Source organism: Vicugna pacos, chromosome 5 (genome assembly GCF_048564905.1).
Source record: "Vicugna pacos chromosome 5, VicPac4, whole genome shotgun sequence".
In the NCBI taxonomy this organism is placed as follows: Eukaryota; Metazoa; Chordata; class Mammalia; order Artiodactyla; family Camelidae; genus Vicugna; species Vicugna pacos.
This window is the reverse complement of record NC_132991.1, coordinates 69736922-70025279: the sequence shown is the minus strand read 5'-3', so window position 1 is coordinate 70025279 and position 288358 is coordinate 69736922. Positions and strand designations below refer to the sequence as shown.

At 38.1% G+C, this 288358-nt stretch overlaps 8 protein-coding genes and 2 long non-coding RNA genes across 34 annotated transcripts in view; 5 read left to right on the top strand and 5 right to left on the bottom strand.

Moving 5' to 3' along the window:
• Positions 1-64319, top strand: part of LOC102539248 (aldehyde oxidase 2) — a 70609-nt gene extending 6290 nt beyond the window's left edge. Inside the window, exons 5-36 of the mRNA XM_006205169.3 lie at positions 1-26; positions 1818-1879; positions 4447-4536; positions 6744-6824; positions 8626-8770; positions 9989-10081; positions 13757-13908; positions 15448-15541; positions 17548-17657; positions 19398-19582; positions 20240-20417; positions 21680-21772; positions 22884-23053; positions 23644-23758; positions 25295-25417; positions 28148-28244; positions 28841-28965; positions 29644-29777; positions 31740-31827; positions 34062-34148; positions 34337-34528; positions 36534-36761; positions 40995-41090; positions 42988-43116; positions 44851-44925; positions 45665-45717; positions 46848-46962; positions 49470-49535; positions 49648-49836; positions 52249-52416; positions 62242-62317; positions 64140-64319. The exon at positions 1-26 is cut by the window's left edge and continues 101 nt beyond it. Coding sequence (XP_006205231.2) covers positions 1-26; positions 1818-1879; positions 4447-4536; positions 6744-6824; positions 8626-8770; positions 9989-10081; positions 13757-13908; positions 15448-15541; positions 17548-17657; positions 19398-19582; positions 20240-20417; positions 21680-21772; positions 22884-23053; positions 23644-23758; positions 25295-25417; positions 28148-28244; positions 28841-28965; positions 29644-29777; positions 31740-31827; positions 34062-34148; positions 34337-34528; positions 36534-36761; positions 40995-41090; positions 42988-43116; positions 44851-44925; positions 45665-45717; positions 46848-46962; positions 49470-49535; positions 49648-49836; positions 52249-52416; positions 62242-62295 — 3613 coding nt within the window. The 3' untranslated portion in view covers positions 62296-62317; positions 64140-64319. The remainder of the gene's footprint in view (positions 27-1817; positions 1880-4446; positions 4537-6743; positions 6825-8625; positions 8771-9988; positions 10082-13756; positions 13909-15447; positions 15542-17547; positions 17658-19397; positions 19583-20239; positions 20418-21679; positions 21773-22883; positions 23054-23643; positions 23759-25294; positions 25418-28147; positions 28245-28840; positions 28966-29643; positions 29778-31739; positions 31828-34061; positions 34149-34336; positions 34529-36533; positions 36762-40994; positions 41091-42987; positions 43117-44850; positions 44926-45664; positions 45718-46847; positions 46963-49469; positions 49536-49647; positions 49837-52248; positions 52417-62241; positions 62318-64139) is intronic.
• A 7818-nt stretch (positions 64320-72137) lies between these two features.
• On the bottom strand, positions 72138-83333 carry LOC140696453 (uncharacterized). The gene is made up of 4 exons (XR_012072806.1): positions 83247-83333; positions 79611-79711; positions 77201-77390; positions 72138-72235 (listed from the first exon to the last, which is right to left on the bottom strand). It is a non-coding gene; the product is annotated as an uncharacterized lncRNA (long non-coding RNA).
• On the top strand, positions 83220-96446 carry BZW1 (basic leucine zipper and W2 domains 1). Of its 2 annotated transcripts, none has more exons than XM_006205172.3 (12): positions 83220-83357; positions 84586-84659; positions 86978-87154; positions 89176-89270; positions 90058-90123; positions 90744-90879; positions 91397-91506; positions 91655-91825; positions 92129-92275; positions 92968-93106; positions 94294-94416; positions 94770-96446. In XM_006205172.3, exons 2-12 carry the CDS (start codon positions 84596-84598, stop codon positions 94799-94801), a joined length of 1260 nt encoding a protein of 419 aa, XP_006205234.1. In that variant the 5' UTR covers positions 83220-83357; positions 84586-84595; the 3' UTR covers positions 94802-96446. The 2 variants fall into 2 exon arrangements, with proteins under 2 accessions (XP_006205234.1, XP_072817596.1); XM_072961495.1 differs by lacking the exon at positions 83220-83357 and adding an exon at positions 83727-83859.
• Positions 96447-113793: 17347 nt separating this feature from the next.
• Positions 113794-122998, bottom strand: CLK1 (CDC like kinase 1). 3 transcript variants are annotated; one of them, XM_006205173.4, is made up of 13 exons: positions 122866-122998; positions 121289-121449; positions 120650-120878; positions 119540-119630; positions 119056-119122; positions 116970-117086; positions 116718-116884; positions 116085-116179; positions 115862-115991; positions 115188-115270; positions 114648-114727; positions 114285-114375; positions 113794-114163 (listed from the first exon to the last, which is right to left on the bottom strand). In XM_006205173.4, the coding sequence occupies exons 2-13, from the start codon at positions 121447-121449 to the stop codon at positions 114020-114022; spliced, it is 1455 nt and encodes a 484-aa protein (XP_006205235.1). In that variant the 5' UTR covers positions 122866-122998; the 3' UTR covers positions 113794-114019. The 3 variants fall into 3 exon arrangements, with proteins under 3 accessions (XP_006205235.1, XP_072817597.1, XP_015095498.1); XM_072961496.1 differs by lacking the exon at positions 122866-122998 and adding an exon at positions 121998-122315; XM_015240012.3 differs by lacking the exon at positions 119540-119630 and having other exon boundaries at positions 122866-122961.
• LOC140696454 (uncharacterized) lies at positions 122985-133679 on the top strand. Its single transcript, XR_012072807.1, has 4 exons — positions 122985-123174; positions 124543-124671; positions 132548-132721; positions 133608-133679. It is a non-coding gene; the product is annotated as an uncharacterized lncRNA (long non-coding RNA).
• PPIL3 (peptidylprolyl isomerase like 3) lies at positions 129296-138483 on the bottom strand. 4 transcript variants are annotated; one of them, XM_072961503.1, is made up of 7 exons: positions 138376-138483; positions 137145-137225; positions 135859-135933; positions 134711-134804; positions 134286-134353; positions 131525-131643; positions 129296-129473 (listed from the first exon to the last, which is right to left on the bottom strand). In XM_072961503.1, the coding sequence occupies exons 2-7, from the start codon at positions 137145-137147 to the stop codon at positions 129347-129349; spliced, it is 486 nt and encodes a 161-aa protein (XP_072817604.1). In that variant the 5' UTR covers positions 137148-137225; positions 138376-138483; the 3' UTR covers positions 129296-129346. The 4 variants fall into 4 exon arrangements, with proteins under 4 accessions (XP_072817604.1, XP_072817603.1, XP_015095509.1 ...); XM_072961502.1 differs by lacking the exon at positions 138376-138483 and adding an exon at positions 138067-138191; XM_015240023.3 differs by lacking the exon at positions 138376-138483 and adding an exon at positions 137746-137923.
• Positions 138048-152109, top strand: NIF3L1 (NGG1 interacting factor 3 like 1). 10 transcript variants are annotated; one of them, XM_015240013.3, is made up of 9 exons: positions 138458-138595; positions 138763-138930; positions 139143-139331; positions 140032-140483; positions 141379-141541; positions 143529-143655; positions 145350-145488; positions 147128-147211; positions 151710-152109. In XM_015240013.3, the coding sequence occupies exons 4-9, from the start codon at positions 140057-140059 to the stop codon at positions 151892-151894; spliced, it is 1125 nt and encodes a 374-aa protein (XP_015095499.1). In that variant the 5' UTR covers positions 138458-138595; positions 138763-138930; positions 139143-139331; positions 140032-140056; the 3' UTR covers positions 151895-152109. The 10 variants fall into 10 exon arrangements, with proteins under 10 accessions (XP_031533955.1, XP_015095506.1, XP_072817601.1 ...); XM_031678095.2 differs by lacking the exons at positions 138458-138595; positions 139143-139331 and adding an exon at positions 138048-138184; XM_072961500.1 differs by lacking the exons at positions 138458-138595; positions 139143-139331 and adding an exon at positions 138189-138244.
• A 3293-nt stretch (positions 152110-155402) lies between these two features.
• Positions 155403-192589, bottom strand: ORC2 (origin recognition complex subunit 2). Its single transcript, XM_006205176.4, has 18 exons — positions 192341-192589; positions 189227-189275; positions 188181-188284; positions 187567-187710; positions 180156-180245; positions 178577-178669; positions 177882-177913; positions 175094-175154; positions 172684-172877; positions 171661-171759; positions 168641-168750; positions 166412-166544; positions 165591-165687; positions 163504-163650; positions 162736-162907; positions 160028-160089; positions 159224-159342; positions 155403-157198 (listed from the first exon to the last, which is right to left on the bottom strand). Exons 3-18 carry the CDS (start codon positions 188275-188277, stop codon positions 157112-157114), a joined length of 1737 nt encoding a protein of 578 aa, XP_006205238.1. The 5' UTR covers positions 188278-188284; positions 189227-189275; positions 192341-192589; the 3' UTR covers positions 155403-157111.
• Positions 192590-199745: 7156 nt separating this feature from the next.
• Positions 199746-263218, bottom strand: HYCC2 (hyccin PI4KA lipid kinase complex subunit 2). 5 transcript variants are annotated; one of them, XM_015240009.3, is made up of 14 exons: positions 263081-263218; positions 262055-262088; positions 242133-242230; positions 234132-234210; positions 233319-233420; positions 228079-228258; positions 225347-225427; positions 223844-223959; positions 219013-219108; positions 216138-216254; positions 214893-214980; positions 212541-212700; positions 211621-211788; positions 199746-207486 (listed from the first exon to the last, which is right to left on the bottom strand). In XM_015240009.3, the coding sequence occupies exons 4-14, from the start codon at positions 234180-234182 to the stop codon at positions 206885-206887; spliced, it is 1761 nt and encodes a 586-aa protein (XP_015095495.1). In that variant the 5' UTR covers positions 234183-234210; positions 242133-242230; positions 262055-262088; positions 263081-263218; the 3' UTR covers positions 199746-206884. The 5 variants fall into 5 exon arrangements, with proteins under 5 accessions (XP_015095495.1, XP_015095494.1, XP_015095496.1 ...); XM_015240008.3 differs by lacking the exon at positions 263081-263218 and adding an exon at positions 262850-262952; XM_015240010.3 differs by lacking the exon at positions 263081-263218 and adding an exon at positions 262697-262840.
• Positions 263179-270831, top strand: NDUFB3 (NADH:ubiquinone oxidoreductase subunit B3). Of its 6 annotated transcripts, none has more exons than XM_072961490.1 (4): positions 263179-263303; positions 267778-267880; positions 268631-268772; positions 270539-270831. In XM_072961490.1, exons 3-4 carry the CDS (start codon positions 268633-268635, stop codon positions 270693-270695), a joined length of 297 nt encoding a protein of 98 aa, XP_072817591.1. In that variant the 5' UTR covers positions 263179-263303; positions 267778-267880; positions 268631-268632; the 3' UTR covers positions 270696-270831. The 6 variants fall into 6 exon arrangements, with proteins under 6 accessions (XP_072817591.1, XP_072817593.1, XP_006205240.1 ...); XM_072961492.1 differs by having other exon boundaries at positions 267778-267891; XM_072961491.1 differs by having other exon boundaries at positions 263222-263303; positions 267809-267880.
• The last annotated feature ends 17527 nt before the right edge of the window (positions 270832-288358 follow it).

Sequence of the window (288358 nt, the reverse complement as noted above, 5' to 3'; positions counted from 1 at the left end):
AGAGCAGCTCATGGCAGCCCTGGGGGGTAGGTCTGACTCGAGAAAACCCACTACCCGCCCGAGGCCAGGGAGCAGTGTGTCCTGGGCTGCCCCACCCCCCGACAGTGCCACCGCCGGCTCGCTCAGGGATGCCCTCGGTTGTTTCTAAGGTGGCTGCAGTCCACCCAGGAGCAGAGAAGAATGTCCAGCTGCACCCCACGTGTCAAAGTGCTTGCTAGAGAACTAAAGACTGCACGGGGCCCACCTCAACACCCCACTTCTCTATCCAGTGACTTTTGTGGCTGTCTTCTTTAGGGCTGTCGTAACAAAATATCACAAGGTGAGCGGGTTAAAACGACAGGAATTTCTTCTCTCACAGTTCTGGAGGCGAAGAGTTTCAAGTCAAAGCTCTAGAGGAGGATCCTTCCTTACATCATCCTAGCTTCCAGTGGCTGGCAGCATGCAGCCCTGGTGCTCCTTCACTCAGAGATTCATCACTCTGATCTTTGGCTCCATCTTCCCGGGCCTTCTCCCCCGCGTGTCTCCCCTCCCTCTTCTTATAAATTCACCAGTCACTGGGTGAAGGCCTGCCCTAATCCAGTAGGATCTCATCTTAACTGGATCACATCTGCATCTCTGCAGATTTCCAAATAAGATCACATTCACAGGTTCCAGGGGTTAAATCCTTTAAAATCTGCAGTGGGTTGAAATTACTAAAAAAGAGTTCACAAACATATCCCTTTTGAAGGCTCAATAAAGCTCATGTTCAAGTGTCAACAATCCCTAAACAAGTCAAACAAGTCACCAGTTAGACCCACAAATTCTTGGGCTGAGACCTGAACAGTGAGCACAACACACCCTCCAAATCTGCCAGTTGCTGGAGGATTTCCTTTACTCTCTCTGTTCCATTACAGAAAATCAGGTCAAGTCATCTAAAATCCTGCCTTCCTTAGGTCCGTCCACTCTTTGAGGTCCTTCAACAGCTCCTCACCCCTCGAGCATGGCCAAGCCTACCCCCCTTCTCCTGGCTTTCAGACCAGTCCAACAAGTGGCCTCCCAAACTCACTCCTCCTCCACAGCTCTGTGACTCCCCACTGGCCAGTCTCCTCCCCAACCTCCATCCTCCGCAGTTTCCACTTCTGCACCTTTGCTCATGCTGCTCTGTGAACCCCAAGTGCCCCTTCCTTATTCTCCATCAGTCCATTGTTTCCCCATCCTTCAAGTCCAAGCTTCTTTGTGAAGCCTTCCCAGATGAACTTCATTCCACACTGATCCTCCTCTACCCCGACCACCCCATGTCTTCATCCATGGAAACCTAAGGTCCTTACATTGTACCATGAAATAGAACTGCCTGTAGACCTCTTACATGCAGATTCCTGGGCTTGTCCCCAGACATTCTCATTCAGGAGAATCGGAGAAGGGCCAGGGTCTGCAAGGACCTAAAATCCACTGAAGGGCACTACTAACAATCTGTCCAAGGAGTGACACTTCACTCATATAGTGCCTTAGAAACAACCTATATTTTCTTATTTGGGGCCCTCTGTATCTTGCACAGTATCTAAAATATAGTTGTTGTCGATAGATACATGTTGAATAAATAATTTAATAGGTAGATGACAGTGAGCTCACCAGATGGACTATTATCTTCTTTAGAACAAAGAATAAAACTAGAATTGAGGTGGGAGGAAGGATAATTGTCTAAGAAGAAGAAAAAGGCAGTAAACCATCTGGCAGATACTCAAATACTCTCAAAAACAAAACACCTAGGTTTGTTTTAACTTTCTAAAGAAATCAGTGAAAATAAAGCCTACTGACAATTGTACTTCTTCTCTGATTAGGCAATCTATGCCGCTGCACTGGGTATCGGCCAGTTCTCGCCAGTGGAAAGACCTTTTGCTTGGTGAGTAAGAGACTGTGGGAACACCCCACAGAGCAGGAATGATAGTGACAGCTGGTCCAGGCTGGGACTACAGGAGCTGAATTTCTTAGACCACCTAAATAGACCATAAGGGAGACCACATGAGTTAGCTCCAGCCACCTCCCAGGAGTGCCTGAGTTCACCCGTGGGAAGGGTGAACGTTACACCACCTTTGATGCTCTGTATCACACCACAGCAAAGCCAGGTGATCTAGCCAGCCAGACAAGACATCTTCCAAGACTAGTCCAACAAGGCATCAGGACAAGACAGGTAGGAGGCCTCCAGCAAACCCAGGGAGACAAGCAAAGGCATGGGGTTTGCTTTGGAGAGGCAAGGTTAGTTCCAAGAACCCAGACCGGCTGGGAAGTATGAGCAGATACAGAAGTCAAAAATACAGAGTGGAATCCAAAATTTGCCCCAACTACAGAGGGCAGGGACTTTCCTTCACAAAATGGGGATACTTTACTGGGCTTCTGTGAAGATCAAATAAGAAATTGCAGTCATGCAGCAAAGTCTTGCTTGGCACTTAGTGAGAATTCAACAAATAATTACTACTGTCATTGAGGATGCTGTTGATGCTATGAATAGTGTTTGACAGGGAGAACAGACACCTCTGATCATCCTCCACTGAGAGCAGGATGGATGTGGGCAGTACCACCCTTAGACCCTGCAAGGGGGACCCCACACTTTGGAAGGCCCTTCACTAGTCCTCCTCCAGCCTTTCTTGAGAGGTCATGGGGCCAAAGTAACTTGTTCACTTTAAGCCTCTGCCCTTTTCTAGACCAGCGCCAAATATGATCTTGGCCCCATTCCCAGGCACAAGCCTCTTCTCCAAGTCCATCTTCCTATGGCAGATCATAAAAACCAGCAGGTGCACCCCAAGACCAAAGAGTGGCCATGATTGCCTATTTTTAGAGGAATTGGACGGAGCTTGAACATTCAGTCTGGGGTGTGTGAGGCCCCTCACAGTACAGGACAGAGCCAGATAGGAGGACCTCCATTTGTATTGCCTCAGCCCCACAAATAGTAGATGTGGGCCTGGAAGTAGACCAGGAGGTGTGTCCCACTCCCCAGAGCCAGGCAGGTCTCTGGTGTGTGTGTGTCTCATTTTCTGCCACACAGGGGAGCCAAAGTTGATGAGCTGAGAAATAAAATAAAATAGCTTGTAAATCCATCAAATTATTGGTGTAAATGGAAAAGCACTTGTGAAATACAAATAAAGGAAGGTAAAGGAAATCTCTCTCCCACTGGAACGTGGATGTTATCCACCTTTCCAGGCACAGACTCTGGGGATAAAGGCAAAAATATAGTCAGAGACCCACCCAGCAGCCAACAGGCCCCAGGGACCCTAATGGGTAAAAGGAACTGAGTCCTGGTAGGAATACTCAAGGCTTCTATCCACCGGGCAAGAGAAGACTGGCTTTTTCCATTGCCACTGACCCATGGCCCATCATGGAAGTGCTCAGAGTTTTGAGCGAGAAAGGAGGCACTACTCTCTTGGCCCCCTTGGTTTTGCTTCTTGTTCAGAATTAGGAAGATGGCAGCCCGAGACATTTGTGCAGACAGAGAACTGAAGTATCTGGAAGAAAAGTATTTTCCTAGAAACTTAGGAGGAATTACTTGAGGAAGAAGATACAAGAAGTAAGCTTGGTGGAGATGGGAAATGAGAGAACCAGCAAGTGGAAACCTACTTTAAAATTCATTGATTGCCCATTCATTCCTACTCAGTCCCATGCAGATCGCAAATTTCAGGGAGATCTGATTCCAAAATGATTTTCTTTTTTCTTCTTTTCTTCTTTTTTTTTCTTTTCTTTGTTTTAAGGTCCTTATATAAATGATAATATTCAATGTTGCTGAATCTTATATATGCTAAAAAATGGATAAATTGTTACTGCCTTGTTATCTGTTATCAATTAATTCTACCACTAAGAATTCACCTAAGAAAAAATTCAGAGATGTACACAAAACTGTACATCTAGTGAAAAGAAATGTTCATCATGTTATTTATTAGTTATAAGATGTAGGGAAAAAACTAAACATACATCAATAACAAATTTTACCAATATATTATGGGATAGCCAGAAGATGGAAAAATTACATCTTAAAGATGTTTTAATGATATGGAAAAAGATTTATGATATAAATAAATAGGGGAATAAATGAACAAAACAATAAGCAAATAAATAAACAAAAATAAATAAAAAGTATATTGTATTATAAATATAGTACAATATATGTTATATTAAAATATTATCAGTGGAACAGGATAATTATATTTATTTCTTTTATGTTTCTCCTTATTCTTTATTATTGTTGTATACTATATATTATATATTGTGTATATATTATATATTTTATATGTTCTACCTGTATCACTTTATTTGAAAAATAAAGCTAAAGAAGAAAGATTTTGTGAATATCCCTATTGCAATAGAAACCACCAAAAATGACTTTAAGAGTTTGGAGTCTCATTTAAATTGTGAAACCCTTCAAGGCACACACCCATTTACGTGCTAAGTTTTTCATCTCAAGACCTTTCACTGTCCTAGGAGTCAAACGGCTGTCCACAGAATGGAACAGGAAAATGCTGCTTGGATCCAGGAGAAGATGATCTCTCCTCACTAGGCGGGAAAAGTGATGTGAGTCCCTTGGTGTTTGTCCCCTCCCTGAAAGTATCGCTTAATGCCGGCCAAGGCTGAAACTGCGCTTGTTAGCTTTGCTAACAAGTGGGTTTAGAAACCCACTGAGACAGGAGGAAAAAGACCTGCCCAGCTAGGCTGAGTCCTGTCCTCGCCCGGCTCTCCAGGCAGAGTTGTCCTCTATCGCTGCCTCCGCCTTGCAGAGAGAGGGCACTGTGACCCCGGAGGGCTGAGGAGCCCGGTCAAAGTCCCAGGGTGTGTTCATGACCCCACAGCTGGGAAGCCCAGCCTGAAACACACCAGTCCCAGGTTTGCTCTCTGAGAGACACTAGTTTCCAAAAAAGATTCACTGCCAAGTTCTTAAGTGAATCACTTAAAGAAGTTAGAATACAGGGGAAATAGCCTGCTCTCTGTAGACACGGAAATGTAAGCGAGCAGGGCCAGCCTTATACAAAACTGAGCCCAGCATCGCCCTGCTGTATCTGTTTCCAGACTTCATATCTACCCAGTTCCCACTCTTGGCCTCGTCCATCACTTTATTTTGGTCTGAAGAAGGTGTGCAGTGGAACAGAGGGGTGTGCCAAGGACAGGGGGCTGCACCCCCCCCCACCACAGCCACTTCACAGAGAATCAGTGCGTCTTGAAGGAATCAATGCATTCTAAAGTCTGATTCTTGATTTTGTGGCCTCAGGAATTCAATCTGGGCAATGCTTGGGCTCTGGGGACCACCTGACTCACTTTAACCAAACCCAAAAGAATATGATATTTAAACTGGACCATGCCCCAATATTCATTTATAAAGAGAAATACAATTTTAAGGTAGATCTTATGATCACTGAGCCACATGTCCTTTCCCTATAAGAAAACATACGCAGTGAGCCACGTTGTAAGGAAAAGGCTGCTTGGTGAGCATGCACACAGAGCTGTTGTATAATCCTAAGGGGGATATCATAGAAGACCTTTCCCTATGCATCAGGTAGAGCTGCTGGATGGCAGGTGGCTGCCCCCTTGATGTCCCTTCCCTTGCTGCTCTTTAGGAGAACTTTAATTCCTCAGCTCTGATTCACTACACTTGTTTTCCATTTCATTCTCAGACACTGTTGTATTTCTAGGTTTTAGAGATACGCCACATCATTGTCCCCAGCTACTGCCAACATTTCTAATTCCAACTATCGCAAAAACTGATCATTCAGACGTTGGCAGGTAACGCCTCAGTCTGGGGTCCTACTTAGAACATACCCAAGGAACAATTGCAAGTTTTCCTTCTGGAACCTGGGAAGGCCTTCAAGACAAAGGAAAGAAGGGGGAGGGTTGGACAAATGTCAGGTCATTTCACCTACTTTTCACAATTACCCTTCAAAATAGGCATTATTTCTACTTAACCTTTGCAGAGGTTAGGTAACTTTCCCCTGGGGGAGTCAGAAGAGCTGAGGATAAATCCAGATCTGTCTGCCCCTCTGTCCACCCAGGCTGCCCCCTACACAGCCCTAAGGCCCGGCGTCTCACAGTCCTCTCCTGATTGGTCTTACCTCTTTAGGAATGTTTTCTGGGAATAAGTGTTTCTCAAGCTCAAACATATTTGATTCAGACAAGGTTACAGTTTGAGTAACTTTTCATAGTGCTTTAGTTTCCCAATAGGTAAAGTGGGGATAATAATTTAATTTCTTTGTACATTGTTGTGAAGATTAAATAAATTATTAATACAAGTAAAAGCACTTGAAACATAAGCACTCCATAAATGTTAACTATTGTTATGAAATCAAGTTGTGGGTGTGGGGGGGGGGTGTTTACACATGGGCATGTATGTTTAGAGACATTTTTTCACTTAAACTCCAGGACTTCTCAGAGATTTTAGAGTTTCGAATCCTGACTTGACAGGTGAGGGGATAGTGGTTGGGGTGCAGTGGAGAGGATTTCCCAAGCGTACTTGACCTCTGATTGTTTTTCATAGACTGTCTTGGTGTTGTACAGGGTACTGTTTGAACTATTTCATAGAATACTCTTTTCTTTAGTATCATATTAGTGTCAAACCAGTATTTCTTTTACAAGATTCTTATTTAAAAATATTTGATTTGAACTACTTTCCCATCCATGGAGAGTTGAAAAGTTATTACTGTGTTCATTTTGCCTAATTAATGTAAAGAATTACAAAGCTGTTTCCAGTTGAGCGGGGCTCACAGAACCATTTTCTTCTGCCCTTTATAAAGATTTGCACAGAGTTATTTGCGAAAGAGGAGTTCCAGCCCTTGGACCCTACCCAGGAGCTCATATTTCCGCCAGAACTCCTGGTAAGATGAGTTGGGTGTTTTGTGTGCTTGTTTAAATGTCACTGGTTATAAGCTCAGTTTTCTAAAACCATCCTTTCCATCCTGTAAAATTAGCAAATAGTGGAAATGTTTGATCAAATCAGGATGCCTGTCCCTGCCCAGCTTACCAAGACCTGGTGGGGGCCCTGCACACGTCTCCTGAAGCCTCTGCTGGGGCTATTTTTAAAAAGATTTCATCCTTACTCTCATCACTGTCATCTGCAGTGTGTCCCTATTGACTGTCCCAAGCAACCCCGTTTCTCTCAGCTTCTCACTTGGTCTTTCCAGCCCCTCCAGGACACTGACCCCAAGGAGCACTTCCAGGGCCTCCCTATTCCTCAGCCGTCCCTGTCAGCTTCTCTTGAACATCCAGTGGTCTCATTCTACAACATACCTACTTCTGAAGGGGTTCTGGTGTGTTTATTCATGGATTTAACAAACCTTAATTATTCAGCATATGCCGGGCACTATTCTAGGCACTGAACATACAGCAGGGTACAAAACTCACACAAAGACCTGCCCCTGAGGAGTTTGCAATCTGGTGGGAGAGACAGACAATGAGCAAGATGATCGATAAGAGAGATAGTATGTTAGCAAGTAAGAAGGAGAACAAAATAAAACAGAGCAGGGGGATAGGATGCAAGGGACTGAATTTTAAACACCTGGCAAGAGAAGACTTCTGCAATAAGGTAATGTTTGAGGAAAGTCCTAAAGGAGGTGAGAGGACTGGCCACAAAGATCCGTGGAGGAAGAGCAATCCAGGCAGAGGAGCAGCAAGTGCAGGGGTGCCAGGGAGGGGAGAGCTCCTGGCCCGATCAAGGGACAGAGCACAGGGAACCAGGGAGGAAGGAAACTGCAGGGCCGGGCGGCAGACCATGCTGGACTTGGGCTGCTTGCCTTTCACTCTGCATGAAATGAGAAGTTGTTAGGGACAACTTGGACAGAAGAGGGGTCCCCTCCTATTAATGTTGTAAAGGGGTCTGGGATTGTTCTGGCTGCTGGGATGGGAATAGCCTGTGGAGGGGTGAGGGAAGGAGCAGTGAGCCCATCAGGGCACTAACACCATCCTGAGAGATGGTGGTACAGGACCAGGCTGCCAGCATGCAAGCAGTGAGGAGTGGGTGGATTCTGGATACATCTGGGGAGAAGAACCACAAGATTTGCTGATGGGTGTGATGTAGGGTGTGGGAGAGAGAGAGGAGTCAAGGCTGACTCCCAGGCTTTGGGCTTCTGGAAAGGGGAGAGGCTATTTATGGAGGAAGGGAAGACTCTGGAGAAGCAAGGTATTTTTCCTTTGAGGGGTCCTTTTCTGGGGCTTGGAAGGGGACAGGATAGGAGGAGCTCAGTTTTGGACATGTTAAATTTGAGATGCCTATTACACATCTAAGAAGAGACATCAAGTACTCATTCAGGTAGGAGTTTGGATTTCAGAGGAAAAGATGAAGATACTAATTTAAGAGTATTAGTATAATTATGATTTTAAGGCCATAATACTAAATTATGTTAAATTAATCTATACTGAAGGGTCAGTGATAGGTGCCCCCTCATATTGTCACTTGTCTCCAAAGAACTACATATTAACAAGTCTTAAGCTAAAGGAAAAAAAATGTCTAATTATGAAAATTCAAGCATTAGCCTGTGTGTGTAGTAAGTATATTTTTGGGTCAAGAGGACCCCAGAACTTCTGAAATCTCTCTAGAGGAACATACCTCCACCCGGAATCTATCATAACCCAGGAAGACAGCTGTGTACACGTGCACACACCCTTGTCATTTGCACTTAGAGAATGACAGAGAACCCAGAAAAACGAACCCTGACCTTTCATGGAGAGAGGATTACCTGGATCTCCCCTGGGACCCTCCAGGAGCTCCTGGAGCTGAAAGTGAAGCACCCAGGAGCCCCTCTTGTCCTGGGCAACACCTCACTGGGTGAGTGATTACCACAGTTCTCACACTGTCAGAGCCAAGCGGGACTGCCTGTCCCCCACTCTGCTCTCAGTCTACAAAAACTACTTTGTAAGGATAAAAACCTGATCCTTCTTAATAAAAATGTTACAATATAATAATATATTATAAAATGTACTATTATATTGTATGTTCTAGAATTTAATAATTGTATAATCATTTATATAATATTATCATATATTTTATATGTACTACATATAAATGCTAGCATATATACTATATATACTTTTACATATAAATTGTATATAATATTAAAATTATAAATATGATATTATTACATTATAATATAATAAAATGGTCTCTAAAATTGGATATAGCCTGGGAGTAAGCAGTGTAAGCCCTTGAGGTGTAGAGAAAAAGCATTAGATTTCACTTATCATTTACCTTACCTCATCCTTTTTAATTTTTATTTTTGTTAAATAGTGAGTAAATAAAATAGAGTTTTATGAAGTAAGTATAGGTGTATTAACAATGCACACCCAGTTATGACTCAGGCCCAGTTTAAGAACCAGAACTTTACCAGGAACTTTGACTGCCCAGTGGGCCCTCCCAAACCACATCCTCTTCCCACCCCTTCCTCTCCAGGGAGAGCCTGAATATGATGTTGGTCAGTCTCTTCCTCATTTTCACAATTTTACTGCATATACTTGAGTCCCTAAGCAATATGTCACTTAGTTTTGCATATTTTTGAACTTCACATAAATAGACTGACACGGTGCTATCTCTCTGCAATTTGCTTTGTTCATTCAACATCCCTGAGCTGAGGTTCACCCGGACTGTTGCACGGAGCTGTGCTGGATACCACCTTGAGTCCAGGGCACTATTTGCCCATCTGTTCTATGCAGCTCAAGAACATGCAGTGCTCTCCACGTTTGGGCTCTTACAAATACCTTCATGTGTACCTCCTGGTGGCCACGTGCAAGTGTTTTCTAAGAACCTGTCATCCATTTTATTTCCTATTTTTATATGCATCAAGGGAGTATAAATAAATACAAATACTGGGAGGACATGTCTATAAAATGACTTGGCAGGGTGTGCGGCCACTGCTTTCACATTATACACACTTCCTGCCAGTTTTTGAAGTTAGCATCTGAATATTTTTATGAGAAACTTTCAATGCCAAAAAATTGCATTTTCTCTTTCCTAACTCTCTCTAAAATATATACTGCATTTACTTTTCAGGACCTGCAATGAAATCTCAAGGACATTTTCACCCAGTTCTCCTCTCTCCTGCTAGGATTTCCGAGCTGAGTGTGGTGTCTAAAACAAGTGATGGTGAGTGTCACGTGTTCTTAGTAAAATACCAATGAACCAACCCCTGCACTAAATGTAATACTTGCCAAATAGTCTGAAACCTCCTCATACATTTATCTTGTCTGGCTTGTTTCCAACTCTTCATCATTTTTCTGATGTGATTTTATATCGTCACCATGAAACTTTACTGTCAAAAGCTTTGCACAATATATGGGGTACTTGAATGATATCATTCAAGACTCCATAGCCACCTATAGGATTCTTGCCTGTAAAAAGCCATGGAGACCCAAAGACAGTAAACTTGCAGTGTCACTTTAATGGGAAGACAGCAAGAGGAAGCCAGCACTATCCTTTGGTTGAATGGTCAGTTCCAGGGAGGGAGGATTTTTACTGGAGGAAAACAGGTGAGATAGTGTCTGGCACTTAAATGCTACTTGTCTCATGGGGACAATAGCTAAAGGCCACGTGAGACAAAGTCCTGCCCTTGCGAGCACCCCCAGTCACAACATCCTCAGGCGCCCGCCTCGTGCAGATACTGCAGCAGGGAAGGTGGCGCTCACAGAGTAGGAGGGAAACGTGCCTTCAAGATGCACAGCAAATGCATCTTTGGCAAAAAAAGAACTTTATTTTACTCCTTTCCTCATCCCCCAGATCTCTCAGCATATATGTGCAGGTCCTAGCTGCATGCGTACATGTGCTAAATGACAGACAAATGACTTAATGGGAAAAACAAAGCAAAAATGAATGAGTGGGTCAGGAACTTGAATTTGGGATCCAGTGATAATACTGACTTCCTTAATTTAGGCAGCAAGGAGGTTGACTGAACCAAAAGTCTTACTCCAGGCTGACACCTAGGCCACCATATGTTTCTGGAGGTCAGCGGTGGGCAGGCGAGGGGCCCCACCTTGGCTGTGTCACTGCCATCCAGGAGTCCTACCTTCCCGGCCTCAACCATCATCAGCCAGACTTAGGCTGTGCTGCAGACCAGCCAGCCTGCCCTTCCCTGGCCTCACCGCACCTATTTGCAACAAGAGGGACCCTTCCTGGTTTTCCCAGCACTGCAGCCTCACAGCTTCAGCCCTGAAACAACTCAGGTAGCACACCTGAGTGCCACTCAGAAAATGAAGGGAATGGGCTTAGATTTATCTGAAAACTTAGAGAGACTAGGAAGAGGGCATAGTAAAATGAGTGGATTGCAAGTATAGACAACTGGTTTAAGCAGAAGGTCAAGATAGGAAAACCCTTCCCTTAGTCTTCACCCCAGGCGCCATTTAGCCCATGGCTTCCAAATTTGTCTTTAGCACCACAACCCTGTCCTCAAACAAATCTTAGCAAATGAAAAGAAGCTGCTCTGTTTGAAGGAGGGGCAATGTATCTACCTTTGAGAGGGCCAGGACAAGCGGAAAGTGAACTTGCGCAAAGTCCCCAAACTGGCTGGTGACCAGCCACCAAACCACACAGCTCCCACCTCCAATCAAGAACTCTGGTCATTACAGCCATTCCCTGTCCCCCTGGCCCACCACATGGCCCGTCCAATTGGCTATTTGTCATTTCACACTCTGAAGGCGAAGTTAAGCCAAATTCTAAAACCCGAGGAAATGAACAATGAACTTCCCTCGAGGCTTCTTAAACTTTAAGTGTGAGTACCCTCTAGTGGCCTCCAGGGACATTTCCCAGGATTCCCAAACTTTTCCTAAGGCCCAGAAGAGTGAAGGACACTGGGGGGGAGGGGTACACTGGAGCCAGATGTGCCCATCGCCACCATCAGCACCCCCCAGGGAGTAAATTTCTGTGAGGGCTTATGTTTATTTAAATTTTGCATGCTAATCCAGGTCACACGCATGTTCGGCTCAGTATACTTTTTTTTTCCCTCAAAATCTTTAGTATAGTAAGTGTTCCAGAAAGTTGCTGCTTCTTTAACCCACAGACCCACGACCTCAGAGATGCATGGAGTCAAAACAAATTCCACATCCTGAGAATCAAAGAAAGATAAAGCTCTTTTCAACTCCATTGAAATACACAATAGGTTTTGTGACCAAAGATAGAAACAAATATAAATGGACATACAGTAAATAGAATTTTCTTGGTACAGCTGTGCCACACCTGGCATAGAGTGAAGGGGGTAGTGTGAGCAATGGGAGGAGCCAAACAATAGCCCCAAAGTGGACTGTCTGGCCTCAATCTGAGTTTGAAATCAGTACTTATGAGGACTCAGGCACTAGAGAAGTCAGTTGGATTTTATTCTCCCCTGAGGCTGAACTGCCTTCTTCTACCTCAGTCAGTTGGACTTTGCAAAGTTAAAGGCCAAGCTCTACTGGAAATTGTGGTGATGGGAAGCAACAGATCATCATTGCCAGGTCTGGGCTGGGATCCCGTGTTACGGCGTGCCTTTGATGAGATGCTGAAGCAGAAACAGAGTGAGGACTCTACGTTAAGAGACATTCCAGGGCAGAGGAGCAGTTCAGTTTCTTTAAGGCAAGATTTGCTTAATAAGGAGCAGCTAGTGGTTCCCCCAATCGGTTAGGTGAGCTATGATCACTGAAGCAGCAGAGGGTGGTACGTGGGTATGCTGGCAGGAGTTGGGGAAGTATTGTGCCAAGTACATTTTTAATATTGATAAAAATAAAGCTATGTGGGAGGGTGAAATAGTCTCCAGGATAAATCCACAAGAGAAAAACCAAAGCCCAGCTTACAATTTGTTAAAAAAAAAAAAAAAAACACCTGACTAATTGCAGTTACAACCCAGCCCAGAAAGTAATGTCAAATCAGACTCTACATGTTAGTGATTCTTTCTGCAAACCTCAGGGGAAGTGAAAGATTAACTTTTAAAGTCCAGCTAAGTTATCTCCTGATGGTTTGGGTGGCTTCATTTCTGAAGATTGATCTGAACCCTTTATATCCCAACTACAGAGAAACCCAAAGCCAGCGCTAATATCCTGCCAATACTCACAAACACAGCTGCAAGGATTTTTAAATTCAGAATTACTTCCTTGCCAGGTAGCAAAGAACATTGCCCCCATCCTCCTGGATGCTCTCCCATTGCTCCTGCCTCCCCAGCCCCTCCCTGGGAACCCCTGACACCCCCACACCCAGTGACACTCAACATAAACCAGGGGCAGCTCCTTGCACCACTGTGTCCATTCTGATTGGCTGGTGCCCCTCACGGAACTGTCTGTTGAAGGTTTTGAGTATCAAGTTTACCTATAGAGATGGAAATCATTAAAGCATTCTTGATTTAGACAATGACCTAAGCAACTGAAAGACCTTTGATTTTTTTTAATGCCATCAGATTTATCCCCTCTTAATCACAAAACAGCTTTGCATAGCTTCACTGTGGTCAGTCAGGAAGGGTTCATGGAAAGTTCTAGTACAGTGTACCACCTGCTAGTTGTTACTGTCATTCCACTCTCTAGCCCCTATTTTCTTGTGTTCATCCAAAGAGTGTAGACCAGCCCGCGGGCTGCTAACCCTGGCTGCCCAGAAGGACTCCCTGGGGAGACTTTGATGAAGTCCTGCGCCCAGAGATTCTGATTCGATTGATGTGGGTGCAGGGCTTCGGTGCTGTTCCCAGTTCCAGAGATTCTCTGTGCAGCCAGTGTGGAGAGCACTGAACTAGCTTAAGGCCAAGGCCCTGGTGCCATGATTACAATCCAGCTGCGCCTCCCACGTCACCTATAAAAACAATTTGCTTTCCAGGACTGACAATAGGTGCTGGCTGCAGTCTGGCCCAGGTGGAGGACATCTTGGCTGAGAGGGTTTCCGAGCTCCCGGAGGAGAAGTCTCAGACATTCCGAGCCCTTCTGAAGCACCTGAAGAGCCTGGCAGGCCAGCAGATCCGGAACCTGGCCGTACGTCCTCCGGGTCCATCACTGGGCCCACCGCACCTATTTTTAATCTCACTGAAATGGTGAAATAGGCATTGGCAGAATCAGTATGCAAAAGGGTCTCAGCAGATTGAAACGACAGGCACAGTAAATAAAAGTGTAATATTTAACATATATTATTTAATAACATATTTAAAAGAAGACTCTACATCAAGTTCAGTAGAATAGCCAAGTGGAAATACAAGTGGGAAAAGAACATCATGGTTTTGTTAATGTCCTGATAAGACCATCAAAGAACCTAATTCGGTCTTAGGCTGCATTAACAGAAGCATAGTACCTGAAATAAGGAGGGGAACCTCCTCTACCCTAGACTGTTCAGACCACAGCTGGAGAATAATGCTCAGATCTAGGAGGCACATTTCAAGGTCTGGTTATTTTTGACCTCAGAATAAGGCGAAAGAGATATAGTTAGGTTTTCAAAATATGTATGCTCCCTCCCCTACATATCCCAAATCCTTGGGTTATGAGAAGTTGGGGGAGGATGTGTTTCCTTTGAAAAACTCTTCAAGTGATTCCATCATATTCCCTCCCTCTGTCAAGAATTCTGACTGACACCCTGGAAACTGGTGAGGAGATGGTGGCAGGAGAGTGAGGAGTTGGAAACCACAACAGAAAGAGGAATGGTGGGGGTGGGGACAGTCAGAGCCGCCTTCACATATATCTAGACTCCTGAGAAGACAGTATGATGGATTCCATATGATTACAAAGGGTCAAGGTTTGACCAATAGGTGAGAATCCGGAGATGCCAATTTCAACTCAGTGAAACAAGAACTTTAAAATCAAGATGCTCATAAAGGAATGGGGTTTCCCTGTCCTCACCCATGTTTCAGCCCAGATCAAGGCCACCTAGGTCGTCACTGTGGGTTCCATCACTACATGGGGAGGAGAGTGTTGAGTGGAATGACCAGTCATTTTCCTGCCATGTTCTGAGATGCTACAGGCTGGACTAGATCCCAGTGGAGTTTCCCAGAAAGATGAAAAGGGCAACTCTCCCTCAATGGTGTGGGTGCCCACACCTCAACATGGCCCATGATAAGTCTGGCAGTTTCAGACCGTGTGAGATGAGGCTGAGCAGGCTGGATCAGGATGGGCCCCTGAGCCTCATTGCTGGGGTTTGAATCCCAGTCCTGCTCCTTCCTGGCTGGGAGACCTTGATTAAGTTTCATAACGTCTCTTTGCCCCAGTGTCTCATCTGTATAGGGGGGATAATGGAACCATCTCCCTGGGCTGCTGTGAGGATCAAGTGAGTAAATACATGTGAAGAGGTTCCCCAGAGGGTGGAACATACCCAATGCTATGCAAGTGTTCGTTTCCCTCCATTCTTCAGCCGATTCAAAGCAGCAGGTGGGAGGGGCCTCCCACATAGTCCCAACTGAGTCTCATCTCCAAAGGAGACCAAGACGCCTCTCGCCGCTTTCACTACCAGGGAGGGCCAGAAGCAGGTGCCTCTGTGGCTGGGGTTCAAGCGACAGAATGACCAAGACTGTATCTCTTTCTCCTTAGTCCCTAGGGGGACATATTATAAGCCGGCATTGCTATTCGGATCTGAACCCAATTCTGGCTGTGGGCAACGCTACCCTCAATCTGATATCAGAAGGTAAGCTTCCCCAGAACACGCTGAACAGCACCTGAAGATGTTTTGTCTTTTTTTTTTTAAGGAATTGCTATATCAGGGGCCAGGTCTCTGGCTCTCAGTCCCCCACGGGGAGCTCAGGCTCCTGGGGGAAGGCACATTGATGCAAGGGGGTTGCAAGTGCTTCCTTCTGGTACCACTAGCCACATACCCCCAACCCCCCACCCATACCCCAGCTCAGTTAGCCTGCGTCGGCCAGGGGTGGTGTGCAGGGGCTGAGGTGAAGGCTCTCTGTGGCCTGAGGACTGCTCCCTCCTCCTCTTCATGACCCCCACCCCCGGCTGCTGTGTGAGAAGCCACTAGTCCGGTGAGGACACACAGCAGACACTGTGGACCCCGGAGACAGGAAGAAGGCGATGACTCATTTTACCTGCTCGCTGAGAGGGACATCCCCGCAGGGCTCCTCGGTGCTAGACCTCCCTGTGCCCCTCGTAGTGCTCAGCCGTCTCACTGCTCCAAGGAGGCTGATACTCCTGTTTCCTGGGCGCTAACTTTGTGCCAGGCTCTGCTGGACACTTTGCTCACAGCTCTTCTCATTTGTCCAACCATCCAGCTGAGGTGGCTTGCAGAGGCGGGCATGGGATGGGAAGCCAATCTGCCTGATTTCCAAACGGGTGTGCTTGACTCTTCTCCATCAGCCGCCTCCCCAGGGCTTCTAGACCCCTTTCCATGGCTTTTCCCCCTCCCTCACCCACAACCCATCAATACCCTCCTATGGGTTGACATGGGCCCAGGCACTGGGGTGCAGGGGAGCCATCACACCACCCCATGTGAACTTTGGGTTGCGTCTGACAAGGAATTACGTCACAGGCATCGTAACCTTCCCTGGTTTGTGGGCTAACACAGTTCCATCTCTGATGGGCGGGAACTAGGGGGCGTTGGGAGAGAGCTGCTGGCAGAGGGAGAGCTCTCTGGCCCCTGTTCAGCTTTGCACGGGCCCCCCCAGGAGGGAGGACAGGAAAGGCCTCAGGCCTGCTGGTGCATCAGCCTTTGTACTGAGTTCGCCAGGGCTGTGGTCCAGGATGACCCCAGCTCAACCCCCAAAGACCAGGAGAGAAGCCAAGCTCTGGGGCATCAGGACAGCGAGGATGGCCCAGCTCCGCCGCGGGGCGTCTGCACGGGGACTAGGACTGGTGGTGCTAATGTGTCCTTCTGCCGGGTGTGGGTCGTTACCTTTGGCTTAAGGTCTCTGTTTTCCCAGCTCTGCCAGAGCCACCTGCAGCCTGAGCTCCGTCCAGCCCCGGTGCGGCCAGTAGGTGAGCTTGCTGGCCCAGCAGCAGGGAGCCAGGGGTCCACAGGGGCTCCTTTGGGGCCCTCCTGCCTCCCTCCCGACTACACCTGCCTTCCAATCAGCGTGTTGTCGCTGTGCCTGGAGCTGAAGCCCTGTCACATTCACTGGGCTGTGGTCTGATCTCCTCACCACATCTCCTGTGGAGCCACAGACCACTTTTTAAAACCAGAGGGCACTGCTCTGATCACTATGTGGTGACAATTGGGCTGAATGGAAGTTTTGTGAATTGTTCGCTTTACCTTAAAGGTGTGGGTATCCAGCTTAGAAGCCAGCAACAGCAGTAAGAACAAAAAGCAAATCCAATGATCTGAGCTCTGTTGATAGTGGAAACAAACCCTGTCTCAGCTTAAGTTACGCCCTCACCGTGAGCATAGTATTGAACTGGTTAGATTTAGTTAACCAGCCTCTGCTGAAAGATGACAACAGGCCTGGCAGGCCTTGGGGGCAGGAGGAGACCAGGTTCACAGAGCAGGTGTGCTAACAAGAGTCAGGGTCTCAGAGCCGCCCCTCCCCTTCCCTGGGGAGGGGAACCGCGGAGCCTGGTCTGCCACGCACTCAGATCCACGCATCACTTTGTACAGGAAAAGGTGACCTTTTCTTCTCTGCTGCTGACATTTAAGGGTGTAGAAGCATCTCGCATTCCTGTTGCACTGTGCAGAAATGTCACTTTCTTCAACAGAAGGCACACGGCAGATCCCTCTAAGCGAACATTTCCTGGCTGGGTTGGCAAGTGCAGACCTAAAGCCAGAGGAAATCTTGGAGTCTGTGTCTATCCCTCACTCTCGAAAGGTAAGAATGCCGCCAGTCGCTTTTGAGAGTTGTTTTTCTCTTTTCATAACTGAGCCCAGTCATCTTTAGAAATTTGAAAACAGATGGAAGGAAAATAAATCTGCCCCAAAAACCTGTTTCCTGTCTGCCATGGCCTGGCGCGGCCCCGAGGCCCTCACCCACCCTCCAGCCGGCAGCTCCAGGTGTGGATCTGGGAATGTTGTTTCAGCTGTGGGGTGGGGCCTCCCCCGCCTGCGGTCCGCTTCCCTGACCCCCTCATGTCCAACATGGACTCTGGGAGGCAGAAATTAAAGTTCTCTGGCTGTGGAATGAGCTTCTCCACCTGACCCACGAGGAAGTGGAGGCTGGGGCCGGGCCTTCCCACGCCCCACCCTGACCACAGCAGGTCAGAGGAACAGGAGCGCCCAGCACAGGATCCGCAGGGTGGATGTGGTTTCCCAGCGGCTGCGGAGGGGACAGTCTGTCCTCACTCCCTGTTCCCTGTGCTGCTCCCCAAAACTGTACCTGAATCCCAGAGGACGGTCTTCCCAGAGAGGGGCAATACCACACACACACACACACACACACACACACACACACAGTGGTCAAAAGCCAGGAGTCAGCTTGGTTATGCAGGAAATCGTATATTAAGTCATGCTTTTAGCCATGAGTGATCTTCATTTATTTTTCCTTGGCAATGGAAACTGAAAAGTGTTCCCAAACCAGTGTGCATCTGTGTAAAGGCCCAGACAGAAAAACAGGCAGACCCAAACACAGCACCCTCGGTGGCCACACAGATGGAAACACATCTGTGTTTAAGGCACCGGCCGCCTCCCTTAACCCCATGTCCACACACCAGTGGTCATGGTGCCAAGGGTAGCGGGGCAGCCATCACCCACCTGATTCTTGCTCCTGATACGAGACTCCCTAGTCCACTGTTGGAAAGTTCTATTCAATGCCTTTATGAGCTTCACAAAATAGAAAAAGGATAGTCTCTACAAATGAAGAGATGCAGTTGGCCTCTTTTGTACTTTAAACAAATCGCATTTAAAAGCACTGGCATTAGAAAGAAAAGAAAAAGACAAATGAACGTAAATACAAAAGAGAAACAGACTCATAGACATAGAATACAAACTTGTGGTTGCCGGGGAGGGGGGTAGAGACTGGGAGTTCAAAATGTGTAGATACTGACAGGCATATGTAGAATTGATAAACAAGATTACGCTGTATAGCACAGGGAAATATACACAAGATCTTTTGCTCACAGTGAAAAAGAATGTGACAATGAATATATGTATGTTCATGTATAACTGAAAAATTGTGCTCTACACTGGAAATTGACACAGTGTTGTAAACTGACTATAACTCAATAAAATAAAATTTAAAAAAAAAGCACCGGCGTTGGGAGGGCTCCTCTGTCCTCACAGGGGACCAAGGGGTCTGGAGACCAGAGTTAATGGCACCTGGAAATAAGCACGTGGAAATGATCCAGGGTTTGCGTGCAGAGGCATCCTGGCTTCAGAGGGAAAGTGCACAGTGACCCCTGTTCCTTGAGGGGATGGAGCTTTAGGGATGGACCTCTGGGAGGACCTCATTCTCACTTTGAATGAGAAGGCAGCCCAGTGGTCCTCAAATTGTACCAAGTGCCCTTCATGTCCCTTTAGATTGAGTCTAAGTGATTAATCAGTGGCACCAAGAAGCAGAAACCTTGCTCTTAGTTTTGACATATCAAATAACTCCAAATGGTTTTTGCCTCCACAGTGGGAATTTGTGTCAGCCTTCCGACAGGCTCAGTGCCAGCAAAATGCCCTGGCTGACGTGAACGCTGCCATGCGAGTCCTCCTCAAAGAAGGCTCAGACACCATCGAGGACCTGAGCATCGCCTACGGAGGGGTTGGGGCTGCCACCATCAGTGCACAGAAATCCTGCCAGCAGCTCCTAGGGAGGTAAGCAACAAACCCTGCACACTGATGGTGGAGCTTTGATGTCAAAAAACAAGTGGAAGCTTGGCTCCCGCAAGAGTTGATAAAGCCCTGGGAAGATGGAAACTCCTATATGTAGAATCACTGCTTGTTCTTTCTGTAGTTTTGCTGAATGAATCCAACCTTATCTGACTTTGATTAATTAGGTGCTACTCTTTAGGTGAAGGATGTAACAAAAATGGCCCTGGACTTTGTTCAGCCCCATTGCTCTTGTACACATCAGTACTCCAGCAAACCTGGGCCAGGCAACATCCAAATGGTACCCACAGCTCCTGATGCAGGGAAGCACCTATTGCTTCCTCAGTAAAGGCAATGTCCAAGTTTGAGTCCTGTCCAGTTCATAATTGAATTGGCCCTGATGGTCTATCTATTTAATGCCTGCATCCAGCATGTTCTGGCCCTTGAACATGCGTGGTTCATGTAGCAATGGAACAGGTCCCATCCTCACACTGCCATGAGGCTCAGTTTTCCTGAAGGGCTTGATTAGATGATTTCCAAGTTCTCTTCCAACTCATAAATGAGACTCTGGGGTCTCTAACCCGTCAGCATCCGATATCTAGCACACGCCACATCATTGACACTGCTCTTTGACTGGTCCCTTCCTGCCTCCAACCCTACCAGGCGCTGGGATGAGCTGATGCTGGATGAGGCTTGCAGGCTGCTCCTGGATGAAGTCTCCCTCCCAGGCTGGGCTCCAGGGGGGAAGGTGGAATTCAAGAGGACTCTAGTGGTCAGCTTCTTCTTCAAGTTCTACCTAGAAGTTCTGCAGGAATTGAAGAAGCTAGTAAAGCTGTCCTCGGTGCCTGTAAGTGCTCTGGCTTTTATGTGCTCTTGGCAGCCATAGGCTCCTAACCATCCCGCTGCTTTTGCAAACTGTCTCGTGGGCAGCCTGTCAGTTCCCAGACACTCTTTCTTCAGGGGTTCAGCCCTGAAGGGCTGCTGTGTGAGGCTCAGGATGCCAGGCTGTCTTCAGTCAGCAGATGTTTACCACATGGGAAACAGGATGGGGCCCCTGTCTCCCATGTGCAGTTTTTTCCTTTTAAAATCAACTGTATTAAAATAAAATTAGACAATAAAATGTACCTATTTAAATTCAGAGAGTTTTGACAAATGTGTAAACTGATGTAGCCGCCACCTCAAAGTTCTCTCAAGGTGGAGACCATTTCCATCACCCTCAAAAGTGCCCTTCTGACCCTCTGCTGGCAACCCTCCCACCCCTGCCCCCAGGCAACCCCTGATCTGCTTTGGGCACTATAGATTAGTTTTGCCTATTCGAGAATTTTACATTCAATATGAAATGTAAAATAAATTTTATTTTTCAAAAATACTAAAACATTTACATGCTAATATTTAAGCAGCTTCTCTCCAGAATTTCTGATTATAAACTTCTGGAATAAGTGACCAAAGTGAAACATTGTCTCGCTCCCCTCCCCTGCCCTCCCCCGACCACGATTACAGCTGTCACCCCTACCTTGCACCTCTGTTCCGCCGCCACATCCCATCCCAACAGCCCAGTGTTCCTGAAGTGTCTGGCTTTCACTTGCTTAGATGGAGACCCTCACAAACCACATTTACAGAATAATTCTTGCCACCACTGAATTTCTGAATCAAGACACTCGATGTGTTTCAGTGATGCCCAGAGAGCCTTCCCAGTTTGACAGCTCTCCCAGAAAAGCTGAGTTGCTGAGGAAAACCATCAGGATTTGGGCTCTTTTGTGTACAGTGAGCTCCAGCTCATTCTGGAATAGCTTCGCCAGCCCCAAATTTCCTTGTTTGTCCTCCTGTCTCTGCTCAGCTCACTGACTGGCCTCTCCCTCCCCAGGCTGACTTGAGGGTCAGATTCACCCATTCAGCCTAGGTCTGCCGTATGTGGAAAGAGAAGGAGGGCAGGATACATTCACAGGAGTGAAATCCAGGGAGGCGACATGGATTCGGGTTATCCAGGCTACCTGAACCTCATGGTTGCTTGGCTACTTCAGCCAAGTCACCTTCACGTGAATCAAAGCCCAGTTTAATCATAGACTAATCAGCTTATCTTTATTGTTTTGCATCATCTCTCAGGGCAGCTGCCATTATCCTGAAATTTCAGACCGATTCCTAAGTGCCCTAGAAGACTTCCCAGTCACAGTACCCCAGGGAGTCCAAACGTACCAGGTCAGTGAGTTTAATTTAATGGAAACCTGGAAACTAAAAGACAACTGCAGCTGTGGGGACAAGCAAGCAGTTCAGAGTTGCAATCTTCCCTTCTGACTTTCTAGTTTTTGCTACTATGTTGGCCCTTTGCTTAGACCGAGTGTGGGAGAGGCTGGATCTAAGACCAGGCCTGCGCTGCCTACCGCAAGGCGAACTGAGGGCCGAACCAACCGGAAGCAGTTTGACCATCTGATTAGTAATCAGTAGTCTCTTCAAACTCATGTTCTTTGGGCATTTGTTTGAAGAGTAGGTAAGCCAGGCCTGGGGGAAGGACAGAGCAGGACAGTGGCAAAGTCCAGCCTCCGGCCCTGATTGCAAATGTTTAACCTCCAGTCAGCAAAACAAGGGCCCTGCAAGCACCTGCACCTTCTCTTCTTGAAGGACAATTCAGAAGGAATCTATTACTGTCTATTAGAGCACAAGTCCTCCCACCACCGCATCTCCACACACACAGACCTTCCCTGAGAGGAGTTCCAGAACAAGCACTTTCTACATCGCATTGTACTCCCAGTGATAGTTTTGTGCCACCTACAAGGGCAGCCAAGGCACCTTAGGCCAGATCTGGGTGGACTTCCTTGCCCTGTGCCCCTCCCTATCCCCTACCAGAGGCCCTGCTCAAGCTGATAAGCAGGTTTGGGGCTTAGATTTTTGTCCCCCACCCTCAGGAGTTACATCGCTTTAGGCCTCATTATCATAATCACTTTATGGGTGAATGGGCTGATCACTGGAAAGGTAAGAAAGAAAGACAGGGAGACCCTCTGAACTCTGGAAGAAAGGGGTCCGGGGATACCACTTGGAAAAAGATGCCAAAAGGAGAAGCCTGGCGCCCCTTCACCTGTTTCACAGTTTTGCCAAAACCTTGGCCCCGTCTAAAGCATTGCCACATGACTGAAATGACAGTTCCCCAATCTACTTACAGCATTAAATTGTCACGCTCATCTGACCCACTCCAGTGTTTGTTGCCTAAGGGCGAACATCTGGTTTCTCAGTCCTGAATCAGGAGTGTTATTGATTGGCCAGGCCACTTCTGAAGATTGAAGTTTTCCAGGGAAACTCTTGTCTTCCTCTGTAGAGTGTGGATTCTCACCAACCCCTCCAAGATCCAGTCGGACGCCCCATCATGCACCTATCAGGTCTTAAACATGCCACAGGTGAAGCCATATTTTGTGATGACATCCCCATGGTGGATAAAGAACTTTTCATGGCTTTGGTGACCAGTACCAGAGCCCATGCAAAAATCATGTAAGTAAATGAAAAGCTTTCAAAAAGCCTTTTAAAAGCACACTTGGGGATTCCCTTGTAGGAGTGTGACCATTCTCCTGAAATGTCTTAAGCCCAAAGAACCTAAAATGGAAAGAATAAAGAAAAGGTCACCAGCCCCAGAAGGAGGAAGGGAGACTACCTGGAAATGACCGTCATGAAAGAGAGAATAAAAATCACAGTTATGGGCCATGGCTTTCATTCTAACCTCACAACCCCTCATCGTCCCACTGCAGCCTCAGCTGTGGCTCAGAGGAGTAACCCTGAGTGGGACTGATACTCAGCTAGTGATGAAACATGGAACTGCTTCACTGCTGAATGGTAGATGGCCACCGTCCTGAGCTTCCTAAGGTTACCCCTTGCCACAGCCACGCTGGCCCCTCCCAGCAGATACCATGTTACTCCTGGCCCAGCAGGGGGCCTCCTGGGCCCTGCTCTATGGCAGGTCATCTCTGATGGGTCAGAGTCTATGGTGGACCAGTGTTATATATATCTCGATTCTTACCATCCCTCAAGTTTAGGTCCCTCAAAGCTTGCTGATGTCTACTTCCTAAATAATTCTCTTTTTTCAGATCAGTGGATTTCTCTGAGGCCCTTGAACTACCCGGGGTGGTCGATGTGATAACCGCTGAGGACATTCCAGGCACCAATGGTGCCGAAGACGACAAATTGTTGGCTGTAGATAAGGTGAGGTACAGAACATGCCTTCCCACGTAACTGTGTGCGGATCATCACCGAGAGACCACCTCCAGGCAGCTTTCCATCGCCCCCCAGCCCTCTCCGTTGCCAATTCTTCCAGCTTCTCTCTACCCCTAACCTTTATTCAGATGGATCTGCTCTTCTGGTATCAGAAAATAATATCGCAAAAAGAAAATTCGTTACAGAAAAATAAGTCCCATTTTTCCCACTGTGTGCTCTTGAGTCAATTTACTCTTACTTGAAAAATAAATGGAGGAACTGATGTGTATCAGGATAGAGAAATCTAGACAGGAGAGTACAAATATACAGCCACTCCCTGTCATTTACGCTGAACTCCCCTTCTCCTCACCACCTCCCACTGACCCTCACATACTCCGTTTTTAATAGTTACTCGTGTCATCTTTGATCTTTTCATTCAGTTCTACAATCATTCACTGAGCACTTGCTTTTGGAGCCAGACTACCTTGGGTCATGTTCTTGCTCACCGCTCACAAACTGTGTATCATCACCTGTAAAATGGTATCGTGATGACTGCAAAATACTGTCACCTGTAAAATGGGAATAATCATAACATGCACTTCATTGTGTTGTTGTGAGATTTAAATGAGCTAATACATGTAAAGTGCTTACAACACTGCTTGGCACGTGAACACTCTCAGTAGGTGTTAGCTACTCTTGTCACATCCCAGTGAGTGTCACACAGACTGTGTCTCCTCCAGCCATGGAACAAATCACTATTCTTTCGGTTGAACTCCAGATGAAGAGGTTGGCTATTACTTAAGAGCTATATTATCTGCTCGGGCTGCCATAACAAAATACCACAGACTGGGTGGCTTAAAAAACAGAAATTTCTTTTCTCGCAGTTCTGGAGGCTAGAAGTCCAAGATCAAGGTGTTGGCAGGTTTCTCCTGAGGCCACTCTTCCCAGCTTGCAGATGGCCTCCTCCTGTGTCCTCACATGGCCTTTTCTCTGTGTATGAGCCTCCCTGGTGGCCCCCCGCTAGTCTTAGAAGAAGACCAGCTGTATGGAATTAGAGCTTTACCACTGTGACCTTGTTACCTTAATTAGCTCTTTAAAGGTCTTATCTCCAGGAACAGTCACATTGAGGGTTAGGGCTGCAACATACGAATTTGGGGGTTGTGGAGGGAAACACAAGAATTACATTGTACAAAAAAAAAATACTGTCCTTATCTTTAAACTCCAAAATGACACCATAAAGGCAACACCTATGAACCGACCTTGACAGAGGACACAGCAGATGCAGGTCACAGCCAATCTCACATCCACGCTGGGGCTTACATTCACTTAGTAAAATGGCCAGTGGAATGATCTGTATTATTTGAATTAATTTTTTAATTAAAATTTAAAAGACTTTTTTTTAGCCAAGCACATGTAGTCGAAGGTGACTCCAATGTCATTCTCACTCTTCACCATGATAACCAAGACACCAGCTGTTGGTAGGTTGGCGCTCACAGTACTTTTGCCCAGAATTTTCTACCTGCCTCACACATGTACTTTCCGCAGGTCCTTTGTGTGGGCCAGATCATCTGTGCCGTGGTTGCAGGATCAGATGTGCAGGCCAAGCGTGCAATTGAAAAGATAAAGATAACCTATCAAGACCAGGAGCCGGTAATCTTCACCATCCAGGTAAGCAGGCTGCCTGGTCTCTCCTGGAAGAGTGACTTGTGGAATCACAAGTCACTTCATAAACTTCTTAGTGTGAGACTAAGCCCATGCTTTACTTTGTTCTTCTCACTGGTTTGCTCTGGAAAAATCCTCTTTGTCTGAAAGATAATTACTTATATGAATTAAAATTAGCTTTGGCTCCAAGAAACAGGAAGAAAAGTAGAAGTTTCTTTCCCTCTTACATTCAGAAAGTCTACAAATGGTGGGTCCCAGGCTTCTGCGGGTTCTAATGTCAGGGGTCTCAGCCCCTTGCAGCTAGTTGCTCCATCCTGTGTGGTTTCCAGTCTCCAGGTCACACTTTGGTCCACAATGGCTCCTGAAGTTCTGGCCATGAAGTCAGCAGAGAGAATGAGATGACAAAGAAGAGCATTTCCCCTCCCTTTAAGGACACTTCCCAGAGTTGTACATAACCTTCCTACGTCTCGTGTGTTAGAACCTAGTCACATGCCACACCCAGCACACCTGGAAAAGGGAGCTGGGAGATGCAGATTTCATTCTAGGTGGCTAGGTATGCATTAGAAATTGGGGATTCATGTCCATGAATGACTGAAAAATTGTGCTGAACACTGGAATTTGACACAACATTGTAAAATGATTATAAATCAATAAAAAATGTTTAAAAAAAAAGAAATTGGGGATTCTATTACTTGAGGAAAATGGTGATTACAGTTATTGGGAACAATAATGTTTTCAAGGTGGAGCCCCGAAGCAATGCGACTATCGTGATGGAATGCTACAGAAATTCCCATTCTCATTTCTGGGTCTAGATGGTGGAATGCAGATGCTGCTTCCAACAAAAATAATGAATTTAGATTAGAAAAGTCAGGTGTAGACTGGGGTTTGCAGGTCCTAACTCAATAAAGGACAAGTTCATAGCAATTGAGTTGAGAAAAACTTATTTCTTTGTGAAAGAAAATAAAAAATTTTCAAAGGGCTTGGTGAACCATTTGAGCCTTTTTGAAATATGTCTAAAAGGTACAACTTGGTCAATATTCAAAGTGTTAAAAAGGTCACTTTGTAAGATTAAATGAGTTGATATGTTTAAAGCACTTAGAACAGAACTGGTACCTAGTTAGCGCTCACTAAATATGGCATATGTTATAATAAGGTTATATACCCATATGACACATTTGTGTTGTATTCTGCAACATTGCAGAACTAATTTATTCTAGGAATTTTTTTAAATACATTCCTTGAGGTCTTCTACATGGACAATCATCATCTGCAAATAGAGAGTTTTTTTTTTTCTTTCTAATCTTTATACCTTTTATTTCTTTTTCTTGTCTTTTTGCAATGGCTAGAACTTCTTGCACTATGTTGAATGAAAATAGTGAGGGTGGGGGAAAAAAGAGAGCGGTGAGGGTGGACAATTGTCTTGTTCCCAATCTTAGAAGGAAAGCATTCAGTCTTTTACCATTAAGTATAAGAAACGAATATATGTATGTATGTGCATGGCTGGGACGTTGTGCTGTACACTAGAAATTGACACGTTGTAACTTACTGTACTTGAATTAAAAAAAATCATTGTTGGCCATTAAAAAAAGTATGATGTAGGCTATAGGCTTTTTTTTTTAACATTGTTTGTTGAGTTACAGTCATTTTACAATGTTGTATCAAATTAGCTATAGGCTTTTTAATACATGTTTATTCAGTTTAAGGTCATTCCCATCTATTCCTAACTTACTGAGAGTTTATTATGATTGTGTGTTGGATTTTGTCAAATGCTTATTCTATATCAAGGAATATGATCAAAGATTTTTCTTCTTTAGTCTGTTGATATGTTGGATTACCTTGCTTGATTTTTGAATGTTGTAATAGCTTTGCACGCCTGGACAAATCCTATGTGGTCATGGTCTTTCACCAAGTAATTTTAACTTAAGCTTAAACTGTATCAGTAAAGATGTACTTAATTGTTTAAAAAAAAAAAGAAAGAAAGAAAAGAAAAAGAAAGTTGATGGACTTAAGGCCATTGGCGAGTAGAATGCAGGAGACAGGTGCCATTGTGAAGCATGGAAAACACCCGGGCCTAAAGGTTAAGTGAGGATCAGCTGTCAGGTCAACCCTCAGAACCTCAGAATGAGATTGCTTCTGGTCTTCATATGTGAGTCAGGTCATGTTATTTTCGGGGAAAAAAAAAAGATCAAAGAGCTAGAAAGGCCCTTATGAGATGTACCAAATACACAAAGAAATGAGCAAACTTCCTACCGTTTCTGTTGGACTTTATTGCCTCAGAAATGCGTTAGGACTTGAATCCTCCCCCTCAGCACAGTCTCATTCCAGTACAAGACACAGGTCTGATACAAGTATTTTTCTTCAGGGAGAGGGGAGAAAGGGCAGGCCCCAAACCACACTCATTCTGCATTTGGACCCCTCACCTGTTCCCTGGAGAGCCACACGAAAAATGAGAAATGAGAAGTTACCATCCTGGACCATCCTAGTGTCCCCAGACCTCAGTTCTTAATGTTTCTCTAATCCTCACTGGTTTTCTCTCTACGTAGAAGGCATTTCCTCTGACGTCTCATCCCTGCGGCGAGTCTGCTTCTCTGCTCCTCACTTGCCTGACACCTTCCATGTGTCCTAGCAGATGGCTATTTTCAGGAGTTTACTGGCTTTTGAGTAAGAAAAAATTGCCAGTAAAAGAAAACAATAAAAAGAATTGGCTTTGTGGGTTTTTTTTTTCCTGTCACTCAGGATGCCATAAAACACAACTCATTCCTCTGCCCTGAAAAAAAACTTGAACAAGGAAACATTGAGGAGGCCTTTGAAAAAGTTGATCAAATCGTTGAAGGTAAGCGTCCCAAGAGAGTTCACAGACTCTTCGTGTGATTCTGTTCTGACGCAGACATTGAGAGCATGTGATTTCCTCTCAGAAAGACCGTCTTCTAAAGTCTTGGCACTTTGCCAAAGTTCTCTCCTGTCGCTTCCTTTCAAGTTGTGTGGATGTTGCTTGGAGGGTGGAGGGTACAGAGCAACAGAATAGAAAAAAAAAATCCTAGGTCTTTGATTGGTCAAGGGCAGAGTGAGGCATGGAAGCAGACACTTTCAACTTGCTATCCAAACCTCAGTCTCTGAAAGAGATGGCCTCAGTTGTCACAGGACAGATGCCTCATCTAGCAGTCCCTTGGTCAAGACAAATCCAGCTGGCCAGGCCACATCTCACTTGCTTTTGGGAAAAAAAATTGAGGGGGCCGGGGAGAGGTAACTAGGTTTATTTACTTATTTTTAATGGAGGTACTGGGGACTAACCCCAGGACCTTATGCATGGTCAGTATGCACTCTACCACTGAGCTCTACCCTCCCCTGTCACCTGCTTTTACATTCCCCAATGTGGCAGTTCCCAACCAGCAACACCTTCAGGGCTTCCCCTGTGCTTGCACTTAACAGGAGAGGTCCATGTTGGAGGACAGGAACACTTTTACATGGAAACCCAGAGAGTGCTTGTTATTCCAAAGACAGAGGACAAAGAACTGGACATTTATGTGTCAACACAGGATCCAGCCCACGTGCAGGTGAGATCCGGGGTCGCCTCCACACCCCCCCCAACTTCCTAATTCCGTCATGGCCTTCAGCCTCCATGGCCTCCCAGGTGGCTGCCATTTTGCCTGCAGAATCTTAGAATCCAAGTCCTGGACATCAGCAGAACAGCTAAGACCCCAGAACTTTTTTTTATGTTTCCTGGTCTTGTCAAGTAAATAAAAGAGCAGCCACAGTCACTTGCAGTGTATAGAGAACTTCCACTGGCTTCATGCTTAAATTGATCGGGATTGGACGGCAACCCAACGGAGTAAACGCATCATTTCATGTTTTTTTTTCCAGTCACAAAGCGCTCCAGGTTTCAGCGGCAAACATCTTCTTTAGTAGATTGTCAGGAGTTCGCTGGTTTTCACCCTGCTAGGACTTTGGGTGTAAGCTTTTGGCTAGGATTCCAGCTACTGACAGGAATCCAGGACTCTGACAGTTTTCCTTTTGGAAAATATCATTTTTCTGCTAGAAAGTTTGTTCCGTGAAGATTAACAATGTTTATGAACTCAACAGTGCTCCGTTAAGACAGAGCTACCTCAGTTTTTTATTAGTTTTTTTTCTGACGGTAGATGTGGATGAATTTTGCTGTGATGTGTTTCAGGAAGCATAAAGTCTTCTTTGCCATTTCACTCTTGTAAATCTTTCGCATTACCTACATTTTACAGAAAACAGTGTCCTCTACTTTAAACATCCCCATCAACAGGATCACCTGTCACGTAAAACGAGTGGGTGGAGGTTTTGGCGGGAAGGTAGGAAGACCAGCTGTATTCGGGGCTATTGCGGCTGTGGGCGCCATCAAGTAAGTGCACTTGGGGTCACGGGAGGCCATCAGATGCACAGAGCTGAGGGCAGATTAGCGGCCTGGGAGTCACTTGGACTGCTGTTAACAACCACCTGAGTGTCCTTGGGCAACTCAGCCTTCTGTCTCTTTTTCTGCAGAATTGTGGATAATACTATCCACTTTCTTAGAGTTAGTGGAAAAGTCAGATGCACATTGAACCTTGAACAGGCTAATTTGCTATAAAAGGGAAAAGTGGTATTATTAGTTGAATACCCCCAGGGCTGGGGCTGCCCTGTCCTGAGCTTCAGGGAAGGGGACCCATTTAGGAGCCGGGCAAGTCACCCGCACAAGTGGAGTGCCAAGGGGGAGGCTGCTCCCCCACTTTTCCCTCCTATCCTCAGCTGCAGACAGGGTGGGGTGAGGAAAGAGAGGCTGCCACCCTCTGCCTCCCTTCTCCTGGGAAGGGCTGGTTCTTCAGTGTGTGCTCAACAGACACGTGACTCCTCAATAAGAGCCCCTGGGCTCACCTCAGCCTGGAAGTCTCGCTCCTTCACTCTTTCTGCCGTTCATGGTGCTGGTTTTTCTGCTCCTTGTTCATTTTTTGTGGCTGTTTCTCTGTTTCTCTGTTTTTCAAGCCCCAATCATCCAGCAAAGTTCAAAGGTCTTGCTTCCTTCGACAACTTCAATGTAGTTCAAAGGTCCCAAAGCACTCAGATATGTGTCCCATTTTGCTGTGAGAGGTAGGAAATGGCAGGATCGGAATCCCATCACGTTTTTTCCATAACAAAACTTTATTCACACCCACCAAGGACTCAGCAAGGGATAATTCATTCATTGTATTCCCACCAGGTTTTGTGCACTTAAGATTCCTCAAACATGACTGTACATTGGAATTATCTGGGGTGCATTTAAATCCCAATACCTAGGCTGCCCCATATTGACCCAGGAATCAGTCTATTTTAAAACTTCCCCAGTGGCTCCACTGTGCAATCCAATTTGGGAACCAGTGTCTTAAGCTACAACCTTGCCTTAGCACACACCTGCCATGCATTAAGTGGTCCCCAGAGCAGTGTTCCCAAACTGCTGATAATAAGGGTTTTCTGGGCACATAGAAACTCCTGCCTCCCCATCCCAGACCCACTGACTCAGGATCACCAGGAAATGGACCTGGAAACTGTACATTTAACTGATGCCCCAGGTGGTCCTCACCATTAAAGAAGACCAGGAAACCCTGTTCTAGAATCATGGTTTTCAACATGCAACTGGAGACATTTGCATCAGAACCACTGAGGAAAATGCAGATTATAGGGCCCCTTCCAACCTATCCAATCAGGAATCTGCATTTCACCAGCACTCCAGATGATTCTTCTGCACTCCAAAGTCTGGGCACCTCTGCCCCAGATACAGAACCTTCTAGCTACCCAAGGGCCCAACCTGGCCAACACAGTAGCACCCATGAATGAAAACAAAAACGCTAACCCAGATATCCTAGGCCAAGTGCTTGGCCTTGTTTTTCCAATTGTCTTGTTAAGTTTGCATTTCTCTGTTCACACTCCTTCTCCTTTGTAACTGGTGGTGGGACATGCAAAATGAATGAATCCAGGTGAAGGTCAAATTTGAAGTCATGAGAACATAAGTTAACTGACATGTGACATTAATGCCTTTTGGCTAGATTTCCAAACACTGAGTTATAGAACACAGAGACAGTAGGAATTTAATCATACATCAGTTCATAACAGTGCCTAGCATATTATATGCACTCACTGAATGCTATCGATAAGTTACTATCTGAGGGATGGTTAAATGAATGGTTGGATATACAGCTGGGAGGGTGGACGGTAACTGAATAAGGTGAATAGATGGATGGGTGGGTAGACAGTTAAATGAGGAGATGGATAAATAGGTAGGTAGATGGCAGATGGGTAGATGGATGGATGGGTAGGTGGGATGAGTGAAGGATCTAAGATTTGTTTTCTTTAGAACTGGTCACCCCATTCGTCTTGTTCTTGATCGTGAAGATGATATGTTAATAACTGGGGGAAGACACCCATTATTTGGAAAATATAAAGTAAGTATTAAAGATGAAAATATTAAAGTACTTCATTTCATTTGAATGGTTTTATCCTTTTCTATTAATTCAATTTTGCTAAATTTTAAAAACAATAATCTTAGTATCTAAAATATTAAAAGAGGATGGATACTGTGTATTTGAATGCTCATAACATTTTGTGAGGAACTTTTAGTAAATCTGTTGTGGAATTATGAAGAAGCTGAATGATAAAAATACAATTTCCAATAATGATAAAAACACTATTGAAGGGATAGGATTTATGTTAGTGGTTCCTCAGAGACAGAAAAAAAATGAAAGAAGCTACAGATATTGTTATACCAAGACTTCTTGACTATAAAAATATTACTTTGTAGTAAAAATGTTTGGAAATAATTTGACCATTTTAACTGCAAAATCATTTTTTGCAAGTGTTTCCACCAAATGGTTATGAAAGTGTCACAAAAGCTCTTTGCAAATAGGAAAAAAAGAATCCACTAACTAGTGAAATAATTTAAAATTGTCTCAAACCATATTCATTGCATTTTTATGTGTTTATGCATAAACACTATTAAAAATAATTGCTGGGATCTACCTGACAACAACACTACTTTTCAAATTTGTGACTGAGTTGTAAGGACAATTCTAACATAATATTTCTACATCAAACATGCTTTGTTTGGAAATTGCTTATAGCATACACGTAGCTAGGCTTTCTGTCTGATTTTATCATTGCCTTAGATTACCAATTATTGTATTTCTGGTATTACTCAAGCCACAGCTTTGCATACCACACTATAATTTGATCTCTCCTATTGGCATTAGCAGTTTTTATAATTAGAAAGGAAAGGATCATAGTTCGTCATTAAATCTTTCATTTGCCTTCAAATAAAAGGGAAATCAATATTCACATCTATTATAATATTCTAGGCCCCAGAGCAATGCAGAAGCACCCTCTGGGATTGAGGCAGTTGGTGTTATGGTGGTTGTTGAGTTTCCTTGGTTTTGACCTAGACTGCATAAATCAGGCTTTAATTATATCACAGTTATGAGAGTAATACTAGTACTTATTAAGAGGGTTATAGACTATAAAAATTTGATAATTACCGTAATACAAAATATAACTTAAAAGAAACAAATAATCAGACCTTGAAAAAACAAATTTTATTTTTAAATAAATATAATTTTACTTTCAATATTATAATGTGTACGTGTGTGTATCCTCATTCCAACCTCGCTAACAAAGTTTTGCTTGATTATTCAGAGCTATTTGTAAATTAGCATATCAGATGTTTACGTGTGAATAAGTTCTTCCAAAATTCTTGAAAAGTTCATACTGAACAGTTTGAGAATCTCTCGGCTCCCTCATTTGTGGTACTATTTTGCTTAGCAATCCTTCCTTCATGAAAAGTCAAAGGTAAACTTCAGCCTAGCATTTGTCAAAATTACTATAAATTCTGAATGGTACATTTTGCTCTGTTTCCTAACTTCTCTGATTTATTATCCAGCATTTCCCTTGGAGAAGATGATTATAACCATATAGGTAAATGGTTCCAGCCATGTATTTATTCCTGTTTTCAAAAAGGCAAAGGGACCAGGGCCAATTCTTTTTTGGTAGAACTACGATAGGGAGTGGGAATTTTGTTTTCACTCTGGGCTGTGCAGACAAAATGGTCTAGGTGGGTGGGAAGGGAGTGTCCACTTCAGAAAAATGCAAGCTGCGTTCAGTGAGTCCCAACTAGTAACAGCGGCACTCACTCACATTTGTTACATCCTTCATCAGTTAAGTGCTCAGAGCTCAGTTAAGATCAGAGCAGTCATTCCTGTGTCCATTCTCTAGCCTGGGAGGCTTTCCGGAAACGAAGTGCACTCCAGTTCATTCGGTTGCGCTCTGGAATTCCAGAAGCTTTTCTACAAGGGGGAAAGCCACAGACTAAATTAGAAGGAAAACCAATAAAAGTGAAGAAGAATCTTCCAAGAACAAGGAAGAAGAGGGTAACAATTATATACAAGTAAGGGCTGTAGAATTCCACACTGACTGTGAAGCCAGAAAATTACATGTTGAAAGGAAAGGGCTCAGCAAAATTCAGGTCCTAAGAGGTCTTTGTCAGCCAAGCACCAAAAAACAAGGGAATATTCAGACGTGGTTCACAACAAAGCAAACGGGAGGGGTCTGTATTCAGTCCTGCCCCATGGTGGAGCTGGGCTGTGGCTCAAACTTAGCAGGTAAACGCTAAACCATCATTTGGTAACAGGTGGGATTCATGAACAACGGGCGAATCAAAGCTCTGGACATCGAGTGCTTCATTAATGGAGGTTGCACACTGGACCACTCTGAGCAGGTACGTGCATCAGAGACTGGCACCATCCTTGTGGGTGAATAGAAGGAAGAATTTCTAGATGAGTCTTCATGGAGCAGTTTCTTCAAGTACTTGTACCTAGTTCCACAAGCAGTTCAGCTCTACACTTGACTTTTAGAGCAAAGAAAAAAGTTTTGTCCAATGTACATGAATATCTCCTTTTACTTTAGGTAACAGAATTTCTTATTCTAAAGCTGGAAAATGCATATAAAATCCGCAACCTTAGGCTCCGGGGCCGTGCATGCCTGACAAATTTACCGTCCAACACGGCCTTTCGCGGGTTTGGCTTCCCACAAGGAACCCTGGTAACAGAATCCTGCATCACAGCTGTGGCAGCCAAGTGTGGCCTCCTGCCAGAAAAGGTAAGGTTATAACTGAAGTCTTAAACAAGGTTGCTGAAGAATCAGATGAGGTGGGAAACCAGCTACCCAAGGAAACACCCTGGGAGAACCACGCAAATTAGCCCTGGCTCAGAAGTCCAGATAAATTAAGAGCTACCTAAAAGAACTCACCTCCCCCGAAAGGTCTCCCTCCTTATGTGACGATTTCTATTTTTCTTTCTTTTTTTAATTTGTACAAAAATACTCTTTTTAAAATTCAAACCACACGGTAGTTATTAAAGGAAAAAGTGAACATCCCCTTTCTCATCCCCATCCCTGCTGGTTAAGGGTAACCACTGGTGACAGGTCCAAGTTTATTGTTCTGGCCCTTTCTCTCTTTACCCACCCATCAATCTTCATACACACAAACACTGACATAGGAGGCATATGTGCACATATGTGATTATTTACCAAAATGAGACCATAATAAACACATAATTCTGCACCTTACTTTTTCTATGTGACAATATGCCATGGCCATCTTCCCATGTCAGTAGAATAATCTACTTCATTCATTCTCATGACTGGATGTACTGTAATTTATTTAGCCACTTCACTATTGATACTCATTCAGGTTTTTACCCATTTTTTGCTATTAAAATGATATTGGTACAGATGTACAAAGGTTATACCTTTGCCCTACTGTGTATCTGTAGCATAAATTTACAGAAGCAGAATTGCTGGTGCACTTGAAAACTTTTGAGAGATACTTCAAAGGAATGCCCTCCAAAACTATTATTTTGTGCAAGCTCCTAGAAGGTACACAAAAGTTACAATATGCCAGACCAGAGAGGCAACCACTGGTAACTGAGATAATTGTTGATACACCCTTTCACTCCTCACACATTCCAAGCAGATCCCAGCCTACTTTTCCACTTCTATCCCGTTTCCCCAGCATAGTCCCTCTGCTCCAGCAAAGACTCTCCATGATTTTGAACCCCTTTGTCCTTAACTTTAACAAGGAGGACTACCAGGTCTGTGATTTGTGACGGTCAGGGTACTTCCTATAGACAAGTGAACACCTAAATATTGAGCAAAGAAGACAATGGTTACCCTAAGAGAAGTCACATAAAGTGTTCTATCGGTACAAAGATGGAGGACATCACATTAGCTTAGGGGAGGAGAATCAGGCAGAACTTTCTGGAAAAGGTGGCACTGAAGATGCACCTTGAAGAATAATAGTACAAAGAGTGAAAAGGTAATCTGGGCCAGTGGAACACCCAAACAATCCGAGGCAGCCTTTTTTTGGCTGTTTTTTTAATCTACAAAATGAAGACAGTGTGACTCACTGCACAGAGTTCCTGCAAGAACTAAATGAGTTAGCATTCATGAGAATATTTCTTTTCATACACTGGATAGTTTTATTCCAGTGTAACTGCTGATAATCATAATTCTCTTGTTGTCATCAGAGTGCGGATAATGAAAAACCTTGAGCTTGTCTCAGTGAGCTCTCTTTCTTCTTTGTCAGGTGTTGCAAGTTTCTAGGACATAAGACACAACCTATAATTGAAGTACATTTTTTGAAAGATTTGACTGCACATTCCTAAGGCAATTGGAAGGCTTGGAGATCTGTTATTTGTCATCAGCTACAATGCTCTTCCTCTCTAGAGGAACAAGTCTTCAGTTATAACAATAAATCCTTACTTTAATATATTATTTACAAACTCTCCTCCACCCTCTGAACTTTAGGGAAAAAAAGGAGAATCTGCCTCCTTAGGCCCCTCCATCCACCTGCCCTTCACAGATCAGTCACTACCTCTACCCTCTACTTCCAGGAGGGAGAGACCTCGAGTGGTGCACTGAAGAGATGAGAAATCACCCTCATTATTTCTGCAAAAGCATATGCTGATCAAAGAAAAAGAAAAAAAAAAACCCTGTCTTCTTCCCACTGAAGTTTATGCTTTGGTGGAGAGGCTTTTCAAATCTCTATTTTGTAGTCAGTTTCTGTCTTATCATTAACTATTGACTCGATTTCCCACCCATTCAGGTTAGGGAGAAAAACATGTACAGAACAGTTGATAAAACTATCTACAAGCAAGCGTTCAGCCCTGAGACCCTGATAAGATGTTGGAACGAATGTCTGGGCAAGTCTTCCTTTCATAGCAGAAGGATGCAAGTGGCAGAGTTCAATAAGAAGAATTATTGGAAAAAGAGAGGCATTTCTATGATCCCCATGAAGTTCTCAGTTGGCTTTGCTGCAACAAGCTATCATCAGGTAAGGCTCTTCCGTGGGTAAGTGACCCTGGTGTCAGACCTGCTCAGGGCCCAGTCAGCTTGGGCTGACTTGGGAAGAGTGTCATGTTTCCCAGGGCACTAAGCCCATCTCCCCCACCCCAACCCCCGCACCTGGGAGGAACATACAGAACTCCCCTGAGCCCACCCCCACCTGCAAGCACTTTCAACCCAGTGCAGTAGAGAATGCCTCGGTGGCAGAAAGCAGCATGAGCGAGCACGAGCCCCACCACGGCAGAACCGCCAGGAGGGAGCACTGCCCCCACTGAACCCCTGCTGCTCCATGAGGGGAGCAGAGCCCACAAGGCCTGTGGTGCTGTCCTTTCTGAGCTCAGGGGGCTCATGGCTTGGGTGGAAATGGGCTTCTGCTGGTCTCTGCCCCAGACCCACAGCACTCCTCTGTGCACCTGAGTCTGAGATTTAAAAAGTTGTTCCATTTGCCCTGACCAGCTGGCTGCTCTCCCAGCCGCCCCTCCCAGGAAACTGTGTCAGTTCTGCAGGGGGAATGGTAGTGGGGTGGGGTCCAAAAATCCTCCCAGGCAGATCTGTGAAAGAAAAGGCCAGTCATTCAGAGGCCCTACCCAGAAGGGAGGAGGAGGGGCGGACTGGGATGAGCACACCAAACAGCACAAGGACTGGTACAGAGGAGTTTCTCAGCCATCCCAGTGGCTCATAGGCAGGAAGGCTGTCAGAAAACTGGGAGAGGCTGGTGCCACCCCATTACTGTCACCAAAAGCAGAAAGTCAGCAACTGGAAAATCTTACATGCATTAGATCTAAATCTAAATCTAAACTTAAGAATGCGTTAGATCTCCCTTGTGTGGCTAACACTAAAACCATTCTTCTATTTATACCCAGCTACTGACAGCCAGTAGGTACACACACACACACACACACACCCCTCACACAAAAGCTGTCCTACCTAGGGACATTCTTCTTAGGGAACAAAGCAGTTGCCCCAAATCCCTAATCAACTGGAGCCAGATGGACCTGAGCAATTCTTGGCTCTGCCACTTACTAGCTGTGTGATATTAAGCAAGTTATTCAACCTCTCTGACCCACAGCTTCTCCAATTATAAAATGAGAATAATAATCCTTTCTCCTAAGATTGATGATGATTCAATGAGACACTGCGTGTAGGATCTGGCAGAGTTCCTGGAACACTGTGTACTATCCAGGGCAGCCCTAAACCCTTCCCCAGGAGATCTCAGACACACCTCTCAGGGCTGTGGCTCCTCTGGTGGGTAGGACTTTCTGGACTCCTGGGTCACACTCCTGTTCTGGTCCAGTGTGCTCATTTTATAAAGAGGCATGAGGAGGTTAACTGTCATGTATACAAGTCTGGACTGAATCAACATCTGGGATGTAAGAGATCCTAGGTAGCTGCCAGTGTGGTTTTTTTCTTTGACACCAAATGTCATGTCTTCTCCACCAATTCACCAATACCAACTAGGGTCCAACAGCTCAATTCAGTTCTGACACTAACTCCCCAGGGTTAGCACAGACCCCACAGATCAAGAGCTCAGTCCCACAAGATGGTCCCCACTTCAGGTGCCAGCCCACATAGGGTGCCCAGACTACCCACAGTTCTGCCCAGCCAAATCCAAATTCAGGGGTTTCCACTACACACCCTCAGGTTTGATCATACAAAAGAACAACTCACAGAGCTCAGGAAAGCACTTTACTTACAACTATTACTGGTTTATTGTAAAGGATCCAACCCAAGAACAGCCAAACAGGAGAGATGCGTATGGCAAGGTCTGGGAGAAGGGGAACCGAGCTTGCACACCCTCTCCATCAGGCATGTCACCCTCCAGCCTACGGATGTGTTCACCAACCGAGAAGCTCCCAGAACCCCATCATTTGGAGAGGGGGCTATAGGCTTCTTTACAAAGACTGGTTGATGGGATCATTGACCATTGGTCATTGAACTCAATCTCTAGTTGCTCTCCCCTCCTGGAGCCTGGGAGATAACGGCTGAAACACGGAACCCTCTGACCATGTGTTTGGTTTTTCTGGAAATGAGCTCCCATTCTAAAGTCATCTAGGCTCCCCCCATGAATGATTCCATTAGCATACAGAAGACAGTAAATTCCAAGAATTTTAGGAGTTCTGTGCCAAGAACCAGGGCCAAACAGCACTTTTTTTTGGTTTGGTTTGGTTTGGGGTTTTTTTTTTTAATGTTTTTATTGAAGTAGAACTGCTATACAATATTATATAAGTTACAGGTGTACAATATAGTGATTCACAATTTTTGAAGGTTCTACCCCATGTATAGTTATGATAAAATATTGGCTATATTCTCCATGTTATACAATATATTCTTGTGTCACATTCATTTTTTTATTATATCACATCTCCCCTCACCTGTGTGACTGCCCTTCACCTAAACCATAGCCTACTCTCTGCCATCACCCATGGGAGCCAACTTCTCATCTTGCCACCAAAAAAAACAAATTTCTTTAAATCAAGCACCGACTTTGTCTCCATCTGAAAGGCCTCCAGCTTCCCCACAGAGTTTGAAACTGGCACACCCAAGTTGGGAGTTGAAGTGTGTTATTCCAGGTCAGCTGATGACTCACAAAGCTGGAACAGCTACTCTCTAAATTAGGGATGAGAGGCAGTGTCCTCAGAGGGAGTGAAAAGGCCCACAGTAAATAAGCACTATTATTAGCACCTTCAAGCCTTGATGGCCCTGAGCTCCTCCCGGCCATCCTGAAGCTCCGGGACACAAATAGACTAGCGTTCTAATTCCTCCTCCTCCTGGAAAGGAAAATACCACATTTCCATTCGTCCAATCTAACAAATATTTATTTAGTGTCTCTGTGATTCAGACCTGCTCAAAGTTCTCTGCAGGACTCAGAGATGAACACGACCAGGTGCCCTTCCCCTGGGACACTCTCATGGGAGAACTGGTCACCCTAGCATTTGTTTCCTGTGACTGTGTAACAAAGTACCACAAGCCTGGTGGCTGGAAACAACAAATGTATTTTCTCACAGTTCTGGAGGCTAGAAGTTCAAAACCCAGGTGTCGGCAAGGCCATGTTGCTTCCGAAGTCTCCAGGCAAGAACCCCTTCCTGCCTCTTTCAGCTTCTGGAGGCTCCTGGTGATCCTTGACTTGTGGCCACAGAACTTCAATCTCTTGCCTCCGTCTTCACAGGACCTTCTTTCAAGGACACTAGTCAATGAATTTAGGGCCCGCCCTAATCCAGCATGACCTCATCTTAACTAATTATACCTGCAAAGACTCCATTTCCAAATACGGTTACATTCTGAGGTTCCAGGTGGACATGTACATGGGGTGTGGGAGAGGACACTGTTCCACCGAGGACACCCTGCAGGAGGAAGGACTGAGAAAGGGGCGTTGATCCTTGCCAGAGGGGAATGAGAAGTGTGCGGGGGAAGTTTCCCCAGAATAGAGACCAGGGGGTGTGGGTCTGAAGGCCGGGGAGCAGCACGGGCAAGAGCACAGGTCAGCAAGGAGCAGTCCTGAGGCCAGACTCAGGAGCCAGGAGGGAAAAGACAGGGATGAATCTGGGAATGTTCAAGATACCAAATCCCAGAGGGCCTCGTATTGTAGCAAGGAGCCAGCTTTCCATTCCAGACAATAGGGAGTTTTTGTCCACCTTGCTCAGTGGTGGACCCTTCTCCCCTACAAGATCCCTTTCAGTTGTTGTTCGGGGGAACCCCTCCCCGGGCTCCACAGAAGCAGCTGGATCTGTTCTCCCCAGACCCCTTCTGCCACATCCACTACCTCCCAAAACATTCCACACAATAACACCTGGTGCCCTGGCTGGTCCCCTACTACATTGTGAGCTATTTGAGGAAGAACCACGTCTTACTCAGTTTTACAGATCTGCAGCTGAGCACAGGTTGGCACAAAACATGTGCAAGTACTTACAAATGGCTAAGGAGCTGGCTGAGCGGTCAGCCAGAGAGTTAAAGCAGGGGAGTGACTTTCACATAGTTGGAACCAATACTCACAGCTCCTGAGGCATCCAAAGGGGCTCCTCCTAAAGCCAGGTTCCGAGGTAGGAACGTTCTCTACAGGTGACTTGAGTGCAAAACAGAGCTGAACTTCAGCATCCTACCAGGAAAGCTTGTCTCTCCGACACTCCCCGCTCCGTGAGATCCGTGTTTCGTGACCTCATTTCTGATACTGGCCCTCCCCAAGTGCGGACTTGCACTAAGCTGTGCCTTTCGGGGTTTTCCCTAGGCGGCCGCGCTCGTTCATATCTACACCGACGGGTCTGTGTTGGTCACACATGGAGGCAACGAACTGGGACAAGGTATTCACACCAAAATGCTACAGGTGAGAGAAACAAAATTCACCTCTCTATCCACTGATGACATGGTAAACATCTGGCACCAATTTTACAGTAGATGATGGCTCCCTGTATTCAAACCCTAAGAACTTGCCGATTTAGTTGAAAAACGTCTTACATGTCAAACAGAATAGCTGAGGTGGTGGAAATCTCACACATGTGCAGATCCTCCCAGAGCCTGGCCAGGGTTTATGGGTGGAGGAGGCTGTTAGTGAAAACATCACTGATGGGCCCCCACCCCCACCCGGAGCACTGCGGTGGGTGCTCTGTGAAGGCTTACCTAGAGCAGGAGTTTCTCAACTTTTTTATTTTTGAGACCAATATGTGTAATTTTTAAAGTATGGGCAACAATATTAGGGGGCTAATGTATTGTTCTAACCTGCAGTGATGAGAATTTCATCAACTGTCATCATCCTATGATTTTTAAAGGCTATTTTAACACACACACATATATATACTCCAAGCAGGAAGAGATAATCCCGGGAGGAAAAAGAGTAATCCTTTAAATTGAGTAAATTTAACTTTAGGACTAATTTACTAAGTTGTTACAGCGCACATCTACAGCTTTTGACTATCCAGTCTCTCAGCTCCTTTGGAATACACCTTCCACACTCCATATAGTTCTGAAGAACTCTTCAACTCTGATACTTTTTAACCTCATCTCCCTTCTTGCCCCAACACCTGCCACAGGTACAGGCATAGGACCTCAGTCTGGCCAGTGATGGTTCTTGAACCCCACTGCTGTGGGGATTGGTCCAGGAAGAAGACCATGGCCAACCAAGGCCAGTCAGCGTCCTTTCCTGGAACTGATACATAGATGCTAGGAGAAAGGAACTATTTTCCCTTTGTGGTTGTTTAGCTACTATGCTATAGGCTACAAGTTGTCAGAGGCAATTCTGTGCCATGGATGAAGCCTGTCTACCATTGGAAATGACACGGCCATTGCAGAATGAAGCAAATGTGAGAGGTGGTGAGAGCCCAGATGAGACCACAAAAGCCCCTAGATACAGACATACATAACACTAGCTCCTCCATCCTTCCCAGTTAGGTGGGCCAGTAAATTCCTTTTGGATCGTCATCACCAAGAACTATTCAAATTGTCCTTTTTTTTTTTTCATTTTGCATCTTTCTGGGGAAACTTGATCACTGAACAGCATTCATCTGAAGACTGGCATTTGGGAACAGGTACATACCTGCAGACATCTACAGAAAGTGTCTCTGCAAAAACCAAAAGACATCAGCAGCAAAAATAATGCTTTTTTTCTTTTCTTTCCTCCCCTCACTTTCTTTCTTTTTCATTTCTTCTCGATCAAATATCTTAATTTCCGCATAAGTCTGCTAGAGAAACTGGAAGGAAAAAAGCAGAAAAGAAAAAAATGAACAGCACTTACTAAAGGAGTACAAGCAAGTGGGAACAAATAGAAGAAAAGAGGGAGCTCAAGTTAAGGTGGGAATGAGGGCAAGAAAGAAGACAGGCCCTCAGAGTCACTCCAAGATCGTCAGATACCAACACCAGCAGATTTAAGACCAGACTCTGAGTCAGTCCATCTAATTTCTGTCTCTCTTCCTGCCACTACCACCAAGTAATCTCAACTTGGCCTACTCTCTACACCTGTAAATTTATAGAAAAAGGAAATCCTTAACATCCTAAACACAATCAATTTGAATGGAAGAACTACTGTGAAATATTACCAAGAAAATACTTGAAAAATCAGCATGAGGCCCTACTAAAAAGTGGTTTTGATAATTATGACACACTATCTTAAGTTTTAAAGGATACTGTGGATATAATTTTAAAAATAGTCATTTCTTAACTAAGAAAAATAATGACTCAAATCTTCACAGAAGTCCTTACCAGACTTGAAATTATTTCTTTTTCCATAGGTGGCCAGCCGTGAATTAAAAATACCCATGTCCTACATGCACATCTGTGAAACCAGTACAGCCACGGTGCCTAACACAATTGCCACAGCAGCCTCCGTTGGCTCAGACGTCAATGGCAGAGCCGTGCAGGTACCTCCTCCTGGTTGTCCTTCGCTGGCTGCTTTCTCTACATCTCTGGTTTTCTTTGCTGGATTCAGGCACAGTGGTTGGCTTCAGAGAAGTCATCTGTGTCATTGAACATAGGCCTGGGATAACCAAATGGTCAGAAGAGTATGTCTGTTGGAATAGGCTAAACTGGGGTGACAAATAGACCCAGAATATAATGGCTTGAACGCAACAGAAGTTCTTTCTTGCACACATAACAGTCCAGAGGACATGTTCGGTTGTCAGAGCACCCAGGTTGATAGCGATTCCTCCATCTTCAACGTGTGGCTTTCAAGGTTGTCCTGAGCATCATCGTGTCAGTGACCCAGAGAAGGGAAAGAGCATGGCGGCCAGACCTGGGAGGGATGCAGGTCACCTCCCGTCATCATCCATCAGCAGAACCAGTCTCAGGCCACATCCAACCGCAGGGCAAACTGGAAAAAATGTAGAACAGTGGGAAACCATAGGCCCAGATACTATGGAAGGAAGGGAGAATGAATTTTGGTAAACAGGCAGTCTCTGTCCCTGGGAGACACAGAAAGAAGAAATTTAGGTACCAAGTAATGCAAACTGTGCAAGTTTCCCATAACACAAACAAGTTCTTGCAGGCAGGTAAGCAGGCAGAACCCCAGCCAAGTAGATATGGTGCAATTAAAGTGTCTACATCAGTGGAGTTCCACCAGAGTATTCATCTTTTTTCTTGGTACTTATTCTCTAACTGATGTCTTTAAAAAGCTGCTAAATTTTCATTTCTTCAGAATAAAACCATGACTTCATACGCCTTAATTCAAAGATCTGACTGCATGTACTTTTGAAGCAATCAGTATCTATTTGTCATGTTTCTGTTATATAAACTGTCCACTTTTTCCACTGAGACATTGTGGGGACATACTCCCTCACTCCCAGGACACTGCATTTATGCTACCAATAGGAACCATTTTCAAATCCATCTTATCTTTGCGGGAGGACACCTCTTAGAGGCTCATAAAACAGAGACTCTTTTTACTCAGAACCAATGTGTAGGGAACCTCAAATTCAAGAGATCAAATTTTAGGTAGAATCAAACACAAGCTCAGTGTGTATGGGGGTTGTCAGCCCAGACTAGGCATTAATCCATCTTCTAGGGTTTTAAGTGTCTGTATTAAGGATCAGAAATGTTGTGGATCTAGATTATTACCCCAAAATTTTTTTAATAATTTTCTCACTTCACACCCAAAGCCAAGGCCTTCACTGCAGTAGTTTGATGGTGAATGGATGAACAGGCAAAAGGATTAAGTGTTGAACAGTATTTCACACCCAGAGGGGTCCTGGCATGTCATTGTTCCAAATTGGAGAGCACAAAGTTGAATGAAAATGGGATGTTTTGTTCCGTTTCTATTAATGGCTGGAAAATACAAAAGAAGGTGTAAATCCAAATAATGGAGAAAAAGAGAAGTAATTAAGAATATGAATATTCTTAGCAAGAGGATCTGAGAATAGAAATTCAGCTGAGCCCATATTTTCACAGGAAATGAACACAGAACGGGAAACACCGTCTGTAACTAATACTCTTCTCAAGGTCAGGGCTGTGTTGGTGTCGCCTCTGAGTTCCCAGTGTGTCAGTATCAAGCAACCCATAAGCATTCACTGACCCGATCAATTATCAACTAATAGTCTTCCACACAAATCCTAACCAGTGGGCTCTTCTCTAATGAGGATTCACTTCTTTACTCCCTCAAGAATGCTTGTCAGATTCTTCTGAAACGCCTGGAGCCCATCATTAAGAAAAATCCAGAAGGTACCTGGGAAGACTGGGTAAGTGTACCACTCTGTCTGTTGCTTCAAATGAGAAAATGATCCAAACCAGTGCTGAGAGTGCCATGGGAGGGTACAGCCACCCTGCATAGGGTCTCTGTGAAAGGGCAGGATCACCAGGTTGAGATGGCTGCTCCATGATGTATCTCAGGTATGAGCGGAGAGAGAGCACAGGGAACAGCATCACTGAGAGGGAACAGAAGTGGATAAAGAATTACCAGAGGCCTTACCCTTTCTGCCTTAACAAGAAAGAAAAGGAAAAGACTGAGCTTTCCTAAGCCACAAACACACGCACACAAACTGAGGTTTTGAGTAGAGAGGAAGAAAACTAAAAGGCCTGATTGCTATTCAGTGTGTCTCAAGGGAAATGACTTGTTTAGTCCAACTTTGCTATGTCCTATGTCTTATTTATTAGGAAATTATCTCATACTTGCACACATACTTACCAGAGTTCTAACACTTAAAAATAAAGTTCCAAATACCTTGTGAATTAGCCCCCACATCATGGATATGTAGCAAGATTCTATTTTATTTACTTAATTTCGATTTATGAACTCAATCAGAAGGTAATTGTTAGTGTACCAGCTGAGGAGAAGAAAATATTAGGATGGGTTCGATTATTGGTAACGTAACGCCAGCAACAATTGTCATATGTCAATTTTGATATATAAATTACTTTCATTTTCACCTATCAGATGGTATGTTTATTTTATTCTGATTAAATATGCCCATTCTGCAGATAGAAGCTGCTTTTGAACAAAGAATCAGTCTTTCAGCCACTGGATACTTCAGGTAAAAATTACAATAATATCTTGACTTGGCTTTGAAAATATGAGGCAATCCCATCACCCTGAGCCTCAGTTCCCTCATTTGTACAAGTTTTTATTATGGGATCCCTAAGGTCCCTTCTGGACCCCAGATTCTATGACTTAACCTAAGCCTTTGAGCTATGTCCAAAAAAAGATTAAATAATAAAAATATCCCCATTTAAAAAATCCAACATGATTTACAGTATCTAATGATTATTAACTATTCTTTATTGTGAGTAATAAGATTATCAATAGAAATAGAAATAGAATATCAATAGAAATAGAAAGAAAACTTGCAACTCAATTTTACAAGTCTCCCTCCCTTTACCATAAAACCTCTCTGTTTTGAAGTTCCTTGCTGGGAGGGATCAGATGGCCATCACCAGTTATCATTTGTGTGGTGCAGCCTTCCCTGGCAGTGGGGGGCCCCAGTAGATGCATGTTAATAGAATGCAGGAAGCATATGACATTAGTTTTACGGTCTAATGCAACAATTCACTAAACTATACACACACACATACACATACACAAAGAGTAAAGCAAATCTTCATAAGAAAGGAAATAATGGTCAGCCCAGTGTCCTGCACATAATGAGTTCCAAATTCCTGAGTTCAGTTATCCAAGAAGAGGTCAAATCTGCCCTCTAGTAAAGTCCATCTTCACTAATAACTGCATGGAATTACTGGCCCTTTTCCACCAGCTCTGAATTACCATCAGTCCCCTATGAGTTTGGTTTGCACAATCTAAGGGGTCCTTCTACGACCCCTAACAAAAAATCGATTGAGGATTTCAACGTGCAGATCTAAAGCTCAAACCTTAAACCCCCAAGACACAGACACCATGTGAAGTCCGGACCAAAAGAGTGTTGGCTTCTCTCTTTTTGGCATCCTAACTGCAGCACCAAAGCATCCTCCTTAAAATGCAGGCAAACATCAGTGTTGCTATAACTAGCTAGACTATAAATGCAGGTAGCAGCTTACATGAGCTTAAAAGGCAGTTGCAATGGATATCAATCAGATGAAATGCTATCCTTAAAACTTTAGTAACATTTAAAACAAATCAACATAATTTGCACCCCCATGCCAAGCTAAAAGCCTCTATTTCTTCCATCAGGGGCTACAAGGCCTTCATGGACTGGGAGAAGGGGGAAGGAGACCCCTTTCCCTACTATGTCTATGGAGCAGCCTGTTCTGAGGTTGAAATTGACTGCCTGACAGGAGCTCACAAGGTGAGTCAAACGTAACTGTCCTCCCGACAAGTTAAAACAACAGCAAAATTGTGTTTACATTAATAGCCCAATTTCATCATGTAATACTTGTACAATAAGAACAAGATTCTTTCAATTCCGTGGGATTGTCTAGTGATCCTGCTTTAGCCTGAATTTCCACTTAAAAAGAAGGAGTCAAGAAGGAGTTGCTTATGACAGCCGAAAATGCATTACACTTTTAATTCCATTTCAGACAAAATTATTTTCCAAAGTTTCTTTTCTTCCCAAAAAAGAGTTCCATTCCTAAAGGAAGGTCAATATATGTATCAGACTAGGTAATTTAGTAAATTGTTTTGAGTAAGCATTTTGAAAGCATATAGCAATGTAATACATTCTGAAAGTCAATTATTCCAAGGGTACCCTTGTCATAAAGAAATAAGTTGGAGGGGAGGGAAGGGCAGGTAGTTAAATTAATTTTTGTCTTTGCTATTTAACTAAGCATCCATGAAACCACCTATTAGAGACCAGGAGTCATATTTAACCAAAAGCCAATAACTTCCACCATAAAGGATGAACCCTAGGTTCCATTCTGGAAACAGAGAGATTACAGAAACCTTAAGCAGACTATAGTATAATCCAAAGTGTAAGGAATTTTACAGGGTGGTCCAATGACACATCTGCATTCCATACACAAATTATTCCAACAGCATCTTGAACCATCTTGCCCCAAAATAGAAGTGGTCGGTTCGTGTAAAATAGAAAGGACTTTGCAAATATTGACTGATACATTTTATCAAAATATCTTTTATTGCCCCATTGTTGGTTACCTTGTCCACCACTTAAATATTATATAAATAAGAAAATATACAGTAAATGAAGGGATATCTGGAGAGCATTCCAGTTTATCCTTAGGACACATTCATATTATGTCTCCATTTTCATTCTAAATCATCATGAAGAAGCAAACTCATGAAATTAGGACCACAGATTACACACATGATTATTTTAAAACTGTGTTTCTAAGTGTTTTCCACATCATGGCACACATAGACAATGATAATATTTGCATAACACACTGTTGCAAACAAGGAAGCCATGGTGGCAGGTGACCAGCTTGGAGGTCCTGCCCCAGGCCCCCTCAAAGCCAAGGGTCAGTGTCTCGGCACCCCTCTACCCCATTCAAGGCTCCAGACTGGGTGGGAAGCTGTTTTTAGAAATCAGCTGGTTGCCTGATCCTCCACCCTAAAGGTGGTGTTGCCAGATTTAGCAAGTAAAATAATAGGACTGCTAGTTAAATTTGAATTTCAGATAAATAACAAATAATTTTCTGGTATAAATATGCTCCGTGCAATATTTGGGACATATGTATTTTATCTAGCAATTTCACCTGAGGATTTGGTGTAAATCCTTGAAGAGCACCTCACTGGAATCTTCCATAATTGGGGTACAAGAAAAGTTAAGGTTTAGTCTTCCCTCTTCCTTCCTTATTATAGCTTAAGGTTCAGTCATTTCAGTATCACTTTGGTCCCTTGAAATTGTTTTTCCCTTGAAGAGGTAAAACTTCTTTTAATCAAAGAGGAACCAGAAAAATTAAATGACAGGCCTCATGCTGATGGCTATTTGTGGCTGGTGAACTAAAATATCTGAAGATTCAGTTAGTGTACAGCCATCTCTTCCTATTGTCCAATGTATCAGGTTTCAAGATGGAAGTAAACTGAAAGCCCACTGAGTTGTGTCTAATGTCCTGCCCTATCCAAGTTGAAAATGGATGGGCGAGTCCTAATGCCCATAGTAGGTTGTGTGAGTCAAAAGAGAATTTCTCATCCAAAGGGCTAGAAAGAAATGAGGAGCCCAGGTATTAGTCCTACACAGGGAATGACAATGTGATCAGAACAAGTACTGGACATGGGGGCAGAAGGGAAGCCCGGAGACATTCCTGCGCTAGACCACAGGCACTAAGGCTTTCTGTGGCTCCTTCACAACCTGCATGCACATAGCCTGTGACACAACAGAAGGGCCAGATTGATAAGTGTGATGCTTCTCAGGGAAGGAAGTAAACTGGTATCAATATTCACCCTTAATACACCCAAGATCTTGTAAATCCCCAAATTTATACATGCCACTGTGGCTACATAATTTCCTCAGTAAAACAACAATAATACCACCTCCAGTGAACCATTATGAGGGCTAGATGAGCTCAAAATTATATCAGAACAGCAAATCCTGGTTGAGAATCAGGTGAACAATCAGGCTCAATTATTTACTAAGTGACACTCAAACACACCATCGTGCCATGGACTTTGGAGTCACTTACGAGAAATCAAAACCGTGAATGCAAAAGATCATCTGGGGTCATCAACAGTCCTGGTACTGAATTTGAAGAGCTTAGCTTACCACCCCTAACGGGGTTCAGTACAGTGCTAATTAACTAGCAGGAGTTCTGGAATAAACCAGGGCCATTTGAATGAACCTTAAAATAATATTTCTAATTCAAGTTTTTATGGTCAGGTAATTTTCATTTTTGGCAGAAAGTCAGAACGGACATCGTCATGGATGCGTGTTGCAGTCTAAATCCGGCCATTGACATTGGGCAGGTAGGTGCTGTCCCACCTAGACGGATGTCACTTTCTGAAAGTCACTGCCAGGTAGGTAAAGTTTTTCTAAAAAGCACACGATATCACAGAGCTTGACATTTTCCCCCTTCAGATTGAAGGTGCGTTTATTCAGGGAATGGGCCTTTATACCACTGAAGAGCTGAAATATTCCCCCGAAGGTGTCCTATACTCTCGGGGCCCAGATGAGTACAAAATTCCAACCATCACCGATGTCCCAGAAGAATTTAATGTCTCCTTGTTGCCGTCATCACAAACCCCACTAAGCATCTATTCATCCAAGGTAAGCATCAAAACCTACTACTGTGCAACATGATGGATCAGGTATCATGGTAAATGAACACCAGTAGACAAAATGAAAAATAAGGGTCAACCATTACCAGGACCCAATTATAGACTGTTAAAGTTTGGAACCGAATCACCTACAGAAAAGTGCAATTCAGAGAAGGTAAATGATCCCCACCCCCATGGCAATTCTGGGACCCAGGGTTTTACACCGAAAACTCTAGAATTCAGCAGGCAGCTTTGATTTGATAACACTTTCACTTAAGACACTGTCACTGAAGAACCTTAAGACTAAATTATTAAATGGGATTGAAGGCATGATGCGACTGAAATCTTTAGGAAGCAGTGACAGCACGGATAGAATCCTGGACAAGGCTTGGAAGACCTGCATTCCTGCCCAGCCCCACCATCTCTCTAAGATGTTAGGCAAACCACTCACCTCTGAGGGCTCACATTCCTCAGCCATACTCAGAAATGGATCTAAAGCAGTGTTTCTCAACTACGGAGGAGGGCGTGGGAGGGGTCAGTTTTGCTGGCCAAGGAATATTTCACAATGTCTGGAGACATTTGTGCTTGTCACAACTGGAGGAAAATGTTACTACTAGTGGTTAGAGGCCAGGAATGCTGCTAAACAGCCTTCAGTGCACAAGACAGCCCCCTACAAGAAAGAACTATCTGTCCCCAAATGTCAGTAGTGACAGGAAACAAAGACAGCAACCCTTAGTAATCGCTAAAGCAGTGAAATCGCAAATTAAGATATAGGCCAGCATTTGTTTGCATTGCTGAAAGCAGATTATGTGAAAATTACACTCGTGGTAAGAATCTCACATAGGTTTGAGATGGATTGTTAAAATTTTCTTTAAAATCTTTTGGGTGACTTCTTACTAGGGGTAGGAAATTGATACTTTTTTAAAAAATGAGTTGATAAATACCTGCTGGAATCTTACCATTTCCAAACTGGATCTCATTTTCAGCCCAGAAACCTCCTCTGGGCATGTGGTAGGCGGTGGGGGGGGGTGGATTTGAAAGGACAAGCAATCCTTAGCATCTTTGGATTCTTATTGGGCTAGAAGTCACTCAAAGGGGAAAAGGCAAAAGGAAGCTCAGAGGCAGCTTTCAGGCAACCAAGAGTAACAGAGCAGGCCCGTGAGTCCTCGCGGTTGTGGCCAGTCACTCATAGGCAGACCCTCAGGAAAACCATGGGTTTGCAGGTGCCCCGTGGAGCGTACTATGTAGTAATAACAGGGACCTACCAGGTACCAGGTGCTGCCCCAGGAGCGTTTGCACTTCCTGAACTTCACGACATTCTATAAGGTAGGGATCATTGCCAGAACTGATAAGAGAACAGAGGCTTAGAGACATGATCTCACGCAGAGAAACACAGGGAGTAAGGGCCAGGATTCAGACTCCATCTCTCTCCAGCTCAGGGGTTGCAAATTAGGGGTACATCAGCAGAAGCCAGCCCACAGATTTGTTTTCTGTGGGCTACAGTGTTTTCAAAAGTCAGGGAATCTTGGGGGTGGGAAGGGACAGACTGGGATTTCAAAATGTAGAATAGACAAACAAGATTATACTGTATAGCACAGGGAAATATATGCAAGATCTTGTGGTAACTCACAGCTAAAAAAATATGACAATGAATATACATATGTTCATGTATAACTGAAAAATTGTGCTCTACACAAATTTGACATTGTAAAATGACTATAACTCAATAAAAAAATTTTTTTAAAAGTCAGGGAATCTTACATTAAAATATGAATATCTAAATTGTCATGAAAAATTGGAGGATCTAGTCCTTTGGGCTGTATTCTTGGAAGGCAACAATTAGCTAGAGCCGAAGAACAGCTGCCCCTTAAGGCAGGCCATGGGGTCATCTCTACTACACCAGAGTCCCCACTACTCCTTATCACCCTTCTCCTGCCCATGCCATTCGTTTTCATTACCTAACTGTTCCTTACAGCTGTAGGATAGCAACTCCTCATCTGGCACCAAAGTCTGTACTCTTTCTTCTAGAGACCTTGCCTCCTCTGACCCTGGAGTCATAAGGAGGCATTTTTCTCTCTGCTCCTGAGGTTTGGCCAGTTCTATGCATTGACTGTGCTTTTTTAAATAGGGTATCGTCCCCTCACCACACACACACACACACACACACACACATCTTCCCTATAGAACAAAGATTTAACTCAGACAAGATTTTAAAAATGGGTAGTTCAGGTGATACTGGGATTTTTGAGTACTCAAGCTTCATTCAGTCAGTGAGTCAGTCAACAAACAATTGCTGAGAATTATTGTGTGCAAAACACTCTTCTAGGAGTTGGTGACACAATAGTGAACAAGGCCTGCCCCTGATCTACAGTGGCTTGTGGTCTAGTATAGAAGCTTCTAAAAGAAATGTGCTTTCTTGCAGGGGCTGGGGGAGTCGGGGATGTTCCTGGGGTCCTCTGTGTTCTTTGCCATCACTGATGCTGTGGCTGCAGCACGTAGAGAAAGAGACATAGCTGAGGACTTCACAGTGAAGAGCCCAGCAACCCCAGAATGGGTTCGAATGGCCTGTGCGGATCGGTTCACTGAGATGGTATGGAATTGTTGTTTATTTTCCTAAAAGGTGATTTTTCTATTTCCTGCTTTTTAGATCACTTAGGTAAATTTATAACCTAATCTGTGTCTAATCAAATTGTAAGATCACATGATAAGATATAAACTAATCACAGTGTAAGATGATAAAAATAAATCACACAAATACCTCTTGTATATGTAGTAATTTTAACTTTATAAAAAAAATTTCCCCATCTGTTATGTAATTTGATAATTTGGCAGCCCTGAAGTAGGATAATTTATCATGCTTCAAAAACTAATGGCTAAATGTGAAAGAACTGACTGATTTCACCGAATGGTTACAAGTATTCCCTCCCTCTACCCTACCTAATCTATCCCATTCTTCAACAAAAACAAACACAAAAACTAACCCAGGTCATGATAATGTCACTTGCCTTGTTTCCTGTGCAAACATAGAGACAGTCTGTCATTCACTTAGAAAACGCGTGATCTCATTACCCGCTGCTGCTTTCCACCTCGTTCCATTTCATGACCGTGCCTCCCAGCCCAGGAAAGAGGACTCAGGAGCCATCTGCCAGACGCACATGCACACAGCCATCCCAGCCTGCTGGCTGTGGGTAGATCACTGAGCCCACCCTGTGCCGATTTCCTCAAAGTGTCCCTACATAAACAGCAACGGGCATTGACTGAGCATAGTACTAAATATTTTACCAATTACCTCAGTAGTCATTCCTACAACTCTATCAGGTAATTACTATTATTTTCTTCATTTTACTATTGAGGAATTTGAGCTTTAGTAATTTGCCCAAGATCAAGATTCAAACTCGGACCATCTGGCTCCAATATATTGCCTCCCTCCTCGAGAGAAAAGCATTGATTCTTTACTTCTTAAAGGAAGTGTGTACTTTCATACTTATATTTAAAAGAAGCCCAAATACTTAACTGACCTCTTCAAGATAGTCAGCCATTATATTCAATATCCTTGTAATAACCTCTAATGAAAAAGAATATGGAAACAAATATATGTGTATGTATGACTGAAATATTATGCTGTACACTAGAAATTGACACCTTGCAAACTGACTATACTTCAATAAATTTAAAAGAAAAAAAAAAAACAGTCAGCCAAAGAGTGAAAGAATAATGTGACCCAGGATTTAGGAATGTTGCTTAAAGGGATGTGTCACAATCACTGATTTCCTTCTCCTGCATGATCCAGCCTTCTTCCCGTCTCCAAATCTGACTCAGCATTTCCTGCACTCCCATAGTTCTGACCACCCTGTACTTCCCTCCAAGTCTCCCAGAGATGGTTCTGCCCCTCAGCCTGCCACTCACCTGATTGCACTGTTTACAGAAAGGATTCCAATCACTTGCCTTCGGCCAGTCCCACCTCAGATGGCCAGGGCCAGGGGACCAGCCCTCCTCCACTGCAGGAACACCTCTGGGCTGACTCTGGCCTGGAGAGCCACGTCTCCCATTCCCAAAAGCACTAGTGACGTGCGGAATTATGGGATCTCCACCCCGAAAGCACAAGCACTTCTGAACTTTAAAAAAATGTTCTTGATCACATTTTGCAGTAATAAATATCCTTTTCTGGAATGGGGCAGATTAGGGAAACCAAAAATCACAACAAAAGGATACTTCTAATTTTCCTTTCTTGCTTGGGTTTAACATTTGTAGTCTACAAATGTCCCAGCTTTTAGAAAATTAATTCCTTTATTTGCAAAATATCAGGGCACTTTTAATAGTCCAGTAGTCTGGCAAAGTCACTCTGTCACATGTGGTGGTAAGCGGTGAATCACTGATTTCATTCACCGTCTGAAACAGTGTGTCAGCAACCTGGCCCATGAAATGAGGCCATTATTTTCTCCCAAGCCTGATGGTTTCTTTTTTCTAAATGTTTTAATTGAAGTATAGTTGATTTATAGTGTTTCAGGTGTACAGCAAAGTGATTCAGTTATACATAGATATATGTATATTCTTTTTCAGATTCTTGTCCATTCTAGGTTATTATCAGTTATTGAACAGAGTTCCCTGTGCTGTGCAGTAGGTCCTTGTTTATCTATTTTATATATAGTAGTGCGTATCTGTTAATCCCAAACTCCTAATTTACCCCTCCTCTCCCCTTTCCCCGGTAACCCTAGGTTTGTTTTCTATGTCTGTCAGTCTGTTTCTGTTTTGTAAGTAAGTTCATTTGTCATTTTTTCAGACCTCACATAAAAGTGGTATCATATCATACTTGTCTGTCATCACATATAAGCAATATCATATGATACCTGTCTTTCTCTTCCTGACTTCACTTCCCTTCAGACCCCGTCTCCTCAGCTGTACACCAACAGAGAGAGGGCAAGCAGAAGCCAGCCTTGAGTGGGGACTCCCAGGGGAGGCAGAGAGGAGGAAGTCCTCACTCTCAGTTCAACAAAGAGAACTAGAAACACACAAAATATAGATTCTTCTGCCACTTCCTGTCACAGGAAATGGCAATACTCCTCCATCCATATAGTAATACAAACCAGCAACTAGAAACCCAGGAGGTGGCCTGACATTTCTCGCTCTCACGCTCTTAGCCAGTCCTTTACCACACCCTGTTAATTTTAACCCCTGACAATCTCTCCCACCAATCTAGTTCCTCCATTTCTAACCACTATGTAATTCATTTATTAGCAAACATTTGTGGAGTATCTAATAGGGTAGCAGGCATTGTTCTGGGTGCTGGGAATACAGCAGTGAATGAAACAGAGCGTGATCTCTACCTTGGAGAAGCCTACTTACCTTGGACTCTAAGCCAACTACCATCTCTCTAGCCTTGGTCAAAGCAGCCTCCTAGCTGGTCTCCCTACACCCATTGTAGCCAGAGATGTGTGGTATGACCAACATGATCATATCACTCTGGCATGTATACCAGTGAAAAGTTCCCGTTGCTCTAAGGATAAAGATAAAACTTTTTAACATGCCTTACCAAGCCCATAAACCTGCAAAGTCCAGCATGGCCAGCCCACACCCACTTCTCCAGCCACACGTGGTCCCCCACCCATCCTTGTCTCTCCACCCCAGCCACTCTTGCCTTCTTCTGTCTGTTCCTCATGTCAAGGACAGAGGCCTCCACCAGCTCTTCCCTCTGCTTGGAACCATCTTCCTGCCTTTTCTCACCTGGCTAACCCCTATTCACCTTTCCTACTTTAATCAAATTCAAGGAACTAAATGAGACATTCCTTCTTGCATAGTTCGATGTACCAGGGGCAGAGTGGTGAACCAGACTCACAGGCGCCTGCTCTCAAGTTGTTTACGGAATAGCAGAGGGGAAGACAATTACTGTGAAATACAGTGCTCAGGCTGACTCTGGGTCATCCCTGTGTGTCAATAGAACAAAACTATTCTAACTTAGCCTTAACCTTCTCCTAAAGTCAAAAGGGTGAAAGATGTGGCCCCACTCTGACCATTATTCATGCATTCATTCATCTGGCCTACTTAATTCAGTCCTTCTGCCAGGCACTGCTGGGAACTAAAAACATCGTGAGTCAATCTCCACCAGGCGGAGCTTACATTCTGTTGGGGAAACCAGACAGTAAACAAACCCACGACATAATTTCATGTGGTGATAAATACTGTGAAACCAAAGAGAAGAGTCGGAGGCTAGCATGAGATGCAGAGATTGTTTTAGATTAGTTTAGATAGTTTACTAGAGAATTTTTTCTAGAGTGTTTACATTTGAGCCTGAATTGAGTTACGTGTGGAAGCCTGAATGAAGTAGGGGAGCAAGAGTAAAGCTGAGAACGGTGTATGCGAGGCAAAGAAGAGCTAATGCAAAGGCCCTGTGGCAGTTTCAGGAGGTTCAAAGTAGCCTGGGACTAAGTAGCCCTCAAAAATGGCCTTCTCTGCAAGTCTCTGATCTTGCCTCCCTGGTAGGAAGATAAAAACAAAACTTGCAACTGAAAGGTTACAGTTGTTCTCTGTGGCAGAGAGACAAAAGAAATCTGTGGTCACACCACTTACCTTCACATCAGCAGCTGAAACCTGGATTGTCATTTTCTACCCAGCAGTATCACAATCCAGTTCTGTTGCCGGAAGATCGGCACCCCCACCCCCATCCCTGAAGAGCCAAATAATTCAGAGACAAGGTCTTAGAGCTTAGAAGAAAAGAGGCAGCTTTATTGCTTTCTGGGCAAAGGGGACTCCCAGCAGGTTAGTGTCTTCAAAACTGTGAAACCACCTTGGGGATGGGGCAGGGTGATGTGATGACATAGCCATAGCTTAAGCAAAAACAACAATCAACAGAATCATTCTCTTGTCACAAGATATCTTGGCCTCAGGATGTCCTCAGGCAATAGTTCTACAGAGACTGGTAATTGTAACTTTTCCAGTCTTCATTTCTCAAACACCAGCAGCATGTTTCTCTTTTTGGCAAATTAGCCTGTTTTGCAGGGTTACATTTCCTTGACCTTCCTGGAGAGCGACTCAGAAGCCAAAAATGATTATAAATTTTAATTGCCAGAGTAAAGTAAAAACAGTAAACTCAATAACTTTAGCGTCACCAGTGGGCCTGGGGCTGGGAGCAGTGACCCGTCAGTCAGGTTTGCTGACCGTTCTAAGAGCAAGCAGCAAGCATGAAGCCAAGAGTTAGTTAGCCTAAGTGTGGTCATTTTATTATTCCTCCTTCAGGGCCACTTCTTCAGATCTTTAGAAATGACAGTTCGTTCACACAGTCCTCACACAGACCTGTTTCTTTTTCTTTTCTTTTTTTTTTTTAACATTTTTTTTATTGAGTTATAGTCATTTTACACAGACCTGTTTCTTTAAAGCACCTTGGAGCAAAAGTGAGCCTGTCTTAGAATTTACTTATATTTGACTAAACTAGAGCGTGGTTCTTTTTAATTGAAATATATAATGATTCACACTGGCATACAAAACTGTACAATGCAAAAAAAATTTTTTTTGAGAAACATGGATACTAATTCTCTTTGTTTTTGGCCTTTGAATACTGTCGTCAAAAGACAATTTGTTCTGACAAGTAACAAGGTGGAACAGTCACAAGTCTGTGTACCAGAACATGAACACTGGAAAGTCCAAAACTTCCTCTTTTAATAACCTTATAACCATCAGCTAAATAACAACTTGTCTATAGCAGCTTCTTAAACAGAAATGATGGTCAAACATTCAGTGCATTTCCTTTGGAATTAAATAAAATAATGCATGTAAAAACACGGTATAAATACAAGTCCCTCTGTAAATATTACAGTTAAGGTCTTCACCAAATACCCATAACTGTTAATAACCTTTTTCAAAATATGCCTCTGCCAAAGGCTTAAAAAGAGTTTTCACATCAAATCAAGTTGAACTGCTAAGGTGGAAAAAAACAGCTCTTAAGGCTTGGAAGCCTCTTTTTCACAGATAGTAAGCTTTAAGCATAAGAAGAAGCAAGCATTAGTAAGAAGGCTGGAGCATTTTGGTTATAAAAAGTTCTCTGCTTTGAACAATCACATCAAAAGTTGCTTACCTGTGTGGGTTTGGTTACCTTGATCGGGTTGTAGATTGTTGCTTTTATCCCTCGGCCCTTTCTCAAGTGGTTAATTCCTGATCAGAACACTGTCGCTGGTGATAGTTCCCGATCTGAGCCCAACAGAGCAGCCTGGCTCAACCAGCTATGGCCAGAAACCTCATTTCCATACAAAATTTCATTTTTGGTGATGGGAGAAAGAAAAATGTATTTCTTGGAGAATGTATTTTATATAGTCATTTAAAATTCCACAAGGGGAAAAAAAAGGAAGTTTCCTTTAAACGTATACAGAAAATGCCTAATTAACACTTTCAAATTAGTACTTTCCCTTAGAAACAGTGACTTCCTTTATTAAAAAAAATCTTTAGGATTCAAAGACATGAAGGGTTTCACAGCCTTAAAAAGTAGAAAAATGCTGCCTTGGAGAATTTGGCTTTAGGACAAATGCAGAAAACTTGTTACCTCGTTATCATTAGTAACAAAAAGTATTTATTAAAATGACTACACAAACGTAGAAGGTAGGGGCTGCCATTGTGGGAGGCCATGTAAAGCCAATTAGCAGATTCCATTTCTTGGAAAAATCAGATAGCTCAGCTCAGAAACAAGTTTATAAGCAGATTTCAGCTCATCTCACACTTTCAAGGAGCAGCTTTGCTTTTTGCGGAGGAGAGAGGGAATTAGATTTATCTATATTTATTTAATATTTATTTTTTAAATAGAGGTGCTGGGGATTGAACCCAGGACCTCACACATGCTAAGCATGCACTCCCCCACTGAGCTATACCCTCCTCCTCTAGGAACAGCCTTATAATGCTGACTCAAAAGGAATCCTCAAAACCACAACAAATGGCTGTGTCATGTGTTAGGTGGGGACCTTACTTTATAGTAACCTAATGGGAAGGAGTCCTTTCATTCTAGACCAGTCCTCAATTCCAAATTGCCATGCCTGACCTGCCTTGTTATTCTATAAGGCTGGTAAGTGTCTTGTTTCTGAAGACCTTGACCTTCCCCACTTTGAAACTCCAAAAACAGCCTCCTACCACCTACTCTTCCCCTCTCTGCATCACTGCCTTGACATCCCCATGTTTCATTCCCCCTCCCTGCTTCTTTTGCATTTCTGGAGGCACAGCCTGAGAGTTGGCAGCATTGAAAGTGCCACCTGTTTAGCGCAGTGAAGGAAGCCCTTCCTGCCGGATGAAAGAGGAGAGGCACACGAGCATTCCCGTGCTGTGCGCAGCCTGCTTTCCCCGCGCACTGCTCTTGGCTGGTTTGTGCCCAAACGCTAGTCCCCAACCCTGTATGCTGTGAGTGCACACACAGCCTTGCATGCCCCTGAGCCCCGGGAGATGTACTGCCAGTCCTACAAGCCGGCGTTCTGTTTCCTTATAGTTTTGGAACCTACCCCAACGCTATGAAGAAACACGCAGTCTCCAGGCTGTTCTGCTGACAGCTAAGCCACAGACTCAGGGCCGGACGGCAGCACAAACACACCTCCACCACATGGGCTCTGTGAGCCAGAGAACAGACGCAGACTGCACAACTCCGGAGACACTCAGAGTGCAGGCTGTCCCGGCGCCATCCTCAGAATGCCAAGCCTGTGGTCCTGCTCCCATGAGATGCACACACATTCATTCATGCGTGAACACATGCACATGCACCTACATACACCCACGTGTACACACGCACATACACTCAGACAGGCGTGCAGTCGCTCATTGTTTGCTGATACATCTCCCCCTCCCTGCCTCTCACATTGTCTTGGAAGAGATTTTGTTGTGAAACTGGTTCCACATTGAACGTGCTTGTTCCAGGATGGAGGGATCTGTTCCCCACAATATTTCGTGACGCTTCACACGGTGGCCTTTCCTACTAGTGACAGAGGATTATTTGCTGTTAGTGAATTTGTATTTTTTTACCTAAAAACTCTCCTACCTGGTCTCTGAAGATTACTCCTTTAGCTGGGAGAAGCAGAGGAAGGAGAGGGGTACGGATAACATCTGAAAAAGAAGCTGGAGGCATCACTCAGATTAAGAGAGGGAACAAGTGATGCAGAATGGGAAAGGGGAAAAGGCAGCCTTCTTATTGGGTCAGGGAAGGGAGTTACGATGTACTTTTTTTAGCTTCAAGGTTAAGATATGATCCCGGAGTCAAAGGGACCTGGGTTGGAATCCCAGCCTTTGGTGATTCATTTGACTTTTCTGATCACTTAGTTTCTCTATAAAATGGGCAGAGAGGCTTGTGGAGAGAATAATTCTAGTTACTTTACTGTGCTGTTATAAAGACTGAATGAGAGACATGAAAAGCATTTAGCAGTTGTCACACACAGTAAGTGGTCAATATACACTGATGACGACGATGCTGATTGAGTCAGAAGTCCCCAGGGCCACCTTCAGCTTCAGTGATTCAGTGACGGGCTCAGAACTCAGGGAGCTGTTATATTCATGGTCATGGCTTACTGCAGTGGAAGGATACAGAGTAACATCAGCAAAGGTAAAGGCACACAGCACAAAGTCCAGGGGAGAGTCACACAGACAGCGCATAGTTTTCCCAGCAGCAGTGTGTAAGAAGACACACAAAGTACTGCCAACCAGGGAAGCTCACCTGAGCCTTGGTGTCCAGGATTTTTATTAGGGATCAGTCATATAGGCATAGATCACCTGCATAGCTGACCTAAGTTCCTCCATGTCCAGCTCTTCCAGAGGTCAAACCATATCACATGGCCCAAGGCCTCAGGTAAATAGACACTCTTAGAAGGCAGGATATTGAAGGGCCTGGTGATATCTCCCGGGAGCTGGATAAGGGCTAAACCTTTCTTTGAAAGGTGCAGGGTTTGGACAGTGGAGCCTCCTGAGTTCATCCTTTACTGCACAACGATGAGGATGAGCAATCCTGGGTGGATGGTAACTACCACTGACACTAGGCCTTGAAACCGGTGAGACTGGGCCCAGATAGAGCTCAGAAGATGTAACTAAGAGTAGAATCAGTCTTGACAGCCATAGTGAATGTATGGCCTTAATTATAGCTATCAAGAAACAACCAGGGAGAAAGAGGAGGAAGGGGAGGGATGTGATGGTACCAAACAAGGGAGAAATTAAAGGGAAGATCAGCAAAGGCCAATGAAGAGCAGCTTAAGCTCTAGGGCTGGAATCTTTGAGACCAGAAAAAAAAGTTACGTCCTCACTCCAGGATCTAGAGAGTCGGTGAGACCCAAGAAAGCTGGGATAGCAAGAGAATGAGTATCGATCTGAATCCCAAAGCAGAAGGAAACCCAAGGAACCCAGATCCAGGGAGAAGAATAGGAAACAGGTTTTGGAAGAGACTAAAAGTTCCCATCACCTTCAGCAGAAGAGTTGACCTGAATCTACTTCGGATTAGACTGAGGAGCTTTGTCCCGCAACCAACCCAGCCCAGGCGGAAGACAGCCAAGTAACTCCCAAAGCAGGGTTAGGTAGAGAATACGGGAAGTCACCGAAGGAGGGCAAACTAGCCCTCCATTTGCATTTCAATGCAAATTAAGAGCAAACAGTAAGAACAGAACTTGGAAAGATACCCTGACAACTTAGGAGTTGGGCTGTGTTTGTGTTGGGTTTTGGTTTTTTGTCTTCTTTTTGTGTTTTTGCGAAATAAATATTAGGAGACAAGCTTTCTGGAAGCTTCATAACTTTTCGTTATTTATGGGCAGTTCACGTTTTTAACACCTTTGTAATTAAAAGTCAACTCTTCAAACAAAAACATGAACACAGTGGAGAAGAGGAAGGTATAGTCTGATTTTCAGCCAAACCTAAGAGGGAGAGTTCTTAGCAGAGACAGGAGTTGAGGACCAAAAGGCAGAAGGACAAACAGGTCAAATTCTTGGGGCTTGTAGCCCAGGATAGAGAAATGAGCCCAGGGTTTAACAAGAAAAAGCATCGTACCATGTAAGTCATTTGGCTAAATGTGTACACAGATCAATGATCAAAGGTGTTCTCAGATCCCTGCAGAGGAATCTGGGTCCACAGGGTCCAGACAGCTCTCAGCCTACCATTTTCCCCTTCCTGCCCTGCTCCCAAACATTTTCACAGGGTTTATGATTCTTTTTGGGATTCATATCTGAGAAGCAGAGAAGATAGGTAATGAATCCATGCACCGTCTTACTTAGCTGCATTACAGTAGCAGAGACCACAACCCTGACCCACTGTCTAAATTTCACAGTTGTCACGTGAAAGGAATGGTACAGTCCCATTCCCCAGAACAGCCCTACCTCCTCCCATCAGAAAAAAATTTCAAAGCCTACAGATGTAATGTCATTTTTCTGGTGAAATATTGCAACAGTAATTTGATATTAAGTATTTGATTTGCTTGCTTTCTTAGATCCCAAGAGATGACCCTAAGACATTTACACCCTGGTCTATCCCTATAGCGTAATACTGCTGTCATTTCCTAAAAGGTAAGATCAATACGCTGAAAAATAATTACTCAAAAAGACAAGATCAGGCAGTCCAGTGGCTTTCAAACTGTGTTCTACGGGTCCTTAAGGATTGCACAAGTGTGTAAATCAAGTTTCCTTTCAAGTCTTATCCAACATTTTAACCCTTCAATACTATGTATAAATTTGGAGGCTGATAAGAGAAAGTCAGGGTGTTTTACTAACATAGCAGTTTTTCTTTTTATTTTAAAATAAAATTTTAAATGAGAATTCCGTGCTGTAAATCAATTATACTTCATTTTTTTTTAATGAGAATGCTGTGGATTAAGATATTTGAAAGATCCTGCTCCCTAATTCTTTTGAGAATCATAACTTGAGGGCAAAACGCCAAATTAAAATCTATTGATTACTGCATTTATAATCAATGCGTGCTATTTGGAATAGTTGCCGGTCTGTATTGATTGAGTTCAACTGCTACAGTTTTGTACTGCTGCTTAACACAAAATGCAAAGCGTGGAAGGCTCTGGAGAGTGACCGCCAAAACTACCTGGGAAACATATGCTGATAAAAAGATACATATATTTTTATTGTTAGAAAATTAAACTCTTGCCTCTCTGCACACTTTATGGACAACATTAGAAAAACTGAAATCGCAAGAGAACTACATCATAGATTCAGAAAAAAAGTAATGTTTTTTCATCAAAATCTAATTTTCCAATTAAATATCTAAACCCACAAGTATTAACATGTATCCATTGTGCTTTGTCAGATGAGAGCTTTCATTGATAGTTTTTCTACATCAGACTAAATAATTGATAAGATTTTTGTTTCTCTTTTCACAATAACAACAAAGGTAAAAGTAGGCAACATTTAAAATTATATTTTAAATCATTATAAAGTAGTAATTTAAAAACTTACACCCAGATATGGAGAGCAGGATGCCTGAGTTCTTTATTCTGTCTCTCTGCCTCTCTCTTTCCAAGTGTTAAACTTAAATGTGGATAGGAAGGCAAGTCCAATGAATGAACTGGGTTGTCAAGTTTTTGTATAGACTTTAAAATAAAGACCATCCTCAGGTTGTAAGACAAATGTAAAACAAACAGACAAACAAAAAAAGCTCTTGCCACTTTACCATTTACAACTATTTCTATGTGTCAGAATTTTCTCCATGCTGTACAATTAAAACAAAATGCAGATATAATTTGCATTCTGAGTCTTGACGTTCATCCTTTACCTGCAATTTCAATATTTTGCACTCTTCAAATAGCATGACTGGGGTGGGGATAGCTCAGTTGTAGAGTGCACGCACAAGGTCCTGGGTTCAATCTCTAGTACCTCCGTTGGGGGAAAAAAAAAGTAGGCTTATTTACAAAGTAGCATGATTGTTCTCATACACTTGCTTCATAAGCAAGCGTTGAACATTGACATTATTAAATTTACACTAAAATCATATATGTGTGTGCATTCCCTGTAACATTTTAAACCTCTGATAAAAATATGTAAAAACCTCTGACCTCATCCAACTTTTTATCTTATAAATGAAGAGATGGAGGCCAAGGGAGAATAAGGAACTATCTAATGTACTTATTCAAAGCTGTAAAGCTTATATGAGGAGGGTATGGCTCAGTGGTAGGGTACATGCCTAGCACGCACAAGGACCTGCGTTCAACTCCCAGTACCTCCATTAAAGAAAGAAGAAAGTAAGCCCAATTACCTGCCCCCAACAATAAAACAACAAACCTATAAAGTTTATAATCCAATTTTTCAACTATTTATTGTTCTCTTCATATGCAAAATTTGAGAGATTTGCACACTTTTATAACTATTCTCTTTTTTTTTCCAGGTGTTTCCGTTTTTCACAAGTGAAAATATGGCTTGTTAATCTAACTAGATTCCAAACTGATATTCTTATACTGTTGTGGGGGAAAAAATATTACACAAGATTTAGAGACATTATTCAGGTCTGATGACACTAACAAGACGAATCATTACTTAGAAATGATAAACTTAGATTTTTAGCCTGGAAGCCACCAGACAAATACTGCAGTTTTCACAGCAAGGAGTGTAATGCTGGTGTGTTTCTGAAGATGCCATGTAAATACTGCTGTGAGAGCAAGTTTTTCCTTTGTGTGTCCACCCAATCTCAACTGAACTAGTTACACAGGTCACAATTCTAGAATGAAAGGCGCTTTTCAGTAGGTGAGCATGTGATTACTTTTCCCAGGGAGATGTTTGATTTGGTGGCCACAGGTAAGGAAACACAAAGGTTCTAAAAGTTTTGTGTTTTGTTTTTACTGCGGTGTAGCTATGGACCTGTGTTTTATGTACCTTTGATGGCAAAGAAGTATTTTCCTCATGTCAGTCAGCTATTCAAGTGGTTAACGTTATTCTGGAATTTGGAGGGGAAAAGTAATGTAAAAACATTTTCAATGTATTCTCACCAAAAAAGAAAATTATTTTTTTAAATTTGTTTATGAAAATCTGGTATCAGTTTCAGAAATAATTGCTCAGTTTGCCGTATACTGAAGTGGGTCATACGGAGCAAAAGAATTCTAAATGCACACCTTTAGGTTGTAGTTTCAAACCTGCAAGACCCATCAAATTCCATTAATCTGTGTTTTAGAGGCCTTCGGGGGAAGAGAAAGTAGCATATGAATTAGGCCTTATTTGACCTAAAAGTCAGAGGGGAAATGATGTTCTATCAGCCAGAATTCACATGACCAGTCTCAACAAGCCTTCATCTGCAGGGACTCCTGGGGTAAATGAAGGAGGTGAGGCTGAGCTGAGAGCACTTGGGGACCGGTGAGTGAGGGCAATGATTAGGCATGTAGTCTAACCTGGAGGAGGCTGAAGGTCGTGGGAGGCAATGAGCATGTCTGATTGAAGGGACTGGGACACAGCTGTCCACAGGCCCATCCGCTGACTGGTGGCTCCACTGGGCCACAGGACTCCAAGGGAGGAAGTGGAGCGGGAGCACAAAGAGAAAGGAGACATGAGCAGAAGGGTCATGGGCAGGACAAAAATTCCACAAGACTTTTGCCCATATGAGCAGAAGCACTGGGGAACTTAGTGGGAGGAGCCAGAGTGAAATAAGTTGAAAGTAATCAAGAAAAAATGTTTTGGCTCTTGAAAATAAAATCCTTAATTGTGTGATCTAATATGAATGTGAGAAATTTGTTTTATTATTTGTATCATTTTAAATGATGGTGAATAAAATTTGTGTAGTTTTTCCTACTTTGGTCTATTAGGGCTAAGGATGGTTACTGGGTATTTATTTTCCATTTGTCATGGTTGAGAACTATGAAGCATTAAGAAGAGAGGACTCTGAGCAGACAGGGTATAGCTCAAGTAGCAGAGCACATGCTCAGCATGCACAAGGTCCTAGGTTCCATCCCCAGTACCTCCTCAAAGATAAACAAACCTAATTACCTCCCCCCACACCAAAAATAATAATAAAAATTAAATAATATAATAATAAATAAAATCTTTTCAAAAAGAATAGAGAGCTCTGAATAAAAATTATTCATCTGAGTTGATGCACTAAAATCTAAATGTATGAATATGAATAAAATACATTTTTAAAAAGATATATTTGAAGCTACATACTAAAAACCAGTTATTTGGGCTCCATAAGCATAGTTAAAGGATAAAATGCACTAAATTTTTTGAATATATTCACAGTGTTCAAAAATATGAAACGGTATACAGTGTAAAGACTTGCTCTCATACCATCCCCACCCAGCCGATTCTTACACAAGCACAGAGTGTAACCATTTTTATTAGCTACTTTTTACATTTTGTTTTCCTTCAGGAATAGCCAGTCCCAGAATGCCCAGCCACCCTTACCAAGATGAGAGCTCCTCTCGGCTGGCCCCGCACAGGGATGGGACACAAAGGCCAAATGTCAGGATGTGAATGGAAGTCTAAGGCAGCAGGACCAGTAGCTGGTTCCTGTCCCTATTACTCCTGCTGGACCCGTTGAGTGAGATGCTGCTCCCCTTTCTCTGTCTACATGATTCCTCCACCTTCCCCACATCAGAGAGCCCTCGTGCCCACCATAGTGAAGAACTATAACCGTTAACACTCATCTGGGTCTTGTTGACCCTCCTCTTTCTTCCCCCTGGGTCTTGGGTGCACAGGAGGCATTTGTACACTTGCTTTCAGAGCCTGGGTTCTCTGAGTGGGTTTTCTCTCATTAAAGGAAAAACAATGTGCTCCTCACTCCAACCCTGAAACAGTGAAAATTAACACTTGATCAGACGCATATAACTGGGTAGACCAGTAGCAAAAAAGGTATGATTTCTGATTCTTAAGATGCCTAAAAGAAGTCCAGAAATTTGGGCAGAAATAGTTGGAGACAGAAAACAGAGGCACTGAATGAGTCAACGTTAAATGAGTCAACGTTAAGAAACCACTAAGTGCAAAACGAGAGTGTGCTTTCCTTGGCACAGCCACCAGCTGAGGACACACACCCCCATGCTCCCCTCACTTCATGCTGGCTTGACGTCAACCAACTGTCTTGCTCCAAACCATTCTGCACATAGCTGCCAGGATAATCCTTCTCAACATCTGTAAGCACCCACCCTCCCCGGGTAAAAGAGTAGCAGCCAACAGGCCAGTTCCTTCTTCCAAAAAGGACCACACTAACATTGGCATAGTGGTCACCTGCCGTTTTTATCTGCCTGGGGTCTTCTCCTTTGGGAAGCCACCTGTCCTCCTCTCCATATGTTCCAGGAGGGCTGTTGGGAAAGGCAAGGACAAGCTGTGCCAGAGTCTCTCTGATGAGAGTCAGACTCTTGAATGAGGTCCACAAGGTTAACAGGCCCTGGAGCAGACTGCCTGGATGGCCGGGCCATGGAAAGCACACGGGCCCTGCGGCTGAGATCCTCAGAGGAGCCCCTGTTCCTACACATCTGAAGGCTGGCTTCTTCAGCTCAGCCCTCGATTCTGTGAGCTACAGAGTATTTTTCCACTTGTATTACTCTCCTAGGGCTGCTGTTACAAGTGACCAAGACTGAATGGCTTAAATACTTATTCTCTCACAGTTCTGGAAGCTAGAAGTCTGAAATCAAGGTGTTGGCAAGGCCATGGGTTCCAGGGACAAATCCTTCCTTGCCCTTTGGAGGCTCCTGGCATTCCGTGGCTTGTAGCTGCATCACTCCAGTCTCCACCTCCATCATCACATGGCCTTCTTCCCTGTGTATCTGTGTCCAAATCCCTCTCTCCTTTCTCTTATAAAAATAGCAACCACTGGATTTGGAACCATGCTAATCCAGTATGACCTCATCTGAACTAATTTTGTCTGCAAAGACCCTGTTTCCAAATAAAGTCCCATTCTGAGGTTCCAGGCTGACATGAATTTGGGGCAATTATTATTCAACCCACTATGCCAATAAGCCCCCTTGTTGAGACTAACAGATACAGTTTGGGGTGAAAGTGCCCCTTCCTCCTTCATGCCCTACTGTGCCTGGTTCTTCTTTCTCTCACCATCGATTTGTCTACGTGTGCATCCTGCCTTTCTAGACTATGTCCCCACTGACTGGTGGCAGGGAGTGTCTTTTACTCCTTCTTTACCACAAAGTCTATCTCAAACTGATACTTACACATGTTTGGCTAAGGAAGAGCAAACAAATATGCCCTATTCAGACAGAAAGTATCTGTGAAACCTACACTGTGCACCTCAGATACTCATGAGCCAGAAGATCTAAGGAAGGTAAAAAGAAAGAAACCATAGTTCTTTGACAAAGAAACCTACATTGTTATTGGATTTTAATCTGTTGGAGTCACTATTTATGTTACTTTCACATGTTAAGAAAAATGTTCCAAAACTTGGAAATAAGAGGGGAAAATACTGTGGGATGTTTCAAGGTCATACTCCAGTATTAATAAACCCATTAAAGAGTAATGTAATGTTCTAGGGCTGCCCTGTCCAATATGGTGGCCACAAGCCACATGTGGCTATTTAGATTTTAATTTTAATTAATTAAATGTGAAAATCAGTTCCCTAGTTGCCCAAGCCACCTTTCAAGTACTCAGTAACCATGTGTGGCTGGTGGGTACGATACTGAACAGCACAGAAGAGACCACATTCATCATCCTGGAAACTCACATTGGACAGTACTCTTCTAGGGCAATGTAGCTTTATGTATCTACCATTTATTGGGATCACACTCTGGGTCTTGAGATAGGTAGTCTCTAGAAGCTGGAAAAGGCAATGAAATGTATTCGCCCCTATCATCTCCAGAAGGAACACAGCTCTGCTGACCCTTTGATTTTACCCTAGTGTGACCCACTTTGGACATATGACTCCAAAACTGTAAGATAATAAATCTGTGGGGTTTTTTTTTAAATATGTGTTATTTTAAGCCATCAAGTTTGTGGTGATTTGTTACAGCAGCAATAGGAAACTAATACAGATGTTAACTTGTAGAACATTGATAAACTGCAAATGATTTCCATATAGTTGAAAAGATAACCCCAAAGGTTTCAGGGTTGTTTTTTTGTTTTTTTGTTTTTGTCCTGTAGGACATTCATCAGTTTTGTTTTAATTTTTGGTTTTTGGTTTTTGGGGGCTAACTATGTAATCTTATTCTGGTGTTCTTTTTTTACATATCAGTTTTTCATATTTATCTTTGAACTTGTGCTATCATGTTGGCTCCCTCATTGACTGTATCTTTTACCTTGCTCATTACACATTATATAAGAGTCATGGTTTAATTTTTTAATTTTATTTCTTTATTATTATTTTTAATGGAGGTACTGGGGATTGAACCCAGGACTTCATGCATGCTAAGCATGCACTCTGCTGCTGAGCCATATCCAACCCCCCAATGGTTTTAATATTTTTAAAGTTAGACATTCATACACAGCTAGCAAGGAAAAACAAATAGACACAGGACTCTGAGATTTTCCCATATGTCAGAAGAGCCCACACAATTTATATAGTGATGAATTTGATTAGCATAGTTCATTTACAATTTAAATGAATAAATTTCATATCCTACAACAAATACAATTTGACTAAATGTAACCAGTAGATGATTACATTCCAGGGAGAAGATATAAGGAACTTTGTCTTCTCTTTGAACAAACAGCCCAATGTAATTAATATTAAATGTATAACTAAGGAGGAACTTCTTTATTTTTTAAACAAATATTACAAGAGCAGAGTCTGTACCAACGTAAATAAAACCTTTTCCCACCTGTTCAATCTGTTAGTTCCTTGTGCTCCAGAAATTGCTGGAATTCAAATGTTCTCCGAAGGCTTATCCAAATCAGTACACTGAAAATGCAAAGTACCTGATTTTTTCCTTCCCAAGCCTTTCGAACCCCATTGTGACAATAGTTTTTTTTATATTTTTAACCAAAGACTAGATGAATCAAAGCTTAGGAGCTTATTATTTCAACATCCTATTCTCAAGTTGCCCACAATCCATAAACACTAAGGAGATATGATGGACGTACAAACAAAACAAAACAACAAGACCCTGTCCTCTCTCCTGCTCTCCTTTTCCCCTCACTCCATTAAGCACCTGGAGGAAGCAGCGGTAGACATATCATAACCACGCAAAGAGCTTTTTCAACATTCCCCTATCTAGCTTTCCATCCCTACTCTATCCTGATATACCACCCCACAGAGGTATTGCCAGAATCTGAGTAGTTTAAAAATCTATAGGAGGAAGAAGAGAAGTAAACAAAACACACTGTAACAGGGATACAGCAACTTAGAATCTAATGGAGTCTCACTTTCCAGCCCACCACACTTCCTTTCCCCCAGAGCCATCTTCCTAGAACACTGACAGCGCAAGTGGCATGCTTTGATCATCTCCAGTTGTTCTCCACTGCTGACCGGATTGTCACAAACTGATCTAAAGCAATTAGGCAATTGACAAATACAGCAATTGACATGTTCTTTTAATATATATCAGCAGCCTCCACCAGTTAAGAGTTAGGTCAGGCATCTCACATGGCAAGTTCATTGTGAGTGGACCCGACATTCTGATGGCAGAATCATCTAACCTTCTGACTGGACAAGTGACAACATCCTCTGGAAAAAAGGCAGTCAGAACCAATAATGCTCATAGCACTGCCCGCTGGATTCCTCCTCCTTATTCAGAAAAGGTTCATAGGTCTGGTGTCAGCTTTCTAGGCAACCACCTTACCTTATTTCTAACATCCCCTATGCCAGTTAACAAAACCTTAAGATGGAGTTTTAGAAAATCGCTTGAAATGTTTAGGGAACCAATTTTTAAGTGTGAATTCATGATTTGGATTCTTCAAATGCAAATTTACTACACCTGGCTACATCTAGGGTACACATAAAAATTAACTTATGCTTAAATATATCATATAGTTTAATACTAAATTTCTAAAGTATTTTAAAGTAAATTACTACACAGTAAATGGAACAGATTAAGAACAAACTCAGCATTGCTTCCTAGATTCATCTCAAACAAATCCCCACATCTCTGCCACCCCACACCAAACACACACAGACACAGACACACATGCTCTACACTAGACACACCAAGCTGCTTCCTGCTCTTAGAATTTGGCAGCTACTGTCGCATTCAGGCATTTCCATGTTCTGCTTCTTTCTTGCCCCTATTTCTCTATCTAACCAACCTCTTCCCTTTCTTCAAGACCCACTTCAAGTATCTCCTATTCAAGATCCTTTGGGAATCCCTTTCTCCCCAGCTGTGGATTTGGTCACTCTCTCCTCCATGTTCTAATGGTATCTGGTACGAACCTCTACAGCTGCACATTCACAATGGTATTGTGTTTGTCATTACTGTCTGTGTCCCTCACTGGAAAATACACACCATAAGTATCATGATTTACTGTCTTCGGATCTCTATTACAGTACACCTGACACATGGTTGGGATTGACAGGGACTGATGTTTGGGACTGAGTGGATATTTATCGAATAGGAGAAATAAAAATGGAGGTCTTAGAACATTTCATTGTTAACTCTTTTCTGCCTAGGAAAAGCAGAGACTTTCCTAATATGTTCTCAGCAAATGCATTTCTCAAAGACAAATTTGTTTTTTTTTCTTTCCAGACTTTCAAAATGTCATAAAACACCAAAATTCCTTTTTTTTCACCTTTATGTGAATTTTTTTTTACATTTTTTATTGATTCATAATCATTTTACAGTGTTGTGTATGTGAATTTTTTTTGAGCTATAGTTGAGTTATAATATTATTTTAGTTTCAGGTGTGTAATATAATGACCCAACTTTTATAGGTTATACTCCAAGTTATTACAAAGAAATGGCTATATTTCCCTGTACTATACAATATATCCTTGTTGCTTATTTATTTTGTATATATTTAGTTTGTATCCCTTAATCCCCTACCCTTGTCTTGCCCCTACCTCCTTCACTCTCCCCACTGGTAAACACTAGTTTATTCTCTATACCCGTGAGTCTGTTTCTGTGTAGTTATACTCATTTGTTTATTTTTTAGATTCCACATATAAGTGATAACATACAGTATTTGGCTTTCTCTGCCTGCCTTATTTCACTAAGCATAATACCCCCTAGAACCATCCATGTTGTTGCAAATGCCAGAATTTCATTCTTTTTCATGGCTGAGTAGCATTCCATTTTATATTCATTCATCTGTTGATCGACACTTAGGATGCTTCCATATCTTGGCTATTGTAAACAATGCTGCTATGAACAATGAGATGCATGCCTTTTTGAATTAGAAAACAGCAAAGTTCTTAATGTTATTTCATAACACTTTGTACTTGACTTCTTCATAGAATTTATGTATTTTAAAATGTGAGTTGAATTCAAAGTAATAGGTGTAGACAACTGATGGAGAATTTTACTTTAACACTTTCTGTAACAAGTCACCTAGTGCTGAGAAGCTCTGTTGTGGGTGTACTGTATAACATCCTCTGAGGCTACAGCCTTCTGCACTGGTCAGGTTCTGAAAAAGGAAGCTATGTCTTAAAGAAAAACATTTTTCACAGATACTAACTACTATATACAGAATAGATAAACAACAAGTTTATACTGTATAGCACAGGGAATTATATTTGATATCTTACAGTAACCTATAATGAGAAACAATATGAAAAGGAATATATGTATGTATATGTATGACTGAACTATTATGCTGTACATTAGAAATTAACATAACATTGTAAACTGACTATACTTCAATAATAAATAAATAAATAGAAATGCAAAAAAGAAAAAAGAAAATTTTTTTTATCCCAGAAAGATCTGGAAAGTCCTCCAAGACAGTTTTAATATTGCATTTTAAGAGTAGGATCTGAAATGCATCATAAAAAAAAAGGTTCTACTTTTTCTCATCAGATAGATTGACATTAAGCTTAATGGTAGTCCTTGGCCTTTTGGAAGAATAATAATCATCATCAGCTTACTTTGAAAGTAAAGCAGTGCTTCTTGCTCACAAAGTTTCTGTGTAGAATTATAACATCCATGTGAAAATATTTTGCAAACAGTAACACCCTCTACAAATGCAGTCTACCATGACCAGTGTATCACCACTAACAGCAGCAGAACACACCGAGCAGTAACAGTAGTAGTAGTGACTAATGCTAGTAGCAGTAGTATTACTACTGCTGCTCCTGGTACTATTATACTACTTTTAATAATAATAATAATAATAATAATAATAATAATAATAATAATAATAACAACAACAGCAGCAGCAGCAGCAGCAGCAGCAGCAGCAGCAGTAATAGTAAAGCAGTGACTAAGTTCTGTTTTGTTTAGTTGCTTTTTCATTTTTGGTAAATAACTTTATAGCACACAGAGATCCAAAAAAAGTAGAATTTGGTTTATAAAAAGACATCAAAGAAAGATGGCCATGTAAACATGCCAAGCAACAGTTCAACATACATTTGAGATAATTTTCTAACACAGAAACACTTAAATCTGGGTTATCAGTCAGTTTTTCTGTCCTTTAGCAACAAAGAAATTTCTTTTGCATTTTGATATATTAAAGTATGTGAATTAAAATTAATAAGCAATACAGTCCTTCCTAAATAATCCTATACATAACAATTATACCAAAACTGCTATCACAGTTAATCTTGTTGGGTTTTGGTTTTTTTTTTTAACGAATGCCTTGAATGTTACATAACTTAGAATGTAGATATTATGGTCATCCAAAATATTATTTACTTGGCAAGTCACTTCAAACTATTTTCTGAATAAACACTAGAGGAACAAAGAGTTTTCACCTTAACCTATCATCATTCCTATGTAGAGCGATTGAACCTCTTGAATCCCTAAGCCTCAAAAAATCTAAATAATAGAGTGTGATTGCTTAAAAGGTAAAATAAGCCTGTTAAAAGGATAATTCATTTACCAAATTTTACTGAAATATTCACATAATTATTTTTCTCTACATCTACTATAATAAATATTAATAGTAAATATCCATAATAGTCAAATAACTATTAAAATCATTGTATGCAGCAAGTGAAATTGTATATATGATATGTAGCAACTATTTAACACATTTTCATCTAAAATGAAGTTATCTGAAAGCTCACTACACCTTAAAGCTTCTTTATTGTAAGAGTTTTGTGAAGCCCATGAAAATACTTCTAGCCACTCACCATAAAAAATTAATAAACATTAATCTCAGTTAAATCGAGTAGGGAGACCAGAGGGGGGAGCTCTCACACCCTGCGAGGATAGCGGAGTTCCACAGGAAGAAAGACTCCTTCTTTTCTGACAACTCAGCCAGTGAAAAGCCCTGGACTCTGTTTATTCTAGCCCTCCCCACTTCCTTTCCCCTCTATAAAAGCATTCTTCTTCCCTTGCATGTAGGGCCTTGCACATGGCTCGCCATGGTTGTAGACCCTGAATTGCAATTCTCAGCTGATCCCAAATAAATCCATTTTTGCTGGAGAAATAACTGTCGGTCTATTTGTTTTAGGTCAACATTTTGGTAGCCCATATGAAGACCAAAGAAGAGCCCTGGTAATTCTCAGGCTGGTGCAGTACCCACAACGGAGCCCGTTAAGTTCACTGCTCTTCTCGCTGACCCTGGAGTTTGAAGGGATCTCTTTTTCCTGGATTCAAGTTTCCACCCTCTTTACATTAGAAGCTCTCCAGCCCTTATTCAGGATCTATTTTAAGGTTCTGACTTTATGGTTAAGGCCTTATTCTATATATGAGTACTCATTTGGCACTTTGGTCTGATTTTGAGATCAGGCTGTTTCAACTGAAATCAGCTTTTAAAAAAAGGCCTTCAGCCCATTCCTTCTGGAACAGGGGCTGCTTCACTGAAACTGCCAGTTCAGCCTTCAGCACATTTGTTTGGAACAGAGGCTGCTCTATGGGAATTGGCTGAGAGGCCTTCGGTCTGGCTCCTCTGACACCAGGATGCTCCCTTACAATTGGCTGGTGTTAGGCCTGCTGTCTGAGTTGTAGGTTGGTTGAGATATCTGAACTGTTTAAGCTGTTTGAATTGAGTTGTTTGAGCTGTAAGCTGTTGGTAAATTATTCTTTTTCTCTGGAGAAAAACCACTGAGAAATGGGATCCCAGTTATCTAAATATTTTGAGGCCACCCCCCACCCAGGGTAGCTGATTTCAAGTTTAAAACCCGCTGTCCTCCCTCATGAACATTTCTGACTAAATGGACTGACCTGACCAAAGGCAACTCAGAATATTAATGGCCGTTATGGGGAACTTTTGAAATCCCCAAACTTAATTTTCTTAAAACCAAATTGTACTACAATAGCTCTAAAATATCTAGAACTGAATGAAATGCCTATTTTAATCAGTATTTTGAGGCTTCCAAACCTAAAATTGCCTCTCTGCAAGACAAGATTTTAAGATTAACTGAGGTAAACAAAGAAAAAATGGCTCCTAAAGCTTCAGGCTCTTCTTCCTCAGCTTCTCTGTCTCAGGCGCCACCTCCAGTGCCATCTCCCTCCCTTAAGTGTCCTTAGTTCCCCATACTAATTCTCTCTCTAAACTTCCCTTTTTCTCTGAAACTCTCCACACTCCCTTTCCCTCTGAACTTACCAGAACCTGTCCCTTTAAGATTAAGCCTTCTGAGGATCCAGAGGCTAAACCCTTAATTTCTTCTTATTTTTAATGGATGTACTGGGGATTGAACCCAGGACTTCATGCATGCTAAGCATGAGCTGTACCAACAAGCTATTTCCCTCCCCCTCAAACCCGTAATTTTTTATATTCCCTGAAATAAAGCTGAACTGTGAGTGATAGTCAAGGATTTTCACAAAGTAATCAAGGATATTCACAGATTTGCTGGGGAATTTAATATAGTCATTCAAAGTTATCAACCTAGTTTCTCTGACTTATATCAGCTAGTTCATATGCTTGTCAGTGAAGGCCAGGCCCACTATTGCATGAAAACAGCTAACTGAAAAAAATCCTAAAAGATCTCTGGAATTACAAACAGGAAACCAGCCCACTACCACATTATCAGGCTTGGAAATCACTAAGGGACTTCACTGAGCAGTTCCTAGGGCTTTCCCAAAGCCTATTGATTGGAACAAAATTCAGGCTTGCACACAGAAATCTGATGAACCTATTCATGACTGTTACAATTGAGTTCAGATTATTTTTAAAGAAAAATCTGATTTTCCTTCAGCTGTTGATTCCACCCAGGTGGCTTTTAACCCTAAGTTTATAATGGGTTGAACCAGCACCTTTCCCTTCAAGTAAAAAATGCCACAATGGAAATTATGTCCACTCCAGATTTAGTTAATCTGGAAAGCCAGCTCTCCTACACTCTAGATGAGTCACCTCAAAGGAAGACTGCCAAAATCTTCATCTTCAACTCCAGCAATTGAAGGCCCCTAAACAAAACCAAAACCCTCCTAGTTTCTGCTATTACTGAAAAGAACCAGGACACTGGAAATGAGATTTTACAAATTCAAGCACTTCAGACACCTTCAGCCCTCTAACCACCCCATCTAGCAACCTCCCAATTCTCAGCAATGGGGCTCCAAGGAATTATAGGGGCTCTTCCCAATCTCTCCTCTTAATCAGCTTGGAGAAACATTTCTCCTGACTGGGGCTGAATCTCTTCTAGCCCTAACTGACATCTGAGCCACACACTCAGTGCTAAAGCCTACTGTTATAAAGCAGCAGCTGCCTTGGAGTACTTACACAGTTCAAAGAGTGGGGGTCTCTAATGAACCTCTTGAGGTCTCAACCTATTCCCTTTTGTTGAGGCCCCTTGAGACATACACACACCCTTTTCTCCTTAGTTCTCCTCCTCTATCCATTTATTAGGCCACAACTTCTCAGAGAAGTATCATGCCAGAATTTCTTGCTCCCAAAAGGGGGAACTAATTCTAGACTTTGAATTATCCAAGCAGCCAACCAGGTGAATTGAATGACCTTTTGAAGTCTTTGATTTGCTCTGTCTCTCATGGCACTAGAAGTGATTCTGGAAACACTGATCATTTGTCCAAATTGAATCAGGAGTTACCATCCTCCTTACGGGCAAAATCTCCAACTGAATACTGGCAAAATTCACAGCACACCTCCCATCAAAATTCAAACAGATCCTTCAAAACCTCCTCACAGAATTAACCAATAACCTATAAGTAAAGATGCCCTTCAATGCATAAAGCCCATAATAGAAGACAGCAAGGCTCAAGTCCTTCTTATCCCTTGTACTAGTCCCTGTAATACTCCTGTATTACTGGTGAGAAAACCTAAGGGCCAAGGGTAGTTTTGCTCAGGACCTCCAAGCAATAAACAACTTTGTTATCCTTGACACCCTGCTGTTCCAAACCCCTACACGTTATTAATATCCATTTGCACCAGAGTAAATTCTTCAATTGATTGATGGAGTGAATGCTTTGAAATTCTGATTAAGAAAGCTAGCCAATACCATTTTGCCTTCACTTGGGGAGAAAAGCGATTCACCTGGACAATAAATAATGCCTCAGAGTTTTAATAGACAGTCCTTATTTCTCAGAAATCCTGAAGGCTGATCTGGGTGATATTAAGTTCCCAAGAGGTTCTACTTTGTTGCAATGTGTGGATGACTTGCTTCTTTGCTCTCCTTCTCAAGCCTCTCACAGGAAGGCACCACCCACTTGGTAAAGCTTTTAGCCTTAAAAAAAAAAACATAAGGTCACTAGGGAAAAACTGCAGTTTACTCAAACCCAGCTTCGATAATTATGGCATCTGATAGCAGAGCAAGGGTTACACCTAGATCCAGATAGACTTCATGGTGTCCTAAGTTTCCCAAAACCCAAAACAAAGCACCAACTGCAAGGTCTTCTCAGGCTACTTGGTTATTACCAAAATTGGATTCCAAATTTCTCTCTGATGGCCAAACTTCTGTATGTTTTACTAAAGAACACCAATCCCAATCCAATTTTATAGGAAGAACCAGACAACATAGCTTTTAAGGCCTTACAGGAGAATTTGATGAGCCCACCTGCCTTTGGGCAGCCCAGTCATCATATCCCCTTTTTCCTTTTCTTATATGAAAAGGGAATGCCCTTGGGGTATCCACCCCAAAACGTGGGGATCTCCATGAACGCATAGGGTATTATAACCAGAAATAGGATGCTGTGACGGGGGATACCCACCCCTTGACTTACAGCCATTATAGGCTTCTGGTTAAGGCCACCAAGAAAATAATTGTGGGATCCCCTTTGGCCACTGTGTACCTCATACAGTAGAAGCCCTCCTCAATTCTCATCACACACATTTTTCAGACGGCTGCCTCATCTGTGAGGTCCTTTTGTTAAATGACCCTCACATAATTCTTTTACATTGTAATAAACTTAATCTTGCAACTCTCCTCCCTTCCCCGCCAGCACTGACAAAGTCCCTCACCACTACTTAATTTTTACTGGTCACCTCTGCAGGAAATACCTTTAGGTAACACTGACGTCTCATGGTTCAATGATGGCTCTCATTTAGCAGGTGACAATGGCAAACAGTGTGCTAGGTGTGCTACTGCAACTCCTTTTGATGTTGTGGAGGCAGCATCTTTACCCATGACTACGTCAGCCCAACACGCAGAATCACATACACTCTTACACAGGTTTGCACTTTAGCCAAGGGCAGAAATCCCATTATTTTTACTGATAGTTGATGTGCTTTTGGAGTACTTTTATGATTTCGGAATGTTCTGGAAGCAACATGGCTTCCTTATTTCCATCAGGAATAAAATTTAAAATGTCTTCTATGTCCAGGAATTATTGGATGCAATACTTTTACCTGGCACTTTAACTATTATTAAGATTCCGTGGCATTCTAAACTTGAGTCTCTGGAAGCTAAGGGAAACCACCTTGCTGGCATTTCCACAAGGAATGCTGCCTTTGAAGGAACCAATAACAGCCAAACCTCTGTCATGGTCCAAAGGGTTATTTCCCCAAATGATAATTTAGGAAAATCGGCTAGAGAAGCCCAACAAATGGCCTCAAAAAAGGAAAAACAAGATTGAAAATTCAAGAGTTGTTGGTTTCATAAAAAGAGAAAGCTCTGTTTTGGACCAAATAACAACCTAGTCCTACTGGAGCCTCTAAAATTCCCACTCCTCACCATTGCATCTGCACTAAACCATTGTTCTACTGACAAAAGGAGAGCCTTCATAAATCAGTATCGGTAGGGAAACACTAACAAGGCTGCAAAAAGTATCTATCTCCTTGTTCCACTTGTCTGAAATACAACTCAGGGATTCCTGTCCATACTGCTCCCAGACAGACATTTTAAACTGCTCAATGGACTATTCAAACTCTAGCGAATGGATTTCATATAGCTTCCATCATCTCATGGCTATAAATGTGTTTTTGTCATGGTCCATATGTTTTCACACTTAACTGAAGACTTCCCTTGCAGACAGGCAATTGTCTCTTCTAAAGTCCTTTTGGAAAAGTAACCTCAACCTGGAGAACTCTTCTCCAACTTCGTAGTGATGGAGGAACTCATTGGACACACTAACAGCACTATTAAGACTCAATTGGAAAAAAAATGTTTTTTGGCCTCCATATACCTTGGCCAAAAGCACTACAGTTGGTCTTTCTAAATCTAAGCTCTATGCCTTCTAGTTCGGAACTCATAAACTCTCACCATTTGAGAGAGTCACAGAACACCCAATGCAACTGGATCCTGCCTCTTTTGATTCGCCACTTATAAAAGGAGAGATACTCCATTATTACTTCTATGAAAAATAAGCATGTTTTGGTAGAGCAGTCTTTCCACAGGCACTCTTAGAAAAGACCTTATGCATCAGACCTTGAAACCTGGAGATTTTGCCTTTGGGTAAAAATACCTCCAGAAGACCTCACTGGGTAGGGCCTTTTAAGTACTACTAACCAACACTTGTGCCACCGAAGTCCAGGGAACAGACTCTCAGATTCACATGACACACTGAAGAAAGCACCAAACTCTGACTGGAACTGCAAATCATCTGTGACCTGAAAGTAAAGATTTTCCAGAATTGAAGCAGATGACATTTAATGAGACAGCTTTCCCAAGATATCCAGACTGGGCCTGTTGGAAGTTTGTTGCCAAACCTTTGATGAGGACTTAATACTTCAGATAATCTCCAACATCTATTATCTTGACAACATACGGACATTAGATAAGAACTGCTTCAGAGCTCTCCCTCAAACATGACCTCAGTAGGTTTCCAATCCTTGTGCTTTCCCTCCAAGATGAGACACTACACCCGGGAAAGGTCCTTCCCGGCACTGAGGGTCAAAATGCCACTGAAACTGGGAAACCTGACCCTCAATCAGTGATGCCTTCAGAGAAAGACCTTGATCAAAAGGGAAAACTGTAAAACATTAATAAGCAAAACCTCAGAGTTGGGAAACCAGGAGGAGAAGTTCTCATGGCCTGGGACAATAGCAGAGCCCAAGGATAAGAAAGAATCCTCTTTTTTCTTAGCAACAACCTCAGCCAGTGAAAAGCCATGGACTCTTTGTTCACTATAGCCCTCCCCACTTCCTTTTCCCCTCTGTAAGAGTTCTCCTTCCCTTCCTGTGCCAGGACTTGCATGTGGCTCACCATGGCTGCAGAGCACTAACTATAATTCTCTGCTGATCCCAGATAAACCTATTTTTGCTGGAGAAATAATGGGCAGTCTATTTGTTGTAGGTGAAAGACACACATATATAGCACATGGATGTATGAGTGTGAGTATATGTGATATAGTGTCTAACCCAGGTTCATCAGCTGTTCTATAATCTTCTATTCAAAGCATGGGAGTATAAATACTTTTCCCAGGTCATTTTCAATGGGAAGCAATGTGTTTTTCTGAAACAGGCCCTTGGCATCTTCCTAGTTATTGGAATAAAGACTTATTGTTACTTGCCCTTGAAAGAGAAACAACTATCTACTTCTACCACCAAAGTTAAAAGCAATATCAAGTTCACATGTTGCAACTAGCACCTTTCATCTAACTAGGTCAAAATTTTTAATCCAAAAGTGGATTGGGGATCTTGCAGCAAAGGCAGAGTGAAGAGGTCAGCAAATCTTCTCTCCAAAAAAACTATAAAACTGGGCAAAATTGTCCAAAACTACCAATTCAGGACTCTAGAAATCAACCAAAGGGCACCAACAAATTTAGAAATGTTTATTCATGAAAAACTGCTAAACCTTGGATAAGAATAGGGGCTCTGCGGCATTCTTGTCTGGAAGGAAATAATAAAGATCAGAGTGGAAATTAATGAAGTAAAACAAAAGATAGAAAAAAATCAATGAAAACTAAAAATTTTGTTTCTTTGAAAACATCAACAAATTGATAAATATATCAGTAAATTTATACTGACCCCCCCCCCCAAAAAAGAGAAAGAAAACACAAATTACCAGAATCAGGAATGAAACAAGAGACATCACTGCCAACTTTAGAGATACTAAGATGATTTATAATAGAATATTATGAATAACGTTATGCCAACAAATTAGATGATTTAGATGAAATGACAAATTCTTAGACATAATTACCAAAGTTGACTCATGAAGAAATAGAAACTCTGAACAGATCTAAAACAAGCAGAGGCACTGAAGTATTATCTAAAAATCTTCCCACAGAGGAAAGCCCAGGCCCGTGTAAATTTCATCAAATATTTTGAAAATAATACTAATCCACACAAATGTTATGAATGCCAGAAGTGATTACTAAAATATGCTCATTCATGAAATAAATCATGAATAAATCAACATAGGGAATCCAATCTGGCCTATCAATCATGAAAGTTCCAAAATACTTTTTAATCATAAGATGCTGTCTTGAATGTTGCTAATACTGTGCCAAAACCTTTATTATATACAGCTGGAGTCTTCAAGTTTAGCCAGTTTAGAATTCTTAACTGAGCACTGAAAGTCTGAAAAATAAAGTCTTGTAGAGCACTAACAAAACAAAAGCCATTATGAGGCTGGGCCTTGTCTTATGAGTCATTTCCACCAAGATCTGATTTATTCCTCCTCTCCTTAAGGTCATCAGTTACACTAGTACAACATTTATCAAATAGGAGCAGAATGTATTGTTAGGAACTTCAATCAGTTCAAGGATACCAGTAACAATGCTACAAACAAATCTGGAGCCCCAGTTATGAGAGTTAGAAAAGTCTTAACTATCATGTAAAGCATTGGTACTGTGTTTTACGAACAGGTTAAGTGACTCGTGAAATCACAAAAATAACGAGGGACTAGATCTTCCTTTAAATGTCTATTGTCCTGCAAACCTACAAGAAAACCAGCTTGAATTTGTCACCTTTTCTCCTCCATAGTCAAGTCTATGATCGTGATATAAGTACCAATAATTTGGGGGAGGGAAAAAAATATTCTGAGAAAGTAATTTTCCATGAAGTAGGTACAGGGAGTAAAGGTCGGATTGTTAAGGAAAATAAGTCAATTAATATAGACTAATTTACCTAAATGTTTGATAAGGAAGGGAAGCAGGGTCCAGAAAAGGTGATTTTAGCGACAAACATTGCTTTTGAGGTTTCTCTATCTAGTAGGTAGGAGGAGCGTAAGGAATCAGATAGAAAGGCAAACTCCTAAGGTGTAAACAGAATTAAAAATGAGGCTAGATCCTGGAGACACTCTGCATCACTATTTGTACACGTTTTTAAATGTCCACAGGGCTTCACACACACACACAATCTTATCTCCCCCAGCTCTCTGTTAATACATCCTCTAATTCAGTGGTTCTCAAATGTGGTTCCTAGACCAGCTGCATCAAGTATCACAGGGAACTTGTTAGAAATGCGCATTCTTGGGTCCCACACCAGATCTACATAATCTCTGCGGGCGAGGCCCAGCAATGTGTTTTAAGAAGTCCTCCAGGGGATTCTGATGCTCTCCAAGTCCCCAGAAACACCGCACTCAAGAGGGAACTACAGAGACCACTGCCAGGATGGCAGCCACAGTCGGAGGGTCGAATTTCCTTCATACCCCTATCAGGATCTTCCTCGCTCCTAAAGGAAGGAGTGCACGACGCCACCCTGCCAGCACCGCAGAGCAACGTTGCCCTGCTTGGGACTTAGCCTGAGCAAGTACTGCCAATCCCGGCCGGAGTGGAAGCCAGGTATGGGACCCTTACCAAACTCGACCTCGGCCCAGGAAGGACCCGAGCTCCCCCGCCCTCGGGCTCCGACTTCCGGCGCTGGAAGAGGGGGGTCGGTGGGGAAGGGACTCGAGGCGGACGTGTCCAACTTCCTCGGCCCTGGCAGGGGTGGTGGGGAATATTCATTCTCCCAAACCCCTCCATGTGCTCGCTAAGAGGCTGGATGACACGGCGGTGGAAGAAAGATGGGTTAATCTAGGATAAGTGTTTGGGAAACCTGGAATCCAATAAGGGTATAAAGAAACCTTGAAAATCCTTCTCGTTTTCTTTGCCTCCTTTCCCACCCCAGGCCCCAAAACCGCGATCAGGGAGGGGTGGGGGAGGACACCGGAGGAAGAATTCTCGCGATAGGAGGCCGGCCGGGGCGGGGGCTTCACCTCTTCCCTCCTCCTCCGCCTCCTCGCGTTAGTTCCGGTCGCAGAGGAGACACTACCGCAGTTGCTGCCACCTCGGGGATTTCTGGCTCTTTTCTCTTCGCCTTAAATTCGGTAAGGCGCGGGATCCGCTGTCTTGGGCCGAGGTTGTGGTCCCTCGTCGCCGGGCAGAGGGTGAGGGAGGCGGCAGGTCTTGTGCCCGGCTTGGGTAGGCCTGGGCGGAGGCCGCCGCAGGAGGCCAGGCCGGATCCGGGGCCTGGATTCCGGGGTCGGGGCTGTCGCCTCAGCTGGGAGGCAGAGGGGCGGCTGCCCGGGCCGGAACGTGGGGCCCGAGTGTGCCCCGGGGCGCCAGAGGCAGAGGCAGTGGGGGAGGCAGGCCCCTCTCCGGCCCTACCCGGCCTGGGTAACAAAGCCGCCGCGGCCTCTGTTGGGTGATGTACGCGTGGTGGGTTCCGGCGGGCGGGGCGGAGGAGCCGCCACCACCACTACGGCCGCCTCCACCGCCGCTGCTTTCGCTGGAGGGCGGGCGGATGTACGGGGCGGCTGGGCCCCCGGCGCGAAGCGCCTCGGCGCCTGTGGTCCGCTCGTTGCGGCGGCCGCCACCGCCAACGACGGGGTCAGTGAAGAAGGGGCTGCCAGCGAGGAGCAGCCCCCACGGCGCCTGGCCGAGGCCAAGGGGGTCCTGGGCGGGGGGCAGGTTGTCTGTTGCTCGGGCGGGAGGCCCCGGAGGGGTTTGATAGGGAGATAAGCGCCTGGGGAGGAGGTTTGGATTGTAGGGTATAGGGCGAAGGAGGCTAGGCCTGCTCTCTGCTCATTTTGCAGGCTGGAGTGGCTGCAAGCGGCCGCTGCGGACATGGGCATGATTTGAGGGTAGGGTGTTGCTGCTCATAAACAGGTCCCGCAACTGAGGGCATTCGCCTTTCGACAAAGTCTTTAAATTGACATACATGTTTTGGATACCTCTTGACTATGGTGGTCGTCTCTGTTAGTCCTCTGTGGTGCTTAGAAGTAGTGGAAGATGTAGGTGAATTTAAAGAGGAACCAGGAAGAGGGTAAACTGCTTATGATGGGCGATTTTGCCACCATTCTCTTGCTCTGTAAAGTCATTTGAAAGTGTACTTCACGTTTCATCTTTAAAGGGTTTTTGTCTGGAGAAATGCAGGTTTTGAACTTATATATAATTCAGGCAAATGTAATTCTTTGTGCCTGCCCAGGTCTGCTGCTAGGCTGAAAGTGTATGTTCTGTGTGGTTTATGTGTGACTACGCTCAGGTTTGATGCTTTGTTTCTAAAATGGATGTTATGGCACTGGTATTTTTAAGGCCTTATTTTTCCCCCTCCAGGGTGTCTTTTATGAATAATCAAAAGCAGCAAAAGCCAACGCTATCAGGCCAGCGTTTTAAAACCAGAAAAAGAGGTAAATATTTATGTTTTAATAATCTCTCTCTTCAAGCTTTCGGGATAACTTTCATGTCTTGGTTTCTCCGGCAGACTATTGCTTACTACTAAAACCTGAAGTGAAAATACCAGGAAGGAACTTGAACATCTTCTAGTTCACTGCCATTTTAGATATACCCTTAGTATTTCTACTGCTTTTCCAAGCCTTTAAGATTTTTGGTGTCAACTTATATATATCTAAACAGGCTAGTGAATTATCTTTTTACTGTGAAGATGAAGGGGCTCTAAAAAAAGCATGTCTTGTGTTTTCACTAGCTAAATTTCATTTAAACAAACTTTAGCTTGAGGGAAAGGGTTAATTTAATAAAAGGGTTAATTTAATAAAATGTGATTACTAGTTTGACCCAAACTTTGTGAAGATTTGTGAGAGAAAAGTCAAATTTTAACCCATGGAAGTTAATATTGGAACAGAGTTCACATTGCAGTCTTTTGAAACTATTTCCTCACAGACTTAGTAAGAAAAGTACAAGAATTATATTAACTACTTAATACAGTTGGTACTTAGATGAGTATTGAATTCTGTAGTAAGGCACTGCACTAGTTATACAAAGTTAAATATGTGGTCTCAGATATATTTTATATTGGGTTTAATATTTTCCCCTCAAACTTTACAGTGTTGTTGCTCAAAAGCACATATTGACCTTATCTTACAGGAAACTTTGAGGAAATAGAGAACTGGGTTGGCTACTGGTTATAAATTGTGTTTTTCTACCCTGTGTGGCAGACACTTTGAGATATGTATTACAAAATCTTTTATAATCTCTGGTTGTCATCTGCCCTACTTATAGCAGGGAGACCAAAGAATGATTTGATTTAAGCCAGTAAATTTTCTCAAGAAGAGGAATAGAAGTTGGGAACAAGAGGAATTCAGCAGTAATGGGGGAAGTCTGTATCCCAAACAGTGGATTATTGGTACCGCCTTTGTGTAAATATAGTATCAGGTAGTTTTATTGTTGTTAGTACTGGGAAGAGATGTCACTTCCCCAGTTCCAGATTGAGATCACTCATGGCCTCCTAGTTCTTAATGATTGGATCCTGACTACAGTGAACAACCATCCTCATTTGCCTGGGACTGAATAGAGTCCCTAGGACATAGGCCTTTCAGTGCTAAAAACAAAGTCCTAGGCAGACAGGGAAGAGTTGGTCACCCTAGTGCTGTGTGGAAATCAAGATATCATCTAACTTAGATAAATCAAACCCTATCCTTGAGTGTGTGATACAAACTCAGTAAAGGCTAGGGTGTGTACTTACCCATGGCATTGTTCAGCGTGCTTTCTATTTTATTTATGTCATTTAATACCCACAACAACTTTGAGGGGAGGGCATAGCTCAACTGGTAGAGTGCGTGCTTAGCATACACAAGGTCCTGGGTTTAATCCCCAGTACCTCCTCTAAAAATAAAAAAATAAACCTAATTACCTCTCCCCCCCAAAGAAAATTAAAATTAAAAAAAATTTTTTTTCAAATACTCACAACAACTTTATGGGATAGATACTAGTCTTAATCACCATTTTACAGTAGGGAAGTTTAGGCATGAAGAATGAGGTTAGTTGTTCAGCTTCAGACAGTTAAATGGTGATCATGATTTGAATCAGGCAGTTTGCTGCACAGTATAATCTCTTCATGGCTCAACTTCTGTGGCCTTCAACTTCCCTTCTGAATAATGGGAACAAATATCTACTGAGGGTAGATTTACTGTAGTTTTTGTCATATATTGAGTATTGAATAAATGTACTTTGTAACGATACCTTAAGTACTAAGTGAGTGAATTTTTTTTTAAAGTAGAGTGTTACGAGCATTTAAAGAAAATCAAGAGCTCCAGTTTTTGAACAAAATTTCACTCAGGAATAAAATTTACCTGAGGTGTAGAAGATGTCCTAGATTTCAGAAAAGCTCAGAGGCAATGGAAGAGCATTCCAGGTAGAAATTATCTCCAGGCAGTAGAAACACACTAGCTCATTTAGCTGACTTACGAGTCTTGTGTGAAAAAATAGTGGGAGAAAAGCCACACACGTCTTGTGATTAGGCAGTCCTGCCTTGCATTTGCAAAGGTGCAACTTGCAAGGGATGTGCGTTTAGTCTTCTGTTGTGTTTGCTCATATTTCAGGTCTTGGGTAATCTAGGTAGTATTTGTTTTCTCCAGCTGTTGAAATCAGTGAAATTGTGATGAATGTGGTTAATGTATTCAGTAGTTATAGCTTCATAAAGTTGTGATTTCATGGCATTTTGGTAAACCTTTTAATCTAAAACTAAATCTTTTGGGGTTTCTCCCCCCAGATGAAAAAGAGAGGTTTGACCCTACTCAGTTTCAAGACTGTATTATTCAAGGCTTAACTGAAACTGGTACTGATTTGGAAGCAGTAGCAAAGTTTCTTGATGCTTCTGGAGCAAAACTTGATTACCGCCGATATGCAGAAACACTCTTTGACATTCTGGTGGCTGGTGGAATGCTGGGTAAGTGTCTGGGTTTTGCGGGGAATGTGATGTATGGAGATTATGTAGAATCCAGAATATGAACTATTTGACAGGCGTATCAAGTTGGGGTGGCTTTGTTTCTGTTTGTTTTACCCCCTTACGATTTTTCCTTTTTTTTTCTTCTCAAATTATGGTAAATTTGCAGATTGCCTTGCTCTGTCTGGCTTTATATTTGAAATCCATTACAGAACCATACCATTTGGGGAAGACTTTTCTGTCTGATACCTAATTCCCCACAAAATCCCCCTCAGTGATTTTTCCAACTTGTGTTTGTACACTGCCATTTAATGAGGAAACCACTGTCTCTTGTCCTGTGTTACCAAATACTTCTATACAGTCAGTCCGCCATGTCCAAAGGTTCCGCATCCATGGATTCAACCAACTGTGGATCAGAAATACCGGGTGGCGGGATGGTGTTCAGAAAGTTCCAAAAAGCAAAACTTGAATTTCCCGCAGTCTGGGCAACTATTCACATAGCATTTACATTGTATTAGGTATTATAAGTAACCTAGAGACAGTTTAAAGTATACAGAAGGATATGTGTACGTTATATGAAGATAAGCCGTTTTATTTAAGAGACTTGAGCATCTGCAGATTTTGGTATCCACGTGGGTTCTAGAACCAATCCAGGATGACCATATATCTGAAGACTGTAATCCTGCAGTTGTCAGTATATTAGCCACTAGCCACATGTGGCTATCAGTCACTTAGAATATGGCTAGTCCAAATTGAGATGTACTGAAAATGTAAAAATATACATTGGATTTTAAAAGACAGTATTAAAAAGAATGTAAGATTTCTCAGTAATATTTTGAATACTGAGATGTTAAAATCATATTTTTCATGTGTTGAGTTAAAGTATATTAAAGTTAATTTCACGTTTTATTTTTAATATGTCTACTAGAAAATTTGAGATTACATTATATGGCTCACATTATATTTCTGTTGCATAGCACTGCTCTTACTCCTGCCTTTACCCTCAACAGATATCTTAACAGAATGTGCTACTTACTTACGTACCTTCAAATGGTGATAGTAATTTCATTTCCATAGCCCTTTTAAGGTATTTCAAAATGTTCTTACAGTAACATTGTATTGAACCTCACAGTCAAGCTGATAGCATCAGAACTCTATTTGTATACATGCAGAATGGAGGCTTAGACAGGCTTCTCTGGTTTACATGCAGTCAAACAATTGCTTGGTGGTGGAACTGGGAACTTAATGTTCATATGTTCTGATGCCTGGTCTAATGAGTATCCCTTTTATTGTAGTACCATTTTGTGGTAAGAAATGGGAAACGTGTCTATTTTCTATTCATAATGCTGTTACCAATAAGCCACTTTTTAAAATTCTTTTTAAAGAATCTGTTTTAGTAATGAGATTTTCAAATATAGCCTAAGAGACTAGGTTAATGAATTTCTGATGTTACCCAACTTCAGTTTTTAACAGTCTTCATCCATCTATGCCCCCACTGACTTCATCTCCTCTCCACGCCCCCCCCATATTTTAAAGTATACATCAGATATCATTTTATGCATAAATACTTACAAATGTGTCTACAAGATAGTCTTTAATTTGAGGATTTGTATAGCCCGGCCTCTTGGAAGCTTCTAAAAGGTGGTTTCCTATATGGAACATCAAAACCAACTCTGAACATCTCCACTTGAGTGACAGATTTGGCACTGCTGAATTAATCCAGTGAGTTCCATTGGGTTGCTAAAGAGGGTTATTTTGTTTATTCCAGTAAATTGTTTTCACTTTATTCATACATATTGAACTATTGGGAAATTGACTTACAATAAATAAATTAAAATTACCATTTTATTTTATGAGAATCTTTACAAATGGTAAGATTGAATAGTTGTACACAGATGTTGAACTATACTGCTGTACACCTGAACATTAAAAATAAAAACTGAATTTTTTTTAAAAAGTAAGTTTGAAATAATTACTAATTTTAAATGAAGGTCTTCACAAATTTTTTGTGAAATATACCTTAGCCCCAGGTGGTACACTGGCAGATGACATGATGCGTACAGATGTCTGTGTGTTCGCAGCACAAGAAGACCTAGAGACCATGCAAGCATTTGCTCAGGTAAACTAAACTTCATGTAATTATTGCAGTTAGCTATTATCCATCTGACTAGTATTCAAGGAATAATCTACTTTTAAGAGGTCACAGGTAGAAGGTTAAAGGAATTTGAGCTGAAGGTTTAGAGATGTTCTTGGCACAGTATGATGATATAGAAACTTAAAATGTGTTGAGGAAAACAAAGTAGAAAAAAATTGAAATAGCTCTCCTTTTCCTATTTGTCCCTCTAGAATTAATTCATTTTTAAGAAAAAGTCAAGCTGAAAAAGGAAAATCAGTTCCCTGTAGTGATTTTCATCACTGAATTATTCTGCATATAGCTTTTTAAAGGTGAATGAGTTATAGGGAGATTAGCTTATTAGTCAAAAATCTCATTTGAAAGTTTCATACACAGTTATGCTTGTGTTACTATAAGCAAAGAATTCAAGTACATCTAACCTGAGGTATTGTTTTCTATGTCATTAGGAAAGTAGAACTATATTTTATGATCTTATTCTGTTAATATCCTACAAATGTGTAAATGACTTGTATTTGAGCAATAATTAGTCCATGCTTTATTTAATATTTGGCAGTAAAAGTCTCTTGCCTGGTGGTGATTAAAGTGTTAACAGTATTGTGGTGTTTGGGAGCTGGCAGACTTCTCAAGCTAATTAAACATCTGATGAAAGGTTCACTTCTCTGCTGTTATAGAGATACTGTGGGAGAAATCTCAGCAGCCCTGACCTAGATCTTTTAGGAATCTGACATTTATACATATGGAGTTATCATTCAGTTCCTTTACATTCTTACAGGTTTTTAACAAGTTAATCAGGCGCTACAAATACCTGGAGAAAGGTTTTGAAGATGAAGTAAAAAAGGTATGAGCAGCAGTATGCTTTGTGAAAAACAAAAGGTTGCAATCAGAAGGGAATGCTAAATCCTAATTCTGCCATGGATTTGAGATAATTTTAGATATTTAGGTAGGCTGTCTCTGAAATTTGGGGGTATATCATTTAGTTTAATTGCTGTACACTGTATCTTATCTCTATATCCAATCAAGTGGCAAAGGGGTAAAACTCAAAGTGGGGTTGGTTCAGAAGACAAGAGGGTAGCAGATCAGAACTACACACATTGAGAAAGAGAAGTTTAACACCCTTGTTCTTTGAGTCTTAAATATTCTACATGTAAGTGCACAGAAAACTTGGTAATGTTAATAGTAAAATTTAATGAGTACAAGGCACTGTTCTATTATTAACTTACTTAATATTCACAAAAACCCTGTGCGACAGGTTTTATTGCCCACATTTCAATATAAGGAAACTGGGGTAGAGGTTGAGTAACTTGCCCAAGGTCACTCAGCTAGTGAGTATTAGAACTGAGATACAAACTTGGATGGTCAGACCCCAGAGCCCACATTTGTAACCAATATGGTAAGCTTTACTGCTGCTCTTTATATAATGCAGTTGCTCTTTTAACCCTTAATTCTTTACTTTTATAGCTGCTGCTGTTCTTAAAAGGTTTTTCAGAGTCGGAGAGGAACAAGCTGGCTATGTTGACTGGTGTTCTTCTGGCTAATGGAACACTTAATGCATCCATTCTTAATAGCCTTTATAATGAGAATTTGGTTAAAGAAGGTAATAAACCTTTAATAACCTTTAATTGGCTGAGGGTCAGGTAGATAAGAGTATAAACGATGAACTGATAAAAAAGATACGTAGTTCATATAGATTTGACTTGTGTAATAGTCTTAGTTTTTTGACTATCCTTAAATTTAATTGGTTCATTTCAACTCATTAGTCATTTAATGTATACTTTGGACATCTAGGCTTAAGGGCTTTCTTTAGACATACAGCATATATCCAGGATCAACTATCGCTTTGCTTATATATGAAACTAACATTGTAAATCAAAACTTCAATAAAAAATTGTTTTAAATTCTATAAAAAGGAAACAGTTTAACTTGACTAACAATATACAATTAGCGAAATTGGAGTTTAATGGTAAGCAGTGGCAAGGGAATATTCTAGTGTTAAGTTTGGGGATAAAGTGAATAATCCCGTGTGGTGGAACCTTGGAAGGAGGAAATGGGGAGATAACAGTAGTTGAAATCCAGGAAAGTATTTCTGTTGAGTAAGCTCTTGTGTTCTACAGGGGTTTCAGCAGCTTTTGCTGTAAAGCTCTTTAAATCATGGATAAATGAGAAAGATATCAATGCAGTAGCTGCAAGTCTTCGAAAAGTGAGCATGGATAACAGACTGATGGTTTGTAACTTTTTATTCTTCACATTCTTGCCAATACTTTAGGAACATGTAATAGACAACTTTCCCATTTTTAATCTGTGAAAGGAGGAAAAGTGTTTTTCTTAATCTGATTTGAAGACCATTTAACCAGGTCACATTTTCTTTTCAGGAACTTTTTCCTGCCAATAAACAAAGCGTTGAACACTTCACGAAGTATTTCACTGAGGCAGGCTTGAAAGAACTTTCAGAATATGTTCGGAATCAGCAAACCATAGGAGCTCGTAAGGAACTCCAGAAAGAACTTCAAGAACAGATGTCCCGTGGTGATCCATTTAAGGATGTGAGATATTTTTGTTTAAATCATCTTTATATGGCTCATAACATTTGGGGATTTTGTAGGGTGCAAGCCAATGGAAAGACCTTCTGTTCCCGTCTTGATCTTTTCTTAGGTGGTTTGCTAATATGTAATATAAGGTTTGAATTGGAATTCTATCCCTTCTTATTCTGAAAGTTCTGTGATTGTATGTAGTCATTGCTAGTTGCATGGAAAGATGTTCATGCTTTTGTAAAAGGTCTGCATTTGATGTGTGGAGTATATACATATCAGAATGTATTTCTGTACTACATTTGGGTTCTTTTGCAGATAATTTTGTATGTCAAGGAGGAGATGAAGAAAAACAACATTCCAGAACCCATTGTCATCGGAATAGTGTGGTCCAGTGTAATGAGCACTGTGGAATGGAACAAAAAAGAGGAGCTTGTAGCAGAGCAAGCCATCAAGCACTTGAAGGTATTAAACTGTGCCTTGATAAAACATTATTCTTCTTTAAGTGGGGATAAGTGAACTGTCAGTGTACTTTTTGTTCTAAAATGGTGTATCACATCCTGTGGTTCCTGGGAATAAACCAGCAGTAAGTAGACAAATAACATATTAACTATTGATGATAACCTTTTGAAAAGTCTGACTTTCTTTGGCTCACAGGTTAAAAACAAATACATGTTTAACATTGAACTATAGTCAATATCTCATGATAACCTTTAATGAAAAAGAATATGAAAATGAATGTATGTATGTATATGCATGACTGGGACATTGTGCTGTACACCAGAAATTGACACATTGTAACTGACTATACTTCAATTAAAAATTTTAAAAAGAAAAATTTTTTTAAGTAGCTTAAGCTTGCAATTTGGTGTTTGCTTTTGAGGGAATATTGGAAAATAGAAGGATTCTTTTCCTTTTCCCCCCCTTTAAAATATTAACATTGTATTGACAGTTATCTGGAATCCTTGGTGTAGTATTGCTTTTTGGCTTAGATACTTAGATTTTTCTGCTTTTCTCTCCCCCCCCCCAACTTCCGCTAAATAGAATATAATTTACAGTGATTGTAAATGATGAGGTATGTTCTGTCTTTTAGGAATTTTGTAATGGATGGTCATTTTACTAAGTGACTCGATCTTTTCTCCCTTCCCTTTAAAAAGCAATACAGCCCTCTACTTGCTGCCTTTACAACTCAAGGTCAGTCTGAGCTGACTCTGTTACTGAAGATTCAGGAGTATTGCTATGACAACATTCATTTCATGAAAGCCTTCCAGAAAATAGTGGTGCTTTTTTATAAAGGTAATTTAAATTTTGAATTTTGTGAATGAATACATTTAATAAAAATCCTAGAAAACTCAAAATAATTCTGAGTAGTCCTCTAAACATCACCCTAAAATATTTTACTCTAATCACAGGACTGAGTTGTCTGCTTGAATTGGGTGCTTTTTAGTACATTACCATAAAATCATCTGTCAACCTTACTAACAAGTTAAAATCTAAAGCCTTCTTGATGAGGCTTCAAACTTCACTTCCTGTACTCCACCAGTCTCCTTCCCCAGACAGATGATTTTGTTAGTTCCTGTGTTTTAAACTTAAAGGTCTACCTGCATCCCCAGAATGAATGAATGAATGAATTTATTTATTTATTTATTTGTTTATTTATTCCCTGTGCTTCAGTGATTATCAGCTTGTGTTTAGGTTTCTTTAAAGTATCTATACCCCCTACTTCCTTCACTCTTTAGACTATTTAGAAATAAATCTTAGAAATCTTCATTTAGTTCTGGGAAAATTAATAATTAAATTTTAATTGTAAAGTACATGGACTTTTTGCTTTTTAATAAAATCATGGTTAACATTTTCACACCTAAAAATATGAATGAATGATCTATCAAATACCCCTGATTATCACAAGATTCCTCAACCTTGGTAATACTGTTCTGGGCTATATAACTCTTTTGTAGGTGACTGTCCTTTGCATTGTAGAGTGTTTAACAGCATCCCTGGCATCTTCCCAGCAGATGCCGGTAGCACCTCTCCCCAGTGTAACAACCAAGAATGTCTATAAACATTGTCAGATGTCCCCAGGGGGTAAAATTTCTTTCAGTTGAGAGGATATTGGTTTAATAAGGTTGATTTCATGGTTGTGGTTTCATAAATTGGCCAAATTTTTAAGTTTTTTTCTTTTCTTTATTTATTTTTAATTGAAGTAGTGTTGATTTACAGTGTTTTGTTAGTTTCAGGTGTAAAAAAGTTTCTTGATATAGGGTTCCCATTTTCATCTTCTCTCCTTTTCTTTAAAAATTAATTTGTTGAAGAAACCAGTTAAGACATTGTAAGCAGCGAAGATAATTGTTTGTATTTTACTTTTCAAAGGATCTTTTTTGCCACATAGGCATTCGCACCTTAGGAGGTTTCTAACTCTGCCTTAGTTAGAGAAGTACTATGTGAAAACTCCCTGAATCTAAAGGCTGTTCTTTTCTTTACAGCTGAAGTCCTGAGTGAAGAACCCATTCTGAAGTGGTATAAAGATGCACATGTTGCAAAGGGGAAAAGTGTCTTCCTTGAGCAAATGAAAAAGTTCGTAGAGTGGCTCAAAAATGCTGAAGAAGGTTAGTGTTTTCATTTGTGCAGTTTATTTGGTAAAGCCTAAAGACTAATTTTAATGTAGCCAAAAATGTGTCCATGCATGTTTGCCTTTCATTCAGATACCATTTTGTACCTAGAGTACAAATTTTTGTTCATTTATAACAGACCTGCAAAAACTCACTTACTTTAAAAGGCAGGTGAGGTTCAACCATAATGCTAACATTCTTAGGAAAATTGGAAATTTTGAGAATATTTAATAAATATTTATGAATTTTGAGAGTTAATAAAAGTCCTTAAAAAAGCTTTAAAGTTATAAATGGAAACTTTTGCTTTCTGATATCATGTAATGCTTGACTACATTTTCCCCCTTTTCTAGAATCTGAGTCTGAAGCTGAAGAAGGTGACTGAATTTTGAAACTACACCCTCAGTAAAGCAAACAGGAGTTGTAGATAAAATGTCATGTCTCATGTGTCCTGGTTCTTACATCTTCCTACCTCCCTATATCAAGCATGATATAAGGGCTTTCATGGCAAATTTTATTTTAACTGTTTCTATGGTTACTGGAAATGTTGGCTTTAGTTTCTAAAACCATGTTTGAGGTAGCTATAGGAGCTATAGATTTGAATCTAATGTTGCATTAGTCTTTTCAGTTATCTTCTACCTCCTGTATTTTCTACTGTAATAATGTAATTTAAGGCCTTCCACAATGAACAGTTCACTTTATTCCCTGGGTTTTCTATATGAACAGTTTTCAAGATATGATTTGGTTAAAAATAATTTGTTATAAAAATTCTGTTTGCAAATTAAACTGTAAAAGTATCCAAAGTCTCAGAAAGTAATGATTTGTGTCATAATTTGGTATGCCCAAAGCCCTGCTTATCAATGAAAATCTCATATACAATAATTGAATTCATTAACATGAATCTTGAGTATTTGGACCATTGCTTGCATGTTAATATTTTCTTGCATTTTTAACCCCAAATGTGCTTGAGCCCAATTGTTTGCTCTCTGATTTTCATTCCTTAAAATGAAGCCATGGAGAACAAGTGAGGTCTTTGGGAAATTGTATGTGGCAGAGGTGGTGGGAAGAAGAAAATAGAGCTTTTTCCCATTGAGAAACTTCTGCATTCATTTTGTATCTTTCCAGACAAAACATGGGTAATTCTTTTCATACAACCATCTTCAAAGAAAAGTCTTGTCATCTAAAGTATTAAATTTATCATACACTTAGATTGGTAAGAAAGGACTCATAAAATAGTGTGAGAAAAGCAAATGACTGTTCTAAACAACTAAAATGGTTGAAAGAAAAGAAACAACTAAATTGTTGTCAGCATGTTCTAATTGGGACTCTAAATATAACTCCCATTTCCTGTTGGCTTAGAGTATTTGTTGTAAAGAATGAAGTGCAGTGATAACCATATATTCCTACTTGGTCATACTGGTCCAGCTTCATTCTCTTCACAAATTTCACTAATGATTCAAGCATCTGGCTATTAACTTACCTAGTTGCCATTTTTTAAATAGCCATGAGCCAAATATCTCCTATACAGTTGATCTATTTATTTTAATGGTTGCCTTTTACTTTCCATCTTTCTTTTCTTGCTGCTACCCATCTTTATATGTAGTTGTTAGAAAAACAAAATGTGGCCACATTTTTTGGTGGAAAGAATTCATGTTAAAAACGAGTATTTTCACAGTTTTTTGATTGTTGAAAGAAACGAGCTTGGAATAATGCCACCAGAGACTGCATGGAAATTGCCCCTTTCAAAGGTGCCATTCTTAAGAGCCAAGAATTTCGTGTTTAGAAACTCATCTTGACGGAGTAACATGTAATATAGTTTGAAATAAAGGTATTATAACCTTATGAAGAAGAGCATTATAACTGATACCATTGTGAGTGGGGTGAAATTGTTAAATGAATAACTTTGATAAAGCTTTCCTGCACAGGCAAAATGTATTCACTAGGTTTCTACGTAGTGATCTGCTTTTACTTTGTAACTTGTAGTCCTTAAAAGACTTTTTTAAAAAAAATAAAGTCCATCCTTACACTTAGGTTTATATAGGTCAGTCTTCTTTTTTAATTTTTTATTTTTTTGTAAATTCCATGTTAATACCTGGTGATAACTGTATGTTATGCTTTCAGATGTCTCTGCTGTATAAGCATTAAATAATTGCTCTTTTCATTCTCATGACTCCCAAACTGTAAACACCTACACGGAATTCTAATGTAGCGGAAGCCACATTAACATTTCTGCAACAAATCATTGCATGTTACTGCAGTACAAAGTGTACCCTGTTTATTATATACTGTGTATAGTGAAAGAGTGTGTAGTCTTCGAGAACTACATTATGATCTTTGTATGATCATAGAGTTTTATCCTTCATAATGATAAAGTAGTGTTTACTTACTACAGTGTTTGGTAAATGGGTAAGTCACCTGTGACCGTGTAGTGTAAAGAAAGGGAATGCTTCCTAAAAAGACTTAAAAGATTTTCATTTTGAATTTTAAGTGGCAGTTTGAAACTCAGCTACTAGTGCCAACTCATGGCCTCAAATATGTAATTCTTGGTACACATGTTAAAACTGTACTTGTAATTATGATTGGATAAATGTTAATTGATTTTCCTAACTTGGTGTCAGTTTCTAAGGATAAGCCTCCTCTCAGATGCCATAATTAAATGTGTGTTTAGAGCTGATCACAAGTTTCTTAATTATTCTGGGAGCATTGTCCTAGAGGCATTTATTATGTTCTTATGAAAACTCCAAATACCAAAAATGTCACAGGATATTTTGACATAACATAATGATGGTGGGGAAAGGAAATGCACGTGACTACTTCTAATTCAGTGTTTCTTAAAGCTTTTTCTCATCAATCCCACCACTGAAGCCTTTTAAAAACTTTTTTTTAATAGTGCCCCAATAAATTTTAATACAGATAAGCTGTATATATATTGTATCTGCTTTATACGTGAAAAGAGTAAGGTTTTACTGTCCTACTTGGGGGTGAAACCACCCCCATTCAGAATGCATGCCCTAATATATCTTTTTTTAAACGGGAGAGGACCTAGTGATAAACATTTGCATTGACAGACATACTTTATGTGTATCCAATCCTGAAGCATTTTTTTCTGCTAGAGTCACTGGCAAATAGAGGAAGTTTGTTTTCTGCCAGTCACCGTCTTTTAACAGTTCTACACCCTTCCCACCACGGGGAAGTCAGACATGGCATTTCCCATTGGCTTTGGAGGTCTTGACAGATTCTTACTTGATTATAAGTGTATCATAAACAGAATCATCCAGGTTCCTTCTCATCTATGAAAGTCAGTTAAAATCGTAGGCAAATGGTTTGTTTTAATTGAAGTTCTTGGTTATAGCACTGAAATGGTATTGAAATTTTACTGATGAGTCTGCTGTCACGTCAAGTAGGCTGCTGGCAGGAACTGATAAGAACTGTTGGTTGGCTTTAAATGTAACATAAATGCCAAAAGTTTTAGTGTACATTATTACTTAGACTACTGAATTACCTTTGTAAAAATGTCTTCAGATGCTACTTACAGATGCCATGTAGAATAGGCTAATAAGCATTTCTGTGAAAATTCTGGTAAACTGCCATGCTGATTTATTCATGTAAAGTATTAGTCCTCTAGTGTTGATGTAGAGTATGTCTATTCAGCCTACTGAGGCCTAACGGTTTAAAATACATTAAGAAGTAAGTAGGCTTTATTTAAGCGGAATCCAGAAGATATGATAAATGCTTTTGACATAAATAATGAATTTATAATTGGCCTCTGTCTAAAAACTTGAATTGCAGTGGATTTGTGCCTGAACACAATCTTACACAAAATTGTATGAAACTTGGTGTGGATCAGAAAGGCTTCCCTAACTATGGACTATTAGCAGCCACATCAAATCCAGGCATTTTAATTTTCCAATGCACTTATGATGCTTTTATCCTTATTCTAAGACTATCGTTTCACTGCTTAATGAATTGAAAAAACAGGATACTTTACAAATTCACGCAATCACTGTCAATTTAGTAGCGCCTCCCAAGCTCAACTGCTTGTGCCTGTTTAGTGCTCTAGAGACAGCAGCAACAACTGCTCAGTCCTCTGCTTTGTAGACTATCTAGAGGGACCGACATCTTGTTAACTACAGTATGTTCAGAATGTTTATGGCTGTATTAGTGCAGGTTTAGGAACTGCATTAAGTGTGTGTCATGAATTTGGGGTGCTACAGTTATCACATATAATAGAGCTGTTTCATTTCAGGGAATTTCCAGTCAGTGTAACCATTTTTAAATAACCTTAGGATGAAAATAGATTAAACCATTTTTTTAAGCTGAAATCCTGAAGGCTGTGCTTCAAGTTGACTCACAGATAAACCTATGGGGAAATAAGTGACTCACTCACAGACTGAAGCCTCTGTTACTTCAGAAGGATGTTCTACATTCTCTGGCATCTTAAGAATAAAATATTATCTCTGTAAATACACCTCATTTCCATTCTAGTTAGGACTGATGGATCCTGGCGTGGCAAACAGCTGAAGAACGAAGACAACTGGATAGCTGATAATCCAGCTAGTGCTTGGCCCTCTGGACAACCTCAAGTACAGCCATCCAAGCCAGTGATAACATTGCTGCATTATTTCTGTTTAACTGTGAAATTTGCTTCTTATCTGTACCCTTGAAATTGAATAAAATTTCATGAGACTCCTTATTAATGTAAAGAGAAAAGCAATGATTTGCATTGGTTGTATACTAAAAACCTGAGTGCTGGATTGAGTTAAGGCTCAGTAAATCCTGGTCCTTTCTGATTTGCCTTAGTATTAAAACACCATCAAACAATTTTTTCTCCTCCAGACCACGTTTGCTTTTGTTTGGTTCATGTGTACTTCAAACTCACCCAAATGTACACATTTCAAAAAATGCCAGTGTTTTACTTAATAAAATAGTAATGCCATCTTCCCTCAGAAAGCTTCAAGTCCCTTTTCCTTTCAGCCATCACATCTAACAGCTCAAGTCCTACCCATTCCAGTTAAGAAATGACTTCTCTCCGGTGCCACCACCCGAACCCAAGCCAACATCTATTAACAACGCTAGGGTGGTCTTTAAATGCAAGTATAATTTAACAGTCTGTAGTTTAACAGACTTTTCACCTTTGCCTGGAGGGCGCTGCATGATTCTTCAACTTACTCTGCCTTCCCTCATTCACCACTATATATCCAGTATTCAGAAGTACTTGGCAGGTAGTAAGCATTGAATAATTAGTTGCATAAGTGAAGAAATAAGAAATCAGTGTTTTTGTGAATTAAAATATTGAAGGCATGAAAAAAGCTGGTGGATGCTTGCATGTGGAATGAAGGCTGTTCTGTGAATTACAAATATTTAAAAATTTAGAAGTAACTTCTTCAAACAAGATTAATCCAAGATATTTCTGTTCTGTTCAATGATTAGGGTTGCTATGACTGATGTGGCCAGGATGGGATGAGGCTATCAGTCAACAAATAGGTGCATGTTTTCCGGTGCTCTGCTGAGCTTATGGGCTATGGTAGTGAGCAGGACTGGATGCAAAATTCAGGCCTACAGGAGAAGGTAGGTAATCAAGAATGAAGTGAGTGCAAAACAAGGACGTAGGTGCTGGCAAGTTGAAGTCCACTTCCAAGGGCTATAATCTACCATTCAAATACTGAGAGAAGCAAATTACACTGAACAAAATATGGTTTGCAAGCCCTCAACATCAAAATAGTGCATGCCTACCTGAAACACAGTCTTACAGAAATCTGCTAGCTGTGTGACTGGGCAAATAATTTAACCTCAGCCTTTTCTGCAATATAATTGTGTCTGTAAAATAAGAACTGTGATAATCAAATGATGCCCATCTCAAGTAGTGGTTGAGACGTTAAATAAAATAGAGGTACTTAACACAGTACTTGTCACATAGTCAATGAACAGTGACTATTAGTTTTCTTTGGCAAGGATGTGTTCATGGGGGAGCTAAGAGTCCTGAATGTAGGTTTCTTGACTGATCTGAACTGGCAGAAGGTAATGGAAGTCCCAAAAACCACCATCTTGCCTGCTTTAGCAACATAGTAGAAAGACTCATTGACAACTGAAAGCCTCATGGCCCCGTAGTAAGAATGGAAGTAGTGTTTTGTATGTGTGCTCAAGCATTCAGAGTAACTGTCCTCCCAAAACCTCATTCTCATAATAATGTAAAAGTTAAAAAGCCACAAAGACAAAGAACAAGAGAGAAGAGTTAAAGTTAATGGCATATGAAAAACACTCAACTGTTGGAAGAAGGGAAGCAGATAGATGACCAACTGGCTTGGTTTTAGCTTTCTCTGAAGCCACCATGCTGCAGCAGAGCGCTATCAAGATGTGGACTGATAACTGCAGGACTCAGGACTAAGTCTCAAGTTGGGATCACTAGTTTTTCTAAGGATGAGGATAAGAAGCAGATCTGAAAATAGATGAGTTTATTGGGCTTTGTAAGAGGAATAAGCACCTTCTCCATCCCCTCCCCTTAACTTAACCATCAGCAGAAAACATTTACCTTCTGGAGAATTTGAGGAGAAAAGGTTGGGGCTCTGGACTGGTTGATATCAGACACATGAGAATAAGAGCACCATAATAAAATTCAAAACAAAAATCAATAAAATGGACAGACTCCTAGCATTATACCCCTGTGTGGCAGAGGTCTAGTGGTCCCTGATATTTATTCCCTGCTTTTTTCTTAGAATCCCCAACTTTTAGCTGGACACACGACTGCTCAAAAAACATCTGCCCGCCTCCCATGTAAGTAAGTGGGGCCATATGATTAAGCTACAGACGGTGGGATGGGCCATTTCTAGTGCCCTTAGAGGAAGTTCTTTCTTAGTTGTCTTCTTCCTTCCCTTTATCCTTGCTGCTAGCTGGGAAATGGGCATGATGAATGGAGGTCAAATAGGATTCTTGGACCATAAAGATCAATAACTATTCGCTGAGAATCTCAGAGCAACAAAATAGGAAGAGCCTGAGTTCCTGATGCAGACATTCAGCATTCCATCCCTGGACAACCTACATCTGAACTTCTTCCGGATGATGAATAAAACAACTTATTTAAATCAGTTTAATTGTAGGTCTCCTATTTATATACAAATGAATGTAATCCTGAATGGTTATTTTAAAATATAAAGAGAAGTTGCAAAAGAAACAGTCATAATAGACTCAAAAAGGAGAAAATCTGAGTAGATCAATCATCATAGGAAAAAAAAAATCAAGTGGCATTGTGCCAGTTATGAAGTTATCTCCGCTTCAGACATAGGCTTTGTCCTGTGTGATGCTGGGGCCGAAACTCTGCAAACTACATTTCTTGTATGTCATCTGATTTCTAGTTAGGCTCTACCTATAGAGAGTTCTAGGAGCCTGGAATCATGAAGGAGGAAGAAGGACTTGATCCTTCCTGTTTGCTTCCTGTTCCTGTCAGTGTCACCACAGCAGTAGTCCTTCACCCTAGCAGTGGCACTTGGTTCCATTTTGCAGTTTTCCCACACTACAAGAATCAGGCTTATTTTGGTCACTCAGAGACAGCAGTACCAGCCAGCTGGAATTTCCTCTCAAAGCTCTACCCCCAGCTCTGTGAAGTTCATTCTGAGTTCAAGGCTCCAGTGCCAGCCAAGTAAGGGTCCCTCTCCAAGCTAAATTCCAGCTCTTTGGGCTCTCTTCCAAACCTCTGAATTTTAATAATCCTAACATCTTTTCCTTTTTACCCCCAGCCATAGAGATGATTGCTGCTTCTTGCAATTAGTACCTTTGTGATACATCAGTATCCCCTCTTTGCCTTTTCAATTCTCTAGTTCTTGCTTTAAAATACTTTATATTAAATCTCTCTGTTAAAACCATTAGATTTAAAAAAATAATAATAATAAATAAAACAATTAGATTTTTTCTTGTCTCCTGACTGGAAAGAATTAGTACTAGGAGTGGTCCTAGAAAACCAGACTCTGAAACAGGGATTTGGTTTATATTTGAATATACTGCTGAGGTTTTTGCACACTGGGAATTAGAATGCTAGGAATCTATGGCATGGAATAGCATCACAATTAATCAAATTATTGAGGAACACTTAATAAATGAAGTGTTTGGAGGACCAGGTGCCTGCTGCATTTGGCCATTATTGCAATAATGAGCTTTTACAAGGATGGTGGCTGGGAATGATTGCATCTGGATGCATGAGACACCACAGAGGCCAGAGGCAATGAGATGACATATTCAAGGTGCTAAAAGAAACAGAATGCCAGCTAAGAATTCTATATCCAGCAAATCTATCCTTCAAAAATGAAGGAAAAATCAGCCATTACGATGCCTGGCACTTACCAAATTTTATAAATTTAACAGTAGAGTAAAGAGTAAACAAGATGCAGGAAAACTAGGAGTTCATGGTGGGTAATACAGATCAACAAAGGTTCTAATTGCTAATCTACATGCAAAATGAAAATCCCAAGTTTTGCTCTCTAGGATAAAGTACCAAGCATTTTGTTTGTTGGTTGGTTTTAACAAAGTCCAAGGGACCCTTACTATGCTCATTTTTCTCTCCATCCATATCATTTAGCTGCTCTGGTAATGGCAGAATAACTTATTCCAAAAAACTCTTACCAAGAACAAGCAGAAGAGCTGAATAAAATGTAAAATGTAAAATATATAAGTTGGAAACATTGGGGAGTTACCAACAGTGATGACCTGAGGGGCCAACATCCCTGAGAAAGATAAAAGGGAGGCCCAAAGAGGTAGTAACCCCTCAAAATATTAGGGCATTACCAATGATGGCTGAGAGGTTGAGCAGAATTTTAGGTGGTTTTGTGAGGTTGGTGAGGGAGAGGGTGTTGAAGGCCTGCCAATGAGGACCCCAGATGTTTCACTTGGGCTCCTGTGGCAGACACCATTGGTGTCCTGCCCACTCACCTAGAGCCTCCACATCATGGTGTCTGGAGGTTAATTCCCAGCTGCCACTGTCTCATATGCATTTCTTTGTGCGAGGGCTTCCTTTGGCTCCCAGAGTTTCTCTCGTGGTGTTTGGCAGGCTGAAATGCTAAGAACTTATTGCCCCCATCCCAGGAGTCCTCAGCATTGCACCTTGAGTAGAATATTCTGAGCTTCATGTTCTACGCTGGCTCCCAGAGTTCCACAGAGGAATTAAGCTCCAGGTATCCATGACAGAAACTTCTTGACACTGCATCATGTTGTGGCTACCTTCCCTTCCCTGTCTCACTTCACTGTCTTACTGGTGTTTTCTGGAATCACCTCCCAAATAAAGTACTTGCATTTGAATTCGTGTTTCAGAGTTTCTGCTTCTGGGAATTCCCAAGCTATAGCAGCTGGGCCAAGATGGTCCTACAAGATGGGATCCTCAAGATGGGTTTGCTGATTGGATCACCCACTGACCAGACCATCACAAGGACAATGTACAGAGTACTGATAATCCCTGGGATGCCATAGCACCAGCATGGAGACACTCACCTGAGATGAGTTGGGATAGGATGCAAATGGAAGGGGTGTGCCGGCTTCTACAACATCACTGACAGTGGAGAGATGGCAGTGGGTAATTACAAAGACTGAGGTTTCCTTTGTTGTTGGAAGTGCCATATATGAACTGAAGGAAGAAAATCACAGGTTCAGGTCAGCATCTATCAATTCATGGCCAAAAGTAGAACCAGAAAGGCCCTCACAGCAACATTTAAAGAGAACCTCATCTCTTGCAGCCAGTGCCTGGGCCCAGTACTCAGTTGTAAGAGTAGCAGAGTTCTAAAGAAAGCTACACTGACAGCCACAACTTGGACTCTGGTAGGGGACCGGGGCTCTGTGACCTGGGATGGGATGTGCTTGAGAACCTCGAAGCCCCAGATTCCTGAACCCTCTGACATGGCACAAGTGGCCCACTCTCTCTTGCTAGAGCAGAGGGCAGTGCCTTACGTTTTCCCTGACAACCATAAAGAGGCCTCACGTAAAGGGTAGGATCAGACAGGTGGTAACTGGAAGCATTTGGAGCTGCACTTCGCACTGTTGAGTCATTGGGACAATTTTATAGTTAACCTAGGCTACGAGGGTACGTGCTTGGAAAGAGGATGTGCAGTCCTAAGCCAGGATTTATGAATAAGTAACTAGTCTCATGGGTGCCAGAAATACGTCAGTGAAGGTCTTCATCATTGTTTGGAGACTAGCAGAGCATAAGAGGCCACCTGGACCTGATGATCATCAAACAATATCTATTAACTACAGAGCCCGTGATGACAGATAAGAGATACTACACAGTACAGCCCCAGGCAGGGTCAATGGAAGGACAGGAGAGCTGAACAAGGCTGAGATGGCATCAGTTATACTAACAGCCTTACAGCATGGTACTGGAAGTTTCCACGCAGAGGATGTTGTGGGAAGGCCTCCACCGGAGTGTTGGGCATGGATCTCTCCAGGTCTGCAGCAAGGCCATGCTGTCTGTAGCAGAGAACTAATCACCGTTTGAAAAATGGCTTCTGGCTTGCAACTGAGTCCGAGGAGACAGTGAACACCTGAACATGAGACGTCAAGGTGCTCTGTGACCAGAGCTGCCCACCCTGAGCACCTGTTCTCAGACACACCCATCCCCAGGCCCAGACCCAGTCATGAGGTCAGTGATTTCATAGGAACCTGGGCCAGACCTGCCTGCTGGTTTTGGAAAGTCTCCTGGGGAGGTAGGGGCGGCTATGGTTCACCCTGCGGACTTAAAACCTGGTGGAGGACATTCCGGGAATATTAATCTATGTGAGCTTTCCCGGAGGCTGACATCTTGCTTAGGTCATTAGCACCAAGACCCAGCCCCACCCAACAGCCTGTAGGCGTAAGAGCGGGAAGCCTCAGGCCAAACAACACACTGGGTGGGAACGCAGCCCCACCCAGCAGCAGGCTTCCTGAGCCACAAACGCCTCTAGACACAGCCCTAGACACAGCCCTACCCACCAGAGGACCAGGACCAAGCTCCACCCAGCAGTTGGGCAGGCAGCATCTTGGGGCTTCTTCCTTCCAGTACTGGAATCCTGTCTGGGGAGCCTGATGTGGGGCTCAGAACTCTCACTCCTGTGGGAGGGCCTCTGTGACTTAATTATCCTTCAGCTGTGGATTGCCCACCGGTGGGTATGGGGCCCAGTTATATCAAGAGCACGTCCCTCCTACCGTCCTGCTGTGGTTCCCTCTTTGTTTCCAGTTGAAGATGTTTTTTGCTAGGTTCCAGCCTTTTTTTTTTTGATGGTTGTTTAGCAGTCAGTTGTGGTTTTGTTGTAGTCACCAGGAGAGGTGAGCTTGTGGTCCTACTGTTCCACTATCTTGATCGGAAATCAGCAATTCATTATCTCTAACCTCCAAGGTATGTTTGTCATTAAGTCATTCTTTAGAGTGACAGTCAGGAAGCCCTGACTGTGCAGAAGCATGAAGGTTTTCATGGAGCACTGTCTTGCAACACAATCTATGGACAGGATCCATTTCAAGCAGGTCCAGGGAGCACAAGTAGGTCACATCACGGACCTACATTGCACCAGCTCTTCTCTCTCGTCTCATACCTTTGGTCTTGGTGTGGTGAAGGGAGGGAGTGAGCAGGTGTTCCAGGCCTGTCGTGGACAGGCCAGATCAGCAGGTTGGTGTAGCTGAAAATGTACTGCTTTTGCGTTATAGTCCCACTCAGGGGTGGCTCTGCAAGATAGTGGTGAGGGAAAACTCTCCCATGGGGCAGAGCTTTGAGCTGTCTACCTGGTCATTAGCATGTTTTAGAGACAAAAGTGGCCTGATGTATGGATATATGTGTATATGGACTCCTAAGCATCAGGGGCAAATAAATTAGTGGGTAAGTCAGGGACCTGAAAGGAATAAAACGGAAAGAAGGGAGACAAAAAGGCCTGGAGAAAAAGCATATGGATACCTCAAAAGTGCAGGAATGCAGTTTAGAGCTGAGTAGGGCCACTTCAGATTCTCCAGGGATTGAATAACACTTACAAATGGTAAAAGCTAATGTTTAATAAACACTTACGTTAAAAAAAAAAAAGCATGTGGATAGACTGACGGGAGTGGGCTGGAAAGGATATCCCACAATAAAGAGAATATCACAGTAAAGTGACTCACCATAATTTTTTGGTTTCCCAGTACGTATACACGTTTACACTATACCATAGTCTATTTAAAGTGTGCAACAGCATTAGGTCTAAAAAAACAATGTACACACCTTAATCAGAAAACATTTACTACTGGGAGAGTGATGATAAGGTGGTGCGGAGAGCGTGGGAAAGCATGTGAAGGCACTCTTCATAGCAGGCAGAAGTGGGGACAGAAAAGAGCTTGTGACTGGGGCAGTGAAAATAAATGATTGGCTCTTATCAATCACTTACACCAAAAAACAAAACACTTTACTACTGAAAACCGCTAGCCATCGTCTGCACCTTCTGTGAGCTGTAATCTTTTTGCTGGTGGAGGGTCTTGCCTCAGTGTTAACGGCTGCTGACTGATCGGGGTGGTGGTTGCTGAAGGTTGGGGTGGCTGTGGCAATTTCTTAAGATAAGAAAATAAAGTTTGCCAGGTCAATTCACTCTTCCTTTCACAAAAAATTTCTCTGTAGCATGTAGTGCGCTGTTTGATAGCATTTTACCCACAATAGAACTTCTTTCCAAATTGGAGCTGATTCTTTCAACCTCTGATACTACTTTATCAACTAAGTTTATATAATATTCTAAATCCTTTGTTGTCATTTCAACAATCCTCACAGCATCTTCACCAAAAACAGACTCCATCTCAAGAAACCACTCTGCTCATCCATAGGAAGCACCTCCTCATCCGTTTAAGTTTTACCATGAGATGGCAGCAATTCAGTCACATCTTCAGGCTCCACTTCTAATGCTTTTATTTTCACCACATCTGCAGTTATTTCCCCCACTGAAGTCTTGAGCCCTTCGATGTCATCCAGGAGAGTTGGAACCAACCTCTTCCAAACTCCTGATAATGTTGAATTTTTGACCTCTCTCCATGAATCACAAATGTTCTTAATGGCATCTAGAATGGTGAATCCTTTCCAGAGAGTTTTCAATTGACTTTGCCCAGATCCATCAAAGGAATCACCATCTATGGCAGTTACAGCCTATTACTTCTTAAATAATAAGAGTTGAAAGCTGAAATTACTTCTTGGTCCATAGGCTGCAGAATGGATGCTGTTAGCAGGCATGAAAACAATATTCATCTTGTACATCTCCATCAGAGCTCTTGAGTGACAAGGTGCATTGTCAATGAGCAGCAGTATTTTGAAAGGAATCCTTTTTTCTAAGCAGTAGGTCTAAACAGTAGGCTTAAAATTTTCAGTAACTGTGTTATAAAACAAATGTGCTGTCACCCAGGCTTTGCCGTTTCATTTACAGAGCACAAGCAGAGTAGATTTAGCATAATTCTTAAGGGCCCTAGGACTTTCAGAATGGTAAATGAGCACTGACTTCAACTTAAAGTCACCAGTCGCATTAGCCCCTAACAAGAGAATCAGCCTGTCCTTTGAAGTTTTGAATCCATGCACTGACTGCTACCTATTAAAATCCCAGATGGCTTCTTCTTCTAATATAAGGCTGTTTGTATCTAACACTGAAAAAGTTATCGCTTAGGGTAGCCTCCCACCTTCATTAACGATCTTAGCTAGATCTTAACTTACTGCAGCTTCTACATCAGCACTTGCTGCTTCACCCTGCACCTTTGTTATGGACGTTGCTTCCTTCCTTAAATCACACGAACCAACCTTTGCTAGCCTCAAACTTTTTTTCCTGCAGCTTCCACATCTCTTTCAGCCTTCACAGAATTGAAGGGAGTTGGGCTTTGGCTGGATTAGGTTTTGGTTTAAGGGAATGTAGCAGATTTAATCCTCTATTCAGGCCACTTAAACTTTCTCCATTTCAGCAATAAGGCTGTTCCGCTTTCTTCTCATTCACGAGTCATAGCACTTACAATTTCCTTCATGAACTTTTCCTTTGCATTCACAAATTGGCTGTCTGGCGCAAGACGCTTAGCTTTTGGTCTGTCTCAGCTTTTGACATGCCCTCCTCACTAAGCTTAATCATTTCCACCTATTGATTTAAAGTGAGAGATGTGCAACTCATCTCTTCATTTGAACACTTAGAGGCCATTATAGGGTTATTAATTGGCCTAATTTCAAAATTGTTGTGTTTCAGGGAATAGGGAAGGCCCGAGGAGAGGGAGAGAGATGGGAACGTCAGTCCATGGAGCAATCAGAACACTTAACAATTAAGTTTGCCATCTTATGTGGGTGCGGCCTGCGGCTCCCCAGAACAACTACAATAGTAACATCAAAAATCACTGATCACAGGTCACCATAACAATATGATAATGAAAAAGTTTGAAAATTGTGATAATTACCAAAAGGTGACACAGACACACGAAGTAAGCAAATGCTGTTGGAAAAATGGTGCCCACAGACCTGCTTGATACAGGGTTGCCACATTCAGTTTCTAAAAATCACATTGTTTATTTTAGGCTTCATATTATTGCACAATTAATAGACTACAGCATAGAGTAAATACAATTTTTATATGCACTGGGAAACTAAAAACTTTATGTGACTCGCTTTATTGTGACATTCATTTTATTGCAGTGGTCTGGAATTGAACCCAGAATACCTCTCTGAAGTATATCGACAATGAAGCAATCCTGCCTCTCCCAGCCAGCACGGTACAGAAGCCTAGCGTGGAGCCAAAACTCCCAACTGGGCACAGCAGTGATGAGAAGGCCTTCCCCAACCCTGGGTGTTAACAGCAGCCAGGTGGAGGTCTTGGACTTCCACCCCCCAAACTGGCAGTAAAGAGGTGGTGCTCCCTCTTATCCCACCAGGATGGTGTCAGAGGAGACCTGGTAAAATAGAATACTTAAATAAGATCCAGAGTCTCATAACACAAATGCCAAAAATGACCAAGTTTCAATGAAAAAAAATTACTTATCATATCATGAATCAAGAAAACCCCAACTTGAATGAGAAAAGATAAACAACAGATACCATGATAACACAGATCTTGGAATTATCCAATAATGATTTTAAAGCAGTCATCATAAAAATGCTGCAGTGAGCAATTACAAACACACTTGAAACAAATGGAAAACTAGAAATTCTCAGCAAATAAAAAGGAGACATAAGGAGGAACCAGATGAAATTTTGTTAACTGAAAAACACACTGGGGGGAAAACCCTCAGTGGATAGGCTAAACACAGAAAGTGGGGGGGGGGGGATGAGGAAAGAACTGATACTCTTGAACAATACAAATTATCCAAACTGAATAATAAACACAATGGATGGGGGGTGGGGGGGATGACCAGAGGGTCAGGGATCTGTGACACCATAATAAAACATCTAGTATTCATGTCACTGGCATCTCAGAAAGGAGAAAAACCACAAGGCTGAAAATAGTCAAAGAAACATGGCTGAAAACTTCCCAAATTTGACCTATATATTTGAGAAGCTGAGTACAACCAAATAGAAAAAACCGAAAGAATTATACAGCATGACACATCAAAATTCTGAAAATCCAGCCACCCACTGCCCTTTTTTGTAAATAGTTTCATTGGAATACAGTAACATTCATTCACAAAGTGGTCCAGCTCCAAGGAAAGGGTTTTTTCCCCCAAACTCTATTGGAAAACTTACAACACATATAAGAAAAAAAAAAATACAGTGAACCCTTACTGATCCATCACCCAGTCTCAAGTATTATCTCATGGCCAATCTTGTCTATGCTCACCCCAACTGCTTCCTCCAACTCCCTTGGATTTTTTTTTGAAGAAATACCAAGATATCGTAACTTTTCTGGGAATCCTGTTCTGTGGCCATTGGAAGGGAAACAGTTTTCTCTCTTCTACTGTGAGAATATAAGCCAGGGCTGCAGCCAACCATTCTTGCAACCATGTGGAAACTTCTAGCGACTTTCTATGTCATGCAGAACACAATCAAGCCTTTATTACAACAATCTATAAAACCCTACATGACCTGGCCCCTTTGTACTAACCTTATCTACTAACATCTTTTTTTCAAACACCCATTCAGCTTCAGCCACACTGATATCCTTACTGCTGCTCATTGATCACACTAAGGATGCTTCTGCTTCAGAGGCAGTTTCCTCTGTCTGCACAATCTTTCCTGGCTTATCTACATGGATCTCTCCCTAACAACTCTGCTCAAATCAAAGTTTATCATTCATTCATTCAACCAACATTCACTGAGCACCTTCTATCTACCTGGCATTGTTACAGGCTCTTGGAATACAGTGAACAAATCAAAACATCTTTAATATCATAGAGTTTACCTTTCAGAGGTGTAAAAATAAATGCCCACAGAGAAAAATAAAACAGAGAAGAGGCATATGGATAGTCTTGACAAGGGAGATTGTGGCAATATTTCAAGTAGTCAGGGAAAGCCTTACTGAATTAAATACCTGAAGGAGAAAGACTGAGACGTGCGTATCTATAAGAGGAAGGACAGTACTTGGTAAGTTTGAGGAACAAGGAGACCAGTCAGGACACAGCCCTGCATCAGAGAAGAGACTCAGCAATGCATTCAGAAAGATGGAGAGACTAACAGATATTAAGGTGATTATAAGGACTCTGGTAAAACTGATACAGAAACACTTGGAAGGTCTTGGAGATGAATGACTTGATACTCAAAAGTCTCACTCTGGCTATTAACAGACTGGGAGGAGGTAGGGTGGATGGTTTTCTTGATGGTGTACATTCTCCACTTCTGCCTTGTCCATACCCCTTTGCTATGTAATATTGTTACGCCCTCCCATGTAGATTCTGGGGCCCAGGATTGTTTGACCAATAGGGTGTCAGCAAATTGGCTCTGGGACACCATTCCTGAGGAAGCAGGGTAAGCCTCAAAGCCTGAAACTACCTCTTTTAAATTTAAGAAAATACAGGCCCTATAGGTTTGTGTCATCCACTCTAATGTATCTTTCAGGTAAACACATAACCGATGCATTGTGACTCTCATATGTTAGCTAGCAATTAGTATAACTGAACATCCAAGTCACCACCTTCAATGGCAAATGACAAAACTCAACATTTAGGTTACACTATAGTATATAATTTAAGGTACCTAAGTAATTTAAAATATGCCAATAATTTAGGGTCTACTCTTTAAAAAATTCAGAAATCCTCTACATACGTAACCTTGATGTAATTTTTGAGTGGGAAGTAAATTAAGACTATTGCATAGGCCAAAGAAAAATACCAGAATATGCAAAATTCCAGTCAAAACATGGGTTCCTTCTCCCAGAACAAGTAGCCTATGTAGACAGGCCACTATTCCAACTGTGCTTTTCATATATTAAACTAATTTCTACTCCTAACTCTGAAGTAAATACTATAATCTTCTGTAATTACACAAGTACAGGAACGCAGAACTGTAGTGACATTCCAAGGTCCCTAATAAGGGCTAGATTTGAACCTAGGCAGTTTGGCTCTGGAGTTGGGAACCTTATCTTGGCAACAAGTATAGCATGGCCTTCAAATCTGCTTAAAATCTCTCAGCCTTAATATACTTTCCCCTCAAAACAAACCCTCTTTTCAACAAATGGTGCAAGAACTGGGTATCTACATGCAAAAAACTTAATCTATAGGCTTAAATCTCCTTCACAAAGATTAAATAGACTTAAATGTAGAACACAAAACCGTAAGATATAAGAGAAAACCTAGAAGTCTTGGGGATGACACTGACTTTTCAGAAACACCCCCAAAGGCACAATTTATCAAAGAACTGATAAACTGGACTTCTTAAAAATTAACTTCTGTTCCGTGAAATACAGTGTCGAGAACAAGCCAAGCCAGGCTTCAGGGAAAATAAAGACAATATGTGATAAAACATGGTCGTCCAAAATATTCAAGGAACTCTTAGAACTCAACAATAAAAAAATAAACCACCTGATCAAATTATTGTTCATTGCTGGTAGGAATGCAAAATGGTACAGCTACTTTGGAAGACAACTTTGCTGTTTCTCACGAAACTACATACTCTTACTATTGGATCCAGGGATCGCACTCCTTGATATCAACCCAAAGGAACTTGGATATTTATGTCCACAAAAAAACCTGCAGCACAGATGTGAACAGCAACTTTATTTATAGTTGTTAAAACTTGGAAGCAATCAAGATGTCCTTCAATAGGTGAATGAATAAACTGTGGTACATCCAATGGTCTACTGATTCAGTACTCAAAAAAAAAAAGGAACTACAGATAGTGGAAGACAAAATTGCTACTGAAAAAGAAAACAAGATGAGTCAATTTTTGAGTTGAAAACACAGCCAATTCCTCCAGATGGCCTATGAAAATGCTTGAATGCTACTTGTCTAAAAAGGCCAGAATCTTAATCAAGGAATGAACTTTTAGAATTTGCAACCAGAATTCTTTAGTTCCAGATAGTCCTGTCTAGTACACAACTTTTTCACTGGACCAAAACACCTTGAAAAATATACGCCTGTATGGGTTGTGTAAAAGATATTTATGACAAACACAATAATGAAGGGATAAAGACAAACTAAACAGGAATGTTTCAGAAGACACTGGGATAAAACAGCATTAGATAGTAATGCTAAATCTTTATTATGGAAAACATTTCAAGCTCACTTGAGTTTTGCGTAAGTATAAAATAATTTGTTGAATGAAAGTTGCCATTATTCTACGTGGTGATTTGGGGATAAATTATTTTTTAAAAGTGTGTGTGGGGAGCACTACCAAAGTTTAGATCTTGCAAGCATCTTTTCAGAATTTTAAAATAAACTGTAAACTAAAAAGAAATGAGCTGTAAAGCTATGAAGACATAGAGGACCCTTAAATGCGTATTACTCAAAAAGTGAAAGCCAATCTGAAAAGACCACATATGGTTATGATTCCAACTATATGACAATCTGGAAAAGGCAGAACTATGAACATTAAAAACTTCAGTGGTTGCCTTTGGTTGGGAGTGGGGGGAGGACGAATAGAAGGGATTTTTTAGAGCGGTGAAAACACCCTGTAAACTATAATGCTGGATACATGAGAGACGCTGATAATGGGGAAAGGCTGACCATGTGTGGAGCAAGAGGTATATTGGAAATCTCTGTACCTTCCTCTCAATTTTGCTGTGAAACTACAAATACTCTAAAAAGAAGTATTAAATATGAATAGGAATAAAGGGAGAACAAAACTTCCTTGGCTAATCTGTAGTTCTTTGTATCCTAAAACTTAGTTTCATTACATTTGGTTTAGAGAAGGGGTAAGTCCTAAAATGGAATCAAAGGCAAGGATTTCCAAAAACCTCCAAGAAAGAGACACACCACCAATCTCATAATAACAGAGGTAGAATAAAAATGGTGTTAGAAACTGTGTAATTCATATAAATTTCATAAGCACAAATTTATTCTCAATAAATCAGGTTATACAGTAATTACTGAAAAAGATGTTCATTATTTCGCTATTTACTTAAATCAAGTCATCCAAACAAAACACGGCAATACAAAAATGTAAGAAATTTACAAAAACTGTACAAGATAACTTAATAGTTAAAAATTAGACTGATACAGTCCGTACAATCTCTTTTAAGAGAGCGGAACAATTAAAGATTTATATAGTTTTTTTCAGGGGGTAAAAGAAAGGATGCTTTAAGGCTTCTTTAAGAGTAATCCTTTTAGCTGGATCATACTCCAACATTTTCTCAATGAGGTCAAAGAGAAGCTCATGTTCAGCATCCTGAGAAAGCATAAACTCCTGAAAGGAAAAGAAATACAGTCAATAGCCTTTTCTACTACCATTTACTATAATTTCATTTCTCCCCCATTAAGAGGGGTAACTCAAGGTTTTGACCATTTAAGCAAAGACCCAGGCTTACCTTCAGGGGTTTACAGCGCCTTGAAACGTATCTGCCAGCAGAACTGTGTTCATCCCAGTCTAAGCGATCGTGATGGAAGTATTTACGTTTCCTAAGAGTAAGTCAATATCCATTCTGAGTGTATGAGTGCTGAGAACGAAAACTTAAAACATCTAGCAAAGGTGACTGATCTATCAATTAAATCAATGCCTTTCCAGAGATTTAAAAAGCAGCATAGAAATATTAACAGGCTTCCCCAGCAAGGCAGTCTACTATTTAAAAGTGATAAAGCATTAGGTCTGACTTCACTGTTTTATAAAGTTCTGACCAGAACACTTGAGCAAGTAGTATTAATGATGGCACTTACTCTTAAATAAGACATACCTGGTTTTCTGTATCATATGTTTTGGTAAAGGTCCAAGAATCCTTTCCATCATTGCCAAGTGTTCCTTACTATCATGTGTCTAAAATAATAAAGAAAAGTTTTTAATTATCTCTACTTGCACACTACACTTTGTTCTTATTTAACAGAGCTGCTAAATTTTTAGTCCATAGATTATTACAAGTCACAAGGAAGGTGATCGCTGAAAAAAGGCATACGTTTAGCAAGTTATACAGCACAAGAAAAAATTAAGGCCTACAGAACAAGTTCACCAGTAACTTCCCTAAATAAAACAAATGTAACTTTCTGTAATATACTGAGGAATGTTTTAAATAAAATGATATATTACGAAGGAAATACAAATGCCCAACAGTGTCAGATGACATGAGATTTTTACTTCTTTGTATTTATCCACAATTGATAAGTCTTTAACAAGGAAGAAAAAAGCACGACCTAAACGTGTGTACTTTGTGTTACAGTGTTCATTCACATAATAGCAATTTACTTTTGCAAAGCCACTGAAACAGATCATTGTCACTTACTGGAAAGACTGTAAATCCAAGGTAATATTCAATAAGAATACATCCTATGCTCCAGACATCGCATGGCTGGGACCATCCTAGAGCTGCAAATCAAACCAAACTGTTAATGAAAAAATCCTCAATACTTCTTACTAACATGTTTTTAAAAAGTATATAATCTGATGTTTGAGCTGGAAAGAACCTAAAGGAATCACCTAATCCATGTTTAAACATAATACAATAGCACAGGATATAATTAGGGCTCTGGAGATATCTGATTTCAAGCCCCAAACCTGGCACACTCTTCTGGGAGTATTGATTAAGGAAAAGCATTTTTTCCTGAGCCTCCACTTCCTAATTTATAAAATGGGAGCCATCTATACCACATGAAGACTGACTAGACAGGAAGTGTATGGAATATAACAGGCATTAAATGGTTATGTTTTAAAATCCCACCACGTATTACAAACAGGCAAACTAAATTCTAGAAAGGTTAAGCCACTTACTCAAAGTCGTAGGGCTATCTGGAACAAATAAAGAGTTTAAAATCCTTAATGTGTTTTATTATGCTAAGCCCTAAAAGGGAAGAAGATAAAGTCCCACAAAGAATAAAACGTAGAACTATAAATAAATTTTAAAGTCAGCTTCAATAAAGACATACACCGGTTCTCAAAGCACAATTAACAAACACTTACCTAAAATAACTTCAGGTGCCCTATAATGTCTTGTAGATACCAGTGTACTGTGATGTTCATCATCGTATGTTGCACTTCCAAAGTCTACAACTTTAATATCTGGATTTATTAAAGTGCGTTCATCACGTTTCTGAAAATCATAAATGATGATTAAAGACGCATAATACTAAGAAGGCATAAAATATTCATTTGGAACTGTGGAGACAAAACATCAAAGACTCACCATTTTGGGATTATACGCCTCTGTGTAGTCAGACTGTACAAATAAGATGTTTTCAGGCTTTAAATCTGTGTGAGTCAACTTATTACTGTGCAGAACTGAGAACAAAACAGAGTAAGTTCCTGTATTATAAAAGTCAAAACCAGAAAATCTAACCTAACAAAACCCCAAAGCCCTATAACAAAAATCCTCTCTGGATGCCTTCTCACGTGTCCAAAGAAGTGGTCAACATTCAGCAGCCCACTAGAAAACCATCAGGACCAAATAAAATCCACCACTCTTCTAAAACGTTAGTTCACTGACAGTTAACTACTTAAAAAGTAAGAAAGAAGTATCTTTCCCTTTTGAAGCTGAGATTTATCTTTCCTTAATTTTAACCCACTGATTCTAGATTATTATTTTTAGAAGCCAGAAAGGCTAAATGACAGTCTTAGACACAACAATATTACTCAACGAAATGCAATAAACTTACCAACAGTTTTGTAATCGACACCACCTTTCTCCTACCTACTCTTAAGTCAGGCTTCCAAGTCCTATATGTTAGACCTTATTTTTTCCTTAAAGATCCAAACTGATCTGGCATTAAAATCAGTCTCAGTAAACTCAAGTTTCTGGAATATACTGCCAAGTACTTACAATTCACAGACTTGCATATCTGATAAGCCATCTTCCTGATGTGATCCAGTCGAAATGGCAGAAAACCATTTTCCTTAATAAAGTCATACGTACTAAGTCCTAGTAGTTCAAACACAATGCAAACGTGACCATGATGCTCAAACCACTCCAACATCTGGACACAGCGGCTACAAACACATGAAAAACAACCTGAGTACAGCCTCTCACAATTCCAATCTGAGGCCATTTTTGAAATTTTATTTTGATACTTACAATGCACTGCTGGGGTCTGTTGTATTTAAGTGTTCCAGAACTTGTATTTCTGAGCGAGCAGCTTCACAATATCTATCCACATTTTTAACTATTTTTACTGCCACATGCCTACCTCCCCTGTTAAAGAGAGTAAGTCCAAGTTAGAAAAATGATAAAGGTAATATCCAATTCCATTTCTCTTATCACTGTTCAAACTCTACTTCTTCTTCTCCGACCCACTTTTTGAAATTTATGGTGTAGTGTTCAGTTTTGTCTGATTATACATAAGTACTCTAACTTCAAGTCCATGGTAAGAAACTAGAATGATCTTCGGGCATTCGGTAGGGTCAACATGTCAATGTATGTTGAATGACATATATTTCTTTCATCAGACCACCACTCACATGATGTCCTTTCAACTAGGTATCAATAGCTTTAATTTCACAATATTGGGATAGTATTGTTGCTGACAGAGGCAACCGGTGTTCCAGGTTCTTGTCCCGTCCCAGAAAGAATTCAGAGGCAAGATGTAGTCGTTAAAAAAGGTAAAGTGAGGATGTATTAAAAGATGGATAGTACACTCTCAGGGGGAGAGCGGGCAGGCTCAGGTGAGTGGCTGCCCTAAGTTTCTTTGGCAAGTTAGCTACATAGGGTGTAAAAATGAATGGGCGGAATATTCACTGGGGAGGGAAGGGTTTGGGATAGTATTCCCTGATGATCATCCCAACTCCACCTTCCCGAAGGGAGGAGGGATTTCTGTCCTTATTTAGTCTGGATTGGAAGTGTCAAGGCGTCAGTACATGATGGGTACTTCTGATCTACAAGGCTAATTTTATTGAAATGAGGGCACAATGAGCAAAAGGTTACATTCGGACACTAGAAATTTCTGCCTTTTCTCACCTTTCTTTGTTCTTCTCCAGGCCACTAGTCACCCCAAAAAGCATGATCCCTTATCAGACCCAAGGTTCCTGATTTTCTTTCTCTGCCCAAGGATCCCTGTTGCTCACATGATGTGTGGTTTCCTGCATTTGGCTTGTGCCCCTCCTTTCTGCCCAATTCCTGCCATTTGGCCTGTGTCCTCCTTTCTCTGCTCATATCTAGCTATCTGCCTGCTCTAACAGTATCACCTCTACTGACATTCAAACTAAGACTTAAAACAAATGTACATAAAACAGTTTTCCTCCTATAGTACCAGACACTGGTAAATATTTCAATCTTTCTTTAGTCCAGGTTACCAAAGTGGGAGCAAAGTTTAAAGCTCTAGTTCTCAGAACATTACCAACCAATGGTAGGAAACCTCTTCTAGTAATTCATTTACAAAAGCTTTGCCATTCCAAATGGGAAAAAAATTCAAAGAAGAAATTTAAAAAGTAGAGAAAAAATTTCTTATACTATCTTATTTTTTAACATTTTAAAAAAATTTTAAGTGTAGTCAGTCCACAATGTTGCCTCAATTTCTGGTGTACAGCACAATGTTTCAATCATACGTACGTATACATTTGTTTTCGTAACCTTTTTCATTACTTTTTCATTCAAACAAGTATAAACTTGTTTATCTATTCTATCTTACACTATCTTAAGAAACTTCATTCAGAAGTTTGAAGGGCATAAAAAGTTAAAACTTGTGACATCAAATGAAGAGTTCTCAGCCCTAGGTGTATCATCAGGATCAACTAAGTTACTTTCTAAAACTAAAGGTTCCTAGGTAACTACCCTGAAGGCTGGTTCAATGCCTGGGGTAAGCAAAGCTCTATGGACTCCTAACATAAAACAAACAACAGCAAAAAAAAAAAAAAACCAAAAAACAAAAAAAAAAAACCAAAAAACAATGGCCTTAACAACTGTGCCTAGTAGGACAACAAAATACTTCTTGAAACAAAATCTGTTCTCAGCTTGAAATTAGAGGTTTACACATACTATTAATAGCTACTGCTCAAAATACAAGGGGCTAGTAACTTTTACTGGGAGTTTGTTACACCTAAGTCAAAAACCACAGCTAAAAGGATACAACGACATGTCTAATTTATGGTCAGACTATATCCTGAAGCTAAATTAATTTTCTATACTGTTCACCTTCCCAAGTGCAATCCAAGGCCAGGAAACTTACGCTTTATGATCAATGCACTCCACAACTTTTCCAAAAGCTCCTTCACCTAAAGTATCAACAATTTCATCTAAAAAAAGAAATAAAACTTAGTTATATCAAGAAGTGGAAACAGTTTACTTATAATAAAGGCTATCAAATGCAGATTATTCTAGTTGATACTACAAATTTCCTCATCACTAGACATTTTATTGGTCAACACTGCCAAAAAAAACAAAACAAAACTATTTTTTAGGTATAATTCCATTTTTAAGCTAATTTCATTAACTTGATTTACTGTTTTGGAAGTTCTGCATAACAAACATTAAATTTCTAAAGAAAGTAAAAACACAATCCCCCCCCACCAAAAGAAATGGAAAAAAAAAAACAAAAAAACAAAACAAACAAAAACAGAGAAAGAAAAAAGATTTCCAAATCCCTGAAATCTTAATCTATATAAAGATTATGTTATCTGAAAAGTTAAGAAGTGTTGAAAAATATTCTATACATCTTGCACTTAGTACGTCTCCACTCTGACAGATCAGGTGACCCTCCTCATCATCCTCTACACTCCTGGTTCTTTTCCTTCGGTGACTCTTCTGGAAACGTCAAGTGGGCGGCACCAAGATCATCCAGCCAATCAATATACCCGAGTGAATTCAGGGCAGAATACGAAATTCATTCAGCGGGGAGATATTCAGGCATTCAGATACGCGCCAGGCCACAAACGGTTGGCAGGAGCAATTTCAAATTCAGTCCCCAGAAATTCACAGGGCACATAGTTTATGTTAACAGGAGAAAAACATGGCAAGGAACAGATTTTCAGATAAGATACTCAAAGTGGCAAGGCAACAAAACATAATACAATTGTTCTTAAAAAAAAAATGCTTAGTTGTAGCATTCACTGAAACATAATTTTACGTTTCTAGTGTTCTAATTTAATGTTGCAAAATTGTAGGATGTAATATTTACTTGTCAGAAGTAGACCGTGGCCAAATTAATTTCCTAGCTATCTAAGAAAACAAATATTAAAACAGTAAATAAAATAAAAATCTTAATTTTGGGGAGAAAAAAATATTTGGCACACAATTACACTAAGGTATTTAAAATGTCATCTGAATTTGACCTCCAAATGAACACATAACCCATAATCTTCAAATCTGTTAAGTGGTTTAGTGGGAAAAAAAACTAGAGCACATGCTTTGCCAGAATAATCAGAGGCACGCATAATCCTCAATTATACAAAAATAAAAATCCTATTCCTATTTGTAAATAAGACTTTATCAAAACAAATCAGATTTCTTGTAGTACCATAAAAAAGTCTTTCAGAATATCTTGTAATCCCTGCTATAAGCTAACCTAAATCAAATTACCTTCACTATTCCACTGTAATGACAATTAGTTGCCAACTACTAATAAAATCTTACTATATAACTAAACATGTACCGTATTTCAGGAATTTCCTAATCCAATGCACAAACACAGAAAGAATCCTGCAAGTTAAAAATGAGATGACTTCATCTTATACAGAACTTCCTCAAATGATCAAACACAAATTCAAGTTTTCCTGTTCCACATGGGAAATAAAATTTCCAAAATATTTTAAAAGAGCTCATACCCCATGTGAACGATGATGTGAAGTACTGTGGTGAATTCTGTGTTTGCTTTTATAACTACTTCTGCCACTTCTACCAGAGGACTTGCTACTATGGTTCTGATATCTGCTTTCATGATCTCTATGGCGATGTCCAAGTTCACATCCTTGACTGTAGTCATTTCTGTACTCATCAATGTAGCGTCGACTATGATAATCTTTCTCATTTATGGATCTGCTTTCCAAATAATGGCTAGAAAAAGAAAATGCTTTGTGTTAACACAAAATATCTTCAAATTCTCAATCTCTTAAAACGCTAATTGATTGATTGATTCAGGTGCTGAGGAATGAACCCAGGACCTTGTGCATGCTGAAGAGTCACTCTAGCACTGAACTACATCCTCCCCTCCCAAAACAGTACTCTTAATAAAATTTCATGCTTTTCCCACCCAAAAACAAACAGAAAAACCACATACAACTTTGCAACCATCACAAGCCATCATTGGAAACAGAAACCAATGATAATCAGTTTTTTTTTAAATTGATACATTAAGTTTTAACTGTAAAAATGTATCTTCGCCCCGTTTTACTGAGATACAACTGACATGTAACATGGTAGGAAAATGCACTTTTATATTGAGACACTTTAAATACCCTCCTTACCTATCAGATGTTTTAGAGTGATTATATTTGCAGCGCTTGTTCTCCCGTGCACTGCTATGTGATCTCTTCCTTCTTTTGCGACTGCTGCTGCTCCTCCATTTTCCATAATCCCAATCTTTTTCATCCCAGTCAGGACAGTAAGTTCTCTTTGAGTGTCTCATCTACAAACAAGACAAGTTTCTCCAGTTAAATTGTAACCCACACGTCAACACTGTTTAATCTAACTCTTCCTTGCAAATTAACTGTAGTTGTGACGTTTTAATTGTTCTTTTAAATTTAAGTTCAAAAGTCACTGTCACCCAACCGGAAATCACCGATAATCCCAATGATTTTGTTGTCCCAAAATCTGGAGCCTGAACTTTACACGTCATGTTCAAATTTACTGGAAGAGTGTAAGGGGAGGGAAAAAAAAGGGAATCTCAATTTATCAACTTTGGGAAAAACCCTTTCCCGGCAGGAACACACATTTATTACACGTAATTCACTCATTTACATGTGTATCCGAAACCTGACTCCAGCTTAAACGCAATTTTAATTTTCTTCTTCGCAACAGAACCATCATTATACTTCCTTAAAGGGGGTGAATCAGTCAAACTAACAAGGCCTTTCATTATACACGGAAGCCAACTATGGCATTGGTAAACAAAACCACCACTCCCCAGCGCGTCCTATATATAACAAAACCTAGTTTAGACTAAAAACAACTTACGCTATCAATGTGCGAGCCACTTTCCTTTCAGAAAGGTTGCGAACAAAAATGCCCAATAACTTGAAAAAGACATATAAAAACGACTTTTCATCAACTGCAGTTCACACGAGAACCATCCGCCCGGCTCCACCTCGTCGCTGAACACAACTCTGATATAAAAAGCTCCAACTGTTCCCAAGAAATGAGGTAGGAGAGGCAAATTCCTACGCCTAGAATTCCCGGTCGCCTGACTTCTCCCACCCACTCCTTCAGATGTAACATTATTTCTCCTTCCCCGGGTTCCTAAACCCGATTTTTGTTAACACCGCTACGGGCAAAGACACTCGCCGTTTTCCCTCAACCGTTTAAGACTCAACAAGGCATCAGTGGTATCGCTGTCTTCTCCCCATCTGTTAATAAACAAGTTCTCTAAGGGCGTGACCTACACACATTCCAGAACCCAAGGAAACGCCACCCAGGCCGCAGCTGGGCCGCCTCCGCCCCGCCGCCATCTTACAGCTCGGCGACTGCTCGGCCGCGGGCGCAGACAACATGGCGCTCGCGGGCGCCCGGGCTCGGCCCTCCCCACTCCTTCTGGGGAGGGCGAACATTCGAGAAGCTCTCCCTGCCGCGTAAACCCTGCAACTCCCCTCCGACAGAGTCTGGGGGCGTCTCAATTCAAACAGAAGTTCGCAGCGTCGGGCTCGGCAAAGCATGGGAAGCGAGCGGGCCACCTTTGTGCAGCCAGGGGCGGGGGGGTGCCGGGGGAAAGGGGGTCATCGTGCTGGAGACTGCGGGCGACCAACAAGCCTGGAGGGGACCGTCACCAGCGGTCTCGAGGCACGGAAAAGAGGCCCTGACCCCTAGCCCGCTTCCTCTTGTGTCTTACCGTGCTGGCCAAAGACTCCAAGCCCAAGGAGACGATGCTTGCAAGACAACGACGGAGAAACCTCAGCCGGCTGCGACGGGCTCCAACAACAAGATGGAGCTGACAGCCGCAGCGTCCGGACTCTCCGGGAAAACACGATGACACAGCAAGCGCGTCTCCGCCGCGGGGAGGGGCTTGGCCGGCGCGCCTTGGCCGCCTTGTGCGCAGGCGCGGGCTCGGAAGCGCTGGGGTAGAAGGTGGAGGGAGGAAGAAGGGAGGTTGTTGGCGGCGGCCATGTTGGCCTGGGTCTCCGGAGTGTGAGAAAACAGAGTAAGTGTTGGGGGAAGATACTCGTCCATGCTCTTTAAAATTCGCGCATGTGAACGCTAGAAATAAGGGAAAATGAGGGAAGCAGATACAAAATAGCCTGTGCCCTGATGCAACGACTAAAACAATGCTTTAAAAAAAATGAAGCCACCTGCATCGAATAGAGCCTGATTAGTTATTGTCTAGATTTGGGCTTTTGCTAAGGTTTTGAGACCTATTTAAAACTAGTAAAATCTTTAGTGGCTGGGACCCACACGCACTGAAACTGAATTGGAAAGGTTTTCCCCAGGGTTTGAAAATTTGAAGAAATGTGAGCAAGAGCCTGGAGACAGGAAGTGGGGACTCCTCATAATTACGCAACATTTTCGCATTAAGCGAGCCTCTGCGATGTAAAGCTCAAGTAAACTGTGAAAGAGGAACATGGAAAGTCATTAACAGAGGACAGAATTATCATGAAGCAACTTCTGTACAAAATTCAAGCTGCAATTTCATACAACAAAGTAATTGCTGATCCTGACCCCCCCACGCTCCGCCCCTTCTCCATTTTGTCACCTGAAAAAAAATCCTCACATAAGGCATTCAAACTTGGAAGAACACGTAAAATTATCACGCGTTACGTTAAAGCATAATTTTCTAGTCTTATTTGCACAGGAGAGCAACATAGATAATCAGCCCAATACGGATTCACAACTACTGTCTGGTAGAGGATAAGGAATACACATTGCCAAATTTCCTCTTCTGATTTGCTTTTCTTAAGCCGCTTCTCCTAACAGATTTGAAAATGCTTTAAAACCATTAGTGTCCAAATTGTTACATGGGGTCAGGATCACTAAATATAAGGTAAATATTTCACCTGTGAGGGAGAAATTCCTCACAGTAACTTGTAAAATGTATAGGTGTTCAGTATGTGTTTAACAGCATATTTAAGTGTTAGGGAAACCTAGGGAATCCCAGTCTTTGGAGTTTAACAGCTAATCATGGTCATTGAGCTAAACTCTGCATATTTCTCAATCCTAACAACAGTCTACAAGATGGGCATCAACCATATTCTCTTTCAGAGAAGAATTGCAGTGAATGACTTTGTGTAGAGAGAAATTTCTTTAGGAGAAAACACAGTAAAACTACAGGGTGAAAGACAGAAAAATCTTGAACATATTGCCAAAACTGCTTTGCAGAATGGTTTTAAATGTAGCAAAGTTCACATCCAACTAATTACTGATTTGGGATAAACTGAAAGTTTCATTAATGAAATTAGCTATTTTAGTGTCTCAGTGCATGTTATGGGTTGAATGTTTGGAGGACAATGCCGTCCCTACCCCCACCCCCTACACACACACACATATGTTTAAGTCTTAACCCCTACTATTTCAGAGTGCGACTGTACTTGTAGTGTCAACTGAAAAAAGTGCACCAAAAAAAAAGGTGAGAGCTGTGAATTAAATGAGGACTATGGCCCAGGAGGCAGCTTCTCAGATTGCTCTGAAGAACTGCTCAAAAGAGGTAGGTGGAGAGGTCAGTATTATATGATTTTAGTGAAGGGGGTTACATGCAGTCAGGCACACATTTTGGCAGAGGTTTGCTGCTAGTCTTGAGGAGCAGATGTCTCCTTTGGAGACTTGATAATGATTTTAGTGCTTTTCTACATGTGAGGAGGTGCAAGACACTGGGCTCATGAACTCTTCTAAAAATATTGGTCTGAAGGCCTGTTTTGCCAGTTTTTCCCAGAGCAGAGAGTGCGTCATTCCTGATCTCCACCCTGAACTCCTTTCGGGGTGTGTTGAAGATCAGTGACTGTAGGGGCTAGTGACTTCATTCTTATAGAACCAGATGATAGGGTCTGTACCAAAGTAAATTATGATTAAATGAGGTCATTAGGGAGGGCCCTAATCCAATTTAGCTGGTGTTAAATGAAAAGAGATTAGGATACACACACACACAGGGGAAAGATAATGTAGACAGGAGATGGTCATCTACAAGCCAAGGAAAAAGGCCCCAGAGTAAACAGCCCTGCCCACACCTTGATCTCCAACTTCTAGTCCCTAGAACTGTGAGAAAAATTTCTTCTGTTTAAGCCACCCAGTTTCTGGTACTTTGTTATGGCCACCCTAACTTAGTGTGTAACATTAAAAAATGTTATTTGGGTGGAAACTGAACTTGTAACTTTATTTTTTAATGAGTGGAGTTGAACGTTTTTTCTTTTCTCTTGTGACTTGCTCATTCATACCTTACTGGTTTTTTGATCATACAGTTCTCTTTTGTCCTTTTAAATTGCAAAAAAGTTTTTTATTTTCATGTAGTTAAACCTAGTCCATCTTTGCTTTTGTCAAGTTTGTAAACTGAGAAATTCCATTCGTCTCCAGAGGAGTTCTTTGAAATGTTTTAAGTTTATTGTGTTTTCTTTAAAAAGCAGTTCTTTTATCCATGTGGAATTTTGGTGTATCCTGTGAGCTAAAGTTCTTTTTGCTTTTTTTCATCCATGTCATTTATCAGTTATCCTAACACAATTTATGGAATAACTTTTCTTTTTTAAAATAATTTTGGATACTGCAGTAATTAAACTCCTATATACACTGCTTTTTATATTCTTGTTCTATTATTTTATTATTCCCTACACCATCAGTTTTAACATTTGCAACTTTATAAAGATTTGGGTCTCAGGCCAAAGGGAGGGGAGCAAGTGGGGACCTAGCAGTGGCCCCTCAGCAAAAACTTATCACAGGGGTGGGGAAAACAAACACGGCTCCTGCTGATTCCCCTTGTGGATCTCAGTTTGCTTCTTTTTATGGACCTCTTAATGGACAGAACGTAATCCTCCACAGAATGTCTGAATTCTTGCATTCTTTGCCCTCCCATCACTGGATTGATTCTTTTTTTTCCGTTTCTTTAAACCCAAACTCCCACCTCACGTCATCTCTACAAAGTGTTCACAGTGAAACACATTTGGTCTGTTTTTAGATTCTTGAAGAATTAGTCTTTTATCAAGATGTTTAATGTATTTAAAGCTGGGAACCCATTGGGAGTTCACAAGTGCTGTATATGCTGGGTAGCGAAAGAAAAAAAAAGGCTAAAACCCCCACAAAACACTTTTTTTTAAAAAAATCAAATTTGCCAAGGTTTAGCTGCTCATTTACATTAGCGTGTGTGCATTTGTTCAGCCCCGTGGTGGTGAGTTTTGTTTCTTTCTCTTAAGACTGGGGTACAGTGGGCATCAGGGACTTTGCTAAGCCTGGTGAATTGTGTTGCTAAGGGCACAGGGCCCCTTCAGCCCCCAGAAAATCATCCTAACAAGGAGGGAGGCATCAACTACTCTGAGAAGAGAAATCAGATTTTGTTTTTTGAAATCGATTGGGATCTAAAGCTTGAAATAAATACTCACAATTTACATAGGAAAAAAAAAGATTGGGTTAATTCCTTTTTCATTATAATTTTTTTTTAAATTTCCATTGTCATATATTCTTCTAGATTTCCTTTAAAATTATTATGTGGCGTTCCCATCCACCACCTGAACCACAATTGGTACAAATTGAATGGAAAAGAACCATCACTTTCCTTTTTAATTCACTAGTGAAATAGTAACTAATCTATTCAGTTCACTAAACTGATTAAAAGTTAAGTCCTGTGTATTAAAATGTATCGACGTACATCTCTTTTAGCTCCTTAGACTCCTTAATGCTCTCATAGAGTAGGCATTGTCCTGTGCACCTTTGTTTCCAAATCTGGAAGCAGCTCAGTAAATTACTAGCTTTAGTTTTTCAAACAAAAATACATATCTTCCGAAATACCCAACATAAAAAAAAATGCAAAAAAGAAAAAAATACATACACTCCCCCCCCAAAACAAAACAAAAACCAAAATAGAGAAAAAAAATGCCTTACATAGGTAGCTAATAAACATGCTAAATGGATTTGGAAATTTCCAAGTTCAACAAGGTATAAATTACAACTATTCAATTTGCTGTTAACTAGAAGGTCTGCAGGCCTTCTACTCAAAAGAGAGCTCCAAGATTTAATAGGACTCAAGAATTCTAAGGGATAGGTCAGGTACAATTCTAGAGTGGTGAAGGAGGTTTCAGATTTTGTTTGATTATATTATCCCTTAAACTCATCCAACTCCCTTTGCTGTGAAACCATAATTATCTGGCAACTTCTGATAGTCTGGATCAAGGGTTGCCAAACTTTCTTAAAGGGCCAGATAGTAAATATTCTAGGCTTGCCACTTGCCGGCCATTTGGTATTTGTCACATCCAATCAACTCTGCTGTTGTAGCACAAAACAGCCAGAGGCATTACATAAACAAATAGGAATGAGTTCCAAGAAGATGTTACTTGCAAAACAGGTAGCCAGTCTGAGAGCTGTAGTTTGCCAAACTCTGATCTAAATGGGGAACTATATTACTTTTGTTTTAAAGAGAATTTGAGTTAATCAGCAATATTCTAGTCTTCTAAGTAGTTCACATTTACTGCCAAGTAATACATGGAACAGAACTGCTAATGTGATCAGTGAACAGGTCTATTCAGTATGAGTGGATTTTGATCCTCATGGTACCTACAAGAGGCCCAAGGTGGGCAGCCAGTATACCTCCTCATCTATGAGATCCTTATGTCTATAACTGAGTAGACCTAAGAATGAGCTCTAAGAACTAAAAAGTCATCATGTTGGCACCACTAAAAAAATGGCAGTTTGGAATAAAAATTGAGGAATGTCAGTCAGTAAAAAAAATCTTGATAATCAGTAAAATCCTCTCAAGGGTGGTGACAAAAAATTCAGTGACATGTTTAGAAAAGAAAGATATCAAGTATAAGAAGTGGCAAACCAAATTCTGGCCCAAAAAAGCCTTAATGCTAATTCTAGATACTAATGATTAAATTTAAGTGATCAAATTAGTATAACTGGCCCCTTGGTTTAGTGGAAGGTATGGAGGGTACTGATAGTAACAAGAGTATAACTACAAGATAACTCCCAAACTGCAGTTAAGGAAGAATCAAAACATTAATTATATCAGCCATCTGCAGAAATGATACAAAACAAGAATTTTGCTATCAGTTTCAGTAATACCCAAAATCTAATTTAGGTGATTTAGACAGTGAGTGGGGCATAATTCTTGATCAAATCAATGGGAGAGCCTGCTAAATGGCCTGATTAGGTTAGAGCCCTGCTATGGTACGGGAGCAGCTTCCATTTACTTGCTTCAGAACACTTGTTACATGCCAGAAGTGTTACACATGTTATTTCATTTAATCCTCACAATAGTCATATGAAGGAATATTATTTATGGATGAGAAAATTAAAGCTTAGAAATGTTAACTTGTCACTAGTAGGGGGCAGAGTTGTGGTTCAGACAGACTAGGACTCTACAACGAATTGTATTTTTCAAGTGGATTATCTGTGGAACTCTATCCTGCAATGTTTTAAAAGGTATACTTTATTTTTATTTTTTTTTCTGCCACTGCCTACTCCTAAAAGATACACTTAAAAAAAAAAGTTCCATGGGCAAATCAGTTGGGAAATTCTGAGTGTTTACTGTACTCCAGGACTTCTCCAAGCCTTTATTATAAATTTAAAGTCCAGGGAAAACAGCAAATGGATTGACTGGCCTTTCTAGGCCATCTCTTTATCTGTCCTTCCTCTTTCTAACTGTACCAAGCGAATAAATTAATAGAAAATAATACTTCCAGGATGTGAACTACATATGAGGATATAATTAGGTGCATCAAAAATGCCTGGACTTGAGACTCAGCATTTATCCTTTTTTTTTTTTTTTTTTGGTTGGGGGAGGTAATTAGGCTTATTTATTTACTTATTCTTAGAGGAGGTTCTGGGGATTGAACCCAGGACCTCATGCATGCTAAGCATGTGCTCTACCACTTGAGCTATCCCCTCCCCATCCCCAAGACTCAGCATTTAAGAATGAGTTGTTTATATGTAGAAACAAATCTAAACAGGTTTTTTTTTTTAAATTAAACTTGAAAAAATACATTGGATAATAGTTACAGTAAAGAACATGCTATAAGAATAAGAGTAAAAACTGGCTCCCTTTGTTACCACCAACTCATAGAATATCCTACTGGTAAACAAGCAGCCGACGATGTAATCTCTTGACATAATTAACACTGGGTAAACCAAAATAGGTGTGATTCTTTAGTAGTCTGCCAAATATTTTTTCAGGTCTATTATAGCTACTGAGCAAATGGGTTGGCATGAATAGTTATGTCCTTAATGTGTACATCATTAAGAGGTCGATATGTCTTCTCATTGACTGGTAACTTCTCCAGTTCATCTAGAGTCTCCAAACCATCTATTACCCTGAAAGAAAAACAATATCATGTTTGAACATTTTTTCTGAGATTGAAACATAATATCCAGATACCTATAGCAATTATACTCTCCCTAAGAAAAAAGAACCATGCCTCATAGTTCTTTGAATTCCCTAGTTGAGTGTATGATAAAATGCTGTTTTGATTTTCTGCCATAGGTATGGGCCAACATTCTTATGCCTTTAGACAGCAATAGCAGTGGGCAGGAATATTTCCACTAATGTATCCAAACACTGTATTCTGCCTCATTCACACAAAATAGCTAAAAGTGGAGCCAATATAACCAGTCATAGGTTTTCTTTGCTATAGGAAATACCTAAAGAAAGTATGTAAGAATGACACCATCATCAGTTCTGCCCTACCCTGAAGGTCCTGAAGTAAGTGGCCACTTTGCACTTTATTGTTTAAATATGGTGTTTTATTTTTTGCTTCTGGACAACTAAAAGCAATCATTAAAATAGCAGAAAAGATAGTTAAGCCCACTTCCAGCAAGCTCATTTCTTGTTTTTGCAAGAAAAAACAGTATTGAGAGCTGTATTTCAAATATGTTCTTGAAAGTTAGTCTGAAACATTTGCCAAGAAAATGTGGCTTTTTAGATTGTACCTTTTAGTGCAATTCAAATCAATTGTCAAAACATAATGAACTTAAAAAAAAGGTAACAGCAGGGAAATGTATAGCTCAGTGGTAGAGTGCACATTTAGCATGCACAAGGTCCAGGGTTCAGACCCCAGTATCTCCATTAAAATGAATAAATAAATCTAATTACTGCACCCCAAAAAATAAATAAATAAAAATAAATTCTAAAAGAAGTATCAGATTTACATTTTATTTTACATTTCCACTAAAATGGTACTATAATCAAAAGCTTTTGATTTTACTCCCAAATGTAGGACAATTAAGGTCTTTAAATCGTTAAGTTTTAAAGGCTTTCCTACCTTCTAGATCAGTAACAGAAACAGAGGATACAGGAAACAAATCTCAGGCAAAAAAAAAAAAAAAGAAAGAAAAAAAAGGGCATGTAGCACTGAGGTAAGTCTAGTTAAGTATCTGGGACATGGGCCCCTTTGGGAACCAGTGGAAAGTGTCTATCATTTTCCCCAAAAAACTGTGTGTGCATTTACACAAAACACAATTTCAAGGAGTTACTAGACCGAAGGTTAACAATCCTTGTCCTAAAGTATAGTTTTGTTACAAATCATGTAAAATAAGTCCTGGTAATTACTGATCAGTAATTCTGAATGGTAGGTTAGGGAGAAAATAAAAGGAAAGGAATCTAGATTATCCATATACACACAAAAACTATTACAGGCTGTAAAATTCCTCTTTGTTGATTATTATTAATCTATAAATTAGACATGATATGGAAGGAGAAAGAAAGTTGCTGACTCTTGTATTTTTAAGTAACCTAGGTTGGCATCTGAACCATTGTTTTAGATAAAACAAACCCTAGAACTGTGCCTTGGTTTATGGAGTATAGTAAATATTTGTTGACAAACTGACTTTCTGTTGATTTATAAAAGCAATTCCCAGGTACAGTTTTTGTAATGGATATTCTGGCAGAGACTGCTGAACACCTCCCTAGGATCCAGTCTCCCCTTCTTTTTTTAATTATCATTTTTTAATCTTTATTTTTTTTATTTTGGGGTTTTTTTGGAGGGGAGTGATTAGGTTTATTTATATTTATTTTTAGAGCAGGTACTGGGGATTGAACCTAGGACCTTGTGCATACTAAGCATGCAGTCTACCACTTAAGCTATACCCTCCCTCCTTCCCTTATTCACAGAAGCCTGATTTTATTGAGTCCATCCCAGTCCATCTTTTTTAAGCCACTGTAATTCAGATCTGTTAGCTGCTGCAATATGCTATTCTTAATGAAAACAGATAAATTACTGCTAACTTGCATAATAACCCTGAAAAGAAGTACTGGCCCCTCTTTTACAAAATAAGGAAACTGATTCTGACAGAAATTTTAAGTTTCCCAAGGTCACAGGGCTAGACTTAGTGGTAGACTTAAAGAAAACCATCACTAGAATACTCACTTTCCGAACACAGTGTATTTCATGTCCAGATGTGGCTGCTTGCCATAGGTGATAAAGAACTGAGATCCATTGGTGTTTGGGCCATTATTAGCCATAGATACAACACCTCTAACATTGTGCTGAAAAAGAGACACCATACTATTAATTTAACTGTGTCTTTACGTAAGTATCCCAAAAATAGGACTAAAACAAGACATGTACTCTTTACTTTTCCAATATTTAAGGGATCAAGAAAACATTTAATCAGCTTCTATTAGGGCTAGTCCAAATATTCAGTTTCTGTATTATCTGTATCTCTGAAAACTTGTATGTAAATTGTTTATATATCAAATCATATTCCACAATTAATTTCATTTTCACTTTGGAAAAGTACAGCCACAAACACTTTTGGCAATAGCAGTATATGATAGAAATAATCCTTACATTTATATTAAGTAACAGTGTGCTGGCATGAGACAAATGATCAGGCAGACAACAAAACCAAAATCCCCATAATCTCTTCACACATACAGTGGACTCTGGATAGTTTCTTTATCTGTAAAACAAGGGAGTTTGGACTATTCAGGGGTTTATTCATAATTCAAATGCTCACAAGGCTCAGCAAATAATAAATTGATAAGTGGGCAGAATATAAACATGCCCAATTTTACCCATGCCCATGAATGTAAGAGAGTGGTGGGATCTGGCAAAAGGAATAATGTATCTCTTGCCTCATGACATTTACAATATTTTTGGAACCAATGGCCATAGAGAATGCATCTGTGGGTCTTCCACCCATAGGCAGTTAGTTCATAACCCCAGCACTGGATGATCTAAGGAAGGTCTCGTCGAGCTCTAACATTCATTATATAAGGGACTATGTACACTTTACTGATAAGATTGAAGACAGACAGAACCACATTACCGAGGGGTGCCCAAATATAAGTAACTCAATGATTAGCTATTCGTCAGGGGACCCAAATGAGACAAGTCACAGAGATGCAGCTACATTGAAATATTAATGCTTTATTGTCTCCCTAAAAGGTGACCTCCAATCAAGTATAGTATTTGATACATACATAAGAATGTATGTACCACTTACAGCTTAATAAAATAAGCACCCATCAACCTGTTTCCAAACTATAAGAAGTAAAATTTATCAAACTGTTGCATATGCCTATGTGCTCCTCTCAGCTATCACCTTAGCCTCTCCAACAGGTAAACATTATTCTAATATCTTTATACCTACTTAAACAATATATTGTTTCCTTTCACTCATTTCTGAGCTCAATAAAATAGCATCATACTATTTGTAGCCTTCTGCGAAATGCTTTCTACACTTAATATTATGTTTCTAAGATTCATATATGTATATAGAGCTTTTACAACTGAATATATTACAATTTGTCCATTTAAAGATCAGTTGACATTTGGGTTGTTTTTAGGTTTTTGCTATTGCAAATAGCACCCTAGGAACACTGTTGTACATGTTTCCTGGTGCACACACGCAGGAGTTTCTCTAAGGTAAACACTTGGGAATGGAATTTCTGGGTTAGAGTATATGAATATTCAATGCACATTCTCAACTGTGGTATATAAGAAAATAGTTCTTAACCTTGGCTACATAGGAATCACCAGAGACCTTTAAATTATAATCATGGTCCTAATCAGTTCTACTGACTTTTTCTCTAGATTTAGGAGGTAAGGCCCTCATCTTTTATATTTTTAAAACTTCCATAGGTGAATCTGTAGCAGCAAAGTTTGAAAACCACTGATATAGGATGGCAGATTAGTATCATGGAAGCAGTCAATAATTAATGCCTAAAAAATTGTTTTGTTTCCAATTCAGGAAAAGGATGACTTCTTAAACAATTTATCACCTCCCAACCCAAACTTTGTAACAATATTTCTTTATGATAGAAAAGCCGAAAGATAAACTACTCTTGAGTTCCCCCATCCAGAGAAAAAAACTGCAGTGAATAATTTTCAGAAGTTCTGCTGAGTATATTTTACTATAACTGAAATATAATATACTAAATTATATATTTTGATTGATGAGAATTGATCTCTTTTTTTCTAATTATAAAGTTATCATTCTATGCAGGTACAAGTTTGAAAGATCACAAAATAAATTATTAACTGATGTCTTCTCTGAGGAGTGGAACTGATTTTTTTTTTTTTAAAAAGGTATGTACTAGTTTCTTAACTTTAGAAAAAAATTTCTTTAAAAAGTTTGAAAAATACAAAAAAAAAAACCCAAAGGAAATATAAATATCTAATTTTACCATGCTGAAGATTTATTTATATGCACTTCTTTTTAACCTAGTTGAGATCTACCACAGACAAAGTTAATTCAGGAATATTCAAACATTTAACAAAAGATGATAAAAGTTGGAGATTGATAATGGGCAATATTGCCACCAGGAGGTCTGATAGTCTCTCCTTCCCACTCTCAAAAAAGACCAATGATTCATGTCATTCAACATGAATTTTGTAGGGAGTCATTAAGCCCCTTAGGTATATTACTGATTTAAAATTTCAGATTGGACCAAAAGATGAGCTCACTTTGTGTCAAGATCCGTGTGATGGTGAGATTCCAGTATATATTAGGCTAGAACTGCCATTTGTATCTTCTTCCTGACATCATTTATCAAGTGTGCAAAAACTACCAAAAAAGTATATTTGTTTACTAATTATTTTAACTTGTATTACTACAACATATGTATCAAAGTTCCCATAAACAAGGCATGAAAAAATAGATTTTGAAGTATTTCAGATATACCTTAAGATATTCACTGTATTCATCCTCAAACTTCTTGCCCCAGATACTGTTACCTCCTCTTCCCGTACCTGTATTACCAGACAAATAAATGAAAAGAAGTATTTAATTAAAGTTGAAAAAGGGTTCATTTTCTAAACATAAGGGCTAGTTTACATAGTATAACTCTTAAATACAAATAAAATTTGATATGTCCTCTTACTTCCCAAAATTTAACTTTAAATATTAGAAAAATAAAATGTCTCTACAAAAACCAAAAACTCTCCCTCCTTTATCAATGTTTTTCATATTTTAGGGCTCAGTGCTAGTAGCTTCTGCTTAAAAATAAGTTATAAAAACTCCACATTCTTTTATTTTTCTATTTTTTTTGTCTATTCTCTTCTTCACACTGTGTACCCAATTCCCTAGATATTATTGGAATAACTTACCTGTCGGATCTCCCGTTTGAACCATGAAACCCTTGATATTTCTATGAAATATACAGCCATTGTAGTAATTACTGGCACAAAGAGCCAAGAAATTCTGAAGAGAATAAAAATAATGATTGAGATATGATGTAGCAGAAACACATTTAAGATAAGGAACCAACTGTATTTATTGAAAACACCACAAAAGCATATTTAAACTATGTCTTTTTAAGGCAGTACCTTAGACAATGTCACTTCCCTGCCTAAAACATTTAAATAGCTTTCTTCTGCTCTTGGACTAAAACACAAAGTCCTCAACAGAGTCTAACAAGGCCTGCATAACCTGGCCTACACTTCTACATCTCAGAATGACAGTATACTCTTCCCTGCTGCTTACTATGTTAACCCCATCAGCCTTCTGAAAATTCATCTAAAAAAGGCAGACTTTCCCACCTTGAGGCCCTCGTACCTGCTGTCTCTATGCCTGGAATGTTCTTTTTATAAGTCTTTGCATGGAGATGCCTTCATTACGTTTCACACTCAGTTTTTAAAGTATAACTTCCTTGGCTAGGCTTGCCCTCCTTTTAAATAAATCATTTCCCATTATTCTCTATCTCAATACTTCATTTTCTTCAAAGAATTGTCAACCTTTAGAAATGCTTTTTTTCTGGAAATAATTTTTACCCCACCTCCCACCCCCAGCCAATCTTCCCGGGTAGAATAATAGCTCCACAAGAGCAAGGAATGTCTCTTGTCCATCACTGTGTTTCAGATACGGGCAAGACAGTCTTTCACAAATAAATTGTTGAATTAATGAATATACATAGCTGACTCTTTCCTTCCATCCTTGTCATTTAAAAAAGTGAAATAATGTATGGAACAGTTCTATTACCTAATATCTAATGATTATTTACATTTCCTGAGGAAAACAAGCTAAAAGAAAAAGATACCAGCTACTCTATGGTTAGAGAAAAATTATCTACCTTTTCTTTGTCCACCTTTGGTATCAGAAAAGGAAATGGAAATGAGGCCAGAAATTATGATTGGTGGTTTTTCTTGACAATGGTTTTTATAGAAAAGGTTTTTTTATGTTAAGTTAGATGACTCAATTTCAAAATAGTTATCCTGTTACATTAACTCATTTTTCATATGTACATTATGGTACTCACTTCACATGTTTTGGGTGTCCTCTCACAGAAGATTTCTATTTTAATATCACCTACGTCTGTATGCAATGTCACCGACTAAAAAAGAGAGGGAGAGAACGTGAGAAAAAAAATGAGATTTCTTCAAGTGACTTTATGCACAGTATCATCTCCATAACTAGATACTAAAGATGATAAACTGAACAAAAATAAAAAGAAACACCATTACAGAGATGACCTGTTCACATAGTAGCTCTGAGAGATAAGTTGTATTTCTTCAAAATTTATGTCATCAGTAGAAAAAAAACTCCAGAAGATAAATATGAATACTAAGGTAAAATGGTATCTATGCTAAAAATTTAGGAGCAAATATTGTGATGGAAATAATTACATTAAATTTGAATTTTTCATAAATAAAAATATTTTTATGTTAGCATTACTTATTTAAATGGCAATTCACTAAATCATTAATATTTATTGAAAAACAGTGAGACAATGAGCTAAATGAATTAGGAAAAAAAATTTTCTAATGAAGGTGCTGGGGATTGAACCCAGGACCTTGCACATGCTAAGGACGTGCTCTACCACTGAGCTATACTATACACCCACTAAGAAAATGAATTTTACATAGTTTTCATCATTTCCCTCATGTAATTTAATTGTGAGAGATAGTTAAAAGACAATTTCTTTCTACACTAAAGACAACAGACATAAAAAGTGTAAGTGTTCCCAGATCCTAAATGTGCAGAGGTAACCATAGGGCTCTTGCTTGCTTGTTTGTTTAATCTGTTGTTTTGATAGCTAGAATACTCTTTTTGTTGCTCCATTCCAGAAAGGGTAGAAAACTATTCTGAGGCTTCCTTTTTAATATCACTGCTTTTTTACAAAAATATCTAGTAGTGAGAGTTATGACTAGGTTGAACAGAGGGCAGGAGTATGAGTGTAAATGTGTGTGTGGTTGGAGGTGGGGCACAATGCTTTTCTTCCAGTTAAGCTCTAGTTGCCCTCCTTAGATCATGTGCAAAATTGTTCAGTTAAAATTACCACACCTGGCTACACTCTTCCACTCCTGCAACACCTTCTTCCTATCTCTATCCACTTTGTAATCAGTCTTTTTCCATAAAAGGTAAATAGTGTTTTAAGTGAAAAACAAAGATTTAAAGTTATTTCGCTTATTTCTGGTTTTGTTTAGAATCATTTTACACTGTATCCTTTCTCTATCTTGTCATTGAAATTTCCATGCAGTTTTATTTCCCTTGAATTTCTAAAAATTACTTATAATGAAAGACATACAATTCTATAAAACTTACCATTTTTCTTCTGATAGTTTCAGGAAGTACTTACTGTTTGTTACTTTCTCAATTTATTGGGATAAGTTTAAAAATGAGTCTCTACAAAAGAAAAAAAATAAAGTTCATTTCCTTAACTCAAACATGCTCATCTTTTACTAAGTATTTAAAAGAAAAACTCTAGAAGTACACGCTCCCCACTCCGACCCCATCCCCGGCAAGTAATAAAAATCCGGTAATGGAAACGGATGAGGCTATCCTACACAACTTAAACCCCTCAACCTCTTACTTCCCCTGTTCACTCTTCTTTTAAGAGCCTCCTTGCAAGTTCTCTAACAAGGCGGGATATTCCCGCCTTGGGATCTAGGCACTGGGGGTTCACTTTACCTAAAATGGTTATTTTCCTCACCAAGCCTCTGCTCAAAAGTCAGGTCTAACTGACCTGATTAACTCCATTTGAAGCTGCCTTAATTTCCTTTACCCACAACGCTTAGTACTAATACACTATATGCTTTATTGTCTTATTTCAACACCTTACCCGTCCAGGAAGCTCACTCGAAAAACAGCACCCTGCAAGCATTTGAGTTAAGTGAATGAAAGAACAAGTGACTTTACACCGTACCTACTTAACCACTTCGATTAGCACAGCTGTTGTTAAAACAGCAAAGATGCAATCGCGGGTGCCCCCTTGGGTCTGTATTTTCGAAACTAGTTTCTTCAGGCCACCGGAAGTCGAGAAGGGGACCCATTAGCGAGAACGCCCCTCGCCTGCTCGCCTCCTTCTTCCTCCCCGCCTCCTCCCTCCTATCGCAAACCAAAAGGACCAGAACTAGGGAGACAATGTAATTTATCCCCACCAGAACACTTCTGACCGTGAAAGGGGGGCTCGCTTAATAATTACACTAGGACAAGAAGCGTAATTCTGAGCAACCTCTAGAAGTACCTCGAACTCAGATGTAAAACGGAAAAGTCCACTTCCGCCTGGTTCCTCCCTCCCCCGCCCACTTCGCCAAGAAGTTCCGCGCAGGGCCGGATGTAGCGCTCGCGCAGTCTCGGAACTGGTGAGTCTTGGGCGAATTACGTTTCAATGTGGATAGCTAAGGGCTTGGCGGTAGGCTGTGGTCCGTGTAGGCCGTAGTTATGGGGGTGCTGTGGGGGAAGGCGGCCGGGGACGAGCCAGGCGGAGAGAACCGGCTGGCCGCACGAGCGCATAAGGCTCTAGAGGGGACAGGGTCCTGACTCACGGGCTTACCGGCCATGCCACCTGGGCTCTTCATTGTCCTGGAAAAGGCCTGAAGTGGAACGGAGACAAGAGGGCGCAGTTTTAAGGCTGTAAACTAAGCCCTGCTAATGTTTTGTAATAACAGTGCTGACTTGGCCAGGCATTGTTCCACGGTTTACGGTTAAATTCTGCGACAACAGTGTGAGCTGGGCACTATTTTTTCCATTCTTCAGAGGTGGTAACCGCGGAGGTAGAGTAATCTGATACAAAGCTCTGGCTCTGGGAGTCAGTCTGGTTTTAGAGTCATTGTTCTCACTGTGCTCTGCTGCCTCTCACTGTTGTGGTTTCACGCTACGCAGCTTCGTAGGAAATGGGGGAGTATTTTATTATTTCCAACGGTTCGTTTATATGTGACAGGAGATAATTCAGAACCAGCGTGGTGGCCCACTAGAGCTTCACTTCGGCGCTTGCCAGACTAAGAAGAGTCTGGAAAGTAGTGTGGTATAAGGACCCTTCGAAAATCTTCCATGATCCTGGCTCGAGCGGTTGATGGAGGCTCTGCATCTCTCCGAACCGCATATTTAAGTACTCACATTAAATATTAAATATTTTTGCTATAGAAATACTGAAAAAAATGCTTTTCAAATCATTGGGCTGTGAATATTCCATGTTCACAATTGATTATGCTTTCTTGTTATTTTGCATATTATTAAATGCTTTTTTTCAAGAACAATAATGTTCGTAGATACTAAATTTAAGAATGGAGTTGACAGTGTTGTCTTTTATTTTGGATATAGCTGTCTAGAAGGCTGACAGACTGTGTGGGCAGAATACCCTGCAACTTAACCTCCCCCACCCCGTGAGCCAGCCCTTTGTGTGGCAGGTGTTGATTCAGGGGCAGCAGCTGCTGCCCTTTCCTGCCTGGACCCTGCCCATTCCTAGAGTGACCCACTTATGCATCCCATGATTCTGGCTGCTGATCTATAGTATGTTTACTGTTTTTGATAAAGCACTTTTTAATGTCAAGATATACCACCCTTAACTCCACATTCTGCTCTCATGGGGGAATGGAGAATGTGTCAATTTGTGCAGTGAGCATTTAGTGCTGGCCTGTGATGATGATACTGAGATACAGAAAAGAGTTCCTGTTCTCCAGTAGCTTTAGCGTCCTGGAGGAGACAGACAAACAGGAATATAACATTATAAGAATAACTAGGACAGAAGCAGGTGTGGGGCAGGGAATGGGAGACACTGAAAAGACAGGTTTGTCAAGAAAAACTTTAGGAAGTTGAAGGGAAATTAGAAAAAAGGGTAATACTTAAAGAAGTAGAGAAGGGAGGAGGTGGTTGAAGCAAGTTTGGGGAGAACAATAGTAAGGTTGAATGTGGGCCAGGGAGGAGGGGATGGACGTAAGTGTGTATTATGTACCAGGCTTGTGCGAGGAGACTTAAACATACTAATCCATTTACTCCTTTTGGGTGGCCTGTGAGGTAAATTTTAGTATCTCTACTTTGTAAATGAGAAAACAAGCTTGGAGAGGTTAAATGACTTACCTATGATACCATGTGTAGGCAGTGTTTAAACCCAGGTATGTGTGGCTACAGCTCTTTTGCTCATGTGCTTTGCTGCCTCAGAGGTCTGAGTTTTAAGTGTACATGTGTTCCATTTTCTGTGTTTTCACTTCAGATACTCAGTTTTACCTGATTTCTGTATGTTGTCATCTCGTGTCCGCCTGGTCCCCACGACAGTCCGTTCCCTGATCTGCAGTTCTTCCCGTTCCTTCATGGATTTGAAAGCTCTCCTTTCATCCTTGAATGACTTTGCATCCCTCTCATTTGCTGAAAGTTGGGACAATGTTGGATTACTGGTGGAACCAAGCCCACCACACACTGTAAACACACTCTTCCTGACCAATGACTTGACAGTGGAAGTGATGGAGGAGGCGCTGCAAAAGAAGGCTGATCTCGTTCTCTCTTACCATCCGCCTATTTTCCGACCCATGAAACGCATTACCTGGAAAAGCTGGAAGGAGCGCCTGGTGATCCAGGCTCTGGAGAACAGAGTTGCAATCTACTCTCCTCACACGGCCTATGACGCTGCTCCCCAGGGAGTCAACAACTGGTTAGCTAAAGGGCTTGGTGAGACGCTTCTTGTTCTTGCATGTCTAGTATTTTTCCTGCCAATGCTTTGGCATTTTAGAATGTCTTTCCAATGTGTTCTAACTGCTTTAGGGGTAGGGACCATTATTCTATTTTTATATGATATATTTAAAAATAATCTTGCTGAACTCTGGCAATTAAACTGTGTTTGAAAAATGAAATTTTTATCCTTAATGAATAAGGAGAGCATAGGAAATCTTCATTTTTGACTGAGTTTTGTGATTCCTCACTCATGTGGCACAGTGCCTAGCACTTGGGCAGTCCAGAAATGCTGCTTAAATTAAATTAAAGGCTCAGGCCTCTTTAGAATTTAATTCACATGTCAGTCAAATGGACAGTTTTAATTGAATGCTTACTTATGACCACAGTGAGGGAATTCAACAAGTGTGTTTTAGTTTTATTTTTAGGAAGTCTTTTTAGTTTACTCATTTGGGGCTGAAGCTTTTATGATGATATAATCTGGATTAATGTGGTCAAGCAGATAATGAGCATTTGCAGTTTGAATCATGGTTTACATGAGTAAATTTAGTGAGCAGTCACAATTCTATATGTCCTTTAAAAATTCATGAGTCAGAAAAAAAAATTTCATGAGTCAGTCTTTCTTGTCCAAGTTTTTGTGACATTTAAGAGTCTTCTGGAAAATAATTCTGAAAATAAATTTGATTTTGTATGTCTGTAGTAAATTCTAAATTATGGGAGCTATTGGATGTCTATGTTAGGGATATGTATATGTGTGTGTATTATATAAGCATCTGAAAATGAGTCTTTTGAAAAATACTCATTTCTTGGAAGTTTTGCCCATAATCGTTTATCTTTTTAATTTAAAAAAAAAAAACTCCACAAAAACTCCAACTCCTGACAATTTTTCTTCTAGGAGTTTGTACCTCCAGGCCCATCCATCCTTCCAAAGCTCCTGACTACCCCACGGAGGGAACACACAGAGTAGAACTCAATGTTACACACACCCAGGACCTGGACAGAGTCATTTCTGCAGTGAAAGGAATTGCAGGTGTTTCTGTCACTTCTTTTTCTGCTAGGTACAATGTGCTTTCCTCTTTTTCATGTTTGTTCATTTGTGAGGATCTTCTTTATAAATTCCATGACCCTGTTATTTTAGTTTGCAACAAATTATTTTCCCTGGGTGGGTTTACAAAGCAGTATACTTATTTGCATATGGGTTCTTGAGGAAGAAAAATATGAGACCTTTTCAAAACAGTAAAAATGATAAGTAACACTAATTGACTATTTTCTACGTGGGAGGAGCTATACTACACATCTTACAGTATATCTAATCCTCCTGGTGATGTTGAAAGGCAGTTATTTTTCCCTTAGGATATATGGATAAACCCTAGTGATATACTGATGACATAGGTTTACTTTTATCTGTTACCAGCAAACCATGATTCCCAAACACGTGAAAGGAAAAAAATACATTAAAATGCCTCTTATAAGCTCAGTCATTTATTTAATTAAGATTGAGATACCAAAATTTTGCCTCCTAGGAGATTTTCTTTTAGGCTAATTTTTCCTAATGCCTGCTGAAGCTTCATAAAAGACAAGTCAAACAAAGCTAGGACTTAATAACTGTTTAAAAAACAACGAAAATGACTTTTTAACAAAACGGAGATTTATATCATGCTACACCAAAAAGTGACTGTTTAATGAGTAGTTTTTCAATGTGGATGTCTTACAGTAAAATCATTTTAAATGTCCTCTAATACTACTGGGGTATTTCAAGAATCTCAGGGAAAATTAGATTCCAGTCATAGATGTTTTTTAACCATCCTAAAATACTGTGTAAATACTGAAATAAAAAGAAAATTATTCTAATAAAGCATGAAAAATTCAAATGACAACAGGTCTTCCTTGTTGCCTCTACTCAGTCCCAGGTATCTTCAACTCATCTTTTCCTGTTTTCAGAGAAGTGGGTACCTTTCCAAGCAACTACAGGGAAATGAAGACGTGAATAGTTTTGCTTTATTCATTGTTTTCTTAATTAAGTGCTGTGCTGTATTTGCCATTTTTAACTTATGTCATAGAAATTTTTCCATGTAATTATCTCTGTTAAACTGCTATGTAGTGTTTCTTATTATAGATGTACAGTAGTTTCTTGAAGCGTTCCTCTTCCTAACTGATGGACATTTTAAAGAACCCAGATGCATATTTAGTTTAACTCCAGTTTCTCCACATTACAGATAATATCTGGGTTTTACCGTTAGGTTGGGGCCCAGGCACTGCTTTTCCCTTGTTTTTTCAAAGCTCTGCAGATGATTCCAATGTTGAAACTATACTTCTAGATTATCTTTTAATGTGTCTTTTAGTTCTAGAATTCTGTGATCATATTTAAAGTTTATGGTTAAATACAAAACTTTCTTGATGCCTTCTTTTTGGAGAGGCTTTGGGATATTGCTTCTCAGAAGGTGATTCACGGACCCCCTGAATCATTATGAAAAATGCAAATTTTTAGTTTCATCCTAGGTCTATATAATTAGGAGGGGTTTGCCTGAGAATCTGTCCAGGAGATTCTTGTATTCAATGATGTTTGAAAATTAACTTCTCTAGGACTTTAAAAATTTTTTTCAGTTTGTCCCAGCCCCATTCATAGATGTCACTGGATCAGTAGAAGGGTCCAGCAGCTGTTATTTTAAGAAACTAGCAGGAGATTTCTGATGCACTGCTAGGACTAAGAGCAGTTCTGTAACAGGGGTTTCAAAGTGAGGTCCCTGATCCAGCATCATCAGCATCACCTGGAATTTGTTTGAAAGGCAAATTCTCAGCCCCAGTGAGGACCTACTAAATCAGAAACTCTGAGGCTAGGGCCTAGCAGTCCGTGTTTTAATAAGGCCACAAGGTGATTTTGATGCATGCTAAAGTTTGAGAAACACTATTCTAGAAAATAGCTTGGTTTGGAATGAAATCTAAGTTCCATATAAATCTCATCTATTACAGGATGTTGTAAACTGTGGATTGTTTTAAATATATTGCTTATGATTATCCTAAGCCAGCAAGTGACTTTTTTTGTAGGACTGATGATGAAGAACAAACACGACTCAGTTTGAATTGTAGTCAGCAGGCTTTGATGCAGGTGGTGGCTTTTCTTTCCCAGAACAGAGAGTTTTATCAGAAGACTGAAATTCTCTCACTGGAGAAGGTAATAAAAATGTCTTATATTACTGTGCATTTTTGTTTGACAAGTTCATATGTAAATCATTAGATAAATAGACTATTAACTATTACCTAAAGAAGCACAAAGTGGTGATGAGGGCATGTTATACCCTCAGAAGTATATTGAAAAAGGGAGACATTTCAGGAATAGAAAAATGTTGGTACTTGTCTTAGTCCATTTGAGCTTCTATAACACGTTTGGATTGCTGTAGCAACAGAGTGGATGTCTTAGAACACGTCTGGATTGCTGTAACAGGGTGAATGGCTTATAAATTACAGAGATATTCCTCACAGGTCTGGAGGCTGGGAAGTCCAAGATCGCGGCTCTGGCAGCTTCGGGCTGGTGTCTGGGGAGAGCCTACTTCATAGTTCAAAATGACACCTTCTCTCTTGTCCCCAAATGGTAGAGGGGACTAGGGATCTTTCTGGAGCCTCTTTTTTAAAGCACTAATCCCATTTATGTGGGTTCCAGTATCTCCCAAACTTGACTTAAGTATCTCCCAAAAGCTACACCTCATACCATCACCTTTGCGGGTTACGATTTCAGCATATGAGTTTGGGGGGGACAGAAACTCCCAGACCATAGCACTACTTCTTCAGGATTAGAGACTCAGTTCTAAGTTCAGCCTCTTATACCCTTGGCCTGGACCATTTTATTCACTCCTTTAACTTGACAGCCATTTGTTTGATGTTTCCTATGTCTTCACTTCCTGGCTCAGAATGCTTTCTTAAGATTAAAAAATTGAAAAAGAACCCATATTTCTGGCCACTTTCTGGACATTTTCCACTTACTAATCGCACAAGTATTTAAAATCCAATATATACAAGTATTAACTGTACCGCTGCTTTAAATACAACTTTTCTTTTTTCTCTTCTATTGGTGGCATCATCATCATCTACCTTATTTTACAGGTTTGCCCAACTCTCTCTTGCCCCCGTAAGTCCAAGCCCTTTTGATTTTGTCCCTAAATGTAAAAAATGTTTCTCTTCTCTGTCTGCAACCACAGTAGTTGAAGCTCTCATCTTCCCTCACTTGGGATGTGAATAATCTCCTACGTGGGTACCTACAAGGGACAATCCAGGCTTTTTAGCTGGGGCAAAAATTCACAGGTCATGACCTCTGTCTCCAGCCTCTTCTCCATCCCCATCCCTTGCTCTGCACACCAGGTCTTCTGTCTGCTTTTGCATCTGCCCTCAGTGTGCTCTCTCACACCTTGGCACCTTTCTGCGTGTTCTCTCTGTTTAGAATGCCTTTCCAGATCTCACCCTACCCCTAACCTGCCACACTGCACTTGACTCACACTCCTTTTTTAACTTTTTTCTGGTCTGTCTTCGAGGTCCAAGTCCTTGTTAGACTCCACTTGCTCCAAGTACCCACCTCCCAAGTCTCATTTATTTTGTCATTCCTTTGTGCTCCCATAAAAGACAGCACTTATCTTGTATTTAAGCACCTTTTATTATGATTTTTAAACATCTGTCTTCCCAGGAGGCTATGAGCTCCTAGAAGTCAGAATATTTTTGTCAGGTTTGCATCCCCAAACTGTAACCTGGAGCTGGCTATAGTTAAGTTCATGGTATGCTTGTTTTATTGATCTCAGCGTTTCTGTAGGCTTGTTTTCTAGGACTTTTGTTTTCTAGGACTGATGATGGACAGTTTTTATAACCTCTGTTTCTCTTCAGCCTCTGCTTCTACATACTGGAATGGGACGGTTATGCACACTGGATGAGTCTGTCTCCTTGGCAACTATGATTGAGCGAATTAAAAGGCACCTAAAACTGTCTCATGTTCGCCTTGCTCTTGGAGTAGGGAGGACCTTAGGTAAATATGTCCCCTTTATTTGTCCAGTATGTACCTACCATAATGTGGGGCAAAAATTCAAACTCTTGGTTATATCAATATAAGTGATAGAAGACTGGTTAGCAGCACACAGAAGATGACTGGTTTACTTTATCGATGAGGCTGGGCTAGGTTATGCTGTGCTATATGTCTCATTGGCCTAGACAAGGCTTATTTCTCAGTCACACTCCACATTCATCTCAAGTCAGCAGGGGAAGCCTGCTCATTGTTAACTGGTCACTGTTGCAGAGGGAGGGTCTAACTGTCAGTTAAACATTCTAGCCAGGAAATGACACATATTCTGTTCAACTCGTTGTCCAGAATCAGTCCTATTGCTCAGCACAGCCTAGTGAGGACTTGAAGAGAGCCTTACCACAGTACAGGAAGAGAGCTGGAAATTGTGGCCGCTCCAGTTACCACGCAAATCTCAAGTTTTACAGTGCTGGTGATACGTCACAGTGAGGTGCTGCCAAGTGAAACGATCCACTATACTTTCTGAGTCTTGTAGCCAGTCTTTCCTTCTGACTCTTCCCAGTACTTTGGGGAACAAAAGGAACAGACAGGACATTTGTTGGACCCTTGCCGTGAGCCTAGCACCGTACCAAGTGTCCTGCGTGTGTGAGTTCCTGCTACAGAGGCGGTGAGCAGGGTGCAGGTGTTATGAGTGTGGAGTCTGAACACCTGGGGTTCAGATTTGTCCTGTCTGCTGTGTGACTCTGACAGGTTATTCAACCCCTCTGTGTCCTAGTAGCCTCATCTGTGAAAACTGCAGTAATAATAAAACCTGACTCACCGAGGAGGTGGTGTGGTTCATGTGACAAGGCACAGTGACTGCCGCAGGTTAAGGACAATAGGTGCTAGCTGTCGTTAGCTGCACGGTAGGTATTATTATTCCTGTTGTACAGGTGAAAAAATTGAGGTTCAGAGAGATAAGTAACTTATCCAAATTCCGCAGTTGGATCAAACAACACATGAGAGTTCGTTTCCAAAGAAGATGGATGGTGGAGACAGGCTTTGGTTTCTGAGCAGCTCCAAAGCCCCTCTTTTGAAATACCCCTAATGAAGCATCCATTCTAGAAACCTAAGTGCTAAACACTTGTTGGATTCTGGCTTGAAAGTTTCTGTATTCCACTCTTCAGAGGATACTCTTTTAGGATAAATATGCCACTAAAAAAATGTGGCAAATCCACTCACAGTATCCACTGACTAGCCCTTTCAGTTCCTCAGCTTCCTCACTGGGGAACAGAGGTGGTACCTGCCTACCTCTCACTGTTGCCTGGAGACCCACGTGAGGCTGCTTTACTGAGCAGCATTGTGATGAAGCCTAAAGCCTAGGGTTAGTGATGAATACTGTTCAGAGATGCCTTATGTGGTCTTGTGCAGCAGTGTACGTCCAAAGGAATGATAACCCTGCCTTGGGCTAACTCTGCAACCCGAGGAATCGTCTGTTCACCTATATAAAGACATATATATATATTTTAATTTAGTAAGCAAAATTCATACACAGGTGATAACACCAGGAGTGAAATCTGCACTACGTTTAGGATTCTCGGTACAAATTATGATACTAAAATGAAGGGGAATTGTAAAGTATTGTTCTCTTGTCTCCTTTATCTTAAAGAGTCCCCAGTCAAAGTCGTGGCCCTGTGTGCGGGTTCTGGGAGCAGTGTGCTGCAGGGGGCCGAGGCCGACCTTTATCTCACAGGTAGGACAGCCTTTGCATCTGTTTTCTACCCTTTCCTTGTGCATCCCTTCCCTACCTTGATTCATATTTTTACAAGTTATAAAATAGCACATTTTAGGACAGCACCTGGCATGCAGATGAATCTAAATGGTGTTCTTTGAACCTGAACTCAACAGGGACTATGCCAAAATTGGGGACATACCATGCCATATTCTTTGAGGAGGGAAGAAGTAACAGTCTCAGAGCTAGGTTCTCTGAAACACTGCTGTTCAGCATTTATTTAACCTGTCTTCTTCCTAAACATGACTTCTCTCAGATTTCATATGTAAGTTAATGGGACACTTTTCACCTTGTCGCCTTAGGTAGAAAATATTTCCTCTTACTCAGTCCTAAAGACGATCATCAGTTTCTATGAGTTCTGGCTCCAAAAATTTTTTTTTTGCCTCTTTGGACTTTAGCCTCCCTTCACATAAAATATGAGTTTAAAAGAAAGATTCTCTTTCCCAGCTTTTCCATCTCTGACATTCTCTTGTTTGAGATGCAGAGATCTGTGCTTAGTCAGAGTTGCATGGAATGGTATTGAAAGCACTTAGCAAGTGTGTAACTGAGTTCAAACTGCTTCAGCTTCATATCAGTGCTTCCCCAGAATGACTGCTTCAGCTTCGTATCAGTGCTTCCCCAGAATGAAGCAGAAAGTGAAGATGCTTGCAAGTGGGCTTCTGAGATTGTATCTGACGCAAGAAACCTGCCAAAAGCCAAGTAGGCAGCGTGAAGGAGTCGTCTTTCCTGAATACATCCTTTACCACTCTCAGTTCAGAGAATATGAAAGAAATGGATCCTTACATTTTTTCCAGACTCTCTCCCTTTCCCTGGAGGCAGATCTCCTCACAGCCATGGCCCCTTACACTCTCCGCTTTTAGGAGTGCCGGTCCTCACAGCCCTGGTCCCTCAGGTACTTCGGCATCTCTAAGCCCCCATCCCGTCCGCACAGAAGCCGGCATTCACCGCCCGCTCCTGTTCCTTCCCAAACCCAGGTGTTCTCTTACTGCTCCTGCCTCCCAGGAACCTAAGCCCTCACTGCCCTGTTTCTGAGCTCTTCAAAGCCTGGGTTTTCACTGTCCTGCTTCTGCCTCTTAGGAGCCTAAGTCCTCACCGCTCCACTCTCTCAGGAGCCCATGTCTTCACGCCCCGTTCCATTCAACCCTCTTAGAAGCGCGGGTCCTCAAAATACGGTCCCTCTCAGACCGTTTTCCCTTGGGTGCCAAACTCACATCTGCCCCCATTCCCTAAGTCCCATCTGGAGCCCAGGTCCCCACAGCCACGTCATCTTTGAGCCCCAATATCCTCAGTCCCGTGCCAAGGGCTTGATTCCTCACACAGCCCCATCTCCTCCACAGCCTGGCTGTTCGAACACTGCCCACTGTGGGTCTGGGTCCTGCCTCTTCCTCCTGCTCTCCTTCGGCTGCCAGGGCCCAGGGCTCCCAGGCCGTGGCATCTGTCTTCCCATGATGTGCAGAGCCTGCCCCCAGGAAGCACTCCTCTCAGTGGCTGGTCTGACTGCTCGGCCCCAAATCCTTGTAGAACTTTTCCGTTATCTCCATCTAGGCATCATCTACCTGAAGTATTTCATCAAGCCTCTCATCTTAGTCTTCCACACACTCCCCCAAAACTAACTTTCAAAAGTACAAATATGGTGGCGTATAATACTATCCTGGCTAAAAACCCTTTGTTGATGTATCTGTCCTGGTGAAGCCTGAACGTGTCATCCTCTTTCATGCAGCCTTTGCTCATGCAGTCTTCCCTGGCTAGGATGCCTTTTCTTTGTTTCTTTCTTGTACTTCTAGTGATAAGCTCAAAGATAGCTCCTCTGAGAAGCTTTTTCTTGACCATGTCCGGCTCCTGCCCCTGATGGTCATGCCTTCCTCTCCTGATTCCTGTCTCTTTGTCCTTAACCTCCAATACGCATTTCTGTTGGAGAGCGGTTGTTTGGCTCCCAGGCTTTCCACTTTGTCCTTGCAGGTAACACCTAACTGGCCCATCATTCCTCCAAAGGAATTCTGTACTTTGTACAAACACTTTGTACATTTGCTGCTGCTGGCTGCATTTCCACCTCTGCGCCTCCTGAGGGTTAGGAGACAAGGGTTTAAGATTCCTTTTCCCACTTCTAGAACTAGACTCAAGGGTTTTAACCCTCTGGCCATTCCTTTGGCTACATCTGAGCCTCTCCATCACTCAGCCTCTCCTGCCACCCACACCCATGCCTTATTATCTAGCACACCCTCTTACAAAGGCTGCTGCACTTGAAACATTGTCACACCCCCAGGTATAAAGGTGCAGCATCTAAACAAGCCTGATGTAATTGCTTTGAACCAGTTAAAAATGTATGTGACCATTATCTGCTTTCTTTTCTGTCCTTCTCAATATATGAGATTTTTATAAGCCCCCACATTTATACCAGAGTGAAATAAGTTTTCAGTATATAGGCAGTTTGACATCTTACAGTGCGGTGTGACCATTTTAAAATTAATTGTAACATTTTACTTTGAAGGACTTTTAGAACCATAGAAAAGTTGCAGTAGTATAGTGAACTCCTATATGCTCTTCATCTAGATTACTAAGGGTTACATTTTGCTCCATTTGTATGCTCTCTCTCTATGTAACATATTATATATGTGTGTATACATTTGTATATCTATATATATTTATCTGTTTACTCCCAAACTTGTAAGAAATTGTAGACATGACCCCTAAATACCTCAGCATTATATCTCCTAGGAATAAGGACATTCTCTTATATAATCATGTTATAATGATCAAATGCAGGAATTTAATATTGTTACAATACTTATTTAATATACAGTCTATATTCAAATTTTTCTGATTGATCAAGATTTATAGCATTTCTTTTTTCTAATTGATATCCAATCCATGATTACACAACGCATCTGAAATAGTTCTCAAATTTGTCTTCAGAGCGTTGACATTTTTGAAGAGCATAGGTCATTTGCTTTGTTGTGTATCTTTCAGTTTGTAGTGTCTGATTGTTTCCTCATAAATAATGACTTTTTTAAAATTAGGGTTTTTTTGTTGTTGTTGTTATAAAACAGTATGTGCAGAAGATAAGTACACACAGTTCCAGAACATTAAAATGTCCTCCCTTTCTGGTTACTTGGGGAAATAGAAAATATCTTTTTATCTGGCTAACTTTAGATGTCTATGATCTGTAAGGCATCACTTTGAATATAACTTCGAGGATGGGAAGCCCCAGCCAAAAGATCAAAGGCAGGCCTCTGCTGATTTCATCACCCTTCCTTTGAGCTTGACAGTTAGGTCCTTAAGGGCAATACCCTAGAAAGACCAGCAGATGGGGAGCTTGCTCCTTGCAGGTATAAACAGTCTCACTTGCTTTTTCTTTTCCTTATCTGCCATCCTGAGCCAGGCTTTTCTTTCCTTTGTCTTCACCTATTATTTTAGTCTTTATGGATTTCCCCACTTTGATGCCTTCTCCAGCCAGTGCATTTATAATAGTCCAGGCAGCCAGATTGTCTTTCCTAAAGCATGACTTCTCACTGGGCCACCTTAGTGTCTTTTTCTCCTTTCACTTTACCTCTATGATTACTTAGATTAAGATGTCTTAAAAAGTGCTTGACTAAACACTATTCCTTATAATGAAATGACACATTGGGGTGGGGGGAGTGTGGGGAATTGAAGATTGGTGTAGGGGGACTTTTTTTCCTTAAGAACCTTTTTTTCCCTTGTTTTTTATGCCTTTATGTCCTTAAGTATATTTCAAAATTAACGCTTTTTATGAACAACCCAAACTGTGAACAGTATATTTTTTCTCTTAAATTAGAAGTCACCAGATTTGCAAATGGTGTTCTTTAAACTTCAAAACACTTGAGTTTTCCCAAAATATTTTCGTAAAAGATGAGACCCTTATCCACCAGTAACTTCAGAATTTCTAGCAGGTTTGCCTAAGTCAAAGGAAAACACCTTGTTTTTAATTTAGAAAATAACCTTCAGCTCATTTCATCTTTATGAATTAGAGGATTGATGCTGAAAATTTTGGTACTCACAAAGCATGCAGGAGTGTTTGGGAAGTAAACCTACGATTTTCTTAAGGTATTTTTAATTTAATACTTACATAAGAAGCTTTCTGAAAGCTCCATTTTACTTAGCAGTCGTTAATTTTCATTGTGGATACACTTTGAGTGGGTGTTCTTACAGGTCTAGTTGTGGCAGTACTAGATACTATTGGATATGTGAGTTTGGATTCTTGCCTTGGATCCACCAAGGAGAAGGAATTTGGTATTCTCAGTGGGGTGGTCTCCATCTCTTTTTAAATTGGAGGACGTGTAAGAAACATGCACATAATAACTTTCTAGATTTATATGTAAAGTTCTGCTATATTACATTTGCCTCTTATAAAATGTAAGCTTGATATTTCTACTGTTATGGTTCAGCATTCCACAGACTCTCTGTCTAATATTTAAGTATTTGCTCTTTCCTTTGTTGGCAGGTGAGATGTCCCATCACGATGTTCTGGATGCTGCTTCCCAAGGAATAAGTGTCATCCTCTGTGAACATAGCAACACTGAGCGAGGCTTTCTTTCTGATCTTCAAGATATGCTGGGTGCTCACTTGGAGAATAAGATTAATATTATCCTGTCAGAAACAGACAGGGACCCTCTTCATGTAGTATAATGTATATAGGAAAAACAGGATAACACAGTCTACAAATTGATTGGCTCCCAACTTGAATGGATAACATGAGTCACTGGGGTTGGTATTCTTCTGGAAGAGTGTCTTAGAAGGTACATTATTTCTGGTTTCTTATCTGCTTCACTGAATGTACTATAGCTCATAAGGTAAAATCTATAACGTAACTACCATTAAAGAACAAATACTTATAAAAAACAGAATATATTGTATAATATATATTCATTATAAAATCTAGGAATGTTGGACTAAAGTCTGTTTACTTAACATTTTGGGGAATTAGCTCAAGTAACCATCTTTACTGAATTGTAGCTGAGCTGTGCCATTCTAGATCTCTTTTTAAAAATATACTTTAAAACCTTGGGATTAGAGCACCTACTTATAGGTAGTAGCCTCCAGATAGTCTTGTATGTTCCTGTTCCTAGATCACTAATCTCCCACCTAAGTTTCAGAATCATAGTGAGATTTATCAGGATGAGTTTTTTAAATATACATAATCATTTTTCATATAACTATTGCTTTATTGCATTTTGGGTTTACTCACCTGTTATTTTATTATGAAGATGGTTATAAATTATTATAAAGATGGTTAGCTCTCAAAATAATACTGGTTCAAGATTACTATACAGTCTTAATTCTGTGCCAGGCACTCTACTAGGTGCTTTATGAACACTTTCAGTCCTTCATAAACAAGCACGTAGGTATTATTATTTCCATTTCACGGGTTAAATCAGTTCCCCGAGGCCAGCTACATGGCTGGGAAGGGAAGGAGTCAGGGCCCGAATTCAGGCAGTCTGGCTCCAGAGCCTGTGCGCTAACCCTCGTGTATCTTTCAAATACATTTATGATGGAATTGTTATAAGAGGTATGGGAGAAATCCTAAAGGGGAAAAAAATCCATTTAACTGTAATTTTCTCTGGGTGGTATGCGAGATTTTTCTTTTTAATGCTTTTATACTTATTTCTGATTTCTCTACTGAGCATATTACTGTGATAATGACAACAGCAAATCTTTTACAATACTAAGATGAGGAAGCATAGAATTTTATATTTCTTTTGTAAGGCCCTTTTCCTACCAATCTTTTGTCTCCTGGAGGATTCGGGAAACTAACTTACAAATTCTTCTTGGTAGTTTGCCTATAATACCGATTCACCATAGAAATCACCAGTAGGAGTGAGCCTTATGAAATGCCCCCCAGAGTTGGAGGAGCCACCAAGAAAGGTGGGAAGAGGACAGCTAAGTGTCAGAAGCCAGGAAGTAGAAAGCTTCAGTGAGAGATGGTCACCTTTGTTGAAGCAGAGTAAATGAGATAGCAGCTTTGAGAGACTATCTTAATGGTATTTCTTTACTTATTCATTGTTTGCTTTCTGTGTGCTGGGCCCTTAGAGATGTGGAGAGGGCAGGACAGAAATTTGTGACGATTTCAATAAACTCTTAAGTAACTATGATAAAGGTATGCAGAGGGCTTATAGGGAAGGTCTTCTGGGAAAAAGGGGTAGAATAAAGTCAAGAGGGACAGCTGGAACAAATAAATGCATTAAATAGAGAAACAGCACAGTACATTGAAAAAGCCCAAGTAATTAATTCGTTACCTGACAGTGGAAATCAGGAGGCAGGAAAGGTATGAACAGAAGTGATGATGAAGAAATAGCCTGAGGCCAATGGCTCTCAAACCCTTTTTTCTTTATAGGACACTAAGTGTGATGTGATTTCATCTGTAACTGTGACTGCTGACGGCAATGAGGAGTTGAAGGTTGTAGATGAATTCCTTTGGTAGAGTTTTAGAAGGGGTTAGGGGATCAATTTGTTTATGATTGGACACACTTATTGCCACATAGTTTTAAGAATGACATTATTACTGTAATATATTTTTAAAGTTTCTTTATTGGCATGTTAGCATTTCTAGATAACTAAAAACACCCTCAAACACATCCTTTACAATTTTTTAAAAATGAAGTGTCACTCAAGATTATTCTTTACTTTCAGCTATCAGATTTTCTGAACTGTTAATTTTAACGTGTTGATTGCTTAGTGGTTGTCAGACTTTAATGTGCACAAGAACATTTGGAGACTGAGTTAAATGCAGATTGATTCAGATGCTCTAGTAAGGCCCAAGCTTTTCTTAAGACTCCCAGAAGCTCCTGATGCTGCCATTTTGAGGACCACACTTTGGGTGGCAGAAGTAAAGGTGGTGACCTGAGAACTCTGGAAGACTTACAGCCAAAGGGATATATGCCAAAATTGTGAAAATCTGGTAATGAGCTTAGTTATACTCATGCTCAAAGTTTTATTTTCCATAGCATTAGTTATTTCAAATTTACTTTATTCAACACACTAAAGATACTGTAACTTTTAATGCTATTAAAACCTCAGCTGGATATTTCACATTACATCTTTGTATCCTCTCAGCTGTCTAGCACAGACCTTTCTGCCTAGTAAGTGCTCAACAAACATGAATTTAAATCATTAAACAATTTAAAAAATTTAATTGTGGAAGTCTCTCATGAGTGAGAAATCAAGTAATTACAGAAAGCCTGAGAAAGTCATTTACATGACAGTGTTCATCCCTTGTTTTTTAGAAGGGACACAACCTATGATGAGGCAGACTCTCATGACTCACTGTCATCTCTGGCAGCTACTCAGGACTAAGCTGGAAGAGTTGCCGCATCTCCTAGGATGCAGGAAAATACATTCAGAATAATGCTACTGGCTCCAGGTTTGAATTAGCTAGAGGGGGCAGGTAGTACAGCTGACTCTTGGACAACCCAGGGGTTGGGGGTGTTGACCCTCCGCACAGTCAGAAATCCAAGTCAAACTTACAGCTGGCCCTTCGTAGGCTTGGTTTGTCTTTATATACCCGTGGATTCAACCAACCGCGGGTCGTATGGTACTGTAGTATTTACTGTTGGAAAAAATCTGCATATCAGTGGACTCACACAGTTCAAACACGTGCTGTTCAGGGGTCAGTGGTAGACTTCTAGAGTTTTGTTAGTAATTTTTTAAGTAGAATCTATTAACTGTCCCTCAAACTTACTGATCTTTTAGATGAATGAAATGTTCATGTATTAAAGCAACAAACATAATGTTTAAGAAAGTCCAGTTTCTGGAGTTTCACAAGAGCTGGTGTGGCCCTTCCTGCATAAGGAGTTCAGTATCGTGCCAAGTCTGTAGAGTGCAACTGTCTGTCCTACATCCCCTGTTTCTTTTTTTGGCCATTTTATTAAAAGTATCCAGAAAAATTTTTCAAGGTTTCAGTTCTGTTCCATCTTGCCAGAATCAAATAACAGCAGAAGTTTAGAGCCTGAGCAGTCAAACTGATAGAGCTTAAGCAACACTGACCTTGACACAAATTAATGAAGAACATATAATTCTGCCAAGATCATCATCAGAACTGTAAGATGCAGTTGTGAAATTTTTGAAGCACTCCAAGATAGTTTTAGTAAAACAAAACAAAACAAAGCAAAAACCAGTAGCATAAATGAAAAATAAGTGATTCTATCCAAATTGGTTTCTTTATTGATAATAAAGACTATTCACACATACTGCTTGCAAACAGTATAGACACAAAAATTATAAAAATAAACCAGTTGATATTTAAGGGCAAATGCAAAGTTTTGCACATTAGGTCATTAAAGATTTTATATACTTTTTACACTAAGTTATTATAAACTAGATATATTAAGCAAAACAAAAACAAAAACACAACAACAAGGTGCAAACCAGCAAGTGTCATATGCTACCATTTGTGTTCTTCAAATGAGATACAGAGACAGATACCCTTAGATGTGCATAGAATACATCTGGAAGAATGCTTAAACTGCTGTCAGTGCTGCCTAGTGGACTGGATTTGGGAATGGTAAGGAAACTCATTTTTCATTGAATATCCTTTGGTACAATTAAAAACAATTAGAATCATATTCAAGTACAAATTTGTTTAAGTATTTTGATTAGTAATTATATTTAAGACTAAACCCCTTAATATGTGGATTTACCAAAATTATTTCATTATATGACATAAATATTAAAAAATTAGAGCATTTTGGGAAATATTTTCATGAAAGGGGTTTACAAGATAAGAAATGAGTGAAAAATGCTGATGCAGTATATTACAGTGATATTTTAAAGAATTTCATTTCCAAGTATGAAATACTGCAGGGAGTATGTGAAGACTGTCATCTGACTACAGGAGCCAAGGTTTGCCTTTTTTTCCTTCCTAAGAAAAAAGGCTTGTGTGAGTATTTAAGGAGGCTTGAAATCGTCACTTTAAGAAGAAAACTGAAATGTCTTAACAGTGAATTTTAGGCCTACTTGAGAGAAATCAAGATTAATTTAAATTAATATGCTACTACTCACCTGCTTGTTATTCAAGAAGAAAAATATGCTGATATACAGGAACAAATCTGTATCTTCTGTTGTCTTAGAAGAAAATGACTAACGTGTAATTCAGGATTGTGTTTCTCTAGCCTGGCTTCTCACTTGTATCATGAAGGTGATGGCACAGACCTTAACTGTCCTGAGTAGCACGGTATGTTGTTGTTCTGTGCTTTCTGGGGTGGGTATACACCTTATATATTTGTATGTTTTTCCCACTTTCCCAACCGAATAGTGTCCTGCTCCCTCTTCTTCTACCAGTATGTAGCCTAAATCCAAGAGGAGAAAGCTGGATCACCTACTTGTCCCCAGTCTCACACCTTTTGTTAAGCCATTTCAGAAACAGTAAGAGATGACCTTCTTTCTCTATTATACTCATCAGTTCTGACACAAGGAATAGTAAATAAAGTAGATTTATGTGATGCCAATGTCTTTGTACTTCCACACTCTGGAACAAGCACACTTGCAATCAGCTCCAGGAGTGCTAAAAGGCCCTCAAAAAACTAGGAATAATATCATCTCTGGTATAAAAGAATTCAGAAACATCCAGTTCCAAATAGTCCCTGAGCACACCCTGTTCATTCCAGCAAGAAGTCTCCAGAGAGGTAATGAACGAAAGGCACATTTTCTCCAACTTGAGGACCGCTGCATAGTACTAGAGATGGCACACCAGCCAGGCTAATCAAGGTTCTAACTGATGACATTCCCCCCTCCCAACTTTAAATCTTATACATTGGAAAAAGAGTCTAATGTTGAATGTAAACACAACACTTCAGACTAGAGGATTGGCAGCTGGGGTACAAAAACCCTTCCACAGAAGATTCAAGAGCTTCAAAACTCCTCCTCTTCCATTTCCAGGAAATCAGTCAGTGTTCCATTGTCAACAGGAATTAATAAATATTCCACTCCATCAGTTCCCTAAAAGATGTAAGAATACCCTGGATTTTAGTCATTTTTAAGAGATATATTTGAATCCTATTTTAGGTTAAACAAAATGGATTTGATTTCTTTAATATTTTATATAAATATAAAAGTATAAAAATTAAGGCCCAAGGGCACACAGGCATACATATATATATATTTAAATACACTGAGTTCATACTTAAACCACTTTATAGTGGAAAAGAAGACTGGAGGATGAGTAGGTGAGGTTTTTTTTCCCCCCGCCTTCCTGCTCTTTCTAGAACCTTATACCACTGACTTCTCTGTGCTTTTACTCCCCTTTCAGTTGGATCCTTCCCAGTGGCTGTGGGTTCAGGTATTTCTCATTTTAAAATTACCCTCACTAGACTGCTGCTTCCTCTCCAGCTATCGTATAACCATGGCACCTTTCCAGAAGAGCTGTCTATAAATGCTGGTCTTCATTTCCTCACTTTTCACTCGACCCAGGCCAACAGAGCTACTGCCACTATGATCATGTCACCGAGAGCTTCTGCTTAGACTGCCAAGGAATTTCGTATTCCTAAGTTCAGTTAGATATTTTCAGTCTTTGTCTTTTTGGCCTTTCAGCAGCATCTGACACTGCTGACCTTTCTTTCTTAAAATATGCTTCTCTTGGTGTCTGTGATATCTTGTTTTCCTTGGCTCTCTGGCTCTTTCACCCCTGCAGGCTTACCTTCTCCTTGGCCATGAAATGTCACACTTCTAGGGTTAGTTCTTGGCCCTCTAATCTCACTGTATGTCCTCTCTCTAGGTAGTCCCATCGATGCCTGGTTTCAGTTATAATCTGAATATGTAGGAATCATACATAATCTTGTATCTCTAGCCCAGATCTTTCCTCTGGTTTCTTACCCCAGGAATCCAAATGCCTATCTGACATCTCCACTTGGAAGTCTCAGAAGAACCCCAAAATAAAGTAAGTCCAAATGCACTAAGATCATGAACTCATGATGTGTCTCCACTACAATGCTGCTCTTCTAGTTTCCCATCCAGTGATCCTTCCATCGCTCTGGTGATGCAAGCCAGAAACCAGGAGTCACTCCTGACACTTTCCCTTTGCTCTCACATCCAATCTATCATCAGTTCTTGTCAATTTTGCCTCCTAAGTGTATCCTGAATCCAGCCACTTTTCTCTCTTTACCCTAGTCACCCAGATTACTAACACCTTCCTAGCTGGTCTCTGTGCATCGACTTTTGGCAATCCCCATCTCACCCTGCCCCATACCACTCTCCATACCAGAGTCAGAACAAGTTTTAAGTGACTTCCTGTTATTTTAGAATAAAAATTAAAGCCCTTTCCTTGGCCTAAAAGTCATGCATGATCTAGCTCTTACATCATCATCTTTACAGCCTCATTTGTGCCCCGCTGGCCTTCATTTTGTCCTGGGGCCTCTACATGCTGTTTCTGCCAGGAATGCTCTTCCCTTCCCTCTCTGACTAGTTGTCTCCTAGTCTTCCTTTAGGTCTCGGCTTATGGTCTCTTGATATCCATAACTAGGTCACATCCACCTACTGTAATGGCTCTTTCAGAACCATGTCCCTTCTGATCACAGGACTTACCACAGTTAAAATTTTACGTGTGTGTGATTATTTGAGAAATGTCCATTTCCTCCATTAGGCTTTAAGCTTTGTGAGGAGATAAGTTAGGATTTTGTTTACTACTGTATCTTGATGCTTAGTGCAGTATCTGATGTAAAGTTAGTGTCCAATGAATACAGACTGGATTAATGAATGGGGCAGAAGGAAGAGAGGGAGAAGGGAATAGAATTATTTGACTCATTTCTAATGGCCTACTACTCTGGACTAGAAGTCTTAAGTCTTCTGCTCTGCTCTGAAGCAGATACTTCTACCTTATCTCTTCCTACACAACTCAAATGGTCCATCTGCTTAAATGGATCCTTGTGACCCATCACAGAACCTCACTTTCATGATCAGACATACTTGTCCTTGAGTAAATGAGATACGCTATTCCTCGCATACAGTGTTGTAGCAGCAAAGTCTCACCTTCTTTGTTCTTATAAGCTTGTGGTCTCTAAATTCAGTGAGCTGGGCCCGAAGTGTCAGATCACTATTGACAAGAAATGCCTCCCGACACTGCTGGTAAAAGTCTTGAAAAGAAAGTCCTGGAGAGTTTGAAAGGAAATGTGAATATAAGTCAGTATTTAAGACATGACCCCATTTATGGATACCCATACTGAAGAGCAGAAAAAAGAAACCCCAAAAAACAACATACTGTTACCAAAGTATGTCAAAGCAGTCAGTACTGAAGTAACTACCTCTGCAAGAAGCAAAACTACGAATACTTAGGTGTTATATATACTGTGGCTTACGTTTTTTAAAGAGAATTGATTAGTTCAAAGCAGTCAACTATCAAGTATAACATAAGCCTGTGGGCAGTTTAAACGTGAATAAAGTTGACTTTTAAAGAGGGAACTAGTAAGTCAAATGAGAGCTGAATGATTATTAAAATGTGTTTAAATTAACGTTATTTTTACTGAAGGGGATGAAAATCTACGATGCCCAGCATATGAAATATATGTAATTGGTAGACACAACATCCATAGTTAGCAAAGGAAATAAAAAAAAAATTGGCTGGGTTTGTCTTTCAATTCGTATTGACAAGCAGCCTGTTCCGCAGTGTACCTGTAAGGGCTACTTGAAAGTCTATGATATGTCAGACACACTGATCCCAGAGCAAACCATTTATTCACTGCTGGGAAAAACTGCAGTGCTATTAGTAGATTCTAGAAAAAGGAATTTATGGGATGAAACAAAAGTCACAAATTTAATATCATAAATATTGGATACCAATGTAAGAAGCGTTATCCTGGTTATCCAGCTGATACTTTATTAGTAGCCTGAAAATCCCCCTAAGGAAAAAACAGACAAACAGGAATTCAAAGCCAGAATGTTAACATCAAAAGATAACAGCTAACAGTAAAATACACAAAGAGAATGTGAAACATTTGGTCTGTCTGTATTATCTTCTGTTCCTTTCTCCAAGGAACGTCATATCCTGGTCTACCTAAAAAGGAGAAGCTTTATTTCCTTTTAAGGAAAACCTAAGAGTACCATTGACCCGTGAACATCACAGGTTTGAACTATGTGGGTATATGCAGATTTTTTTCAACAGTAAATACTTCAGCACGACATGGCCTGTAGTTAGTCGGCTCTGCGGACGTGAGTAGCCGTGGCCATGCCAGGCTAACTGTGAAAGTTACACACAGATTGACCCCCATGTTGTTCAAGGCTCAACTATTTTCTTTTTAGACAACAAGTTCACTACAGAAAACCTGAAATAAGTAATAAAAACCAAGGAAACAGCTGCTAGCACTGATGTGGAGATCACATTTGCGTATGGCTCCCTTCTCAAATCTTTATGGAATGAAACGGTGAAAATATAAAGTCATGCATTTATATATGATATTACCATTTTATACCTCACTTTTTCACTTACTGATTTCCCATGTCTTTAAAAATTCCTCCTAAACTATTTTTAATGGCTGTTCATCCATCATACCACAGATTTACCACTTCCCTACTGGTTTTGGATGTCCACATTACTTCCAATTTTAATTAATAAAAAATGACTCCAATTAAATAAAACTGTACATAAATATTCTTTCATATTTTAAACTGCTTCCGTAGGAGAGTACACCAGGTAGAATTATGGGGTTGGAAGCAGTGCTACACAAACTAAGTTTCCCAGGAGTCCTTGAGCGTGGTGAAAATTTTAAACCTTTGCACTTTCACTTTTATGATAGTCCAGAAGATAATTTCTATAAGCATATTTTTGATCATCTATATGACCACTTTATAATCAAGTACTACCACTGACTACACAGCTAAATTTTGGTGAAGGTTTTTGATCAATCACATTCATACCAAGTAAAGATAAATGATATTGGAGCATACAGGATGACCCATAATTTCAAAATAGTTTAAACTTTTTATAAAAAGGACTGGAGGCTAGCACACAGCTATTCAGATATGCCAAACTAAAACATATTTGCATTAGAGCAGTCAGTGTCATATTTTTGTGCTGTGCATACTTGCACTGCATGGATGCCCAGCTTTATGTGTAGCCACTTGCCACAGTCCATTTGCAGTTAAGTCTAAAATTGGATGAATGCTTTTTCTCTTCCCAGTGCCATCAGAAATTTTACTTAGATACCCATTTAATGCATATTTCAATATTAATGCATTAATGCAATGATAATCTTCAAGTATACAAAACCAGCTTTACAGAGTAACAAAATTCATTAAAATTAGCATTCGAGGGTTAACATGAGGGAGTCTTAATGATGATACAGTTGAGTATCTTGATTGTGGTAGCACTTATATAAGGCTACACATGTGACAAAATTCACGCGCACACACATGCACAAACAAGTGTACATATCAAAGGTGAAATCTGAACAGGCTCCATGGCTTGTGCCAGTATCGGTGTGTCGACTTTCCCACTGCTCTGTGGTGTGATGCTGGCAGCGCGCTGGCTGGGGAAGGAGTGCTCAGGACCTCCCTGTACGTTCCTCTGTAGCCTCCTGTGAAGCTACTAAAAGCCTTTTCAACAGGTTAATTGCGCAGCTTATTTCTTGCTCGCTTACACTATATTCAACTTTCTCCTTAGCTTTTATTAATTCAGATATGCCTCTTTCTTAGGCTGCTGAAGGGCTTCACTGCAGACATTATACAAAGATATTGAAAAGCATGAGCTCTGGGGCCAAGCAGATCTGGATCAAAATCTCTGTGCCCTTTACTATCTACCTTAGAGTGACTGTGCGGATCAAATGAACTATTTCACATAAGAGCCCTGTGTTCGAATCATAATGTTCAATATGTAATTAAACAACTATGGGGGGATAAATTAGGAGTCTGTTATTAGCAGATGCAAACTACTGTATATACTGTATAGCACAGGGAATGATATTTAATATCTTGTAATAAACCAAAAAGGAAAAGTATGAAAAATACATACACATAGATAACTATCACTTTGCTGTGCACCAGAAACTAACACAACATTGTAAATCAGCTACTTCAACAAATAAAATTAGATAAGCTACAAGGGTATGTTACACAGCACAGGGAATATAGCCAGTATTTTCTGACAACTTTAAATGAAGTACTGAATTACTGTGTTGGACACCTGAAACCAATACAATATTGTAAATCAACTACACTTCAATTACGAGAAAGGTTCCTTTTCAAAAAAAAAAATAAAAAGGACTATCAAATTTAAGTAAAATCTCAAATCCTGCTTTTTCCTCTATGATGGCTGAGATGCTTTTCAGAAATATAAAAATCTATTAAAGAAAAAAAAATTGATACTCTGCCTAATTATCAGGCTAATTGGTAGACTACCTAATGCATAACCCAGTACTGGCAACTATTATTACTACTATTTCTCTTAATCGTGCAAACTGAGTAAGGATTTTACCATTGCCATCAAAACCTCGTAGTGCGTATCTTAAAATGTATAGAGCTTTTTAAAAGAAACCAATTTTCATTCTTACCTCGCGTTAGGGGTAAGGCTTCGTAACACGTGAGTTAGAGAACTAAGTGGTAGTGATCCAGACTGTTTCACCAGAAGAGAATTTTCATAGGAGGTTTCTTCAGTATAAGGACTATATGTAGTAGTTTCATACCAGAGCCAGTTATAAAGACTCTGCTTTGCGTGATCCCACACTACAGCACACAAGCAAAAAAAAAAAAACAAAAAACAAGAATTACTTATTATTTTCATGTTGTCGTGTTATTAGATTCCACTTTAGGAAAGAACGAGAAAGCATTAAATAAAAAGTGAATCCTGAAAATTTTTCATTTCTGCCATTTCCCCATCCAAATCACAATCGAATTTCATTGTCAATCGACATCTAAATCTTTATTTGTATATTAAATACAAGTCAGAATATATTAGCACTGCCAAGACATTCTTGTAACATTTTGTTTTATAGGATTATCACAAAGTCACTGAATTAAATGCATAAAATAAATTTTGCAATACCACAGAGAAGAGTAGAAGGAAACCAAAGTAATGGTTGGGTCTCCTTCGTGAAACTTTAGCTATAAAACACACCCTTTAGTATCTAAATTTTTATTTCTAAGAATTACATTCTAAATCAGATTGAGGACACATATTTTTGGCAACCATGTCTTTAAACAGGCAACAAAGGAAAACTGTACTGCAAAACAATAAAAATCTTGTGACTTACAACATTGAGAAAGTGAATTTTGTAAGACTGGTATTTCAAGAAGGAAAAAATAGTAATACTTCAACTTACTGAGAGGAGCATTGAGGTGATCAATAGATGCTATAAGGTATATGTTACGTAAAGATGACAACTGTCCAATAATTTGCTGGCTTTTGTCTCCTCTCAGCATTTGGCTATCCAAATTGTGGATAAGAAGGAAGAGTTCTAAAGAAGAATCTGAAAGGAAAGAGAATTCAATTATTATTTTCAGCGAGTACTTGTGAAGTCCTTACCACATGCAATGCCGCTGTATTAGAACACAGCAAAGTAGTACAGGACAAAATAACTATTGCTTGGGGGTATGCAATTTATTGGGGAAGATATGTTAGTCACTCATAAGATAGGCAAGACATTATTATAGTCTTAGAAAAAAAGAAATTCACTGGAAATTAGTAAGGACTGGAGTGGTTAGAGACTTAAGTGGAATGGTTAGCACCTGAATCAGACCATGAAGAAAGCAGTTTTAATCAGGCAAGACACATACTGAACTGAAAGTGAATTTGTACATATTGAATTGCAAGGTGGGAGTGGAGTGGGGACATGTCTCCCCAAAAAAGTTCTCATTAATCATTGAGAATATAGTAAACCCTGATTATCAGAAAAGTCAAGAGACAGAAAAAGAGAGGAGGGGCTTAGGATATTGCCCAAGGCATCCATCAGTAAGGTCAGAGAGGCAGAATATCACAAAAGTCAATGATGGAAGAATCTGCATGACAGAGATGTCAACACCAACAAATACTGGAGCGATCAATATAAACAAAAGATGAGCCAAGGTCAATGTGTTCAGTAAGAAGGAAATTACGGGTACTCTTTGAGCACACAGTTCAGGTAGCACAGAAGCAAGAAATTAAGAAACAAATCAGTAAAAAGTACAAGGCATGACACGTCTTCAGAAACCCTCAAATTGTACTGAAACAGGGAAATAAAATAGCATGAAAGGGCAACAGAATCAAGCAAATTTTTTTCTTAAGATGGAAAAAGTTCTGTCCATGTTTTAAAACCATTGCTAAGTCCCTCAGGAGTTGGTAAGAAATGGGACATTGGCATTTATAATGGAAGATGAGACTCTTAGAAAGAATAAGTAAATTTCTCTTCCACTGGGGATAGAGGGAAAAGAGGAACAATATAGTGACAAAGATTCTGAGATGACACATTTTGAAAGTCCAAGGTTCCTTAAATTCTAGAAGTGACTATAGTCAACAATATTTAAATTATACATAAACACACATATACAATTATTATATATGTAATATAAAAATTAGTTTATATAATTCATAATTATATAACATTTATATAACTATGTAAAAACATAACATCTAATTATAAATATATTATATATATATATTTATTATAACATATAATATGTATATAAATAAATATATAAAAGGACCCAGGCACCTATTTGAATAAGCATATAAACAATATTGAAATTATCCATCAAATCATTAAGCATAACCAATTACTCCATTTATTAGTAGGGGGAGGTAATTAGGTTTTACTTACTTATTTTTAGAGGCGGTACCGGGGATTGCACCTTGGACCTTGTGTATGCTAAGCGTGCGCTCTACCACTCGAGGTATATCCTCCTCCCCCATTTAATTCTTAAGCAGTGACTAATTGCCAACTGTTGGAACCTAATTAATTTTATTTCTAATTTTCTGAAATACGCATATAAACAAAACATTCACAACAAAAGAATAACAAATGTTTTTCCTCATTCCACAGATTTTAGAATATGAAATTATTCAAATGCATTGATGTTTACTCAGGATAAAGATGTAAGTATGCTTTATAAACATATTAAACAATATAAAAATATCAGACAAAGATGTACCAATTAACTGGAGGCACTTCACAGTGGCCAAAGAAAACTTGAAAATTATTCTGAAATAAGAGGCTTTTGGCTAAGTTCAACGTAGTGGGAGAAATTCTTTCCTGTTAGGTAAGTGAAGTTCACAGAAAATGGACAAAGTATTTTAAAGAAATCTAAATCTAAATCAGCACTGAGAAGAGTGCCATTATTAAAATAATCCTCATTTTTGTGTATACTAGTACACAAATAAGTAGAAGTGTATGCTTAGCTACACCCTAAGACCAGAGCATCTATTTCATGTTACCTTCTTTAAATTTGTTTATTATCCAGTCTAGCTGATCCAGTACACTGCGGAAAGTACCCATATGATCGAGGACTTCTTCTGTTATAGAATTCAGGATCTATGTCATAAAAGCGCAAGAGGTTTATCAATTATAACTTACTCTGTCATGTAGGATGAATACAACTAGCAGATCAATTCTTTCCTTATAAATTAAAAATGAATTTGGATTTCCCACCAAAAGTCTGAAAAATCACTTCAAAAATTCAACTGGTACTTAAATATATCTAATTCACATTTTTGTATAAGTTATGGCTAAAAGGAAATGGAAGAAATAGCAAAGATGTAAAAATAATACAAGCAGGTAGTAAAAACAAACAAACCACCCCACCCCCCTACAACATGAGATATTAAACGCTGTAGATTTATCAGAGGAAAGAGAACACAAACATTAAGGACATTTTTAAAAAGAACTATAAACTATTACTTATATTTTTATTATTTTTAGAGTATGAAAGTGACAAAAAAGTATAATAAAATTGAAGTGCCCCATAGTTCTGTCTTTCAGAGAAGTACTGTTGATATTCGGTGTTATAAACAAAGTTAACATTTCCCTAAGATTTAATACATTATCAGTCACCAAAAAGGAAATCCAAGGATGGGGATTCAAAGTTAGAACCCTCTTAGTCCAAACACATGATCTTAAGCACTATGCAGTCCTCCTATTGTAAAGGCTAAAAACAAAAACTGGACGCTCCAGAATATGAAACAGCATCGTCATTAACATGGGGGTGTGGGTTGGCAGTGGATATGATGTTGTTTCTTTTAACATTTTTAAAACTTACTGATTTCACACTGATTCCAGGGAAGAAGCCATTGATGACAACATGAAGGCAATCTTGCAGCATGGTGGTTCGAAATCTTTCTAGTAAATTTCTCTTAGAACCCAAACCGTAAAGCACAATGTTGAACCCCAGGCTGTAAGAAAGATAACACTTTCTTATTAAATTAATTAAAGTTCAGTACTTCTTACTATGAATTTTATAATCAATCAGTTTCCTTAATTTGAGCTTATAAAAAATACAGGAAGAATGGGGATGACTAACTATACTGATTCCCAGCTTATATATAAAGCAAAAAACACAATTTTATTATCTGTACACCAAGCTTATAGTTCCAATTTTCAGCAGCTTTCTCCCCAGCTCCTATTACCTTTCAAGTGACAGATGCCTGGAGGCAAGGGAGAACATGGTAGGTACAAGGCACTAAAACGTTTTAGAGGCTGAAGTAGTTTTAATTGATAGATTAAAATGGAAAAGTAAGCAGGGGCCAGGTCACAAAGGTCTTGTTAAGTCAACTAAGGCACTAATTGGATTTTATTCTAAGGAATACGAGCACTGAAAAGTAATGGGTGTTAACTGAAAAGTTTTAAGTAGGAAAGTAATATAATCTTTTTAGAAAGATTACACTGGCTGAGTCGGGGAATGGATAAGGAGAGCAAAACCACAAAGACTACGGACTAGAATTAGGTGTCATGGAGAAAAATGTAAGGTGTCAAGACCTTTATAGGTCAAATCAGTTGGATTTGGAGAATGATTAGATATGGAAGGGAAGGGGGAGGGAATATTAAGAGTGGCTCAGTTTTTTGGCATAGGCAACTACATGAAGGGGGTGACATTACACTAGGTAGTAGGGGCAGGTGGGAATGATGGGTTTAAGATGAGTTAAATTTTATGTATATTGAATTATTTATAGGACATCCGTATGGAAACTTCCAATATACATTCATGTCTGCTGCTGAGGAGTGAGATCTGGCTGAGCAACAGATACAGTTATGGGAGCTATTCACATACAAAAAGCAGCTGAAGACAAGAGAGTGAATGAGATGACCCAGAACACCAAGCACTAGGGGTCAAGCTGAAGTTCAACTCCATCATTGTGTACGGAGGCCAGTCAGAAACATTGCTGGTGTAATGCTCTGTAGCAATGCAGGATAGCATAGAAATAGAAAAACAGAAAAGAGATAACCCCCAAAGGCCGAGATTAGCAAGGCAGAAGCAACAGAAAAAAAGCAAGGGAGTTCAGAGAACTAGCAATTCTATTGAAGGAGCTGACTATGAGGTCTGGGCTGAGAAGTAAAGCAAATCCAGCTATCGAAGCTGACATCCGGGAAGAAGGAAGACTTGGTGAACTGGGGGATGGGATCAGAGTGAAGATCTACCTTAAAAACACTCATAATGAACAGATCCATAAATGATGATTGAGAGAAGCAGAGGTCCTAATAGGGAAGATCATCATTCTCCTACTAGCATAATCCTTTGATGTATTATTGGCAAAAGAAAACCAGGATCAATCGGGGAAAACTGTGGCAGTTCCTATGTATTTACTGGACATTCACATTTTAACATAAACTTTAAGCACTTCTTTATACTAAGGTCCTTTTTAATACAAGTATGAAAGTAATTATAGTAAAAAAAACTTAATTTTAATTGTTCTTCTAGGTATTTTAATGAAAATTTAAAATTTAACCTAAGGTATGTGAAAAATGATAAAATTGAAAAATATTCTAAGAAATAATTTTTAAATGGTAAAATAATGTTTATAAGAACAGATATGAAATTCTGAAGGTCTATAGTATATGTATATAATGAGATTAAGAGAAAAGAAAATATATTTCATTTTAGGAACTTTGCTTTGAAAAACTGGATTAAAATCTAATTGACATATTTATCAATCTTGGCAAATTATATTTTCAAATATTTTTATCAGTAATTAACTATCATTCTAAGAAAGGCTGTTTTACCGATAGCTTTCAAATTTGATAAACTTAGAAAAGACAAATTTCTTGAAAACTGGAACTTCTAAAAAGAGTCATAACAATATTACATTTCTACATTTGCATAATAAAACTGGGAAAACACCTATTTTTCAGATTTTATATATAAATAAAAATGCATATCAAGTTCACTGCAAAAAGAAAATTAAATGTCACATTGCTTTGCTTTTAATTTAAGACTATATAAATATATATTATTCTTTATTTTATAAGGGTTTGCAATGACGACAGTACTTACTGTAACTGCAACATCCATTTATGAAATAATTGTTCGTATTGTTGATTTAGTTGTTTAAGTTCAGCAGAAAAGGAAGGAGAAACCTTGCTCAATAAGTTACGCAAAGTTTGCTTTAAAGAAAAGGAAGAGGGAGGGAAGAAAATCACTCTCAAGCCACATACATCAAATCAATCCAAACTAAAAATGTTTCCTCAGAGGCAGAGGTTAGAAGAGGTCATTAATGGGCATATTACTTTAATCAGGTTCAGTAATGACTGCATCAACTGAATACACATAATACTTCAAACGCGATTTAAATGTCTTCTTAAAATATTTTAAATGTTCCTTTTAATACAAATATGTAAAACAGAAAACAATTTGCTAAGTTTTGTCTAGAACCACTTACAGTGATTATAAATTTCAAACATAAGGCTTTAATTTCTAAAAAGATTGCTACCATAAGGAGATGATTAAACCTGCCTCCCAGCTTTGACAACAAATCCAGACAGACTTTTAAAAACATATGGATTTGAAAAATGTAAAAGTTTAAGGTAAGAGTTCAATATTAATTCTCAGAAAATATTAAAGTTTTTTTTATAATTTATTATTATCATCAGTAAAATTCACTGCTCCTCTTCCAAAAGCTATTTCTTTTATTTTTTTATTGAAGTGTAGTTGATTTACAATGTCAGTTTCAGGTATACAGCAAAGCAGTTCAGAATATATATATATTCTGCACTGAATTCTAGTTTGCAGAGAATATATATATATTCAGATTCTTTTCCACTATAATTTATGACAAGAAATTGAATACAGTTCCTTGTGCTGTAGAGTGGGTCCTTGTTGTTTATCTATTTTATACATAGTATTGTGTATCTGTTAGGCCCAAACTCCTAATTTATCTGTCTCCACTTTTCCCCTTTGGTAACCAGAGTTTGTTTTCTATGTCCGTGAGTTTATTTCTAATTTGTAAATAAAATTCTTATTTTTTTTTAGATTCCACATATAGGTGGTATCATATATTTCTCTTTCTCTGACTTATTTCACTTAATATGATAATCTCTAAGTTCATCCATGTTGCTGCAAATAGCATTACTTCATTCTTTTTTATGGCTGAGTAATACTCGTGTGTGTGTGTGTGTGTGTGTGTCTTTATCCATTCATCTGTTGATGGACATTTAGATTGTTTCCGTGTCTTGGCTATTGTGAACAGTGCTGCTATGAACACTGGGGTGCATGTGTCTTTTTGAATTATAGTTTTCACCAGATAAATGCCCAGGAGTGGGACTGCCAAAAGCTATTTCTAACAAATCCTTTATCTTTGATAAGTATGGTAAAGTTTTAAAAATAGTAATGTAAATAAACTAAGGAAGGTAAATTGTTCTGCACCTAGAACTTGGAAATTCACGCTCGCTGGTGAATCAAACACAGCTCACTTTTTGTAGTAGCCATTTATTCCGAAGTATCAGAGCATATTCACACTTAGCATGAACTCTGAAATGTTATCTTACCTATGAGCCTTCATTTCAGGCTTTAGTATCTGTGCAGGATCACACTACTGGCCCCAGTACTTGCCCCCCCTTACATCCTTACCCTTTGCCCTGACTTTGTAATCCTTCCCACTGAACAGGTGGAGTCCAGTTCCCTGCTCTTTGACTTTGTTTTCAGCCATGTGATTTAGTGTGGCTACTAGAATGAGGGAGATGTGACAGTGAGCCAGTTTTGAGCCCAGGCTTCAAGAGGTCTTGTGTTTTTCCACTTATTCTCTTATATCTCTGATATTGTCATGAGAAGAACATGCCTCTGCTAGCCTTCCAAGGAGATCCAACAAGGAAAAGAGACATGGAGCAAAGCCTAGATCAGCCAACTCCCCCACCCAAGCTGACCCACAGATATGAGAAATAAATAACTTACACATGCTACTGAGACTGTATCCATTAGCAATGTCCACAATCAAAGAAAGAACTTCCTTTCCCTCATTATCGATAACAGGTGTTCCATTCAGCCACTGAGAGATCTTTTAGTCTCTAGGTCCTATGAAGTCCTATTTTGACCACAGATCCATTTATCCTTCCCCCATGTTGCTTATATGAAAATATAAGCACTAAACACATGTTAGTGCCATTTCTTCCTTGGAACAACTTGGTTTGTTGATACATGTTTTCACCTAGTCTATGATCTGAGTTGTATTACCAATGAGCCAGGAGGGGAAAAAAACAGAAAACAAAAACCTACAGAAAATAAAATAAAAAACCCCAACCACAAAACACCAGGCCATCCAGGACATAGAGGCTTACCCCATATTCTCTTCTCTTCTGTAGCTTGAAAACTCTGTCAAAAGCCTTGTCTGTGCACCTTAGAAAACTGCACTGAATTCTAGTTTGCAGAGAATAAAAAATCTTGCTACTCCTTGAACCAACAACCAACTCTTCTTCTTGACTTAAATTATCCAGCCCACTTTCTAATACAAAATTTTCTTATTCAGATGGTTCTGTGTCCTCTCCTAGGGAGGTATCAAAGCCCTGAGCATAACTATATGGTATTCATTATAAAATGACGCCCCAGGACTATAGTATATAGTAACCTTGTTACCTTATTACACTGGACAGACTTTCCATAATATCAAGAAGCAGAATACCCTCTGCTTTTTGCAAAGTTTGTAACTGAGTCGGGTCACAGTCTTTGCTTTAGGACTAGTGTGAGGTTCAGTGAATATGTGAGTTAAATGAAGAACAGAGATTAATGGTACACAGACAGGAAAGAAACTATGACCCTGACGATTATTATAGATGCTGAAGAAATGATAAAGTAATAAGAGAAAAAATGTATACTTATAGTATGTCAAACAGAATTCTAATCCAGTGAACTGTCTACCATGTACATAATAAAATATGTAATAGTTACATGACATTAATCTGTGTTCCATTTTATTGGGACATTAATGCTGTCTGTGTATACTTACTCTTTAGATTTGGTGCTTACGTAGTATATTTTTCAGCTCACAATAAGAACGTTTAGAAGTAACATTCCTTGCAACATACCTGATCCAGTTTAGCTCGCTTTAGTTTTTGCAGTGTTCTGTCAGAGGTTAAAACTTTTGAACTGCTGTGGGCTTCAAAATACTCTTCTACTAAGTCACTCTAAAAGGGGACAAAGCAATGTCAGTTCTTAGTTTCAGATACTTGCTTTATATCAAAACTAGACAGTAATATTAGCAAAAAAAATAGGATATGTGAAATTCTGTATTTGGTAGTCAGCATTTTCTTTTTGAAACAACTTTTAGGACCATAAAGTTAAAGAAATGACTAGATTGAAGCAGACTGTTCCCAAAAATGATTCCTAAATTCCAACATATAATTCCCATTTAGATATCAGGACCTTTGTTTTGCCTCACACAGTCTTGACAAATCCTTTAATATTAGCACAGCTAAGGAACTGTGAACATGAGAGAGACAGCAACAGTGAGGGAAAAGAAGACTCACCTACTATACCAGTAAAATGACTCCCTCATGTTCTACTGTTGGGCAGGACTGACTCCATGGTGGAAAGCAAGGAATGGAAAGCCATTCAAGCGGCAGGCTTCCTGAACTGCTCTGCGTCTTTACAGAGAATGCCAGGGTCCTGAGCCTATTCTCAGGCCAAGGTGTCTGCAGTGTTCTTCCAAACAACTCAGCGTGGATCCACAGCCACATCATTTATTACTTACACTGACTTGCACACATCAACATGTTACAAAAATGAAAGTATATAAAAAAGTATGTACTGAGAAGTCTTGCCTCCTATTATCCAATCAATCTTTACTTAAAAGCTCATTTTTATCCAACTGAATTGTCACCTTCAGCACATGTTATGGTACTGATAAATGAATATGGATGCAGACAGGCCAGGACACAAAGTCCAGAAATAGACAATATATGAGAATGTATGTGAAACGCTGCAAAAATGCAGAAAAATGAAGAAAAAAAAATATGTTGATCCTCCATTTGGATCTTTTCGCTCAGGTAGCTTATCTTTGAGATATTACATCATTTTTCTTTAAGGTTGAAGTCTCTCTCTCCACTTACTGTTTTATCTCTTTTCATTTTCTTGGATGGTGTTTCTTTGCAAACAGGAGCTGAAGCTACTCTATTCTGAGCTTGAATCTTTTCACTCAGTATGACTTCATTAGTGTCCTCTTCATATTCTTGTGAAGCCCCTTCATCGTCCTCTGAGTTGGAAGCAGAATATTCACTTTCACTGTCAGAATGAGACCTTGGAACTGTGGGGGAAACAAGCAATTGGGAAAGTTGGACAGTTTGACAAGAGAGACATTGTGGGGTTAAAGGAAGAGTGTGGGCTCTGAAGTAAGAGACTGGGACTTCTGGTTTCGTCACTACTTAATGATGATTTCACCTGAGCTAGTTATGTAAGTTTTCTGAGCACCAGTTTCCTCACTTATCAGATGAGGCTAACAGTACTTAATTTAAAAAACCATTGTGAAGATGACACTGAAATACACGTAAAGCAATTAACAATGCCTGACACATAGGAACGCTTTCCTTCTTCCTTGCTAATAGAACTCTTTGTAAAATCTGGCAGTGTGCTCCACCCTATGGGATAAACAATCATGGTAATTTAGTTGTCTTTTCTCCTTTGCCAGATATGTGCTCTCTCAGCCCCCTTTGCAACTAGGGTTGGCTATGTAACCCTTTAACCAATGAAACTTCAGGGTAAATTTGCCGGAAACTTCTGGGAAAGATGTTTCTCACTTATAGAAGAAAAGCCCCTTACTTACACCCACGGCGTAATGCTATGGAAGCCATTTTGCAGTATAAAATATCAAGCCTAAAGATCATGATGCCAGTGGCAAAGCAGAAAGATAGGAAGAAACTGGATCCTTCAAGACTGTTAAGTCACCACGTCAACCAGGGAACTGTGTATCTCTAGATTTCTTTATGAGATACTTCAGTGTCTATGGCTTAAGCCATTATTGTAGAATTTTCCATTGCTTCCTACTGAAAATGCCATCCTAACTGACATAGCACTTGATAAAGGATAGTTATAAGTACTACCAATACACAGGCAGAATCCATCCAGAGTTGATATAAGAATTATATTTTTAAACAAACCATGGCCACCCTCACCACCCTCCAGAAATAATAAAGCTAGTTTTATAATCATTAAGGATAAAATTAGTGTTACACTCAGTAAGTATAAAACTATTATAAAAGATTAACTTCCAAAATATGAATGAAATAACTTTAAGCAAATCACTATTTTCAACAATAGATATATTTCAGAATATCTAGAGTCAGCATATAACAAATATAATACTAAAAAAAAAAAGAAGGAAAAAAAAATGCCTGATTTTGTGGACATATATTATAGCTTAGCAGATTCAGATTTCCATTGATTGCTGCCCATGGTAGATGCATGGGTTAGAAGTGGTAGGAGGTGCCAGAAAACATCTTTACCCTATTTACATGTATACATCACACACGTAGGTATATTTGTTTGGTGGTGATTGAGAAGGAAGAGGAAGTTCACCTCCTCTCTGAAGAAGGATTCTTCTGCGGGGTATGGAGGAAACTTAGGAGGTGGGATGTATCTGACAAAATAATAATCGTAACTGCATATATCATCTCTTATAGCTTCACATATCCAATCACTTAGTATTATCATTTTTATGTTGATAAAAATGTAGTATTATCAACTCTACCCTTGAAAAGAGAAGGGGTATAGCATCAATTTGACGGTATTAGCTAATATTACTGTCAAGGGGTCAACCCTAAGAAAGGAGTTGAAATCCTGAAATATAAAGGTCAACAAAGTCATTTGCTCCAAAGTTAAATATTTAAAAACCCAAAATCATTTTTAATTTCCCTGAAAGTGGGACCCATGTCTGTTTACTTGGCTTTGTATAACATTCAGTACAGCTGTGAATATTTAAAATTATTTCAATATAAAATTTCTAAATCAATAGAACCACTTCCCAAACTGTCTCAAAGCAAATATACTAAAAGGCATGTTATTTTATTGGAGAGACATTTTAACTAAACTCAGTATCTATTGATTTTAATGTGAAAGGCAGTGCTAAGTGTTAAAGTTAAAATATTACGGTCCTTGCCCTTAAGGAATCTACAGTCTAACTGAGGACATGAACAAATCCTTTTTTTCATGAAAAGAAATAGCAATAAGTAGTTATATTAATAAAAGATAATAATAGCTAACACCCGTTAAGCAAATATCAAGGTCAAGCACTACACTAAGCACTTCTGACATCCTTTACTTCAGTTAATCTCAAAACAGCTCTGAGGCTGGTACCATTATTATCCCTATTCTGCAAATGAAACACCTGAGACACAGGTCCCTGTAAGTGGCAGGCCAAAGAGAAAAACAAGCATTCCAAGACTAAAACCTCTATACTTAACCATTACTGCCCTTGTTTAGATCTATCTTTTTTTATTAAAAATCAGTGTAAAAAGAAATACACACCTATTAATCTTTTCCGTAGCCCACAAGGTGCTGTTGACAGAAATTCACTTTTATCATTGTTCTGTTTAAAAAGAAAAAAGCAATTAATAGTTTAAATAGTCCAATAATAATGACATGGAAATTAATGACAGATCTGAGTGAAAGGCTAGAAAAGAAGAAAGACATTTTGTTTTCAATAGGTAACATTAGCACTAGATGAACCTATGTCCTACAAGACAACAAATGAATTCGTTGGGGAAAAAAATAGAATATAACAACAAAAATGGTAAGACAAAACTCCAAGGGATTCGTAGAGTGATTCTAGAAGCTGTATTCTAGACATCTGTGAAGTATGTACTTCTATTATTCTGTCAAGAAAAAACATAATTTTATCTACCACTCTTCACCATCATATTAACAGAATGTATTTTTTTATAAAGAAAAACATACTTTATACTTTTGTAAAATGTTTAAAAATGTAAAAATACAGAAGTAAAAAGTAGAAATCTCTTTTTCTCCCCTCCTTACAGAATTTATACACAGAGATTTTTACTTTTTACTTCTGAATTTTTAAATTTTTCTATATTTATCATTGTATTATTTAGTTATTTTATTTTGGCAGGAGTGGGGGAGGTAATTAGGTTTATTTATTTTTAGAGGAGGTAGTGGGATTGAACCCAGTACCTCATGCATGCTAAGCATGTGCTCTACCACATGAGCTATACCCTCCCCCTGTACTTGTAAATTTTTTAACATTTTATAGAGGTATAAAGTATGTTTTTCTTTTCCTCACAGAACATAATATTTTACCACCATTTAATTCCTAGCACACTAAGATGCCCACTGTTGTATACATGTTAACTTTCAATGGTACTGATAAATAAAGTACCATTTTTTTTTTCTTTTGGCAAAGTGAAAATAGGACAAAAATTTTAAGTCTGTTGTCTTGTGATAGGTTGTTGGTGCTAGTTACAAATATAACTAACTAAATTTTGATTTGGGGTATTAAGAAGAGTATTATAATAATGGAGCTGATCCCAACGGGTTTATAAGGTATATAACAGTATATTTCAAACTTTTTTGATCCAGATCCCCAAAATTCTTTTTTAATATTTTGCTACTTTGATCCAGTACACATGTGCCTATACAATTGAAACAAATTATAATAAAATAATGCTTATACAATTTCACTTTTAAAACTGTAGATCATGTCATACTAAACTGATTTCAAGATTGAAAGTTGAAGGGGGACAGTATAGCTCAGTGGTAGAGTGCACATTTAGCATGCATGAGGTCATGGGTTTGATCCCTAGCTAGTACCTCTGCTAAATAAAAATAAATTAGTAAACCTAATTACCCCCCCAAAACAAAACAAACAAATAAAAAGATTGAGAGTTGAGACAACCTATATCCATAGAGCTTAATTATCAGGTCTGAGACTATTTGTGTCAAAATAACCATTTCAGAAAATTCTTGCTCAAAAAGACAAGGCTATCAACTAATAACGTCACTGTTTGCTACTGATATTTCTGCAAACTAATTTATCTTGACAGTTTGCTCATTTGGGGAACGTGTTCTACCATCAGGGCAGTAGATTAGTCACCAGAGCCAACAGTTTGCTTATCAAATATTGATTTACTTACCAAAATTCAGTTCAAGACCCTCTCCTCAGTATGTCCACTACTCCTAAAACACCATGTCATGAATTTTGTCTAATACAAATCAGTTCCCCATCTTGATAGATGTGCCTTAAATCCCTCAAGTCCAAATCCCCAAGCCCTACACATGTTCTTTCCTGAACTCCCCCTTCTAAGACAATGCACTGAGACTTTCTCAGAGTGGCGTTCTCTCTTTTCATGGTAGGTATAATACCACTGATTAACAGGTTTTCTGATGGTCTCTTAGGGAACCAACAAGATCAACTAATGTGTTGTAATCCACAACTTGAAAAAGAATGCGCTAATATATCTAAATTCTTGACTGGATTATGGGAAAGTTTTTTCCTTTTATAGTGGTGCAATATACAAGATATAACATGGGAAAAAAAACATTATTAAAGACAAGGGAAGCTCTGACATGTCTAATCCCATATCTGGACTTGCCTAAATAGGACACTCCTGCACATGGCCTTGAATGTCTATACTCACATTATTATGAGGGGTTTCCTCAATTTAACCTGTACACAAGTCCAGGCATGTCTAAATCTACAGCCACCAGGCCTGGACACACTCACCACTTGCATACTCATTGTCCTGGATTCATCCATGCCCATCTGGGCTTGCCCCCATCCAGGCATGGCCATGTGACAATGTATAATGAAAAAACAAAACCACAAAAACACAAAGGAGAGGATAAACTTGTCAATTATTGTCAGCTACCATGGAATGAATTTACCAAAGCCAACTTAGTTTTCAAGTGTAAATTATAAAACGATAGATTAATGGATTTAATAGATCTTGGGATCAATCTCCCAAGAAACAAAAGAACATTATATACAAAAGAAAAACCAAGCCAACGCATAACATTTCCAGGCCAAGCTAAAAATACCCAGGAATAGTTCCTGCACAGAAAAGGTGTGACAGTTGGATCCAGAAGAACCTGGCTTCATTTTCCAGCTTTTCTCCTTCCTAGTTTGGTGAACTTAGACAAGACACTTCACCTCTCTGAACCTCAGATTCTTCATCTATGAGTAAAGTATTTAATGGGCAAATACCTGTAAAATACTACCCAAAGAGATGAAATGGAAAATTTACATCATGTCTTACTTTGTAACACTAAGGTTTTTGTTTGTTTTTAGTCAACTGCTTACCTTCAACTGAACTTTGTCTGAAGCAGAATGCCCTAAAAAATGAAACAAAAAACCATTACTACATTTTTCATCACAGCCTAGTTTCATTAAAAGCAGAGTCGCAGTTTCTACCCAGAAACCACTACATATTATTGAATTCTCAATTAATTGCATCTCCACTACAGGCCAAAAGGTCACTATTCATTTTATGATTACTCCCATTAGTGACAGCTACGTCCTACATTTCCATAGCATTCATGTAACAAGAAAAAGTGCAGTCTTTTTCATTGCTTATTATTTAAAAAGTACACTGTTTAATCTACTTGGAATGGGTCATTCAGAAACAACTACTCCACAATTCTCCACAAACTAAGAATTCCAAACCTCAAAAGCCTTATTTCAAGTAGTATTTGCCAAAGCAAATCTTCCATGCACATTTGGCTACTCAAGCAAATGACAACAGGATTTTAAGACTGCTTCTAATTGGCCCTGTCAATTTGTACAGCTTCAACCAGCACAGGTATTTTTTCCTTTTATTGACAGCTAAATATGTATATACTGAAGTACACAGGTTAGGGTATTAACTGCACTGGTTGAATGAATTTTCAGAACAGAAAAAATACATACAAAAATGCACTTAGTAAAAAAAAAATCACATTCTGTAACTTGAAGTGACTATGAAAACTCTCTTCAAACAACTGAGATAAAAATCTTACCTTTGCTACATTGAGGAATGTCTATCATAATTTCAGGATCATTCTTCAAATTGAATGAGACATTTTTTTTTGGTGTTTTTGCTAGTTCTGAAGCTGTAAAGAGACCAAAAAAAAAATATATATATATATAAAAAAATATATGTATGTGCATATATATATATATATATATACATATATATACCTTTAACAGGTTAAAAAAAACCTTTTAATTTCTTGATGTAGACACTAACACTAAGAAACACATCAACTAATGTAAATTATTGTATGTACCATGTTAGGTTCAAAATTAACAATGCATATAATATACCTTTCAGAAAAAGTGGATTTTGCAAATGATTAAATTATATTATGTTCAGAAATACAGGTTTCATAATTACTTCTTATATGTCCCTCATCAGTGTCAATATTTAATAAGGGTGATTTTCACTCTACCTTGAATGTTTACATGATCATTGGCTAGAATGATTGCACAAAAATACACCACTTAAGAAATACATATAGATGTTCTATAATTATAGATTAAAAGTCCTCTTACACAACAATTACATTTTACCAGGTAGTTAATTATTATTCCCTTGCTCTTAACTTTTTTGGTATTCCCAAGCTTTCATATACTTGTGGATCTACTTAATTTTTAAAGTGTTTCACATGTTATTTCCTTTCCTCAAGCTTTCAAAAGTGATGATGCTTCTATACCACAGGGTCCAAATATAGTGCCATCTGAATTTTATAAAGGAATTAAATTGCCAGTTTAATTTTAATGTTCTATGTAATTTATTTAAGTCTAGTCCTCTGAAAATCAGGAATTCATATGTAATTAGTATAAGTGGTAACTTGGGTAAGAAAAATGTTATTAACAACTGATTCCTAACAATTTATATAGTTTTCTATAATACAAATACTTTTGTTCTATGTCTATAAGTATAAAACTCTTATTTAATAAATTCAGAATATCTGTGTGACTTATATCACTCATTTACTTAACAAAAATTAGTTAAGAAGCTATGCTAGATATTGTGGGAAGAAATTAAAGACAGTTTCTACTATGAGAAGCTTATAACCTAGCTAAGAACAGGAGACATCTGAGCATGAAAAAAACTACTGTCTATAATAAAGTATGCTCAATATATTATATGATATAAAATAACATCCCTCATCATTCTTTTAGCTTTTTAAAAAAATCTCTATTGAAGTATAGTCAGTTTACAATGTTGTGTCAATTTCTGGTGTAGAGCACAATACTTCAGTCATATAGGAACATACATATATTCATTTTCATATTCTCTTTCACCATAAGTTACTATAAGATATTGAATATAGTTCCCTGTGCTATGTAGAATAAACTTGCTGTTTACCTCATCATTCTTTTAGTGAATGCAATGAGGTGGTAACTGGGGGAAATGTGGTTAATATACCTTCTGAGAAAGGGTGAGTAGTAATTACAGAAATCAGGGGGAAAAGTTTAGCTCAGTGGTAGAGCACATGCTTAGCACACACAAGGTTCTGGGTTCAATCCCCAGAACCTCCACTTAATAAAAAAAAAGCTAAAGTGATTACAGAAATCGGAAAAGCAACATACCTAATTTAGCCATCTTTTCAGGGTGTTTTCTATTCTGAAAAGAATACACTTTATTCCCACCATCTGTAGCAGAGCCATTTTTCAAGGATTCTGAAAGAAAAAATGCAACATGTATTTAGGAAAAATGGGCGAAGTTAATTAACAGGGAAAAAAAGATAAAATTTTAACTAAAAAGTTAAGATTTGTACCCCTTACTGTCTTGTATAAAGGTTCAACAATACATATTTATAAACAAAATGTTTAAAATACACATTGGACTATGATACTGTTTATATAAATTTTAAAACACAGAAAATATGTTATTCAGATACACAAAAATATATATAAGAACACAACAGCAATAAAAAGCCCACTAAAAAACTCCTCAGACTGGAGGAATATGCATTCAATTCATGACAGCAGTTGCCCCTGAGGAGGGAGGACAGAAGGGACAGTATTACTTATGTTTCCTTCTTGAAGCAAACCTGCAAAGCCAACTGTCAACTGAGGTTAAGATTTAAACCGTTGTTACATTATAGAAGCTTTCTTAATCTCAGTTAAGACGCCGATTTCTTTCTTTAATCTTCCCTTTAAATAACAATTGCTACCTACAACATACTGGACACCCATGGCTAGTAGTCTCCTCTCTAGCACAGCAATGCTCAAAGTGTAGTTTGGGGGGTGGTTTCTGGGGTCCCTGAGGCCAAAACTATTTCACAGGAACACTAAGACATGATCTGACTTTCTGACCCTCAATCTAGACCGTGTAGTGAGGTATTCCAGAGACTACATGATGCGTGGTGACATCATTACCCTGTCAGCTAATGGAATATGTGAAGCAGGTAGGAAAATCCAGCTGTCTTTTAAGCCAGACATTAAAAACATTTGCAAAAATGTAAAACAATGCCCTCTTTAATAACTTTTTTGGGAAAATAGTTGTTTTTCATCAAAACATATGTAATTTATGTTAACATCCAATGAATTTATCATGGTTACTAGAAAACAGTGCCAAAGCTTTCGGAAGTCAGTGTTCACTCTCCTTACTGCTTAAGAGTTCCCACTGATGTGTATTTGCACTGACATTTGATATTATCTAAACTCCTTAATCTTTGCCAATCTAGTGGGTATAAAATGAATCTCACGGGAAGAGGCGTTTTAACTTGCCTTTCCCTAACCACTGATAAGGCTGAATACCTTTTTACATGTTCCTTATTTCTAGAAGAAAAATTATGTTCTCTATCCCGTGTCTTGTCTTTTCTCTTCTCTACAGTGTCATTTGATGAAGAGAAGTACTGAATTAAAAAAAAAATAGACTTTATGTTTTAGAGCAGTTTTAGGTTCACAGCCAACTTGGGTGGAAAGCACACAAGATTTCCCATATACCTCCTGCCCGACATATGCACAGCCTCTCCCATTATCAACGTGCTACGCCAGGGTGGTACATTTGTTACAACTGATGAACCTATGCTGATATCTCATTACTACTCAAAGTCCATAGTTTTATATCAGGGTTTATGGTACTACTGTACATTCTATAGCTTTTGACAAAAGTATGATCACATGTATCCACCATTATAGTATGATACAGAATAGACTTACTGCCCTAAAAGTGCTCTGTACTCCATCTATTCATCCTTTCCTTCCCCCTGACCCTTGACAACCAATGATCTTTTCACTGTTTGTATAGTTTTGCCTTTTCCAGAATGTCACAATGTTGGAATCATACAGTGTGTAGCCTTTTCAGATTGGCTCCTTTCATTTAGTAATATGCATTTAAAGCTCCTCCATGTCTTTTCATGGCTTGATAATTTATTTTTTTAGCACTGAATAATATTCCATTGCATGAATATATCAGTTTATTTATCCTTGGTTGACTTCCTGGTTGCTTCCAAGCCTTGGCAATTATGAACAAAGCTACTATAAACATGTGTGCAGGTTTTTGGGTAGACAAGTTTTCAACCCATTTGAATAAATACAAATGAGCACAACTGCTATGCCATATGGTAAGATATGTTTAGTCTGTAAGAAACTGCCAAACTGACCTCCAAAGAGCTGGACCATTTTGCATTCCCACCAGCAGTAAATGAGAGTTCATGTTGCTCCACATTTCTGCCTGCATTTGGTGTTGTCAGTGTTTGGGATTTCGGCCATTTCAACAGGTGTGTAGTAATATCCCACTGTTGTTTTAATTTGCAATTCCCTAATGACACATAATGTTGAGCATCTTTTCATATGCTTATTTGCCATCTGTATATCTTCTTTGGTGCGATTTCCAGGACTTTGCCCATTTTTTACTCAGGCTGTTTGTTTTCTTATTGTTGAATTTTAAGAGCTCTTTGTATACTTTGGATATACAGTTCTTCAACAGATATGGCTTTTGCAATATTTCCTTCCAGTCTATGGTTTGTCTTCTTGAAAAGCTCTGAATTTTAATTAGTTGAATTTGTCAGTTTTTTCTTTTGATTACATATTTTTAAAGAAATTCTTCTATAGTCAAGACCAAAATCATATTCTCTTATATTTTCTTGTAAAAACATTTACAATGTCCTTTTCAAGTGTCAATCTTTAATCAAGGTAGTTAAGTTATTTATGATGGCATTTAGGACTCCAACTTCTTTTTCATAAGGACACCCAATTGTCCCAACACCATTTATTGACCTTAGCCTAGTGATCTACAATGCTACCTCTATCATATATCTAGTTTCCACATATGCATGAGTCTGTTTATTGAGAAATTGCTACTGTAATTATGTAACTTAATTGTTTGGCACACAGACAAAACATGAATTTAAAATGGTCTCTCTGTAAACTAAAGTAATTGCTTTAGAAAGACTTGATACAAGTTATTAATTAAAAACTGGTTTCAAATTAGGTATTGATGAATAAGTCAGACAGAGAAAGACAAATATCATATGATATCACTTATTATATGTAGAATCTAAAAAAAAATACAAATTTTATTTATGAACCAGAAATAAACTCATAGACATAGAAACAAAATATGGTTACCAAAGTGGAAAGGGGGACAGTGATAAATTAGGAGTTTTAGATTAAAAGATAACACATTACTATATATAAAATAAACAACAAGGACCTATTGTATAGCCCAGGGAATTATATTCAATTTCTTGTAATAAGCTATAAAGAAAAAGAAACTAAATATATGTGTGTGTGTGTGTGTGTGTGTGTGTGTGTATGTATAACTGAATCACTTTGCTGTATACCTGAAACTAACATTGTAAATCAACTACACGTCACTAAAAAATAAAGTTAAAAAAAATTAGGTATGGATGAGAAATCATAAAACACTTAAGAAAAAAATTTTTAAAAACAAAAGCACACCACACTCAGATTGCATCAAGTGTCTTTAAATGCTCAATCTAATGGAAGAAAATAAAACCGAAAATCCTAGCTGATGCATTACACTGTCTAAAAAAACCCCAAAACAAAAACAAAAAGGTGCTGTTGTTCTTCAATCAGCTGACCTCTGACAAACTTATATTCAAAGACTCTGATACATGTATATTTATATATATGTTTATCTGTAAAACAAAATGTTTAGAGTATATAAATTATTTTTATGACTTCCTTTTCTGACATTTTGATTAACTGACCAACAATGGTTGTAATCGCACTGGCCAAGAGGGCTTTTCTATAATATATAAAACTTTAAAAAAGTTTTTAAATTACTCAAAACACACCACACCAAAAAACTATGAATATATAATTCACAGAAGTAATTAAAGTGTCTAATAAATATACGAAAATATGTGTAATACTGATGAGGGATCTTAATACTAGTTGATACATTCTTCCTAGAAAGTAATGTGGCAATATGTATGCCTTATAAAGTTCATACCTTTCACCAGTAATTCCACTTCTTAGAGTCTCTGATGAAAAAATAAGGTATCTAAACAAAGATTTATGTCCAAGGGTAATCACTACAGCATTAGTTATTATTATAAAAACTTATAAACAATTCAAAAGTCTAATAGAGGAAACTGTATATTATTTATGGATTAGAGTATATTATTATTCAGTTATTAATGTTCTTTTTGTCTAGAGAATAGTCTCTAAGAATTTAACAATATGTTAAATTTAGAAAGAACACTACCACTTCACACCCATTAGGATGGCTATTATCAAAAACAAAAAACAAAAAAAGCAAGTGTTGATGAGGATGTGGAGAAATTGGAACACTTGTGCATCGTTGGTGGAAATGCAAAATGATGTACCTGCTATGGAAAACAGTATGGTGGTTCCTCAAATAATTAAAAATAGAATGACCATATGATCCAGCAATTCCACTTTTGGAAATATACCCAAAAGAATTTAAATCAGGATCTCAAAGAGATATTGGTACACCCATCTTCATAGTAGCATTATTCACAATAGCCAAAAGGCTGAAGCAACCCTAATGTCCAACATATAAATGGATAAACCAAACGTGGTATATACATACAATGCAATACTACTCAGCCTCATAAAGGAAGGAAACTCTGACACATGCTATCACATGGATGAACCTTGAGGCTAAGTGAAATAAGGCAGACACAAAAGAGACAAATAGTGCACAATTACACCTATATGATGTACCTAGAGTAGTCAAATACATCAAGTCAAATATAGTAGAATCGTGGCTGCCAGGGACCATGGAGTTGTTTAATTGGCTACAGAATTTCAGTTCTGTAAGATGAAAAGAGTTCTGGAGATGAGCTGTAAAATAATGTGAATGTACTTAGTGCTGAACTATACACTAAAAATGGTTAAGATGGTAAGTCTTATATTAATGTATATCTTTCCACAATTTTTAAAAGTACATTTTTAAATTTAACTGCAATTAAAAACCTAATATAGTCCTTAAGTTAAAAAATGGAACTCTGAATAAGGCTAAATTAAAAATACCATGGACAGACCACATATTTGTCTTAGAGTTTTCTATCAGCCAACTTATAAAGAATCAACTATAGAATTATACTGTTCATAAAATTAAAAAAAAATTATTCAAGAGGGGCATCAATGAGACAAACTGCTCTTGAGCAAACTTGTCTGATTGTTTTGGGGAGATCTTTAGGATAATCTTCTACTTATTGCCTGTGATCACCTAGCACCTCCATGAAATGATTTTTCACCAGAGTGGATGGCTTAATAGAACATGAGAATTATGCCAGGTATGTCATGATGGGTGCTGCTTATAAGTAGCAGCTTACACTTCAATAGTAAGGGATTAATTTATAAACTATTAATTTAAAGCTCCTTGTTGAATGTGTTTTCTCTCTTAAATATTCCTGAAGATTCTCTGTCAAATATCCTTCTGTGTTTTAAAAAATAATGCTCACCTGTTTTCTGTTTATAATCAAAGATTAGGCAAAAACTTATTGTTCAGTATCTCAAATAAGGTTAAAGGAAACTGATAGATGTTACCTCTTCATCCCTGAAGAAAAGATGAAAAGGAAACGCTCCTTCCTACACCTTTTCTGGAACACCACTTTCCACCCCTCTACATGCTCTGGCAAACAAACAAACAAAAAACCAAATCCAAACAGGAAGAGTCACATTTGCAAGACTTGATTATACTTTATGGGCTCCTCTGTTGCACATGCCCACAGCCAAATGAAAGCCTCACTTCCTGGATTTAAGAGACAAACCTATGTGTGTGCATGCTTGTACAGACAGATACACACCAAACTGTCAACAGGTCCATGTTCTCTAAACCATGCATTCTCAACAGGAATTACGTTGCTCCTGTCGCAATGAAAATGGTTCTCAGTGGCAAGTGGGGGAATGTGAAAAACACCTTCGCTATTACAGTGGTCTGTGGCCCTCCAACGGGTCATAGTACACAAGGAAACATACAGCATATGTGTAGTATTAAAATTTCATGGGTGAGCGTGATTAGGAGGAAAAAATCTTAAAAAGGTTCCTTAGGGGATAATAATGAAAAAAAAGGTTGAGAAATACTGCTTTAAAGCAAAGTTCCCCAACCAGTATGCAGAAATTAAAGACATGGGTTACAGGTATCGTGTAACCTGCAGTGCTGAGTGTTGTGATCCTCTCAGGCCTCTGAGGATGCAGTCAGGGCCTGCAGAGGGGGCGGTCTGGAGCGTTTTCCTCTTTATTCGGGCGCGCCTCCAAATATCATCTGCTGTGGGTGCTATTATGTGAGAAAGGTCGGAGACACTGAGTTACTACTGCAGAGATGTATTACTTTTACAGTAAGTAACAATTTTTAAGAAAACACTTTTTATTTAAATGTTGTTTTCAATCTCTTCTTAGGTCTAGCATAATAGGTAGTCAAGAATCCAAAGTTCTATTCAGAATATGCTCTAAAAATGTCAACTGTCTAGTTGAGAGCTCTTTTAAAAGAATTAACCTTGCCCACTGAACCTACTGAGGGACAGTGGTCATTTTTTGTATCACGTCATTTAACACTGGGAACAAAACCAGGAGCGTTATCACTTAAGAAGTGACAAATGTCAGGAGTAGTCACAGTGGCCATTTATAAACCAAATATGAGGGAGTAAAAAACGCATACACGAGGGAGATAGGAGGCCCAGAGAGAACAGAACAGATGCACAGAGATGACATGAGGGAGACTAGGAGGTCCATGAAAGCAAAGTCCCTCATTTTTTAATGTGGTCCCAGCTCCAATGTCCTTCGTGCCCAACAGTACTGATTTTGCTCTTTGTTTTAAGTCAACTTAAGTAGATCTGTGCTCCTTGCACTGTAATATAAGTCTAGTGCTCTTTAAATTATTATACAAGCCTAAAAAATAGTAAGTATAACCTGGCAGGAATCTGGCTTAGATGTTAAAAAAAACTAACACTAGCATGCCTAGGTCAGAACATAGGACTTCTTGGAATCTTCCTTCTAACTATTTCTGTAAAGAAGATAAAGGTAATAATAAAGTGGCTTGCTTTATAAAATTATTTCAAATTAGTTAAAAGTATAAATATCGTAAAAAATAACTTTAGAGTGCTTGGTCTGTAGACTCTCTTCCTAAAAATAACTAAGTGCCAGACTAGTTGTTTGTAAAATAAAAAGAGAAGAAGAAGAGCTGTAGGGAAAAACCTATAGTAGAAACTCAGTGCATCCAACCTTTACAACTGTAGAGAAAAAAACATGAAGCAATGCTTTCTGATGAGAAATAAAATAATACAGTGCACCAGACGAAGAGTTTTGGAGGTGGATGGTGGTGATGGTAGCACATTATGAATGTATTTAATACAACTGAACTATACACTTAAAAACAGTAAGGATGGTATATTTTATGTTATGTATATTTTATATTCATAAAAATTAGAAAAAAAAATAGCACAATGTTGCCTAACCTACTAGATTACTTTTATGTATCCTGCAAAGTAATTTCAGCCACCTGCAGGAATATAAGCATGCATTCCCAACTCCAGCCACCCCCCAATCCTGCCAGTACCTTGAACATCTCGTCCTAAAACTTCCACATAGTTCTGATCTTTTAAGACTTCCTGGTCATCTTCCTCCAAACCATATTCTGGCTTCTTTACTATTTTTTTTGTGTTGACCAAAAGCTGGGCTCGCTCCTTTTTAATTTTAGCTCCTATAAGAATATCAAAAGAATTAGAACATGACAGGTATAAATTCTTTCTAATCACTACATTTAAATAAGTAAACTGTACTATGATGTTATCATTACTTAAAAGCTGGAAAAAAATTCAGTGTTTTGTCTTTGATTCAAGTACAGACCTCTCTTCCAGTTTATATAAGTTAAAAAAAACCTTGAAAGTGTATATTTTGGGAGGTCAAAATAACTATACATTTTAATTACAATGGGTAGTTATCACTTACCATTACTAAGAACATTTCATATTAGATGAGGTTTTATTATTTCTAATTTTCAATAAAGTTTCAATGGAATAAACTAAAAAGTAAACTAGTTTTTATTTGCAGTCCTACTAGATCAAACATTCTGTGTTATATTTTCAAAATGAAAAGTTAAACTATTTTAAAAAGTGAAATGATACATAACCATTGTATAAGCATCTCTTCAATTGTATAATCACACAGTACCTCCTTCTCTATCAAGAATGTGGTTAAGAACATCATCATCTCCCACAAACTGAACCTCCAGCATCTTTTCTTCCTTTGATTCCAGCTTACTCATCATTGCCAACCTAAACAAAAACAATAAAGCACTCAAAAGTGATGAAAATTCCTATCAACAGCCAAATAAACATTCATATAATGAATATATGTATTTGTATAACATTTTTAAGTCTTTTAAGTATGAAAAATATATTATGTATTATTATATTAAATACTGTGTTTTTGTAACTCAATTTTGTAACTCAATAAGTAACTCAATTCTTTATCTGAAAAATGGAAGAGAGGAAGAAGTGTCTGAGATTAGGAAAAAGCCAAACCCAATCAAGGTAACTAAAATGTAATGACAGGAAAACAACTCTTCCTGTAAAGAAAGCTCTAACCAATCTACAGAATAACATAACCTGAAAGGGGAGGTTAATACATGAGAGTTTAGAAAAGGGACAGCCAAACAAAGAATAATAGTTTGGTGGATTTTAATATCTGTTCACTAGAAAGATAGTCCACTGGGGGAAGTCTGTGTACTTCACTGGTGTACCAAGCCTGGACCAAATAATCCTCAGGCACCCTCCTTTACTACTGAATTGCATGCTTACCAAACAACTTTACAATTATGAATATGGCTTTCTAGGTATCCTGGTAACTAAACAGTAAGCATAAATTTTTGCAATACTTTATAGTTAGTTCTTCAGTGAACAATTTTCAGAGTTTGGCAAGCAGAACTTTGATCACCTCTGGCTACTCTGACAAAAATCTAGTTTCAGAACTTATAATGCTAATGGCCTGAAATGAATGAATGATTCCAACTAGCTGCCAGCTAATCAGTGTACCCCAAAAAAGAATTTTTGTCTCCTCTCTCACTTATAAATCCTATTCATGCCTTTTCTCCTGGCAAGAGGATCTACTGAGTCCCGCATGAATCTGTTGTTTTGCATGCAGATTACTTACTAAATGTTGCCAAGTTTTCTTTTGTAACTAGCCCACTTAAATGCTTTGTCTCAGTTTTCATTTACCTTTAAAGGTACTACACATTCTGCAGCTGGAAAATTCAGGTCGGGTCACCTATAAGTGGAAAAAGAACTCAGTCAGATCAGCTAATGGGAAAATGAAAGCAACCAAAGAAGTTCATGAATTTTAACAAACAAGATGTATAGACAAAGGCAGTTCTTACAAAGCTAAAGTTGTTACGATGGCAAGGAAACAGCAAAACGACCACTGCCATTTTGGCCAGGAAGCCTTAGAGACTGAGATCTAACCTGCGAGGGGGCAGGTGGGTGGAGGAAGGAGGTCGAAATTTGAGCACTCACTATGTGCTGGACACCATTTTGAATATTCTATATGTATTCTCATTCAATCCTCAGAACAATTCTATTAGGTTTATATATAAAGGTATTACTTCATCTATAATTAGTATGACCATTGCCAGTAGAACATGTACTTTGGGGCGAACTTTGCAGTCATGATACTGCTTCTTATTATGGGGAATTTGAGTGTACTAGAGAAAAAATTTAATGCATCTATGTGACATTTATATAAAATTAAGAGACACAATTCCTTTCTACCTGTATAAAATAAAAGTTCTTTTTGAGGGGCTGTTTGTCAAGCTCTGTGTTAGGCACTTCTACATACACCAGATCAATAAATCCTCAGATTCTCTGAGGTAGTTAAAAATGTATGTAATTTCCCCAATTTACAGATGAGTACATTGAGGTTATATATTTTAAATTACCCAAATTCACACAATTAGAAAGTGTGTTAGGGATGAAATCCAAGTCTGACTAATTCCAAAGAAACTGATCATTCTTTTAAATGACACACTTCTCCTGTATTAAATACAAATCTGCTATCCTAAATGCTTGTCTTGACCTCTGGAAACTATTCATAACCTGTTTAGTCATTTTCCCACACAGCAGTTCAAATATCCAAGGACTTCCATGGTTCCCCTATTCTTCCACTTCATTAGGTTAAACATCACTAGAACACCAAGCATGCCTTTAAGAGCAGCATAACCTATATTATTTAAAATTATATACTGCTGTGCTCTGCAAGAATTGAAGCAGTAACAATAAGCAAATGCAATAAAACAAATGATAAACTATAAATACTAAAGGGAATCTGGATCAGGGAAAATATAAAGGCAGAAAATTATATAAAGATTTTGGCTCTGAGCTTCCTGGTAATCTATAGGGGTAAAGGTCAGTTATATAATTCTTATTAGCAAAATCTTAGTAGTTCCTTCAGGGGCAAAAAAAAAAATTTTTTTTTCAAGGAAAATTTACAAACAAATAGTCCAGACAACTGAATACTGTCCTAGGCAATTTCCCTGTGGTATTTTACATAAGAATTGCCTTACTGCTTGGACAGAGGCAGCCTTCGTCTTGTTTGTAGCCGACTGCACTTATATGTAATTTCCTTTTCTAGATTTTTAAGGCATCTTATTATACAGTACAGAATCACCAAATTGAAGAAATTTCTACAAAGACCTTGAAAGAAAACTTTCCTTCCTTCTTCTCCAACAATTCCTGAAAACAAAAACAAAAAACCCCCACTACCATCACACAATTAAATGGAAATATTTAATGACCATTTACTCTTCAAGGCACTGTCTTGAGTGCTTACTTTTAAAGTGGACTCCTTTCAGGGAGTTAACAAGGTAATACAGCAGTACAAAATGAGTGTTAACAGCAGACACTGTCCTTTGAGAGCAAATAAAGGATTTGCTAAAATTTTAAAAAACATAATCCTTTAAAAAAAAAAAAGAAAAGAAGCTTGTATAGATTAGTGGTTATGCACCAATCTGAGTATCAGATAAACCTTGGTTCTGATCTTAACTCCACATACATACACACAGCTGTGTGACTTTGGACAAAGTTGTGACGACTGAGATCACGTGCTACCTATGAAGATGCAAATTAGGCTCCCTATTATGGATATTTTCACTTTACACTTCAACTTAACCATGCTGATCTCTTATACACCTCTATATCCCACCAATTTTATCCAATGAGATAAAATTCATATTTTATGATGAGAAAAATTTAAACATAAAATTTTTCTTTGCCTATTTGGGCCTCCTCCCTTCCCTTTAGTGTGTATTGCACATCTACATTAACCAGACCTCCTTAGGAGATAACATTCCTTCTTAACCTTGAGGGGCCACCATGACCCTTGACCCACGACTCGCTTTGTAATGTGTAGATGTGGATTGTGTAAACTGTCGATAATACGTCATTTAATGTACTGTCCACAGTCTTAAAAACATGTAACTGTGCTTTGACCTCTAACAGGTGGAACAGTCTTCAGAGTTTTCTAAGAGGCTGTTCCCAGGTGGTAATCCTGTTTGGCTCAAAATTTTCCATTTCTTTCAACTGATCGACTACTGATTAATTTTCCTTGACACAACTAACAGCAAAAGTGCTAAACAAATGTTGAATAAATGATGTTCATTTCACGTGCAGTGTCACTACACAAAGGTGTGGGGCCGTGCTATTTTTCTTCAGATTGCAATTTAATTAGGGAGAAGTGTAATGGTTCTATCAGGATTTCGCTTGTAAAACGAAAAGTAATGCATCAACATCCTTTTAACTTAAAAAGCTCTGTCAAACGAGCCTCGTTTATCAATATTTTACCATCAAGCACTGTCCCAAGGTGACTGTTCAGTTAGGAGGATTCATTTGGTACTTCCAGGCTGGGATGACATTAAAAGGTTCTCGCTCCAGTGGCAGCCAGTTCTGGGACAAGATCTCTTCCTCCTTGGCCCTCACTGTACCTGCTCCTCCCCGGGATACTTTACTACTTTCGTTATGGATTTTTACAGATCTCTCCCTACAAGCACAAGGCTTCTTACGCCAGGAAACATGTATGCTGGTAACAGACATCCCTTGCACAGAAGACCCATCACTGCTGGACAGACGAACGGTCTTTCAAGAGGGAGCCTGTCACCCCAACAAATATTTACAGACTTCGGTCTGGGCCTCGCGCAACCGACTAGTTGGCTGCGCTCCGCCAGCTGGGGGTCCTCAGGCCGGCCGGGCTGGGGACAGCCTGGGGAGGGCAGAGATGGAGGTGCGGCGTCCCTGCCCCTAGTGCCGAGGCGAAGGCCGGGAACTGGGTTCCCCTAGACTCACCTCACAAGCCCCAGCTAAGCAGGAGAGGGCGGCAGGCTGCCCCGCCGCCCCACCACGCACCGCCAGGTCTCCGCCAGGCGCGCCTACTGGACTCCACTCCGCTGAATGGTCGGCGCTGGGAAGGCGGCTTCGCCCCAGCAGGGAAAGCCAGATTCTGGGAGACAGTGCGGGACCAGGGTCGCAGGGTCGAGCAGGGGAGCCCCGGAGGCCGGCGGGGGGATGGGAGGCCCGCCTGCGGCACACCGAATCTCCCGCCCTGCTCGGGGGGCGGAGCCCCGGGGAGCCAATAGGAAGTGGAGTCGGCCGAAAGCGACGGTTCTGCGGACCAGTGGGCGCCAGCCTATTGGCTCCGCCCACCAAAACCCGAGGAAAACGAATCCCTAAGCGCTGGGTTCTGGGGCCTTGCCTTTTCTCTTTCCGTTTCCGGGGAAGGGAGAAGGAAGTGCTGGTTACACCTGAGGAAACTTGAGGAGTTGTAGCGGACTGAGCCGTCTCCCTGTGTTTAGGCAATCTTAAAAGTGCTCACTGGTTTCTTTGGATGTCTTCTTTTGAGGGAAAAAGATAGTGGGGATGAATTTGCGTTTATTTATTTATTTACTTTTAAACTTTTCCTCATTTGGTGTGAAAGGTAGCATCTCAAGAAGAGGAGAAATACTGAAATTAGGGCCTGGGCACTGAATATGGAAGTGGGATCAGGCTGCTAATAGGATGAAGAAACGGGTAAAATAGAAGAAAAGAAATGAACTTGCTGGGGTAACAGTATTTCCCACCCATGTGATAACGTTACTCTATTGAGTGAGCTAAACACTATCTCTGCCCTCAGAGTAGGTTCTATAGGGAAAGATACTGAACAGACAATATTGAGAAAATGCTACGATTTGGGAAGTCCAGTGTTTATTGAGCCATGTGGCAGGAGTATCTAATTCAAGGACAGAAGGATTCAGGAACAATTTCCTTGGAGGAAGAGATATTTATACTAAAACTTGAAGACTGAGTAGATTTAAGCCAGGCAAAGAGGAGGGGTAAAATTTTCCAGGTGGAAAGCCCAAATCAATATAGCAGATGCATAAAGGGACAAGAGGCAAGTGCCAAAGTTTGATCTGTTCTTAAGAAGGGCTAGTTTGGCCCTTCTGGCACTAGTCATAATGGTATTGAAAGATCAGTCTGGAGTGTGTATATGTCCATGTATGACTGAAAAATTGTACTGAACACTGGAATTTGACACAACACTGTAAAATGATTATGAATCAATAAAAATGTTAAAAAAAAAAGAAATATCAGTCTGGATAAAAGAGGTAAGGAAGGAAGAGATGAAATCATACCATTTTGGAAGCTGTTAAGGAAATCCATTTGAGAAATAGAAATGATAGTAGCCTGGATATCTCAATATTTCATTTTGATTAGCAGGATTTAAGAAAACAAAAGAGAAAGGTAAATGTCTCTACTTTAGAAATAAATAATTTGGGAGGGGGGGGTGAGTTGAGAGAAGAGGAAAGAGAACACAGCCAACAGTTAACAATGAAGTACTTGAACAATTCTTAAAAAATTGAAGATCTAGGAATATTGACTATTCAACTAATATGTTCTTTATGTTTCTGTGGTGTAGACTCTCTTCCATCTCCCCTGCAAATCTTAAAGTCTTCTACAGACTTAGAGGACTTGGTGTGAGTGGTGGTTTGTTTTTAGGGTGTATGTGTGGGAAATGGAGAGAAGGAGCTGAGTCTTCCTTTCAGATTGATACTAGGATAGATAAAAAACAAAGAGCTGTACCATTCAGAATGGAGAACCACAATTCATGGGTGGCAGAAAGTTGAAGACAGAGGTGACTATAAAATGGCAACTCCCCCATGGATTCACAGACATTTTGGGTAGAACATTAGACTTTTCCATAGGGAAAGAGAGGACCAGGTTGATTTTATGTACATCTTAAGGGGGCAGAGATGCCAGCAGCTTAATTGGGTTATAGTTTGAAATTAAGGGCCTGGCTTTAAATGTCTCTAATATAATCTCTCAAACATGGTGAATTGAACACTGTCTTGAAATGCCACTAAAGAGTCAAAAAATTTTTTTTAGTATAAACATACACACAAAAGAACAGGAGAGGAGGTGAGATGGGTTAATAAAATTTTGAAACATGTGTGGTGATCAGGCAAACAGAGTAAGATGAAACTGAGGCTAGCAAAGGGATTCTAAGAAGAAGCCTATTCCAGTCACAGAACTCAGGTTAGTCTCAGGATAGTCTACAGGAACCTCTTAGGTCAGAAGAGCAGGATGGGACTGAGAACTGGAGGACTGGTCAAAGTCTGAAACAAGGAACAATTAGATCCTAGATCTCTTGTCCCACTTGGTGGAAGAGCAGTTTACAAGGTGAACCAGAGAGTCCAGACTCAACAGAGTAAGAATCAGAAGTCATACTGAAACTGGGGGATGAAACTGGACAGATTATGTGGAAAACAAGGAATCTTCTCTTGTTTGGCTCCCAGAACACTGGCAACTAGTCGTATATCCCTTGGCCTTTAAATTTAAATACCTCCTCTTCGGACTGACTAATCAGAAGATGAGGAGGCCCCAACTGAAAAAGCCAGTTCATCTGTTGATCCACACTGAAACCTACTAGCGGATAAGCCTTGCCCTGCAAGCAGAGTTTCCAATCAGTTTTGGCTGCACCAAACTCATAACAAAGCCTAAACTGTGAAAGAGACAAAACAAATAGAACAAGAGCAAACAGACAATGTAGAATCCAGAAGAAAATTTACTCAGAACTGTAATTAAAAATACCTCAGAGACCAAGATTTTATATCTGTAAAAGAAGGAACATAAAAAGGAATATGGGTCATCAAATTTAGATTTTTAAAGAAAAAAATTATTAAAGTTTTAATTTTTAAACAGCAGACTGCAGTATCAAGATATGAGCTGCACATTTTTCTTCACCAATGATCTCATTTGTCAGCACAACAAATCAGAATGTCTTGTGGACAAGTTAAAAGATATTTGCATTTGTTCCTAAATTTGGGAAACTCAGTTAACTTTTATTTTTATTGCCAGTTTCATGAAAAGCTTTATATTGATACTTTTGCTGTTTGAAAAGATCCGTTTTCTCTCTAGGTACTTTTCTTTGAACAGTTCAGTTTATTCAGTGAACTCTGAGCGCCTACCTGTACCAGAGACATAGTGCCCAGGTATCCTCCTTACCCTTAAAGAACTAAGTATCTAGGAAACAATCACATGATTTCAATACTAAGGTGTTAAGTGCAAAGGTAAAATTTACCGAGAACTACTAGGACAAATACCATTTAGCTTAGGCCGACGGGTAAATGAGTAAGGGGGCCAGGTAGCAGAGGAAAGGCCAAGCCAACGTCCAATGGTAGAGAATGAAGGTGGAGAAGAATTTCAGGAAGAAAGTATGGTAATACAAACTGGATGTGGTATTACAAAGCAGTTTGGTGTTACTTAAAACTTTACGTGTAAGTAAGAATGATAGGAAATGGGATGGGAGAAGTAAATCCCAGGCCAAGTAACATAGAATTTATGCTCTGTGATGGAACCATTGAATAATTGTAACCTGGGGACTGATTGGTGTTTTATATCAATCACTAAAGGAAGATAAATTTGAGAGGAGCTAGGGGTCTAGTTAGGAGACTATCAAAGCAGTCTAGGTATGAAGACATGAGTTTGAGCTGTAGTAGTAAAAGTTGAGAGAAAATGATGGATTTGCTGGAGGCGGGCAGAAAGATAAAGTCCACAAGATTTGGAGACCGGTTATAGATGTAAGGGAGAGGGAAGGAATAATTCCCAGGCTTCTGGTTTGGTTGCCTGGATATCAATTCCTGATTGTGCTGTGAATGAGAGATTACAAATAGAGGGAAGGAGTAGAAGAATTGAGTTTATCTTGGGGCATCTTGATTTTGAAGTGCATGGAGGACATTCAAACATCCTGCAAACAGCTGGATATGAGTTTGAAATTCATTTACGAGGTCAAGGCCTAGAGATGGAGATCTACAGGTCATCATCATAGAGATTAAAGCCAAAGGTGGAAGATTAAGAATTTCCCAGAGATGTTGAGTACAGTAAGAAATTGAGATACCTCATCTTCTGAGGCAGACAGCAAGGACATGAGGGTAGTTCTAGACATAGCTGTTCTTTGAAGTGGTAGGGGAGAAGAGGAAATTAAGAATGTTCTAGCTTGATCGTCTCCATTTTATGGAAGAAGCAAGAGTTGAGGCTGCTGAGAAAGTGATACTTAAAGTGATAGAGTTTTGGAACAGAAACTGATGGGACTAGAAAGAGGGCAGGACAAGAAGGACAAGGACCTCAAAGTACTGGGGGCTTAAATTTGGCCCAAAGAAGTTGTATTGATGTTCAATGGTCTGAGTAAGGGAATGGAGAAGGCAAATTGCAGCACTGATATGGATGAATCTATTCTTTTTTTTTATATTTATGGAATGGATTACTATCTTACATCATCAGTTACTGTTTTATCTGTTTCTCTAGGAAAACATTCTTGAGTCAGTGGTTCTGGATGGAAGAAGGAAAGTTTAGGTATTAATGCCAAGGATTGTTACAGGATTAAAGAGAGTTTTCAATAATAATTGCACATAAGAATTACATGGGGAGCTTTTAAAACTATTGATGCCAGATCCCAAATCCCAGAGAATCTGAGTGTGGCCTATTCATCAGAATTAAAAAAAAAAATTCCCAGATGATTTTAAACGTGCAGCTAGGGTTGAGAACCACGGAGCTAAAGAGAATGAAAACTGGCAATAAAATTTTTGTCATATATGAAATGACCTAGATGCTACTCATTAAACATAACATTAAACATAACTTGATAAGGCTAGGATAGGTCTAGAATGTCAGTAGCAGATGCCTCCGCAAATAATTTCTACCCAGAGATTTTTAAAGATATCAGTTTAATTTCAATCATGCTGAGGAAAGAAAGTGATTACTTCTCTCTGAGGATCTAGGAATAAAAGAGAATTTGGTAGTCAGAACTTTTTTTATCTCCAGGATTTTCTTGTACCAGGGATGATGATGCTGTCATAAATCACACACAAATTAGCAGTGAAAGATTTGGCAGAGTAAGCCCTAAAAAATGTACATATAGTAATTCAAACTCTGGGGAACTAGCTGTAGAATATACTCTTCAATTCGGAAAGTTTTACAGTGTGCGTAAAGCCATTACTTATAACAGTTAATAATAAATGTCTATAGAGTTCTTAAAATTCTGTGGTTATTTTACTCTGAAGAAATGGGGATATCGCATGTTTGGGGAATTCTCTACTGAATATTGGAGAGAATAAAAAAAAATTTTTTGAATGTAATACTGTTTTTTAAATTATACAATGATTCAGAATTTAAGTTTGTACTGGCCAACATGACCTGGCCATAAAAATGTTTTCATTCCTAATGTGTATTAAACATTGTTCCCTAAGATAAAGTGTCAAAAGTGACGGGCCCGTCAAGTGAAATTTAGAATTCAGCACCACCCCTTGCTGACGTACAATCGAACAAAACTAGGGCCTTTACCACAGATTATATCCATCCTATTTGGATTATGACCCAGAGCCAGATTTAGATCTTCAGGGCACTAAACACAAAAGATTTTATTTCTACCCTCTCTCATATAGTTTAAAATAACATTAAATCATAAAATAATTGCAAGTCCAACAAAGTACAGATCTTCCCCAGCCATCTGGCTGCTTTTTTCCAGGGTGGTTGGGAGGAAGGAACTAAAATATTTTTAAGTTTTATATTTTGGGAGCCTCCTCTACTTTATTGTAGTTTAAACCAGCTTTTCTCAACTGAGGTTCCCTCTCATATGAACCAAAGAAAGGCTTTTCTTATTTCTCCAGAGAATGGCACATAATTAAGGATAGAACCATTGTATACACGTAGGAGAGAAGTTAATTTGCAACTATGGACACCTAGGGTATTACAGCTTGATTCTTCCATGGATTTAGCTTGCCTATTAAATCTAGCTCTACCGAGATCCAATCTCCCCTTCCCTCCCATCCCCTACAGGGGCCTTGGCCTTGTGGGGATAGTGCAAGTATACTAATCACTGAGAACAATCAGCATTGTATGAAGCAGTTCTTATCATGGTTAAGTCCATGAGCCTGAGTGTCTGGGTTCAACCCCAGCTCTCTGACCCTGGACAGATGGACTTTGCTTTTCTTATAAAGGAAGAATAATAGTACTTATCAGACACTTGTATTAACCGAGTATTCAATTGCAGCATTTTCTTTAAAGTGTTTAGAATGGTGCCTGGCACATCCTAACACTGAATAAATGTTAGTTGTTATTGTTTAATTCATCATTGGACCGTAAAATACTGTGACCTGAACCAGAGTTGTATGTGTGGGGAGGGATAGTGCCTCCACTGTCTTATTAATATTCACTATTTTATTATGGTAACTTAAAGTGACTTTCCCCTTTGTACTTTCTCTGTATTTTTAAGGTTTTCAAAATGAGCAAGTACTACATTTTCAGTAAAAGGAAAATGTTGAAATTGTCAACTGGTAAAGCTCGTTCTTCCTAACTAATACAGATCTAGAATCAAGAAGGAAAAACAAAAAACAACAACAACAAAAACCAGGCTTGGTGAGTTGCCTGAAGCCACTCTTCTGGAACTGCTAATCTGTATCAGCAATTTTGGATTAAGGTGTAACAAGATATAAAAGGGAGAACAAAGCTTTGGTTCTAAGTGAGGAATAAAAGCCACAAGAAAAAAGCCACAAAAGAGATTTTTCTAGGAAGTGCATGTAAAGGGAAAGGAAAAGGGCCTGGGGCTCAGCCCTTCATTAAACCCATGATCCAAGAGAAGGTTAAAGTATATCTTTAGAAAAGACAATGTAGGAAAGATGAAAAAGTTTAATGATTAGAGACTAACTGCTGGTAAGAGTGTGAGGAAACAGGCACTTTGATACATTGCTGAAGAGTGTAAATGGAAATGTAATAATGATGGCTCCTCTTACAAGGACCCAGGAAAGAAAATCAATTCTAACATCTCAGTAATAGAAACAGTTGTGCTTCGCTTGAGAAACTGATCTGTTTTATCTTAAGGATATCTAAACATCACATAATTAATCTATGTCTCTCTTTGCATTTGGCTGCTTTAAAGTTCAGTGATAAATTTCTATCTCAACAATAACATAAATGTATGGAACACATTTTATGTATTAATTTTACTGCTGCCTACACATTATTCCTTATTTTGTGGTGCTATATGTAATTTTATATATTGCCTTAATTCATTTTATAAATTGCCTTAATAGGGTGTTATATAAATTTAAATAAGAGTTCAGACATACATAAATAAAATGGCATACTTTGAAAAAATGCAGTGAAGGACCATTTTATGGTATGAAATTTAGGTAAGATACAAAATTAACTCAGGGAAATCCAGTCAAAAGCCAAATAAAGCTGTATTTTTATACTGTACAAAAGAAAATTTACAATCTTAATGTAACTAGATACAACTAGGGAAAAATTACACATCTCTCAAGAAACACAATATTTAACATCTTAGATATGTTTCTGCATTGCAGACTGATAGTGAATTTTATACATCTTTATTTACAATAACTTAAAATATTTTTTCATCTCTGGCAGATATTTACAAGGTCAACAGTGACTACATTTCACATTTCAACAATCAACAGCATTAACCAGTTCAGTAAGACAGTTACGATAATGGCTTACATGCACCAATAAATATGATCTTAAATGTGCATTTTTTTCTTCAGCTCTGAGAAAAAAAGAATGTTTTCACTAGTCCTAGATTGAAAGGATATCAGTCAATAGAGATCATATTTTCTTCATGCCTATCCTATTTAAATTTTAACCAGCAGTATTCTCTGAATACTTGGGAAGTTTACATCAAACTATAGACTCTAGGTTGATGCTAGCTTTAAGAAAAAAAAAAAAGATCTCACCTATATATTTCCATATCCTTTTATGAAGCACACATGTGGAAGTGGGTATTTCTTGTTTGTCCATTGTGAAAGAGATCAGACTATATAATGTTACAGTAGTAAAAGCTCTTCAGAAATTGTAACTCAGGACAGCCAAATTATTATGACAAAGTGGGAAAACAATCTCTGCACCATAAAAACTGTTTCACTTAACCAGTTAAACTGAATGTAAAGGCAGCACAATTTTAAAAATAAAAATCAAAACAATTCACTGTGGTTCATGAACTTATTACAAATATTTTAAAACAACACCTGGAATATTGAATATATCTCTCAACTGAGTTCGGATGGTAAAACTTAAAAAAAAAACCTACATTAATAATTGTTAGAAAGCCAATCTTCTCTTTCTAAGACAGCTGATCAATACACTCATTAGTTTTTAACTGCCACCTGATATGAAAAAAATAATACACAAAACCTGTTTGGAGCATCAGTTAGTATACAATTATATTTCACATTTCCCCTGCCAAAACCATTATTTAATAGGTTAAATAAACCCTTTAGTTCTTATTGGTCTGTACCTTTAAAAAATAAGAATTTTAACTTTTCTTAACCCAATCATGTTTTTCTGCAAAGAAAAAAAACACCCAGTGACCACGTACATAAAATTATGTAAACATAGTTTTAGCCAATATGTACTTACTAGAAACAACTGACATTGCCTATTTAAAAAGATACATTTCCATAATTTACCCCTCAACTTTATTTTTAAAAAGTTACAATACCATACAGTATACCAATTTAAGAGATTCCCCCACTCTTTTATGCAATACTGGTAAGTAGAATCCTTAATTTGAATTAAGGAGACATGAAAATGCACTATAGAAATAATATTTGGACTTGACCTTTAATTGGTACTTTTGCCGGAAGTATAAATGTTGACATTTTACTGACAGAAGAAAATCTTTAATGGAATCTTGTAGGTACTATGTATCTGCTTCAGACAAAAGAATCTTTTAATATTTATTTCCCCCAGGGCTAGAAAGCAATACTTTATGTTAAAGGGGTCTCATCCCTTGACAGATAGGTACTTCAAAATTCATATTTGGTTGATATATTTTCTTTGGTAAACTTCGTAATCGATGAAGATGTTAAAGAACTACCTTCCTCTGATATAATTAACACTGTGTTGTTGACACTCAAATACAGCAAACCAGATTGATACCGATTTTGCAGCTGGGGATGGACTGTCCAATTATGTTCATTTTCTTTGAAAATAAAAAACTTTCATCACTAAACCTACCTCTGGATATACAATTATGCAAAAAAGACTCATCCCTTAAGCTACATCTAATTCTAATTTTGGGGATAAAATCTATATTAAACATAGCATGATGGCAGACATCTGAATGTGCCTTGATTTGTAAATGTTCTCTTAAAATCCAGAAACAAAACACAGAACTTACATGTCTCTACCATGCTGCCAGTTATTTAACATCATTCTGAGCGTTCTGCTAACTTCTTTCCTGAACTGTTTGCTCTTGTATTTTTCTCATGTGACTAATGGATAACACTACAAAAACACTGAAGAGATTGAAATTAATAAAAATTTGGTGGTTGTGTGGTCAGGTTCAGAAGGAATTTGCCTACATAGGCAGGGGAAGGCTAGGTGATGATGACTCCTTTAATTCTAACAGGTTGGGATCATCACACAAATTTCTGGCACTGCCAAAAATCTTGTATAGTTTAAGTGCACATTGGTTGACTCTATGAATAGTATTTCCTAGGTATGTTCAGTGTCAATATGATATACCCATTAGGTACATAACACAAGTAATACTAAAATTTATGTCTTACATTATCAACACGACCACCTTGGCAATGGATAATTGTACCAATCTGGTGACTTGTTATGATTTTATTAGCACTGTTAACAACTTTCCACTGCATTCCATCTTCTTTTAATCTGGCAAATATTCTAATATTTAGAGTTTAAGCTATCAATAATTTCTAGATGGTTTTCAAACAATGTGTTTCTAAAAAGCACTTTAAAAAAAATTAAAGTATTACAAATAAGTGTCTCAACCGACTCAGTGGTTTGAAACATGACAATAATCATTCAACTTGAAAGATAAAAAGTCTCATGTTCAGACTATTTAACATAGCCATAGTATAGAAAAGTTGTTCTAAAATTCTTATAGATTTTCTGACCATTGGCATGACCTATTAAACATTTTTAAATTGAAAAGCAATTACGTAACTGAAATGCTGATTCAAAAAAAACAAAAACAAAAACACACACAGAACAAAATTTACTTTGTAATCCAAGATCAGAAATGGAGAGATCCTCCTTGCCAGTGTTTATATAAATAGTGTACTACCCACTAAAGATACTAATATTTTTATTTACAAATGAACATGCAGAGGATTAAATGAGACAACTGATTGTCAACATCCAAAGTACTCAAAAATGGACCCATACTAACCTCACAAAGTGAGGCAGAAAAAACACCCCATTTCATTAAAATACTCACAAAATAGTGCAAACAAAACAATCTGAAAGAAGTTATTCTCAGTATTCCAATGTCTAATAAATAATTATAATTAATTTAAAGCCACTAAGTGGGATTTGAGAATACAGGTTGGAAATATTGAGCTTATATAGCTGAGACTACTGCATTTAAGACATTTTTTACTGTATATACACTTTAAATGACATGGTCACCATTCCATTAAGGAATCATAAGCTTCACACTATATATCTTTTTCAGTCACATAAGGAAATATTGCTTTTATCTATCTGCTTTAAGTAAGGTTCAATCTCTTTACATTAGAAACTAGGAAATCAAATTTATTTAATCTTTACTTTGCAATACTCCGTTGTGCAATACACTTAGCTTGCCACTTAGGTGACTGTGAAAGCTGGCCGATTCAAAAATTACTTTAAGGTAGCTAGGAACACTGATCAAAGCCATTTCACTGGGTTTTATTTTTGCACTTAAATAATTCCCCAGAAATATAATCAACTATAAAATGGCAGCATACAACTGTTATGTGGCAGAAAATAGTAAGGCATAAATTAGAGTAAGAAAAATGTCTCTCTCCTTACATCTGTGGTATAGATACCTACATTTCCAACACTTCCCCATCTGTGTCTATTATTCTACAATTTTTCTGGATTTAATACTTTTCTTAATGTGCTGTGTTCACCAACTACTAGACCAGAACTATAAAGAAACTGCAGAAGGGAAGAGTGTTACATACCACATTTACCACAGGATGAGTAAAGGGAGGCAGTGGGATGTTAATATGCATTTGATGGGGGACACGAGTTTGATTCTGGCTCGGCTTCTAGGATATGTGACTTTGATCACATCACAACTTTTTTGAGCCTCAGTTTCCTGAGGATGGATATGGAAGGATGGCTGTTAAGACACTGGCTAGATTATCTCTACCGTCTCTTTAGTACAAAAATTCCAACTCTGTTATAAATAGGCACAGGAGAGTAATTGGGAGGGTTACAGTAGTGGTAGGGGTCAGGATTTTAAATTACAACCAACACCCCCGACTCAGCTTCTCAAAATATTTTTATATTTGAAAATCTTAATTCTAAGTTATCTTTCACTCTACATTTCGTTTGTACTAGAACATGTTCTAGTAACATTATTTCAATGTAATGTCATAGAGAATAGTTCCCAAACCTTCAGATATTTCTTTATATAATCCAACCTGGCATAGATGGCATCATCAAATTGTTTCATTACAGAAAACAAGGATTTTCTCCCTAACTAGCTTGTTCATAGATGGAGGAACTTTTTAAAACGGAAGTTAGGAAGTGTGAAAATAAAAGGTTGTTAAAGGTTAAATAAAGCATGAATATTGCTGGCATATATTTGTAACAGTTGTTGTATATCTGAAAACTATTCTATATTAAATAAATAATGCAAATGAGTATCAAAACTCTCTTAGAAAATATGACCATCGTTTATGACTAACTCATTCCATTTTAACTATGTCTTGCACAGGAAATATGTTCTAAGACCCCAGATGCAAAGTTTGAAATAAATGAAATATTTCTTCATTGGATCAAAAATATTTTAAGGTCATAAAACATTAATGGGTATGTATAGACACAAAATCTATGTGAACACACATAAAGAGAAATCAAATTCTCTAAGCTGAAAGTTTTTCAAAATCAACTTTTCAGGTATAACATAAGATTTCTAACAAAGCAGAGGGAGATCTTATATTTATTACAGCTTTTGCTATAATTTGGTATTATTTGGTATTTTTTGTGCTTTAACTAAAATCATGCCAGATTTAGATGCCAATAAATGTACAACTTGTTGAATTAAAAACAATCCTTCAGCCTCCTAAATCAACCAGGCATTTCTGCCATAAAGTGACTGCCCTCCAGCGATAGCCAAGATCTCACCCCCTGGTAAGTACAATGCTCTTTTCTTTTCATTCCTAAACCCTTGCTTTCCTTAATATTTTACACTTCATTTATTTGGCTGCTTTCATTTTTCTGACATCCCTTAGTTAAATTAACAGGAGGGATATCTACAATATGTCTTTGTGATCTATACATATACACACCATACACACACACACACACACACACACACACACACAAATATACACACAGATCAATAAATCTCTATCAACTTTTAGCTCTACCCCAGACTTTGGCAATGTTGCAGATAACAGTTCAGGTTCTAGTTCCATTTTTATATGAGCTGAAAAATGTTACATACTACCAAATTCAAACAAGCATTTCAGTATTCTTATAAAGATCCTAACAGAAAATCCCTTAAAAAAAAAAAAAACCCAAACCAAAAAACCTCTTACAATAAAAAGGAGGGAGGAGATTTTTAGGTATGAAAAAAACAAGAGGCATATTTCTGGTTATTTTATTTATCAAAATCTATTGTAATTTTAACTAGTAGAGATAAAATTTTCAACTTTGTTAATTAGGAGAATACCTGCTTTCTATAAATTCAGTATATTTTTCTTTCACAATAAAATTAAAATGTCTAAATGCACAAAGCACTAATAGCTCTGATGTACTGTGTGGAAGAATGTATAGCAGTTCAAGTCACAATACACAGATTTTCAAAAACCAATATATTCTCTTCTATTTCAGTCAAGCATTAGAGCCTGAGACCCTGAAGAGGTCATAATGAAATCTTATCCAACCAAATCAGAATTGAAAAATAATAACTTTTTTTAAATCAATAATGCATTTTTGCAGCCTCTTAGCACAGTTACCAAAATGCTACTTACATACATTCAACATCTAGCTTACTGGCATGATTTCAAAGTTTTATAAAAATGAGAAACTTTTGCAGATATATGATTAGAAGGTACACGAATTGCATTACATTAAACACAAAGGCAGTGTGGTCCTTGTAGGAGAAATCAAGTCAGTACCCCCTGGTAGAAATGTTCTATAAAAATGTGTCACATTGAAGCGTCAGTGTTTTCAGCCAATTATCTGTCCCTGATGTATTTCCTTGGAGTATATGATCTATCAGGACTTCAGGTTTCTTAATCCAAAAAAACTGACTGAATTTAGGTACATCTAGAAAGCAGCTGAAAGGGTTTCTCCAATAGTCTGACATCATAGAAAGTGGGTTGAGAAATCCCTCTCTTTACCTGAAGACGTACTTGTTCTACTTCAGTCATCATCAGCTCACAGAGGAAAAGAAAAAAAAAAAAAAACAATCAAAACTTCCCCTCACACACACAATCCCATACAAGCTAAACAAAAACTGCCCCTCCCCCCATAAAACCCCAGCACCAAAGTGTCAATCATTCCTGGGAAATAGAACATGCCCCTTGGATTCTCTGATTTATTGGCTGTTCAAACTTGAAGGACAGAAATGACCTTATATTTCTGGGGAGGAGAGAAGACATGGTAATAATGACTGCAGAGCCATTGAGAAAGTGCATTATCAATTACACAATCAGAGGTGGCTTCGACTTGATTTAAATGCCTTGGTAATTGAACAATTGTGTCCTCGAGATAAAGGAGATGGGGGAAAAAGAGCCACCCTTGTTTTAATGAAAAAGTGCAGCAGTCTACCACCTTTCCCCATGCTTCTCAAGAGAATGATTGCACAGACTCAGAGGAGTCCAAAGTCGTAGCAGAATCTCTGAGGCACTCCTGGTTGAGAAAAAATATGATCCAGTAATCTTCATAGTTCTATAGATTAAGAGAACAAACCCGTTTTGTTTTGTTTTTTTAAACAAAAGCCAAAGAATCATTCATAGGGATCATATACACCATTTCCTCTAACGTATCCTCAGTCTCACAGTGATGAAATGGGACCGATCAGCCTACGATGGATTGCACTTCACCCAAGGAGAAAGGAAGGCGTGGAAAATGCAAACATTTTATACTGCTTCACAAACACGTTTACAAGGAACAGAGGAAGAGAAGATATAGGAAGGAGGGAAAAGAAAACCTTATTGCTGTTTTCATACAAAATACAGTATGAAGGTACCTAAACTAAATCAAATCTGTTTACGATGACCAATATTTTCACAATGTGGGATGAAGTGTCTTTTTGCACAAGGAAATGTTCAGTTTAAAAGGTAAGCAGAAAGAGGAGAGAGGATGTCAAGACTACACCTGGGATATTAGCTGCATATTGAAACTTGGGGATCGAGACTGCTTGGTTAAGGGAGCTCCTGGGCTGAGGAGCTCTTTACCTTCTCCAGCTTGACCTAGCCGGTCTTCCTGTAGACTGATAGTTGAATATCGATTAGAATTGTTAGCTGCTAAATTAGTAACTCCCTCAGTGCCAACCCCAATGCTGGTACTTGCTTGACTGCCATTTACATAGTCAAATGATTTACTTGAGGAAGCACTGGCTGTCCGGATTAGACTTAAACTATTAGTTTTTGGCACCACCTGGCCAGCAGGCAGGCTCAGGTGTTTCTTCATCGGTGTCAGCTCAATTGAATCTACACTAAGATCCACTGGTTGCTGCACATACTGCCTGCGAACTACTGAATCTCGAGGGCTCTCACTGGATTTGATGGCAGCAGTTGTTTCTTTATCCTTGGCTGAACGCCCAGCTGCTACTTTCCTTAAGCTTCCCCTCTGAGAAGAGGAGGCTGGTTTGGTCCCAATTGGCTGGCTGCTGAGGGAAGCCCCTGATGAAAATCCTTCATCTGCATCATTCAGGTTTACCGACTCCTCTCCTCCATTTACACCCTCAGCACCTAAAAAACAAATCGGACAGACTCAGCAATAGCTAAGTTAAACAAGCAGCAGCTGTGAGTAACAACTCAACTGACCTGAGCTCCTAGGCAATATCTGCTATAGGCCAGCCATGGCCCTTGTTATCAACATTTCCCCTAAGTAATTTAGGGGAAGAAACCTTAATCTACACAGAATTCTAATGCTATTCATTGTGTTCATTTAGCTTTAATTAGTCTAGCTTTTGTAAAACTGTCCACAAACAGACCTAGCACACTATCAATATTTAGGCACATTAAACAACTTCAGGTGAAACATAACATTTTGTTATCATAAATCTTTATAATACACCCTTGTCAATTTGAGGTGACTGTGTCTACCCATTTAAAAAGACAAAAATTTTTCCTCATAGCTTCCTTAACCCATCATAAAACAGACCATGCAAAAGAGACTCCTTTCTAATTTCAGTCACTCAGAATAATGCCAAAAATTCATCCCCACAAGCAAAACTTTTTTAACTACAATGTAATTTTGTATTTATTCAATAGCTAAGTGCTTCTAAATGAGTTTAAAACCTTTAACATGGAACTAGCACATTCTCTACCTCTAATCTAAAAACTCTACATTGCTTCCAGTAATTTCAGTCATGTTTTGTCTTACGAACATATCTACTCACTGGTTTCCATATTCTTGACCAATTAATGTGAAAATATTTGATTATCAGAGAGCAAGGGTAGGGAACCAGCAGGGCTATTTAAGAAGAATTTTTACTTTCTATATTATTATTTCTATAGAATTTCAGATTTTTAGTATTGAGGTGTATTATTGTTGAGATCACAAATACTATAGTGTCCCATGACATTTCATGCAGAAACTGCAGTTAACAAAATAATCTTTATCTTGGGATTTTTGTAAGAAAGGAAGAAGCATATATTATATATTTAGCTTGGGGTTTTCAGAAGGCTCAATTCTCTTACTGAAAGTATGATCAGCATTCTCTTAGAAAGTAGAAAATTTGCTTCTTTCAAAAACTGATAATGGTTTGCTATCTTTTAAATATGTTTACCAGACCATAAGAAAGTTCAATCTGAATCTATGTACAAATATCAACATTATAGTTACGGAACACTATAGGAAAGGAATCTTAAAAAATACTACTTTGAGATACAGGTTACCTAAGTAAAATATATATGAAATACTTAAACATAATTTTATTTAACAAAGTATCTGAAAAAAATAAAAATATTCTCTTAGCTATATTTTTTTCATATGGACCAGTTATTTCTTTCCTTCAAAAGAATAAAATAAACTATCCTTAAAGCAAAAGGCGTCTTGTTATTATATCCAGCAGTTTAATAGTCTTTATTAATCATGCAAAGCCATATGAAAATGCAGCTGACACCACTTCTCTCAAACCCCTCTTCAAAAGAACAGTATATAATGTACATCAAGATAAAAACTTTAAATTATATTTATATGATATCATCTTAGCAGTTTATTTACAATTAATATAAAGAACTCCAAAAGGCCCAAGAAAAGATAGTCACTGGCTCAGAATTAATACAAAACCAGGAGTGAACAGAAATGTATCACTGGGCATATATATGGTTAGGAAAGGAGACTGAGAGACTCAGTGCTAGCTTCTGAACCTTGCCACATGCAGCTCTGATGCCCAAGCAATATGGCCGGAAGAGATGACAATAACATAAAAGCCACCATGCAAGAGAGTCTACTGATATTCTGTATACTAAGAAATGCTGTTTCAATATAGTGGAACACTGACTATACTTTAATCACAGGTGTTGTCCTCAGTTTAGTAGTAATTTTAAATCCAGTTTTAAAAGGCACAAATAAAATGTAACTTGACAATCAGGATAAAGAACTCATATTTTCCCTTCAATTTCAACATATAATAGATACAACTTAAACTGTAAAACTATTTAAAACCACCATACTAGAAAACATCTTTTGTTTTTCTTTTAGAAGGCCGATTATTGATGTTAATCCAAAAGCTCCAGCAGACTTCAGAATTACCAAAAACTTCTCATAGGTTTTAGTAATCTTCATCCTTCTGTTAAAAAAATCTCAAGGAATAAAAAGGCAATTGTGTCTAAGAGCAATTCTAATTTTTCCCTTTCTAATTTTTTCCCGGGGTGAAATAATATTCACGATCCAAAGAAGAAACAACCAAAAAAAGTTAAAAAAAATTTTTTTTCAAAGCTCTTTTTTTTTCTTTGGTGGGGGGAGGTAGTCAGGTTAGTCTGTCTGTTTGTTTAATGGAGGTACTGTGGATTGAATCTAGGACCTCGTGGATGCTAGGCATGCACTCTACCACTGAGCTATACCCACCTCTCAAAAGATTTTTAATAAACTTTTCTATTCATGTCTGACTTTCCTTATGAATTAACTTCTACTAATATTGATTTGAAGCTACAATTAAACTAGATTAAAAGGCAAAATAATTCTTGAGAAATTTCAAACTCGCTGAAGGAACTCATTCCCCTTTCTTTGTGGCTATACCCCACCGTCACAAACTGACATTTTACCAATAATAGGAGATTATAAAATAGGATACTTTAACATTTAAAGGAACTACTATTTTGGTTCCTTTTTCTAATTGTATGACTTATGATGAATTGGAAGAATGTTTCAACCCAATCCCATACTTTTTAGGATTTCATCGTTACTGAACATAGCTACATGTAGTAGAAATTCCAATAATCTAACAATAGTGGTAGATAACATTTCAGTGGCACATTTAGTCATCAAGAATGTAGAGACACAGGCTGTTGTTCAAGTTAGGCCAACTCTGGATTCTCCATCTATCCATATACTTATTTTTATGCCTTATCCAAGATAAAACTGACTCCCAGGAACAACATAAAGAGATACAGGAAAAACAAAAAGGAAAAGCTGTGTCTTTCACACAATCTCTGTAAAACAGCACCAACTTCTTTGGGCCCCTAGATCATGCACATGCAACGCTGTTAAACAAAGTGAGATCAATCTGGGCAAATGGTTGAGGGAACAGAGGGTAGATTTGGATTCTTACTGAGCATGCTCAAATTTCTAATGCACCAAAGAGCAAGAGTTTCCCTAAAGTGGAAGGTAACTGCTTCATATACATTTGGTCTTTAAAATAAGTAAAAATATGTAATCTATTTTAAAACTATTTGCTATATTTCATAAATTAGTGTAAAGGTTCCACAGTAGCAATATATTAAATAATGAAAAAACTATTAAAGCCACAGTTCCCTCTTTCACAAAACCAACTTTTATGGCACAAGTGTAAAGCAGTAAATAAATATTTACTATCAGAGAGAAGTGTTTTTTTTACAGATAGTGGTCATGGTTGTAGAAGGGAGTGGGATGTAAAAAAGATTTCTTTGAGATACCTACACTGTAAAAACAAAGATCTAGTAGAATAACTGACCTCTAAATAATACATTTGAATTCTGCTTGGGAGCTATATAAGACAATCATTATTTACAATAAATGATAAAATATACTGTGCACCAGGATAGCACATTTATAGAGGAAAGGCGTCAGTAGTCACTAGTTAGACTCAGGCAACTTGACCAGAAGATTATAAAAAGCCAGTCAACACTGGTTTACTCTGCCAAAGAGATAAGAAATTCTGGTTAATTGATCACCCTGGGACTAGAGAGAAATTGGCTGGCTCCACTTTAGTCCAGTTTCTCAAAGATAATATATTAAGGTTTTAAAACTTTTCTCATATATTTTAAAAATAATAAGTTATTATATAAATGAAAGCAATTCATATTGATTAATAAGGCTCATGTCCACTGGGTGCATTTTTCCTTTCCTGATGTTAGAATAAACATGCTCAGTAATGAAAAAATCCCAAGCATTTGCAGACCTTTTGGAGACAGTCCTCTGCCTTGTTAGTAGCCATGCCAAGCTGTTCTTTAATTACACAGGGATGCAGAATCCAGGCCAGCACAAATGGTAACTAAAAATTGTACCTGACCTGGTGCTAGGCATATGGGGGGTGTGCTTTGCAAGGAGAAGCTAACACACCCTGGGGTAGTGGAAACACACACTAGAATGGAAAGATGTTCTGCTTGGGGACAGAGAGCCAGGATCCTTCTCCAGCAACTGCCTCACTGACTTCTGCCTCCTCATCTCTGTCCTACCCTCTGTTGTGGCTGCTGCTGAGTTGGGCTCCGGTGAGCCGTGCTCAGGGGTCCTGCGCACCAGCACCTCCCCCTCTTGCACACGTTTGATCCCTAGGTCAGTGGAGCCGTGTTGGATCGGGGAGCCAGGAATACTCGAGTCAGCCTCGTTTGAGAAGTCAAAGCCATCTGGGATTCAACATATAAAATTTTAGTCCTTTTGCGCTGCTCTATTCTTTTCTGAGCATTTTGACCCAGGCAGATAAGAGAATGTATATATGGATATGATATAAACACAAACATTATTTATATAGTTACATGTGTGTGCTCGGCATGCACACACATAAGGCAGCAGATGAACAATGTGAGGTTTGCAAATGAACAGGACAGAAGAATAGAGATCATTAAAATGGCAATTAATATCTCTTAGGCAAGACAGCTTGACTATTCAAGTACCATATACCTATGAAATACTGCTGGATTCAGCACTTACATAAAAAGGAGAAGCAAAGATAAAAATCAATTATTTTATGGATAATTTGTATTAAACCATTAGTTTGGCCAGTTATACAACTGTCTCCCACAATGCTCATACAGGCAGGCACCTTTTCCCCAGATAGTGACAGGCTTTAATAAATTTCTTTCCTGTTGTTATCACTAGTTAAAAAAAAAAAGACAAAAATTTACTTGATCTTATTTTCTGTTTTAACATTCATAGAGTAATGTAAATAACATCTTTCTGCTTTATAGAAAATATATATATGCATCTTTATGTTAAAATAAATTCAGGTATTTAAACCACATTGCTAGTGCTGTTTTTAACAACTAAGATTTTTTACTTTAATTACATAGAGTACTATAATATCACGTTAATATAGGCTGTAAAAACAGTGATAAATGTACTCTGATCCACGAATGGGTTATAGGGATTTTGTACTCACCTTCTCTCCTCCATCTATGGCGACGGATCGAAGCTGTTGTAATGGCAGTCCGAGAAATCCTCGGCACTGTTGGAGTGACTTCCACTTTAAGTACTTTCTGGCCTTCTTGTGAAGAATCGGGAGCATCAAATGGTAGTGAGTTTTTCATGGCATTGGCAACCTAAAATGATAATATAAGTCTATACATATTTACACTCAATATATAACTCATGCTTATTTTATATTTCATGTTTCCATTAAAACTTGTACTATAAAATATAAAAGTACAATGTGTCAGAAATGTCTGTACCTCCTCTGGTCTGTATTCTTTTAGGTAGACTTTTTAGATGAGAATTTATTTTAAAAAATGTGAGTCACACACCCCGTGGATTCCCTGAAGTCGCTGACTTTCAGGGAGAAAAAAACATTCTAAAGAAAGAGAAAGTGTTTTTAACATCTGAACCCTGATGTAAGAAAATTTAGAATAAGTTTCTGATTCTTCACATGATAAATAACATACAAAATTTGATCTCTGATAAAAAAAAATTAGTTCTGTCTCCAAGAGGAGAAATTTTCCTTAAACATGCCTGGCATTTTGTATTACCGCTTTCTGTCCTCCATGAAGGAGAGTGATGTAGCTGGCTGGATTGCCAGTGGCTGGTCCACATTTCCTGACTGGGTAGTGCTAATCTAGCAAAGATCTTGAACAAAAGGACTGTCTTTCTCCCCTCCCTCTCTACTTGGACAGGACACGTGAAATGCAGCAACCTGGATACCCTGCCTGCTCTATCAACTCAAACCTCTCTAGTGGGCTATTCCAATGTCTAGACTAAGGTGTAGGGAGTGAAGTCTTTCAATTTAGCCTTTACAACAATAAAGATGATGCTTGTTTCTCTACCTGCCTACGACTTTATCTATTTATCACCTGGCTCTATTTCTGAATGGAGAAACTGAATGTTATTTACTGGGCCCCTCAGAGATCCCTAATAATAAAGGGCTATTCTAGGACTAGAGATTACCAATCTCTTTACCTATATTGCCTTGGAAATTCCATCTCTACTTAATTTATAAAACTTACAAGGATAAAAGAATGAATTTAAAGAATCTCACAAATGCAAGGTGTTATTATCATGATGTGATTTTTTATCTTGTTATTCATTTTTTTTAGTGTAACCTTTATGGTAAAATTAGGGATGATGACATGAGAAGAAAAGAAAACTCAAATATGAAAAAATGAATGTAAATGCTACTTCAATAAATTTATATTTAGCTTAAAATATAAAAAAATGATATAAAGAAAATGTCTTTAGAAACTGTACTCTTAAAGTACAGCGAGTAAAAAAAAATATTTTTACAACACTATTATAAAAATACTACAAAAAGCTTAGAAAACAGAAGGTTGCAAAGAAATAAAAACCATCTACAGTCAAATCACCTAGACAACTACTAGCATTTTTTATGTTTCCTCTATCTTGTCTAGGTTAAAAAAATAGTTGTATACTACTTTATCACTTAACACAGCTAGCATGTTTCTTTAATATAAATTTTCAAACATATAATTTCATCAAGTAAATAGCATATAACTTAATTATTCTCTGCTGGGAAATGCTCAGAGTTTTGATTCCTTTGCAATTAAAACCAACACTAGTGTTTACAGTACATTAACAAATTTTTTACGTAGTTTCTTACGAAATGTTGCTAGACATGGAATAGTGGGTCAAAAAAAACACGGGGCACACACATTATCAAACTGCTTCTGCAAAGGAATGCTCAGAATTGTGTTATACTACTTCTGGTAACACAGAGAATGCTTTACTACTACACTAGTGGATGATCACATTTATTTCTGATTGATCATTAACTTCCGGACACATTCATTTTATGGAAGAGTATGAAATTTTTACATACAACAAAATATTAATTGGTTTTTTTTGTCATGCGTGTTGAGAATATTTTCTCAGTCTGTATACTGCATATTAATTTTGTTTTTTGAAAACTGATGGTTTATAGAATTTAGATGTTTATGTAGTCAGAAAAAAAAAATGAGCATTTTTTGGTGACTTGTCCCACCACTTAAGCTTAGAAAGCCCTTCCTTTTCTAGAAACTTGAGTAGATATTTATAACCTTTTCACTTTCTTTCTTAAAGGATTTCAAGACACTTAATTCTTCAATTTATCTGATCTTTATTTTGATATGCTCTAAGAGGAGAGGATCTAAACCAATTTTGTCTTCTCTCCAACTGTTAGTATGTAATAAACCTTTCTCCCTCAATGATTTGGATTGCCTCCTATAATTACATGTTGAATTTTATACCTACTAGTGCCCCTTTCCAGCAGAGGTATGTTTAATAAAAAATAACTATAATAACTTACCAACAGTGGTTGAGAAAAGAGTTCTAGCTGAGCTCTATAAATGATGTCATCAAGGACTTCCTGGCCAAGGTCCCACTGTCCATTATACCTATGGAGAACCAGACTATTTACTATCTTTAACAAATATTTCTAATTTTCAACAACAAACTTTTTATTGTTCCAAATCCTACTATTTTGGTTCTGTAACAAGATATTCACATTAATTTTTACATCATTTCATTTCTAAACTATTCCATTTTTAGTTACAAGAACAGAATACTGACATTCAAAACAGTTTACAGGGGTCTCTTCACGTAAGTTGGTTTTAATCATGTGTTGATATTTAGGGTAATCTATTTAATGCATTCATGAAAACCTGGGTTATGAACTATGTACAAAGACATAGTTTTCCATAAAGAGAATCTGACAATTTCTAGATTTCAATTTAATGACAAGTTATGCTATATTTTGGCTATTTTAAAATTACTAAAAGGACTATGAACAATTATAGGCCAACAAATTGGACAACCTAGAAAATGGACAAATTCCTAGAAATATACAACCTACCAAGAATGAATCATGAAGAAATAAAAATCTGAACAGACCTGTCACTGTACCCAGAGAAGACTGAATCGCTAATCAAAAACCTCCCAATAAGCAAAAGTCCAGATGGCTTCACAGGTGAATTCTACTAAATGTTTAAAGAAATAGCAATCCTCAAATTCTTTCAAAAAACAGAAGAGTGAGCACTTCCATAGTCATATTATGAGGCCAGCATTCCCCTTATATAAAAACCAAACAAGGACACTACAAGAAAAGAAATTACAGGCAAATTGGCCTGATGAACATAGCATAGATGCAAAAATCCTCAACAAAATATTAGCCAACTAAATTCAACAATTCACTACAAGGATCATATACCATGATCAAGTGGGATTTTTCCCAAGGATGCAAGGAGGGCTCAACACCTGCAACTCAATTAATTGTGATATACCGTATTAACAAAAGGAAGGATAAATATCATATAATACTGTCTTATATTAATACAGTCAATAAAACAATTGCCTTTGTTATTATATAGCTTTCAAATAAAAAGTATAATTCATTGTAAAAAGTACTAAAAGAAATTCACATTAGAAAAACAAGACAATGGGTCCATCATGGAATAAAAGATTCAATGTTGTGCAACTAATAAGGAAAAATGAGAACTATTAAGTTTCCAAACACTAGAACGAATCTACCCAATTTCCTAGTCCACCTACTTACATGGCATAATAAACCCCTGTGAGAAGTTGCACCATAAATTCGGGATCCAATACTATTCGACCACAGAGTTCTTTCCAATGTTTTTCGTGTTGCCGTGGAAACCCACTCACACAAACCCTAGAAAAATACAGCATTTATCATGTGTAGTCTCCTAGTCCATTAAATAAGTTATTTTTGTTTTCATAAATTCATTTATTCAATTACTCATTCCTCAAATATTTTTTGAGTACATGTTATGTGTCAGTCACTGTCCTGGGCCTATGCACACAGTTGTGAGCAGGCAAAAAGACAAAAATAAAACCTGTGCGCTCATAAAACATGCATCTTAGTGGACTGTATCAATGAAAGCAGTAACTTTTCTCAAATAGCTATCTCTTTCATAGTCATCCTTCCCGCTCTTCACAAAAGAAATGTATAACTTTCACATATCCCCAACTGTATCAGGATGAATAAATGGAAGATACAGAATTCTCAAAACAAATAAAATACTGATATCTTTGAGGCCTTTTTTAATCAAAATAATTCTCTATTTTTCATCCCATTAAGAGATGCTTCCAGAAAAGTTATGCTTAACAATTATCAAAAATTGTTATGTATCTCTATTATTTTAATATATTAATTTATTAGAAATAATTGTAATGGTGAGTCCAGAAGAAATTTTTTAGTGTTTAGTGCATTATGGTCTCTCAAGAAATATTTTTTAAATTTTAATTTACTTTTTTTTTTGGTAGCAGAGATATACAATTAGGTGATCAACAGAAGACTTGTAAGTATAAAATGGCATTATATTAGGATAAGATTATGTGGACAAAGTAGACAAGAAATTCAATTTTAAGAAGAAAAAAGGAATGTTAAGACTATTAAAGGGAAGTTTGTCCATTTATTTCGCATATGGATGATGGTGGATATTGTTCATAATTAGATCACTGTGGTATTTACATTATATACATTTAAAATACTGACTCAACAATTACTTGTTATCTTATGTCAATATTTACATACTGGAAATCATATCATTTGAAACTAAGATAGAATAAAAACTTTAAATGTTAACTTAAAAATGTACAAAGGCTACAGAGCTTTTCAAAAATCTTTAGGAAACATGGGAATAAAAATTTGAGGACTACTAAACTCTATCATCACTTTTGTTATTAAGAAACTCTACTAAATGCCACAATAATATTACAAATTAGAGATTTGACAGATTTGTTTTAATGATCCCAAAACAGTCACTTAAAATAAATATATTTGTAGACAGGCCGTAAGTGCTTATTTTATTTATTTATTTTTCGGTGGGGGGAGGTAATTAGATTTATTTATTTATTGTTATAGGAGGTACTTGGGATTGAACCCATGGCCTTATGCATGCTAAGCATGTGGTTTACCATTTGAACTATACCCTCCTCCATGTAATTAAGTGCTTAAACAATATACTCTCTTGATAACAGTATCTAGATTAGAGACAAGAATTTTATTAGTCATTAACCAAATTATTACCGGCAAGTAAAAATAATATAATTATTTTAAGATAACCTATAAATCAAACTTATAGCTAGTTTAAATTGGTCTTCCTCCAGTTAGCAAAATTGAGTTTTGTTATAAACAGGACCACACCCTCACCCCGTAAGACAACAGCATAAACTCATGCAAAGCATTGGTGGTGGGGAGGCTCTTGGAGGCCATGATCCCTATGATCCCTCCCTCCTTGTATTCACACCCTGTACCATCCCCTCCTCTTGAGTGTGGGTGGGGCCTGAGATTTGCTTGTAACTCATAGAACATGGCAAAGGCGATAGGATTTCAATGAACACGTGTACATGAGTATGTGATCATGTTATGTAAGACTGCAGTGCAGGTCTTTCTCTCTCAGTCCTTTTCTGCTTTGAAGAAGTGAGCTGCCATGTTGCAGGCTGTCTATGTTGGGAGGCTCACATGGCAAGGAATTGATGCTGGCCTTCAGCAGACAGTCAACTAGATATTGAAGCCCTTAGTCCTACAACTACAGGAACTGAATTCTGCCAAGAGAAGTTTCTAATTCCTCAAATGAACCTGAGATAAGACTGCAACTCTAGCTGACATCTTAACTGCAGCTTGTTAATACCTTAAGCAGAGGGCCCAGCTGAGTGACGCCTGGACTCCTGAGCCACAGAAACTGTGAAAGAATAAATGCATGCTATTTTAAGATGCTAAATTCATGGTAATTTGATATGAGGCAATAGAAAACTAATATAACATTTAACTTTCAGGGTTGGGGGGTGCTCAGTTTCCTCAAATAAAAATCAGTTGGGCAGGATAAACTCAGTGTTCCTTTTATAATTAAAATTCTGTTCCTCTGACTCCAAACTAATATATATTACTAAATTTTTTTCAATAGTGGAAATTCAAATTTCAGCTCAAGTCTGTTCAAATTATTAGAAATTCTGATTTAGTAAAGAGTAGAACACACAAATACAAATGAGACGTACACATAATTGCTGCTATTGCTAATCTTATCCAAAGCAGAGACAGTTATTTGTGAAATAGATAAAGAAAAAGTTCACATTTCTAAAGATTTTCTCTACATAGAGAACTACTTCTTCGAAGCTCTCAAAGTGATTTATAAAAATCGAGACAGTGATTTGGTATATCACTAAACCACTCTAAACCTAAAACATCTTTCTTGGCTTAACTCAATGTTCAGCTAGAAAATAATTAATACTGAAATATCTTCAAGAAGTCATGATACATGAGGATAAAGACTCCTATAGGAATGTAAGCTCCCTGAGTTTTGTTTACTGCTATGTCACCAGAAGTTGGAACAATGCCTACCAGAGAATGTGCTCAACAAATACTTGCCAAATAAATGAGCATGAAGGTTAATGCTAAGTATTTTTACCTGGAGCCCATTCGACAAAGAGACTGGTAAGATGAAGCAGGCATATACACGATAGCAGAATTATAACATAACATGAGAAAACTCAGGACTTCAAACCTAGAAAAAACAAAAACAAGGAAAAAGGATTACAAACAATTATTTCTACTAGAGACTGTAGTAAATGACTTCTTTATTGGATGTTTATAACAACTTTGCCTTAATACTGACCTTCATAGATACTCAGAGTATTCTAGTATCTTCCTCAATAAATCCCTATTTCCATTTGCCTTATTAAGGGTCATATCCCTTGCTGCCACCTACATTTTCTTCCTAAAAAAAGAAACCATCATGCTTGAAAGATGACTCCCCATCTGCATTAATCCACTGTTCCTATTGACTGTCTGATAAAACCCAAACTTGTCATGGCATACAAAGTCCTGTAAAATCCACCCTCAACCTACATCTCCAAACTCACTTCCCTCCACTGCCCACAACATACATCACACTACTTCGATCTTCTTATACCATTCCATGAATGTGCCAAAACTTTCATAATTCCTTCCTTTTATGGATATTATCCTTTCTTACTAGAACACACTCTTCACTTGGGAAACTCTTGCTAAGGTTTCAAGTTCTGCCTCAAATTTTTATCTCAGACACAAGCTGTTCTCAATTCTCCCAACTTAAAAAAAAAAAACAAAACCCAAACCCCAAAACTGTTCCCTGTATCTGTGTAGCTCTAATAAAGCATTTATTCCACCAAATCAGTTCTGCTTATCTCTGTTTTATCTATTCAGTAAGCAACTGTAGGACAGAGACCCTAATTTATTCATCTCTATCTCTAGCGTTCAGCAGTGTTTAATACATTGTTATTGTTTGATAAATTTTTATTGAATGAATAAATGAATGTTTTCCAAATCTCTACAATCACTAAGAAAGTGGCTCCTAAACCTGGATGCATATTAGTTATTTAAGGACATTTTGGAATAATATATTCCTGTGTCTCAACACTGACTGACCCAATTAGAATCTCTGGGGGCAGGACCCAGGAACGCTGTACTTCTAAAAAGCTTCCTATAGTGGTGAACAGTGTATGGAAACTCTCTGTACTATTTTTGAAACATTTTTTTAAGTCAGGAATTATTTCAAAATGAAAAGTTAAAAACTGAGTTGAAAGTCTGACGTGGAAACAGTCACATCAGATCCTTTTCCTTCTCTATGCTGCTAGGTTTATTGAAGATTTATTTTCTGAAAGGATAAAAGAGAAATTTCTACCTGGGAACCACCAGGCACAATTGTGGTTTGGGGTCAGGGGGAAGAGGGGAAGACATTGAAAATAGAAAAACTAAGTGAAATAGATCTTACTGGATATTGAGACCTCAAGTTCTCCTTCCTCATGTGGCCACCAGAATGCTAGCAGCCAGCCCTCTAGTTAAGAGACCAGAGAGTTTTCTTTAGGGAATTTGACCAACCTGAGAAGAAAGATGTAAAGATATGGGACTTGGGAAGTTCCTCAACTGAATGGGAAGTTGTGAAGTTCATAGTCAACTAGCCCTATTTACATGGTCACAGCTTCTCATTTTTTACTCCTCTACTCTTTTTTCTAATATAAATTTAGGTATAATCAGTTACAATGTGTCAATTTTTGGTGTACAGCATAATGTCCTGGTCATGCATATACATACATACATTCATTTTCATATTCTTTTCCATTAAAGGTTATTACAAGATATTGAATATAGTTCCCTGTGCTATACAGAAGAAATTTGTTTTTTTAAATCTATATATAGTGGTTAACATATGCAAATCTCAAACCCCCAAATTTATCCCTTCCCACCCCCTTTCCACTAGTAACCATAAGGTTGTTATCTATGTCTGCGAATCTGTTTCTTTTGTAGATGATTTAATTGATGCCCTCTTTTTCTTCTTCTCTTTTTTAGATTCTGCATATGAGTGATATCATATGGTATTTTTCTTTCTCTTTCTGGCTTATTTCACTTAGAATGACATTCTCCAGGTCCAATCATGTTGCTGCAGATGGCATTATTTTATTCTTTTTTTTTATTGCTGAGTAGTGTTCCACTGTATAAATATACCATGACTTTATCCATTCTCTGTCAACGGACATTAAGGTTGTTTCTATGTCAAATGTCAAAAAGAACTGTTCTATCTGCCCACAAGAGAAACAGAGACTGCAGATGGCTATGGGCAGATTCCTTCAAAGTAAGGCCCGGCACTGACAGCTGGACTGATGCCAGTGGGCCCTGGAGGCTACAGATGGGTCTTGACAGGAATAGACACTCTGCACTGAGCTTTGTTTACCTGATGGTAGATCAAATACTCAAAGTACTGTACAAGGACCACACAGACGACACTGCACTAATTTGGGGTGCTGAGTCACATTTCTTTAGAGCAAGGAACACATGAACACATTTTACAGCTCATAAGGTCTAACAATGGGTAAGGAGATACCCTCAGGTTAATGACTTGACAGAGAAGTGGAAAAAGCAATTGAAACATTTGTTCTAAAATGGGGCTGGGGTGTGCACTCACACTCAACATGAGGAGGACCAAGGGAGGGCCACCTCTAGACAGATTTCTCCCCTTTTCTGGGTGATTTGGGAAGAGGTGGGTAGGGGGACAATGCTGGTAAGACTATGTAATTCTTCCCACAGGGATGGTGGTATAACTAGTTTTTTCTTCCTTTTTCACATCACCTCAACTTTTTTCCCTTACCTAAAGTGATGACCTTAGGACCAGGGTTGCCACCATGAGTGCCAGAAGCAGAGATGATTCCTAAGCAAGAAACTATAACTCTGTCTTTAAATCTTCATGTCAGAATTCCTAAGTGCCTGATAGGCAGGTTGTGCCTTCACTCCATCCAGCAAAATTGGGGTTGACAGAGAATGCAGATGTACTTTGTAATGGTTGAGACAGTCCACCAGTACCGTACCTGAGTAAATCTACCCCCACATGGATGGGGGTGACTAAGAGGAGGCACATGCTAGACTAGCGCTGCTGCCAGCAGTCTGGACCAGCACAGCAGCTGAACTGAACAGTCCTTTCAAAGGCAGAAAGTTTGGGTACAACTGTAGAGAGTGAGGAATGATAGCTGACAAAAGAATTAATAAATGAATTATGCACTGAGGGAAATTCAATATAACATTGCTACCTTAAGAGAGGTTCAGAGCAAGAGATGATATTGTCTCTTGGCTAAATTATATCAGAGTCCCAAAAGGGTGAAGCCATGTGTTGGTGAGACAACTTCTGCTTTCAGAACTTGGTAAAGTCAGACGGAAGCCTGCAAACTTGAATGGCACTGCTCTAGGAGACATTTTGGTGCCATGATATGATGATGAACTGGAATAATAGTGACAGACTCTTATTTTTCAGGTTACATCTACTGTCATTCTGTGATATGGTGAAACACTGGTATTGCTGGTAGGTTTTAATACTGATAGTGATGGTCAAACATATCGGTAAATTGAGTTAAAGCATCCTTCGGATGTCTCAGAATGGAAAACAGACTGAGAGAAGAGCTGGATTTAGCTAATCATCAGCTGATTTCTATGATAAATACTCTGCTTTATCATAAAGTACAAACAGCAGCAGATTGGGGTGGAGTGGGAAAGAGTAATCAAATTGGCACAAAGATGAAAATGTGTATAGTGATTATATAGAATAAATTAGTTGTTTCTTCAAATCTGTCTCTAGCTTACACAGGCTCATCAATGTTAGGTATATTCATAATGACTGTATTACTATGTGTGTGTGTCACATAAAAGCTACACTAAATGTAGATGCCCAGATAAACATGATTGTTTTTGTTTAAAACAGCCTTGGCCAAAGGCCAGGGGATGGTCTGTGTAATAGAGTTTGGCCTTGCCCTAAGAGGTCTGGCATTTGCCTCCCTGCCAGGAAGTAACCTAGGTCAAACCTGATAGAGTGTTTAGGGTGGGTGTTGTAGGCAATAGGTCAAGGGTGGGATCGGTCACATCTGACATTCTTAGACAGAGGCTGACCTCACTATAAAGAACCACCATGTGATTCAGGGTGGGGCTTTGGGTCACATAGTATCAATCAACCTGGAGGCTGAGAGCAAACACGTGAGCAATCAATATAATCAATTATGCCTCATAATGGAGCCAAATAAAAACTCTGGAATCAAAGTTCACCTGAGTCTGATTCTATGCCTACTATCACACACTGATGCTGGGAGGGTAAGCATCCTGAGTCCATGGGTGAGGACAACAGAAACTCTGTGTTTGGAACCCTCCCAGACTCTACCCTATGTGTCTCTCCTTTGGCTGATTTTAATCTGTATCCCTTCCTTGTGAAAAATCATAACTGTGAATATAAAGCTCTCATTCAGTGAGTTCTGTGAGTCCATCTAGCAAATTATCAAACCAAAGAGTGGTTATGGGAACCCACCCTCTAAAACTTGCAGATGATGTCAAAGTGAGGGCAGTGCTGGGGACTGTGCATTCAAACTCTGTAGTCTGTCTAACTTCGGGTAGATAGGTACTCTACCCCACTCTACAATGAAGAAAGCATGGAGTAGAGTGTATACAAACTGCTAGAAAGGGCAAGCTTACAAGCTGTAGTGCTACAATGCAAACCCTCGTTTGGCTGATTTCATGCCCACTCTATTAGTTTTTACACTGCTTTATACAAAATGATCATAATACAGTACATCCATTAGATGGATGGGTATATACTGGTATGATGTATCTCACTAGTATGACATACTTAACTTTTTGTCTCTTCTCATACCAAACTTGAATCAAAATAATTATAGTCAACTATAAAGCATAAACTAACAATTATTACTGTCTACCGTTTTGATCATTACCGGTTTTGTGCAGTGAATGTTTCCCTCTGAGGATGAAGATCACTGTAAACAACCCTGATGAGATCATGCTGACACAATGCCCCTTCTGTCAAAGCCATGGATCCAATTGTTGAGGGCTACAAAAACGAGGTAAAGTATGAGACTATGTCTCTAAAATTAAGTAAAAACCTATATCATGTAAGGATATATAATTTTGTTTCAATAAAAGGCACTTTCAGACCATTTTTTTCTTCTCTTTCAAAAGCTCTTCCACTTTTCAGTTATATACCTTCTATAGCTGTTTTTAAAATTATATATATAATATATACAACTAAAAATATACTGCTTTAGTTTTTGAAATACTATAGAATGAATCGATATTTAGGAGACACAATAAGAACAGTTGTTGAAGACTAAAGGCTACAAATAAAATCAATTTTCACTCAGAGAACTCTTGGAGATTATGCATCCAAACTTGTCTAACTTCAGGTAGGTTGGTACTCTCCTTAATCCCATTCTACACTGAAGAAAGCAAAGAGTAGAGAGTTATAATTACATAACACTAACAAGAAGACTATGATCAAATGTCTCATGTTTCTAAAGTTAGAAGAACCGTCCATTTATAAATGTTTCACTGTCTTCTTATTTTATACCATGATACATAGGACACAGTTAAAATCTACTATTCAGAAATGTTCTATGCTAATGTTCAGCCCTGGTTAAATAGGAGGCATTCTATTTCCAACACAAAACAAAGTCCCAGGGGAATTAATTAAGAAATTAATCAAGAAAATAAATAGCCACATAGAGCTATGAGGCAACTGGATACTATTTACTGGTAAGAAAATGGAATATAATTTTCTGACTACTTGTAACATTTCTTTAAAAGTTTTCCTCACAACTTTACACACTACAGGCCACTACAGACCAAACCTTAATTATAACATATATCTTTAAAGAGAGCAGACAGGAGTTCAGCTCAACAGGAGTCATCTACCTATATAATTATCAGTGTTCTCACATTCTTCGACCAAATAAATAAAAGCAAAAATCAGAAGTGTAATATTACTGAACAGCTAGAATTCATCAGCTAGACTCCTTTAAATGGAAATAAAATAATTACAGTGTTAATATTCTTCTTAGCCATTTTCCTAAAAATTAAGAAAAAGCAATTTAACGGATGATTTCTAATATATAAATTTAATATAATATATATTATATAATACAAAAATATTTTTAAAATTAAAGAATATTTTTGAAAATTTGTAAAAGACTAATAAAAAAGACTGAAAATGATACTGGTGGAAGAATGAAAAAGAAATAAACAAGAACTAGAAGAAAATTTTCCATTAATTACTGTCTGTTTCCCTTGACTATAGTTCTGCTTTATACCACTAATAACAAATATCTACATTTAAGAAACAAATCAGTAAAGATGTGTTAGAAATATTTATCTCTAGTAAGAAATTGACTTTTATCTCTTACTCAATATAATGTTTAAAATTTCTACCTTTCCAGTCTTACCTCATGGTATATTGAAGGCTTAGATAAAGAAGGTATAGTAAAAGATAGAACTTTATTGTTTCCATCTTTATCAGCAATTTCCTATAGATAAAAAATGCAAAGATAATGAATAATTATAGCACTATATTATAAAAATAATACTTTCTTAACTTGATAAATACGTCATTGGAAATTGAGAAAGATTTTTAGAAATAGTAATATATAAAACTATTATGACCTTAGTGTATCTTTTCTAACCTATTAGCAAATTTGTACACTTTGGTGGTTGAGTAATCCTTTGAGAAATATTGAGATATAATACCATAATCAATCAAATATACGATGACAACATAGACATGAAGCAAGCATACAAATTTTCATCTGAAATTTACATACAAGTCAGGGCGATACATATAGGACAGATCTTTTAGTAGAAACATGGCTGAGTTTAAAAGATTACAATTAAAAGACTTAACCAAGACAGCCACACTTATTAAAATAAGAAAAATACATTACTGTAACACAATCTTAGCTAAAAGAAAATACTACAATTACTCAGCAATAAACAAATGATCTGAAATAAATTACATATTAACATAATTAATACTACTCCAAGTGAATAAACATTAAGTTCATTTTAGGTAGTTTTTACTGAACTATAAAAACATTCTTGTGATTTTTAAAAGCACTTTATCCTTTCATTGAAAAGGTCAATGGTGTCCATTTCTATAGTCTCTGGCACCTCCAATCTTCTACAAGTATCAATAAAAATCTGCCTATAGATGCCAGCAATTAGAGGGGTGAAATGCTCCACCTGCAACACTTCTTCTCTCTACTAATTTTAGTCTGTTTCCTTTAAAACTCATATTGGTATACACAACTGGCATAAAATCCAAAGAGAGAAGATTGCCCTTAGTAGACCTAGAAGGAAGGTGGTCAGAGAGAGATTGAGTAGTTGCACAGCATAAAAGGAAGAAACAACAATAAAAACAACTATCATCACCAAAACACAAACTCAAAAGAACTTCCCTATAGAGCTCATTTCTGAGTTTAACATGTCATAGGAGAGTAACAGTTACACGTGAGCAATGGCCATACCTCTCATTTTGGCAGGAAAATGGTTTTAAAAATCCCTAGAGAGATCATTTAACTGTTTTGTAGTCAAACTAGTTACCACCTTTGGGCCGCTGTGCCTCAGAGAAAGTGTACGCTAAGATGAATGGACCTGGTTTAAGTTAGGCAATAAAATTTCAATTTTTATTCCTAAAGTTCAAATTAAGCCAAACACTTTTGATTTATATTTGTGTGTATCTGTGGAGAAGGGTGTTCTGAAATTTAAACAAATTAAAGTCGAGGGCAATATAAAGCTCTCCCTGGGGCTATCTGAAGCAAGGGAGAAGTGCTGGGGAGAGAAAGAAGAAAAAAGAGAAATGAATATATGAAAGAAATCCAGTGTGGTAAGAAAAATTGAGAACCACAAAAAAGAGAGAACTCAGATATAAGGGAATTAAAAAAACACAGAAGCCTGAAGTTACATTTCTGACGTAATTGAGCATTTTTAAAATAGTACACTATTTTTCAGATGCCAAAAGATAATTAAACCACAGCACCATCAAGAACTTGTCAGACATTCCACTGTACAACATTTTTTGGTTCATCTGTCCTACTACTGAATTTTATTACCGTAAACAATAAAAATGATAGCTTAATGTCAAACATAATCTAAAATACTAAACTCAATTATTAAATCAACATTTACTAAGTCCCTATACTAAGCACTAGAGACACAGTGATATATGAAACAAATTTCCTACTTTAAAAGAAAAAATCAGGCAATGAAGCAAAATGAAGAATTTTATACCTTGACCAGCTTTTCATTAAAAAAACTCACCTTTAATTATGATACTACTACTTACAATAATAATAGTAAACATTTAATAAACACCTCAGGCAACATGCTGGATTCTTCTAATTGTTTTTAATTCTACTACTTTATTTCTGTTTTACAGATGAGGCAACTGAAGTCAAGACAGTAAGTAACTTGTCTAGATTTAAAACAGCCAATAAGTAGTAGGGCCTGGTTTTAAAAAAATACAAGTGATTCCAAAGGCCAGGGTCCTTCTTTCAGATGAATATTCCAGTGATGGGAATTTTTAAATGACGTTTTAAAGGACAAGACTTAGAGGAACAAGCACTGCAGACAAATAATTATTGTGAGAATGAATGTTTTGTGAGGTACTTTATTACCTCTCAACTATAAACTTTATTATGTGGAGCGTTTGTTTACAGTGAATACACAGAATATAAGAATTCAAAGGGCAGGAATTTCAATACCAATGTCCTAAACTGGGCACATAGGCAAAAAAACCCAGAATAATAATGTTTAAGGTACTTATGAATTCCTTAGAAGAAAAATGTTTTATAAACAATAAAGTGCTCAATTTATATTATTATATGATTATTAAAATAAGTTTAAAAAATTTTAAATGCAAGGCATTTATAAATATAGGTCAAATAAAATAATTTGAAGAAATATGCCATAAAATATTAACAATGCTATCAATTATAATAATTTCACTTACTTTATAACATGCATTACCAGCAATTACTTATTAAACACCTCTGTACTCTAATTTAAATAAGTTATTCAATAGATATTTAAATCCATTTTTCTGTAGATATTCTGTAAATATTATTTCAGAGGACTTAAAAAAAAATACTTAAAATTTCCCAAATCATCATTTTCAACTTACCAAATTGTAAATTCCTAACAGAAGTGCTTCAATGCAGCCATTACTCTGTCTGTCTCGGCTAACTGTAAGCCGTAAATAAACCCACATCAATTCCGGCAAAAACTGCAACGTGAACCTCTTAAGTCGAACCTCGGAGCTACGATAGAGCTCAAATAGCTGGTGGCAGACAGGCTCCAGGAGCTAAAAAGAAAATAAAGCGTATTAGTTATTTCCATTCTTTTGGCTGTAACTGTATTTTTTAAAGATAGATATACTTACATAATATTTTAAAAATAAATTCTCAATATTAATTTTTGTTTATTTTAAATCAATGCAAATAAAACCTATTTATGCACAGACTACACATTAAACTGACCAATCCACTAACAATAAGAAGTACTCTGTGCCCATACAATATCAATATATCTTTCAATATACTGTACTATTAAATTTATTCGATAATTAGTTCTTTGACCAATGTACTACTGTATATTTAGTGAGTTTCCTTTTCTGTTCTTACAAACCCTTACTACCCTCCATTTTGAAAAGTTTCTGTTAGAAGAAAATAATTTCAAATTATCTTTTGGAAATAAACTTTAAATCTCAATTTAGACTATGATTTAAACACATTATATACCACTCTGTAGAGAAAAGGATTTTGCAATACATAATATTTAGACATCCAAAATGCTAACTGATATTTTAAATATATATAAGTAAAACAGATTACTTTTAAGACTGACTTAACTTGTACTAATTACATTTATTGGAAAGATTCCGAAAAGGAAAAAAGTGTAAATATAGAGAAATAGCTTTTCCAATGTTTAATTGGATAATTTTTCAAATGATAGCACATAATATGATTTATAAGCAACTTTATAATCTTGAAAAGTGAAGAAAATGAGTAGTTTAAATAAATCTCCTCTCCTTACTAAACATGTACTGCTAATTTAGAATGGTTTTGGTAGAATAACTGCAGACTACACAAAACTGGCCGTGATTTTTAAAAGCAGATAAAACACCAAAAGGAAACTATAAAATAATGTTTAAATTAAAATTTAACGATAGCTTAAAAAAAAGGAATAATTTATACACTTACCTCTATTCTGAATGATTATAATAATGCATACATATACATTTGGAAATCTGCTGGAATATAGTTATATATGTCTGTAATAATCTAACACTCCAGAATAAAGTCACTACTTTCACAATTGTAAATTAAAGGTCAACAAATCCTTTGTTGATTGTACAGTTAATATACAGAGATGAATTAAGCTTAGCTCTTAACAAACAACTCTAAAGCTAGAAAAATTTACACACACACATACATCTTAGCCTAGGAACTACTAAGCCCTTTATATGAAATCACTATCATTGTCTTTAAAATCTTAAAAAGACATTCCAACTCTCCCCTTACACTGAAGTCCAAACCAGGCAGGCAATTTGCCCAAGGTCACAGAAATTAGTGGTGGAGGAAGACATTAAAATTCAGGTCTTCTGACACCATGTTGATGTTCTCACCACATAGCATTTCTTACACTAGAATGGAGGCGGAATAGGAGGTGAGCGTGGTTTAGTTACAAATAGTATATTCCAAGAGTGCTCACAACGAAGTAATAAACTTTTGAAAATAGTCAATTGCTGGCAACTTTTTAAACTATGGTCAATGATATTCAGCTCCTGAGGGGAATTAAAAATTGTTGCTTTTATAAATTTATGTATTAAAAATATGTATCCATGTTTCAAACCTACTTTCCTCTTTAGTAAAAGACTTTAAAAATTGCCTTCTCTAAATTTCATTGGCCATCTTACAATTTGCTTATGTTATAAAGACCTTACTTCCCTTCCTCAGTAGCAGGTACACTGGCAGGTAAAGACTATACTTTAATTGAGCACTGCAAAGAAATAGAGTTATCAAAATTATTACTCTGCTTTTTTTTAAAAACAAAAAAAAGGGAGGGAGGAGAAGTGGCAGGAAATTCAGTAACTTTTAATCAGATACCACTGCAAAATAAGACTTAAAAACTTGACAATGTTCTTTGTTAAAAATCTTTAATTCCAAGCATATGCATTATGCCATCATGTTCTCAATTTCTCAGTATCATAAATGACTCTGACTTCCCCTAAATGGTGCTATCACCCACACCAAAAGGTGTTAAAAATCATTAACTTCTAGTTAAAAAAAAAAGCTTAAGAATAACTGACATTTTCCTCAAACTTTAGCAAACAGTTTTGACATGATAGTTATTAAGAGACATGCTATATGATGAACGCACTGAGAGCAGTTTGGGTGGAATAATGGAGACCGAACTCGCTTATGAGTGGGTTACAGAAAAAGTGGGAGGTGAGGAAATGGGGACAACCAGACAGAGGCTCTGAATAATAAGCGACACTTTATAAAGTTCATCTGGGAAGAAGGACAGAAAAATGGGGTAATAGTAAAATAGAAGGAAAATCAAAGGTTTTTTAAAAATAAAATACGGTGTTTACTGTATTCCATACATCAGAAAAGGGGGAAAAATTAATGACCAAGGAAAGAGAGAGGACAACTGCAGGAGCAAGCTTTGAGGTGGCTAGCGAAGATGCTATCCAGGCTTATGTGGACGAGACGGCCTTTGACACAACCTGGGACACTCCACCCACCGAGCTGCAGACACAGGAGGAAAGCGTAGGCAGAGATGCTGGTAGAGTGGCAGATTTGAATGGGAAAATAGGGTTTCCAACTATTTTCTTCTTTTATAATGACACAGAAAGCAAGCTGAAAATGAGGGTGAAGGACAGTTAAGAGTGATAGAAAAGAGAAAGTATAAGGGGAGCAGGGGGACAGTATACCAAGGAAATACTATCTGCTCACTTGTGATTTTTAGTCCTGCATTTAAAATGGAGAAAGTCAACAAGATTGTGTTTTCTCCAGGCATGCTCAGCCACTCAGGTACAGGCATGAAACAAATGGATGACTAAGTTTTATCCAGTGTTGATATTTTGCCCAAAGAATATGAATTAAGGGAATGAGATGCAAAGGAGCTAAGAATGTTTACAAGGGAATGACTGTAATGATGGACCATGATAATTTAGCTAAGAAAAGAGGGAAGTGAGATATTTGAGGGGAGGCAGAAGAGCAATCAAGTCATGAAAAGGCGAGAGTTTACAGTCTCCTTGAAGTGGAAGAACTGCTAGAGTGACCAAAGAATCTAGAAGGAGGGAAAAGAGAAAAATAAAGCAGTATGTTGGTCTAGAGATTAAAACTTGAGCTGTAGTTTAGGTGGACAGTGATATGTAATATTAAACTTCTAGGAAATACACTTTTTTGAGAATTTTTATGGTATTTAAAGTAAAATGATAAGACTGTCATAAGTTTCAATTAATATTATGTATGGCATGTGACAATTTTCTGAAATAATTTCTTATTAAGTAAATAATATATCTGATATTTCAGAATATAACAAAATCAGGACTAAAAGGGCCCTCCTCCTAGGACTGGAGTCCAGAATTGCTTTGAGATTCTACAGAGCTTAATTTTAACATTCTGTTCTTCTGAAGTATGAACACATGGTTAGAACCTTATGACCTGATGGAAGTAAGGATGGAAAGACCAGACCTGCTTTAGCAACTGCTTGATTCTAATGACTGCTGGGTCTTGAGCTTACGTCTCTCAAATTATAATTTTTCCATTTCTAGCCTTGACAAAGTCTCACATGTTAATACCATAAAGTATGACAATGAGTGTGTATATGTCCATGAATGACTGAAAGATTGTGCTGAACACTGGAATTTGACACAACATTGTAAAATGATTATAAATCAATAAAAAATGTTAAAAAAAAATAAAGTATGACAATATAAAGTAATGTGAATAACTTAATTTAATGTCATAGCTTCCAAAGACTAAAAGAAAAAAAGGAAGCCAATAATTTTTATGCTTGTGAGTCCTAACGAAAACGACAGCATTTTAGAATCTCATTTCGTACGTCACTATTCTTCTAGTCTATATTTATTAAGTGTTCATTACGCACATGATAAAATACTAGATTCTAGGGAATTAACCAATACAGAATATACGACCACTGCCCATGAAGAGCTTACAATCTAAAGAGAAAGCATAAAACAAATACATTTTAATAAGCAAAGCTTAATGTTAAAACAGTGCAAAACAAGGGGTAGGGAATAGACATTCAATATTCACACAGAATTTTGAAAACTCCTGACCAAGAAGGATATGCATATATGTCCATTACCACACCTAAAGTTATAAAACATTCATAAATACACAGCAAGAGGAAAAGAAGCAAATGAATCCTGCAATTGCTGCTACAAACAGCAACAGATGCAAGCCTAACTGAGAGCCAATCCAAGTTTAGGAGATAGGAAAGAGAGAGGTCAATAAGCAAGCTTTTAGTGATAGGACAAAAATGAAGATGCACTTTAAGTTAAGCTGCTGGTTAGGAGATGATTACCTGAACTTCTTCAAACTCACTCCAGTACACAGCAGAGGCACTCTTGGAGGCTGTATCTGGGAAGATAAGAAGCTACTTTCCTGTGTGTTCCTTTCATTTTCATTTTAAAGCATACATGAATCCAGTGGTGATTAAACTGTATGTTATACTACTGTGTTAATGGAAAGATAATGTGTGTATTTTGCATAAGTTAACATATAGAGCCAATAGCTGCATTTTTCCCCTTCTCTTGCACAGCTGAATAATAGGAAATTCTTTTTCTAAGTTTATTGATCTTGACTATTTAGGCTAAAAAGTGTTTTCACTGATCATTTTCAAGCTAGATTTACGAGCAGCATCATTTCATGTTACCAGTATGATTCAGTTCACTGATTAGAGTGATTAATAAAAGAACTGCAAATAACACTTAAATAAATCTCAATCAGCGTACGGTTAAAATTTGGCTTCCAGGAAAGAAAACATTCCAGAACAGGAAACAGAAAAGGTTTCAAATTAAATAATCTACTGATAATCTATGGTCATTGTATGGTCAAATAATCTATGGTCACTCAAATCAAGAATCAAAACATACTGTCCTCCACAGGAACAAATTTTTAAAAACATTAAAAAATATCGAGAAGGAGGTCATGGGGAAAGCCAAAGCAAACTATCAGAATGAAAAACAGCAGAAAGAAGGTTCTTCAGTCCCTTAAGAAGGATTAAAAAAAAAAAAAGAGGAAAAACTACAAAACTTACATATATGTATTTTAGTACACATATTTTATTATACTATGTTGAAATTGTTTTTCTTATAAACTTTCCTACCTCATTATTCAAATCTTGAATAACTTTATAGAGGGCTGGTACCAGTGTTTTTTTCCGGTGTAAAGTTGCTGCATAATTGGTGATTTGAGTGTCAGGTAATGCCTAAAATAAACATCAAAGGAAAACTAAAGTGAATTTAATATTCAGGAAGTCAGGAACTTTATTTCACATGAGTTCCTCTTTAAAAGATTTATAATGACAAACTAAGGAAAGTAAAAATATTTAAAATAAGAAATAACCATGAGAGATAATAAAGTAAATTAAGTTAGGATGTTTTATAATTCTTCAAACTACTCAACCATGAAAAATGACTAGAAATCACAGCATTACACCAAGATTTGCTGAAATGAGTCACCTTAAATTAATCTAGTCTAAAAAAACAGTGTAGGATATACTTCAATTCTTATAACTTATGTTCACAAAGCACTAATTTCCATAGTGTTCATAAATTACATAGCTTTCAATCAAATCAATGGGTGATTTTTAATCACAGGAAGTAAAAACATAAGGCACAAATCAGATTTCTGTGCCATTAAAGCTTGTTGGCTTCCTCTCTTTTATTGAATATATCTTAAAATTCTTACATCACTTTATTGATACTAACAACCAGTTTCATTTTTATATTATCTTCTTGCCATTATTCACATTAGTGCCTTTTTAAAGAGGTACAATTATAGAAACATGTTACTTCATATTTTGCCATTTCCATTTCATATCTTAAAACTTTTGTTTCAGTTTCTCTATGAACACATTTATACTGAATTACTGACATACAGAATCATATGACACATTCTTATCCTCAATCCAATTTACCTTGAATTCTGATAACCATTCTTCCACAACACCACGTTCAGATCCCAGCATCTTCTTCTACCTTCTATTCCTCTTTTCTCTATGAAAGAAAAAAAGAACTGAACTTGAGGACAGCATTACTTACAGAAACTATCAAAGGTAGATGTGTGCCTTTCACTGAAGGAGAAACTCATCTAGTTACATTTTACATAAGGAGGCTTACTTTCAGACTAGAGTTCAATTAAAACAAAACTTTATAAGAAATAAGTTCTATTTTTTATGATACAATTGAAATCTATTTTCCCCAACAATTATACTTCGAAGTGGTAAAAATCAGTTTACTAAATGAAATCAAAATGCACATTACCCAAGACAAATGTACAACCTATGCCTGGAGCTTTTACCATATGCAAAACTGCAATAAGCTGCACATAACAGAACAAACTATGTGACAGATTATAAATGATGAAGATAAAAAAACTAGAAATCAAGGGTCATATATTCAGCAAACTGATTTATAAACATATATATACTATTTGAAATAAGGCCTCTGAAGAAGGTAGATGTATGTGTTTTCTAAAATGGAAAAATGTCCAAGTAGAAAAAGCAAGTTGTACAACAGTATGTAAACTACAACTCCATCAAAAGTGATATAAAATAACTATTAAGAGTTTCCCTCTGAGGGAAATACTAAGGATAGTCTAATTACGTGGCTTTGAATTATAAAAAAAATTAGAATGTATCATTTTTAAAGTGAGACAGACAAAAAATGGTTTTTGGTTTTTAATTTAAGGCTCAAAAGGTAACTAAAAGAAAAAAAAAGAGCTTCTTGGGCAGTGAGGGAAATGTCTTCAAAGCAACTGAAATGAAAGCCTTTATTAAAATGACAGTATATCCTGAGTGCATCCTATTTCACAATAAATTTCTACCTAAAAAAAGGACATCAAATTTTCTAATTCCACCCCCGCATTCCCTAAATATCCACATATAATACATTATACCGAGTACTATGTAAGCAAGGACTACAAAAAGGAGTAAGAAATGCCCCTTATTTTCAAATAGCAAATGCTCTTAAGATAGAGTGGTGGGTTTATAGAGATAAACTGCAAGAGGAAAAAGAGACAGCAGGGAAATCTACAGATTAAGAGATGTTAAAAAAAATCTATAACCAAGTATGAATCTTATTTGGACTCTGATTCAAACAATTAAAAAGATCATGACACAATTGGAAAAGGTTAAACATGACTGGTGATTGGATGGAATTCAGTCAAGGAATTTTATAGGTTATTTTTATATCTGATACAGTATTACAGTTAGGTTTTTAAAAAATGTTTATCTCTTATAGATATACACTGAAATATTTCTTTAAATACTGCTTTAAAATAATTGGGGTGAGAGTAGCCAAAGGAAGAGAGCGCCACGGGTATAGATAAAATATGATTGGTCATGAGTTGATAACCCTTGACACTGAGTATTCAGTACACAAATTTCATTACACTATCCTCTCTACTGTTCCAGGTTTGAAATGTTCCATAATAAACTATAAAAAAAAGGAAAAAAGAGAAAAGAAAAATACTACACACAAATCATGATACATAAGATATAAAACAATGGTTCTTAACCTTTTCGAGGGGTGAGGGGAAGCAAAAACTCACAGACCCCCTTTGATATATGAACAAAACTATGGATCCTTACTTCAGAAAAAGATAAATATGATGCCTACACGAACAATCTTCAAATAATTTCAGGAAATTCACTGATCCTCTAAAGTCTATTAATAGACATGGATTCCCAAGTTAAAAACTCTTGACAAAATGAGACTCTTAAAAATAACTTCACAAAATAGAGCACAACTACACATCCAAAAAATAAAGCCCTTCAAAAACGTCATTTTGTAAGGTTCCTACATTTATTGCGATGATTATTCAAATCACTGTCAGAATCTTTTTCTTTTAAATACCAATTAGTTAAGTGGTATTAAATCCTCTCCAAAACCTAGTTATTCACCTAAAGATGGATTCCATCATATAACTATGACTACCACTACTGTGCATCTTACTCTATGCAAATTACACCTCATTAAATTTTTTTAATTACAAAAATAAAATAACAAGTGTGGTTCCATCATATAAGTTCCATTTATAAACAATGGTCTAAATATCCTAAAGTAGTTGCCCCTCGAAGCTTCTCAGAAAGAACTAAAGGAGGCAACTGACCAAAAGGAAAAGGAGGGATTCAGTTAGAAATTCATCAATCCATTCCATAATTATCTCTTAAGCACCAACTGTACACATGTCATTATGCTAGGAGTTGGAAATAATAATGGTAAACAAACCTAGATGTAGACTCACTTTAACAGAGCATTTCTCCAGCAGAGAAGACAACACATTTTTGCAAAGAGATAAGGAGTAAAAAGGAAAGGTACACAAAAGTGTAAAACAAAGGAATATAATGTTGATGAATGAATCAAAAGGTTTCTCTGAGATATCAAAGTTGAGATATCAAAGATCAATAGGAGTTAAGGGGAGTAGGAAAAGAACATTCTAGAAAAAGGGAACAGCCTATATAAAGGTTCTGTGGCAAGACAATAACACAGGAGGTTGTAGAATCTGAAACAAGATCCAAGTGGCTAGGAACACAGACAGCTACAGGCAAGAGTTGAGGGTAGAGAGAGAGGTATGGGCTGATGGTATAAACAAGACCTACTAGTCCTCATTAAGTATGGAAAGTGATTGAGGATAAGAGTCAACTTTTGAAAAGCTCACCTGGCTCTGGTGTAGAGAAAGCCCTTTCAGAGATGGCTATAAATTTCCCAATAGTAATAAGACTAAAAAAATTCCAAGCTTGCTATAGCATTTGCTCTGAGAGTTCCTACTAAGTTTCTGGAAATTAAAAAACAAACAAACAAACAAAAACCTGAATAGCTGTTGATAATAAAAATAGTTTTTATTTACAAAGTACCTGAAAAATAAATAAAGTATATTCCATTTTTATTAAGCTTCAAATAAAGTATAAAAAGTTAAAGCAAAGCCTACATTAGTTTCTCAGGAAGTAACTTTTTAGGGATAAATTCTAACATCTTGATCTCCCTTTAATATTCCCCTTTCCTCGTAAGTCTCTTATGAAAGTGTACACAAAAGAGGCTGTTTTATTAATATCACCTATAACATCTCTTTCTACCACCTCATCATCACTAATGAATTCGGTGGACCTCAAGATTAAGAGGAAAAATACACTGAATTTTACATTCACTTTGAGAAATACTCCAGAAGAGGTAAATACTTTCAATAAATAAATTACCATGTAAGGAAGAAAAGTACAAATTCATTGTAGCGGTAACAGAAAGGACTTATTTCCAAAATAAACAAAATAGGAGCTTTAAAAAAAAAGCTCCTATATCTCCATTGCTAGATATTCAATTATTTGTTTTTTATTTATTGGAAACTTAAAAAGCTATTTCTGCTCTGTACCTCAACTATTATCTCTAATTTTACAAATATCCTTAGCTATAAATATGAATTAATAGTTGATATTCAATTATTAAGTAATTTAAAAGTACTTATTATAAATAGCACATACCTGTTAAAAAGAAAGGAGCTTAGCCCAACTATCCTACCCTACCCACAAAGATAGTCAACCATTTGGTATGTATTTTTCTTCACATACGTATTTATGTATACTCATATATGTATATATATACGTGTGTGTGTATATAGTTTAAATACAGTCATTGGTTCATCATACATTGTGTTCTATAAGGTGTTTTTTCATTCATCAAAAATATATGAAAGACCTAGAGTTCTAGTTTATTATTTTTAATAGTTGTAATTAATTGCAAGCATAATCCCATAACTTAAATTTGTTTAATGATTTTCTAATAAACAGATTCGTTTTTAACTTCCCTATGTAACAAAAAATGCTGCAATAAACATCCTTATACATATTTATGCATTGTGTTATCTAAATATCTATCTCATGTTTATGCTGTGTTGTTATCTTCTGTAGCATAAATTCTGAAACTTGGATTTGAAACTTTAAGGTCACAGGATACAAACATTAATAGCATATCCACATACATAATTCTCAAAACCATAATCCATCATATATTTTTAAAGATCATGATTATTACATGTAACAAAGTAATTTCCTACTCTACTTATAAAGCTAATATCTTAGCATAGAAATATAAGTAAATCTAAATATTAAAACTTTAACTTTCTTACATTTATTAATAAGATCTGACTTTGAAAACTAGGACAATAAAAATCGATATCAAAACATTCAAGTGAGTACCTATTTGCCAAAACATTAAAAATTTAATACACAGAATCCTGTAATGTATTTGCATGGGACATGGCAAAAAAGATATCATAGTATATTTTACTGTATTTTAAAAACCACTCTGTTTAGTAAAGGGTTGTCTCTTCTAAAGTTAAAAACCACATTTATAGTTTACTATTTAAACAACCTGGAAGTTATTTTAGAGTGTGATATGAAACTAAGATTTAACAGTGTTTTTCTCCCAACAGTTCTCAGTTGTGCTAATACATCGTTCACGTGTACATTTTTTTTCTAACTTGAAATACTACTTTAACATATTCTAAAAGTCTTACAGATATTTGGAACTATTTCTGAGCCATTTTTCTCATTAACTTTGTACCAGGCTACAATATTTTACTTACTACGGTTTTATAATGTACTTTATAACAGTACAAGTCCCATATTAATTCTTTTTCCTAAAAATGTATTTATTATTGCCTGCTTTATTCTTCCAATTGAATATTACTTATACTGATAAGTTTCTTTCCCATACTCTATCCTCATCAGAATTAAATTTACAAATTAATTCCAAGTGACATCTTCACAATATTCAGTCAAGTGTGGTATTGCTCTTCACTAAAAATCTTCTTTTATATGTCTGTATAAATTTTGTGTTTTCTTCCTAGAGATCAATATATTTCAAACTAAGTTGATTCCTAATTATAATCCCTGTGGAGGATTGGTTCCAGACCCATCGCGGATACCAAAATCCAAGGACGCCCAAGTCTCAGAGGTGGCCCTCCCTATCAGCAGATTCAACCAACTATGCCTTGTGGAGCACTGCATGCATTCACTGAAAAAAAAAAATCCAAGTATAAGTGGACCTGCACAGTCCAAACTGGTGTTGTTCAAGGGTGAACAGTTTATATTTACCTGCTGCAATTGTGATTCTTTTTCATTTTTCAAACTAGCTATTACATAAAATAAACATTAAACATTTAAACATTTTAAATGTTTTAATTAAAATTTAAACATTTTAGATAAATATTTAAATATTGAAAATGGCTTGAACTAAAATTTCTCCTAAAAACAAAGAAATCTTAAACTAATAACTTATCTTTTTGCTAACTACAAGGGATTAGATTTTTTTTAAATGTTTACTACTTTACAAAAAAGGACAAGAAAAAAATAAATACAATTAATTAATTTTTTCAAATTCTCTACAAAGAATATTAACAGCTTTTAAAATAAAAGGAAAACAAAACATTATTTTTTAAAAGAAAATTTTTTTTTTTTAGTTTTCAAGTAAGTGACTTTTATTTTCCTGATGTTTCAGTCAATTTCTACAAAACTTCAAACTTCCTCAAAAGAATTCAGATTTGGTAAACAAATCTATTTAAGTTCATAGCTGGAAAAACACTTCAATATATGCATGAGGGTTACTTTTCTGCTGAAAGAATCATAGTAAAGTCAGACAATACCATAATCAATAAAAAGCAATGAGAGTGTAATAAATTACAAAATGCCACTAAACCCATTTCTATAACCAATTCAATCAGCAGCTTTTCCTGGATGTGTCTCAATATTGCCAACACAACCTGTCAAAACTTCTCTTAAGGGTTGGTTTGAGATTATATTCAATGAAAATCAAAAATAAAAAAAAATAAAATCTATAGTTGAAAAGTGTAACCTGGCCCCTTTTTTATAGCTCATACTTCTGCCCTACCAGTGTTCTATGCTCTGGCCATATTCTCTTTTCAGTTTCTTTTTCTCTATAGCTTCATGCACAACTTCACCCCAGGGATTCTGTATGGGCAGTTCCAGCCTAGAATACTGTCCTACAACTGCTATTTAAATAATGGCTCTTTCCAATCCTGTCAGTGTCAGCAGGCCTTTCTTGACCACTTTATCTAAATAGGAAACCTTTCTCCCTTCTTCAGTATTTTCCACTCCAACAAATATGGTTCATTTCCTTCCGAGAGCTTTGGATTTTATACCTTGTTTATTAGACCTTATTCCTTACTGTCTAGCTTCCCCATCAAATTATAAATTCTGCAAGAACAGGGTCTTTTTCTGTTTTGCTCTCACCTGAGTGCTCACTAAGCACTCAAGCTAATAAGTATCTTACAGCATCTGGACATATGACAGGTACTTAATGTATACCAACAAATCAATGAATCATATAGCTTATATGACCTTGGGCAAATCATTTAGAACCTTTGGTTCAGGTTTCTACAATGATAAGTTACTTTCTAAATCTAAAATCCTCTAAATATATTTTAGTACCTTCATGTGGAAAACAGGATAGTACTGGTTACAGAGAAACTTTTAAAATACATGTCCTTAACTAGACTTGGCATCTTTTAGTATGCGAAGGTAGCTATGGACACAGTTATAAATACACTGCAAGTTTTCTTTTTATTTATACAGACAATGCAGAATTCTGAAAATCATTTCTTCTACTAGATAGTACACCCATCTTATCACCTGGGTTATAAAAACTATATTTGAAAGCAAGTCAAGCTGATATTCCAGCAAGCAAATCAATTCAGGCCCATAATGCCTCACTTCCAGAGTATAAAAACAAAGTAACGAGGATATCACAGAGAATGATTATTTATTGGTGACCATGGTAATGGCAACTTTATTAGCAAGTCCTCAATAAAACACAATGAACAAAATAATAAAGTACTGGAACATGACCTGAAGGCAGTCAATACCTATTTACAGGAAGCAAACTCACAGTACTTGTGTAAGTACAACAAGCTCTTCACTACCTTCAAGGGTAGAAATTGTGTCTTAGCTGATAGTCAGCATACATCTTTTTTAAGACTGTTAATTTATAGAGAATCAGGATACAACAGGTAGTACTGCCTAATGGTTAGAGTACAGGCTCTGGCTCTAAACTGCCTGAGTCTGAATTCCAGCTAAATGACCAATAAACTATGTATCTTTGGAAAAGTTACTTAACTAATCTGTGGCCTCAGACTCCTCATTTGTGAAATGGGGATAATATAAGTACCTATGTCAAATTTAAATAAAAAGATTAAATAAGTTTAACACATCAGTGGGCAAAATTGATTACAATAACTGCTCTCAAGGGTTTCTAATGAACAAAAATTATTGGATAAACAAAGATACACAAATTATTAGGGCAACATATGATAGTAAAAAATGGTTTTGCTACTGCAAATTTTTAAACTAGGTTAACAACTACAAAGACATTTCAAGGTATAAGTCTTAAATAAAGCACTCAAGTGCTGTTACTGTAAATACCAAATTCCCTAAGGAAAAACCTGGAGCTGTGCTATCCAGTTAATTTTAATTAACTAAAATAAAATAACATGTAAAGATTCAATTCCTTAGTTCCACTAGCCACATTTCAAGTGCTTACTAGCTATATGTGGCTAGTGTCTTCCATATTGGATAGCAAAGATTAGAACCCAAACATCACCAAAGAAATTCTAATGAACAGCGCTAATCTAGATATAGCTAGATAATACCATTATGCTGAGTAAATTCAATAATTCAAAATATAAAGTTTAGGTAACAAAAAGGTTAAAAGACACAACTATTAAAAAGGAAACACTTTCAAAAGTAAAATTCAAAAACAATAATTAAAATGTGATTATTTCAAGTCTCCTTGTAAAACTGCTTTAATAAATAGAAGTTACCACCAGAAATTACCAAAAATTATAACATGTCTAACTATATGGGGAGTTCATTCTTTATTCTTTAAAAAGTTAAATTTTGTAATTTTACCTCTGTTCTAAGATCAGTGTTCTAATGGAGGAGGTGGCACAGGAATGCGGCAGAGTTCAAGTGTGGGATTCATTTGTTGAGACTTAAATATTTTCCAACTGTATAAAAAACGAAAATGAAAAACTGTGAAATATTGAGAGATAACAGTCTAAAGAAAGTAATATAAAGAACAAAGAACAATTTTGAAAAGACATTTATAATATAGTTTATCTAATTTCTAAAAATTATAATTGTTTTTAAAATTTATATAATAACTAGTATGTATTTGTGCACCATTATCAAACCTAAGTTTTAAAATATCAGATTTGGAGAAAAGAAATTTGAGTTTCAGTTTCAAATTTGCCATTAATTGTGTGTAATACTTTGAGTAAGTTATTTAAATTTTCTTGAGCCTTACCTGAATAATCTATAAAAATAAATCCTTTCCAGCCCCAAATTCTATGAATACAACTTTTGAAACACATTCTAGTGATATCACACACATACATACATTCGAGAATCATTAAAATTTTAATATGCAGTGTAAAACCAAGCTTAAATAATAAGTATCAACGGCTATATTATAATTTTGGATGAGTTTCAAGAACTGAAAATCTTATCATTTTGATAAAGAACACTGAAAATGCTATTACTAAAATTTTTGGCACAAAAATGTATTGAAAGTTTCTGATCAGAGAAAACCATTTTCAAAGCTGAAAGTATACTTTTCTCATAAAGAAATAACTATGATCATATAGTTGCTGATCGCACTATGCTCTGCCTCTTTGATTCAAAACTGTATCACAACTTTAAAATCATTTAAAACACCAAAAGAAAATAAACATTTTAAAATATGTTCATTAACAAAATGTTTTTTTTAATACAAGAATACGGCAATAAAATTCTCTTAGGTTAAACTACATTATCATTGTAAAGTCTCCAATGTTTTTTAAAATGAAGATGTGTCAGGACCTCCTACTCCAACCCATGGCAGCTGACTTCTGGGTTATCACATGAGATTTTAATTTAATGTGAAGTTCTATAGTGGGAGGGGAAACTTGAAAGATGCACAAGAAACTGGTAACACTTCGGGAAACAGGACTTCACGTCAAGGAGACTCTTTTTGTACCTTAGGAATTTTGAACCACCTAGACAACTGCCAGATTTTGAAAGAGTGCAGGCAGGCTATGCTGGGAACCTCTGTAGAGATCTCTGACAGTCTTTCAGGGATAAGAATACAGATTCTATGAGGCTCTCAATTTGAGAAAACAAAACAAAAACAGACAACAGGAAAACCTACCAGGACAAATGTTAGGAAAACCAAGCTATTCAGAGTATACTCTTTAACCATAACAAAAGTAACCTAGAGGTCATTAACAACAATAGTTATTAAATAAAAACCTAGAAAAACACCAACTACTGGAAATTTAAAAGTATACTTCTAAATAATCTATGGGTCAAGGAAGATATCAAAACCAAAGTTAGTATAAATGTTGAACTCAATGAAAAGAAAGATACAACATATTAAAACTTGTGGGATGTAGCTACAGCCTTAATTGCATGTGTAGGAAGTTCTCACTTTCCATGTACAAAGCAAAGACACAGTTTCTATATGTATATAGGAGTTTCAGTTAACCTCGTACTTTGCAAAGCTAAGATTGCCTATATTAGCAGAGAGGCAGAAAAAGATCAATGGTTTTACCTATTGATAGATATCTATCTCAAGAAGCCAAAGAGAACAGAAAATGAATGAAACAGAAAACAAGCACACAATATAGAAAAAATTCAACAAAGTCTAAAGTTGGTTCTTTTAAAAGATTAATAAGATTGACAAACCCCTAGTAACCCTAGAGAAAACACAAATTACTACAAAATTTTTAGACATCAAAAATATAAGACGATATGATAAACTTTATGCCAAAAAATGTGATGCTTGGCATGAAATGAACACATTTCTTGAAAAATACAAATTATCAACAATGAAAGAAATAGAATACCCAAACAGCCTCATAGCTGTTAAGGAAATCCAATCTATTATTAAAAATCTTCCCATAAAGAAAATCTCAAATGCAAACGGTTTCACCAGTGGATTCTTTCAAACAATTAAGAAGGAAACAATACCAAGCTTGTACAAAGTCTTCCAGAGAACAAAAAAATAACAGACTTCCTAATTCTTTTCAAGAACCAATGTAACTTGATGTCAAAAACTAACGCACATATTACAAGAAAAAAATCACAGACTAATCTTTCTTATGAACACAGATGCAAAAATATCAACGTTCTAGCAAATGAAATCTAGCACTATATGTAAGTATAACATATTAAAATAGAATTTATTTTAGGTATATAACAGATGCCTAACTAGGAGAAAAATATATGATTATCCAAATGGGTAATGACCCATTCATGATAAAACCTATTAGAAAACTCTTAAAGGATATCCACTGAGAGTATAGAGCAAGTGTCACAGTCAATGATAAAATACTGAAAACTTACTCTCTGAGGTTGAAATCAAGGAAGAGATGACTATTATCACTACTATCCAACACTGTACTGGAGGGCCTAGCTAGTACAGTAAGTGAAGAAAAAGATACAAGAATATAAACCAGAAAAAAATTAATAATCAAAGAAAAAAGTCAATATGTAGATGATATGATTATTAGCAGACAATATGAACATGCACCAAGAAAATTCAACAGATTCTACAGACTAATTATTAGAATTAATAGGTGAATTTATGTAGGTTTCTAGATATAAGGTTAATAAATAAAAATCAATTCTATTTCTCTAAACCAGTGTTTTTTTTAAAACACAACTTCAAATAGCACTAAAAGAAATCTAACAAAAGAGGTACAAGACCACTACACTGAAAACTAGAAAACATTTTTGAGAGAATTTAAAAGTCTAAATAAATTGAAGGATATATCATGTTCATAGGCTGGAGACTCATAGTAAAAATGACAAGTCTCTCTCAATTGACTTCTAGTTTCAAAGCAATCTTAATCAAAATCTCACTCCTTTCCTTTTGAAGAAAAATTGACAAGCTGATTCTGAAATCCCTATGAAAATGCAAGGAGCCAAGAATAGCCAATGCAATATTGAAAACAACAAAAATTGGCAGACTATACTCCAAAACATTAAGATCTGTTAAAAGCTATAGTAATTAAATGATACAAATATAGTAACTAAAACTTACCAGTGGAAACATTGATCTTAGAAACAGTCACACACAAATAGGATTTACCTGATTTATGACAAAGGCAAATTGCACTGCAGTGGGGAAAAGACAGTCTTTTAAATAAAAGATGCTGGGTCAATTGGATACCCCTATGGAAAATAATGTATCAAGATCTCTAACCTTACACAATTCACAGAAGTAAATTCCAAACAGAATGCAGATGTAAATGTGAAAGTAAAAACAAACCAAAAAAACCATAGCAAAACATATTTGTATCCCTAAAGAGGCAAATATTTTTTAAGCAAAAACAAAAAGCACTAACCATAACAACAACAACAAAAAAGATAAGTTGGACTGTAGTAAATCTGTCTTCAAAAGACTAAGAGAATGAAAAGACAAGCCAAAAACTAGAAGAAGGTGTCAGCAATACATATGTCCCATACCTAGGGAGAGATCTGTGACTGCTTGAAGGTTGGGGCAGGAAAGCTATCACGTCCTAGCACAAAAAGCCAGCATAAGACAGAGGCTGGACCAGGACCACAGACACCATCCTTACCTTCAATCATGAGCCTTGTACTGGGTAAAGAGAAAGAGTGTGGATTTTTGAATGACGGCCATTCTGACTGGTGTGAAGTGATACCTCATTGTAGTTTTGATTTGCATTTCTCTGATAATTAGTGATATTGAGCATTTTTTCATGTGCCTTTTGATCATTTGTATGTCTTCCTTGGAGAATTGCTTGTTTAGGTCTTCTGCCCATTTTTGGATTGGGTTGTTTATTTTTTTCTTATTGAGTCGTATGAGCTGCTTATATATTCTGGAGATCAAGCCTTTGTCGGTTTCATTTGCAAAAATTTTCTCCCATTCCGTAGGTTGTCTTCTTGTTTTACTTCTGGTTTCCTTTACTGTGCAGAAGCTTGTAAGTTTCATTAGGTCCCATTTGTTTATTCTTGCTTTTACTTCTTCTAGGAGAAAATTTTTGAAATGTATGTCAGATAATGTTTTGCCTGTTTTCCTCTAGGAGGTTTATTATATCTTGTCTTATGTTTAAGTCTTTGATCCATTTTGAGTTGATTTTTGTATATGGTGTAAGGGAGTGTTCTAGCTTCATTGTTTTATATGCTGCTGTCCAGTTTTCCCAACACCATTTGCTGAAGAGACTGTCTTTATTCCATTGTATATTCTTGCCTCCTTTGTCGAAGATTAGTTGACCAAAAGTCAAAACTACGATGAGGTATCACTTCATACCAGTCAGAATGGCCGTCATTCAAAAATTCAAAAATGACAAATGCTGGAGAGGCTGTGGAGAAAGGGGAACCCTCCTACACTGCTGGTGGGAATGCAGTTTGGTGCAGCCACTATGGAAAACAGTGTGGAGATTCCTCAAAAGACTAGGAATAGACTTACCATATGATCCAGGAATCCCACTCCTGGGATTGTATCCAGAAGGAACCCTACTTCAGGATGACACCTGCACCCCAATGTTCATAGCAGCACTATTTACAATAGCCAAAACATGGAAACAGCCTAAATGTCCATCAACAGGTGACTGGATAAAGAAGATATGGTATATTTATACAATGAAATACTACTCAGCCATAAAAACCGACAACATAATGCCATTTGCAGCAACATGGATGATCCTAGAGAATGTCATTCTAAGTGAAGTAAGCCAGAAAGAGAAAGAAAAATACCATATGAGATCGCTCATATGTGGAATCTAAAAAACAAAAACAAACAAACAAAAACAAAGTGTAAATACAGGACAGAAATAGACTCATAGACAGAGAATACAGACTTGTGGTTGCCAGGTGGGTGGAGGGTGGGAAGGGATAGACTGGGATTTCAAAATTGTAGAATAGATAAACAAGATTACACTGTATAGCACAGGGAAATATACACAAAATGTTATGATAACTCACAGAGAAAAGAATGTGACAATGAGTGTGTATATGTCCATGAATGACTGAAAAATTGTGCTGAACACTGGAATTTGACACAACATTGTAAAATGACTATAAATCAATAAAAAATGTTAAAAAATGTTAAAAAAAAAGAGAAAGTGTGAAGACAGAAAGACCTTCTACTTTTGGACAAGAAAGAGTATTAGGAACTGAATTTACTCTCTTGCTTGAAATTATCAAAAAATGGAAATAACTATGAAACATAGGTTTTCAAGACACTGGACACAGATACTAAAGAACAATGAAGTTGCCCTATTTCCTTCCTTGAGAGAGTTTCCAGGCTGCAGGGTACGGAAGGGAAAAGCAGGTAGAACCTGGCCAACTGCCTGAGTTAGAAGTAAAGCTGAGTCCAGGTAGACCAAGGTGTTAAGAGTTTCCATAACAGAGTAAAGGAAAGGAGAGAGTAGCATAGAGAAAGAAGTCTGGATATCTGTAGAGGGTCCTCCTCTAGTAGTCAGATGAGAAATGATCAGCATATATGTGTGTGAGGAAACTACCAGAAGCCAAGGAAAGAAACAGCAAAAGAATTAGAAGTATCAGTGCCAGAACTCACACAGGACCAGAAATACCACCTATTTTCACCAATCAGATTGAGAACTGGGTAAACTAGCTAAAGCTGCTTTCTAAATAATGGAGAATAATTATTCCTATACTGAACCAGCTCCAGTACCACCTAATAAATCTTCTGATGAAACCCTGAAAGGATCAAACTGTTTTCCAATAACTTAACTGCATCTCAGCACAGAGCTCAAAAATATTTACAGCAATTCAAAAACATCCAAAACATTCCAAGGTAAAACTCACAGTATCAAGCATCCAATAAAAAAATTACCAAGAATGCAAACAATCAGAAAAACAAGATCCATAATAAAGAGAAAAATCAATTAATCAAAACTGACTAAAGTTAACAGATGTTAGAATTGGCAGACAAGGAATTTAAAGCAATAATTATAACTTTAATATTCAAAACATTAAGTAGAATATTAGAAAAAAAATTTTAAGGCCTAACTCAAACTTTTAAAAGTAAAAACTATAATGTGTGAGACAATACGCTGGATGAGAATAATGGCACATTAGACATTGTAGGAAAAAAGTTTAGTGAATTCGAAGATACAACAACAGAAACTAGTCAAAATGAAATGCAGAGAAAAGAGAATTAAACATAGCATCAGTGATCTGTGAGACAACTTCAAGCAGCCTGATAGATGTATAACTGGATTCCCCAAAGCAGAGGAAAGAGGAAGACACAAAAACATTTTGAAGAAACAATGGTGAAAAATTTTCCAAACTGGATGAAAACTATTGGTTAAGTTCCAAGAAGTTCAATAAACCCCAAGCATAAGAAACACGAAGAAAACCATATCAAGTAGTTTTAATTAAATTGTTCAAAACTAGTGACAAAGGAGAACACCTTAAAAACAGGTGGGGAGGGGGGTGGGACCACACATTATGTACACAGGCACAAAGACAAGGATGACAGAGGAAGTGCAAGAGAAAGGACAATGAAGCAACATCTTTAAAGCACTAAAAGAAAAAAATATGTCAAGCTAGAGGTCTATAGAGCAAAAATCTCTCTCAAAAACAAAGGTAAAACCAAGACTTTTCCAGATATACAAAAGTAGACTTGCACTACATAAATGATACTGGATGCTCTTTGAGGAGAAGAAAAAGGACACCAGCTAGAAATACGGATTTACACAAAGGATTAAAGAGAATTAGAATTGGTAACTACTAGGATAAATGTGTGATTTTTTTCTCATTTTTTCTTATTATTCTTTTCTACATACATTAAGATAAAATAAGGAAACTTTATTAAGATTTTATGCCAATACGTTCAACAACTTAGTTGACATGAACAAATTTCTTGAAACATATTATCAAACTTCATTTAAGAAGAAATGGATAATGTGAATTGTCTTGAATCTATTTTTAAAATGGAATTTGAAGTTAAAAAAACCATCCCCCACACACAAAAGCGTGAAGAGAGACCCTTCTATGACACAGATGGACAGGGACGGCTGAAAGTTGCAGGTAAAGCATGAACACTGAGAAAAACCCTCTGAGAACTAAATCCTCACCCTAACACAAAGCAATAGCAACCTGTCACTAGAAAATGTGAAGCCTGAAGTGCATTGAAGGTAATGATAGTAGCAACAAATCCAAACCTAGCTCAACCCTTGACTAGGTTGACAACTCCACACTCACTGATGACAGATCAGAAGTATGCTCATTTTCAGGCATAAATAGAATTAACTTCAGTCTCTACTGCTCTACACACAATGTCTGGCATTCAATAAAAAATTTCAAGACCCCAAAACAACCAACATCAATAAAGCAATAAACAGGACCAGGCTAAGAAATGACCAGATGTTGGAACTAACCAGACACGGACTTCAGAATAATTATGATAATATATTAAAGGGTCTAGTGAAAGAGCTGGAACATCCATGAATAGATGGATAATTACAGTAGACAGTTGGAAACTGTAAGAGTCAAATGGAAATGACAGAAATGAAAAACCACCCAACCAACGAACACAAAGTCAGAGATAAAGAATTCCTAAGGAAAGGCTCATCAGTAGACTCCAACACAGTTCAGGAAAAAACTGGTAAACTTATAAATAAATCAAAAGAAATGATCAATCCTGAAACATGAAGAGAAATAAGAGTGGAAAAAATTTAAAGATCATCCAAGAGTTGTAGGACAGTATCAAAATTGTCTGACAGTTTTATTTGAAGACTCAGAAAGAGAGAAAATAAGATAAAAGACATGAAGGGAAAATGGCTGGGAATTTTCTAAAAACAATGAAAGACATCAAAGCAAAGATCCATGAATCTCAGAGAACACCAAGCAAAATAAAAACCCTCCTATCAAAACAAAAACACCCCCTAGATATGATATAATGAAACTTCTAAAAACTAAAGATAACAAGATGTGAGAGATTCAATACAATATTTGCAAAAAAAGATAGTCTCAATCCTTTTCTACAAATTTTAATCAAAGTTAAGTCAAAGTACAAAAGAGTCAGAAGTTACTGGGGAACAGAGGATATTTCAGCAAGGGTTATTGAAATGTCATGAGTCCCATCCTCCAAAGAGTAAATACAGATGGTATTATTTCCTGACCCATGTCTAATAAGAAAGAACTTCAGGGGTATTACTCAGAAATTTTAATACACATCATCATCAGCTTGAAGGATACATTGGACTGATGTGATTCACATTTAAGAAATCTGAAGGGCATGAAACTAGCTAGCTAGCTACCCAACAATGTCACAGTAAAAAGAGCTTATTGATATGTTGGAATGAGCACTCCCAGAGTGTGTCAGTGAAGACAGCACAAATGCTTACCATGGATTAGATAGGGGCCAAGTGGAAGAGAGAGAACACTGCCAAGATAGGCTGACCACAGGAAGATGGAGGCTCCTTGGAATACATAGGAGTCAAGGAAAAAGTAAGCAACTGGTAACTGGAATAGAGACAAATTTGCCTTCAACAAGGAAGCTACAGGACAAAGATCTTTAGCAATAAGGAAGAATTTTTGAAGTATCAACAAAATTACTTACATGGATATTTGGATAAAGTATAATAATCAAGGTAAGGTATAAGTAACTAATCTTTCTGTTTACTTCATCTTTTCTTCCTTAGTCTGCTTTTCTACTCCCAGAAAAGAGCAAGGAATTTATTCTTAAAGAGGGTGAATAAAACTAAATCCTTCTGAAAAACAGTCTAGTAATTTCACCACATAGGAATCTTCCCTATAAACATGTTCTTCTACTGAATTCACAACTACAATAGCTTGTGAATATGTCCCTTTAAAAAAATTAAGTATATGCATATGTAGAGAAAATGGTACAATGAAGCTCCATGTACCCATCACTGAACTTCAAAAATTATGAATTCATAGCCAGTCTATTTTCATTACATTTTCCCACTACCTTCACTCAATTATTTTGATGCAAATCCAGGGTATCATCCTAATGGTAAAAATTTTAATATATATTGCTAAAAGATAACTTTTTTTTCAACATAACCAAAATTATCATCACATTTAAAGAAATTTAGCAATAATTCCTTAACACAATCAAATATCCAGTCAGTGTTCACATTTACAGTTGTGACAATTTTTTAAAACACAGGATTCAAATAGGGTTATACATCAGAATTAGCTGATGTGTTTCTTAAATCTCTTTTACTCTACAGGGAGGTGTGTGGTAGTTTTTTTTTTAATTGAAGAAACAGTTATTTACATCAATATGAAACAACACTGCTTGTTGAGGAAAGGCATACCTCATTTTATTATCTCACTTTACTGCACTTCACAGATACTGCATTTTTCACAAAAGTTTGTGGCAACCCTGCACTGAGCAAGTCTATTGGCATCATTTTTCCAACAACATTTACTTACTTTGTGTCTCTGTGTTATATTTGTGTAATTCTTACAATATTTCAAAATTTTTCATTATTACTATATTTGTTATAGTGACATGTGATCAGAGGTCTTTGATGGTACTATTGTAATTGTTCTGGCACATTTTAGCAATAAAGTAATTTTAAATTAAGGTATATACTTTTTTTTAAAAGATATAATGCTATTGAATACTTAATAGACTACAATCTAGTGTAAACACAGATTTTTTATGCATTGGGAAACAAAAAAAATTTATGACTTGCTTTATTGCAAAATTCACTTTATTGTGGTGGTCTGGAGCCAAACGCTCAACGTCTCCAAGGTATGCTTGTATTCAGCATTTTCCTCATGTCTGGATTTTGCTGACTGCACCCTCATGGTGATGTCATACTTTTCCTCTGTCCTCTTATAAAATTGTGGCTGGGTATAGATATTTGATCAGGTGAGGTTCATTTTGGGAGAGGAAGATCATGTTGTTGTTCGTGTTCTTCAGTCAAGGCTCCTAATGTCTTGTCACTTTTTGTGATATTAGCTGTTGATGATCAATGCTTAGGGGATCTTTAGAGATCACAAAATGGTTAAAATCTAATTATTTAATTCTGTCATTCCTTCTTCATTTAACTAGTTTAAATACTTCTATAAAGAGAAACTTCTCTTTATCTAGCTTTGGTTACTTGGTAGTAGCATTTTTATAGGAAAGATGGAGTAAGTGCTTAATTTTTTTCGCCTTTATTTAAAAATGAGTTGGTTAACTAGAATCCTCTATTGGTAACCAATTAGTTTTGCTTTAAGTATCATTATAAATTCATGGGCTAAACATACTTGATATATTTCAATCCACTACCATTATTACTCTTAGTAATACTCAAACTGTCCTATCTTTGCCCAGTGATAGCTTTTTCATGCTTGACTCCTGTGCAGGAAAGAGTTACCCCAGCAAGCCTGGGTTGTGGCCTGTGTGATTGACCCCCCGTCCCAGTAAAAACTCTGGACATCTAGGCTCAAATGATCTTTCCTAGTAGACAACATTTTACAAGTGTTGTCATAACTCATTACTGGAGGGATTAAGTGCATCCTGTTCAACTCCACAGTGAGATGATTCTTGCAAGTTTGCACCTGTTTTCCTAGAGACTTCACCCCATGTACTTTTTACTTTGCTGATTTGTATCATTTCACTGATAAAATATAACTGTGAACATTATAAGTCGTGAGTAATTCTAACAAATCATGAAACCTGGGAGTGGTCTTGGTGGCCCACAACATAGCTCCTAAGTCCTTTTGACATAAACCTAGTAAATGATTGTAGTCTCCCAGCTACCTGTTAAGACAAGAAGTCCAGGCTCATCTTGTACATTTGCTGCCCTAGATGAGGATCAAACATTTCTCCAAGGAACCCTAATTCCATTCAATGGGAAATAATACTTAGAGACTGCATTCTGGATACAAAGGAATGAGCATGCTTTACATTCAACTTATTCCAAGAAAATATGTTGAATTTTAGAATGTATGTTTCAAACACTGAATAAATCTTTAAAGTAGTAGGTATTCAGAGTCAGGGGAGATAGCAGTGTCTCAGTTTGGCGGTATTTACCGCTAAAAAAAATTCTCTTGTTTAGCTAGTTAACTGACAAAGTTCAGAAAAAGCTCTCTGAAAGTGAAAAATATTTGAGTTAATCATTTTAAACTATAATCCAGAACTGCAACTAGTAAAAAGAGAAAGCAAGAAACTGGATAGAGGCGGATGGAGCAGGGGTAGGCACTTAAGTACCTAAACATTTCTTTCTTTCTTTTTAACATGACCATTACTACTTTTTGACTAGTACTAGAAAAGTCCTGATATAACAGTTTCTAATTTTAAATAGAATTAAATGTATACAAAAGAACTTATCTTTAAAATTTAGATTTACAAATTAAGAAAAAAGCTAGTCAAATCTGTCAATCTTTTTTCTTTATAGTATTATGCTTTTTGTTTTAAGTTAAGTATTATGCTTCCTTATGCTGAGGTTTAAACAAATTAACTATATTTTCTCCTTAAAGATTTTATACTATTATAGGTATTATCTTATTAGCTAATACTTGTATAGCATTCATTATATAACAAATGCCAGGCACTAGTCTAAGTATTTTACATAATCTACTATTTTACAACAACCCCATATGGTAGGTAGGTATTGTTATGATCTCCATTTTGTACATGAAGAAACAGTCAGGCACTGATAGGTTAAATCACTTGCCCAAGGGCACACGGTCAGTAAGTGGTGAAGCCAGATCTCTGTCAATGTAGACTGCGACCTCATGATTTGCTTTGACCAACGAGCAGAAATGACTCCTGTGGCAACATTTAATTGCCAGTATGCACTGTCTAGCCTGTGCTTTCCTTGCCATCATAATAACAGAAGCAGAGATAAATCTAGAGATGCAATGCTGACCCACATATGGAGAATAGCTGCCTTGCAGTCACCCAGACTAGCAGCAAAATTCACATGAGAATAAACAATTTTTTTTAAATTTTAAGCCATTATTTGAAGATTGGTTATTACTACTACACAAGTAGCTAATGCTGACTACAAAGATTATACACATGATGACGTTAGAACAGGCCCTAAAGGCATACATAATCCTTAAAAACAAATGACTCAGACACCCATGGCAAACACTTCTTCTAAATGTCAACTACCCTGAAATCGATGGCCTTGTAGAGCTCTCTACAGTCAAAGAAAGAAGAAACAAAAATTATGGCCTGGCTTACACATGGTTCCGTATGATATGCTGGCATTATCTCTATACAGAGGTAGCCTTGCTGGACAGGAGAAAAGGGAAATCCCCCCAAGTAGACAGATTTCCAAGCAGTTCTGTCTGTTGTTCACCATGCCTGAAGAGAAATGACCAGAAACACAGGTCTATGGTTTGACAGTATCCGTCACCAGTACTTGGCTCAATATGCTCATGAAAAACATGGCTCTTTTGGCAGGAAGAGATATTATACCGTGGCTCATAACAGACTTCACCAGTGTTGATCTACAATTCCATGATATGCCAGGCTATCTCGTACCTCCATGTATTTTCTTAAGATACTCTCCTCTCTGGAATGCCTTTCAACTGCCCTCTAGCATAACTACCCTACTCTTCTTTCAAGACTTAGATCAACCAGTCACTTTCTCCATAAAGTCTTCCTTAGCATATTACTTGTATCCATTCAAAGCCCTTTCTTTTCCCCTCACTCACAAGTTCTCAACGTATACAGTCAGGGATCTGTGAATAACATTCATAAACTTTGATGGGAAGAAAATTCTAACATTCTTTTTACTACTCTCTAACTAAAATTTATAACTAATTATGAATGTAGGCAAAACAAAAAACCTCACTACTTTCTGTGACTTGGTCACCAATAGATTATCACAGATATTTTCATATTAAATTACAGTTTTTGCAGACACTTGATATCATTTATGCTCATCACTACTTCATGCCACATTTCTCTTGTTAAAGAGTCCCTGCCCCTGTAAGAAATGTTGTTTCCAACAACAGTCTCTCTTCTCTAAGGCACACAAAACATCCAGACGGATTCTTTCAGGATCTCTTTCTCTTGAATTTAGAGAAGGGAAATGGCCTCCATCCCCTTGCCTTAGGAAACAGAGAACAGTTGATTCCTTTCCATTAATACTGCTCTTCCTTCCTAAGGGGTCACCTCCCCCTCTCCATCTTAAGCCACTTATAAACTGATGAAGTAGACAGAATCTGAGTGCTAACTTGTCCCAGTAGCTCATGTACTTAATACTTTCTACTCTCAGAAACCTGTATAGGTTTATTAGTCCTGTTTTTGAACCATAACTTCTCTAGAGCAGAGTATGTCTCTGTAGTGTTTGTATTTCCAGCTCCTAACAGGGCTAGCACATAGCTACCATTTAGTTCATGTTTACTGAATGAAGAGCTTAACAGCAACAAGCAGGCTGTCAGCAGCAGACTCGGCAGAGAGGATAGGGAGCAAGTATGGCAAAGCCTACTAGTTCCCATCCAATATAGTTCCACACCTCCACCCTCATTGATCTAGTCCATATGCTCAGCCGAAGCCATTTCTGTATCTTACTTATGCTAAGTGTGGCCAAATGACTAAGTTCTGGTCAATGAGATCACAGGAAGTACTGTGCAGGAAATGCTAGAAAGGTTTCTTCAAAGATAAAAGGTATACCCCTTTTGTCTTCTGCCTTTCTTCCTCCTTCCTTCTGCCTAGATCATGGATGTGATGGCTGGATATTCAGCAAACATTCTGTGATCTTGAGACTAGAAGCCACATGCTAAGGATGGCAAAGGAAAAAAGAAAGGAGACTCGGTCCTTGACAAGTCTATAAAGTCGCCATATCAGTCCAAGACTGACATTTCTAAAAATTTTTTACAAGACAAAGACATGCACTATTTTCTTATTTAAGCAATGGTTATTTATTATCTCTGTTTCTAGCAGCCAAACACAATTCCTACGTGATAAGGTAAGAAAGAGACTTTAGCAACAAATCTATGGTCTAAGATGTCAACAAGCCATCTCAGTTATGCTTCAGTTTACTGCTGATAGAAGTGTTTAAGATTTCGCCACTGGAATTGAGGGTAGGGGATGTAGAAAACAAGACTGAACAAAGAGCCTGGACTCTGTGAAGGTGCACCACCATCATAGTTCAGATGAAGGGGTATTTATAGTAGTTTAGCACACTGACAAGATTTCATAACACAGTACTATAATTTCTTGCCAACATTTGGCAGTTATGTTCTAGAAAAGTAATGTGGCTTATAAAACTCTGACTGGCCAAAACCAAATTATATGAAAATAAGAGGCTAGGAAAAATAAACATTTTAATGGAAGATGTTAAACCAACTGTTTAAAACCTGTTTAAATGAGAAAAACCAGTGAACTTTCTACAGATTAACCTCCTTCAAGTTTTCAGGAAATACCACTGTAGCACAACAGTTATATAAGGCTGATTCTCCCATGTATTATGCACACGATTCTACTTTATAAAGATTTTGAACCTGTCCTTCCTGGCCTGCCATTTAATGTCTTTTGTCCTTGTGTTTTTATTTGTTCAATCTCACTAAAATTTTTCAAATTCTTAGTGATTGTATCATTTTTGAACTGTTTTTCATCCTTACATAAAAAAATAGAAAATAATCTGATCTCTCTGTGGGAATACTGTTATAGACTGAATTTCTGTGAATCTCCCAAATTCATATACTGAAATACTAACACCCAATGTGGTGGTACTAGGAGGTGGGGCCTATAGAAGATGATTAGGTCATGAGGGGTGGCGCTCTCATGAATGGGCTTAGTGTCCTTATAGAAGAGATCCCCAGAGAGCTCTCATGTGTGGTAACACAGTGAGAAGATGGCCATCTCAGAAATAGGAACTGGGTCCTCAGCAGACACAGAATTTGCTGACACCTTGATCTTGGACTTCCCAGGATGAAGAACTGTGAGAAATAAAGATCCATCATTTAAACCACCCAGTACTTTATTACAGCAGCCTGAACTGACCAAGATAAATATTTTTTTCCACTTCTGTACTCCCTTGAATTTGGGCTAGCTTGGGGAGCTGCTTTGACCAACAAAATGTGGTGGAAGGACCATTAGATAAGTTCCAAAGCCTAATCCTCAAAGAGGCCTTGAAGCCTTACAATGTCCATCTTCACCTCTTTAGAAGGCTACCCTGAGAATGCCATGTAAGGCTGCCAGACTAGCCTACCAGAGGATGAGAAGCCACACTGAGAAGAACTGAAGTACTTTAATGGAAGCCAGCACCATGTGCAAACATATGAGTGAGGACACCTTGGACCTTCTAACTCAGTCAGTCCTCCATGTGGCTTCAGCTGCACTAGAGAGCCAAGGGAAACCAATAGAGGAACAGTTTAGCCAACCTACAGAATCATGAAAAATAATAAATCTTTCTGTCCCAAGTAATTAAATTTTGGGGTAGTGTTTTAGGCAGCAATACTAAACAAATAAACTTTAAGATAAAAATACTTAATAGTTTTTTGAAGGTGAGAAAGATCTCTTGAGATTTTTCTCTTTTTATCTTTAATTCACCTATTATGGTATCCTGGAAGTCATGCTTACTCCAGTGCTTCATTCCCCTACAATTAAAAAAAGAAATTAATGTATGAAGGTAAAATGGAGAGCCACTAAAGAATTCTGTGTGAAGTTAGTAGTATGTAATAGGCACTTTAGAAAGAGGACTCTGATTACACTGAAGAATGGACCAGAGGGAGGAAAGACTGAAGGCAGGGTGAGCGGAGAGAATACTGCTGGAATGGTCCTAGTAAGATGTTAGAGCCTTAACTATCACTGCTGCTGCTGCTGCTATTATAATGTATTTATGATGTGCCAGGTACTCTAATAAGAACCTTACGTATATTTGCTCATTTAATCCTTAACACAACCCTTTAAAAATTTTTTTTATTTTGAAATAATTATAGACTCACAAGAAGTTCCCAAAATATGTGCCAGGAGATCCCATGTACCCTTTGCCCAGTTTCCCCTAATGGTAACATCCTGCATAACTGTAGTAAAGTTGGAAATTGACATTGGTAATTGTTACTGGTAATCGTCACTGGCTAGGAAACTGACACTGGTATAGTCCATGCAGGGTTATTTAGATGTCTCCAGTCTCACAAGCACTCATTTCTCTATGCATGTGTGTGTAGTTCTGTACAATTCTGTAACAGATATGGACATGTATAACTACCACACTCAAGATGCAGAACTGTTCTATCATCAAGAGGCCCCACTGCAGTCACCCATTCACCTCTCCCTGACTCCTAACCCCTGGCAAACATTACTCTGATCTTCACCTTTATAATTTGATATTTCAAGAATGTTATATAGAGAGAATCATATAAAATGTAAGCTTTTGAGAGTGGCTTTTTTCACTTGAGACCCATCCAAGTTGTTGCAGGTATCAAAAGCTCATTCTTTTTATTGCTGCACAGTGTAAATGTGCCACAGTTTAACCATTTACCTCTTGAAGAATATCTGGGTTGTTTCCCGGTTTGGGCTATGAGCAATAAAGCTGCTATGAAAGTTCACATACAGGTTTTTGTGTGAATGTAAGTTTCAATTATCTGGAATAAATATTTGAGTCCAGTTGCTGGGTATATGGGAAATCTGCTGTGAACTGAAAATTGCTCTAAAAAAAAGTCTAGTTAAAAAAAATTAAGCCCTAGTACAAAAGAATATGTAAAAAGCATAGGTTTCACTTTCCACTCAGCATCCAATCTCCTCTACTCTTTTTTCAAAAAAATACATGGGGAAGGAACTTAAAGAGTTAAACTGACAAACCTTAGTAGCTAACAAAAGTCTATATTAATTAAGAATCAAGCACCATCAAGAGTACAGGGTTATTTCAATTATACCTCAATTAAAAAAAAAAAGTCAAGGATCCATAATGATAAAGGTGATTAGATAAATTTGATTCTAACATTTTTATATTCTAACTTCTTTATTCTAACTGTTCAGTATTTTATAATAGAACAAAATAACTATTTTGTAACCGATACTTTTCCATTTAACAATTTAAGTGCCACTTGCCATATTTTATGACTATATTTTTACAGTCATATTTCAAACTTAGAACTATAATCCTATAAATAATCAAAGTCAGACCTTTTATTACATAATCGAGTTTTTAACCCCTTTCTCCAAAGTTAAAATCTACTGATTTACTTTTCTTGTACTTGTTTTCATGGCAGACTGGTATCCAAACAGAAAGTCTAGAATTCATAAAGATGAACCAAGAATTTCTAAACAGAATCTGTGTCAAAGTCAACACATTCACAATTCCAAGTTTTAATACATATTATTTGTTTACAAAAAGATAAATGTATATCTTTATCATATCACAGCAATTGCAAAAACAAAACCCTTTAATGAAGAAAAGTTTCAATTCTTATTTTCCAATCCCAGTTTAATTTAAAACTAGATAGCTTTCAGAGACATTGAGAGAGTAAGGTATGAGTGTAAAGCACAGGTATGAATCATGACAGAAATTAACTTGGTTTATGGAAAGCAGGTAGTGCCAAGTAAAAACTAATCTAAATCAAAACACTGGGTGCAATGTTTATATCTGGCAACTTTAGCTCCTGGCTAGAAAATCTACCCCAGCTATGATATTAAATAGTGAAAACTTATTGAGCTACAAAAATATTGACAGATTTCAAAGCCCTGTTTCTGTTCTGGGACATACCTCAGTATGAGAGCCTTGAATTAGATCACTGATTCTCAAGTGGAAGCCCACAGTGAGCCATATCATCTAGGAGATTTTTTTTCCCTTCAAAACAGAGCTACCTCCCTTCATATTCCCCCTTCCATAAGATTCTGCAAGGAAGTGGAGAGGATATAATGGATATGTATGTGTGTCTTTTTTTTTTTCCCAACTCCTAGAGTATTCTCATACATTTGTAACTCTCCACTTTCATGGAGAAATCCTGAATTAGGTCCAACTCTATTTTTTAACGTTCTATCAACAGCAGGCAAAATGAGCAGAGCTACAAAGTGACAAGAGCACAGCAGAAAGCTCTGCAGGTAAGGGGGTTGTACTAACACCAGCTGAAAGTCACCTTTAGAGCTTTCTGTGCCAGCTCCCTCCAGAATCCATTATATTACATTTTAGACAATGACAAATGTTCAGTTCATCATCCTGGAAAAGCACATAGTCTACTAGCCAGATAAAAATGTAAAAAGAAGCTATTTTGGATATCAAAAAAACTAAGAAGCCACAGGAAAAAAAAAGACAAAAATGCCTCTGTTCTTGCATTAAAAGAACAATAACAAAGTAATACTCTGTGCATCTGATAACTTACTTGGAGACTTTCTGCTCATATTTTATCATTTTAGTTTTTCATTATGTAGCACTGATTTTTCTATTATAAAACTCAGTCAAGCTGAAAATCTTAATCATTCTAGAACTTAATAAACCTAAGATACTAAAGCTGTATTAAAAACAATCAAACAATCCCAAATCCATACAGCATATTGAGACAGCTTAAGAGTTTATTAAAAAAACAAGATTTCAAAGTCCATTTTAGAGCAATTATATTTCCTTACAGCTATTGTTTCAAATTCCTTATAAACACTCCAGTACTGAAATATGTCAGAAAAGAGGATTTCTAATGATATATAAATTATCAGTCAGTTATTACAATATTCTAATTAGGACTAGTGTTCTTAAACCACTTGGTAATTTCCTACCCAATGTTCAACTTTATTGCATTCTACAATGACACCTACTGGCCATTCAAAATCAGCCATTAGTTTTCTAAGACAGCGCTAGTAGGCTGGTTACATAACAAGAAGAAACATAGATATACACACATAGACACACACACACACACACTCCTGCATAAAAGCAGAGATTTGTTCACAGATACTCACACTATAGAAATGCACCTAAAATAGAAGCAGAACTATTCTTTGTGACTGAGATAGTACTATTTTTGCCAACAGTTAAAAAGACAAAGAATGAAACATCAAGTATCACAATTTTTATCTGAAACACTGCCAAATATTCGGTACTCTGAACATTTCAATAGAAACTCACCTCTCTTTACCAAGTGACACTTAGAAAAAAATTTTTTTAATTTAGTTTCTAGGATGTACTAATATAAGTTATCAATAATAGGGGGAAAAACTACATCGTAGAAAGTTTTTCTAACGTGCAGAATAAGCTCAGTAAAATCATATACTTGCTAATACAATTGCTCATCTTAATTTGGGGTAAATCAATTAAGGAATACTTCTATCACTGAACCCACCACAGAATAATCTGTTTGATAAATTCTTAATGACTACCTATGTTTTCTTGACAATCCTGTGTTTCTTTATAACGATTATACACAAAAATATTTTTAACCAATTAAACTGGACTTACTCTCTGGAAAAAAAATTAGCTTTTATTTTCCAAGCTAAAGGCAACATTTCAATCGGCTTATGTTTTAGCAATTTATAATGCTTCTTTTAAAACTGCTTTCCTACGAACTATAAAATCAAGTTTTTAATGTAGTTAAACATTCCATTACACATACTGAATGGAATTCCTATTTAAATTCCACATTTCATTGGGCAAATAATGAAGTATAATAACTTGGGGAAAAATGATAATTTACAGTTAATTCTCTCTGTAAATACATTTTACTTGGTCGGAGAGATTCAGAGAACATATTTTTTAAACCTAAGAAATAAGCAACTCATAACTAGTTTCTCAGACTTACAGAGCAAATTACTCAAAAGATGACTTTCTGCCCCAATCAGACCACCACCTTATGTTCAGTCTCAAACATACACAATATCTAGCGAGAAAAAAAATCTACCAACTAATTTTCGAGTCATTTTCCATTTTCCAACTTGCACTTACCTCCTAGTATAGATTGTTGAGGCACTCCACTGTCCTGAAGATTTAAAAAAAACTGTAATCAGCCTTGACCCTCAAAACAAATAAATTCACAAACTACAAAACGTGAACCCGGCCACGCTCATCTCTAACACATCTCTCAACCCAAGTCCATATTTGGGATAAGCTCTTCGTGACTACTCTATCCTTCATGCTCCTTCGCCCACAGAGCCTGCCGAGGTAGAAAAACAGTCAAACTAACCAAACTCTTCTGACACATCAATAGGTTTCAAGACCTTCTCTTCCAGGGACAACCTAGTTGTTTGGGTAAATAACAGCCAAGGATTACATAATGTATAGCTATGAAGAGTTTCTAGCATCTGGCCGCCAGTAAATATCTTTCTTCTCCGCTCCCTCCGTTCCCACCCCCAGAAATGGCCCTAAGAAGAAGCAAACCCGAGGATTCCTGCAATGCCGCGTCTCCTTCTATCTCGGAGCTTGATGCAAGGAATTCCTCCAGCCCTCACGACACCGTTTGCTCCCGCCTCTCTCTGTTCTCTGCCGGCGCCACCGCAGCCCCCATTCCCGAGGCCCCCACGTCTCTCCGCAGGACTCAGCCTCCACCCGCCGCGGCTGCTTCTCCTCACGACCCTCCCAAGCTGCTACCTGGTCGCCAGACGTTCGGAACCATGAACACTCTGGCTGCCGCCTTCCTAGACCACCCTGGGCAGATGCCTTCTCTAGTTCTGGCAGCCGGAGAAGAAGAAAATCCCTCCTATCTGCCACTCCGCGTCCCCCAAAGCCAGCGCCGCCGCCTACCTGTCAGCCCGCTGCCTCCGGCTCCTTACCGCCACCGCCTCCCGCAGCAGCCTGCCAACTGCAGCGCAACAACCCGTCCTCCCGTTGGGTGAGTCCACGCTCCAACAACAGCCCCGCTTATTGGCGGCAAGCTGCCCGCGGCCCGCCCCCTGTGCAGTATCTAAAGATAACCGTCTCCGAGCAAGGGCAACGTGGCTTCTTCCCCGCCCTTATGCCCTCAGTTTCTCTTACCGCGGTCAGACTCCGGATGCACAGATGTGCGGGGGTAATGTCCACTTCCAGCCTCCTTCATGTCATCTCCACCTGGTCCAGGAAGCTGTGACCCAGGACCAGAATGCTAAATTTCTCCTCTGCTTTCCTGCCGTAAGGTCTTCAAGGTGACAACTTCCGTTTCCGGTTGCCTCAGGCTGGAGGGTTGAATTGCGAGTGTCCTGAGAGGTCAGATTGCTGTCAGGTAAACTGGGGAGCTGGTGGGAGATCTCTTGTTCGGGAATAAGAATGAGACTCTATTCCGAGATTGTAGAAAGGGAGAGACTAAATAGAGAAGGACGATGAGAGTGTGTAGCTCAAGAGGGAAGGAGATCGAAGAACTAGCAGGAGAGAACTGTGAAATCCTGGAGTAGTGAGGGGTGGTTGTAGCAGGATGCAGTGAGAATCTCTGTGGTGGTCAAGTCCAGATGCTTTTCTTCCTCTTCTGCCACCCGCAATATCCCCTGCTCCGTCATTTTTTTGGTTTACTTTTGAGTAAAATGAAGGCACAACTGCCCTCAAATCAAGAATTTGTAAAATAGGAATAATTGTAATGCCTGCCTCATAAGTATGTATAGTTTTAATTAAGATTTTTCTGGTATGAATGTTTATGACACAATGTTAAAGTGAAAAAAAGGGTACAAAATCAAATAATTTTTAAAGTGATTACTATTTTTAAATTGCATATAGCAGATGCAGGGACTAGAAAGGACACTGAAGGTGAAAACAGTTTGTCTTTTATTTATTTTTCTTTTAATTCTATTTATTTTACTTTTATATGGTATTCACAATTTTTAAAATGAAGGTAAGTTGGGATATATATTTCAAAATCTTTGGTAGACCGTGAAATCACATATAATATCTGTGGCATTACCCTTTCATATCCTTCTTAGGGAATGTATGTACTAGAGCCAGCCCCCTTTAGTGGAGGTTGATCTCCACCAAACTTAAAGGTTCACTCCAAATGTAGGTAGGTTAAAAAAAAAAAAAAATTCATCACTACATGTTCTTTCCTTGTTGAATTAATTTGCTTGCTGTTTTTGTTTGAACAGCTCTGAAACTGAAATAATCACCTGTTGTTGAGTCCTTGGCACAATTTAAGCCACTTTATGTAATTTAGGTTTTATTGTGACACATATATATAAAACAGAAAGGTGTATAAAACATAAGTATTTTTTAAGAATTGTAAATAAGTAAACACTTGATAACCATCCCTCAGGTTAGGAAATAAAGCATTGCCAAACACCTAACAAGCATTCTCAACTGAGGTGATTGCCCTTTGAGGAGGTAAAAATTAATTCTTGTTGGGTGGAGGTGAGAGGGCAAAAAAGAAAAACCTTACAATTGTTTGTGGCCCTCCAAAGAGCCACAGTGCATTAATTGATATACACTGTATCTGTGGTGTGGGGAGGACAGGATGAGAATCTGATTAGGGTAAAAAAATGTAAAAATTAGGAGTACAATAATTACAATACATTGAAAAACACTGCCTTAGAAGCTCCCTGTATGAGTTTCTGTAATTCCATCTCCTCCACTGTCCTAACTTGTAATAATCATTTACTTGTTTCACTTAAATTTCTTCTTCTATGTTGCATTCCTATAAAATGAATTGTTAGATTTTTCCTTTTATATAAATGGGATTCAAAGTATGCATATATTTTTCTGACTCACCCCTTGCTCATTATTATATTTGTGAGATTCAGTCATACTTTTGCATGTAATTTTGCATTGTGTAATGTTCCATAGTTAATCCATTCTATCACTGTTGGACATTTGGGTTGTTTACAGTTTGAGGCTAGCATAAATAATGTGGTTAAAAAGATTCTTATAAAGTATATCTATTATACAGATTCAAGAGTTTCTCTAGAGCAATACTGTCCAATGGAAATATAATGAAAGCCACATGTATAATTTGAAATTTTCTAATAGCCATATTGAAAATGTAAAAAGAAATAAAATTTTAATAATGTGTTTAATCTAACCTAGTATGTATAGTCAAAATATTATTTTGAGGTGAAATCAGTATTAAAAGTTAATGAAATATTTTAATTTTCTTCATGCTGTCTTCAAAACTGATGTGTTTTACACTTGGAGAATATGCTATTTTTGTAAATATAAACCCTCGATCTGCACTTATATTTCATAAAATTTACAGTTGATTAAGTAGATTTGTACACCCTATTGGTTCCAAACACACTTTAAAATTATCCAATAACTAGTTTCAAAATCTGTTTTGAAATTTAAATTAATTAAAATTAAATGAAAATTCTTAGTTGCTCAGTTGCACAGGTCACATTGCAGGTGCTAGTGGCTACCATATTTGACAGTACAGATCTAGAGTATATATTTATACAGTATCTTCGACTGGACTTGGTAGGCCATAAAATATTCTAATGTTCAACTTTTCTAGGTCATGCCAAACAGTTTTTTAAAGTGGTTATGCTAAATCACATTCTCACCACCTGGGTGTGAAAGTGGAAAGCACATCATCACAATGTGTTTTCCCCAGTTTTCACAGTCTTGCAAGGTAGTTTTTAACCTCATGTTGTTATAGAGAGAAACTGAAGTTTAGAGAGATTAAAATGATTTGCCCAGAATTTTGTAGCTCTTAATGGTGCATCCAGGGTTTGATGCCAGATATGTACAGCACCAAAGTTTGCACTTAAGTAGAATTCCAAACTCTTCCTTCAAGTGACTGAGATATCATTGTTTGATTTATGGCTATTCTGAAGTAGTAATAATTTTTAAAAGAAAATGAAAATTCCCTAAAAATAGTGTTGTTCAACTTTTTGTTGTTTTTTGAAAAGTCATTGAAATGTTATATTCAGTAAATGCTTATAAAGGAACCCTTTCTGAAATATTTTAATTAGATAGAAGAGAAAATACATTGAATGTATTAAAGAAATTTTTTAGAAGAAATGAATGTATGTATACTTTAATGGTTTCTTTCAAAGATTTATCATCCAAATTACTTAATATTTTGAGCATAGTAATTTGTAACTTTGAGATAACCATCATACCATCATAATATTTCAGCTTTTATTTTCAAAATCAAACTATTTTATGAAAAAATTTTGACCTTTGTTTTGTATTCTCTTCCAAATACATTGATGCTTAAGTAGGTGTAATATTCTAGAATTGACGTTTGCCAAAATAAGGATTTGTCTTGTAATCTAGACATTTTTGGAATGAAACATTATTTTAAAAAAATGTTTTTAAAACATAGTTTGAAGAAGTCAAGACTTTATCATTATAATTAATCCTTCTAAAAGTCTTTTTTTTTGTAATAACGTATAGACTCCCAAAAGTCAGACTGAACTCTGAAACTATAATTAGTTTATATTATTGAATCCACCAAATATTAATAAAATAATATATTAAATGTTTCATTCAAAGTTGTGAATGTTGTAGTTTTAACTGTGTTTGCTGGGTGTTGGGCTTTTTTTTTTTTTATTGAAGTACAGTCAATGATAATTGTGTCGATTTCTGGTGTAGAGCACAATGTCCCAGTCTTGCATATACATACATATATTTGTTTTCATATTTTTTCCATTAAAGATTATTACAATATATTGAGCATAGTTCCCTGTGCTTGACAAAAGAAACTGGTTTTTATTCTCTTTCAAATGTGAAAATTATCAACATAATGTTTTGTAATATCTTAACATGTCTGTAAATATAAAGTGTTGGCTAATTTGTCAAAATTCCTGTGTACAGATTTCCCCCCATATTCTGGGAGCTATTGTTTAATGAAACAAGCATTTCACATAGTATGTCTTTAGTATACACTATCTTTTTTTTTTTTTTTTTACATTTTTATTGATTCATAATCATTTTACAGTGTTGTGTCAAATTCCAGTGTTCAGTACAATCTTTCAGTCATACATGGACATATACACACTCATTGTCACATTTTTTTCTCTGTGATTTATCATAACATTTTGTGTATATTTCCCTGTGCTATACAGTGTAAAGTATACACTATCTAATAATTACCTCTGTCTTCTAAAATGCAGTGTGAGAATCCTGCCTTATTTTGGGGCTTGTTTGTAGTTATAAATGCAAACAAAACGGTAATAATTATTTGGTTTGGTTTTATTTCTGGAAAGCAGTGATTATAGAATTGCTACTGCTAACCTTACACCGATCATGGTACAGCATTATTTACTCATGCCCGCTTAATTTGAAATTCATAACAATTTAACTGGGAACTGAGCTCAAGTTTATTTTTATCTTATATAAAAATATAACACTAGAAAACTGAAATCTTTATATAGCCACAGAGGACATGTTTTATTTAAGCAGACTTACCAATTAAAAAGCTGTCCTAAGCTCTCTGTTGATCTAGTTCAGGAGTCAGCAAACTACAGTCTGCTGGCTAAATTTAGCCCATTGCCTGTTTTTAATGTGGCCAGTGAGGTAAGAATGGTTTTTACAGATGACCATTTGCAATCAATTTCATACTAAGGAACACTAAACTTTGAGCCCCAGTTGAGCAAAATGTCATCCCAAAAAAAGAGGATTGCATTTTTTTATCAGATCTGTATTATAAAAAATTATATTCAGTGATTGTCATATTTAGAATTTTATTAATAAAATACTTGTGGAAATTTGTTTTCTCTCTTGTTATGTAAGTACCTACATAATATCCTTTTGAATTTACCTCTTGGTCCACATAGCCTGAAATATTTACTGTCCGGCTCTTTACAGAAGAAGTTCATGTGATCCATATGTGTTAAACATAGTAATACTGCATTTTAAAGAACCATCTGAAGAGAGCAGGTAATAAAACAGTATGTACAATGTTTTTATTTTGCATATTTAAGCATTATAAAAGGACTAATAAGAAGGAACCAATATTGCTTAGAAGTTAGGAGCAGGGCTCTTAAATGGCACTGCAAGGTTCAAAACTCAATTGTACCATTTACTATTTTTGTTTATAAACTTCAGAAAGTTACTTACCTTCTTGGAGCCTCATGTCTTCATCTATAAGATGGAGATAATAGTAATAATTTAAGGAAGGAGGGTATAGCTCAGTGGTAGAATGCGTTCCTAGCATGCATAAGGTCCCAGGTTCAATCCCCAGTGCCTCCATTAAAAATAATAAATAAATAAATGAAAACCTAATTACCCCCCCAAAAAATAATAATTTAAGTTCAAAGAGTTATTTTAGGAGTAACATAGTTAATACATTTAAAGCACTTCAGCATAGTGTACTTGGCACATAGGGTATGATAAATGTTTGCTATTATAATGAAGAAAGGAACCAAATAGTAAATGTTTATCTCTTACTGATTATTTTTCTTTTTTATATTTTATATATTTGTGTTTCCTAACTGTGACTATGTATGAGTTATGTAATAAAACACTGTTTTATAAGATTTCTTAAGTTAGAACTTTCAAGTTTTTATATTGGCTCTCTTTTTTAAAACATTAACTTTAAATGTTTTACCTTAAAACATAAATAGGATACTTGGGTATTTGATCCTTACAATCTATATATTTCTCCCTCAAATTAATCTTTTCCTATAGAGATGGCCCATGGACATGGACATGAACATGGTCATAGCAAAATGGAACTTCCAGATTATAAACAATGGAAGATAGAAGGGACACCATTAGAAACTGTCCAGGAGAAGCTGGCTGCACGAGGGCTAAGGGATCCATGGGGCCGGTAAGAATAACTAAATAATTAATTATCCTAGAGAAGCAGTATCTATATTCCTTTTCAATGTAGTCTCTTCTTTAAAAATTAATCATTGAAAGTGGCTTCTTACATTTAAGTTTTAAAATCAGCCTTTTTGAAATATTTACTTACAGTAACATTCCTCCCATTTTAAGTGTGTCAGTCCATGAGTTTTGACTGATGTTTGCAATTATGTGACCACGACCACAGTCATGATACAGAATATTTCTATCATACTGAAAAGATCCCTCATCATCCTTGGTACTCAGTACTATCCTACCTCTGGGTTCTGGCAACCCTTGATCAGCGTTTTCTAGAATTTTATACAGTTAGGATCATACAGTATGTCGTCTTTTTTCTGGCCACTTTCACTTAGCATAATGCTTTTGAGACTTAGGCACATTGTTAACTTATATTCACAGTTCCTTTCTTTTTTAATTGCTAAATAATACTCCATTGTATGCGTACACCTCACTTTGTTTACCAGTTGATGGCCATTTGGGTTGTTTCCAGTTTTTGGCTATTATGAGTGAAGTTGCTGTAATCTTTCAAGTACAAGTCTGTGTGAGCATATGTTTTCATTTCTCTAGGGTAAATACCTAATAGCGGGATTTCTGAATCATTTGAAAAGTGTATTTTTTTTTAAGTGAAAAACTGCCAAACTGTTTTCCAAAGTGGCTGTATCATTTTGCATTCCCACCAGCAGTGTATGAGAGTTTAAGTTGCTCAATACTTAGTATTATCAGCTTTTTAATATTAACCATTCTAGTGAATGTGATAGTAATTCTGTTAATATATTGAGTCAATTTCATTGACTTTCAAATATTAACCAATCCTGCATTCCTGAGATAAACCCTACTTCCTCATGATATGTTATCCTTTTAAATATTGCTAGCTTCAATTTTCCAAAATTTTATGAAGAATATTTATGTCTATGTTCATGAGAAATATTAATCTGTAGTTTTCTTCTAATGTCTTTGTCTAGTTTTAGTATCTTAGATTTGAGTAACTCTCATAAGTCAGATTTTTAGAGTTATGTGGTTTTGTTCTTTGTAACATGATTTTTTCCACTCATCCTAACCTATATCTTTCACTAGAGCTCTCTGATTTCTGTTTCCTTTTCTATTCAGAATGATTGCCAGAGCAGGAAATTATCTTCTAAAGTTCAGGCTTCTGTGACAGGGAAAATCAATGATCCTCTTGAATAGTAATAGTATTGTCGAGTGTTACATACTTTTTGTGCCAAAATACATCATACATTACCCTTTTTAATCTTTATAACAACACTACATTGAGTAACTCATTGAGTAGAAGAGGAAACAGGCCCTGACAGGTTAAGTAACTTGCCCAGCCTAGAAAATTGTGTATCTAGTATAAGTGGCAGAGCAAAGATTAATACCTAGGTCTCTTAACTTCCTCTTTCCATGAAGCTATAATGACTAGTATGGGCAGAGCCACACAGCTGACCTGTGATGGATAGGCCAAATGAGTCTACCATTTGAGAATTCTGTAAAATCCTGAGTATTGTGACTATGAAATGTAAAATCATCAGTGTTCTTTCTTGTATTTCATATACGAAATGTGGGCATATAGACCTAATTATCTTATGCCATAGAAACATTCTTATTGTCATCCATTTTCATTATCTTGTATAAGGTTGCATTTAAGAAAATTAGAAAGATGAAAATCAAATATATTTTACTCAATGAATGTATGTTGTATGTGATCACAATTTTTCCCTTTTTTTCCTTTAGCAATGAAGCTTGGAGATACATGGGTGGCTTTGCAAATAATGTTTCCTTTGTTGGTGCAATATTAAAAGGATTCAAATGGGGATTTGCTGCATTTGTGGTAGCTTTAGGGGCAGAATATTACCTGGAGTCGCAGAAGAAAGATAAGAAGCATCACTGAAGATAATACCTGGAAGTATTTTTTAATGGCTTCTTAACTTCTCTTATAAAAAGAAGATTTCTTCACTGTAGTCTACTGGCCTGTGTGTTTGTCCCTTAAAGAATACTAGTAAGATTTAATAAAATAAGAAAACATGTACCAGTCTGTTTTGTCATTCTTTAAAAAAAAAAAAAAGTGTCTCAAGCCATATCGTACTAGGTTTGGAATACATGGACACTGAGTACTAGCAGCAGTATATTCTGCATGTAGCAGACAGCCAGCATATATTTGAACAAATGGATATGTTCTGATAGGATTTTTTTAATTTTAAAAATTATGATACATTTTTATCATCTTGTTTTTAAGTGAACAGTGATAATAAATACATTCATAATGTTGTACTACCATTACCACCATCCATCTCCATAACTCTTTTCATCTTTTAAAACTGAAAGTCTGTACCCATTAATTAATAATTCCTATTCTCTCCTCCCCCTAGCCTCTTGCAACCATCATTCTACTTTCTGTCTCTATGATTTTGACTAAGTACCTCATATAAGTAAAATCATATAGAATTTGTCTTTTTCTGACTGGCTTATTTCATTTAGCAAAATGTCCTTAAGGTTTATCCATCTTGTAGCATGTGTCAGAGCTTCCTTTCTTTTTAAGGCTGAATAATATTCCATTGTATGTATATTTTGATTGTCCATTCATTCATCAATGAACACTTCCGTTGCTTCCACATTTTAGCTATCGTGAATAATGCTGGTATGAACAAAGGTGTTTTTAAATGGGAGTTGGCCTTGCTACTTTTACAGGTAGTTTAGAGAGACCTCAATTATACTATAAAATACTTGGTTGCCTAATTTATGATACACAGCATATGCATGTATCATGTTAATTTTTGTTAATTGTGGTATTTTCTACTCTTGCCTTAATCCTCATTGTTCTCACAGAGTGAAACGTTTGAAATTTTTTCCTGTATTTCCTAACAATAAATTAGACATTCTCCCCACATCATTGAATTTCTAAATTTTAATTAAATCTCTTAAGTTGAGACTTAAATTTCAGCTTGTTGAAGAGGGGTAATATTTTATTTATTTGAATAACAAAGCTAATATAAAACTCCAGGGTGATTTTTTTTTTCTTTAGATTCCTTATTTATAAATACAAACTTGGGAAGTCACTAAATAAATGAGATAGGAATTCTTAATAAGCTGTTGGGGTAAATGGAATGTGGCAAAACAGAATCATAAGAAAGGATATGCAAAAGAAGATAAGGAAAGTTTAATGGAACAAAGAGCAATGGGACAAAAAGAAATAGCAAAATGGTAGATTTAAACTTAATCATATCAATAATTACATCAGGTGTAAGTGGTCTAAAATTTAATTACAAGACAGATTGTCAGCCTGGGCAAAACAGCAATACCCAACTATATGCTGTTTACAAGGAGACACTTTAAAGACACAAGGTAGCAGGGTAGGGTATAACTCACTGTTAGAGTGCATATTTAGTGTGCATAAATTCCTGCATTCAATCCCCAGTACTGCCTCTAAAAATAAATAAACCAAATTACCGCCCCCTTAAAGAAAGACACAGGATAAATGTAAAAGAAAGGAAATAGATTATGCTGTGCAAACACTAATTAATTCAGTTGCAAGGAATATCAGAAAAAAAGATTTTATAATAAAGAATATTATAATGAGGGATATTTTATGATAATAAAGGGGTTGATTCATTAAGAAAATAAAAAAGTTTATGCACAGAACTTCAAAATATATAAAGCAAAACAAATAGAACTAAAAGAAATAATAAATCTGCAATTATAGTGGGAAATCTCAACATTCCTTTCTCAGTAATTGATTTAACAAGTAGAAGATTAGTAAGGCTTTAGAAGACTTGGACAACACTATCTACTATCTTGATATAATATTTATAGACTGCTCCACTCCAGAATAGTAGAACATTCTTTTCAAGGACACAGGGAATATTTACCACAACAGACTACATTCTGGGCCATAAAACAATAGAAGAGAATTGAAATCACAAAAAGTAAAGCTTTATTTGTATCTTAATTTGAAAATTATTGCCTGAATTCCTTAGGAGCTGCAAAGCATACAAACCACTGTCATTTCAACTGTTGCAATTACTTGGACTAGGACAAATTAAATCTGATACTTCTTAAAACGTATGATCAAAGTACATTCAGAAATGCTAATTATGTGTCTACTGGCCTCATAATTAAGCAATGTAGATGATTATTAAAAGTATTATTAGCCCCAATTTGTATGTTGGCCAAGTCCATAGTAAAGTAATAAAACCTAAGGTGGTGTAGCTAGTAAGTTCTAGAGTTAGATTTTGAATCCAGATCAGACTACACAGCCCATGGTAACCACTATATTACATTACCTATCATGTTGTATCTGGTAAGTAGTTAAATGCCATAAAATTATCCTTTTGGATTTTTTTCTCAGAGCTACTTTCTAACTATGCTTGAAGAAAACAGTAGGGATTTTTAAAAATCTAAAGTATGGCATGTAATATTTTGTGAAAAAGAAAATAATGAATGCAGTCATTTTACTGTATACTTGTACTTTGAAGAGAACTCTTGTTTTGATACACCTGTTGAAACAGATTCAGACTTTTTTTAAGTAACATGAGGATTTTGGGGGGACAAGTTGGCTTGGAAAATGTGTACAAAGACAAATATGGAAAGAATAGGAATTTACCCATGTGGACAGTTAATATGATGGAAGAAACAGAAGAAAATAAAAAAAGGAAAAGAAGAGGTTGCAGGATATGGACATGATGGAAGCAGCAGAGACAAGAAGAACTTATACAATAGGTTGTATTTACAGTCATCCACTTGCTGCTTCAATCAAACAGAGACCTTAATGATACTGTGGAAAGGAAGATACATTATATTGGGTTTTAACACAGTCCACATATTAACATAAATTTGTTTAACTTTGGAGGGAGGGACGTTGGCAAGGTCTGCTTGGTTAGAGATTAGATAGAACTATTCCAGTAGAAATAAATTGAGTCTTATCCTTCATTCTTCTCTTTTTCTTCTCTATTACTGATTACGTTTGCCATTTTCCTTTTAAAAAACCCAGGTGAATAGAAAAAAATCAGAAAATAGACTCATTTTCTGACATGGCAGTCCCCCTAATGGAATACACACAACTCAGGGGATGTGCAAGACCATGCATTGGTGTGAGAAGAGAAAATGTTTAAACTTGTATTTAATAAAAATGAATTCAATATTGCTAATGTTTAATGTATAGATAAACAGTGGAGTTTTCCCTTATTTGGTGGATACCAAGTGATCATGTAGAATTTTTGGTAACTAAGGTATGCTGAGAGGGAAGTGGGAGTTCTACCCTCCAAAGGGAAGAACAAAGGAGCTTTTCAGCAAACTGCTCCAGGTTGTACTTTATATTTGCTCGGTTCCTAGAATTCATTATCTACTAGTTTTAACTAAATTCACCTTCACGCAGTAGATAAACGCCTTGAAAAGATTTTTACAAAAAGACTGCTGACTGAAGCCAATACTGATACGTAGGAGCAAGCAAACAAGAAGAAAATAACAGTTATGAACTCTTTGTCAGCAACATTACCATATAAATACAATGGTCTAATCACGAAAAGTCAACCAAAAAAAAGAAAATCAAAATATGTACTTGAACCCACTATCAGTACAATGGCCCTTGCCCTAAGAGTATTAATCTGATATACTAATGACAGTATGTATCATGATTAGCGAAACATTAAAAAATATGTTTAATCTTTGAGGAGAGGGTATTGTTCAGTGTAACAGTGCATGCTTAGCATGCACAATGTCCTGGGTTCAATTCCCAGTACCTTCACTATAAAAAAAAAAAAGTTTAATCTTTGTATTACCCTTAATTCCTGTATCTGTGTATTCTTAACATACAAAGATAATATTTACATATTACATATAAAGTGTTAAGACAAGGATTGGTATTTAATGTAATTCTCAGAATTCAGCTGCTATTAAAAAAATAGCATTCAAAGGACTCATCAGATTTTGAGTGTTTTTTTTTTTAATTTATAGTTTACTATATAAAACTCAGGTAGGTTAGCAACGAAAATTAGTTATTTCATGATGGCCTCTCTCTCAATTGGCAACATGAGTTTCAAAATGTGATATAATCCTCATGGGTCTTCAGAATCTCTATAGTTTCAAGGTATTCAAATTAAACAGCTATATTTGAGAGTGGAGTCCGGATTTACCTCAATACCAGTTTGCAGAGGGAAATGGGGTTTTTCTTTTTTGCTTTTGTTTTTATTTTTGTTTTGGGTCAGAAAATCAGTTCAGGAACTTTGAAACTAGACCACCCAATGGAAATTGCATTGCCTGCCAATGATTCTATCAGAAAGGATCTGCTGTAAAGAGTTTTACTTTAATTTTACATATTATGTTATATATAACATATATATCATATTTATATTATACAGTATAATATTTATCATATAGTATAAATATTAAACATATAATAAGCTATTCAAAATGCTAACTCATACGAAGATTAAATTGTTAAATGCCATATAATGAATTAAATTGAATTACCTTTCATACACACAAACCGCTTAAAACACGGCTTTAGTTGTTAAAAAAAAAAAGACAAAATTCCTTGTCTCAAGGTCCATATATTTTTCTGTTGAATCACACATGCAAAAAGAAAAAAAAAAAGCTCTTTTGAAATGTGGCCCCAAGTTGCAAAACTAAGTGGAAAGAATTTTGGTTGTTGCTAAAGACTTAAGTTTCTGGAAATCTATTACAAAATAAGAACATTACATATACTTAAGACATAAATCAGAAGGTTTTGTGTCATTTGGAAAAGTCATATATTTTCATTTTGTGTTTTAAAACTGAAAGAATAATTCTTAATACTGTTCCAAACAGTGTTCTGCAAAGCAAATTATGGCTAAAAAGAAATATATTGCTTTTAGATTTTTACCAGGTATAGTATATGTAAATTATTAAGTAAATCTCATTATAAATAAAGCATTTAGTACCCCCTGCAAATATTCCACCTGCTTTAATTTTAACTACTCAGTACCCAAGCTGAATTTGGAAATAATAACAGCATTTTACTTATATTTTCCAGTTAATTTGGTGATTAATCAAACATCTTTCTAAATGTACTTATTTTGTATACATTTGTCAGACATTTTTATCTTATTGTAGAAGAAAAAAGAGATTTCAAAAAAAACCCTTTGCATTATATATTTAAATGAATTACACAATTATGTGAACATTTTGTGATTATAGCTCTTCTTGTGCTATTTCTGATATATTTTATTTCATTTATTCTCTTGCTACAAAATTTCTGTGGGGAATACTAACTGTTCAGGGACATAGTACTGAAGGCCAAATTGTGGTTCACGGTAACCATAGCAATTACTGTCCTAAAAATAAAGAGTCCTTGTATCAGCACAGATGGAATCATCTTAGCGAGGAAGAATCAGGTTCACATGCAGCGGTACCACCTGCACCTGGGAATCCCATGTGATAGTAACACAGTCCAAGAGCATGAGCGTTTAGTACAGATATAAAGACTTAAAATTAGACCTTACATTTACACCAAACTTTCCAGTGAAATACAATTAAAAACTAAAACTATATCTGTAGATGCTAAATAAGTTCCAGCAAGGAAACATGTCACAATTCCTATATTCAACAATACAGGGATTAAACTCAAGGTATTAATTTCTTAATTTATGGCCTATAAATACTTCCTTATATTTGGTCTTGGTTTATCAGCAATTCTAATAAATCATTTTCTGTATTTATAAGTAAATGAAAGAAATTTTTTTACAGCCTTAAACCCTAAATATATTTCTATTATTGCACTTGTCATAACGCATTGTAATTATTCATTTACTTGTCTGACCCCCTCATTAAACCACAGCCTCCTTGAAGTCAGGGACTGTACCTGTGTACTGGTGTTTAGGCAGTATCTGTTGAATGAATGAATCCATAATTAGAGACCTAAATATACAAGTGAGGTAATAGAGATTATCTGTCACAGACTAACATCTCATCTATGAATCTACAAAGGGTTAGTGAGAATAAAGGACTGGGGAGGCTCACGTATTTTCCAATGTCTAAGAGGCTTGATGGGTTCCAATCGCTTATCAGAAAACTGACATCATTACAAAAGGCCTGTGATGGTGACCTGGGCACATAGTCCAGGATTGGAAGGCACTTCTCCAATCCCATGGCAAGGCCTATACCTTCTGAAACATGCTATGTAAGCTTCCCCTACTCGCTGATGAGTTGGTGATAAGAGTACTAACCACTAGAGGTCAAGACCAAAGCTACCAATTACTCTATGGCCATTGCATACAATACAATTGTATTTCTCATTTAATACATTGGTCATTGTTTTGTTTTGTCAAAATTACAAGGAACAGAACCCCACATGCAAATAATGTGGCATGCTTACCCAGTCTTCCTCCAAGGTCCAAGACAAGTAGCTTCATGGAGTTACAACTAGAAAGGAGGTAGTTTTCTCAGCTCCTTTTCTTCCAATTCTGTTCATTCACTTTAATATTTAGTGAGCATCTCTTGTGTACCAGGGATCTTCATGGCAAAAAGGATTACATCAATGAACAAAACAGACAAGTTTCTCTTCTCTTGGCACTTACATACTGGTGCAGTGTTACTATTACCAGTATTGGGTCTTTTCTCTACATGTCAGGCGTTAAAGACATTTTGTCCACATATAGTATATTTTGCCAAACATTTTTTTCCCTAAGAACATAACTCTGAAATTGTAGTTTGAATCAGTGAGACTTGACTCTTTAAAAAAATTTTTTTTTTACTTTTTAATTAATATATTTTTAATTTTATTTATTTATTTATTTATTTTAATGGAGGTGCTAGGGATTGAACTCAGGACCTTGTGCATGCTAAGCACCCACTCTACCACTGAGCTGTACCCTTTCTGCTAAGGCTTGATTCTTGGTAATGATCTTTCCCTCCTATAAACTGCTCAGAATTCTGTACCTTCCTAGTAAAACGTATCTTGTTTTATCTTGTAACTCAGGTATTTATATACTTGCTTTATTATTCTTTAGCAGGTTATAAATTCTTGAAAATCTTGCCTTCTTTATTCTTTTGTCTCCTACACAGTGCTGAGATGTGTAGTAGGTTTGCATGCAGCCTGGGTTAACTGAAAGTTGGCCTGAATGTGTAAATGATAAAGTGGGGCTGATCTCATCTTGTAGATTAACAGGAAGCATTTTTTTTCTGTGCCCTGTCCCATGGTCTCCATAGGTCACAGGGGACACCAAGACACTGAGATCTGTTTGCTAAGCAATGAACCATGGAGATTTAGCTGCAGCATGACAAGGGTTCCAAAGCTCAACATTCAACAACTGGTTGAAGCCCCAGGCTATTTTCTGATTTCCTACATTCCTTTCACTCCCTGTCTTATTTACTGGAAACTAATTCCTGCCACAAATAAGTCCTTTTCTTCAAGCCCTCAGCACAGCACTTATACTTAATTTACAATTTATCTCATTCTACTTTGTTTGCTTTTGTCTTGCTTCTAGATTGTGAACTGAGACAAAGACTGGGTATTTTCATCTTTATTTTCTCATTACTTCCCCGTCATCTTATTGTGGGTACAGATGTTCACCAAAGTAAAGCTATGTTCCAGAACTGGTTTGGTCTTAGCCTCCCCTGGGACAACCAAAGTTGCACCACCCATTCTGGTTTATCTTAAGGTTGAAGACAAGCCACATATGTCTACATGGACATGTAAGCATTGTTTACACAGCAGAAGTGTGTCCAAGTGTTTTTAACAAAGAGCAAGATGATTAGAAATCCATGTATATAGAAGGCTAACTTTTTATTTTTTATTTTTTGGAGGGGGGAGGTAAATTAGGTTTATTTATTTATTTGTGTTTGGAGGAGGTACTGGAGATTGAACCCAGGACCTCATACATGCTAAGTATGTTCTCTACCACTTGAGCTATACCCTCCCCTCCAGAAGGCTAACTTTTTAATGACAACTGTAGAAGCCAGCAATTCTAAAAAATCAGTTTTTTCAGCAGTACTAAAGGTATCCAAAAACACTTTCTTCAAATTTATTTACAAAAAGTGCCCATTGCAGAATTATTATTTGTGCCAATAGCACTAGCAGTTATTGCTCAGTTGTGATTGGGGCAGCAAGCACACAGGTACTTCTCACAAGGCATATTTGATGTGAGGACAGATTCAATTCAGGCTTCAAATTTATACACCAAATGCTATTGAAATTCTCAACTTTCAAATTGATGAAACTTTCCTAGCACCCAGGTGGATCTCAACATTGTCTGCCTAGACTTTGGCCACATGGTTAGAAAGATTATTTCTGGAATTTTAAAAAATTGAGGTGTAATTGATGTATAACATTGTATTTGTTTTAGGCGTACAACATAATGATTTGGTGTATGTATACATTACAAAATGATCACCAGAATAAGTTTAGTTAACATCCATCATTTCACATACTTACAACTTTTTTCTCTTGCGATGAGAACTTTTAAGACTTACTCCCTTAAAATTTCCCGGAAAATTTTCACAGAAAAGCTGGTAGAAATGGTGGATGGCCTATCTGGTACAGGTCTAAGGGCTAGGGGAGAGGACATTTACCAAATCAGGTCCAGAGAGAGTGCTGAAATCCAGAGGCAGAAAATCCTGTCCAAATGGATTGTGCAACAGAAAAGGATGTGGGGATAGATTAAAATGCAAGGAGATCATCAAGCCAGGCAGGCAAAGAAAACAAATGGAACAATTCTGGACAGTAAATGACAGGCCATCTAAATAAAAGCTGGTGACAGCTGATACTGCCTGAGGCTGGATCTCACATTTTAGGGCTGATCAGATTCATGTAAAGAGTCTGGAATGGAGCAGACACTAAACTTCATACTCTGGCAAAGTTCCAGGGATGCTGTGTCTGTAGTTCAGTCAGTTCCTGTCCAAAAGGAAGGTTATGGGACAGACTGGATGGTCAGTCATTTTATATCACTGGTTTAAAGCAATTTATCATGCTATTTGGTATCATTTTATTCATATTTCTTGTACCTGGGGTTCATTGAGTTTCTCTGATCTATGGTTTTATAGCTTTTATCTAATTTGAAGTTTTCAGTCATTGTTTCTTCAAGTAGTTTTTCCTGTCCCACACACCCTTCTTCAGGAACTCCAATAACATATAGCTCAAAGTGATACTACAGCTTCCCTCATACTGGATTTTCTTTTCTATTTGCGTTTTATTTTGAATAGTTTCTATTGCTGTGCCTTCACACTCACTAATCTTTTCTTCTTCAGTGTCTCATCTGCTGCTCACCTCATGCAATATATTTTCCCCCTTAGACAATGTAGTTTGCATCTAGAATTTTAATGTCTTTTTGTATCTTCCCTATCTTGACTTAACATGCTCAGTCTTTCCTCTGTCTTCTTAAACATATGGAATAGTATCTGTTTTAATATCCCTGTTTACTAACTCTATGATCTGTGGCGTTTCTGAGCCTGATTCTATTGACTGACTGTTGCCCTCATTATGGGTTGTATTTTCCTGGTTCTTTTTCTTTTTTGTAATTTAAAAAAAATTTACTTTCTTTTTTAATTTACTTACTTTTTTTAAAACATTTTTAAAAATTCTTTTTTGTAATTTTGAATCGAATGCCAGACACTGTAAACTTTACCTTGTTGGGGTGCTGGATATTTGTGTATTCTTCTAAATACTTGTGAGCTTTGTTCTGGAAATGCAGTTAAATGATTTATAAACAGTCAAATCTTTTTGAGGCTTGTTCTTTGGCTTCATTATATGAGACTAGAGTCACCTTTAGTCCAGGGCTAATTTTCCCCCAGTACTCAGCGAACCAGGAATTTTAAGATTTTCCACTCTGTCTGGCATAAACTTGAACTATTCTTGTCCCTGTATGAGCTTTGAGAATTCTTTCCTCTGCTCTCTTCAGGAAGTTCTTTCCCAGACTTGGATGGTTTCCTTCCTCATATTCACTGATTAGTATTCAGCTGCTCAGTTCCCTAGAGCAGTCACTCTGTCTCTCACCTCTGGACTTTGCCCTGTGAACTCTAGTCACTGTAGTCTGCCTGGACTCTGTCTCTGCAATTTAAAAAGATTAGCAGGCTCTGCCTGAATTCTCCCTCCCTGGATCCTGACCTGGAAACTCTTTCCAGGCAGCAAACTGGGGGAGTCATAGGGCGCACCTCTCTCAAGGATCACTATCCCATACTGCTTGATGTCCAATGTCTGAAAACTGTTGTTTTATACATTTTGTCAATCTGATTTTGCAGTTGTTTGGGGCAGGAGGGTACGCCAGGCCTTGCTACTGCATTTTGCTGAACAGCTTATAAAGTTAACAGAACCACCAGCAGTTGCATGGACTATATCTGGGCTCCTCCACATCCCATGATTTACATAGCATTACCTTTGCAAAGAATAAAGCAGTCCTAGAAACTCTATTCATTCATTCATTAAATATTTAAACACTGTGGTAGAGATGGCTAGCTGTCCACTACAGTCTCCCTCCTTTCTGTATTATGAAATTACCCTTAGGAAGTGGCTGTCAGGCCAGGGACTGGTTTTCCAGATGCTCTGCCCCCCACCACCCATCCCTACCTCCTTGTTTCTCAGTGTGGTCATTTGTTTAGTTTTCACCAATGAAATGTGAGTGGAAATGAGATGTGTCATTTTTCAGACAAGGATTTTTAGGAAGCAGATATGTTTCTTCACATTCTCTCCCCCTTTGCTGATGAAATGCTGAGGATAACAAGTCCCCCCGGGAATGGTGAAACCAAAACATGAAAGGAGTCTCAGTCCCTAAAATCACTTCATAGAAGGAAGCTGTCTGCCAGAAACACCTGCATTGATCAGCTAGGTGATGACAAAATAAACTATTGTGCTAAACTACTGCTATTTGGGAGTTACTTTGTTAAGGCAGTGAATGTTATCCAACTAGTACAGGGACCTATTGTGTGCCAGACATCGTGCTAAGTGCTGGATATTCAATGAGAAACCAAACAGTAATAATCCTTGGTCCATGGATCTTAAAGGTTAGTCAAGAAGGACAAAGATAAACAAGCAAAGAGACAGATGTACACGGTCACACCCTGCAAAGCACCCCACCCTGTTCACATCTTTCCAGTAGAATGCATCTTGCTTTTTAATACCAAAACTTCAGAGAATATATTTTCCCCTTCATATAGTGTTTTTTTTACATTTATATCTTCTCCAAAGTCACTACAACATTTTAAAACAAAATGATATAAATGGTAAAAAATCTTGCATTGCATTCTGAATACAATTGATCGAATATCAGAATCGTATACAGATATTTTTCCAACTTTTTGTTTTCATACATGAAAACCAGAAAAGTTTAAAGAATACAGACATATCCTTTACCTAGAGTCACCAATTAAGAACATTTAGCCACATTTGTTTTCTGTCTCTCTCTAGACACGCAGACATACAAACATAGACACACACACATACACAAACTGCTAAGCCACGTGAAAGTAACTTGTAAGCACTGTGATACTTTATCCCTAAATATTTCAGTATTTATCTCCTGTGAACAAGGGAATTCTTCTACATGATCAAAATACCACTATTACACTTAGAAATTGAACACAAATGCACAATATTATCTAATACGCAGTCTAGGCTAAAATCCTCTCATCTGTCTGTAGCTGATTTTTATTAACTTATTTACCATCCCTTTATCTCCAAAATAGATCTCCCTTCTCCTACCCCCTACTAGGTATAAGTCCTCTCCAGAACAAAACCAATCCCAACTTGATCAACAGGTTCAATGGAATCCCAACCAAAATACCAGAAAATTATGTTATGAATATAAGCTAACTGATTCAAAAGTTCATATGAAGAGGCAAAAGACTGAGAATAGTCAACATAATAATGAAAAAGAACAAAATCAGGGGACTGATGCTACCTGACCTCAAGATTTACTATAAAGTTCCAGTAATCAAGACAATGTGGTATTGGCAAAAAAGAATACAAATAGATCAATGGAACAGAGTAGAGAGCCCAGAAACAGAGCCCTGTAAATATAGTCAGCTAATCTTTAACAAGGGAACGAAGATAATACAATGGAGCAAAAATAGTCTCTTTAACAGATGGTGCTGGAACAACTGGACACACTCATGCCAAATATTAATTAGACACAGACCTTACATTTTTCACAAAAATTAACTCAAACTGGATCACAGACTTACATGTAAAATGCAAAACTATAAAACCCCTAGAAGATAAAATCAGAGAAAATTTAAGTGAACTTGGATTTGGCAATCACTTTTTAGACACAACAGTAAAGGCACATCTATGAGAGAAATAATTGAAAAGCTGGACTTCATTAAAATTAAACACTTCTGCTCAATGAAAGACAGTATCAAGAGAATGAGAAGAGAAGCCACAGCCTAGGAGAAAATATTTACCAAAGGCATGTCTGATAAAGAACGGTTATTCAAAATATAAAAAGAAAACTTAAAATCTAACAGCAAGAATATAAACAATCTGATTTTTAAAAGAGCCAAAGATGGGGGAAAAGGCCCTAAAATCTTAGCAGACATCTCACCAAAGAAGACATACAGATGCCAAATAAGCATATGAAAAAATGCTCCACATCACATATTGGGGGAAATGCAAATTAAAACAACAATGAGATACCACTACACACCTATACGAGTGGCCAAAATCTAGAACACTGACAACTCCAAATGCTGGTGAGAATGTGGAGCAACAGTAATTCTCATATGTTGCTGGTGAAAATGCAGAATGGTACTGACACCCTGAAAGATAGTTTTCCGGTTTTTTACAAAACTAACCATACCCTTGCTATACCATCCAGCAATTGTGCTCCATTATGACATGTCTCCAGAGAATGACATGAGTTGATGCATATAAAAAGCATATTAATATGCCTGGAATAAAATAATAGCTACTGCTTTTGCATGCCTATTTTCAAACGATGGCTCCCCTTGTCAATGTCTCTTTGCAGGCCCCAGGAGGGGACATGTGCATGACAGATGCTCCCCTGGAGGCTGTGCCCTGAGCTGTGGGGGAATAACCCTATCTCTAACTTCAGTTTAGGCACTGAAGCAGCATGTATTTTTTGGTGTCTGCCTTCTTGCACTTAGCACAATGTTTTCTTCCTTAACATTTCATTATAAAATGTTTAATCACAAGGAAAGGAAAATCAATCTACTAGAGCACTTACTTCATGTTGGGAAAATGTTCCTCACTGTGAAGCAACAGTAGCTGATGGAAGGTAGCTGATGGCGAGTAAGGAACAGCAGCAGGACGACACAGAAATGACACTTCTATCCCTGGGCTCAGCCTCCACCTGTGCCAGCATCTTCCTCCAGGCCTGGGACATGGCTGAGCCAGCTGGCAGCCTTTGGGCTCCCATGATTTTTCTCTCCTCTGACCTTGACTGTCTCTCTGTCACACTCTGTCCTCAACACATTTCTTCAGTGCTTCATCAAAGCAGACAACAGATAGACAGAACTCCAACAGTCCATGGAGGAAATCAGATGGACATCAAAACTAGAAAAACACAGTAGAGAGACATATGATCATTAAAACAAAAGACAAATCCTGGTTGACAAAAAGAGGGTCAGTGACAGAAATAATAGTTAGGGGTAAAGAAAGGAAAGTAGATCTATAAAGAGACTGAGAAGGAAAGATCAAAGAGGTGGGAGGTAAATTTGGAGAGAGTTGGATCCTAGAAGCAAAGGAAGAAAGGATTTCAATGTGGAGGACAGGTAATGAGTGTCCAACTAAGGAGCAGTGTGCCCACTGGATTAGAAAACCTCATCAATCTTCTCTCCACTTTGGAAGCTCTCACAACCAGGCCTTCTCTGCAGGGAGGAGATTAGAAGAGTGCTCTCTGCTAAATCTGACCAATTTGAAAGGAAAACTTTAATTTAATTTCATTTAATTAATTTAATTTAATTTAATTTTATTTTATTTATCTTATTTTATTTGAAAATACTGACTATGGAGGTACCCAAAGGACATAGCTCAGCGAGAGATCATCCACTGAGATGCTCAGAACGGATCTCATCCACTTAGGAGCTCAGTGCTTCCAATTCACTTGTGTTTGCCTGTTTGTTTTAAAATCAATTTCTTCAATGTATAGTGTTCATAAATAAATGCATTCATTTAAGTGTTCAGTCCAGTGATTTTTGACAAATGTATACTCCAATGTAACTATCATACAATCAATGAAGTAGAATATTTCCATTACTCCAAAAGTTTCCTCATGCATTTTTATAATCAACACTTCTCCCAGGCAACCACTGATGTACTTTCTGTCACCATAGCTTTGTTTTGTCTGTCCTAGAATTCTTCATAAACCATGCAGTATGTATTGTTTTATGTATCTGGATTCTTTCACTCACACAAGGCTTTTCACTTCCCAAGCCTTTTGTTACACAAATGTTTAATCATAAAGCAAAGCTCAAAGAATTTTATAGTGAACACTCATATACCTACTACTAGACTATACCATTATAACTTGCTTTAACACACCCATTTATCAATTTGTCAATCCATCTTATTTTTGGTGTATTTTAAAGACGTCAACACATTTCCCCTAAATACTTCAGCATGTATATAGGGCATAATTATCCATGTTGTTGCATGAATCAGTTGTTTCTTCCTTTTTACTGCTGACTACTACTCCATTCTACAGATATACTTCAAATGGTTTATACATTTACCTGTTGATGAATATTTAAGTTCTCCCAAGTTTGGGAATTATTAGCAAAGCTGCTATGACCATTCATATGCATGTCTTCATATAAATATATGCTTTTATTTCTCTTGAGTAATACTTAGGAGTGCTTTTGTTGGGTTATATGCTAAGTGTACTTTATAACAAATAGCCAAACTGTTTTCCAAGTTGTATTATGTTACATTTCTGCCAGCAATGTATTAAAGCATCTCACTGATTCTTCGTATTGTGAGCCATTTTGATTTTACCCATACCTGTAGGCTTTTAATTTTCATTTCCCTGAATAACAAATGACTGAACAGTTTTTCACATACTTATTGGTCATTGTGTATCCTATTTGTAAAGTGTCTGTTTAAGTCTTTTGCCCATTTTAAAAATGGGTGATTTGTTTCATTATTCAGAGTAAGAATTCCCCATATATTCAAGTGTTATATCCATTGAGAGATATATATTAGAAATATTTCCCCCTAGTCTATGGTTTACCTCTTCATTTTCTTGATGAAGGCTTTTTAAAGAACAGATTTAAAAATTTTGATGGATACCAATTTATAAATGTTTTCTTTTATGGTTAGTGCTTTTTTATGTTCTAAGAAATCTCTGCATACTTCAAAGTTCCAAAGATTTTCTTCTATGTATTCTTCTAAGAATTTTATAGTACACAGCAATGAAAACCAAATAATTATATTGACATACAAAACAATCAATCTCAATGAGCACAATATTGAACATAAAAAGGAAGACACAGAAGAATATGGTTTATTTTCATTCATATAGAGTGCAAAAATAGTCAAAACTAAGCTACACTGTTTACAGATACATATGTAAGTGGTATAAATTATAAAGAAAGTCAAGGAAATCATTATCTCTAAAGTTAGGAAGGTGATTACCTCTAGGGGGAGGAAGTGGGTTATGATCAGGGAGGGGCACACAAGGGACCTCTGAAATACTTCTATTTTGTGCCTTGGGTGGTAGTTATATGGTAGATTTTATCATTCTTTAGTAATGTGTGTTCTTGTTCTTGTGTATCACTCACTTTTATGAATTCTTTTACATTTCACAATTTTTAAAAATTCAAGGAGCCCTAGCTTCATTATAATTCTTAGCTCTGGGATTAAAAAAAGAAGAGAGGTGGAGGGTATAGCCCCAGTGGTAGAGCAGCTGCTTAGCATGCACAAGGTCTTGGGTTCAATCCCCAGTACTTCTTCTAAAAATAAATAAACAAATCTAATTACCTCCTCCACAAAAACAAAAACACGCAAAAAAGAAAAGAAAAGAAAACCTCATTAAAAGGGTTGGGAAATACAGGAAATGTCTCAAGAAGTAGAGATGAAAGACAAAGAAAAAGAAAAAGGGAGAAAATAGGAGAAAAAAATACAGAGCAAGTTAAGGAGGGCCAATATAGGAAGAAAGGAAGAAAGACAGACAAATAGAGAAAATAGGTGGGACAAATCACCAACTATATACTTAAAGAAAGTCTCCTGGAACTGATGGCTATATTTCCAAACTGAAGACTCTGAAAGCCCAGTACAGGGAATGCAAATTGTGGATGTACAGCATATACTGTGAAATTTCAGAATACTGAAATCAAAGAAAAGATGCTACACTCTTCTTATGTTAGTCAGGGTTCTTCAGAGAAATAGAACCAAGGAAGAGATATAAAGAGATATCAAGAAAAAGGTTAGTTATGAGAGGATGGCTCATTTGTGTATGGAGGCTAAATCCCACAATCTGCCAGCTAGAGACCCAGGAAAGCCAGTAGTGTAAGTCCCAGTCCAAGTCTGAAGGCTGTGACTATCATTTGCATGATTATAATAGCATAAGTACTAAAATTGATCTAATAAAAATCAAAATATAATCATCTTGGGAATATGGTGACATTAGAAAGGTTGGAGTGTGAATAGCCAAAACTATCCTGAGAAAGAAGAATGGAGTTGAGGGAATCATGGTCCCTGACTTCATACTATACTACAAAGCTACAGTAATCAAAGCAGTATGACACTGGTTCAAAAATAGACACACAGATGAATGGAACAGGCTAGAAATCCCAGAAATAAACCCATGCACCTAAGGTCAATTAGTCTACAACAAAGAAGGTAAGATATACAATGGAGAAAACACAGTCTCTTCAATAAGTTGTGCTGGGAAAACTGGACAGCTACATGTAAAAGAATGAAATTAGAACATTATTTAACACTATATACAAAAATAAACTCAAAATGGATTAAAAACTTAAATGTAAGACCAAATACTCTTAAACTCCTAGAGGAAAACACAGGCAGAACATTTTTGACATAAATTGCAGCAATATTTTTTCAATCCTAGAGTAATGAAAATAAAAGCAAAAATAAGCGAGTAGGACCTAATTAAACTTATAAGCTTTTGCACAGCAAAGGAAACCATAAACAAAACAAAAAGCTAACTTACTGAATGGAAGAGAATACGATGAGACTGACAATGGACTAATTTCCAAACAAACAAATTAATACAGCTAAATATTAAAACACCCCAATTGAAACAAACAAACAAACAAACAAACAAAAAACCCAATCAAAACAACCCAAACAACCCCCCCCCAAAATTCTCCATAGAAGACATAGAGATGGCCAACAGGCACATGAAAAGATGCTCAATGTCACTAACTTTTAGAGAAATGCAAATCAAAATTACAAAAAAGTTCACCTCACACCAATCAGAACGGCCATCATTAAACAGTCCAAAAATGACAAATGCTAGAGATAACATGGAGAAAAGGGAACCCTTCTACACTGTTGGTGAGAATGTGGTTGGATCTAGCTATTATGGAAAACACTATGAAGTTTCCTTAAAAAATCTAAAAAATAGACTTACCGTATGATCCAGCAATCCTACTCCAGGGCATATATCTGGA

What these genes read in the sequence shown, in the direction of transcription:
- NDUFB3 (XM_072961490.1), top strand. Translation starts at nt 268,633, where the DNA reads ATGGCCCATGGACATGGACATGAACATGGTCATAGCAAAATGGAACTT. An exon ending in CTAAGGGATCCATGGGGCCG is followed by an intron (nt 268,773 to 270,538) that starts GTAAGAATAACT and finishes TTTTTCCTTTAG; the next exon opens with CAATGAAGCTTGGAGATACA.
- HYCC2 (XM_015240009.3), bottom strand. Translation starts at nt 234,182, where the DNA reads ATGCTGGGATCTGAACGTGGTGTTGTGGAAGAATGGTTATCAGAATTC. An exon ending in ACAGGGGTTTATTATGCCAT is followed by an intron (nt 214,981 to 216,137) that starts GTAAGTAGGTGG and finishes GGTTCTCCATAG; the next exon opens with GTATAATGGACAGTGGGACC. An exon ending in CCATAGATGGAGGAGAGAAG is followed by an intron (nt 211,789 to 212,540) that starts GTGAGTACAAAA and finishes GTTGAATCCCAG; the next exon opens with ATGGCTTTGACTTCTCAAAC.
- NIF3L1 (XM_031678095.2), top strand. Translation starts at nt 140,057, where the DNA reads ATGTTGTCATCTCGTGTCCGCCTGGTCCCCACGACAGTCCGTTCCCTG. An exon ending in GTCACTTCTTTTTCTGCTAG is followed by an intron (nt 141,542 to 143,528) that starts GTACAATGTGCT and finishes CTTTTTTTGTAG; the next exon opens with GACTGATGATGAAGAACAAA. An exon ending in AAATTCTCTCACTGGAGAAG is followed by an intron (nt 143,656 to 145,349) that starts GTAATAAAAATG and finishes GTTTCTCTTCAG; the next exon opens with CCTCTGCTTCTACATACTGG.
- CLK1 (XM_006205173.4), bottom strand. Translation starts at nt 121,449, where the DNA reads ATGAGACACTCAAAGAGAACTTACTGTCCTGACTGGGATGAAAAAGAT. An exon ending in CACTCTAAAACATCTGATAG is followed by an intron (nt 120,879 to 121,288) that starts GTAAGGAGGGTA and finishes TTCTTTTTCTAG; the next exon opens with CCATTATTTGGAAAGCAGAT. An exon ending in TTGGATTTACAGTCTTTCCA is followed by an intron (nt 114,728 to 115,187) that starts GTAAGTGACAAT and finishes TTATTATTTTAG; the next exon opens with ACACATGATAGTAAGGAACA.
- BZW1 (XM_072961495.1), top strand. Translation starts at nt 83,774, where the DNA reads ATGTACGGGGCGGCTGGGCCCCCGGCGCGAAGCGCCTCGGCGCCTGTG. An exon ending in GCATGGATAACAGACTGATG is followed by an intron (nt 91,507 to 91,654) that starts GTTTGTAACTTT and finishes TTTTCTTTTCAG; the next exon opens with GAACTTTTTCCTGCCAATAA. An exon ending in AAGCCATCAAGCACTTGAAG is followed by an intron (nt 92,276 to 92,967) that starts GTATTAAACTGT and finishes CCCTTTAAAAAG; the next exon opens with CAATACAGCCCTCTACTTGC.
- ORC2 (XM_006205176.4), bottom strand. Translation starts at nt 188,277, where the DNA reads ATGATGAGTAAGCTGGAATCAAAGGAAGAAAAGATGCTGGAGGTTCAG. An exon ending in CAGACAAAGTTCAGTTGAAG is followed by an intron (nt 175,155 to 177,881) that starts GTAAGCAGTTGA and finishes CTTTTTAAACAG; the next exon opens with AACAATGATAAAAGTGAATT. An exon ending in AAATGGATGTTGCAGTTACA is followed by an intron (nt 166,545 to 168,640) that starts GTAAGTACTGTC and finishes TCTTTCTTACAG; the next exon opens with CCTGGGGTTCAACATTGTGC.
- PPIL3 (XM_072961503.1), bottom strand. An exon ending in TCAAACGGGAGATCCGACAG is followed by an intron (nt 134,354 to 134,710) that starts GTAAGTTATTCC and finishes CTGGTAATACAG; the next exon opens with GTACGGGAAGAGGAGGTAAC. An exon ending in AATACAGTGAATATCTTAAG is followed by an intron (nt 131,644 to 134,285) that starts GTATATCTGAAA and finishes TCTCTTTTTCAG; the next exon opens with CACAATGTTAGAGGTGTTGT.